General features: G+C 42.3%; 2 protein-coding genes across 2 annotated transcripts; both read left to right on the forward strand.

Annotated features, from left to right (window-relative positions):
* The first annotated feature begins 36,898 nt into the window (after positions 1–36,898).
* Positions 36,899–38,299, forward strand: LOC124719769 (zinc finger protein 664-like). Its single transcript, XM_047244967.1, has one exon. The coding sequence runs from the start codon at positions 36,899–36,901 to the stop codon at positions 38,297–38,299; it is 1,401 nt and encodes a 466-aa protein (XP_047100923.1).
* Positions 38,300–46,058: 7,759 nt separating this feature from the next.
* Positions 46,059–183,491, forward strand: LOC124719770 (nematocyst expressed protein 3-like). The gene is made up of 5 exons (XM_047244968.1): positions 46,059–46,139; positions 64,914–65,147; positions 114,912–115,144; positions 166,734–166,923; positions 183,360–183,491. The coding sequence occupies exons 1-5, from the start codon at positions 46,059–46,061 to the stop codon at positions 183,489–183,491; spliced, it is 870 nt and encodes a 289-aa protein (XP_047100924.1).
* Positions 183,492–288,358: the final 104,867 nt, after the last annotated feature.

Genomic DNA, 288,358 nt, shown 5'->3' on the forward strand with positions numbered 1-288,358 from the left:
CATAGCCGTTACTGTCGTAATGTTGTGGTCAAGAATTGTGCGGAGTATTCCGCGGTTTGTTAGCTCTCATGTCCTCATAGATCAGGTCTAGGGAATCTAATATCGACAGAAAGGTATCTGGATCATCATCTGGTATGGCTATCAGCTTTTCACGAATCGAAATGGGTAATTTAGACTTGAGAATCATAATTACATCTTTACTATTGATAGGGTTATCCCAATACCTAATTTTGCCAAGATATTTTTCGAAGTACATTCTCAGGCTACTATTCCTGGGGTCAAATTGTTCTGCATTATAGACTTCTTTACGAAGGCGCTTCTGAACACCTTCGCTCCAAAATTTGCTGAGGAAACAGTGCTCAAACTCCTCATATGTTCGACACTTATCAACCATTTCTGTTCCCCATATTGCCGATTCGCCACCTATATATCCGGTAACAAATTGGATACGCTGTCTATCAGTCCACGAATTTGGAAAAATGCGGGAGAATCCACGAAGAAAGACAATTGGGTGGATATTTCGTTTTTCTGGGTTAAAGGTTTGAAAAACTCGATGCTTTATCATGCTTTCTTCCTTCATCATTTTTACTACTGAGTCAGATTCTTGATTTCGGTGACTAACTGGAATATGTGGTGGTGAAGTGTGTTCATTAGATACAACAGGTATTCGGAATTGCCGAAATAATTAATCTTCTTCCTCTGAGGCTAAAGAGTTAGGATAATTCGGTCTCTGTATTCGGGAACTACTACTCACTTGTGCCTTCAAGTCATTTAGCTGTTCCGTTACATCTTGCTTCCAATTTGGTAATTCTTGCTGAAGGGTACGCCTAATGCTACCGAGTTCAGACATTACGGTATCTCCGGAGCTTCCAGGAGCTGACAAGATACCAAGAGCGGTTGCTTTCACAGTCTCTACTAGGTCTTTGTTAATTTTATCTTCGACAAATTTGTCCTTTCCAGCAATCCAGTTCTCATACTTTTCTCTAAATTCTCTCTCATGACTATCTAGCCTCTCCTTTACTTTCGTTTCCGTTTCCAGAGTCAAATTTGACATTCCCTCAGTTAGTTTTTCTACCTGCGTAGTTACTCTGTCTAATCTGTGATTAACCGTGGTTACGGTGGAGTCAAGATTCTTGGTTGCGTTTCGGATGTCAGCTGTCTCGCTTTGCATGGTAGCTAAAGTGTCATTCAGTTCGAAAATTATTCCACTTCGCATTTGAGAAACAGCATCCTTAACTTGCTTTGCTACTTCTTTGGCTACGTTTTCTCTAACAGTTTTTATTTCTTCGCTTACTGTAGAAAGTTTATCTTCAAGCGAGGCTAACATTTGTCTATTTTCGTCTTTCATTTGACGATTTTCGTCTTTCAAATCATTTTTAATGGAATTCACCAATTGGTGATTTTCCTCTTTCAATTGGCGATTTCCGTCCTGCATCATTTGACTTATTTGACTCAGTAGCTGTTTGAATACATCGTCTGTCACTACCCCTGAATTGCTTTCACCTGCCTCCCTTGTAACCCGTATATGGCTACGAGTATTAGTGGCAGAAACTATGCTGGCATTGTCTAGTTCAGTACCGGTAACATTATGGTGTGAGGCACCAACGTCCGTAAGATTTCGCACTTCACTTTCTACAATTGTTTCGATTGGTGTCTCAGCCCTACTAATTATCCATCGGGACCGTAAGCGACGCGACACTTCACTCGTTTCATTCTGTTCATTTGAATCTAGTGATGACATTTTATCGTCTGCCATAGCTCACTTATTTACAAACAGTAAGTCAATGAAGTTCGTATGACCTACGGCCGTCAGCTGTCGACAGAGATGTAATTTATCGGTTGCGAGTCGGTTGTCACTGCTACGTCACAAGATCGGAATGTCGGGAGATGCACGTCACGAGAACAAGACACTATTCTGGACCGTAAAGAAAGTATGGCTGCACACTGGTCAGCTCCGTGAACAGGCAGCGGACATTTAAAAACAAATGATATGCAATACACAACAGTGGAATTTAAACAATACTTGAAGAAATTACTAATCTACTAAATGCAATCTACTGAATTCAAAGCAAATTTTACTGCAACTAATAAAGATCGTCACAAATTGATTAATGTCGGCTGAAATTAAGGAAGCTTGGCTACGGCTAACAAAATTTTAACTTACGTTACTGATGACTGCCTTGGGCGTTGCAACTAGATTTTCGCACAAATTCTGTTCCAAAAAAAAAATCTCTCTTCCATAATTTTCTCTGAATATCTCGTTTCTTTCGCTCAATGGAAATTTTATTGGATGGCGTTTGATGTCATGTAACAAATAAAAAGCACAACATTAGCTACAATTAATTATGAATATTCCCACAATGCCTATCTTACATAAATTTTTATTCCTTTGAGTACATTTTTTAAATTCAAGTCCCTGTTCGGGCGCCAATTATAACGATATGTTTACGTAATGTGTATACATAAACATACAGTTATAAATGTCCCCGTTCGTAGTCTCTAATTATAATAATATGTTACTTTTGTGCTGTAACATATAGCTATAATCAGCGGTGGAAACATATTTGCGAACGCCGACCGTGTGCGGCTATTTCTTGTTGGATCGTCTGATCAGTCGGAAGTTGCATTGCATAGGAGAGTAAATGCCTATTCAAAATATAATTATTTTGGATAGCTCAACATGAATTTCCTAAGGGACCGTAGTTTATCATGCATTTACCAGTAGAATATGGCGCGGAGAAAATATTTCGCCGCATGCAACTTCCGTCCGAACTCGACGAAAGAATTCGTGACTGTGAACTCTCTATTTGGCAGAAACATAAAGAAAATTAAATAACTTCATGAAGGAGTGAGACATAGATTCTATATTAAATAAATAGTCCACACACCAGTTCCATTTAACTCTGAATTTATGGCAATTAATAGACGAACTTACACTGCAATGAAGGATTTAACATGGATGCCGTTTTGACTGGCACTTCTCTTAATGAAAACAATTCCGTCGACGTTTTCACATACACGTCGCACAATGAATCTACTGCTAGGCACTTTTAGTATTACACATTCACTTTTCACTAAAACAATATTATTTTTAACGATAATAATACGGCGGCAAGACATGCGCGTCCGACACAAGAGACAAGAGAAAGAATGAGTAACTGTTCATCGAGAATATCTCGTACCTCCAAAAAAAAAAAGTGTAATAGTGTTCTTCTTCTGTCCGTTTTGCGCGCCGCGGTTTTCAAAGTCAATAACTCACTGCATCTCTGACGGCGCTTCGACAATAAACAAGTTACGTCACAGGTCGTTCACCTTTTACATTCTCGCAACATTATTTGCTAACTGTAGCTGTTGCCGAGCGACTGCTCGATTAGTGAATGATTTAAAATGATAAGACAATCACATAATGTTACAAGTTCTAAGAACATACTTATTACCAGCAAGTGTTTTATGAAATGGCCCTTAAAGATCTATTCCACAGATTTGAAATATCGTCCGCCGCTCGTGGTCTCGCGGTAGCGTTCTCGCTTCCCGAGCAAGGGGTCCCGGGTTCGATTCCCGGCGGGGTCAGGGATTTTCACCTGCCTCGAGATGACTGGGTGTTTGTGTTGTCCTCATCATTTCATCATCATCCAGGAAAGTGGCGAAATTGGACTGAGCAAAGGTTGGGAAATTGTACGGGCGCTGATAACCGCGCAGTTGAGCGCCCCACAAACCAAACATCATCGTCATCAGATTTGAAATAGACATGAAGCCTTGGGGAGCCTCTGTAAGGGTATTTTTAAACGAGAATGTTCAGCTCATTCTGCGCACGCAATGCAATTACGAACGTACTGCGCAACATCCTGCTTTCAGGTTTGCCACCAAAATAGCTCTGCTACGCGTCTTTCGGTTGTCCGCTGTCCGCCGTGTCCTGCAAGGATATAATTGTGGGCCTTGGCCATTATTTCTTGTTGGGAAGCAACAATTCGCGGTCCATGTTTTGTTTTATGGCATAATATACCATCTTCAATGATAAGTTGTTTTTGAGTTGCGTATTTTTTGCAATCTGTATCCTCATCTTGTGCCTTTCTCCAGTCCTCAGTATCTCGGCCTGTTGCTTCCAAAAATGCTATTTTCCGACTTAGGCAATCTGCATTCGTGTGTTTTTTGCCTGGCTTATGGATAACTTCAAAATCCATTTCGGAAAGAGATAGGGCCCAGCGGGTGAGACGACTAGATGGATCCTTTAACCGAAGTAACCATTTTAAAGCTGCGTGGTCTGTAATAACCTTGAATTTCCTACCATACAAGTAGCATTTAATTTATTTGATGCCATCAATAACTCTTAACAATTCTTTCTCCGTTGTGGAATAATTTATTTCTGCCGTTGTTAGTTGTCTTGAAACGTAGGCTATGGGGTGTTCTGCGCCATTAATATTCTGACTCAAAACAACTCCTACTCAATGACCACTTGCGTCACAGGATAAAATAAATTCTTTATTATAATCCGGGTAGGCTAATACTGGACTGTGTGTTAACTTACCTTTAAGGGTTTGAAATGCTGATTCACAATCTTCAGACCAATGAAATTTAGCACCTTTTTTCAATAATTGGGTTAAGGGTCGGGCAATTTCAGCAAAATTTTGAATATATTTTCGGTAATACGATGCGAGACAAATGAAACTTTGTATTTCCTTAACGGGTTGTGATGTTGGTAAGTCCTTGATTGCCGAAATTAATCGAGGATCTGTTTTCAATTCCTTTTTCACTAATTACATGCCCTAGGTATGTAATCTCTGTCACTGCAAAACTACATTTTTCGATATTTAATGTTAATTTAGCTTTTCTAAGTCTCTGAAAAACATTACGCAGACGCATAGCAAGTTCATTAATGTCTTTGAAGAATACAATAATATCGTCTAGATATACACAACATTGCTGAGTTCTGAGTCCTCGCAATACTCCGTCAAATAGTCTTTGAAAATTTGCTGGCGCATTTTTCAAACCGAAAGGCATTCTTTTAAATTGCCAGTGGCCTCCAGGGGTAGAAAATGCTGTTTTATGCCTATCTTCAGGTGCAACTTCCAATTGATGATATCCGCTACGTAAATCGGCTGTTGAAAAGTATTTACTATTACCCAAACTGTCAATGATATCTGTAATGTTTGGAAGAGGATAAACATCTGAGATAGTTTGTTTGTTAAGGTGTCTACAGTCACAACAAAATCTATATAGTTTCGTTCTGTCGGGAGACTTCTTTGGAAAAATTACAGTATTTGAATTATAAGGCGAATCAGAATATTCTATAATTCCATCTTTTAGATGCTGTTCTAAAAATTCATCCAGTATTGGCTGTAAGTGATGTGGAACTCTATAAGGCTTCCTAAAACTGGGTGGCTATTTCCTGTTGGGATCCTATGCTGTGTGATATCTGTTGCTGGCAGTGGACCTTCTGCATTAAATAAATCTCGAAACTCAACTGAAACTGCTTCTATCCTGTCTCTATCATTTCCTTTCAAATGCTCAATCTTCTGGCGTAATGCGGTTTTATAGGCGTCTGGTTTCCGACCATCAGTAATATCTGACCATATGAAATCTTCTTCAAAAGTACTGACTGTAGCTGCTAATATATCCTTATGCAACTCTTTGTCCTCCACTCCGAAATTGTCAACATGTACCAGTACTTTTCTTTCTCCCTCAACGTCTTGAACCCGTATAACACTTCTACATACAAAACAATGTGGTACATCTAATTCCTCATTTTCCTCTAGTGGCTCTATTAGACCTACTGTATCTGTAGGTACCTCGGGGTCGACGGTCATCCACAAAAGTTTTCTTGAGCCAAATGGTATCTTATCCCGCGAATCAACCTTCAAGGACGTTGCACACAGTGTAGTTGATTTCGCCTTCCGGTTAGGGAAATCTTGCGGCAGAGGGCCCTTTGCAGCGGTGTCACCTAGCTGAAACACTATTCCGCTATGTTCTACAGTTTGCTGTCTGAGGTCGATTTTAGTGTGATGTTTATTCAGGAAATCCAGCCCTAGGATCGCGTCGTACCCGTCAGTTACCTTTGTTCCCACTTCTACATCTTCTTGAAATTGTACACCGTGATTATAGAAAATCAATGATGTACATCCTAACGACTTCACTGTGCCTCCTCCTACCCCACACAATCTATACCTTGGAGGGTCATATTTCTTTTCTCCAATGCATTCGTTACTCACTATTGATACGTTTACTCCTGTATCCACCAGTATCCTTGCCTCTTTATCCTGTATGGTAGCAGATAACCAGCATTCCGCCTTCACATTCGCCTTAATGGCATGAAATTCTATTGGAAACGCCTGGCGGCGGCTCCGACATTCCCGTTTGAGTTTAACTGATTCATATTTCCAAAATCTTTCTTAGACCTGCATTCCTTGAATGAATGTGTGACCTATTCTTTAATTAGTGCATTGAGGTTGTCTGCAGTTTTTTGCTATATGTCCCTGTCGATCGCACCTAAAACATCGTACTCCTGCTGAAAATGCATTTCGCTTCTCTTTGTATCTGTTGGCAATGTCTATTTCTTCGAAAGCCGTCGTCACAGATACAGCTTCCGCAAAATTGTGTGGGAACTCGGCCCTGACAAGACGGGACGTTTCAGGAGGTAACCCACGTAAGAATGTATCCAGAGCTCTATCTTCTGCCTCTTGTAAAATAACTTTATTTGCTTCATCACTAGTTGTCAACTGATAGGTGTTAATATTAACTTTTCTAATCCTATCTACAAAGCTTTCTAATGACTCGTTTTGCCTCTGAGTGATAGTGTTTAATTTCTCCCTATAAAATCTACAGCTGTTCTGGTTTTGAAAACGTTTAAGTAATCCTTTCTTCAATTCCTCAAATGTTGGAGCATTCCATAATTCTTCATGGTATAATACATGTGCTTCAGCCACTCCTATCAATCTTAACTTTAATTTGTAAGAGCTGTTCATCTGACTATGATCCTAACTTTGCAACTGCTACTAAATCATCAAAAAAGGCTGTTATGTCTTCGCCAGGTTGACCTGAAAAAGGAGTTACTAAGGCTGCTGCTGAGGAATCTAGGAAGGGAGGGATTGAACTGGTTTGCCTAACCTCACTCAACTGTTTCAGTAATGTATTACTATCATTTTTAAGCTGTACTATTTGATTAACTAAGCTGTGAGTAGCTTCCTTAGTAGAAACCGCTTGTGGTGCTGACTCTGACTTTGTACGATTTCGTGTCATCATTTTACAAACTATTAGTCACACAATCTTACTACACTGAATGAAAAAGATGTTTAAATATTTTCAACGAACTCTTAAAATTATGAGAGAAAGTACACTTCTAAATAAAAGAAATATTATGACTGCTACACAAACCTCTATGCTTTCACACATTAAACAATACTAACTGTGGACCTTTAGTGACTGTCATTCACACCTCATATTGAGCCAAGTTTTCTTTCTTCTCTAATAACAAATGTAATAGTTCTGACACTAAATGTAACTGGGTTTTCTCTTTTGATGCTAGTCAGTTGTCAGGATGAGCATTACTGCAAAGGTCCTTCGATTCTAAAGCATTATGTCAGGGTGTAAATAAATTAATTTTTCTCTCTTATCAACATGTGGGCAGGGTGGGTTCTTCCTTGGCTCGGGTATGAGGTAGAATGAAATAGCATTTTTACATAAGATAACTTTTAGGGAAAGTTTTGTACAACTGTTTGCTTACTGGATGTTCTGGCTCAGAGAGCGGCAGCGGCGGCGTCTGATAACACGTGACGGTGTGTAGCTCGTGTCATTGTCCCGCCCAGTTGACTGGAGAAGCGCAGTGCGAGGTGGCTCGTTAAATTATTGAGAGCGAAGTCGAGCGAAGTCGTGCATCAGACGGTGATACTTTGGTTGTGGCATCCCAGTGTTTCTCTTCTCTAACCGGCCGCGTATGTTGTGCATTGGCCAGCGGAGCGGCGTGGTGGGGGAAGGCCAGTGTCCCGGACTCGAACAATGGACTCCCGCTTGCCAGTCTTCGGCTGTCAGATCTTCATCCCAGCTCACAGGTGACTGCTGATGTGAGGCCGTCTCCTTCCTGTCCTCACGAGTCACTTGGGTACGTAAAAATCAGACTTAAAATACCTTTTAACTCCTGTCTTGTGGCGCCGATGCTGCTGCTTGCTATTCTATTGCAGCGGCGGACTTGGTGTGTCTGTGTACGATGTAGTATCTTCTTGCATGACGGTCTTCAGCACCGAAACTGACTGAAAACTAGTGCTACTCTCTTTGTCGGGCCCACTGCACCTCACGTACTTATTCACTTCACTTCAGTTCAATGGAGGTGAAAGACTTCACGGTCATTGCTTCGTTGGTCACGTTGAAAAGCTTCTCGAAGACTCTTCTTAACGTCGGTCATTGGCTCTTGGAATGTAGGCGAGGGCCTTTGCTCACATGTGACAACTGAGAAACACGTGAGCCGGTCAGGCGATGCCCTGACGGCTGAATCGACAGCGTCCGCTTATGTGGGGAGGGCAATGGCTTCTGAACTTGCTGACTTCACAGTCATTGTCTCTTCTGCTCTGCCCACTGTTTGCCAGTATGTAACTCTCTAAACTAAACAAAGTTTTTCATTTATTTTCTAATTTCTATTTCTCTTTGATTTCACTAATTTATTTACTTACCTTTAGTATCACTCGACAAAGTAAGTGGTGCAGGAAAATTAATTTTGTTCATTAATATTCTTTTCTTTTGGAAGTATAAATTTGCTGCTCTTCAAGCAATGAAAATATCCCCTCTTGCCAACTACATAAAATCATCTTGTTAGACAAGTTATTAACAGAAACCTAACTGGTTGCACCATGTGTGGTGACTCCTAAGCAAGCCAATGCCAACTCATGTCAAAAGTGATTACCTTTTATGTAATCCGAGGAGCAGACCCCTTGAGTTAGTTTTGAGAGGGCTACAAGCCAACCTAGCTTCAATCCTGCTAGCCAATATATGATGCTTTTAGTCACTATTTGGTAGAGCCCTCAGGACTTCACATTTATCTACTACTAGATATATATTTCTTCAGCCAACATATAGTGCATGATGGAGGATACCTTATGCCACCAATGATCATTAACATTGTCTCTCACTTGCAACTGGAATGATGGAGAATTGACTTGCTATATGGCTCCATATAAACCTTGTGAGATATATGTTGGTAGCAATATATCGTTCTACAGTCTGTTCCATATGCTGGTTATCTGAACTTTCTCACTAGCAGTTTGCAAGAACATGTTCCTTCCACAGGAACCTAAAAATACTGCCCAGTTCCCTTCACACAGGTCCCACTACCTGTGTATAGTAGGCCTCTGACCTATTAAGCAGAACCCAGAAACCCACCACCCTATGGTGCAAGTCAAGGAATCTTCAGCATACAAGGATGCAGAACCATCTGGAGCCCTGATTCAAGCCATCCACTGGTCTCTGTATCTAAGGACCAAAGTCAGTTATGTATATGATGCTACAGATGGCGATCTCTGCCTTCATCTTGCAATGAAGACTTGGTCTTTACTACTTGAGCTAGCCACTCAAAACTATAGAGAATCTCTTCCAATCCAATGCAACACATCTTTTTAGTTCCAACATGAGCCACTACCTACACTTGGCAGCACCCTTTGTTCTTCATGGTATCTGGATGCACCCATTCCCCATCTTGGATAATGCCTTCCAAAATTCCTCCTTATATGTGCAGAGTGCACAATGGATTCCTTCCCCTCCTCAGCAGCCATATCCCCTAATGTTGGAACTCCCAACTACCAGTAAACCCTCTCTCTGTGAATGCCCAGACCTTGTGGGCTGAGTAGCTTGCTCTGGAAAAGAGTGCCTTCATCTGGCTCAGGGATTTTGTCAGCCACAAACAGCACCCAGAACTTGTCTGTCGTGCTATCTGGGGTGGAACTCTGATCAGCCCCTCAGAAATTCTTTTGCTGGAGCTACCTACCACTTGACTGTAGGTGATGGGTCACCTCCAGTGCAGGCAGTTCACAGGAGGGCCACAGTAGTGGACTGATTGGGTGGATGTGTGGGACATAGTAGACGTCTAGTCTTCCATAGTGTTGCCCATTGATAACAGCCTCAAGCTATTTCACCAAAGCCAACACCACCTGGAGCTGTTTGCTAGGAGTCGCCAACTAGGCTCAAATTTGGACAGAGCAGTCAGTCCCTATTCATACCAAAGATGGAAAAACTGTACACTACTCGTTATTAGGATACTAGGCTATGCCTGGTAAGTATTCAGACATGCAATAAATTAGGAAGTAAACTGTATCCATGCAGATAAGTGAAAATATGTCGCTCATCTTCGAGGCTTGTAAATATAATTTGCAAACAAATGATGTACTCACCTTATCTGCAGCAGCACATCAAATGAGTGCACTGGTGGTCCAGCCAAACTGACCCAATCAAAGCAAAGCAAAAACAAAAAAATGCCTGTATGATACAGGGATCAAGAAAAATGTCAGTACAGGTACTCCACACCACACTGTGGAATGAACAGTTCTCATGACACAACACTAATGCTAGCCCTGTCTGGGACATGTGCCACATGGTCAATTATAGCATTCAACTACTCCATCCAGATAGGATGCCTCCATCTTCCAGATGCTGCACCAAGCTCACTTACGTTTTATAATTTCATTATCAAATCCTTTAAACCATTTAATTACCATGGTCCTCTCCTCAGACCTTACTGTGTCAGTGCGGCACTGTAATTCCTGCTCTTCACAGAAAACGGTTTCTCTAACAGCCCACAGTCTCACTTGATAGCCACACTGTTCACTCTTATTATGGCTTGTCAAATGACAGCATGTATATCATAGTGTCAGACAAACAGTGTACAGTGTCAAATTTGGCACTGCAGTGTAAACCAATTCCCCATTAATGCAGCTACCAAGTTTTGCTTTGATATGATGATCAAATTCCACATTGAACGTGTGTGAGTAGCTGCTCATTAATTACAACCACCTGGTGCTGAAGTCCCATATGTTTAGCTCCCATATGTGTCTTGTCAAAATTAGATTTATTACAGCTTTCGTGAACACATTTAAACAGTCGTTCTTTCTGCGCTCCATATGTGAATAGAATGGGGTAAAGCCAGTGGGACGTTACCTCTGCCATGCACATCACAGTGGTTTGCAGAATTAAGATGTTAATGTAGACAGACCTCTCTGATTTATATAATACTGTAAGTACCAGTTCATTATTCTTACCACGAAGTGCCCACTGATACCTGTCGATTCAAATGTACATAATAAACAGGCTTGATACTTAGTCTTAAATGCCATCATAGATTTAGCTAACAATCCTTGTGGATCACAAAATTATTTGTTTATATCTTGTGTTATTTCCTCACTGCTTAAACTAACATTATTGATTGGCATTATCACTAATTACATTACATTGCTACACTTTCTCCAAAAAAGAATACCAATTTTAATGTTATGTATGTCAAATAGGCACTGTAAATGTTGTGTAATTAATGTGTGCATTTTGTGTGGTGCATAGTGGATCCAAATGATGTAGCACAAAGGAGGCGGCTCAGAACTGGTAAATTATGTGTTTTTTGAGAACTACTGGGTGATCAAAAAGTCAGTATAAATTTGAAAACTTAATAAACTACGGAATAATGTAGATAGAGGTAAAGATTGACACACATGCTTGGAATGACATGGGGTTTTATTAGAACAAAAAGAAACAAAGTATTGCTAGACACATGAAAGATCTCTTGCGTGAATTGTTTGGTGGTGATCGTGTGCTCAGCCGCCACTTTCATCATGCTTGGCCTCCCAGGTCCCCAGACCTCAGTCCATGTGATTATTGGCTTTGGGGTTACCTGAAGTGATCGACCGACATCTCTAGGGATGCTGATGACAACATCCGACGCCAATGCCTCACCATAACTCTGGACATGCTTTACAATGCTGTTCACAACATTATTCCTCGACTACAGCTATTGTTGCGGAATGATGGTGGACATATTGAGCATTTCCTGTAAAGATCATCTTTGCTTTGTCTTACTTTGTTACGCTAATTATTGCTATTCTGATCAGATGAAGCACCATCTGTTGGATATTTTTGAGGATTTGTATTTTTGTGGTTCTAATAAAACCCCATGTCATTCCAAGCATGTGTGTCATTTTGTACCTCTCTATTTACTTTATTCCGTGATTTATGCAGTTTCCAAATTTATACTTACTTTTTGATCACCCGGTATATGCTATACATCACTCTTCACAGGACTTCGTAAGAACACTGTGACATAATATTTATTCCAGTATCGAACAACATGACTGTAATGTCTAAATGAGAGTTTTGAGCTCAAACATATGCTTCCCGACACCTGTTTAAACAAGTACTGCATTCACAAGCACCTGAACTACAAAACTGTTTTTGCAATCGTCAGATGTTTCTACAATATTGCCTCTGTGTTGTGGGTAACTGTTGAAAAATAGTTGCATTGGTATCACAAATGCTCAGACACATGCTATAAAGTGGCTTGCACAGTTCAACTTTAGAAGCAATTGGATATTAGTGGGTAGCAATGTGAACTTTTAATCACATTTATGACGGCATGTTGAAAAGTAATGCCTACAAATTTATGTGAAAACGTATACAGATTTTTGGATAAAATTTCATAAACATTCTACATGTTTATTCTTCATCTCTACATATTTATGTCGCAACAAAGCCACATTGGCAATGAAAACATTTCTCCCAGTGAGTGTTCAGTTCATTGATACTGTCACTGTAGGCTGTTCAACTCTGTTGATGGAGCCACAGCCTCATCTATACTTTTGCACCACTTCATCACTATAAGACAGAATTCCTCAAAGATGTCTTTAAGTGTTGGCCTATGCAGCCGTCCACTTTGAGCTGAGGTTAGGGGTATCTGTTTCATTATGAGTGTGAACAACTGAATGTTTGGACGTTACTGACGTTGATGTAGTGAAAACAATGCACTGCATTCGTTCTTCTGTGGATTCAATTGAAGGCCCATTTTGACATTTACAAACTTGACTAGAGCACACTATTTCTCATGCAATGACATAGTTCCATTACACACTGCAATGTTACACACTAAAATTCAGTGTAGTAGTGTTGCAACTTGTCAGTGAAATGGGAATTCAACCATGTAATGTGCATGATAAGTAATACCTCAATTGATATTGAGAACAGAATAAAAATATTCGGCAGCATTACTTTTCAATGAGCCTCCAAATTACGAGACAACGGGAGAAGTGCAAGGAATTTAACTAACACATTTCTTCAGTGTTTATAGATTTTTCCATCACAGGACAATGGTCACAGACAGAGGTTACACAATAATGTGAGGGAGTGTAGAAATTCAGAAACGTTTGTGGGTGTACTGAGGAGACAGACAAGGACAGGAGCAAAGGTACAGATATGCGAGAGATGATGACCTGTACATTTAAAATGCGTACTGATTTCGGACAAGATTCTACTTGAATGAGATTTTCACTCTGCAGCGGAGTGAGCGCTGATATGAAACTTCCTGGCAGATTAAAACTGTGTGCCCGACCGAGACTCGAACTCGGGACCTTTGCCTTTCGCGGGCAAGTGCTCTACCATCTGAGCTATCGAAGCACGACTCACGCCTGGTACCCACAGCTTTACTTCTGCCAGTATCTCATCTCGCAGGAGAGCAGGAGAGCTTCTGTAAAGTTTGGAAGGTAGGAGACGAGATACTGGCAGAAGTAAAGCTGTGGGTACCGGGCGTGAGTCGTGCTTCAGTAGCTCAGATGGTAGAGCACTTGCCCGCGAAAGGCAAAGGTTCCGAGTTCAAGTCTCGGTCCAGCACACAATTTTAATCTGCCAGGAAGTTTCAAGATTCTACTTGTCACCATGAATGCTCAACATAATATTTGACAGATTAATGGAAATAGCAAGGATCCCAACTTGATAGGGCACATGAAATAAGTGAGGTTTGTAGTCCAAAACGCTAAGAAGCCAGATGTGTGGACTCTTCCCTCAGGAGTGGTGCAAAGTGACCCAGTGAATACTGGGAATTTGATTTACAGCCCTAGAGAAGTTTTGATGTGTGGGCACAAACTTACAGCTGGATATTAAATGAGGCAGCATTAGTACATTCAAAAATCTGAAGCTATGAAAATGATTGTTGCTTAATGTAGTGTGTCCAGCAATACAAAAATTTACGCTTATATTACAGTTACAGCCCCAGGGTTGGTTTATAAACAGAGTTCTTAAGTATTGTAAACACAACTGAGAGAAAATCTCATCTCTATCATCTTTGGTCCATTCTGAGACTCTGATGTCTGGACAGAAAGAAAAAACAAAAAGTGTTGGATATGACATTGTTGGAACAGTGTCATATGCCAGAAAATATTCAAACCAGAGCTGTGAGCATGAGAATGTGTTAACATTACATATGCAAACAGGATGAAATAGACAGGGGATTTAATTAAAAATTAAGGAAAAGTCGTTCAGTGGATGCAGGAAACAACACTGTAACTGCAGGCAAACGATAGTGAGTAGAAGAGGAAACGTGCTGACTGCCCTAGTTCAGTAGTTCTGCTGTGAGATGTCAGTTGGTCTGCTTGTGACCCACAGAAGTATGTGTTACAATGGAAAATTCAGCAGACTGACTTACATTGTGGATCTTAGATACTATGTGGAATACAGAGGGTTTTTTCAAATACGTTTTCTGCTCCAAAACCCTGTATTAGTGCTTTTGTTGCAAATATCCAGCTAACATCTGTGTTTGTCTTACGTACAACGTCAACGAAAATTCACATTTATGTTCAGTTTCTGCAAGAGACAATGAAAGTTCTACAGAAATGTACTGGGAAGCAAATTGTAACTTGTCCGAGCAGAAGTAGTCTTACTGATGGGTGACGATTTTCAACTCGGAGACGTAGAGATACCGAAATGATGCTGCTGTTGGGAGAGAAATGCAACCTCTTATCCATAAGTATATAGGTATTTCGAAGGTACTATTAGTGGTTACTCTTAGCGCCAGTGTGTTCTTTCAGAACAAAAGCTTTTACTGTATAGTTAGAATGCCTCCCCATTTCATTAACTTTTTGTGAGCCTGTGCGTTTTGTGCAAAGCATCACCAAGAGAATAAGAGTGTGTCCAATAAGTTATTTATCTATCTAATGAATAATCCTGTTGATTCTGGAGAACTATCTGGTCGATAATTGTAGTTGATGATGCCATCGTTAAAAAGTACATCACTTTTATCACATCAACCACTTTTTATTCAATTTATGACACGAATAGCATACGAAAATGCCCATATTCTTCTGGTCTTGTCAACTGCGTTTGATGTTGAGCAAGGAACTTTAGTTTTTATGCCAATAATTCCTAGACACTGCTGGACCTCTTTATTCAGTTGTGTACTGCGCCATAAGAAGTGAATGCAACAAGTGTCATTCTGGCTTGCTCTAGCTGGATAATTACTTGAATAAATATATGCTAGACATCACTGGGAGTGGCATTGTGACTCGAGTATACTAAAATAGGGTGCATACGATTATGCATCAGAGCAACAGATAGGAACACCAGAGCAATGATAGGCAAAGTTATTACTACAATTGTCTGTTTCGTCAATTTATGGCTATATACTTCAAACTTTCAGCAAAGTGTTATTGAAATGTAACTTTCCTTGTGCTTTACTTCATAAAAAAATCAGCATGTCTTTGTTTTCATTTTGTCGTTTCCGAAAATAGTTCTTAATTGTTCTACAGCCTCTTGGTTAAATTCCCATGAGCATTTGAGTTTATTTACTTTTGGAGATGTTTCAGAAGTTTGTTGCAACAATGCGTGCCTCAAACCATGTCTCTATCCTTTGAGCTTCTAATTTTCAAGGGTTTGCTATCTAGAGTAAATTCATTGTCACATCACATAGTGCATTCTCTTGCTGTTTTTAAATTGGCATTTCTTTAACATAGTGGCAAATATGATTTTCTGTTTTTATTGAGTGTACAATGATGTAGGACATTCAACTGAGCCATCTTATGGTTTTCATCTGAGACTTGCTTCTGGAAGAGATTGATTTTGGCATTTGCTGTCCTTAATTTATCACGTGGTCGGACAATTTCCAGTTCCTGGCACATCAACATTGTTTTCATGCGATTGCTACTCCATTCAGTACTGATCTGCACCCTACATTTTCCTTTAGCAGAAGAAGCACTGACAGACAATGAAACTGCAGCTTGTTTACTGTCTTCCTTCCACAGCTTCCCTTTAGCTAGTGCTTGACGGACGATTTTCTTTTGTGTAATATTTTCGACAGATATTTCAGTAAACTGAGAAATACATGAGGAACCACTGAGCCGCTCTGGTTTTAAAAGACCGCCCTTGTCTTAAAATTTCAAATTATTTACTGACGACAAACATTTGCTGTTCCTCACTGAAATATGAATCACACACAAAACAACTCAGTCAGATTGTCTTTCCCAGGAATTGCTGTCAACCATTTTGAAAATTTTTGGAGAACTACAAAATATTTACCTTTAGTTTCTCTTCAGCCACATAGGGTCACTGGATCGAAAAACGTGGACATGTTTTGTTCGTTTTCTTCTATAAATACCAGTAACTATAACTCTAAACACCTCTTTATAGTCACAGCGCCGGCCGCGGTGGTCTAGCGGTTCTAGGCGCTCAGTCAGGAACCGCGCGACTGCTACAGTCGCAGGTTCGAATCCTGCCTCGGGCATGGATGTGTGTGATCTCCTTAGGTTAGTTAGGTTTAAGTAGTTCTAAGTTTTATGGGACTGAGGACCACAGATGTTAAGTCCCATAGTGCTGGGAGCCATTTTTATGATCACAGCCTTCAACTCAACCATTCACTCACAAGTCCGTAAACAAACTCTCAAAATAAGTTCAGGCAGAAGCAACAAATGCCATCCGATTACACGTCAGCTTGAGTCTAAAGTGAAAATGCTACTCGTAGTTCTTGGGTATATGAAGGTGGTACCTGTTCTTTCAGACATGTCCGAAAGGGCTAACTGGCCATTTGACCATCTTATTCTATGTGGATGCACAAACAGTGCCCAAACTCTTACGGGAATTGGCAAAATGCCGCGAGTAATGAGTATAGTGGGTAGGGGCACTATGAATATAGTGTGGGACAATAGGTTGGGAATGTTGGTCTCGTGGTAGGCTTGCCAGAGATAAGTCCCTGCAGTCACACTATCATCTGTGTCCTTGGTGGCACAGATGGATAGAGCATCTGCCATGTATGCAGGAGATCCTAGGTTCAAGTCCAGATCGGGGCGCATATTTTCAGCTGTCCCCGTTGACTTATATCAATGCTTGTATGGAGCTGGGGGTATTCATTTCGTTGTAGTTCTTGGGCTCACCGCCTTTCCAATCCTACTATGTTAATGCACAAGGAGTAAGCACACTGTCCCTCCTTCTTGATACGGGCAAACTGTCAGGTTACCAAAGGAAGGATAGGGCTCAGTAAGCACCGTGAAGTACGCTATTTAATGACTGACATGTGTAAAATTAGTGCAGTATGGCACAGTGTGAAATTATGGAGATACATGTTGGCAGAATAGCTGCTCATTAAAATATATTTTTTTTAATTTTTTGTGTAATCTCTGAAAATTTGTTTCATATTTATAAAAAAAAAGAAATATTGAGAGCCATTCATAAGTACAGAGGGGTACAAGCATTTTTAACTGAATTTTTTCTTTCTTTCAGTGTCTTGAAGATAACTTGCGAATCTGTCATCCAAATGATTTTATCAAGGAGGATCCTGAACTAAATTTGGAGGTATGTAAAACTGAGCATACTGTAAGCATTTGCATCTCGAATTTATTGCATGTAGGGTGGTAAAAATGTATTTGTGTAATTGCTTAATGTAAGGAATGCATTACCGTGAGACAGGCACAGATTGAGTTTTCTTGAGCTAAGTGCAATTAATTATTTTACAGTACTGTTGTGCTATTCCACTTGGTGGGTTAGCAACTGTTGTTTGATTATTGTTCTGAATAGAATCTGAACAGAATTTGTAACAATGTGTTTAACCATATTTTCAGTGACCCTTCTGGATGTTAAACATTTTGTAAGTTTAAACCACAAGAATGCAGATCATTTGAAAAATATTCTTCCTTTCAGTAACTTATGATTCATGGATTGCAGAAAAATACAGTGCACATGATTCATCTTTTCAATTAATCATTGATATTTGTCAGTTTGAACAAAAAATTTTCAAAGGTGCCAAAGGTATGAAGTGTGATACTATTTGTATGTGATAGATCACCCTTGCTACATTGATCTTAGAATAGTTACAGTATGGCTACCTCAGTGGTACATGCTGAATTACTTAGATTTGTCAGTCACAGAAAAACTCTAGGACCTATGCAGATAAATCCGTGTATAACCTCACCGTAGAAGTCATAGCAGGTCCAAATAAATTATCTTCATGGCGCAACCTACAGCTTTGATAAGGTCTGCTTGTATGAAGCATAAAATTTAATCCAGTAAAATAAAATGTTGTGGTATTAATTTTGTCCACTTTGGGTAATAGAAAGTGGATGGTTAGATTCATAAACTTCTCACAGGAATAAGACATAACTAATATTGGGGAATATAAGGTAGAGTACTGAAAAAATTAGATCCAAAGACTTACTATGCAAGACACTGTACAGTGCATGGCGGTGGGTATGTTCCACCATTGTTAGTCATTTCCTTCCCTTTCCCACTTACAAGCAGAGTGAGGGAAAGGCAACTGTCTGTTGCCTCCATACAAGCACTAATTTCTCTTGTCTTTGTGGTGTCCGTAAAGGGCCCTCAGGCACACTGATGTCTGGTGATTGTGCAAGCATACCAGTCAAGGAAAAGAATTATCATGCTAGGTACAGTGCATATGGTATATAAAAAAAGAGTGAATCTGGCATAACTGGTTCCTGCATCACATTTTCTCTCCCCAAATTAAGCATTTGTTTGTTAGGCTTCATTCTGTTGTATATGCATGGTGTAATAATAATTTTCTATGGGGCACAGGCATAGTAGTTTTTGCATATGGTATTCACTTTGGAGATTGTGTTCAATATTGAAATCAATTCATTTAGCAAATGTGTTCCTTTACTGTCACTGCTCTGATATTTTCCCACATTACGTCAGTTCACAATAAGAGGTAGATCGACACCTTGTACTATTAACTTAGTTGTTGGCATTGTGATTCATAAAATCTTCCATTAGTAAATGTGCCTCTGCATCATTTCCATGTTGCTGCCTTCATGCTATTGTGGGGAAAATTAATCTGGAATGCATAAATTTTAATTCCTTTTCGTCCACTATCTTTACAATCCACAGTGCACCAGGAAAAAGTATTTGTCTATGTTTACAAGTTCACCATCCATTACTGTATACTACCCAACAGCAACCTTACATAATTGTTATGTCAAAACTCACAATTTATTGGTACACATCTAAACTCTGTCTTCTAGAATATTACAATCACTAAATCCTATTAATAGTTTTCTGTTTCAGTATACACAAACAGATGATTTCAGAATTAACAAAAGATACTAGATGAAAAAACAGCAAACAGAAAAATAAAGCTATGTCTATCTCTGACAGTTACAGTTGATACACAAAGTTTGATGCATTACATTATAGGCAAATATTAGTCTACAAATCAGACACACAAACTTTCATTATGTTTCCTATACAATACACACCGATCAACATTTACATCTGCAGTGTGCCTCAAATGCCAGTTCCCTAAATTTTCTCAAAAAGAATGTCATCTGCCCTCCAAGGATTCCTGTTTGAGTACCTGAACCATATCCATAACATGTGTGTGCTAATCAAAGCTAATAGTAGCAAATCTAGAAGCATGTCACTGAATTGCTTCAATGTCGGACTGATGGGATGTCACATTGTCAAGCATGCGAATGTTCCAACAAAAAAATTTTGGCAAACAGGAGTTCAAAAGAGAATATATGAAAATGGTGACATGAAGCTGGGAAAATGAGATCAAAATCACTACCACACAATTTAAACCTGCGAAGAAGCTACAAAAATCAAATTTTCTGGACTCTGCTTTACGTGAGTTTCAGTTAGACCATGTTGTTATAACCATTAAGGATACAAAAATTCTCAGTGTAAGAACAAGAGAGGAATTTTTTAGTCATTTCAACGTCTCTTGCATATAAAAATTAGATTTCAACCTGTCAGAAAAGAAACACACATGAATAAATCACTCATCATTAATCCATTTTTCAACAAATTACTCATTCATATACTATGAATTGTAAGAAACTTGCAGACATACTGAAAACCATTATGAGGTTCTGCTATTCACAAAGGGAGAGAGAATGCAGGTAGTGGAACATTGCCTATGATCAGGGTCTAATAGATGCAAGGGAACAAGCATTGGAAACTTTAAATGGTAGCAAACCCCAGAAAATGGCAGGAATTCTTAAAAGTATACAAAAAAATATTCAAGGCTATAAAAAGTGTAAACTGGGTCACTTGAAACCAACATAAAAATAACAATTTGTGTCTATTACTTTCACTCAGTTCTCGACTGTGTGCCTCTGAAAGAACAATTAGTTTTGGAAGCAAAACAATTCTGATTAAAAATCATCTGTTGAGGAACTGAAGGAAATCAGTACTTTGCAAAATAACAAGTCATGTGCAGAAGACAGAAACTCATAGTAGAAGTATGGAGATGTGGATACTGAGCAACAGTAATCCCACACAAACAACTGGCAGAATTATGTTAAACATTTGTAAAAGTGAAAAAATTACTGAAGAGTGGAAATTTGCATTAATTCATACTCTTCATAAAAATGAGATAAAACCAGTCTGAATAATTGCCAGGGAATTTCATTGCATTATGTCCAAAATTCCTTAAAAAGCCCTGTGAAGGCAACTGGATGAACAAGTAGGCCTATTAATAGGAGAGTATAAGGCACGATTTTGCAAATGCAATCGTGTACAGAACAGATATTGGAACCAATGTCAATTTTGCAAAGATGACGATGTGTAAATATTGTGGCAACTTATGCCAAGTGTCAGAAAGGCTTATGATTTGACAGAAAAGGACTTGATTCAGTACGTCAGAGGAATTCAAAATAGGTAGGAAAACAGTGGCAGTTACCCAATAGACATAAATGGGTACAACACTAGACATTAAACTGATTGGAAAAATTTCAGAAGCATTTGAAATGCAGAACAGTGTGCAGCCAGAGATCTATGATCCACTCCAACTTAAAATAATTCCGAAAAAGTTATGAAGACATAGGGGAAGGAGATACGGGAATCCAAATCGAAATTAAAAAAGAGCAGAGCATTAACATGAGGTGTATGGCTTTTGTATACAGTCTCTATTCTAAGACACTGTATAGAAGCTAAACTTGTGCTGGAGAAGCTTCACAAAATGTCAAAGAAAACTAGTCGACAAATCATCTGTGAGAAAACTCAGTAATGGACAGGAAGCCTAGAGATAATCTCTCCCTTATAACTTAGTATGAGGAAGTGTCACAAGATACATACATACATACATTAAATATCCAGGAGAGATCATCCAATCACCAAGACATATTTATTTATTTATCCTATTCTGACAAGGGCCATCAGGTCTCTTTTGCATTGGACCAGGGTTTCCCATCTACATCATAGTTACCTAAGAAACAACAATTTTAATATGACAAATAGTATTGAAATGATATGAGTGTCTGAAGTGGCAATGTAAGTAATACTGACTATGAACTAATAAAGTTAATAATGACAGTGCTAGTAGTATTGCAGCTGTTGCCACTATTGTGGTGGTGGTAACAGTAGTAATGACAACAATAATAGTGGCAGGTATAAAAAGGATTTATAAATGTACAAGATAGTTTTCTGCTATAGTGAGTTCCATGGAAAGGAAATTTAAGAAGCCTTCACCATCTAAGAATTTTGAGAAAAGAGGAAGATCTGGGTGGAGCGTAAGTATAGGCTTCCATGTCAATTCAAAGAGCAAGTTAAAAGCAGCCAAACCTGGGTATTTCAGGACGTTTATAGAGGACACACATTGGTAACTTTCTGTTAATGGATGTGATCTCTATGAACATATTCCTCTTGTTTATCTTCATGATTGTTGGATGTGTGTAAGTACATTATGTGATAAATCAGAGCATGTGTATGCCCCTACTCCACATCAGTTACATCTGTTGTGTCTTAAAAAGATGTAGTCTTCTCAATTTACAGAACTTGTGGACATACTTGGTTGGAGCCACATCTCTGACGGAAGTATCAGATGTAGGTCCGTGTCTTGAAATATGTGACAGACTTTGTTATGATGGGGTGGCAGAGATCGAACATCTGCGTGTGCAGTATCAAGTTTAGTGCATTTGGCTACATGGCTCGTGAAGATACTAGATAGTAGTGACTTTAGGCCAGTGAGGTTATGAGAACAAAGCATACCAGAGTGCATTATGGTAGGGGAGCAAGGTTCCTTGAAGTGAGAGATATCTCCAGGAGGAGGGAGGTTTTGTGGCCAAGGCCACCATGCTTTGCACTGGTCGGTGAATGGTCAACTGAAGACAGGAAGAGAAAGTTACTGAACAGAGCTAGAATAATCTATGCACAACAACACTGAAAGCAAGATAAATGGAATAACAGACCACTGCCTTATTATTGGTCCTAATGATGAGTAACCACAGTAATATGATGATAAATTATTAAAGTAGAAATAAGACTGTAAATTATCATCTGAATCAGAGCCTTGTGAGCATATTGAAGTAATAGTGAATTAATGAATAGTATTGGTATTGGAGTTATGAGAATTGATCAGAAAATTAGTACTAAAAATAATCCTAGACAGACAGAAAATAATAAGAGGGGAAACTGTTTTAAATATAATATTAGTAAAATAAATTGTTTCTTTGCAAAATAAAGACCTGAAAGTAAACACACAAAATTAGGGGCAATAAGAGTTGACAAATTCTTTAGCTTCTGAAGTCCAGACACTCCAGTTGATCTGCATTGCAGACTGATCATTCCTATTTTAGTTCTTCACCATTATTCTGCCATCGTTTGTCCACAAGCTTTGCAGCTGAAATCTTGGGATCACACTGTTCAAAATCTTCAGTCTTTCAAAAGTGAGATCCTCGCTTATTGTCAAACCTAACTTCAGGAGTTTCTAGCTCAAAAGCTTGTCAGCTGATATGGAGTCATTATAACAAAAAATCTATTTTAGAACTACTACTGGAATAACTCTTTGCTGCAGAAAGTACTGTGATTCATGGTCAAACAAAAATGACTGATTGAGAAGCAGGAAAGAAAAATTCTCAGGAAAATATTTGGACCAGTTTTCTGTGAACGAATTTGGATATGGAGTCCCTTTAGAGAGATTTATAGACAGACAGAAACAATAATTGACAGCTTTAGATAAGTGATAAAATTTTGTGGATGCATCACAGGATGACTGTCGACAGGCTCTTTGAGGTAGCAAGAACCAGCAAAAGCAATTCAAAATTGGTCATAGGTACAGAAGAAGTTGGACTCTCACAAGATAACATAATAAATCGAAAAAGAGTCAAGAAAGACCATGAAACATACTTAAACAGCAACACATGGAAAACAGAAATGGATATAAATATTTGGAAGACCACTGAGGACATGCACTATGTGATCAAAAGTATCCAGACAGCTGCCTGAAAAATGGCTTAAAAATTCGTGGCGCCCTCCATCAGTAATGCTGGAATTGAATATGGTGTTGGCCCATCCTTATCCATGGTGACAGGTTTCATTCTCGCAAGCATACGTTCAATCAGGTGCTGGAATGTTTCTTGGGGAATGGCAGCCCATTCTTAACAGGTGTTGTACTGAGGAGAGGTATCGATGTCAGTCGGTGATGCCCGGCATGAAGTCAGCATTCCAAAACATCCCAGAGGTATTCTAAAGGATTCAGGTCAGGTCTCTGTGCAGGCCAGTCCATTACAGGGATGTTATTGTTGTGTAAACACTCCGCCATTGGCCGTGCATTATGAACAGGTGCTAGATTGTGTTGACAGCTGCAATTGCCATCCCCAAATTGGTCTTCAACAGTGGGAAGCAAGAAGGTGCTTTAAACATCAATGTAGGCCTGTGCTGTGATAGCGCCACACAAAACAACAAGGGGTGCAAACCCTCTCCATGAAAAACATTGACACCATAACACCAGAACCACCTCCGAATTTTACTGTTGGCACTACACACACTGGCAGATGATGTACACCAGGTATTTTCCATACCCACATCCTGCCATTAAGTCACCACATCGTGTACTGTGATTCTTCATTCCACAGAACAATTTTCCACTGTCAATTGTGCAATATTTTCGCTCCTTACACCAGGTGAGGCATCGTTTGGAATTTACCTGCGTCATGTGTGGCTTATGAGCAGGTGCTCGACGGTGAAATATAGGTTTTCTCACCTCCCACCTAACAATCATAATACCTGCAGTGAATAATGATGAAGTCTGGAGTTCTTGTGTGATGGTCGGTATAGATGTCTGCCTGTTACACATTACGGCCCCCTTCAACTGTCAGCAGTTTCTGTAAGTCAACAAACGAGATCAGCCTGTACTCTTGTGTGCTGTATGTGTCCCTCCACGTTTCCACTTCACTATCACGTCGGAAACAGTGGACCTGAGTACGTTTAGGAGTGTGGAAATCTGGCATACAGACATATGAAATAAGTGATACCCAATCACTTGACCAAGTTCGAAGTCTGTGGGTTCCTCAGAGTGCTCCATTCTGCTGTCTCATGATGTCTGATGACTACAGAGTTCACTGATACGGAGTACCTGGCAGTAGGTAACAGCACAATGCACCTCATATGAAAAACTGATGTTTTTGGGGGTGTTTGATCAAAAGTATCCACATTGTGTATGTAAAGAAATTGGCAAGGATGTAGGAACAGGAAGAAAATTTTAAATTTAGACACTATCTCCTAAAAGTTAATGTATGAAATAGTAATAATGATAATAATGTAATCTCGAAACATCTTCCATAATTATCAGTGTGAGGAGATTAGCAATAGTCATAGGTATCTGATTGTCAGTAGATTTCACAGGAGTAATCTGCAGTAGCAGCTTCTTCTTTTTAATATGCTGTGTGTCACATTCTGCAACCCTCTAGACAATATGATTTGGAATAACTAACTAACCTACCTTCCCACCCTCTCTCTGACCAGGATGTAGGCTACCGTGTGATTTCACATTGAAAGAGAAATTAAATTTATCAATGAAATAAAAAAATTAAGAAATAAATTCATCACAAGACAACAGAGTAAGATTACCCTATTTTACTGAAAGGGAAGTGATAGCTGTGTAACCAGATCGTGTGTAGGTTCCAAAATGGTTATATCCTGGACACGAATAAAGATACAAATGTAGGATAACTTTATTTTCAGATGTATAGCTATAAATCTTTTATTTGCAGAAGAACCATTAAATTTATCATGAGTACATCTTCAATATGCATGCATGTGTAATAGGGTACTTTTTACAATTTGGTTTAAGTTCAGTGTTTTCATTCACTTTTGACAAAAGTTCACTATTCCCTCAACTGGACACACAACAAACATTGAGGCAATAGACTTGTCCCATACTTATTGAAACACATTTGGAGTTCTTGTGCTCAAAGTTGTTTTTTTTTTTTTTGTTATTTAGATGGAGCCTTCCACAAACCCTGACAAAAAAATGACATAATGTGAGATCAGACAAAATTCAAAGTCGGCAGGTGAATGTGAGATGTGTATGCCCCTTATGGCTGATACATGAATAAGGCAGCTTATTGTTAAGAAGTGCTCTTTCATTCAGGTGCCAGTGTGGTGATGCTCCATCCTGGTGAAAAAAGATTTTTTCTCTGGATAGTTTCCTTTGCATCTATCTTGAAACCTTTCGTTATTTCTATTTATGTCAAAATTTCATGTGTTGTGAAGTTCCTTGCTGTACTGATTAGATTCCTCATTAATAACATGAAAGTGTTGCTTCATTAAATTACATAATTCGAATAACAAATCATGACCACCACCAAGGAACGGTTTCTTTTTCCAATTCACAATACATTATCCTTGTCTTTGTTATTACTCATTTTCAATGCAGTTGTTATTTTTTAAAAATCAGTTAATTGATTTACACTCATGGAAATTGAAATAAGAACACCGTGAATTCATTGTCCCAGGAAGGGGAAACTTTATTGACACATTCCTGGGGTCAGATACATCACATGATCACACTGACAGAACCACAGGCACATAGACACAGGCAACAGAGCATGCACAATGTCGGCACTAATACAGTGTATATACACCTTTCGCAGCAATGCAGGCTGCTATTCTCCCACGGAGACGATCGTAGAGATGCTGGATGTAGTCCTGTGGAACGGCTTGCCATGCCATTTCCACCTGGCGCCTCAGTTGGACCAGCGTTCGTGCTGGACGTGCAGACCGCGTGAGACGACGCTTCATCCAGTCCCAAACATGCTCAATGGGGGACAGATCCGGAGATCTTGCTGGCCAGGGTAGTTGACTTACACCTTCTAGAGCACGTTGGGTGGCACGGGATACATGCGGACGTGCATTGTCCTGTTGGAACAGCAAGTTCCCTTGCCGGTCTAGGAATGGTAGAACGATGGGTTGCATGACGGTTTGGATGTACCGTGCACTATTCAGTGTCCCCTCGACGATCACCAGTAGTGTATGGCCAGTGTAGGAGATCGCTCCCCACACCATGATGCCGGGTGTTGGCCTTGTGTGCCTCGGTCGTATGCAGTCCTGATTGTGGCGCTCACCTGCACGGCGCCAAACACGCATACGACCATCATTGGCACCAAGGCAGAAGCGACTCTCATCGCTGAAGACGACACGTCTCCATTCGTCCCTCCATTCACGCTTGTTGCGACACCACTGGAGGCGGGCTGCACGATGTTGGGGCGTGAGCGGAAGACGGCCTAACGGTATGCGGGACCGTAGCCCAGCTTCATGGAGACAGTTGCGAATGGTCCTCGTCGATACCCCAGGAGCAACAGTGTCTCTAATTTGCCGGGAAGTGGCGGTGCGGTCCCCTACGGCACTGTGTAGGATCCTACGGTCTTGGCGTGCATCCGTGCGTCGCTGCGGTCCGGTCCCAGGTCGACGGGCACATGCACCTTCCGCCGACCACTGGCGACAACATCGATGTACTGTGGAGACCTCACGCCCCACGTGTTGAGCAATTCGGCGGTACGTCCACCCGGCCTCCCGCATGCCCACTATACGCCCTCGCTCAAAGTCCGTCAACTGCACATACGGTTCACGTCCACGCTGTCGCGGCATGCTACCAGTGTTAAAGACTGCGATGGAGCTCCGTATGCCACGGCAAACTGTCTGACACTGACGGCGGCGGTGCACAAATGCTGGGCAGCTAGCGTCATTCGACGGCCAACACCGCGGTTCCTGGTGTGTCCGCTGTGCCGTGCGTGTGATCATTGCTTGTACAGCCCTCTCGCAGTGTCCGGAGCAAGTATGGTGGGTCTGACACACCGGTGTCAATGTGTTCTGTTTTCCATTTCCAGGAGTGTAGTTACCTTAATTCAACTTACTGTCAGAGATGACTCAGTCTTTCTTGTTATTGTGAAATAATTTGTTTAATCTGACACGTTTCTCATTAGGTGATTGTCTTCGGGTTTGCTGACTGAATTTCTGGATTATCCTTGATGTTAAAGGTTTTCTACTAGGCTCCAGTAACAAACTTGTTTTAGTGCTATTGTAGCTGTCCACATTCTGATTGCTTCTTCATATTTATTCATTGTATACTGGCTCTTTATAATTGGCCACCTGAATCTATCTGCAGTTGTGTTAATCCCTCCCCTGCTGTGAAATGTATGAAAGCACATTCATTCATTTGGAGAGAACACTGTCCTCATGTTGACCATGTTGTGTATTTCCTATTTATGGTACTACACAATTCTTTGTCATTTATATGCCTATAAAATAAAACCACTTCATGTAATAATTCCTATCGCTTTCATGTCAAGCTGTACTCCTGAATTTCCTCTGTGGATGAAACTGATGTGACATTTAACGACTTTGATGTTCCATGCACTGAGCTATCTCAAGAGAATGGCATAATATTGAATGCTGCAGTTGTGAAAAAAATACATTTAATAGCAGTTCAGATAGATATTTTTTCAGTTCTTTCCTTTGCCAGTTTCATCAATAAAAATCTGACGATTTTTTACATTTTTCTCCGGTACTTTGCCCAACTGTATGTGCCCGAGAGGTGAGAGGTATTTCAGGCTTTTAATTTTGAAGTATCAAGTAGGAAATTTGTTTTCAGATAAATCAATGTTTCTATAGTTACTTACACAGCTAAAAACAAAGTGCCGAAATGAAGCGTTAATTTTTACCTATAAATTTCTTCAATAACTGCTACATTTATGTAGTGTCTCTTTGATAATACTATTTCCAAGTATTGTTTGGAGCATTCAGATGTTAGTGGGTGTTAATACAATTTTATTTATTTACTGTTTCATCAGTTTTAAATAACCAGTAATTCTTTGTACTATTTCAGGTGGCAGCCTCAATAAGAAATGCATCTGATAGTTTAAGGTACGTTTTTATTATTCACTGCAGAATTTTTTGAGCAGTATAAATTTTTAGTTACTCCATGTGAAAGGAAAACAAACAATAGCCCCTAGGGACCAAAATACCATAAGTTATTTTTAAAAAGTTCTGTTTTTGGAGTTCTATTTTTTCTATATATTAACCATTTGCGGTATATACATACAGTATATACTGACTACAGCAACATTATGCATGTTATCAGAGAAAACACTACTATATCTACTATTCTGTTATTGCAGAAGATTAAAAAGATGCTTTAAAATATTACAAGGTACATCAGTCCCATTTATAACAGTGGTTTGCAATAACTGCACAAACAGAACAAAAAAAGCCATTTATGATTAACTGTCAATCCAAGCTTTCCAATAATAAGAATAGATGCAAGGTGAAGCATTAATTTTATGTTCTTAAAACATATCAGTTTCTCAGATTTACTGATCACCCAAGAATGTTGTTTACTGCTGGCATCACGATGCCACATGCCACCTTTTGTTTGGTGGGTTTGACTTGGCAGAAGTTGTAAAGCAATACTAGTTTTGTCCACATTGTTGGCATAAGATACAGCAAACTTTTCTCTCACTTGGTCAAATTCATGCAACCAATGCTTGCCCCTTCTTCATCAACTTTATTCATTTCATTGCGTATCACTGAGCATGAAATTAGGCCTCTATTTTGGAACTTACACAGCCAACAAACAAAACAGTTACACAGCCAACAAACAAAACAATTGAAGTTTATTTTGAATGTCTAAATTTTCTGCTGTCTCATTTGTTGTTCACTGAATTATATTTCCACTTATAGGTACATTGGAGGTGCACATATAGCTGAAGTACTGTAAAAGTAAAAGTTCAGCATCTTCATATATAACACTGTGAAGTCACTTCAGTATGCACCTGGAACACAGAGCAGCAGAATTAAGAACATTTCATTTAAGTAGTGTGGATAATGTAGATTGGCTGAGTCTAAACCTTCTTCCAATTGTGCTGTTTTTCAATACACCATATTCTGCATCCTGCAGAATTTTTAGTTTCACTTGCTTATCTAGGCTTTGTGCTTCCTACTGCATGACAACCCTTTCACTTCTTGGAACTCAGTGTTAGTACTACTGGCTCTATTCAAAGAATGTAAAAGCACATCTCAACATGGAATTGCACTTGTTGATGGAATCTAGTTTTTCACGCTGTTTGTGTGACAATTGTTTTCCTTGTTGGTGGTGATTGTTGAGCAATGTTATGCACAAAGGTCAGCTAGAGAAACATTAGGAAAAAAGAAAAACATTGACAATTCAGGTTTAATGAGAAATGTAATGATGCTACAGACTAAAACACAGTTTGTAATTCATGCTGACTGAAATTTGTTAACCAGTAAAACATTGGATAATATCATGAACATCACTGCCAGTACTGATACTCTGCTGGTGTTAACGAAGTGATCATCTTAAGTGAATTCATATTAAGCATGATGTTTGAAATATAAATGATGGTTCATTATTATTCATAAGTAAAAATATTACAAAGCAGTTATGTTAGTAACGCATTCTATAAAACAGCTGGTTTGTGTGTCTGTTCTTTAATAAGAGTGTACTTCTTCTATACAAATGTGCAGGTGAGCAGTTAGCAGCTGTATAGTGCTAACTATTCTAATTGAATATGACATGGAAGTCATACAAATTCAATGTGATGGGTACAGGCTGATGTCCTACCATGTAGAACAAGTAAGAGGAAAGGGTGAGTGGTTATATATCCAAACCCTGGAGTCAAGTTTCAGCCCCTTTAGATTAATGAATTTTGGGGTGAACAACTCTTAGACTACTGTGTCAGCAATGTGGATTGGGAATCTAGATTGTTGTATTCACGGTTTACAGGCCACCATCATGTTTGTAAATTTCATAAAGCAGCTGTAGTCAGCTTTAGCAAGGCCATGAAAGCATAACTTTTGTGATTTGTGAGAAGCTACTAACCAAGGACACCTAGAATCCCTATGTCTGAATATGGGAAATCTAACACAGTACAATTCCCCAAAAGGACTTAGTGCACACATTGCAAATTTGGCTGATTTGGGAACAAAACTGATAGTGATTTATCTGGCCATGACAGAATACGAATATTGATCAGTTGTGCTCAGATCATTGGGGGAAACTATTGTCATCACAGAATTAGAGGGAAATTACAGGACAAATATCAGTAGGTATATAAGGTGCCCAGTGTGGATGGACAGTTAAACTTTGTGTTAATAATTTTCCTAGTATTCTTATTCTGTAAACCACCACAATACTGACTGGAAGTAAGAGCAAGGGATGAATAACTCCTTGGACTTAATTATCTTGTGCAAGGTAGGGAGAGCTCTACCTACTTCAGAAGACAACAAACTGTGATAGTGAAATATTCTGCTATACTGTCTGTAGTGCACAATCATATCTTCCTTTATGCTCAGTAATGCTCTTTTTTCCTATCACAAGACGTTCTCATCCCAAATTGTAGCTACGCCTTTTTGGTGTTCGAACTGCAGTAGCCACTTGACCTGTTGTGTAGGAAGGCTGATGAGGTTGCAAAATCATTTTTAGGAAAAAATTCAATTCTGCATTTACTGTGTATATCCATGGTAAACATTTACCATTTTTCACCTAGTAAATGCTCACAGATGTGTGACTGCTGTGTCTAGATCTAAACCTGTCGCTTGCGAAGCACTGTGAAATAAGAGATTAATATCTCTGGTTAGGCCTATATGATAAGCGTCACACACCCTTCAGCAATGTTCTGAGGTGAGTCACACAGTTGTTTTGAAAGCATTGGATTTCTGCGGTATCCTAGCAATGGATTCTCTGGTATTGTAGCAGTGGACTGACTGCTGTACCTACAATTCAACCAATGTGATGATTCCATTTGGTATCTCCACATATTTCTACACTCAAGAATTTATTAGAGTAGTGATAGGATACTATGTTTCTCCTTTTTGTGAAATACACTGTTTTTAGTCATAATGTTTGAAGCTAGCTGGCAATCCTTGCACCACTTCAAAATATTATCTAGGTACAAGTTGATACATTATTTTAAGTTCTTTATAATTAACAGAGCTAGTAATTATATGTGCCTGTACAGTTGTGGATAGTTTTGCCTTTTATCTGTCTTGGCTATGAAACTCAGTCAACAATACTGTTCATTATAGTTTACCTACATTTCTATATTCTTATTTATAATAACTTCTACTGGTGCATTACTCTTCTTTTCTCTGTATTCACCTGACCAGAAATGTTGTTCTTCCTCCCATGCACCACACTAATTCCCACCATATCAAACTTCAACTTATCCATTTCTCATTTCATGTTCTATGACTCACCTAATCAATCAAGGGACTTAACATTCCACACTCTGACTTGTAGCGATATTGTTTCTTTCACCCGATGATATCCACGAGCATAGCCCCCTCCCAGAGATCTTATTGGGAGGCTATATTATTACTGGAGTGTTTTACCCAATTGGATGTCATGATCATTAAACTATACAGCAGAGCAGCATGTGGTTATAACAGGCGTAGTTCCCCTTGCTTTTAGCTGTTCACAGTACTAACATAGCAAGGTCATGTTGGGTAATGGTACAAGGCCAAATTGTATAATCATCCAAACCATTCTGCATTTACATCTACATAGATACTCTGCAAGCTAGCATATGGTATGATGGTGGCTGGTACCTTTGCTACTAGAAAGACCTGCCATCCATCTTCATTAACCACATGTTAGTGTGTGGACCCTCCCTAGATATCCTTCCATTGCAGTTTTATGTACTTTATGTGTCTGACTGTTTTGGTAAGGCATGCATGTCACTTCACTTTGCCAAGTTAAATGTTTCATATGGTAAGTGGGTACCACACAACTGAAACATGTGAAATAATTTAGTTATTACCAAAAAGTCACAAAATTAGGAAATCATGACATTGTGCCGTGGAGATGCTGATAGACTTTTTAATTGTACACTTAATATCATATATTCTGACTACATACTATAGTAAATTATTGCTTATCATAAGTTATTTTTTGGAAGTTACACACGAATTAGGATTGGCTGGTAGAAATGAGGCAACACATACTTGAGGAAAATTATGAATAACTAAAATTGTAAGCTGCAATTAAGAAATATAATATTAAACTCAAGTTCATAAGGGTTAACAGTATGTGTAACTGCTCATGTAATCAGCTTTGAGATGATGCCGTAAGTCCCAAATATCACAAGCTTTGTTGTACTGTGTCATTTAAGGGACAAGAACTCCATGGGAAATACCAGAAAGCTGTGTATGAATCAGGAACATAAGTGTTGCAACAGTTGTACCAACTTGAACCATGACTGTCCAGCAAACTTTCACTAGCAAAGTCTTCAAGAACACATTTGATGGTGACTTGGTGGTTGTGGTAGCTGATGGGGGTGTTACTTGATGTTCTACTCCATCCCAACAGAACAAGATAGACAATACTTGAAACCTAAAGCCACCACCATTATCATTGGAGAAAAAACGTAAATGAAATAACAACTGTCAAAATAATGAGACTTGATGCTTCCAGAGCATCAGGTACAAATACCCTATCCCATGAATCACAAGTGGACTCAGCCCCTAGATGCAAACATTGATGGTTTTGTGTTGGAACCATCGAGTTCCACAGTGAAAACCCTAAAATTGTTATCTCCCTAATCAATTGTAGTAATGACACAAAAGCTTATCATTGGTTTAATTACTCCTATACTGCAATGGAACATTAATAGTTTGATAGCACATGTGAAGTAAATGAAACTTTTTATTTGTAGACGATCACAGTATTTCACGTGAGTCACTCTGTAAATGTTTCAATACTCCCATGCTGTCACGGCACAGTATCTGACTGGTTGCCACTGTGGGTAAGGATTGCTGAATGGACAACCTGTGTTTTTGCTGTGTGTGAGGTATAAGTAGGGCTAAGTGAGGACTGAGATCAGACACTAGCTGTATGAATTCTTAGGGGAGTTACTCAATGATAACAATAGATTTTGTTTTGATTTGCCAAGATCCTCTTTGCAAGAAGCATTGTTAATATTATCCTAAAATTTTGCCAGTCATTTCATTTGTAGTAGATATTAATGTCAGTAATATGCAGGTGTAATGCCAGCATCTCCTGGTGGGTTGTGAGATGAGCCATGTCTTCTAAATACAAGTGCTAGAATTTATTTCAGCACAGTTATTTGTTTTCTCACAACTAATCTCTAATCCTGCTTAATTATAATTGTAACCTACACACATAAGCATGTCAAAAGGAGGTCACTGAGGTGGGTACCACATAGAGCAAACAGAGGATTGTTTTACCATCTGCTGATATTCAAAAATGCTTACATCTTGCCAGACTATGATTATTGCAAGGTAGATTCACCGCAGGGCTTGGTGATAGTTCCAATGTTGTTCATCTACAGTGAATATTTAGCACAGAACAGCTGTCTACATCGTTTCTTTTGTCATCTGGGTCAACAAAAATATGAGTAACAATGAGGAGGATTTATTATTGTTGTGATAGCCCATAAAACTCCTGTATCAGGCAGGAACAAACCTAAACGCCATAGGGGAGAAACGGAGGTAGCTCAGACAGTGTTCATGTGATGCCACAAGAAACCTAGATATGACTTATTATTCTCAAGTAGTGCTACATAACAGCTGAACTAGTAGGAAAATTTCAGCTTTATGTAAGAAAGCAACTGTGCCTCTTCTACTGAACCCAAGGGAAAACGATACATTGCACAATAATTACTGTAATGTGGCCCTGACCAACAGTAAGCCAAATGACAAGAAAAATTCTATCAGCATGTCTCATACCTGTCTGTAGAATCCAAGAAACTGAGCACTCACATCCAGTGTACATTTGAAGGATATTGCTCCATCCTGAGAATGTGAATGGCTGGAATACGCTGCCTTTCCCTAATCAGATAATATGTTGGAATAGTGTGTAATTGTGGCTGCATCCTCCTTGTATATGTGCTCATTGGAGTGTTTGGGGAAAGTAAGTACCTGCCATCTATGCCATCTGTAAGCTTTGAAAGTGGGAGGTGTTTCCAGGCACTTCGATAATGGGCACACCAGGCATCTACTCTTATAATATGGCCTATGTGGAAGCAACTGTGTAAGTACTATACCTACATAGGGCATTCCGAAAAGGTGTTTTTTTTTCTTTTTTAAATTCAGCATACAGTACTGTAGTCAGTGGGATATAATATTCTACATTAACTTAGTGTCTAGGGATTTTAGACAGAAGCCCATTTTACTGAGGGTTTCTCTTAAAGAAAGTTTTCTGATATTTGGCATTATTGACACAGTGTATAACTGTTCTACGCAATGTAGTGATTAACTGCAAAGGTTTTTATTAAACACACAGAAAAATAACTTCTACTGTAGTCTGATCATAACTACTTGATAGCTGATGTGTGTCACTTGCCACTGCAATATTGCTACATCCACTACCAGCTACATTGCTTGGTTATAGGTAACACACAAACACAGCTGATTTTAAGTGACCTATGACTGAAATGTGGCAGATGACAGGTTTTGTAGCATTGAAACAAATTCCTGTCCTAACCTTACCACGACTATGTGATCTGCAGTATATCTGAGAAAACAGTGATCAACAATCTGCAGCAAAACTGAGATCATGATCATTTTGTTCAGAGCTTTTAAGGCTAACCTGTATGACCAAACTGAAGACTGAAATATTTCTTAGTATGTTTCTTTGCACAACCATCTTCTGCAGTAATGTTTCAGTTTTTGATGAAAGCAAAAGTGTAATTTCTCACTGTCATTGGTTACTTGAAACCATATATCCATCAAAAAGCAAAACAGTCGAAAGCAGCAATCAGGATAGAATAATAGCACAGAAGTATGTGCATGCTCCTACCCACGCACAGCCATATCCACACTCAACTGACCTCATTGGGAAGCTCAAAGATGACCATTTTCATTGTGATGGAATGGGGTAGCTGCAGGTGGAATGATTGGACCTAGATATCACGTGGATGGACCATGCACCTACTGCAATTACTTGCTCTCAGAAGACTATGGTAGAATTTGCTGTACATGATTCGTGCTGATGTCACCATTGATACGTGTGTTTGATTCAGTCAAGGATGTTTTGGAACTCCAGGGGACCAGATATTGAGGAGTTGTAAAGATAATTTTGAATGGGAGGCTGTAAATTCATTGGCATCCTTCCTGCCAGACAGTATGTCAATTAGAAAGGGCTACACGTAAGCTGTGCTGCTGACAATACATATGTAATGTTGGAATAATTTGTGTGTGTCATTCACATTTGTTCATCAGTCTGGAAATTTATGTATGTGTTCCTTCATTTATTGACCTGACATTATCTCTTAAATATGTACAGGTGTTGTCCACATGGTTGATGGCCATACCACCTAGCCAGTAAGAAATGTGATGTTGGTGGTAATTGGTGATCAATTTGGAGTCAAACAAAATGCCATGCTTTATTGCTTTCTGAAATAAATTGATCATTGGTGGTTTTAAGAATTTCTGCACAAAGCCTAATGTGTTCTCCAAAACAAAGAAAAATCCACATGGAAAGAGTGATTGGTTTTTATTTTAAAATCATTTATTACTCTTATTTTTTGTTTCCCTTTATCTTTTGGTGGATGTTTTTATGTCAAAAGCTGGAGGATATTATTTCTAATAAATGTAATGATTTGGTGTAAAAGATTGTAGAACAGTATTTTAAAAATACTGCAAGACTTTTAATAATAGAATCTACTAGAAAATAAGGGAACATAGTCAGCACTCAATGAGACTGGGCGTTATTCAATTTCCTGTGATCATTTGCTTTATAAATGTGTTTCATAGTAGGAAAATTCTATCATTCTGGTAGAATGTCATGACAATTTTAAATCACTTACATTTACTGAATAAGTTATCTGTGACGGCCATACATTTTTATCTTTTGGTTTATAGGCCCCGATTTTGTGGATGGTGAAATATTGTTTTGTATTGTGTAAATCAACATTTCACACCTCTTTCCTCCTTCCTCAGTTTCATTCAAAGTGCTGGTGACAGCTGTGACGTTTCATATCAAGAAACATTACATCAAGGAGTAGTCAATGAAAAGCTGGAGAGATATGCAGAGAAGTCAACAGATTTCAGTGTGTCTCACAACCATACCAAAATACAGACTTCACAAGAAGACGGCTTATGTGGCACAAGATTAAGTTGTAACATCAGGCAAAATGAATTTCATAAGTTTAACTGTAGTTTCTGCCTACAGAGCTTCCCTTCAAAATACAGACTCATAATGCATGTCTTCATCCACATTGATGGTGTGCAGGCACCTTCATATGTGTGTAAGTCATGTGGTGAGGTATTGCCCACTGATGACTGCTTGAAAGAACATTTGAGAATGAGGGAAGGTGACCAAGCATTATCTGCTACCAACAGTGAGAAACTTGAATGCAGTGATGATCATGAAAACAATATCTCCTTCGAGTGTGTACAAGAAGGAATCATGGAACAGACTGAAAAGACCCCTTCATGCAAGGTACCCAGGAAAACTTTTAAAAAATCCTTTAATGACATATGCAATACACATACTGTGAAAGAAGCTGAAGAGAAACTTGAAAGACGTAATGACTGTGGAATTTTATGTACAAGTGACCATGTTAATGTCCACACTGTGCTAAGTGCAAAGAGACATCACAAATGTGATGTTTGTGGTAAAAAGTTTACTCTGTTATGCAATCTTAAAAAACACAGCTCAATACACTCTGGAGAGAGACCACACGAATGCGAAGTTTTTGGAAAATCGATTACTGAATGGGACAGTCTCAAGAAACAAGAATTAACACACACTGGAATGAGACAACACAAATGCGATGTCTGTGGAAAATCATTTACTCGGTCTGGCCATCTCAAGACCCACATATTAATACATACAGGGGAGAGACCCCACAAATGTGATACTTGTGGTAAATTATTTAATGTATTGAGTAATCTCAAGGCTCACAAATTAATACACAGTGGAGAGAGACCCTACAAATGTAGAATGTGTGGAGAATCTTTTACTCATTGGGGCAGTCACAGGAGACACGAATTAATACACACTGGACAGAGACCACACAAATGCGATGTCTGTGGAAAATCATTTACTTGGTCGTGCCATCTCAAGACCCATATATTAATACACACTGGACAGAGACCCCACAAATGTGATACTTGTGGTACATCTTTTAATGTATTGAGTAATCTCAAGGCCCACAAATTAATACACAGTGGAAAGAGACCCTACAGATGTAGTATGTGTGGAAAATCTTTTACTCATTGGGGCAGTCACAGGAGACATGAATTAATACACACTGGACAGAGACCACACAAATGCGATGTCTGTGGAAAATCATTTACTCAGTCGGGCAATCTCAAGACCCATGTATTAATACACACTGGACAGAGACCACACAAATGCGATGTCTGTGGAAAATCATTTACTCAGTCAGGTCATCTCAAGACCCATATTTTAATACATACAGGAGAGAGACGCCACAAATGTGATACTTGTGGTACATCTTTTAATGTATTGAGTAATCTCAAGGCCCACAAATTAATACACAGTGGAAAGAGACCCTACAAATGTAGTATTTGTGGAAAATCTTTTACTCAGTGGGGCAGTCTCAGGAAACACAAATTAATACACACTACATAGAGACCACTCAAAGTTTGTTGAGGTCTGTAGACCTACACATGTTGATAGAAGACCACATGTGTTTTATGAAAGTTGTTCGCATGTGCTACAGAGCAGTCACAAAAAATTTCACTAATCCACTTCCACAGCTTCACATTCAAAGAAGTTACATACTAAATACAACATATGAAGCACACAATTGTGATTTTTTTGTTGCAAATGCTCCATGCTTTAATGATCGGGCTACCCAAAATTTGTGCATTGAGATATACCTTTTACTCGTTTGAGAAGTAGTTCTGTGCAGTTATCAGGACCCCATATTCTTCAAGAGAATGTACCAGTATGCTGCTAATTATTTGAAAGAAACTGACATTTCAATCTTCATGAAGCTGTATCCACTACCCAGGTGACAGCAGAGATGTGTTTATTACATATTCATAATGTAGGATATTTATCTCAAGAATGGAGAAAGATACAAAATCTCTTCTTTATGCAAACATATTATTGAGGTAAGCCTCCTTAATGGTAATGTTATTTGTGTGATCAATAATCTGCACATGTGTGAACTTTCTGTGCTAGTTCTCCATTAGGATTTAACTGATGGTGGCATGCATGCAGAGATAAGGGAAAAATTATAATCATCATCCTAGTAGCGTTTTGATTCACCTACAGACTGCAATACAACAGTGCATCTCTATGGTATGGACTCATTAGTTCTTCGTTAGTTTTCCAGTTGTAAATTGGACTATAAGTCTACACACATCTCACACCTTTCCCATTAACTGTAGGCTATCGGTTTGTTGCTGTCTAGTTGGTGTGCAATAGCATCCCAGATTCGTTTCATCATGATCTAATGAAGTGAGCTGGGTGGGAAAGACAACACTGTGAGCCATCATGCTGCTCGAACCATTGCAGTGTGATTCTTACCTTGTAATTTGGACAGCTATCCTGCTGTAAGATGTTGTCACTCTCGAAAATACATCAAGCATTAAGTGATAAGGTTGCGATAATGTTCATGTTCTCCACATCTGTCATGGTGCTTTCAGTTATGACCAGCTGTTTTCTTGCCATCTCATATGAATATCCCCCATAGCATGACACTGCCTCCATTTTACTGCACCTGTTGTGTGGTGCGTGTATGAAACAACTATTCATCTGGATAATGACATATCTGAGCACAAACATTGACCTGGTCTGAAAGAAATGTCATTTATCCCTACATGTGACACTTCCTTACAGGTATGCAGTGCAATCTCGATTATCCTATTTGTATTACTATTGTAACTGACAACATTGTTAGATCAACATGGGAATACAAAGCTGTTACATAACTTGGGGCCTCATGTTCAACAGTGTCTGCTTAATAGCTTGAAACTCTGGAGCCTGCTCAAGCATTTTCTCCTGTCTCCACTGATTGCCATCTATCCCACTTTACAGAGCAGCTAGGTTCAGATTTGCGTGTTCTAGATAATGCATGGGCATCCTACAACCTTTGTCAACTTGTGGTTTCACCATCTTTCAACAATGTTCCATAGAGGCTCACGATAGAAGCATCTGCACAGCCAACCACATTCGCTGCTTCTGAGATGCACTTACCCAGGCACTAGGCAAAACCATCCGCTCTTTGGCGAAGTTATTTATGCCATTTTTTCACATACTGTCACTAGAATGATAACCACTCATTTCTGGTTGTATAGTTTCATTACTACGTGACATAGCCACAATGCCGCTGGGTAGCAAACACTCCTTCTACGGAAGTGGGTATAATGATTTGGATCAACAGTGTATCTTCACAAAAGAGGGTCTTTTGGTAAATTGTGTAGTAATTCAATTTTTCTGCTTTGTTAAATTTTATGTCAATACACTATTGTCAGTTCAAGTGCCGTATTTCTTGTGAAAAATTTTTGTATTACAAAGCTCTGTACATTAATTTTATACATCAAATCTTTTAATTATTTGTCTGTTTTAAATATCATGTAACTACTGTATAAACAGCAGTGGGAAAACTTTCATCATGTAGTGTCAGATTATAATTACGGTTGTTTGTAGAAACACAAGGACAGTCGAAAGAGCTCAGTGTGATTTCTAGGTTATGAATTTAATCCAAATGCATAATTTTTATTGTAATAAGTTAATTTATCAAATGTACTTTCTTTCTAATTGCTTTGTTTTAATCTGATTTTTTAGTTGTCATTTATCTGCTTTAAACATGATTTCATAGTGTGTATTTTCCATAATTTCTCTGAGTAAATGTGAGGTTCTCAGAAATCCTTACTAATGCTTTGTCTTATACTTCATAATGTTTGTTTTTGGTCAGTTTTTTTCCATTTACTACCAATTTATTATTGGTGTAAGGTAGTTCGTTTATTAAGTTTTGTCATACTTTTAATAACTTGAGACAGTTGTTTTTAAGTGATAGGCATTTTTGAGTTTTACAACACTTAAAGCTGTGTGGCTTTTTACCGAAATGAGAATGTAACAGTCATGATGGTTCTTGCGACATAATAGTGTGCTGCTATCTGGGCTTTAATACTGCAGTGGGTTTTAAATATTTAGGGAATGCTGATCTAGTTGCAGTTTGTGGGCTCCCATTCTTCACACACTTAATGAGATATTTTGGTTGTGACTTGGAACGAAATTGCATGGGTTTTAAATTGTCATTCTCCTTATAGCAATGTTGTTACACTATTCTGTCCAGCTACTTAGTTACATATTTCTACTACAGTTCCTGTTCGTACTGTGCTCTTTGTGGATGGTTTACTTAAATCATAACTGATAATATTTAGTTCTCTCAGTAACGCTTGCTGAGACAAAAATCATTACTATTATTATTCAAGTAAGAACAGAGCTCTGAATTCACAAACTTACAATACTGCTACTCTCATGAAGCTTAAATCCTGACTCGAAACCGTCCTATTTTAATAGTCCTATCACTGAAAATAAGCTTGTGTTGATTCTGAAGATTCTGTACAGAAATTAAGTAAGGTAACCCACAGTGATATGTTAAAATCGGATTTCAAATGACAAAGGGAATGAGAGATATTGACAATAGTACTTTATTTTGACAAAGTGCCATTAATTGTTATAATGTGGTATTTATATGATAACACCAAAACAAATGTCATTATTAGTAACTGGTTATTACTGCCATCATCATATAATGTTCCTGACCACTTTTAGACACTTTGTGCTGAAATATATCTGGTAAATGCCATAAAGGCTCTAAGGACTATCTTCACATTATCACCATTATCACCATCTGCCCCCAGTAGCTGAGTTGTAAGTGCAACAGACTGTCAATCCTAAGGGCCCGTGTTTGATTCCCAGCTGGGTCAGAGATTTTCTCTGCTCAGGGACTGGGTGTTGTGTTGTCCTAATCATATCATTTCATCCCCATCGACGCACAAGTCGCTTAAGTGGCGTCAAATCGATAGACTTGCACAAGGTGAGCGGTCTACCTGACAGGAGGCGCTCGTCACACGCCATTATATTACCATTCACTTAAAGCTAATATGGGTGGCATTGACCAACCAAAAAGTTCTACGGAAAATCATTTGATACGATAATTGTTACCTTCCACTCCTGTCCAAAATGGTTCTTTTCAAGACCTATACCTTTAGACATCTTTCAAGACTAACATTAGTGTTCACTTGAGGCCAAACTGAATCATAAATCAAGAAAGTATTATTCTAAATATTGTTATAAGAAGAAATATAGTACTTTTTGTTTGAAATTACTTGAGTGAATGGAGGTTGTTGGAAGATGATACAGCTTTCATATAACGCTAAAAAAAGCTACTTTTCACTAAAATATAAAATTGTGGAAATAGTTTGGATTTGTGTGTGTAAGTATTTGTGCTATTCAAATTTTTTATTGTTAAAGTTTAATGTGGCTATGTTTACTAAGGGGAAGTTAACTAGTGGGCCACATGCGACTGCAGGTGTAACTCTCTGATACATTTATAACTATAAATTTGTACAAGTTGTAGCTATGCAGTTACACATCGATGTAGTTTCATATCTTAGGTTACAGTGCATGGCACATGAGATAGATATATGTAATTCATACATTGTCTCATAAAGAACAGACTGAGATACACTAGTATCCCCCTGTGGTGGTTGCATTAGTTAACTCTATTCAGTTATACTCAGGTTAGTTGATTTTCAACAAATATTGCCATAAAGCATGTTATGGGACATTTCTTAAGTATTTGCATTACTACAAATAATTATGAGTAGACTGATCCTTTCACATCAGAAGTATTAGAGACTTTAAATGAGTGGTCGTGTTTGGGCCAGTGTTGACTACAATATCCATGAATATTGACGGAATACCTCCCTGCAAGCAACAACTCTTGCAAGACGTGCCGCACTAAGCACTGTGATATTTTGTGTGTTCAAGAAATACACACATACACACAGCAGAGACGTCCTTCAGTTCCTGGAATAAAACTGGTTGCTGAAACACAACATGCACAGTATGGAAGCACCATCAGTAAGACCTGACCTTTAAGTCTGTAGTGTTCATCAGTCAGATGATAACAATATTGAAATTATTATTGTTGAGTAACAGTAGAGTTACATCAGCGTATAAACCCCCAGCAACAGATTTTTTTCTTCACCCCACCTGAACATTTTATTACAGGGAAAGCTTCTATTGTGGTATGTGATTTCAACATTCACAGCCATGTTTGGGGGGTACACTCAAGAGGACCAAAATGGTGAGGCTGTCCTCCTATGGGCTGAAACTTTCCATCTCTCACTCCTTCACGACAGCAAACTACCTCATTCTTTCTTCAGTGGACGCTGGCTGTAATCCATATCTGATTTTTGTTAGTGAAAGTGTTTTTCATACCTGCACTAAATCCATCTGTAAGCCCATACCGAATACACATCGACCTATTATGTGTCAAGTTCTCCCACAAGTAAGTCCTCAAGAAATCACTTTCACATGAAGGTACAACTTCAAAACGGCTGATTGGCAGAAATTATCAAAGTTATTACATGAGAAAATTGTAGCTATAGCTCTTGTGATAGATCAATATAAAATTTTTGTTAACATCCTTAATGCCTCCTCCTGAGCATCAGTTCTAAGGGGATGCAGAATGAACTATATCAAGGGTATAACACCTGAAACGACCACTCTTCTTTAAGAGTACTACAGAAAGTTTGAAGAAGATCCTTTTAGTGCAGCCACATCAATTCATGCACAGAATGTCCTCTCTTCAATATCTGAGGCAAACAGAGAAGAATGGATAAAATGGCAGACTGTGACATGAGTAAAAGTAATCAAAAGGCCTGGAGGCTATTACATCGCCTGAGTAATGATAACACTCAGGTCAACAGATATTTTAATATTAAACCAGACCAAATTGCTCAACAATTCCCTATTAATGGCAGATAAACTAAATCCAGAAATATAGAGAGGAAACAATTATTCAGGCAAACAGACCAAGAGAATAGTATCTTATCTCCTTATCTATCTGTTGAAGAATTGAATTCAGCCCTGAATAAATGTAAATAGGGAAAAGCAGCAGGACTGGATGACACTAGAGCTGAACAAATCAAGAATTTTGGTTCCGCTAAAATGCTTTGGTTACTGCAATTTATGGGCAACTGTATTCGAGAGCGCAAGATCCCTAAATTATGACGAAAATCAAGAGTAATTGCCACAAGGGAAGTATAGGAAAGACCCCAAAAATTATAAACCAATCTCTTTACTCTGTCACCTCTACAAAATACCGGAGAGGCTCAGTCTTCAGAGAACGATTAGAAAGGCGGAGCCTCTTCTAATACCACAGCAAGCAGCTTTCAGAGAAGGGGAGAGCTGCACATCTCAGATATTAAACTAAACACAACATATCGAAGATGGATATGAGAAATGGCCCATTACAGGTGCTGTATTTATCCATCTATCCACAGCTTGTGATGCGGTCATCCATCGGCTCCTTCTGAATAAAGTTTATGACATAACTAAAGACTTCACATGCATGTGCAATATTAGAAACCTTCCCCAGAATTCCAGATTTTTTGTGGAATTTTAGGGTACGAAAAGTAGGTGGAGAACTCAGAAAAATGGGCTGCCACAAGGCAATGTGCTTGCACTGCTATTATTCAACATCTATACCAACGATCAACCTATCCCTGAAGGAGCTCGAAGCTTTATTTATGCTGATGACTGCACTATCACTACTCAGGCTGACTGTTTTGAGACTGTAGAAGATACGCCATCAAAATCTTTATAAGAATTCACTGTTTACTATTATGGGAATTACTTGATATCTAATCCTGCCAGGACTCATATCTGCACTTTCCACCTCAAGAATAAACAGGCAAATAGATCCTTAAATATATCCTGGGGAGGTATCATACTCGAATATAATCCTACTCCGAAATATCTTGTAGTAACACTGGATCGCGCGCTAACATATAAAAAGCATTGCCTAAACACCAAACAGAAAGTGGCAGCCAGAAATAAAAAAGTACAACAATTGACACATATGTCATGTGTGCTAATCCATGCACTGTGAGCTCAAGCACACCTGCTCTATGTTGTTCCACTGCTGAATATACATGTTCAGTATGGTACAAGTCCAGTCATGCCAGGAACGTAGATGAGGCTCTAAATGAGTCTTACCAGATTATCATGGGTTGCTTAAGACCTATTCCTGTGGACAAACTCCATTGCCTCGCTGGCAAAGATCCTCCTGAAATGACACATCAGGAAGCTGCAAGATATGAGAAAAGTAAGACCACAACGAAGAACGCCCATCCCCTATATGAGGCTGAAATCAAGAAGGAGCTTCTTGACAACTACTGAGGCTCTCATCGAGAATCCATATGTGGCAAGGATCTCGCGATGGTGGGAGAAATGTCGATATTTGGGAGAATATATCGCTCCAAAGGAAGAGCATCCTCCAGGATATTCGGAGAAGTGGTCAATATGGAGGTCTCTCAATAGATTACGGTCAAACACAACGAGATGCAAGACCAATCTGCTGCGTTCATCACAAACCACCTGCTCCATGCAAGACCTTATGACAGATACACCAAATGCACTTGAAGTGTCCAATTTTTTGTCCTCTTTTGTGTAAAATTATGTCAACACTTGTATATATTTTTGACATTTCGGTACTTTTGAAATGACAAATAAGTAAATAAATAAGTAATGTAATAAAAGTAACAGTAAGAAAAACTGTATCATTTGTTTTTAATGTCCAGAGAAAAGATTATTCATATGTTAGGGGAGGAAACATGACAAGACGGCTTTTGGTACAGTGATATTAGCAACAAAATAAACCCAGCACTGCATCCTTTTTATGGTTAACTAGATGGAATGCCACAATCATAGCATTAATTCTCATCATTTTGCAGGTATGAAGATGCACAACCTACTTAATAGAAACACAGTTTGATAATCCTTCTGAAAGGAACTGGGAAAGTAAGCATATGGTGGAAAATATTAGTACTCAGTGTATGAAAATTTAGCTAACACTAAAAGGATGATTGATAGTAGCAGCTAAGTGTTGTGCTTAAACAAAAAGAGAAACGAATGAAATCCTAGCATGAAACTGTATCAGCATCATTTTTGGGAATATAGGAGCTGCTGCAGTGCAGAACACCAGGTGGATTGTGGGCAAGATAGAGTTGATGGTTGCGTGATTGTTTGAGGGCCAATTAAGAGTCATGAATATAGTCAGAGAAGTCTGCAGTTATTGCAGTGCTAGTTTATATTGAGCCCTCCAGGAAATATGAAGTTGCCAGTCTCGATAGCAACAGGGATGGGTTGCCTGCTCTGTGACAGAGATAAAACACAAGTGAGGCTGTTGTACATGGCACAAACCATGTCTGCTTTAGCACAAGTAAATAAAAAAAGACTCACAGGCATATCGGACTAAATCAACTCCACTGCACTAGCATATGCACCGAGCTATGATTGAGCACACAAGGTAGAACAGTAACGAAAAAAGAAAAGACAAAAATTATTAATATTTAGGGATCCTTGTTTGGACTAGCACACAGAGTTGTACATTCTTGACCTTTAACCCCTTTTGAATAGGCCAGGGTGTAGGTGAAGGGATATTGTTAGGGACATAAAATTACAGGCAGCAGAATTTGTTCAGATCTGAGGTTGGTTTATATTACAGTAACGGAATAAAATAAAACTCTATCTATAAGAAAAGGTTTGCTGGCCATTAGGTGTCCCAGGGTAGTTGTTGTCATATTCCATATCTGGCAGAACTGTTGAAGTGACATGCTCAGAAAAAGAAAACATTTGAAACACTTGGACAATCGTAATGGAAGGAGTCTTCAGAAATACTGTAGTAATAATAACAACACAAATACAAAGGCTGTGTTGATAATGAGGATAAATGTGGTAAGCAATAATTATTTTAACTGTGCAAATCAAAATTAATTAGAAGTACAAAGTGCCAATACGTTTACCATGAGTAGACTGATACTGTGCAAAAATTACAATATGTTTAAAAATGGAAGAACTTTGAAAATTTAATAGCCAGTTGTTAGTCCACAAGAGAAGGAAATGAAAGAATAAAATACAGTAAAAGGGACAAATTCAGAAACAAATGTGTACAGTGTTTTAGAAACTAGTATTCCATATTTTGAGAGGCAGTAGTATATATATCATAACAAGAAAAACTGCATAGGAGACATGGGCTCTAAAGTACTTACTGTACCTTAAGGGGAGATATAATGGAAAATGTAAACATTTATTTAAAAAATCATTACAGCCATATTTATTAATGTACAAATCTAAAACCTTGCATGTGTAAAAAAAAAGGAGCTGTGTTTTAACGGAAAATATTATAAAATATGCAGGAATATTATTTTTCCAGAAATTTGAATGGTTATAATAACGTGAGAAACCTAAAACATAGAAAATGAGGTTCAAAAATTTTCTGCTCATACTTCTACATGTTACAAGCTTACCTCAGTTTTAAAATCGTCCATAATCATACATCCTCCAGATTTCTCTTCTCTCTTTACATTTCCCTGGCCCATATTTGCAGGTCAGACATTGATCCATTAGCTTTCTTGACCCAGCTCTCGTCGATGATGTAAAAAGCTTTTGTTTTAAACACACCAGGATCTATACCAGCTCTATTCATCACTTCAGTTCTGCCATTATTTCCGTTTATGTAACATCAAACTGCATCATAGACACCTACTTAGAGTACTTCAAGCCCACAGAATGTCTCTGAAGTTTATGGTTACATCAGGAGATGAGTTTGGAAGGCAGTAGAGGATCCAATTACCATTTCATGTCCACCACTGATACAGAGTCTTGCCCAATCAGTCTCTCATCCAGCTCCAGTTTCTGTCTCAGTGGATTTCAGTTTTTGTGTACTGTGACAAATACATTACTTACATTTCCCATTAGCCTATCCTTTCGATGTACACTTAAATTTTCCCCCAAAACCTCATTGCTATCAATTTCAGGTTTCAAATGGCTTTCAGTATTATGGAGGCTTAATTGCTTTTCACGAGTGCTTTGAATTCTGGCACTTTGTTGCGAATGCTTCAGCAGTTAACCACTAGGATTTTAATGCTCTCACCTGTGGGAGGCATTTGTTTCGATCTTACACTGATACTACTTCTGGATTTACTGCAACTCTTGTTCCCAGGATTGCATAGTAGCTCGCCTAGTCTAAAAAAACTTTTGTTTGCTCCCACATACAATCAGCTACCTGGGCAGCAGCCTCTGATGTGTAGTGCACACGTGACCCATCTAGAGGCACCCTACAGTTCTCAACAAAATGGCGCAAGTCCAGGAAGTAGCGGTCTAGCTTGTCACAACTTTCGATGTCTCTGGTTCAGTGCTTCCACTCAGTGCAGACCCAATGATCCACAATCAGTTCTGGAGACTATGCTGCAAATTGTGAGGTCTGCTGAAACTGTACTCAAGGCTGGTCTTCTCAGCCTTCTCTATCAGTTGCTGGAATGATCCCTGTATGACCTCAGAGCCCAGATAACAGGCTTCATTTATTCCAACATGTGCAAGTATCTGCAGTTGCTTGCACCTCATTACCACAATGGCTGTTGGAATAGCCTCTTCAACATGTTGAATGAGGCCTGCGGATATACACACAGGGTGCACCTCATGCCCTTTCCTGTCCCTTGCTGCCATTTCCCTAAGGGTACCATTATTCCCTGTACAACTGAACCGCCAACAGTTAATACACCTCTGCCTTTATGAGTTTACCTCCTACTGACACTGGACAAAACAGGTTTCCCAAAAACAGGTGAAGTGAGTCCCACTGGCTTAGTTTCAGTTTCAATTTCAGTGAATGACAGCACCTAGAAATTGATATTTAGGGTATCAGTACAGCACCCTAAGCCTCCATGGTCCCTGTTGACACTGTGGAGGACGCCTGTATCTACCACTGAAACGCCAGTTACAGTCTAGTGCACGAGTAATGAGAGATTCTGTACTCTCTTCAGAGGAGACAGGGTCCACAGCAGAGGACAGTACTTCACTCACCATTGATACTGGTACCACAGGTACATGACTCTTGGGAACTCTTCACCACACTGATTCGCAGCAGCTGACAGTCCTTTGACAGTTGTGAAGGCGATTTCCAGCTGCCTACAAAAGTCAACCAGCTCATCCCATTTTTGAGAATTGCATTCACTCCAGGGCTCAATTTTGGCTGGCGCAATGTATTGCAGGAAAGTGAACAAATAACTTTAAATTAATCCTGCTGGTTGTCTTTTACGTTCATTGAGCTAAAAAGCTACTAATTCACGTAAGAACTGAAGCAAATATAGAAAGGAATATTTCTATTAAGACGAGACTAAACTTTTTAAGGTTAGTTATAGCTACTTGGAAATTTGAAAATGGAGTTAATTTATGAAAAATGTAGGTAATGTGTACGTTCTTTAATGGAAAATTATGTGTCTGCTACAGTACCTAAATCACAACAAGTTAGATTATGCACAGCACAAGCAGCTTCTGAAAATTCTCAAAAATGCACATTTATTTGCGTCGATATACGGTGAAATTTGGGGTGATCTACTCTTTGGCAGTAACTGTGAATAACAGACATTGATTTTCTACGAAATAAGTTATCCAAAATCACTCGTACTGGTAACTTGCGAAAATATAGTTTTGTAAGCGACTGAAATTTGTCACAAGTAAAATATTTCTCAAGTAATTATACAGTGCAATTAGAGAAAGATTGTTTTCAAAAGGATAGGCCTACTCTTCTCAAAATTCTTATAAGAGCAAAATTGAGTTTAAGCCTAGAATTAACAATAACAGTAGGTTTTCATTGTGACACTCGCGAATGTTCGAATTTCACAATAGACCAAAATACAAACGGATATTAACACAATCAATAATAGATTATGCTTAACTGACGTGATCAGTAAAATATGTGAATCTAGAATTTCAACTCGGCACTTCAGTCTCACACAAAGGAACTCTTGCGTTATTGAATCCGATTTTTGATACACTCATTCAAATTTAACATTTTATCACAATAAATTTCAATTTAACTTTCTATTTTTCTGATTCTTTGATTGATTTCCTTCCTATACACTCACAATTAATCACTGTTTTCTGCTAACTTGAACTGCAGTTTTCTATTGATTTCTAGTAAGCAAAGTGGCGCATTTCTCAGCACACTGGACACATATTTGCGAGAAAGTCGGTGCAGATCTGCATGAATTCACCAAGATTTAAGTTTTCTTTGATTTCCCTAAAGCGCTGCAGGCATATGCTTGGATGGTTTCTTTGAAAGGGCATGGCTAATTTCCCTCCTCATCCTTGAAAAATTTTGGTGTGTGCTATATTACTAACGACCTCAACGTCGATGGGCATGAAACCTTAGTCTTCCTTCCTTCCATCCTTCATTGCTTTCTTTAAGTTTTGCATCTAAATTTTGAACTATTTGAATGTTCTTTTCTTAAAATTTTGAATGTAATTGTTCGCCAGCATCTTGCATTAATCTTGCTTCCATCTTTTCCAACCTAACTATTAACGTTCTCATAATTCCTTCTAAATCTTGAGTTTTTATCTCTATTTTGCACATCTGTCGCCATCCCACTATTACTGCGAGTATCTTTCCACCACAGATTTCGTCATTAGCGTTTCCGTTTATTTCTTATAGATAAAATAACGACAAATAAAGTATTTGATAACACTGATCTATTTAAGAAGTATTGTTGGCTGCATTTATCTCCACGTGCTACAGTTCAATTCAGCTATTGCTTTCGTCAGTGTGATCCATTCTCAATTTGTCTATAAATTTGTATGATCCAAGTCCCTCATTATTCTGCATTTGTCATCTTCCGTTCTTTACACATTTTGGACACTGTTTCACTGCTGAAAAACATTTCAGTCTATGGTTTTATGTTCTGGTTTAAAGCAGTTTAATAGTATCAGTAAGAGAACATAAAGTAATTGTATTACTAATCTTCCATGAGAGAATGTAATGTAATAGTGGTACTCATCTTCTTCCTGGCAAGAGAGTCTATAGCCTCCCATAGAGCATATCAGTTTTCCTAAAGGCAGGTCCAGGTTGTAGATCGAGACTGAAACGTCAATTATGTGATGCACTTTTATATTTATTTCAACTTTTTTATTTTATGAGTTTCTACAATTACAGAGAAGATATCACACATCTTGTAATTTACTCACAGAACAGATACACCATGATTAACTAATTCAGGTAACTAACTAATTACCAGCTTGTCATTATTTCACTATCACAGACCCAAAAACGTTTCTGTAGCAGAGATGTACAGATGTAACAAAAATGTGTGGCACAAAGTGCAGGACACATCCCTCACACATAGAAGAAGAAATTATGTTATATGAACATGGGTCTGGAAACTTTGTTTCCATATTATAACTCTTTTTCTCTAACTCCATAATCACGGAAAATACATGAGAACATATCATTAGAATCATGGGGAATATGAGCTCCTGGTGATATCTGGTTACATTTCGCATCACCAGTGTTTTGTTTTACATGTCTCTGTTGCCATGCTACCTACGTCATTGCTTATTTACAGGTAACAATTGTTCCAGAGATCAGTACAAACGTTGCAAACATACTGTCTTCGCATTAGAGTTAATCACAGACTTGGTTAATGCAGTGGCAGTGTACCCAAATGCCGCATTTGATGTATGGAATGCTGCTTGCGCTCAACATTTGTACTGTGAGGGATTTTCAGGATGAAGATGCCCCAACGGAAAACGTTTGAAACAATAGGTCGTCACCTTAGGGAACATTGAACATTTAAGCTTGATACTCGCTATGGGGGAGGGGGGGGGGCAGGCCTAGAAGGATGAGGACACTGCCACAGGTGGTGGATGTCAATTCTTCATGCAGTTGACAACGACGAGTCAGTACAAGATGTATAGCTGCACCACTGAACATTGGCCACATGACTGTCTGGCGAGTGTTACATGAGGACCAGCTTAATCCACACCATTTACAGTGTGTGCAGGCACTATCATCATCTGATATTCCTGCAACGGGTAGCCTTCTTAAAATGGTTTATTCAACAAAGAATCAACCCTAATTTTAGTCAACAGTGCTGTTCACAGATGAGGCGTCGTTTCAACTAGATCAGATTTTAAATTTTTACAATTGACATGTATGGGCAAATGTCACTCCTCATGCAACCGTAGAAGCAAGTCATCAACAAAGATTTTTTGTCAATGTTGGGCCAGCATTGTTGGTGACTGTTTGGGAGGTCATTATTTTCTTCCACTCAGGCTTAATAGACAAATTTATCATAATTTTTTAGGGAATGTTCTATCTGATCTGTTACCAGATGTGCCTTTAGCTGTGTGACAAAACGTATAGTGCATACACGATGGAGCACTTCCTCATTTTAGTGTTAATGTCCGCTGGCTTCTACTTCTACATAACAGACTTGGTGAGAGATGGTTAGGTAGTAAGCAACATGGTTTCCATGCTCTCCAGACCTAAACCAAGTGGACTTTTATTTGTGGGGGCTTTTGAATGAAAGCGCTTAGCTATTGTGAATGGAACTCCAGTACAATATGTTCCAAGACTCCATGCATGTACTGTGGAAGGCTGTGAAACCAGACGCTATACTCCAGGGATACAGCAGCGCATTTAAGATACTCTAAAATGGGGGGTTGATGCATGTTTTAATGCCCATGGAGGACATATTTAACATGCCCTGCGAGAAAGACTAGCGTGCAGTATGCTAGTGTGTCCTATTCACATGTGGTTCTCCTGATTAATTAGTTGGAGAAAATGAGTTGTAACATGGAAACAAAGCGTTTCCTGACCTATGTTCCTATATCATGATTTCTTTATCTATATGTGAGGAATGTGTCCTACAATTTCTGCCATACGTTATTGTTGCACCAAGTACCATATTAAGTATTTACAATGCAAATGGTTACTGTGTTCTTTAATATTGACAGCAAAAATAGGACTGCTGTGTTAATTTGCCGCATTTCAATTATTTCTAACTCACACAAATGATTTGACTTATTTTTATGCAAACAGGATGACTATCTCAGATGTACATATTATTGAATTTATAACATACCAAATGTTCTTATTATATTTAAACAGGATAAATAAAAAGTAACAACTGAAAATTACGCTAATAAACAAAGCTTCCCAGCAAAAACCAAGAATCACTCAAATATGAATAAAAGTGTTGTTGGTCTTAAAAATAGGGAAATTGGCATCATTACATTTAATTTATGTCACAGACTATCAACCATGGATCGTTACACTGTGAAGAAACAGTTACACTGAAGGAAACAGAATCTAACACAAGAGAAGCAGCACAGCGTACCAAACCCAAATATCCTGCATTATTGTTGTTTGAGCACTAATAACCTCCACACAAATTTCACGAGACACAGAACCAGTTATAGCCATGACAGAAAACTCTCATATCTGGAGAGGATTATTCTACAGAGCGAGAGTGCTGCTTTTGATGAAGCAAACAACCTTCACTGTAATTATTCCAAAACATTGTACTTATACTGGTGTGCAAAACTTATGGACGAAACTCACTTTTGCATTATGCATCACAGTCGAGCAATGTAGCTTGAGGAAAGATGAACCACACAGAGGGAAAACTGCTACAGTTTGTTACAGAAAGTAACTGAAAGCAATACAAATGAGACGAACAGAAATGACACCTTTATTCATGGACAATAATTACACTGCAGTGACCACGATTAATGGTAGTCCCTGAACAACACGAAAGGTAAGACATCATTCTTAATATGGTGTTTGATCACCTCAGATGTTAGTAAGGAGCTGCTGGTATCACACACAGTACAGCTTTCTTACTATTGATAAATCAAGGAAACTAAATGATGGTAGGTATAGACGGAATTTTTAGGAGCTTCTATATATACAGCTTTGAAAATAGCGATGAGTATGTTAGTATACATCATGTCATGGACAAGTTCACACGTATGTCAGGCACTCAGTGCAAGAGAATAGGTACGCATAGACAGAGAATGGGTCTGAACATGATGGAGAATTTCAGTCCCTCTGACGTTAAGTTAAAGAGCTGGAGACATATGTCCAGACCCTTTTGAGACTGATCGATGAATTAGATGCTAGGGTTAAGGAACTAGAGATGCACACCTGCATCATTTTGAGAAAGGAAGTAGATGACTAAGCTGTAAAGGTTGATGGAATTGAAAAGAAAACTACATGACTTAACTGTAAAGGCTGAGTGAAATATATATAAGGTGCAGCATGTGAAGCAGCCTGCTTATTATACAGCAAAATGTCAAATAAATATGAGGTCATCACTGAATAATTTAAGTTGCTAAGGTTAGGATATTTAAAGCGAAAGCTGACACCATGAGAAATGTTTAAATTAGTTACGGAATCTCTCGATACACTCTCAGTGAACTTACACAGCAGCGACGATGATGGTATTGCAGCTTTCATTAACCATCACAGAAATGCTAGGATAGACCAAACATTCCATGTCAGTGGAGAAAAACGATACATGTTTGGGGGTGCAGCCTATAACTTTAAATGAAAAAAAGACAATACAGATATGGGATAGGGAATTTCAAAGAACGCCAGTATAACTGAACCTCATGTTCCTAAAACCATCAGAAACAGTAAAATTTTCACCTGAAGATCTGGAGGTGTAATGTCAAATACTACGTTTGACTGGTGTATACAGGAAAGCAGGAAACCAATGCAGTGCGAAATACAGAGACACTATAAAACCTTTATCATTAGATGGTCGGTATAGCAGTGGTGATGATGTGGACGTTCGGCATGAAAGAGTCAACAATCATTCCCCTCAGTATATATACTTTCATGGTCCCAATGAGATAATAGAGCGATCACCACTGCTCATGGTGTCAGTTGCTGTGGACAATACCACTCATTCAAATGAGGTTGTCTCACTAATTTCAGAGCTTAGAGAGATAGGTAATTGAATGAGCATGGAGATGGTAGTTTGAGAATTGCAAAAACCAGCATGCAAAACATATCATCATAGGCATGTAATGATTAAAGGTTTGGATGACTTATGGCAGGCTGATCTTGTAGATATGTGGAAATATTCACATGAGAGTAACAGATTCAAATATATTTTAATGGTTATTGATAAGTATCCAAAATTTTCCTGTTCAAACAAAAATGGGGAGAATGTTACGGAGGTATATGAGAGTTTGTTGCAGATGGGGATGAATCGATATCTTGGTAACCTCCAAACCGATGATATTGGAGAGTTTTGCAACAGGTATTTCATGACCATTATGCAGCGGTATGGATAACATCACCACCCAACATTCACCTATCTGAAGACGAGTATCATGGAAAGCTGAATAGAACAATAAAAGTTCAAATGTGGATGCGTTTTAATCTTCGCAGCTGGCAAAAATGGACAGATATCCTTCCAGAAATAATTTCACAGTATAATCGAAGGAAACATTGCACAATAAAGATAAGATCAATCAAAGAAACTTCCTGGTAGATTGAAAAGTATGTGCCAAACCAAGACTCGAGCCCAGAACGCTTGCCTTTTGCTGGAAAATGCTCTGCTGGAAAGTGCTGAGCTACCCAAGCACGACTCGCTACCAGTTCTCACACTTTTACTTCTGCCAGTACCTCATCTGCTACCTTCCAAGCATCACAGAAGGCAAAGGTCCCAAGTTCGAGTCTCGGTCTGACACACAGTTCTAATGTGCCAGGAAGCTTCATGTGAGCACACACTCCACAACAGAGTGAAAGTTTCATTCTGAGACTAATCCATTTTCTTGATAATGAACTCATAGATACGGTGTACTATAGTATTAAAATGCTAGATCAACGTAACCAGAAAATTAGTACAGGTGATTTGGTATGTATCTGAAAACACAAGACAAAATTTGAGAAGTCTTACATCCCAGACTGGTCAGGTGAGGTATCACAGTTTACAAAGTGTAGAAAACAAATCGCAGAACCCACATCTGAAAGGATAGCAGTGGCACTGAAATATCAGGATGCTTTTATGATGAGGAAATGGAGAAGAGATCAGAACCACAAGTGTTCCTCGTAGAGTGTGTTATAAGATGTCGAGGGAAGAGAGCACCAGTTAAATGGTTTTCCTGCAGCACAAAACAGATGGATTGATGCTGACGGTTTGCTATATAGTGGTGTCTAACGGGGTCTTTTGGACGGACGAGTAAAATGTTATTGCGTCCATTTGCTTTCAGGATGGGATGCGTGGGCGGTAGTTCCGGGTAGTGCAGAATGTGGAACACGGAAAACTTAGTTTTACCATTTATTAATAAAGACGGTGCGACAATGCATTACGCGCGTCTGGTATCCCGTCATCACTGTGTCGAGAGCGATACAGGTTCGCAACTGGACGATCTCAGACTCCTCTTCGTAATCGGTGGCTGTGCACACGCCATGGCGCGCGACTCAGATTGCATTTCCCGTCAGCATTCCGCGTGATAAGCACAGCGCGGCGGCACTCCCGCTGTCCGCTACGGCCGCACAATTCTGCCGTTACCATCACCCTCCCTCGTGAAAACGAGCTACCGAAGGTTGCTCGAGACGACCTCCTGGGCGTCGTGCGTTTGTCTCGCCAATGGCGGCGTTGGGAGGCACTTCGACATTTACTCTGTTTGCAGACACAGTGACGATGGGCGCTGACGAGCGTGTTTTCAGGACAACAATTTCATACACAACACAGGCTGTACATACAAGAGACATCAATAAAAGTACAAAGAACACAACACTGACAATCAGATATGGATTAGCATTATTGGAAGATTCAATAGACTTAACTTTAGTTACTACTTCTAAGAAATTTAACTCATTATTATTATTTATTACACTTTCATGGATATCCGTAATTAAATTATCATTCTCGGGTAAGCTGGACAGAGAAGTACATGCATAGGTCAGTAAGTATGATTCATTGTAATAAACAGGTAACATCCTTGTTAAAGGGAATTTCGCATCTGCATGAAAGTTGGTTGGTAATACAGAAGGCATTTCAAACAGATCACATGATAAATCACAGTGCATAACATTCAGAATTAATCCACTACCAGTTAATTTGAATGTGAAATGTAGTTTAGGTGTCTCAAACATTTTACAGGTAAATGTGATTTCGAGAGTCGAGTTAAACAAATATATTCTACCTTCAGAATATCTTTTACGGAATGGTTGATGAAGATGCATTAAAATCCTAGGGCAATCGCCACGAGGCGGATTGTTCATAAACAAATCTTTCTCACAACTGTACACTCTACTATCTAAGAATACTGCCGTCTCTGGGCAAATTAGCTTATGACTACGTTTACACTTATGAACGTTATGTTCATTCAGGGATACAAAATATCTTCTACCTTTACTGATTAATAAATAATCCTTTAGCTGATACATTGTGTGAATACCTACTTGGCTCCATTTCACAGGGTAAGTATGATTTTTATACGTTTCAAAATAATGCATGGATCTGGCAATCGGTATAGAAACAATTACAGTTAATTGATCTCCAATCGTTAAAGAATATGTGGTAGTTAAACTGTAATAAGCATATAAATTGTAGGAATTGACAGGGTAAATCATGGTAGATGATGCATGTAGCTTACGTTCAATCAACAGCAACATTTGTAAAAATTCGTCTGGATGCAATGAAACACTATTCAAGCAATCATTTGAACTACTTTCTAAGGCTATTCTTAAATTGAGAGCATTAAATGTAGCGTTTCATGAACTGTCAGTATTTCTTAACAGTAGGGTGTTTAAATCTCTCACAGCTTGAAAAATTGCATATAATTCACGGATGGTTGCATTCATTTCTCTGTGAACTGTGTTAAAATGTGTAATGAACTCTTTCACAATTTGTTCAATAAACAATGTGTGGTTAGTAACGGTCTTTTGCATATTTCTTAACACAATTATTTCATTAGAAAGGTTAGTTGAATTTGTGTTAGACTGCTGCTCTAGAGCTGGTATTTTATCCTTTATGTCCAATAGATCTTGGCTAGTTAAGGTACCAAATACAGTATGAAGAACCCTACCTCTAAAATAAAACCAGGCACGTTTGAACCTAATGAAGCTTTTATGTGGCAAGAGTTTTAACAAACAGTTAATCTCTTGCTCATAGCTAGCGAAAGTGGATTCTACTTGCATTTTTGCAGTAATCCAGTTGTTATACCAAGAGGTGCCAGTTTCCAAGACTATATCATTACTCTTAATTGAACTGATCAAATCAATTTGTTTTTTAACAGAATCAAATTGTTGGTGAATCTCAGACAAATTATATTTAGACACAATTGTAGCACTGTGCGTTGAGACGACCATGTCTGATTGTGGTTCAAACAACACACCTGCATTCTGTGATACTACGTCTACAGCAGTAATGGAACACACTAACATAACAAAGAAATGAATTACAGTAAACATGGTTAATAAGTTCTACACACTAGAATTAAACAATGAATATGAAGAAATATGCATCTTCGGCGGCCTGTGGAACAGATGTTATTTACAGTTGAGCACCTTGCGCAGTACCTGCGATTTTATGTTGCACAGCACATTCACATATGCACTCGGCTAAACGCAACACACCTTGCATTCACTCGCACTACTGACGCTTACGGCGGTTATAAGTTGAAACATCCCCTTAGAAAAATTATACAGGACTGAGCTTAAACTGACACAATATTTTTAGCGCAACGCAATCTGAGTATCAAAAATCCCTACGAAAGAATGGCCCTGACTAACATTAAACTATACCTTTCACAAATCACTTACCTCACAAAAATCTTCATTACTGGACCTACTGCAATACAGCGAGCGCCACTACTGCCAGCTAAATAAAAGATTCAAACTACAAGGCACTAACTACTGATAGGGATAGTTAGCAAATGAAAGATTTTAATAGAGAACAAACAATGTATTTACCTTAATATTGTTCAAAAGTTATATTATATATATCAGTTCATGAGATCCAGTCTTACAAACGTCCAAACTCCGCCATCTCTCTCCCCACATCCACCACTGCTGGCGGCTCACCTCCAAGGGTGAACGCATCTTCCGTCCATACACAATTTCATGGGGAATGAGGCCCATTGATGAGTGCATTTTAGCGTTGTAGGCATTTACAACATATGGAAGACAGACGTCCCAATTATCGTGTTTGCTGCTTACATAGTGGCTAAGCATTTTAATGAGTGTTCTGTGTACTCTCTCGACGCGACCATTGCCTTCAGGTTGTGCTGGTGCGGTTCTCAACTGCGCTATTTGCGTCAGATTACATGTTTGTTTAAGTAAATCACTCATAAAATTCGTCCCTTGGTCACTGATAATGCTTAATGGAGATCCAAACTTTAGAATCCATTCCTTCACAAAAACTTTAGCTATGGTTTCAGCACTTTGATCAGGTACTGGTACCATCATAAGATATCCGGAGAAATGATTTAATATCGTCAATATGTACTTGTTTCCATCCTTAGTCTTCGGCAGGGGACCGACGACGTCTAACCCAATTCTTTCAAAAGGTTCACTACTCTCTGGCAGTTCTTGTAATGGAGCCTTAGTTCTTCCCGAATAATTCCGGCTATTGCAGGAATCACATTGTGAAACAAACTCAAACACGTCAGCCTTACGACTTGGCCACCAGTACTTTTCAGCTACTTTGACATTCATTGCCTTTTCACCGCAGTGTCCTGATAGTAAGGGATCATGTTGTTTAGTTAGGATTTGCTCTCTCATGCTTCCTCGAATAGCTAGGCGATTCCCTTTGTTAGTAACTTTGTACAGCAATCCATATATTTCTACGAACCGTTGATCATTTTTCCATATTTCGCATTGTGGATCTTCTTCTTGGGCTGCTTTTAATTCCTCCTCACGTCTTCTGGTGACACAAACACGCACCTTACGACTCATCGCATCAGCATTCACATGTTGTTTCCACGACGATGGATAATTGCGAACTGGTAAGCGCTCAGTTCTAATATCCATTTTATTAGTCTCGAACTGGAATCCTTTAAGCTCAACAGCTATTTAAGTTTGGCATCGTCTGTGATTACAGTGAATTCTCTTCCTGTTAAGAAACATCAGTTTTGTTTGATACCAAAGACCAGAGCACAAAGTTCCTTTTCAGTGGTAGTGTACTTACATTCCGCCTTATTTAATTGCCGGGAAGCAAATGATACTGGACGTTCTTGTCCACCAAATTTTTGGGACAAAATAGCACCAACTGCAAAATTTGAAGTATCTGTGGAGAGGATGAAGGGTTTACTGAAATCTGGATAGGGCAAAACTGGAGCTGTGGTTCGAGCAGTTTTCAGTTTTTCCATTGAATTTTTGCATTCTGTTACCCAAATGAATGTGGCTCTTTTTTAAAGTAACTGTGTCCTTGACCTTGCGAAATCTGCATAATGGGCTTTGAAGCGGCGATAGAAATTCGATAAACCCAAAAATGATTGTAATTCTTTGACTGTTTGTGGTTCAGGCAAAGTTTTGACAGCTTCGTTTAATTTTGGATCAGGGCGGACACTTTCACTGGTTATAACATGTCCAAGGTACTTCACTTCACTTTGTGCGAAGTGACATTTATCTATTGATAAAGAAAAGTTCGCACTTCTGATGCGCTCAAGTACTGCTTGAAGTCTCTCAGTGTGTAGCCTCGTGTTTTCATCAAAAAATATCACATCGTCAAAGTATACAAGAGCTTGTGTTGGGGTGAGCCCACGTAAAACAGAATCCATTAGGCGTTTGAAGGTAGCTGGGGCGTTACGCAGTCAAAAGGGCATACAGAGGTATTTGTACACTCCTGTTGCAGTTACAAAGGAAGTTTTTGCTTGATCATCTGGATGCACTGTTAATTGGTGATATCCGCTAGTTAGATCACAGACTGAGAATATGCGACATCTGCCCAAATAGTCCAGGCTTTCTACCAAGTTTGGTAACGGGTAAAAGCTCGATAATCAACGCAAAATCGGAGCTGTGGTTCGCCCAAAACAGATTCCTTCTTTACTCGGACCACCGGTGATGACCATGGTGGATCGGCAGGATCTCTTGGTTTACTAATTCCGGCCTCTAGTTGTTCCTTGACCGTATCTTCGACCAATTCTGTTTGACCGAATGGAATTCGGTAAGGCTTCTGCGTGATTGGCGCTGCATTTCCAGTGTGTATGCGACGCTGAACTAAGTGAGTAACAGGTAATTTGAACGTTCTCTGAAAAGATCTGAATAACAAAACAGGTGCTAAAATCTTCTGATCATCAGCTGACAAATGTTCAATCTTCTTCCAAATTTTGTTCTTTAATTCGATTTCATTTTCAGCTCCTTGTTTCAATGTTTCAATATCACTACACGAATCTGTTTTCGTGACTGCTACATCTGCTGCTTCGTTTGGAATCGGCAGTACATCGTCTTTACTTATGCTTGACACTTCAGCAACCTTCGTTCCTCGTGGCAAAACGACATCTGTATTGCTCGTATTCGTTATTGTTATTGGGACTCTCGCCACATTCGGCCTCACCATTGTAGCTACGCCTATACTTCGGGCAACATAACAATGCATTGTGTTCAATATTTCACAATTTTCCGACCGTTCGGTCAACAACAGAGCTCCTTTTCTGATCAGCGGCGACTTTACTTCAACATGGATTGTCTTTCCTGTTCCCTGAGGAACTTGCTGTGGCTGAGTAATTTGCACTATGACTCGGAGGGTTTCAACTGATACGTCGGTCGGGGTGATCGGTCAGAATTTCGGCTCCTTGGAGTGCGACATGAAGAATTATTTTCCGGGTTGTAATTGTTACGACCTAGTCCGATCCTTCCTTCTGCGACAAATATCTCTGCCCAGTTAGCGGATAAGAAATCAAATCCAAGTACACCATGGTAGCGCGTTTCATTATTACAAACCCCTTGCACCGTTGCTGTGTATTTGTACCGGCCAAGGCACAATTCTACGTCAACTTCCCCATATTTACGTAGTTTCCCACCGTTCAGCCCCCACACTAAACACTGGCGGTCTCTGCTTGTTCCTTGCGTCTATAGAACACCACATTAATGAGGTCTGTGCTCCCGTGTCGATCAATAATGTAATATTTTCCCCGCGATAAACAGCACCTATCACGAAGTCATTATCGAATTGATTTTCAGCTGCAGTAATAGGAATCACTGCCTCGGGCAAGGGGCGGACGCTGTGGTGGCACGTACGTCCCCGCACTCGTTCAAAGATCTGCCGAGTTGTCTGCTGCTCACATTTGGTTTCTTTTTCTTGCGACAGTTCCTCGCTAAGTGACCCTGTATCCCACAGTTGTAGCAGGTCCTGTTCTCCTTAGAGTCCTTGCGCTCGTGACCGGGCCTATTGCGTCGGTAACATTCCACATTTGAGTTGAACACGCGACGTCCTTCTTTTCGCATGTCATTTGGGCGTCTCAATGCTTCGACAAAACCAACAGCTGCCTCTACTGCTTCTTGAAATGTTTTACAGCGTGCGAGTCTGACTGCTTTGTTTACTTCTTCCCCATACAACCCATGGCTGAATGTGTCAAGTGCTCTCTGATCGGCTTCGAAAAGTTGGATCCGGTTCTCATTTTCGTCACCTACAAGCTCGTAAGTCTGAGCATTTATGTTTCGGATTCTATCAGCGAATTGCTCGATAGATGCATGCGCAAACTATGAATTTGCTGACGCTAGTATCTGATTGCATTTTTGCGTTTGAACCTCTGAACCACTACCGTTTTAAAATGATTGTAAACTTCTGTTTTCACGGAAATCGGCTCGGCACTAATGAAATCCTGTGCGGCTCCTTGGATTCTCAATTTAGCAACTGCTAGCTTATCTGAATCAGTCCACGAACCCAACAGAGCTGCGCCTTTGAGTTTCAGAAAAAATACATTCACATTTTCCTCAGGTTTTCCACTGAACACTGGTACAGATGGCAACAGTGAAAAATTCTTTATTGGAGCATAAGTGCCGTCATGTGACAAATCAACCGGGAGGCTACGCTCGCTTTTATCTGCTTTTAATTGTTGAATCTCTCTTCGTAGTTCTTCTATAACGGTTTGGAGATCGACCCTGTTACTCGCGTTTGCGTCTACCATTTTGAATGCAGAGTATACCGGTCACTCAATACAGAAAAATTTTAAATCCACCACTGCCTTTCGCTTTAAGCCAATTTGAGGAGACTAACCTGAATTCCAGCGCTGGATGTCCCCGTGTTGTCGGACGATGTTCTTGGCTGCTGCTGCTTGCTGTGTTGTCGTGAAGATGCTCCTATGTTAAGTTTACACATCGCTGCACTTTTCAGGACTGCAGGTTTTCCGAAAATAATCCCACACCTGGCACCACTTTTCTAACGGTGTCTTTTGGACTGCCGAGTAAAATGTTATTGCATCTATTTGCTGTTAGGGTGGGATACGTGAGCGGTAGTTCCGGGTAGTGCAGAATGTGGAACACGGAAAACTTAAATTTACCATTTATTAATAAAGACGGTGCGACAATGCATTACGCGCGTCTGGTAACCCGTCATCACTGTGTCGAGAGCGATACAGGTTTGCAACTGGTCGGTCTCAGACTCCTCTTCGTAGTCGGCGACTGTGTACACGCCACGGCGCGAAACTCAGATTGCCTTTCCCGTCAGCATTCCGCGTGATGAGCGCACAGCGCGGCGACTCTGGCGCTGTCCGCTACGGCCGTACAATTCTGCCGTTACAGAAATATCTTTGTAAAAAAAAAATAAAAAAGATCATCAAATGTGCCTAAGTTATTTTTGTTCGCTATTGTTAGTACTTTTTCACGTAACTGAAGCTCTCGACATTTTTTAATAGCGCTTCCCGTAAATTTCAAACCCTTCAGGGAGAATTAACTTCATTTGTTCAACAAATTTCCATAACCAATATTACATCATGTTAACTGGTAGTTCTTGGTAGAAAAACATGATAATAAATGAAAACCACCAGTTTTCTTTCATTCTAGAGTATTACTTTTATTGTTTTTCGGCTTACAAGGTCATCTTCAGACATTTACTGAGTATTGGCACCAAAGAAGGTACAATATCTGCGAACAACATTATATTCTGTAATTACATTAATAATTGTTTCTTCTTTTAATTGGTGTGTGTATCACTCTCCATATTTTATACCTGCTGCAGAAACCTTGTCAGGTACTAATTTTATTTTATTTTATTCGTTTTGTTTATTAATAGAAGCTGTTATGTAGGCGTGCCGTTCCCATTTTGTGTTAAAGTTTTTCCTGTCAACTCCATTTTTATTTATTTACTTTTCAATTTTCTAATTTTTCATTGCATCACCACCACACTGTCAAAGATATCACTTACTATATGTTTCTGCTTCAATCTAGACTTGTAAATTTTCTTCCAATGTCGTTTACAATCATTGTAACTTCTTTGGTGAGAATACTCAGTAAATGTCTGAAGATGGCTGTGTAAGCCGAAAACCGGTCAACACAAGAAAAGTAATACTGCAGAACAAAAGCAAACTGGTGCTTTTCATTTATTACCAATATTGTATTTTAGCAAATAATTTTTCTCTCGACACTGTACTCAGTTTTACATTTCCGACTACTATTATTGACAGTGACACACACTTTTCCAGTCTATTTTTCTTCCGTTGTCACTGAATATAAATGTAAAATGTCAGTGTATGTAAGTGTTGGTCTCGCACTTTGCGTGCCGTCCAGTTTTTACGTCGTAATTTGTCTCTATTGCTGTGTGCTGATTTTCTTTTTCTTAATCCTGTAGTGTTGGGACTCGCCGCAGGGTGCAAGTCTTCTTTGAGGCCATCTAGACGAGTTTCGTGTCGGTCGTGAAATAATAATGAGGACAACGCAACATCCAGTCCCAGAGAGGAGGAAAGCCCCAACTCGACCGGGAATCGAACCGGGGCCCGTTCGGTTGGCACCCGGCGACGCTGACCGGGGGCTACCGAGGCGAACTGCGTGTTGGGGGAACACGTGCATCGTCTACCAGTCAGTCACAAAACATTATGCGTGTTTTCGCTGGTGAGGGCGTATTGCATAGCATGTGTTTGCAAATCGGCAACCACTCTGCGACGGCATTCTACGCCACTGTGAGGCCTCATCCACTTATTATGTAAATGTCGGCGTAATATTTAATTGTTTCTGGCAACAATTATATTTTCTCTGTTTCAGATTCTTCAGAGTTTTACGTACACCAGTCCGTGTGTACATTTCACTACAGACGTATCGGCTTTACTCGACATCCGCTGCACGGGCGCGGTCATTCCCGGCGGCGGCAGTGTTCCGGCGGCTCCTGTTCAGCCGGGCGCCCGCGCCTGCTGCGCTGCCGGGCCTTCACGGAGCGGGCGCCTCCCGTGGCGGGCAGCGCACCGCCCCCTCGCCGCCCCCTCGCCACCCCTCGCTACGGCAGCGCGCGCTCCCAGCCACCGGATCACAACCACCTGCCAGATTCGTCGCTTCGTCAGCAGCTTTTCTGATTTACTGCCCTAACCGTCGCAAGAATAACCTTCCCTTCGTCAGTAGTCTGTTTGCATACTTCGCTTTGCGCGTCACGTGCCGGCGACGCTCCCTGGTCGCATCATCTCGGTGGTCGGTGGTCGGAATGTTTCGAAGCATCTTCGCAATATCTACATAAAGTGTTCAGCATCACTCATTGTCATCAGCAAAATTAATTTTTACAATAAGAGCAGCTACTTACAGTCTGTCTCAGTTCCCACTTCAATACTAAACAAGGTCAGGTCTGGCGATTTTTTTTTTTTTTGTCATCACTTGTGTACATCTCCTACAAGTCTCTTAGTGGAACTTGCTGTCGTCCTAAAAACGTGGTGACTGTTCATCAGGAGTCCCCCACGGTAGTGTTATTGGACCGTTGTTGTTCTTTATTTACAGGGTGGTCCATTGGTAGTGACCGGGCCAAATATCTCACGAAATAAGCATCAAACAAAAAAACTATAAAGAATGAAACTCGTCTAGCTTGAAGGGGGAAAACAGATGGCGCTATGGTAGGCCCGATAGATGCCGCTGCCATAGGTCAAACGGATATCAACAAGGTTTTTTTTAAATAGGAACCCCCATTTTTTATTACATATTCGTGTAGTACGTAAAGAAATTTGAATGTTCTAGTTGCGCCACTTTCTTCGCTTTCTGATAGATGGTACTGTAATAGTCGCAAACGTATAAGTACTTGGTATCACGTAACATTCCGCCAGTGCGGACGCTATTTGCTTCGTGGTACATTACCCGTGTTAAAATGGACCGTTTACCAATTGCAGAAAATGTCGATATCGTGTTTGATGTATGGCTATTGTGATCAAAATGCCCAACGGGCGTGTGCTATGTATGGTGCTCGGTACTCTGGACGACATCATCCAAGTGTCCGGACCGTTCGCCGGATAGTTACGTTTAGTGTTGAGCCACGAGTGAAACGTCAACCACGACCTGCGACAAATGATGATGCCCAAGTAGGTGTTTTAGCTGCTGTCGCGGCTAATCCGCACATCAGTAGCAGACAAATTGCGCGAGAATCGGGAATTTCAAAAACGTCGGTTTCGAGAATGCTACATCAACATCGATTGCACCCGTACCATATTTGTATGCACCAGGAATTGCATGGCGACGACTTTGAACGTCGTGTACAGTTCTGCCACTGGGCACAAGGGATATTACGGGACGATGACAGATTTTTTGCACGCGTTCTATTTAGCGACGAAGCGTCATTGACCAACAGCGCTAACGTAAACCGGCATAATATGCACTATTGGGCAACGGAAAATCCACGATGGCGGCGACAAGTGGAACATCAGTGACCTTGGCGGGTTAAGGTATGGTGCGGCATTATGGGAGGAAGGATAATTGGACCTCATTTTATCGATGGGAATCTAAATGATGCAATGTATGCTGATTTCTTACGTAGCGTTCTACCGATGTTACTACAAGATGTTTCACTGCATGACAGAATGGCGATGTACTTACAACATGATGGGTGTCCGGCACATAGCTCTCGTAAGGTTGAAGCGGTATTGAATAGCATATTTCATGACAGGTGGATTGGTCGTCGAAGCACCATACCACGGCCCGTAAGTTCACCGGATCTGACGTCCCGGGATTTCTTTCTGTGGGAAAGTTGAAGGATATTTGCGATCGTGATCCACCGACAACGCCTGACAACAGGCGTCAGCGCATTGTCAATGCATGTGCAAACATTACGGAAGGCGAACTACTCGCTGTTGAGAGGAATGTCGTTACACGTATTACCAAATGCATTGAGGTTGACGGACATCATTTTGAGCATTTATTCTATTAATGTGGTAATCGCGCTGTAACAGCATGCGTTCTCAGAAATGGTAAGTTCACAAAGGTACATGTATCACATTGGAACAACCGAAATAAAATGTTCAAACGTACCTACGTTCTGTATTTTAATTTAAAAGACCTACTTGTTACCAACTGTTCATCTAAAATTCTGAGCCATATCTTTGTGACTATTACAGCGCCATCTATCACAAAGTGAAAAAAGAGGTCCAAGTAGAACATTCATATTTCTTTACGTACTACACGAATATGTAATAAAAATGGGGGTTTAAAAAAACGCAGTTGATATCCGTGTGACCTATGGCAGCGCCATCTAGCGGGCCAACGATAGCGCCATCTGGTTTCCCCCTTCAAGCTAGACGAGTTTCGTTCTTTGTAGTCTTTTCATTTGACGCTTATTTCGTGAGATATTTGGCTCGGTGACTATCAGTGGACCACCCTGTATATAAATGATTTGGCAGACACGGTGGGCAGCAAATCTGAGGTTGTTTGTTGATCATGATGTCGTGTACAGTGATACGTCGAAGTTCAGTGACCGAAGGAAGATGTAAGACGACTTAGACAAAATTTCCAGTTGAAGTGAGCCGCGTGGCATGAGGAGCCTTGCCACCGTGGTTCCTCCCCCCTCCCCCCTCCCCCCCTGGAGCTATGTGTGTGTTGTCCTTAGCGTTAGTTTGTTTGTTCAAGTAGTTTGTGCGTCTAGGGACCGACGACCTCAGCAGTTTAGGCTCATAGAAATTTACCACAAAATTCCTAAAATTTTCCAGATGATGTGGTAAATGGCAGCTAGCCCTAGATGTGGAAATGGTAAGTTAATGCAGATGAGTAGGAAGATGAATCATGTAATGTTTGGATACAGTGAAGTCGTTTTCGATTCAGACAAGTCCTTTAAATATCTGAGTGTAACGTTGCGACGCTACATGAAATAGTGTGACCATGTGAGAACTATGGTAGGGAAGGCGAATGGTTGATATTGCTTTATTGGGATAATTTAAGGAAAGAGTTTTTCACCTGTAAAGGTCCGACCAATTCTTGAGCACTGAAAGAGTGTTTGGGATGCTTGCCACATCGGACTGAAGGGAGACATCGGAGCAATTCAGAGGCGGGCTGCTACATTTATTACCGGTAGGTTCGAACAACGCCTAAGTATTGCGGATAATGCTTCGGGAATGCGAGGACGACATTTTTTTCGAGAAACGCTACTGAGATAATTTAGAGAACCGCCGAACGACTGCCGAACGATTCTACTGCTGCCATCATACACTGCGCGTAAAGACCACGAAGATAAGACACGAGAAATTAGGGCTCATGTGGAGGCATACAGACAGCCGTTTCTCTCTCACTCTATTTGCGAGTGGGACAGGAAAGGAGATGACAAGTAGTGGTACACGGTACCCACCGCCACGCACCGTATGGTGGCTTGCGGACTATCAGACGTAAATGTAGATCTAGTACCGATAAAAGGAGCGGATAGTTTTGTGTGACGGATGTGTGCGGGCAGCTGGTCCCTCCGCACGGACGAGAGGCGGCGTACTCGCTGTGGTCAGGACGTCCTGCGGAAAGATTTCCGCCACGCATGTCGTCATATAGGGCCCGTGCCCTGTGCGGCGCGCACGGTGTGCGTGTTTCTGTGTCAGTCCCAACTGCTGATCATGAATCTGGGAGTCGTAGCTGCATCGTTGGTGGTTTTACTGGTAGCAAATGACCACGCTGTGCTCGATTGTGTCTGTAAACAGACCTGTCGGGTAGAGTCCCAGTCAGTCCTAGTTTACTAGAGATATGGAATACGTACTGTATACTTAACGGTGACTATTTTTTTTCGTACATTATGAACCTGCATGACGTTAACCGCTGTGCGGTTGGTAACAACTGAGAGGTGGTTTGCCTTGCACATACTGGTGTGAAGGAGGATAATACGTTCTCAACCTCACACTAAAGGACTGTCTTTAATTCTGAAAAATGCAGTTAATTTTCAACCTTTTAGGTCAATGACTTTTTCAGCCCTTTTTGCACTGAGAAGATATCGTGTATTACTGTTTCTAAAGACTGTAAATTAACCATCTACTTTCCTCCGTTCAGCCCGAAACGCTTCCCACATGTATGAGACAGGTGTAAGTGAGAGGTTGCCAAATGTATTCTATAATACTGAAAGATTACCGTCAAGCCTCCTTGCCTAGGGACGCCAGATGAAAGTTGAAGTCGTCAAGCCCTGAATGAAAATTGCGCAACGTATAACTGGGGAGGGGAGCTTGAGAGCGCTACCTAGAGAGCGTGCACTGTCTGTACAATACTAGGCAAGGGGCTGGAGGGCTCACACGCTGGTGTGTGGGGCCCTGCATTCTATAGCTTTTATTTTAAATGAATTCCTTTAACTTCTTTGAGATTTTTAAGGAATATTAAAGATTGATGACAATTGATTACGTATTTATTTTAAATATTAGCACTCGATCTTACAGCGATTGCCACAATTGTTCCAGTTTACAGATATTACAATTTTACAATTTATAGCTCGGGTATATTATATAAGAATCTGCACGCACTTTTCTACGTGCAAGACGGAATTGCGTTGGCCAAATGTATACCACCAAAGCCTCCCAATATTTTACATAGGACATCCACTACGTGAGGAGGATAACAGGCAAACTGGGGACCAGATACATTAACACAAGGGGTCAAATTTCCTAAATTAACGAGATCATTCATTTCCTTACACAATCCGAAGCTGGAAATAAAAGAATTAGTACAAATATTCAAATACCTCTCTTGCGTGCGTGAACATTGAGACAGACGCACTGAGGGCACGTCTGCTCACTTACCCGTCTTCTGTAACACTCCAAGAATATGGCGGGCACCCGGAGGTCTTCCTGGGCCCGGTGGAGGGGGTGGTCGAACCACTTGGCCGTGACCAACCTCTCCACCCCAAATCTTGTGACACTGGAAAGTCTTTGACTTTTACCTGCCTGTGGTGTCTCTCTGATCCCCTAGCCAGGAGTAAGGTTGGCACTTCTATACTACAGAACTACTTCCCAACAAAGATTTGGCCACGCTTTACGGAAAGGTGTGAGGAGGATTAAGAAAGTTCGTGTGCAGATTCACATCCTCGTACAAGAAATGCAAATACACGACACATATAAATACTTATTATGAAGCCTGACACATTTCTTTCCACCCGTCCACATGGGTTCTGTTGCACCCGCGGCCGGCCCCGTCGTGTAATAAAATTGTCTGCGGAGACGCCTCTTTGTATTTCCGGGTGCGAGCGAGCAGCGAAACCTGCTGCTTATAGAGCGGAAACTACTGTACCGTTTCATCACCCGATGCGTGGATGAAAAGAAATGATCCGGAATGTTCTTCTCATGGGAGGACAATTCTGGTTCATCTCTTTTACCAATCTTATGTTCTATGCTTACGTAACAGAAAAATGAAAACAATTGCAAACAGTAGTTTGTGCTATAGAAAAGGATAAAAAAATTGCAACGTCCTGCTCTCTGGCATGAATGAATATTCCCACTACGAGCGGATCAAATAAGCGGCCACTTGGCATACTGCGATGGCCTTTAAACGACATAGAAAGTGAATAACTTAGGAAATGTCTAAATTAACATCCTAGGCAAACAAGTGATGACCATTCAAAATCATTCATTTCGTGATGAAAATTTAAGTTAAAATCAACCACAGAAATGTCATTTGTAAAATCAGATGGTTCTGCCAAGCGAATGTAAATTTCTAAGTGAAAAGTGCAAGATCAACAAACAAATCCAATAATGCTAAAATAATTTACGAAAGAATTTACATTAAGATGAGCCAAAGAAATGTCATGTGCAAAATCAAATGATGCTGACATACACTTAAAAATCTGAGTGAAAAGTGCAAAATTAACAAATAAATTAGGCATAAAATTCACTGGGCGCCCGTTTTACACTAAGGGCAAAACAAAGTAAAATATTATTATGGAACGACACAATACTATACCACATCACGACGTCCGTGCCTTAGCAATCAATTATCAAAGGATTTCTCAAACACACCTTAAAGACAACTAATTTTACTTATCTAGCTATGATGTAAGTGCAAAACTAAAAAATTCATGAGAAATATCAAATTATTCGTGAAAATCGTAGTTCTATAATGGAGACAAAAGTTTTTTTCCAGGAAATATCACATACATCACAAAATAGAAGAACACCTTTCAATAAAATTATGTTCATTAAATCCTTACCAACATGGACGTGTGCAAACACACATCAACAAATTACAATAGAACTATTCTAATGCACATAAAGGAACATCAAGAAACGATGACAATTATAAGAACACAAGTTATACTAAAATTAAATGTTACCTTATTACACAAACAAAGACAAAAGCCTCTAAACTATATGGGACAACGCCCACATTGTGCACGTCACAACTAAGTCCATAACCTAGACACACAAAGAAAATAACACTAGAGTTATCTGCAATGGTAAAAACACTGTGCATAGTACAGAAACAACAACAAAAGACACATACTTCAGCTACATAATAAAATTAAAGAAACACTAATCTAACCTGTTGACAGATTCCAAGTGAACATGATAAAAAACGTCAACAAAAAAACTTCAAGTGAACTATCATAAAGATAAATTATCCAAACACAACACTGTACCACATATCACTAAAACAGACGTACAAAATAGTGGCAAACATTAGAACAGAGAAAAGTTGTTACAAAAATCGATGGACCTGAAAATAAACAAACACAAAATGCACTTTACCTACTTTCATATCGTCACACGCTAATCGACAATGTACCACAACCTAGGGGCGATGGGGAGGGCATTATTACAAAGATACTTGGAGGACAACCTAACTTCACATCCAAGTGCCGGTGACTCCGTATGCCGTCTGTTTATGTGATCATGTACCTCGCGAAACACGACGTAACAGCGTGGCCCACTCCTCTTACATCTGTTCATCAGCTCCGCCACCTGTGCCTACCACCAACCAGATTATCTCTGAACAAAACTCCTCAGTTAACCTTTGTCAGTAAACTTTCAATATTACTATGACCTGAGCTACGGATCACCGATAAACTAGGCGAGCATCATGCTCTACTTTTTCATTTGGTCATCACAATCGTATTGCCTGAGAGATCATTTCTTCCTTTGTCGAGCCATTCTCAATGGCGCCTGTCTGTCCTTCCTTACTTTATACCTACTTAGCGATCCACAGAGTAAATAATTCTTCGTAGGTACCTTAGCCTTGGCAGCAATCATATCTCGTAAACAGTTCCTTTCTCTCCTTCTTCACGACAGAGCAGTTTGAAACACATCATCATTCATCAGTCCCATAATGTCTCGACGACAACTATAATGATGACAGCGAGGGCTACCGGAGTCCAGGGTGCCAGTCATCCGGTCGTCATTCCCCGCTGCATATGGGTGCTTCAGCGCCATAGTCCGCTGCTTCACCTCAGGGGTTACCCAACTTCAGGCGAGCGGTGTCCGCCGATGCTTGCCGTGGGGGTGTGTCAGATGACACAGCTGTTGACTGGCGCGCCGTGGCTACGGAGGTGGCCAGCCCGCTCATCTGGGGCGAGTGACGTCAGCAGAGGCTACCACTGCGATGCCTGCTGTGAGGCGTGTCTGATGACGCAGCTGTCGGCTAGCGCGGCGTGGCCCCTGAGACTGGCCGTAGGCTCAGCTGGGGTGAGGGTGAGTGACGTCAGCAGAGGCTCCCCCTTGCAACTTTCCCTTTCACGCGAGGAGGGCTCGTAGCTGCCGTCAGCTGATTGTTTCGCCGTCTCCGTCCCGCCAAGTGGTGGGAGAATGCGACACAGGGCCAGGAAGGAGCGAGACACGCGCCAGCTCCAGGTAGGTGGCCCCGTTACGTCTCTCCCACTCCACGCGGTCCCAGCCACTCTCCGTGCCTCTCGACCACTCGAAGCGACTTGCACACAAACACATTTTTGTAAATAAGATTTTACAAAGTACAACTTTCTCATTGTTCATCACAACTTATCCACAGGCTTTTATTTACAGTAAAATTAAAAGTATTCCTATTACAAAAGTTATGTCGACCCTTATTTTATAGAATTGGAGGTGACAAAAACAATAATATCCAGATAAAAAAAATCAAACTGTTACGAATTACAATTGCAGTACTGTGGACCACCTCATAAGTTTACAATAAAATTGAGGTACCAGTTAGAGCCTAAACAGATATTAAATCTAAACCTATTTACAACAATTTGACGTACAACGATTTACCTCACAGCCTTTAGAATTAAATTGAGGTGCCAGTTAGACTTAAGTTATGTAGGCCTATTTTCTAAACACACGTTCGCCTGTTTTGGGTTGATGACTGGGTCACCAACCGATGAAGGTATTGAAGTTTCATAGGAATGGAATGGGATTGTGGTTGTCCCTCATCCTACACCGCAACCGCGAATCACTACATTGATACCGTTTCCACAACTTTATTTACAATCATGAAAGAAATTAGTCTGCTTGGTTAAATTATTCCACTAACTACTTCAAGCCCTTACACCAAAATTTACAAGACGAATAACCCTCTACCAATGAGTTCAAATGATAAAACATGAGAAATGTGTTCTCACCCCTCAGGACACACCACACCAAAATAGTACAACATTACATCCATTGCTACTGGCAGCACCACTGTCAGTCAGTAAATACTTCTCCTTTCCCCCCTTCTTCTTTCACTGCTTCTTGCCATTCGATTTGCAAACACGACTTCCTTCCACCTTACCATACATTGCCTGGTTATCACACTTTAATCTCTCTCAAACATTACTTGTCTTACTTCACATGCAGTACCATGCGGATAAGTTCATGTTGAAACCGCGTATTATGCAACCGCAATGCAACGCGAGCAAACCAGCCCAGGCTTCATGACTCCACATTATTCATGCTATGATTAACGAAAGGCAAATCCAGTGACTACCGTTACGAATGTTGGCAACACGTGGCCTAGTTCGACAACAAAGAAACGAGTAAAATAAATCGTTGAATCATGGAAAATTTATATTGCTTGTATCTGGAACTAAACTATGCAACAAATGACACATTAATGAACCTATCTGCTATTGACCTAAGGACAAGAACCGTTGGTTCATGCCCTCAATCACCTCGCACCCAAGTCCGCTAGTTGAAACACATTAATCTGAAAAATTTCTACAAATACAATATCGCTGAACGATTCCCGGTATTAATTCACACCTGAACATGTTTCATTACCAATGATACCCCAAAAGACCTACATTATGAATAACTTTTCTCAGCATCCATGACGAGCGCCGCACCCCTGCGTCCGTCTCGTTCAATCGGCGGCCCCAGAGTGTCCTAACATGGCGCGTTCCAGGAGCAACCGCCAACCGTTCAAAAAAACTGGTGGTGGGGGGTAGGACCTCAGTGAGAACCAACCTCACGAACTCTGCCCTGCTCACCCCCACTATCTTTGGAAACACGAACTCTCTGCCGAATCTGCTCATGATGTTATGTTGGTGCTAAACTACCCTACTGCTACCATGTTTGACTCACCCAGATTATTATATATTCCATGCATAATTACGTTTATCCATCCACATACATCACGGGATCAAAGAATGAGAGAGGAGGTTTGATACCAACAGAAGAAAAAATATACACGGAAGCATTCTTGAATCCAGAGGTTAATTAACTAGGCGAAACATTGAAAGGACGCTCTCGGCGTAAAATGAATTATTAAACATGTAGAAATTAATCAGTTAGTTAAATGAAGTGTAAACCTGTGACGTTTCAATAGGAAAAGATTGGAGTGTCACCAGTGGAGCCAGCAGGAGAAATGGACACTGAAGATCTTGGAAGAAGAGTATGGGAGAAGAAGAGAAAGAATGAAGAGGTTCTGGGAGAAGAAGAGGAAAATGATGTCCACAAAGGGGCTACCCGTGGTCCTACAGACGCTGTAATGTAAGAAGAAGAAAAAGAAGAAGATATAGTAACTTGTCATGATTATGTATTTCACAATTTATCTGAAATTTGAAACTTCCTGGCAGATTAAAACTGTGTGCCCGACCGAGACCCGAACTCGGGATCTTTGCCTTTCGCGGGCAAGTGCTCTACCATCTGAGCTACCGAAGCACGACTCACGCCCGGTCCTCACAGCTTTACTTCTGCCAGTATCTGAAATTTATTTTAGCTAACAGACACAAACACCACATGTATTGCTACTTCTTTTCAAAGGGCTTTTTCATGATTTTCCAAGTGCCAAAAAAAGTGTTGCTTGTTAGTGCCAAACTAAAAGGTTTGTATAGTGTTGTACATATTAGTATATTTGCAGTTAGTAAAACTTTTCCAGAATGTTTAGTACTCCAGATTACATCAAGCACCACCTGGACCATATAAACAGGGTCTTGTGTGGCACTCCCACTTTTTTGTAGCTAATGAGGCTACCATGGGGATAAGCATTTGGAAAGAAAACATTCAATTCTTTATAGCAGTATACTTCAGGTGCTAGAATAATCACAGCCTATGGTTTTCAAGAGCTCAAGAGTAGTTATTGATATTTGAATTCTTGAGTTATATATAACTCACTTGGCTGAGTCGTATTGGACTTTTCTTCTTTTTATTATTTATTATTTAGTTTGACATATTACTTACACAGTAGATTGCAAATCACATACAGTTTTATTTACATTCTTCAACTTTAATTGCAACCAACCATTAAACTGAAAATTTTGGGTCATTCCACTTTCTCTAACACCTGTATGCCGTGTACTTTATGAAAAAACACTCTATGGTAAAATATGAGTCACAATTCTTACATTTCCATGCAGTTTGTTTGCATTTCTTAACAGCAAGATCCCGTCCAAATTTTCTTCATTTTTTCATAGCACATTGTACACCTACGTCTGGCTGCTCCCATCTCCACAAGAGCACAATCTGCAGGTAACGCAGTGGCTTTGGTGAGAGATGTCTCAGGCTCATTAGCATCTTCTGTATGGAGTAGCCTCAAAGTCACTTCCTCTTTGATTTCTCTGATTGAGATCTTCTTGTTGTTGATGTATCGGTATCTCACATGAGCATTTACCAGTGCTGACCCTGTCAACAATTAAATTTAAGCTTCCTGTAACGTTTGAAACCCCACCTTAGACAATGCGAGTACGGCTTCATTTGGTCAGAAGGATCTATGAAAGACTTTAACTAATTATAGTCAATTATCATTGCTGGTTTTTATTTGTGTCCTTCCTGCTCTGAATTTCTGCTTCTTCTTCTCCATGAACAGCACTCAGCATCAGAACATCCCTCTTATCTTTCCATTTCAGTACTACTACACCTGTGGTACTTTCCTTTGCTTTGTGTTTCCCCTTCTTCAGTTTTACCTGTAAAACATCTTGAGGATTCAGTTCTCTGTTTGATCTTAGAGTACCAACTAAATGTGTTGATTACTCAAGAAGCTGGTGCCCTAGATGAACACTTGTGTAAAAATTGTCTGTACGTAAGATTCTGCCCTCAAGGCTCATAACAACAAAAGTGGCAAGAGGAACACCAGGATTCAGATTCTTCCTACAGAAAACTTTCATATTCCAGATGTAGCTACCCTTCAGATAAAGTTCGAACAATTTCATTGCGAATTTATAGCGCTTATTCTTTATATACTGAATGAAACTTAGTCTTCATCGAAATGGCACAAGTGTTTCATCAATGCAAACTTCTTCCTCCTGCAAAACAGCAGTTTGAAATCTCTGCAGTAATTTACTAATAAAAAGTTGAATTTTGAATAATCGGTTTCTCGGTGGGCACTTGTTGTTATCGGAAAAATGCCACATACATAAAAGAAGTTCAAAACGATTGCGTGACATAACATTTTTTACATTGTTGTGATAGAGCATATTTATTAACCAATAATTTGGAATCCTTGGTTTTACATTTAGTGACATCCATAACAAAAATCCTAAACATTGTTGAATTTCAGTTTTGCTGACATCAATCCACTTTTTCAATCATGAAGTAATAGTTACTGAATGACTTCCTAAGACTTGTTTTGCGTGCAAATTAGTTTGTTGAGTCACACATTCTAAAATTTCATCAGTTACAAAATATTTGAAGAAATCGTATGGTGCCTTTGAGAGTTAGTAAAACAGAAGCACTTGCACCAGAAATGGAATGAATAAATTAAAGATTTTCATATTTGTACCCATAACTGGCCCCCAGACAATCTCATTAGAATTAGTTCTATGTGTATCACCTTCATTCCGAACTTTCAGAAATCACAATTACTTCAATTGAAACTGCAGTAGTTATGGCACTAACACGGTTACAGGTGCTTTGTTGCCTGGTTTTTACAGTTATGAAGTCTGGTTCTTCGGCTGAATGTGGACATAAAGCTCTTCTTCCTACCTTCACTAATGTGATTCCATCATCAGAACTCCCGGTTTCGCGTCCGGTCTCCTCTGGTAAAAATTCGTCTGAGCTATCACCAAGTAAAGACACAGAATCTTCATCACTTATGTCCATAACTTCATCTAAAAGCCGCTGTACATGCCTTTGTTCATCTTCATAACTTCTATGAGACATTTTATTCTGCCATAATATCACTTTGTTATGGAGCAAACAATACTGAATAAAGACTGTGGCAACAATACAGGAAAGCAATAATGGAACTGTACACAAATAATGCTGTGGAATGAAAAACTGATAGGAGTACAAACCTAAAATTATTAGCGACATAGCAAATGACACACCTGGTACTTTTACTCTGGGGCCACGTGAATCATATGTAACCCACACAAAAAAATTTAAAAAAAGGTACTAAAGTGAGATATTTTCACGTTATTTGCTCGTAACAAATTTACTTGGAGCAAACTAAAGCAAGATGTTGAAAAAAAGTAAATGGCTCCAAGGTGTCGGTAACCCAGCTATACCACGGGAGTCAATGTGTTAAACTATGCAGTGGAAGTTTTGCATGAAATTTCATAACATTATAGTTCAATATGAATACGTTACCAAGAGAATAATAAGCCAACAGTTAACTGTTGACAGATTCCCCATGTAGAGAAACAAGGTAGACTGCTTGTACTTCGATTATCAACACAAAACTAAATTTAAATTTCAATGGGTCCATCTCAAATGTCCAGCACAGTGAGTAATTTGCAAACATGTGAAATGAGCAACGTAATAAGTACAACAAATTCTATAATTACTTACTTTTATTGACTCAGTAAAATTCTTGTAACTACTTAACACACTGGAAAAATTGAAAAGTGGAAACAAACTGTAGGTGACATACAATTGGATATCTGATAGTTCAAATTTTCAGTTGACTTTGGTAGTGTGATAAGTTCAACAGTAATGATAAAGTTAGTTGTTATGAATGATTTTATTCTGTTAACTCTGTACTAGATGATTAAAACATCTTCAGTGTTTACTAAAGTGAAAGAAACTCTGACTATTTCAAAGGACAAAAGGGTGTGTCCTAGGTCGTCTAAAATTTAAATCTTTCTCAAATGTTTTGAAATAAGTTAAAACCCCAATTAAATGATTACTGTTGTTTAAGGGTGCCAAATTAATTATTGGTACACTTTCCAAAAATGCAGTGAGACTAGTGTGGTTTCAGCAATGAATGGAATGATTCTTCACTCTTAAGTCGTGTTCGAATTGGAAAGGATCCATCCAGCACTTTGTGGAATCAGTTTCAAATAAACACATCGTATAGATCAACGATTCCGTTGCCCTTCCCCAGGAATATTCTTTTGGTGGTGTTATAAACCGCTTAAAGTAAAATCCTTATCACGTAAGTAGCACCGACAGTTAGACGAACGTTCGTAATTTTAACAGAAGGCATTATTTCGCTGAGCTTCTGTGGGTTCACTGTGGAAATATGCCGCCTCAGAGGCCTGTGGTAACTGCACTCGTTTCCTCAAACGTGACATCTAAAAGCATTCATTTCAAAACACTGTTGCAGCGAAGAAGTACAAGCGTTGTAAAATAATGTTACAATGACAAAGCAAACGCTGTGAAAGTCACAAAGAAAACACGGAAAAACCGCAAATACTGCTACAACGCATAAGTACACTGCTAAGACGGCGAAGGAAATGCGTTAAAAGATAGAGATACTGCAAAGCCGTGGAACACTGCTCGGTACTGTAATGAGCAAACAAACGCAGTAAACGATGTGGGTCAACTGGAAACATGCGATCAAGACCAAAGACTACGGGAAGATCTCAAAGAATATGCACAGTCGCTGCAGAAAGGGTGAAAGGGCGGGACTTGTTCCAGTAATAGTTCCTTACTGTAGAAGGGAGTGAATGGCCGGTATCTGTTCCCAGTGAAATCCTGGCGCTAACGATTCCCCCCTCAGCCGGATTCGCTGTCCACATTAGGCGTCGCGCCCCCACATTCGAGATTCCCCTCGACGACTGCACTGGCCGTTTGCCCCGTCACTCTGATGGCGGGAAATGTGAAGCGTGAATCACGCACCCTTTTGATATTTGTACGTGAATGAAAGTGCTGTAAATGTTTTTGCCTAAACCACAAGATCGAATGTTTACACTGGGTTCCATTACATAGACACTTATGCAACATGTTAAGATATGTTGTTGCTCACAGAAAGAACTCCATGCAGAAGCTGTTAACCAGTACAAATTGTATTACATGGGACGTTCAAATAGTCTCTCCGCAGTGCCGTATGATTGTTACCCATGCGTGGCATATGTCTGTTCGCCTGTCTGGGTTTTTCAACGAAACAATAAACGCACAACGACACTGCAGTGATATTCTGTACCTTTTCGTAGGAGGATTTATGTTAGTTGAAATACTAAACGGTTATTTTGAACGAGATGCTGCAACCGCGCACACAGTTCGCGTTTCAATGTCCCTGCTTACTGATGTTTTTGGTGAGCACATAATTTCACAGGGACTTTGGCCTCCATGATCGCCTGACCCAACACCACCTGAGTTTTTCTTCTGGGGTGCAGCTAAAGCAACTGTCCAAAATCCATCGATAAATTGAAAACCGCAATACCCAGTTTCACTGTTTCTATTACACAAGAAATGTTACAGCTTGTGTTTGCAAATACACTCCTGGAAATGGAAAAAAGAACACATTGACACCGGTGTGTCAGACCCACTATACTTGCTCCGGACACTGCGAGAGGGCTGTACAAGCAATGATCACACGCACGGCACAGCGGACACACCAGGAACCGCGGTGTTGGCTGTCGAATGGCGCTAGCTGCGCAGCATTTGTGCACCGCCGCCGTCAGCCAGTTGGCCGTGGCATACGGAGCTCCATCGCAGTCTTTAACACTGGTAGCATGCCGCGACAGCGTGGACGTGAACCGTATGTGCAGTTGACGGACTTTGAGCGAGGGCGTATAGTGGGCATGCGGGAGGCCGGGTGGACGTACCGCCGAATTGCTCAACACGTGGGGCGTGAGGTCTCCACAGTACATCGATGTTGTCGCCAGTGGTCGGCGGAAGGTGCACGTGCCCGTCGACCTGGGACCGGACCGCAGCGACGCACGGATGCACGCCAAGACCGTAGGATCCTACGCAATGCCGTAGGGGACCGCACCGCCACTTCCCAGCAAATTAGGGACACTGTTGCTCCTGGGGTATCGGCGAGGACCATTCGCAACCGTCTCCATGAAGCTGGGCTACGGTCCCGCACACCGTTAGCCGTCTTCCACTCACGCCCCAACATCGTGTAGCCCGCCTCCAGTGGTGTCGCGACAGGCGTGAATGGAGGGACGAATGGAGACGTGTCGTCTTCAGCGATGAGAGTCGCTTCTGCCTTGGTGCCAATGATGGTCGTATGCGTGTTTGGCGCCGTGCAGGTGAGCGCCACAATCAGGACTGCATACGACCGAGGCACACAGGGCCAACACCCGGCATCATGGTGTGGGGAGCGATCTCCTACACTGGCCGTACACCACTGGTGATCGTCGAGGGGACACCGAATAGTGCACGGTACATCCAAACCGTCATCGAACCCATCGTTCTACCATTCCTAGACCGGCAAGGGAACTTGCTGTTCCAACAGGACAATGCACGTCCGCATGTATCCCGTGCCACCCAACGTGCTCTAGAAGGTGTAAGTCAAGTACCCTGGCCAGCAAGATCTCCGGATCTGTCCCCCATTGAGCATGTTTGGGACTGGATGAAGCGTCGTCTCACGCGGTCTGCACGTCCAGCACGAACGCTGGTCCAACTGAGGCGCCAGGTGGAAATGGCATGGCAAGCCGTTCCACAGGACTACATCCAGCATCTCTACGATCGTATCCATGGGAGAATAGCAGCCTGCATTGCTGCGAAAGGTGGATATACACTGTACTAGTGCCGACATTGTGCATGCTCTGTTGCCTGTGTCTATGTGTCTGTGGTTCTGTCATTGTGATCATGAGATGTATCTGACCCCAGGAATGTGTCAATAAAGTTTCCCCTTCCTGGGACAATGAATTCACGGTGTTCTTATTTCAATTTCCAGGAGTGTATAATTAGACGAATTGAATTGTGTATTCGCCAACAGGGGGGACAGATTCAGCATTTAATGTGAAAATTTGTAAGTAAAAATGTATATTCAATCATAATAACTTGTATTTCACTGAGTTTCATTTCGGTGTATTCACTGCGGCATACGGCACGCGATGCTAACGATCGTACGGCACTGTACAGAGACTTTTGTAACACCCCGCATCTATCAGTGACGCGAAAACAGATCCTGTGACAGTTCATAAATCTCTCAGGCAACGCTATCAGCTGTCAGTGCCTCTGTATGAGTCAGCCTTGGATCCTTTTCTTAGGACCGGCCGGAGCGCCCGAGCGGTTCTAGGCGCTACAGTCTGGAACCGCGTGACTGCTACGGTCGCAGTTTCGAATCCTGCCTCAGGCATGGATGTGTGTGATGTCCTTAGGTTAGTTAGGTTTAAGTAGTTCTAAGTTCTAGGGGACTGATGACCTCAGGAGTTAAGTCCCATAGTGCTCAAAGCCAAGCCTTTTCTTAGGATGTTCCACAAAACACTAAATGGTATTTCAATAAAAACAACAAAAGTATCCTAAAAGAATATCCTCAAGATGTGGGCATCTTTCTAAAAGACGATTGTGACCCTAATCCAGTACATCGTTTATTGTCGCCATCTGAATGGGTAACGCTGCAGCGTGAGACAGGGACGAAACGTTTCCACTGCCCACTGGGCCAACTACTGATAAGGCCCTGCGTTCCGCAACTTCAGTGTTCGGAAGTGACGGTCTTTGGCGCCAGAGTAAACAAATCGCACGAATCACTGCAAAGTATTTTTCTATACTGTTTGGGATTGCTACATTTGGGTGATTTGAAACTGTCAAATAGGTTAACACACGTTTCAATGAAATAAGCTGTAACAGGAGGTGAGGGTGGCAGAGAATCAAATCTCATATGTACTTGAATACCGCAAGCAAGAGAGTGACTTTAGGGTTCTCACTGCTAAACACACCTTCATTGGTGAGAATGGAGGGAGTGTGATGCTTAGTTTTGTGAGGTTGAGAGCAAGTCTAGGTACAACTACTGAGTCTTTCTTTTAAAATTTTTCACTGTGAGTCCAACTACAGACCTTTACTATCCACTGGAAGTCATATTTCTTGGATTATTACTCAGTGATTTGAATAAGTGAGGAGCGTCATAGAAAACAAAATACTTTTTCTCCATTCACTTCAGTAAATGGATTTTCTGAGTTAATCCCTCAGAGTTTTCTCATTTTTACATTATTTGTTCCTTGACCACAAACTACAGTTTTAGGTCATAGACCACTATCTTGAATTTGAACCAAAATGTTAATCAACATATCTTTTATTATCGCCCCTGACATGACTTCTCAGGTCAAATAATAAGCTATTATTTGCTTAATATTTAAGTATAGACGTTTGATCGTCACTACAATCTTACATAACTGGCGCTCAGTTAACTTTGAATCACAACAACTTTCTACAGTGGTATCCTCAAAACCTTGAAGTAAGTAATTTTGTGCATTCTAGGTCCACAGTGACTTCAGTGACATCAAATACTACTGACACAATTTTTTCCTATGGTTACATTTTTTCAACTTTTAGTTGTAACAAATCAAGCACTAAGCTATTAATACCTGGCGTACCCTCTGAATTTTTCAACCAGCTCCTCGGTGTCCTTGGTGTAGGTAAACAAAAATATTTCGTCCAAAACCTGTATGGTTTTGGTGAACAGAAATGAAAAGCCAAAGCAAAGCTCCTGTCTTGTTCTGTATACCTTCTTCCCTTATGTTTCCTGTTTTTCATAATTCCCTGTAGGTTGATAAACTTGCCTGTCAAATCATGAGAAACATTGCTTTTAGCAGTGCTACACTTCATTACTTTGCGCTTTAAAATACACATGTCAGATCTCAGAGCACGAATCACTCCTTTGTGTCTCGATACTCTTTTCTGCTACATTCTCCACTTTCAAATTAATGGGAATCATGTTCCCCACTTTTTTTCCACTTTGGAAATGACATTATCGTTCACTTCAGCCTGAACGTCAGCGACTGACTCTTGTAGCTCCACTTCCTCTTCTCGCTTTCTCTTCTTTGAGCTTGGTCTGAAATTAGTTTCCATTCTATAGGGAAAAACTGAGGAACAGAGCCAGGCCTAATACTGAAACGAGGAGAAATATTGTTGTGTGTAACAAATCATTGGTCAAGCATTGCTTTACAAACAATTCTTATCCTTGGCTTAGTAAATTCTTGTTCGTAAAGTTCTTCTCTACAAAATGATCAGAGCATACTACGTGACTTATGTTTAAATGCTCTGGTCCTTCTTTTCTAAATATTCCGCCAAGATCTGCCGTCCTGCAACGAATAAATCACTGTTTACATCTAGAAATAACAAAAGCCAAGTCAGAAATAATAACTTTCTCAAATACAAAAAGCCCAACTAACTCACTGAAAGACACTAACCACCTATTTACATTAATACTTACATTGCTTTAGTCCTCGGGGATCTGTAGAAAGACATTGGATCACTTTGTTGCCAATAATCATTTCAAACATGTATGGCTCAAATAACACCTCTACCATGCATTTTCTGCTCATGAACAAACAAGAACTATCTTTCAGGTAAGCCCTCCTACGTTTGTTTGCACACGCCAACCTATTAGTATTCATTTCCAACCAGGAGGGCATGCTGCAATCGCTGTCACACACTCAGCCGTTGTTTCCGCTATTATCTTTATAGGCTTTTTACTTGCAAGTGACACGCTATTTAATGCGCCAACTCCATTCTCAACAATTGTTTTAAGATGTCTGCTTGCCAATATTGAGAAGTAATAAAGACACAAGGAAGCCGATTGCTTCAAACCACCTCAATAGTTTTTTTTTTTTTCACGTAACAGCCCTGCGGTTGAAGATTTCAACGAATTTGTTTTGACGTAATGTGGATTGTTATCGTTTCGTTTGTTGACACAAAGGCTTTGAAGGACGTGGGACTGAGTGTGTGTAACTGCGTTAATAGCCAGTACAAGGGAGAGGGTCTACTGACGGGATGCGTGGAGCGAAAGCTCGTCGTCCGGCGTAATTTTCACAGTTTCCAAGTGTTGCGCGATTACTGGACGCGTATGGAAAGCTGAATCATAATATTCAGTATTGCTTCTACACACACTTTCGAACACGAACAATCGCTATGGATAAATTCGTCGTATGTTTGCCGTCGTCCTCATCATAAGTGGATATTACTGACACCGACAATAGTGAGAGGCATGTTCAGCCAAAAAATAAGGAACCGAAGAATATGTCTTCTTCGAGTTGCCGTAGTAAGTCAGCAAAAAATTTGAAAAAACCGTCAGGTAGGTCATGCCATGAAAGATGGAAAAACACATTTTCTTTGCAGAATGAGATTTTCACTCTGCAGCGGAGTGTGCGTTGATATGAAACTTCCTGGCAGATTAAAACTGTGACGAGATACTGGCAGAAGTAAAGCTGTGAGTACCGGGCGTGAGTCCTGCTTCGGTAGCTCAGATGGTAGAGCACTTGCCCGCGAAAGGCAAAGGTCCCGAGTTCGAGTCTCGGTCGGGCACACAGTTTTAATCTGCCAGGAAGTTTCACATTTTCTTTGATTTATTACGGCAAAGAATGGACAAAATGTTCAGTGGTGTGTGGAAAAAAGATTTTGATTCCAGTGTAGTGCTTTCGTCACCAGCTGCTACTTCTGCAGACAATGTAACGCATTTGTTCAAAATGAATTTTCCCCGTGGAAACAGGCAATTGAACGTTTCAGAGTTCATGAAAAACGCCTGTGACTGCTCCGGCAGCTGGAGAACAAGGTACCAACGTGATATCCCTTAACTCAACATATAAATTAGAAGATATGAAAAATGCATGCAAGGCGACTTTAAAGCTAATATCGTGCCTCCAATTTTCAAGTCAGTAAGGAATAGTAATTCGTGGTCACACCGATGAAGCATCAAATATTCATCATTTGCTGTTGTTAGAGCAGAAGATGGCCCTGACTTGAAATCTCGGCAGCAGACAACTTCAAATAAGTGGGTCTCCCACGATATATTGAATGAAGTTGTCTCGTTATTATCCAGCGATGTGCAGCAAACATTGTGAAGTCTAATAAAGAGTCACTATACTTTTCTCTTATTGTAAATGAGGCTTCCGACACGTCAGTGAAGGAACAACTACCTAAATGTTTCAGATACGTCGATAAAAATCTTAAAATTAGAAAAGAAATTACAGGCTTCTATTAGGTAGCTTCAGCAAGTCCTAGGACATTGTTTGAAATCGTCCAGGATGTCATAAGACGTTCATCCCTCGGCATAAAATACTGTCGTGGTCAATTTTATGATGGCGCGAGCAATGCCAGTGGACGTTTAAATGGGTTTCAAAGTAGGATTATTCAGTTGCAGCCGTGACCCACATTTGTTCATTGTTCACAGCATAATGTGAATTTGGTAGTACCAGATGCGATGCAAGGTACTAGTCAAGTGCGAAACTTTCTGATGATTCTTCGTGAATTAATATCATTTGTATGACATATACCAAAAACATTAGCAGTGTTTCAGTCTCTACAAGAAGACAACGAAGATGGTGTTGCAGAAAACGTTCAGATTGACTTTGCGACCATTCTGTTCTATGACGTGGTGTGACAGTGTTCAATTGCTAAAATCACTGAAAAATAATTATGACGATCTCTCGTAATTATTGGAAGATCTGTCCGAAGAAAACAGTGAAGTCGGTGGAATGGCTAGCAGATATTTTTCAGGCTTGCATCAATTAAGATTTTTATTTCCATGAAAATGTTAATTTCAGTTTTTGGGAGGATTGAGGAAATTCATTCTTCTTTTCAGAAGAAATCGTTATCATACTGTAAATCAAAGCATTGGTGGAATCTTTGTCTGCAAGTGTAGCTTCACAGAGGAATATATTTTTTGAGTTGTGGAATGAAACCATTAGGAAAGTAGTGGAAAGTAACATTCATGAATCAGTTTTTCTCAGAAGAAGGAAGATGCCGAAAATGCTACGACGAAGTTAGTGATCCTCATACTTGTCAAACGCCAGAGGAAATGTACACATGAATATTTTTCACATATATAAGAAACTATCAGCCTCGATTGTGGTAATGAAACCAATCTTTACCAGGGTTTCAGCCCAAGAAATTGAACCTTCTTCAGAAGATAAACCTGATCCTATATTATGTCTACGAGGGCATGGTCTAGAAATAAAATTAAAACAGCCTGAACAGTTTTATTTCTAGACCATGCCCTCGTAGACATATTATAGAATCAGGTTTATCTTCTGAAGAAGGCTTAATTACTTGGGCTGAAACCTAGGTAAAGGTTGGTTTCATTACCGCAATCGATGCTGATAGTTTCTTATATATTAGATTATCACGATTGCTGACTGGGCAGCAATGTTGAAAATACTAATTTTTTTAAATAGTTGACGTGGGGGTGGATTCGCAAAATCGTAGATTTGACTCAAATGTTTTGGAACTTATCTCATAATTTGAAGCTTTTGTCATCGCTAAAAACTGGAGCTGATCGAATCGTGCAGTTCTATGGCGCAGAGTTTTGATGAAGATAAGCAATTTAGTATCTCAAATATTGCAGTGGGAAAATGTAGAGCTTGATAAAGCGTGTTATTTTGTTCAGCTCATAATTTATCTTGCTATCAGTACAATTTTTAAGAAGCAGTGTCTTGGGCTACTTTCTGCTTCCGACGAAGAGACTGCAATAGTAATTCTTAGAAATGAATGTGAGGAGGATTTATCCAGTAAATTCCTAGATCAAAAAAGCTCAGAAACAAGAAATAGCCTCATTAACCTGGACAGCTGATTAACAGAACTGTCAGTAACAGAGAATTCAATCGTAGCTATAGCGTTCCAGATTAGTACATAAAATGTTGCCTGTTTTGAACTATTCCTTTTGCTGTTTCTTCTTCTGAATGCCTATTTTTGAAACTCATAAAGAACAGTCTGTGGAGTTCTATGACTCAAGACAGAGTTAGTAAACTCAGCCTCCACAGTATTCAAAATGATCTGTTGATGCCAGTGAAATAATCAATACCTTCCACCACAGAAAGTGCACTCCATGGCCCAGTTTCTGTAGAGGTCAATGTGATTACAGGGTTTTTTTTTAGGTGCCAATCAATCAAACAATAGATAGATCTATAGGTCTATGCTTGTTGATAGTGACTGTCAATCACTATAATGTGTTTAATTTTTAAAATCATTTATAACTGTTAACCATTTTTCGTTAATACTTTGAATATAATAAAGGAGTGACCTCTTTGTTTATATCACACGCGATTTTACAACACATTCCATTGAGTTTCTATTTCTAACTGCTGTAATGAAAGTTACGTTAGTTAACGACAAGTTGTACATTTTATGTAAGGGGGTCGGGGTTTTTATTTTTTTAGGCAGGCCCATATTTGATTCATTAAGCCTCTGGGTCTGTAGGTTTGTCCAGTTGCATTTGAACGTGAGTTTGATCTCATTTCTGTTGGAGTTAAGTCAGCTGCGTTACCAATTGAGCTAGCACAGTCTCAACATATTCTTATAGTACTGATATGTTTTGCTTTATCACAACACAGATCTTTGACACAGGCAGTGTTCATAGAAGATTATAAAGGAAAGGGAATCATTTTAAAATCCATCAAGACTCCCCAGAAAACGTATACTACAGTCCGCCATTGATATGCACCTACCGACGTTTTGGAAAGTCGGCACCCTAGAATACATATGATTAGAATGATTCTTGTTCGCGTCGTGTTTGTCATGGGCAATGTTATACAGTTCGTTTGCTACTTCTGCGGCCAATTGTATGAAGCATTTAGCCTTGGGTTGAGGCAGTAAATAACCTCAGATCAAGCTTGACCTGAAAACAGGATCCTGCTTGACGCGAAAATCAGCGCTCCAAACTCAGGTTCACTTGTAGAGAGGTCCCATGCCTTCTTTTGCATTTCGCCTCTCATTTTCACGCATTTTATTAATGTTTTGTATCATTTCACGGTGGGAGCCGGCCGAATAAGATCATTCTGATGAGAGTATTTGTACTGATGTCTCAAATTACTTTTCAATTGACTGCTATGCATGTTGGGAACTGTATGTGGTCTTGCTTTTAGTTTTCTCTGGCATTTCTCTGGGTGGCTTGTGGCGTGGCGGGCAGCGGAGGACGCGACACACTGCATTTTTGTTGGGGGGGGGGGGGGGGGTCCTGTACTTCGGCAAATACGTAGAGGGTCGTACACCAATGGGCTTGAGCATCTGGCGGGGCAACTGACCTCGGTCGAGTTTCGCCTGTTGTACGGACGGCGAAACGACCTGTGAGCTGTCTGAGCGTCGCTCCATTTTGTGTGTTTACCGTCCCAGTGCGTCTGGAACGAAGGTTGTTGGCGCTGATTGACTGTACTGTCTTCATGATTCTAAGAATTCTTGCGGTCGGTGCACTGGTGGGAGAGACTGTCTGGCGCCAGATGGCCGGTGGTCTTGCCAGGTTGTTTTCTGTAGGCGGTAAAACGGCAAGTTCATTGCCCCCAGCTAAATAGCAGAGGCATGGTTGTTCAACTTAAACTGAGGCCAGTTGACGTCACAAAGACCTGCTCAAAATTGGAGGGAACGGACGCTAATGGCGCGAATGATGTTCTGACATAGTGTGGAGGAATTCCGGAATCAATATTGAGCGCTGATTCGCGGCTCTTCGAGGGTAGTGGTGAGCTGAGTAACGTTGTATTCGCTCTTGCGTTGCACGGGCGCATGGCATTCGGGATCTGATGTTCATGAGAATCGGACGGTCTTGCGACTTAGTCTCACTCTTTCGGAATCGTTGTGGTGTATGACTTCGGTCATACTCCAGTTTCGTTCTGCGACCTAAGACGCAGATTCTTTCTCCGCGTTTTCGCACCTGTACCGACAGGGCGGGTTTAGGCGGTTTTGCTGTGCCTCTTCCTGGAGATACATCCTTGTGCATCCAGGAGTTTCCCTGCTTCGCGAGCAGAATTCTCGAACAGCATTCGAGGCCACGGGTTTAAACAGAGTTGCTGCCTACGTCATCAGAGCGCTGCCTACCGACCACGTGCTGCGGGTTTCAGGACTGGTAAAGTATTGTGCGGCTCCAGCACTGTAGGAACTGTCGTTTCTGCACAGAAGTCCTCGGCAGCACGAGCGCTCGCTTTGCTACAAGTCCACCTTGTTTGTTTCCCCATGTGTTCCCATTTCAGTTCTCGCTACTAATCGCGATACTGCATTATAGTCGGTGGTGGTGGTGGTGGTTAGTGTTTAACGTCCCGTCGACAACGAGGTCATTGAAGACGGAGCGCAAGCTCGGATTAGGGAAGGATTGGGAAGGAAATCGGCCGCGCTCTTTCAAGGGAACCATCCCGGCATTTGCCTGAAACGATTTAGGGAAATCACGGAAAACCTGAATCAGGATGGCTGGAGACGGGATTGAACCGTCGTCCTTCCGAATGCGAGTCCAGTGTGCTAACCACTGCGCCACCTCGCTCGGCGCATTATAGTCGGGGGAGTAATATTTGATTAATTAGGACCTCCAGTCATTATCGTCAATCTATTGCATCACAGAGAGTAGGAGCCCCTTGTTCTCGAGCCAACTCTTATTCTCACAATAGTTCAGTATACCCTATCGTTTAGCCTACTGTTTGTATCGACAGTCAAGTACCTTTGTGTTCTGATTTATAATAAACCTCACTGTAATGTTTAATCAGCATAGCGTTTCGTAGATAAATCCAGAGTCCAATTTCCGGTCATTTATTATGATAAAATTCCTTTCTTTAATCAGTAGATTACTATTTTTATTGTGAGTATGCACTCCTTATCTTACCAACTAGCAGGGTCCACCATCAACTCCCTTCGTTACCGTTGTGCACATAATTAATTAGGTGGTAGGTAAGGAGGGGGGTCGAATGCATTTCTGGTTTTCATGCAGAATTCGCCAGAATTAAAGAGTTACAAACTCTTCTCCACCCTACCACCTCCCACTGTAACTGCCAGTTTAGAGTGTAATGGTATAGCTAAACATCACTTTTGCTTCTAACAAAAAGAAAGAGAAATAATGAAAAATTATTATTAACATCAAAAATGGTAAGTAAATACATGACTACACCATTCCCACCTCACTGATGCCCGAAATACTTTCCTCCTGAATCTGGAAGGTTAGTTAAATAATAATTACCGGTGACCATTTGTATGTAATGATTAATCTCATAACAGTTGCCAATTTAGGTGATTAGTTCAAAGGCATTTTTTAGGACCTTAACTGTCTACTGCAAATATTTCGAATTTCCTTTCTTACTCTGCCGCTAAGTATGGGAATTCTGACAGCAACCAACAACGATTCACCATCTCTTATGTATGGTATCTCTTGGCTCCATTGGCAGCAACTATGGAGTTCGTATCAAATTCTTGACTACCGAATACATCCTCAAACTGCTATGGCAATACTACGTGTCTTGATGAATAGAACGTGAGCAAGTATTTAGCGATATGCCATTAACGACGTCAAATATCTCAGCTTTGTCGCTTGATCAGAGGTTGCGTCATGCACTGCAGTGCAAAGGATCTCATGTTAGGACCCACGTCAATTCTCGGAAGGCTTTTTTTCCATTTGTTACTAGTTCCTCCACTGTACTGGTCGTAACGATAATTACACCAACACTACCATGTGATTCCATTACATACTATTGAAACCAAACCATACTCTCTGTTTTCCGAGCTTTCTGGAACAATGTTGGGCAAAATTATGTGTGCAACAACCCTACACGATATGAATTCCATCGTTTCATTTCGTCCATTTTACAGATATCTGAGCATTCGGGTGTGTCCACTGAAAACGACGACGAGACGACGAGACCCAGTGAGGTCCCCACACGTTCCACGAAGGGGCGAACCCACTGTTGGAGGTAAGCAACACATGGATTATGCTGAGGTTTCACTTGGACAAAAACACTGCAGAGCGGTTGCAACTAAGCCTCAGAGACTATCAGATGAAACCAACCAAAAGAAACCAGCCACTGACTGCAACGTGCATGTTGCTGTTAACTTGAAGATTTCACGCCACAGGAACCTTTGAAATGGATGTTGGATACCTTTGTAAATTAAACGTAGCAACAGCTTGCAGAGCTGAAATGATAATTAAATCAAGACCCTAAGCTGTCGACAGACGTTGATACATCAACGTGGGCAGTTGAAACTGTGTACCCCGACAGGGACTCGAACCCGGGATCTCCTGCCTACATGGCTGCCGAGGGCTCAGAGGATAGTGGGACTGCAGGGATTTATCCCTCGCACTCTCCCCGTGAGACCCACATTCCCAACTTAATGGCCACACACTACATTCGTAGTGTCTCTGCCAACTGCACTCATTACTCGCCGCAGACAATCTTACCGAGTCCCGTAAGAGTTGGGGCAATGCGTGTGCGTCCAGCACAGAAAAAGAAGATCAATGGCCGGACAGCCTTAACTATATAAATATGGTATCTGTTCTTTCGGACTTGTCCGAAGAACAGATACCATCGGTGACCATGCAGCTCACTTAGAATGAAATGATAATTAAATGAAGACCCTAACCTGTCGACAGGCAGAGTTGTCCACAAGGTATTAATCAAACTGCTTATGGGTAAAAAATGGCGCTACTAACACCCAACATCGATTTGTTGTAGACTCGTAGAACATATTCTGAGATCAAACTTAATGTGGTATCTTGAACAGAATGACCTTCTCAAAGCCAACAAGCATGTATTTCGAAAACATCGATCATGTGAAACCTGACTCACACTTTTCTCACATGACATATTGAAAGCTTTCGATCAAGGCAAGCAGGAAAATGCAGTATTTGTTGATTTCCGAAAAGCATTTGACTCAGTACCACACCTACACTTATTGTCAAAAGTACATTCGCATGGGGTAACAAGTAAAATTTATGATGGGACTGAGGACATTTTGGTAGGGACGACACACCATGTTATCTTCGATGCAGAGTTATTGTCAGATGTTGAAGTAACTTCAAGTGCGCCACAGGGAAGTGTGCTGGAACCCTCGCTGTTGATGCTGTATATTAATGACCTTACAGACAATACTAATAGCAAAATCAGGCTTTGTGCTGATAATGCAGTTAGCTCTAATGAAGTACTATCTCAAAGAAGCTGCACTGATAAGATTTCAACACCGTGCAAGGATTGGCAAATTGCTCTAAATGTTCAGAAATGTAAAATTTCAGACCACAAAATTAAGAACCGTACTGTCCTATTACACTAATATAATGAGTCACTGTTGAAGTCTGCCGACTCATACAAAAACCTGGGTGTAACATTTCGTAGGGATATGAAATCGAATGATCAGATAGGTTCAGTCGCGGGTAAAGCAGGTGGTAGACTTCGGTTTACTGGTAGAATACTGGGGAAGTGCAGTCTGTCTACAAAGGAGTTCGCTTACGAATCACCTGTGTGACCAGTTCTAGAATACTGCTCAAGTGTGTGTGTGAACCGTACTGAGGGCAGCATGAATGGTCACAGGTTTGTTTAATCCGTAGGAGATTGTAACAGGGGTACTGAACGTTATGAATTGCAAGGCTCTCGATAACTATCCCGAGAAAGTCTATCAACAAAGTTTCAAGAACCGGCTTTAAATGATTACTCTAGGAATATACTACAACCCCCTACTTATTGTTCATATGGGGGTCGTGTGAATAAGATTAGAATAATTACAGCACGCCCACAGGCGTTCAAACAATCATTCCTCTCGTGTTCCATAGGTGAATGGAGCGGGAAGAAATCCTAATAACTGGTAGAATGGGACGTAACCTCTCCCATGCACCTCACGATGGTTTGCAGAGTATATATGTAGATGTAGAAGGAGATTTTTGCCAAATATAGCATTTTCCTGGCGTTTCAGGTGCTCTTGACTGCACTCACATCCCCATCAATCGCTTGGCGGTGACAGTGGCCGCACGTGATCGCCGCGCGGTCTCAGGCGCCTTGTCACGGTTCGCGCGGCTCCCCCTCGTCGGAGGTTCGAATCCTCCCTCGGGCATGGGTGTGAGTGATTTCCTTAGCGTAAGTTAGTTTAAGTTAGGTTAAGTAGTGTGTAAGTCTAGGGACCGATGACCTCAGCAGTTTGGTCCCATGGGACCTTACCAAAAATGTGCAAAAAAGTTTTGGCGACAGTGCTGAGATATTTAGAAATCGTCACGTGTGATTTTATGTAGAAGCGATGTCAGTCGCTCAGCGGCGATATTTAAATATCGTGGCTAGATGACCAGGATCTGCCCATGACAGCAACATTTACGGAAACTCATATGTACACGTTCAGTTAAGAACAAGAGAAATTCTGGAAGGCATACTTCTGGGAGACAGTGACTGTCAGTGAAGGAGGTATTTGCTGACGTCGGTACTTCGGAAGAAACGGCGGTTGAGCGAATCTGTAATCGTCCCCACGAGAAGACCAGATCAGAAGTTGAAAGAATGTTTGGAGTGGCGAAAAGGCGGTTTCCCTGTTTGAGTTTAGGACTCAGGATGAAAGTAAATCGTGCAGCAGTTATAACAGTTGCTGTTGTGGATTGGCAAGAGAGCCAACCCGGTTTTGACAGGAAGCCGAAATGCACGCGTTTTAGCTCACGCAGGCTGGCGTGAGGTCTGGAACAGGAAATTAGACTGTAGAAAAAACTGATGTAGCTGTGGAATACTTAACTTTAGTCCATAAATGGTGAACATCGCTCTTGACGGTACATTATTCATAATCTCAATAGTAACTGGTAATGGCGCCTTGCTAGGTCGTAGCAAATGACGTAGCTGAAGGCTATGCTAACTATCGTCTCGGCAAATGAGAGCGTATTTTGTCAGTGAACCATCACTAGCAAAGTCGGTTGTACCGCTGGGGCGAGTGCTAGTAAGTCTCTCTAGACCTGCCGTGTGGCGGCGCTCGGTCTGCAATCACTGATAGTGGCGACACGCGGGTCCGACGTACACTAACGGACCGCGGCCGATTTAAAGGCTACCACCAAGCAAATGTGGTGTCTGGCGGTGACACCACAGTTGCAAAATTTGTCTTCCACAATATGGCTGTCAATGCACCAGAGCGGCTACCTGAAACGATGACTACGTATTTGCTGGGAGAAGAGTGTGCGCAGAAATTCCAGCATCTGCAGAACATGAAGACAACAGAGATAATTATGGCGTGAGGACGGCGTTTATTAACAATAAATTTATGTAAAAAGTTTTTGAAAAAACTGAATAAATGTGAAAAGTTTCAACTTGAAAGGCAGATTTTCCTTCCCTTTCTGCTGGTTATTTAATTCCCCATCAGAAGAAGAACACCACGAATAATATTAAAAACTGCCTTCTACATAACAAATTGGTCCCAGAAAATTGATTAGATTGTATTAAGATATATACAAAACCCCACATATAATTCCAGGATAAGAATCAATCTACAAAGAAATTAAAACAGACTACATACCCCAAGGAAATGAAGGTAACAGCGGTCACAATGCAATGCGTGCGAAATTTATTGACAAGGTATGTATCGAACATTACAAGACTGGAAGAAATTTCAGTGTGTCAGTTTAAAAGACTGATAATCTTTTAATTTCTTCAAGTTCTAATTCTTTAATTTCTTTATGTATTTCGAGGGTTTCCATTCTTATTTCATGTTCTGCAAGAGAGCACTATACTTTCATTTTATGTTCACGCTCGAGGCATGCAAATCTTTGATTCCCAAACTGGAAATTCTTATCGAGAATATTTTCTGTTCTTTCGCACTTGCAACGAGAGTCTGACACCGCAAGAGTGATTTGAAAAGTTCTCAGAGTCACCACGAGAGGTCAGCCCTAGCGCAACGAGTTGTTCACGCGATATTCGTTGGGCTGTTGACGTCGTGGTGAATTTCTATGTCTTAAGCGTCGAAGTATCAGGTATTTGGTAACGTTAAATATTAAGATTTAATTGATATTCCTTACGGTAAATAAAGTTCTAGTTCCAACAGAACTGACAATATGGTAGTCAAACCTACTAACGATGCTGGAATACATTGCCTTTTCTTTCTACCCACAGGCATTAAGTCTTATGCCCACCTTTAATTCAAGCTGGCCAATACTGTTTGATGAGATCTTGACGCCAGTTTAAGTTTAATATTTATGCAATATGGTTTAAAGTATTCTTCCATGGGCAAATAAGTTTGACCTTGTTGCACTAAAGAATCTTTCTTAATGAAAACTATAGCGTTTTCCGCGTGGTCATGCTGTATACAATGTAACCTTTGAGATATTATTCCTATCTAAGGTTAGGTAGCAGACTATATTTTGTAAATGCTTTACCTATATCGGTCAATAGTATATAAGTGTGTTGGCAGTGTCGTTGTGCACCCTGACACATCCTACCTTAAACATTAGGTGCTTATTTCTTGGTAGTCTATGTGAGAATTTCACCAAGCTCATAATAATCCTCATCCTAAATAGTTAATAGCCTTACAGGAAATATCCTGAACAGGTAATATCTGATATTTTTTTTATTGTATTTCAATTCCCCATTGGGGCGGGCTGGCAGCAGAAAATGTGCTGCTCTTCAGCCGAAAGACATAGAACAAACAATAGAACACATTTAAAAATAACGAAGGAGAGAATATGGCAAACATAGATATAAAAAAGGGGGAACATCATGGAAGGCAATAGACAAAAAATGGGGTGACCGTAAAATGGAGATAAAAAACTGTGAAAACTGTTTAAAAGTAGCACACACAAAAAGTCACACACTGCGACAATTAAAAGAACACAAGGCACAGTATGACTGGAGCATAAAAGGTATCAACGCATGGCGTAGCACATAACCAACACTGACGGCAAACCTCAAGGCAGTACACAATTAAAATCACACCTCTTGACGCACAGGAGAAACAGCACTAAACACAACACTGATGTGGCATGCTGACGATGATCAAAACAGAGGATCGGCCAGGTGCAAGGAGATGAGGGAGACTGGAAGAAGGGAGGGAGGGGAAGAGATGGGGGAGATGAGCGGGGGGGCGCGCTGAAGAGGGTCAGGTAGGGAGGGATGTGGGAAGGAAAGAGGCAAGTGTGGGGTGCAGGGTCTCAGGGGAGGGGGGGAAGGAGGAAAATCCGCTTTGGGAGAAGGAGGGAAGAGGAAAAAAGGAGGCCCTGGGGAGGGGGGGGGAACAAGGCCAGGTTATAGTTGGAAGGAAGGGTAGATGTCATCGCGAAGTTCGTCATCCGGGAGGGGGTGGTGTTGGAAATTGCCCTGATGAAGGAGATCGAGGGTGTGGAGGTGGAGAGAGGGAGGGATACAGAGATAGAGGCGCAGCAACAGGCGGGGGGTGGAGAGGAAGGAGGAAACCAGAGGGTGGGGGGGATCAAGCCTGCGGACAATGTAAAGCATGCGGAGATGTTGGAGGAACAGGAGGAGGATGGGGATCAGTTCATACAGGAGCCGTGTGGGGGAAGGAAGGCGGATACGAAAGGCAAGGCGGAGCACATGGCGTTCAAGGATTTGGAGGGCCTTGTAAAAGCGGGTGGGGGCGGAGGTCCAGGCAATGCTGGCATAACAGATGATAGGATGGATGAGGGATTTGTATATGTGGAGGATGGTAGAAGGATGCAATCCCCATGTCCGGCCAGATAGGAGTTTCAGAAGGCAGAGGCGGGAATGGGCTTTCTGCTGGATGGTCTGGAGATGAGGGGTCCAGGTGAGGTGTCGGTCAAGGGTGAGGCCAAGGTATTTCAGGGTGGGGGTGAGCTGGATGGGACGACCATAAAGGGTGAGGTAGAAATCATGGAGGCGAAAGAAGCGAGTGGTGCGACCTATGATGATTGCCTGGGTTTTGGAGGGGTTGAGATGGAGGAACCACTGGTTACACCAAGTGGTGAACTGGTTAAGGTGGGTTTGGAGAGTACATTGAGACCATTGAAGGGTAGGATAGAGAGCCACGAAGGCGGTGTCAGCAGCATACTGGAGAAGGTGGACTGGTGAGGGTGGCTTGGGCATATCAGCTGTGTACAAGAGGTAAAGGAGAGGGGAGAGGACAGAACCCTGGGGGACGCCAGCCGTGGGATAAAAGATACGGGAGTTGGTATTGTGGAGGGTGACATAGGAAGGACGGTGCGAGAGGAAGGAAGCTACCAGACGGACAAAATTGAGAGGCAGGGCGTAGGTTTGGAGTTTAAAGAGGAGACCGGGATGCCATACATGGTCATATGCATTTTGGAGGTCAAGGGAAACAAAAATGGCGGAGCGATGGGAGTTGAGCTGGAGGGACACAAGGTGAACAAGGTTGAGGAGTTGGTCTTCAGCAGAGAAGGAGGGTCGGAAGCCACACTGGGTAAGGGGGAGTAGGTGGTGTTGAGCAAGGTGCTGATGGATACGGTGGGATGGATTCAAGGACCTTACTGAAGACGGAGGTGAGGCAGATGGGACGATAGGGTGGCAGAAGGGGGTTTGTTGGGTTTGAGGAATAAGAAGATGTGGGAGGTCTTCCACAGGTCAGGGTAGAAGCCAGTAGAGAGGATGACATTATAAAGATGGGCGAGGACAGTCAGGAAGGAATAGGGGCTTTCTCAAAGGTGACGGTAGGTGACACAGTCGTGACCAGGGGCCGTGTTGCGTTTGGAACGGAGGATAAGTTTAATTTCTTGTGCTGTGATGGGAGTGTTTATGTTGGAGGGGGGCAACTGCCCCAAGTACTGGAGACTAGGAGCAAGTGGAGCGACCGAGGTATCGGCACGTTCCATGACGGTGGGGAAAAGAGAATAATCAAAGTGGGGATCATCGGGGATGGAGATGACCTCGGAAAGGTGGGAAGCGAAGTGGTTGGCCTTACTGAGGTTGTCAGGAAGGGGGCGATCGTTATGGAGAAGGGGGTAGCGGGGAGTGGAAAGGGAACCAGTAAGGCGATGGAAGGCGGACCAGTACTTGGAGGCGTTGATAGGGAGGGTGGTGTTGAGTCTTGTGCAGGTTGAAAGGTGGCTACACTGAGCCACAGCACCAGAAATCGCGCCAGAGAGTATTGTTCCGCTGCCTCCACTGGCAGTGCTTATTGAGACGTAGCGGCAGGCAGTGCTTGCCGAGAAGTTGTGGTGGACACTGCTTGTCGTGGACTCAGAGTGAGATGTGGTAGTGGAGAGTGTTGTTCCATGTTTTATGCAGTGGTTTGATGGGAGAGATAGCAGATGTTATTCCAATGGAGATACTGTAATGGTCAGAGTGCTTTTCGTCAATATATATGAAGGTAATAAATATTATGTTGTTTATTTATTTGTGTGTCCTGAATAATGTGTCATTACAGGTTCAGTCAACAAAGCATCTGGCTTGTGTTCTTGTATTAAAGTGTAATTTTGGTTTTCTTGCACAATTATAGTATTTCTAATTTTCTTTTATCACGTCAGTATAATTGGTATTTAAAAATTCTTGTCCTGTTGAAGAAGAACCGTGCCAGATGTGCGTTGAGTCATACTACCACATACAGAACAGCTACACTTGTGCTTTGTTGGTTTCGTAGGTTTTATAGTTGTTGGGGACTTAATTAATTAATTGTATTAACTGAAATTTTCATTTCATTCTTTGTGGTTGTTACATGCAGTCAGATTGCGTACAAGAACTAGTCAGGGCCAGCCGTTTACGAGACTTGAGTAATCGGACATACAGCTACTAAAAATATTTGCATTCATATTTAATTTTAATATAGCCCCCATGCATGTGGCGACCGCTGCTTCGGATCGTCCCTTGGAATTCTTCTGATTGTAAAAATAGTAGACAGTAGTATTGTTGTAGTAATTTGTAGTTTAGTAATTGTAGTCTATTTTGCATGTGTAGATTTGGTAATTGGCATTCTTCTAATGGTATTTTTCAAAATTTAATTTTTATTGCCTTGTATACGCGTTTGACGATTTGGTGCAATTATTTCAATTGTTCGATTAATCGTGTTTGAGGGAAATATTTCGTGTGAATGGTATTGTTGAAGATAAAGAGTCATTGTGTGTAATTTTCATATAGTGACGAATTTTGTATGTTTTGTAAATGATTACGCGATCGATGAAAAAGGCAAAAATGATGAATAGTGAGAATGACGAAATTGTTAACATGGCGAACTCGCCAACAGAGGAAAACAGTATGATGGATAATGAAGTGGAAAACAATGTAATAAGTCGGGAAGATAGTCCGGAACCATTTCAAAATTTTTCTCAATCAGAAAATTCACAGAATACGAGATTAATGACAGAAGATTCTGGAATAGTATCGAACAAAGATAGCTTTACAACTATGACGAAAGAAGTCGATTTTGCGGGAAATGTTAGGGGTGAAAAGAGTTTCGAACCAGTTACTATGGAGCAGTTGATGAGTGCAATATTAAATTTGGGAGCACGGTTAGAAACAGAATTAGGAACAATTATAACCGAGATGAAAGCAGTGAGATCAGAGCTACGATCTGAATTAGAAACAGATATGGGAACAATGGAAACACAGTTAGGCTCACGAACGGGGACATGTTTCAAAAACATGAAAGATGAATTAAAGAAAGAAATCAGAGAAGAAGTACAACCGATTTTGATTGCTCGCAATAATAGCTTAATTTCAACAGAAATCAGACAAGAGGAACAGGGCAGGGAACAGGAAGAAAAAGATCGCGTGATAGTACATAAATTTTCAGAGTTAAATTTACAATGTGCACACGATAAGGAAGAAATACTTGCGAGAATCGAGGAGTCCGTATCAAATGACAGATTAAATAACATAACACAACAATATGAACAGTTAACTACCAAATGTGTCAATACTGAAAACCGAGTCGCGACACTTACGGAAGACGTAAATAAACAGAAAGGACAATTAAGTGACTCATCGGAAAGAGTTGAGGAGATCTCAGATAAATTGACAAGTCTTAGTTTAGCAGAGGGGTTTGAAGAAAATAATTTATTTCATTTACGAGAAGCAACAAGAGAGCGCCAGGCGCGCGAACTTGACAATAATCGACTTTGGGACAGGGACAGACGCGGTAGGTCTTTGTCGCCACGAGGCGAAAACTTTGACTATAAACACTTTTTGACTGTTCGGAAATTTTAGATCTTCCGCAATTCTAAGAATGACATACATCCATGTGCATGGTTAGATCAATTTACTTACGCACTTCCGCCAAATTTGCCACTAAGTCACAAACTGAAATTAATGTGCAGCTATTAAAGTCCTCAGGGGATTCACTACTCTAAGTGAATATGTGCCGTAGCGAGCATAGGGCCCCGAGCTGTAGCGGTGCTATTTCCCTTTTAGTTTTCTGTACCGCTGCCTACTCTTTCACTATTCTTTGCATCTATCAAAAACAACTCTTCTACTATCAATCTATCTAGAGAGTAGATAAACAATAACCGGATATGACTGTTTTACCCAAAAGTGACTTTGGAATTTACCGTTTGGACTTACTATATTTTCTGTAGCATTCATTTGTAGTTTAAACGAAATTTTACCTGTTCATCTTCGTGACAATATTACTTCATATGTTGACGACATTCTTATTGCTAAAAATTCTTGGAGTGAGCACAACAAAATTTTGGATTCATTGTTACGTATCTTTGCAAGAGTTGGCATTACAGTGAACTTAGAAAAATCTGAATTTGGTCGTTCTCAGGTGAGATTTCTCGGTCACATTATTTCTACAGAAGGTATTCTTCCTGATCCAGAAAAATTAGACGCTATTCGTAATTATGCTGTTCCTACCACAAAACGTGATGTTCGTAGTTTCCTTGGTGTCTGTAATTTTCTTAGACGCTTTGTTAGATTGGACAATTTGGCCACACCTCGTTTTTGCGATCTATCTGGAAAGTTCTTTTTAAACGAAAATCGGTCGACAACTCTGTTTGGTTAGTTTGTATTCCTGATGAATGGGTTAATAAGCTGATTTGGTATACGCATTTCAGTTATGCAGACTTTGATCCCAGAAAATGCTATCATAAATTACGAGAAAATTGCTACTTCAATAATATGGAAAAACGTATTCGATTTGTTCTTGCCAAATGCAAATTATGTCAAAAGGCTAAGCCGCCGACAGTTTCTTACAGAGCACCGTTGTTTCCTATCATTCCAGCAAAATTAAAGGACATGGCTGCAGTTGATTTGTTCGGTCCAGTGGTTCGATCTACTAATGGTTTTGCGTACATTTTCGTAGCAGTGGAGTTGACATCAAAATATGTGTGTTTTACACCGTTACGCAAAGCAACAGCTCGTTCAGTATCTAATGCTTTCATTAACCATTTTCTTAAAGAAGTGGGTCATGTTGATAAGGTTATATCAGATAATGGATCACAGTTTCGTACTAAAATTTGGCTTCGTACTCTACGGCGTCGTAAAATTAAACCAATTTTCATTTCACTTTTTCACCCTCAATCTAACGCTTCAGAGAGATGGATGAAGGAAATCAATAAATTGTGTCGTCTTTATTGTCATCAGAATCACAGAACTTGGGATCAGTATCTTCATATTTTTCAAAACATTCTGAATGAACTTTCTAATGACTCAACTTCTTTACCACCTATACTGATATTAAAAAATAAAGCACCGACAAATCGCATTTCTGAAATCGTTCCTTTTCCGCCTTCACGGAAACTGCGGCATTCTGAAGTTGTGAATCTGGCTCTACAAAATATTGCATCTGCGGCTGCTAGAAGAGAGAAATCAGCTAAGCGTCCTGGTCGTTCAAAAATCTTGTCAGTTGGTCAGAAGGTGTTAATTAAGGCTCATCGTTTGTCTCACAAAGGAAAAGGCTTATGTCGGAAATTTTTTCTGCTTTATAACGGTCCATATAGAATTCGCAAAATTATTCATGATAACACTGTCGAAGTAGAAGCTCTTAAATCACGACGCTCTAAGGGAATACATCATATATCTAATGTTAAAATTTTTGTGGAATGATATACTTTTGAAAAATTTTTGTAGAATGACATACTTTTGAGAAACTAACAGTTGTATGTAAACACACGGAGAGTACAAGGATACTGCACTGTGTTTTGGCGGCGGCATATACTCAAAGCAACAGTCAAGTCTGCACGCCGCACAGGGCAGTCGTTGACCGCAAACAATCACTTCCTACGTCACGCGCCTACAGCTGATCGAGCGCTCAGTGCGAATGCACTGACAGCCGTAAATAAATACACAGTCTAATTTCTCCGACTAAATTCAGTATAAAGCTATAGTGACTTGATGAATTCTGTTATTAACATTCAGTATTTTTCAGGATACGGTTCTATAAAATATTTAAGAACTTCAGGTAAATTCTGTGCGTGTCCGACGTTAAGACGACTTGCTATCGAGAAAATTTCAGAAAAAATGTCATTTCGAAGAAGAAAGTAATAAACTAAAAAGGTAATTATTAATTGAGTTTATTTTTCAGGTAACATATTTCCACTTAGGTACGTACTTTAGACGTAATTTGCTGCTCGCGATTACGTGATTCATACTTTGTGCTAATTCATGTTCAATGAAATTACTTGTGAAGCGACGTGCTTGCGTATGTTAACTGATTTTGACAATGATTATTAATGAACTGGATTGTTACTTGTGTATATTATGCATCGCTTGGCTGCACTGCTTTTTCACTGATGTCATATTTTTAATTATGTGCCTGCTGTGCTTATTTATTTAAATTATAATTGTCACCTGATTAATTGTGCTGATGTGGTTAGGTATGTAAGTTATACTTTGTGATTTATCTGCTTGCGCCTTCATGTTTACTTATTAAGATACGATGCTAATGACCTGTTTAGTACGTAAGATATATGTTTACTGCTATGCGTATGGATTGCACATTTACACATTCCTGCGTGTTGTCATAACTATACTTTAATTTGGTATTTAGCAATGCTAATGTACAGTGTACAAACATAGAGTTTAGGTTACACTATGGTACTAGTTACAGATTGTTCACTTGGCAGAGCCTCGTTGTAAGAATTGTGCTGCATCCACTTGTTGACATTCTGTTCACTACTGGTATATTTACTCGCTATTGCTTGCCTTGCTTACGCTCAGTGCCTTATATTTTTAAGATAAGAAAATGAACTGCTATAATTCGACGAACGACATTAGTACAAGAAACTTCATAGAAGTCACATGAGCTGGAGGTTTTGTGAAAGCTGTGTAAATGTATGCCAATAGGAAGGAAGCTAACGACATGACATACCAACACAGTTATTACACTGCATTTTTCGTGAGCAATTGAAACAGGAAGTGATACTTGACACAAGAAATACTCCACATGTTTGCTTCTGTTTGCCATAATTCTTGAAGTGGTGTACACACTGTGAAATATTAGGATCATTCACACTCCGTAATCGTACTTAATTACTGAGAGTTATTCGAACTAAGTCTGTTAGAGGTCATGTATGCATTCTTTGTTTATAATTCATAATGAGTAGAAGATTTTGGTCAGATGGATTACACAGAGGTTGTGTGTTGACAGTGTGTCTTCGGATTGTATGGGATGAGGAGGTTTGCATTAGGATTTTATCTGTACTCGATCGAGGAGACTGACTAGAGGAAAGAGTTGTTATGGAAGTGAAATGATACTGGCAGTAAGGTTTATATGTATCGACGTATTGAAGAGGTATTATGGAGGTATTGAGATTATATGAAGTTGATTGGAGTTATGGTGTATAAGAGGTAAAATAAGTGAGGTGCATATTTTTTTTTTTGTTGTTGGTCTATATGGAACAAGGAGGATGAAGATAGCAGACTAGAACACTAAAATGGAAGGAAGATTGTCTACACACACTTTGTTAAATCACTAAGCAGTATGTACTTTTTTTTTGAGAGAGGAAGTTGCATATCTTGGCACACTGACAGTTGTTCAGCAACCGTACATTTTGATCTGGCTTGGCAAACATTGGTCTTGACATGATGACTATGACGTTGACTTAACTATTATTGACTGTTATACATTGCTGTCACTACTACTTGATACACATGATGAACATGAAATTTTGACAGAAGTGTATTCACACAGTTAACACTATCCAATTACACAGTAGTACTTAATGTGGATGAAAGATGAGTGAGTGTGTTTTGTGTGTTTTCCTTTCCTAATCCTACCCACCTATCTCCTAAATATTATTTTATTTGTTTGTAGTGGCTTGCACTGACACCCATAAATATTATAGGTTTACTGATGTTTGTGTATTTGTAATAGTTAATATGACAATTATCTGACATCATTTGTGTGTTTGTTATGATTTGTATGTTTAGTGTAAAAGCATTTGTATGTGTATTCAAACTATTGTTCATGCTTGAACTGTCTGATCAGTGATAGTAAATATTATGGACTGTTACTTGTACTTTTTCTACATGATTGGTGCCACTAGGACATGTTTAATTTCTGCTGATGAACTGTGTGATCAGTGATAGTGAATATTATGGACTGCTGTCTGCACCTACTCAACATTGCTGGGTGCCACTGATGGACTGCTTCTACTGAAATGATGTGACCTGTTGGAGTCTGCACCTGTTCCACAATGCTGGGTGCCACTGATGGACTGCTTCTGCTGAAATGATGTCACCTGTTGGAGTCTGCACCTTTTCCACAATGCTGGGTGCCACTGATGGACTGCTTCTACTGAAATGATGTCACCTGATGGTGTCTGCACCTACTCAACATTGCTGGGTGCTACTGCTGGAACTGTCAACCACTTGTTATGAAAACATTTTATGTGAATATTTGTATAAACTGATTTTTTTGTGTATTACTGTTTGTGAAAAGTTATAAGACTCTTACCTGCTCATATTCGTCATTGCTGACGCTATCGATTGAATTGTTTAACCACATGATATTTGTGTAAACTATTATGTAAAGTCATATGTATGAAAGAATTGGTATTCCTTACTGTATTTTATATATTAGGCTATTGTAAGGTCAGTGCAAAGCCAAAATTTTATCTAGTTATATGATACTTACGTATTAATATTATCTTTTATTTTTGTCTGTATTTTTTTTTGACGAATTTGGTGGTATTTTCACCACCAATGCTGGCAAAAATACCATCAAATTCTAGCCAGTGGAGGAAGGGCATATGAAAGGTGGCTACACTGAGCCACAGCGCCAGAAATCGCGCCAGAGAGTATTGTTCCGCCGCCTCCACTGGCAGTGCTTATTGAGACGTAGCGGCAGGCGGTTCTTACCGAGAAGTTGTGGTGGACACTGCTTGTCGTGGACTCAGAGTGAGATGTAGTAGTGGAGAGTGTTGTTCAATGTTTTATGTAGTGGTTTGATGGGATAGATAGCAGATGTTATTCCAATGGAGATATTGTAATGGTCAGAGTGCTTTTCGTCAATATATATGAAGGTAATAAATATTATGTTGTTTATTTATTTGTGTGTCCTGAATAATGTGTCATTACAGGTTCAGTCAACAAAGCATCTGGCTTGTGTTCTTGTATTAGAGTGTAATTTTGGTTTTCTTGCACAATTATAGTATTTCTAATTTTCTTTTATCACGTCAGTATAATTGGTATTTAAAAATTCTTGTCTTGTTGAAGAAGAACCGTGCCAGATGTGCGTTGAGTCATACTACCACATACAGAACAGCTACACTTGTGCTTTGTTGGTTTCGTAGGTTTTATAGTTGTTGGGGACTTAATTAATTAATTGTATTAACTGAAATTTTCATTTCATTCTTTGTGGTTGTTACATGCAGTCAGATTGCGTACAAGAACTAGTCAGGGCCAGCCGTTTACGAAACAGCGTAATCGGACCTACAGCGACAGAAAATTAAAAAGTATTTGCATTGCATTCTTATATCTTTATTTTAATTAAGCCCCCATGCAAGGTCTGGCTCCAGTCTTGGCGTTTCGTTGCTGTAATAAGGTTCCGTACATGTCACTGTATTTGCCGGTGGCGTTGGAGTGTATCCCTGTCACGAGTGCGCAGGAAGGAGCGATAGAGGTGGCGGGATTCACGGAGGAGGAGGACAGCCCGTGGAGGGAGCGTGGGACGGTGTGGGTGGATGGTTTTCGTAGGAACATGGGCCTCCACAGCGTCAGTAATTACCTTCTGAAGGAAGGACGAGGTGTGGATGATGTCATCAGGATGGCGATACGTAAGAGGGTGGCTTTCGACGTGGGTGGAGATGGAGTCCCGGTAGGCATCCCATTTGGCACGGCGATAGTTATGGACGACCTTGGGGGGGGTGCAGGGTGCGGAGCCGGAGGGGGGCGGTGAGCAGACGTTACGGTGAGAAGGACAGGGAGGTGATCGCTACCTGTGGGGTCAAGGACGGCGACAGTGATACGCCCAAGGAGGTTGGCGGAGGCAATGACAACATCGAGGCTGGTGTCACTTTTGGGTCGGGTGTGCTGGGGAAGGGGAAAAAGGTCACCTTGGATTGTGGAGAGGATCTGATACCACCGCCGAAGGGCAGCAGGAGTGCGGCTATGGATGTTGAGGTCAGCGGCAATCACATAGGTGGAAAAGGTGCGGTCAATGTGCGAGATGAAATCATAAGGAAGAGGAGCAGTGGAGCAGACATAGACGGTGGCACAAGTAATGGTGAGGGAGGGGAAGAAGATGCTATGGATAAGGTGTTCAGTGGGGTCATTGAGGAGAGGTTGCGGCCGGACGGGGATATGCTTAAGGTGGCCAATCATGACTCCACCCTGCGCACGAGGACCAGGAGCGTCAGTGCGGTGGAGGATATTGGGAGAGGTGCGGATAGAATGGTAGGGCTGGAGAAAGGTTTCGTTCAAGAGGAAGGTGTCGACCTCGTGGTGGGAGAGGGTGTGCATGAGGAGGTATTTGTTGGAGAGGAAGGAGCGAATGTTCTGGAAGAGGATGCAATTCTCGTGCCGCACCATGGGGGGAAGGAGGGGGGGGAAGAGAGGGAAGGGAAGAGACTTAAACTAGGGTGTCGAGGCGTGTGAAGGTGAAGTGGGCTTGGTTGTGGGAGTAGGTGGCGAAGGTGTTCAGGCGGAAAACGGAGTGAGCGGCAAGGGAGATTTGTTGGAAGGTGTGGGGGCACTGAAAAGGGTGAACGTTTTGGAGTACAACGGTAAGGAACCGGATGATGTCCTCGGCCGTGAGGGGTGGACGGAGGGAATTGTTGGGATGGACAGGGGGATCGACGGGACGAACTGGGACTGTAAGCTCAGGGGTGGCTGGAGGGGGTTTAGCTTTACACTTGTGGGAGTAGGTGGGATGGGGGCCATTGCAGGTATTACAGGAAGGAGGAGCAGCGAGGCTGGGGCAGTACTTAAGAAAGTGGGAGGCCTTGCAATGGGGACAGGTGGGGGGGGGGGGGGTTTGCAGTTGGGAGTCAGGTGGTCATTGTACATCAGGCACCGCTGGCAACGGTAAGATTGGGGAGGGGATTTGGAGGATTCGACAGGGTGGCGACGGTGGTGTATTAGGGCACCCTAGGTGAGGAGATGGTCAGTGGATGGGACGGACTCAGAGAACACCTGCATGAGGTAGGTGGGACCAGAGGCATTGTGGATACGGCGGGCAGAGCGGAGTTCCAGGTCCGGGTGGGAGTTCAGTTCTGTTAATATCTGATACACTAGAGTGTGTATTTCAACGATTACTGTGGCATAATCTGTTTAAATGCATAGGGGTCTTGAACCCACTACTAACTAATGATTAACCATTTCCATTAACAGTTTTGTTCCACGTCACCCTTGTGACTAGATACAGGGTGGTCCATTGATAGTGACCGGGCCAAATATCTCACGAAATAAGCATCAAACGAAAAAACTAGAAAGAACGAAACTCGTCTAGCTTGAAGGGGGAAACCAGATGGCGCTATGATTCGCCCGCTGGATGGCTCTGCCATAGGTCAAACGGTATCGACTGCGTTTTTTTAAATAGAAACCCCGATTTTTATTACATATTCGTGTAGTACATAAAGAAATATGAATGTTTTAGTTGGACCACTTTTTTCGCTTTGTGATAGTTGTCGCTTTAATAGCCACAAAGGTATAAGTACCTGGTATCACGTAACAGTCCGCCAGTGCGGACGGTATTTGCTTCGTGATACATTACCCATGTTAAAATGAACCATTTACCAATTGCCGAGATGGTCGGTATCGTGTTGATGTATGGCTATTGTGATCAAAATGCCCAACAGGCGTGTGCAATCTATGCTCCTCGGTATCCTGGACGACATCATCCAAGTGTCCGGACCGTTCGCCAGATGGTTACGTTATTTAAGGAAACAGGAAGTGTTCAGCCACATGTGTAACGTCAACCAAGACCTGCAACAAATGATGATGCCCAAGTAGGTGTTTTTAGCTGCTGTCGCGCCTAATCCTCACATCAGTAGCAGACAAATTGCGCGAGAATCGGGAATCTCAAAGACGTCGGTGTTGAGAATGCAACATCACTTGCACCCGTACCACATTTCTATGCACCAGGAATTGCATGGTGGCGACTGAAAGCCTTGTGTAGTTGTTCTGCCACTGGTCAAAGGAGAAATTACAGGGACGATGACAGATTTTTTGCATGCGTTCTATTTAGCGACGAAGTGTGATTCACCAACAGTGGTAACGTAAACTGACATAATATGCACTATTGGGCAACGGAAAATCCACGATGGCTGCGACAAGTGGACCATCAGCGACCTCGGCGGGTTAATGTATGGTGCAGCATTCTGGGAGGAAGGATAATTGGCCTCCATTTTATCGATGGCAATCTAAATGGTGCATTGTATGCTGATTTCCTACGTAATGTTCTACCGAAGTTACTACAAGATGTTTGACTGCATGACAGAATGGCGATGTACTTCCAACATGAAGGATGTCTGGCACATAGCTCGCATGCGGTTGAAGCGGTATTGAATAGCATATTTCATGACAGGTGGATTGGTCGTCGAACCACCATACCGTGGCCCGCACGTTCACCGGATCTGACGTCCCCAGACTTCTTTCTGTGGGGAAAGTTGAAGGATATATGCCATCGTGATCCATCGACGTCGCCTGACAACATGCGTCAGCGCATTGTCAAAGCATGTGCGAACATTACGGAAGGCGAACTACTCGGTGTAGAGACGAATGTCATTACACGTGTTGCCAAATGCATTGAGGTTGAGGGACATCATTTTGAGCATTTATTGCATTAAGTGGTATTTAAAGTAATCACGCTGTAACAGCATGCGTTCACAGAAATGATAAGTTCACAAAGGTACATGTATCACATTGGAACAAGCGAAATAAAATGTTGAAATGTACGTATGTACTATATTTTAATTTAAAACAACCTACCTGTTACCAACTGTTCGTCTAATATTTTGAGCCATATGTTTGTGACTACTACAGCGCCATCTATCAAAAATGTTTAAACGCGTGTGAAATTTTATGGGACTTAATTGCTAAGGTCATCAGTCCCTTACACACTACTTAACCTAAATTATCCTAAGGACAAACACACATACCCATGCCCGAGGGAGGACTCGAACCTCCTCCGGGACCGCGCCATCTATCACAAAGCGAAAAATGTGGTGCAACTAAAACATTAATATTTCTTTACGAACTACACGAATATGTAATTAAAAATGGGGGTTCCTATTTAAAAAAAACGCAGTTGATATCCGTTTGACCTATGGCAGCGCCATCTAGCGGGCCAACCATAGCGCCATCTGGTTTCCCCCTTGAAGATAGACAAGTTTCGTTCTTTGTAATTTTTTCGTTTGACGCTTATTTCGTGAGATATTTGGCCCGGTCACGATCAATGGACCACCCTGTATCACGAATGGTCGTACATATTATATTTATAGTTAGTGTATGTTTGGTTAAGTTACTACAGGTTTCCTAAACACAACGTTAACCATCTGTGCATAAAGTTATAAATGATGCCCTAAGCTTTACACACCCAGTCAGTTATAAATCCGTAGTAATGCAGTGCCGTATCATAACAACGTTAGTCAAACTTCGCGTTAACAAATTGATGTATTGCTCTCTGTATAATGGAAATTATTTCATTTCCATCTTGTCCTAACCCTGAGAAGTTCTCGCGTTACAGACATATAACCTTGCTTGTACCCCACATGAGATCGTGGGGAACCATACAACATAGCGATGGTAATATGTGGTTTTTAATGTAACAATCTGAACTTAACGTCTAAGTAAATTCCTTATCAGTTAATAAGGTGTCGGGTTACAGTTAATGCTCATCGGGATTCTATCTACTTAGTGCCTTGTTCCCTCACAAATTTACAGTTTAACATTATAGGTAATTTCCCAGTATGTAACATAAATGTCAGCCAATGGCAGGCACCTCTGACTTCCCGTGCGCGCATGCGCGTGGTCCACCATACCCGCGTGCCGCAGTCAGTTGCGACGTAGCGTCCGCGATTAACCGACCGCTCTCCACGAAGTTGGGCCGGGGCTGTTCCTCAGCTGAGTGACATAGCCTCACATGGCACCACGGTACTGTAGCTTTCTATGTTTGACCGTGCCTTGTTCTGGCATGTGTTAGTTTATTTTACGCTTCTGAAGAAGGCTAGATTAGTTTAGCTGAAACCTGGGTAAAGACCAGTAACATTTCGCAACTGAGGTGGATTTTTGACATATTAATTTATCACAGTTGCTGACAGGGCTGCAAAGTGTTAAAAATTCTTAGACTGGACTGTATGTCGCCTGTAAACACGGGCCACGTCAGCGCTCTCTGAAGAGAGCTGTGGCGGTGACGTGGCTCTGTTGTTGTTCCGGCGCAGTGATTTGCGAAGATGGAAAAAAATCGAGATTCGAGCAGTGATTAAAGAAAGGTGTGAAAGCAATGGACATTCGTGCCGACTTCCAGAATACACTGAGGGACTTGGTCGGGAGAGATTAGGTAATTATCCGTGCAGTGGTCGGCCAAGATGTGTCACTACTCCAGAAATCATTGCAAAAGTGCACAAAGGAGGATCGCCGATTGAAAGGGCGTCAAAATTTCTCAGACTTGCCAGATATCATCTGAAAGGATATATCTCATCTTGACTGAAGAATTAGATATGAAAAAAAATATACCTGCAAGATGGGTGCGGCGACTCTCGACGCTGGGTCAAAAACGCACGAGCCGGCTGGAGTGGTCTTGCGGTTCTAGGCGCTACAGTCCGGAGCCGAGTGACCACTACGGTCGCAGGTTCGAATTCTGCCTCGGGCATGGATGTGTGTGATGTCCTTAGGTTAGTTAGGTTTAAGTAGTTCTAAGTTCCAGGCGACTGATGACCTCAGAAGTTATGTCGCATAGTGCTCAGAGCCATTTGAACCATTTGAACCAAAACACACGAGAATGGGCACAGCGGAACAATGTTTGGCCCATTTTAGGAGAAACGAACAAGATTTTTTGCGTCGGTTTGTGATCACAGATCAAACCTGGGTGCTCTACTATACCCCAGAGACAAAACAACCGTCAAAGCAGTGGAAACATGCTGATTCTCTGCCACCAAAGAAAACAAAGACAATTCCTTTGGCAGGAAACGTCATTGCATCTGTGTTCTGGGATGCGAAGGGGATTCTGTTTGTAGATTATCTCCCCACTGGGCAAACAATTACTGGAGAATACTATGCTAACCACCTGGTCAAATTCCAACAAAAGCTACGCTAAAAAAGGCCAGGTTTAGCAAGGAAGGAAATCATCTTCCATCAAGACAATGCTCACCCACTCACATGTGCCATCGCCGTGGCTAAATTACGCGAACTAATTCACCTGATATGGCTCCGTCAGACTTCCATCTCTTCTGAAAACTGAAAATTTGTCTCAGAGGATGAAGATTCACTTCAAACGAAGAACTGGTAGCCAGAGTTGACAACTATTTTGCAGGCCTGGAGGAAACTCATTTTCGAGATGTGATGAAGGCACTGGAACATCGTTGGACCAAGGCGACTACACACCCTCGTATGACAGAATACTGGCTTGTGTGTTGCTCATCTACATTTAACTAGAGGTTATTTTCAGTGCAAAATACGTAGCGTTGTGCTGTTACAGTAAAGTTTGTACATTATTTTAGTATCGTTGTAACCAGCTCGACTAAACATCCCTTCCTTCGTTTTAATTTTCATTGTCATCCAAAAGAGCAATAATTTCGCGTGAAGATACAGCTGTCTCCTCGTTTACTGATGATGTGAATGAACGGCAGCCTGTGTTATCCAAATCTGTATCAGAACAAGAACATAACGAATGGGGTTATAAAATATCTTCTAAACAGCAAAATTGGCTGCAAAAAACTTGCAGATCAGTGCACAAAAAAATTGTGGCTTCAGGAGCTCCACTTTCCATTACAGCCTTGGGAAATTACTGTCTCCTGTTCTACACATTTCAGCCTTGAAGAGTTTAGCCATCATTTTTGCTGCAGTTTACGTATCACATACATAATTAGACTTCGTCACGTGCGAATGCTTTGTTGATCCTTTTCTTAGCTTTTTGGTAACACATTTTCAAGCTCTTCGAGTCACCATTTGCCGCGATGTTACGAGAATTAAAGTCAACAGCAACTTCTCTCCATGCCTTTACCTTGTTGGCCGCAATGGGTTTAATCTGAGTTTTCGTTTCTTTCCAGTTGTATCTTTGTACTGGTCTAACACAATTTACAGCAGCAAATCTTGCTTGTATTTAGGAAAAGTTTGATGATCTTTTTCCGTTTGCTTGTCTCCACGGTTATAGCTCGACATCTTCAATAATAAATACTGTGTATGTAAGATGTACGATGAATACAGGGTGTCTCAAAAAGAATATACATATTACAAAGTATTATTTTGTGCAAACTATCGATCGCTGCGCCTCGGCTTGGCTATTGGAGCAAGGAATACAGAGTCTAGTTTACGTTAATAGCCGCTAGATGTCAGTTGTCTTCTGTTTTGCTTGGTAACCGACATATGTTTAAAATGGCTACTCTGCAGCAGAAATCATTTTGTGTTCTCGAGTGCAGTTCCGTGATTACAGTGAAAAGACGCTTCAGCCTGAGGTACCAAATTGATCCATCGGAATGGGCGGAACATTCGCAGATGGCATCGACAGTTCCTAGACACAGGATTTGTATGTAAAGGAAAGAGTCCTGCCCGCCGTCATGTTCCTGAAGAAAATGTTGCACGAATTCATACTACTTTGCAATCTACTGCTTCAAAATCAACTCGTCGTGCCAGTCGGGAGTTACAACTGCCTACAACAACAACTTGGCGTGTTTTGAGACGTCGGTTGGTTGTGTCGCCATATAAGTTACAGCCGTTACAAGCTCTGCGTCGCGACGACAAACGCAAAAGTGTGGCATTTTGTAAAGGAGATTCTTTATGCTATTGACAATTATAACACTTTCGCGTAACACATTGTGTTAAGTGAAGAAGCGACTTTTCATGTTAGTGGTCAGGTAAACAAACACAACGTTCGAATTTGGGGCCTACAGAACCTATAAGCAGCCATTGAACATGTACGAGGTTCGCCCAAAGTCAATGTGTTTTGTGCGATATCCCGATCATCTGTTTATGGCCCATTCTTCATTGATGGAAACGCAGTTAACAGTCAGCAGTATCTCGCTATGTTACAAAACTGCTTGTTTTCGAGGCTGCACGAAGACAACTTCATTTTTCAACAAGACTCCCTCATTGGAGTCGCCAAGTGCACGAGTATCTGAATAAAACTCTACCGAACCGTTGGATTGGTCGTCAAGGAGCTGGCGAGTTAGCATGTGTCACCTGGGCTCCACGGTCACTGGGTTTGATACCCTCTGACTTTTTCCTGTGAGGTTTCGTTAGAGACAACGTTTATGTTCCAACATTCCCACAGAACCTGGAGGAGTTGAAGAACCGGATGCATACCGCCATAACAACAGTGATAAATGACAAGCCAGAGTATGGAAGCAATTTGAGTATCGATGTGATAATGTTCGTGTCACTGATGGAGTACATATGAAACATCTGTAATCTGAACTTGAGAGGTTCGTAAATATGTGTGTAATGATTCATATTCGTATGTCTTAAAGTTTGATAAATACATGCAATCAAAATACGAATATTCTTTTTGAAACTCCCTGTAAATGCGGTCGCAGCGCAGTAATCAAATGTGAAACCTTATGGGACTTAACTGCTAAGGTCATCAGTCCCTAAGCTTACACACTACTTAACCTAAATTATCCTAAGGACAAACACACACACCCATGTCTGAGGTAGGACTCGAACCTCCGCCAGGACCAGCCGCACAATCCATAGCAGTAACGCCTCAGACCGCTTGGCAAATCCCGCACGGCAGCGCAATACTCGTCTCGATAGGCGACTTGAGCCGTGTTGCAATGCGTGTTACGTGCTAGCGTAGATGTCACCTGAACCTGCTCCGGTGGATCCAGGTATAGCGTTTACACAGTACAGCTGAGTCCAGAAGATGGAACAGATTCTCATCTGACATCAGACTCGATCCCCAGCCAGCGCCGCTTACATAGCCCGGCCGAAGTGCAGCCGCGCCGCCCCCCGCCCCTCTGCCGCGCAGTGCGGTCCCGGCCGTCGGCCTGCTGCTGGGGGGAGAGCTGGCAACGCCGCCCCGTGACGTCAGCGCCGGCTGCCGCTGCGGCTCTCAGCTGTGTGCGCCGCCCGCCCGCCTCAGTCCTGACAGAGAAGGCAGGCGGGCGGCAGCCAGGGGCGCAGAGGCGTCCGCTGGAGCACCCGAGGGAGACAGGTGAGGCGGCCAGCTGGACTCTGCTGCAGTGTCTTAAGAGGAGCGCTGTTCGGAGCGATCTGGTTTCCTCATTCGCTAACTACTAGTGTCTATGTGGCTGTTGTTCCATTAAGGCTAGTGTACACTACGGCATTGCGCTTGTGTGAAACGAGTCGCATGCAGGTGGTTTTATAATACATGACAGAAGACACGGTGGCACCGGTGTTCACGTCCGTAGCTCGTGTTCCAGTGGCTACCATTGCTACAACTGCATCACGGGGTCCCGGGTTTGATTCCCCGCTGGGTTGGGGATTATTCTTCCCTTGGGGACTGGGAGTTTGTGTCGTCTTCATCATCATATTTTATCGAAATCACGAGATCGGACTGACTAAAGACTGGGAATTTGTACGGGCGCCGATAACCGCTCAGGTGAGCGACCCACAAACGAAACATCATTAGCAACCTGTGTTCACGTAAGTTTCATAGTTTTGTGAGTGCCGTAGTCGTGTCTAAACTGAAAGTTTCGGCAGCTGTACGAGTTGTGGCGTAGTTAATTAATGCCTCTTTGCGTGAAATCACTGCATGAGAAAAGAAATAAGAAACCTGTTTGGGTCCATGAGTGAAAAAAGATAAGATGTCAGCTCCGTTGCTCAGTGATCTTGCAGAAGCAAACTGTAATGCAAAACCCTTAGAGTTATCTTATCATAGAATGCTACCAGAATAGGTTATATTTCCCCTAAATAGTCTGTACTGCAGTGACGAAGCAAAAATATTGTAGTGTGTGAAGTAAAGACGCCGGAAGTGAAATTACAAATCACATTGTATAGTGAGTGTCCAGAACTCTCATCGTGCTAGAAGGTTCAGATGTAATAGCTAGTGACGTGTTTGCATTAACACAACATTTAACTTAGCCTTTCTGACCACATGCTTCACTGATTTTCGAACAAAGCATGTAGCTCACTGTGTCGTGAGAAATGCATTCTGAATTCGGGTTCCCACTCTCGCTTGTATGAAGAACCAATACCACCGCTGCTAGAAACAGTTGACAAAATTGTCAGTGCTGCGTACGGTAGTTTGTCAGAGAAAAGCAGCTCCTCAACAGTCTGTACAACCACAGCAAGCAGACCAGGAACGTCTCCATAACTGCGTTAGGAACAAGGAGGGACATGAATGAAAAGCTACAACAATCATGGCAACATTGCGAAGTTCAAATACGTTTCTCAATGAACACTGCTGTCGCCTTCAAATAAATTCATAACGATTTGTGTAACTTTTCCTCCTGTTAACAGTTTCCGTTAAAAAAGAATCTGCCAACTCAAACCAACGGGGTTTAGTTTTGTAAAAGTGAACTGGAGAAGGAGTTGATGGTGAAGGATTGGAGTTTTCTCGTTTGCAAATCACCGAACAATCTCACTAGTACTGTTTTCTGATGAAGCCACTTTCACTCATGAGGGTATCAACGTCGCTCGTAACTCACATCTGTGGTCAGACGGAAAACTTTTGGCTTAGTGCCGAAACATTTTCACCAATTGTTTTCTGCAACTGAGTGGTGTGCTGTGATAGACAACCAGTCGAATTGGCCAGAACGTCCCGATCGTTCTCATTATGGAAAGTGCAGCCGACAAGACGACCTCAAAAGACGTGCACGCCCTGTTTTCTGGGGAATTCTAAACTGCACTCAAGACGTAGACTGAATTTACGAATATCAGCAATGAACTCGATCTTTTGACCTTCCTTAACGCTTTCTGTGCGTATTGTGTTGGGTTACATTGCAATAGTTGCATCTAAGTAACCATTAAAGCTTTGGCACATGGTGTGTGGAATGTTTTGTTATAAACAGTCTACTACACCAGGTGCCAAAATATATACTACCCCAGCTGAACGCCTTGTGTACATGGTGAGCGTCAATAAAACCGATAAACTGCAGGGACGGTTTCCTGACTGGAGAAACGGTCCCACGAACACGTGTCCGGAAGTGCATCGCCGCCACGGTAGATGGCGCTGGCGGATGGGAGCTCGCCTGACAGCGGGCCGTGTGCCCCTCGTGTGCCGCAGGCTGCGCGACTGGCGCGGCGCGCTGCGAGCAGCGGAGTGGTCCGGTGGTCGTACCGAGGTGGAGGCTGTGTCCGGTCAGGTCGAGGGGCAGCACGGCTGTGCCGACACAAGTGTCCTCACCGACAACAACCACGTCGTACAACATCTCAAGTAGTTTTTGGGGGTTTCTGTGATCGTGTGTCCTTTCAGACAGACTAGCGTGCAAAGGGGCTGTAAGGTATATGTGCACTCCCTTCATATATGTAGGCCAACTATAGCGCACATTTATGCGATCGGGAATGGTACCTATCAGCCAGGCTACATGTGCAGCAGGGAGAATTAATGCGATAACCGTAGGAGGCAACGTTATGCAACCTTAGTAGGGACAAGATGCAAGTATTTGGGAGTAGCATCTTACAATCTGAGACAGTGTGCTGAGACAAACTTCCGTCACAATATCAGCAAACGTGACGTCAAATCGGCCTAGCAACAGCGATGTGAACGCCCATTGGCTGAAAGTTTGGATGTATATATAGGGTGCTCAGGAAATGTGTCAAATGCTTGCAGGGATGTTACAGGGCAGGTTGTAGTGAGACATAAACGTTAAGAAATAAATTCGATACGTTGCTCCGTTTCCGAGTTATTTAGCATAGAATTTAGCCAATCTGGCCGTCGCGCGCTCCCTTTCAAGAGGCCTGCCAGGGGCGGTGTTGCCCAACGAGTGCTTTGTCTCGTCAGCTGAAACTTGAATATACGCGCGAGACGATCTGATTGGCTAACGTCAATGCTAAGTAACCCGGAAACGGCGCAACGTATCGCATTTCTTTCTTAACATTTATGTCTCAGTACAGCCTGCCCTGTAACATCCCTACAAGCATTTCACACATTTCCTGACCACCCTGTGTGTGTGTGTGTGTGTGTGTGTGTGTGTGTGTGTGTGTGTGTGTGTGCGTGCGTGTGTGTGTAGGAAACGAGCGAAGTGTCCTTATTGGCTGAGAGAGGAAGTTGGGGTCTCTAATGTCCTATGGGAAGACAGGGTGAGTAAGTAGCGAGGCGCACGATGGAGTAACTGGGAGCGGTTCCAAAAGAACGGTCGCGAGTAAATATTCCAACTATTAAACAAGATATGAAGTGAAGGTATTAGTTATCAGAACGCCACGTATCGTGGGCAGTGTCTATAAGGAGTATGGAAAGTGAGAACTGTGTTAATGTTTTGATATAATGGCGTAGCCCAGAGCCGCCATATTGAAAATTCTGTGAAGTGTGTGTCAAAGTAACTTCTTTATTAAAACGAGTATAGTACAAAACGGCATCCCGAAACACTCCACTTCAGCAGAATCACAACCGACGCGGAACCTGGCACCTGAGCGCTACTACTGTGCGACGAGGGACTACCGAAGCAGCAAGACTCCAGGTTAGTGATACAGCGACCTGAGAAGTACTTCCTTCATTCCCGCTACAATGTCACGGAGGGCTTTGTAAGGCGGCGGAATTTGCGTGCACCAGGTCTGGACCGGGTTCTACAGGGTATTGAGAAGAACCGCAGTACGAACTACGGGCAAGTAGCCGGGCAACGTTGTGTACACAAAAGTACGATTAGGTGTGTCCTGCACGGCAGCCGCTGCAGTCCCTGTCACCTGCAGTCCCATGGAGGCCACTTCAAACACCTGTTGTGATGTGGATGCGATGCAGCTCTGCACTGTGTTCCGGGATGATCTGTTGTCATTGCACCCACGCTGTCAGTTTCCAGACACATGTTCACAAGACCTTTTCTCCTACATTTCGAGTGAGGAGTCGTTCCCTGCAGTTTGTCGGTTTTACTAATGTTGGAGGCTATTCTTGACTGAGACTGTCAACAAAGCGAGCAATACCAACGTGATACCTATAAATGGTTTTAACCTCCACAGTTTGTACTTTGAACTGAGGAGGTGCAGTGAGAGGTGGAGAGCGGTGAGCGGCTCTGCTTCACACGGAGGTCACGAGTAAAGAGACGTCTGCACAGGGTGTCTGTCACTCGTTCTCGTCATGCACGAACAAAAGTGAAATCATTATAACATACTAGGGCGTACTGAAAAGTAATGTCTCCGAACTCTTCTACACAAAACCGCTTCAAGCTTTTTAAACAAAACAAAGTTTACTAACGTTGTACATCTTTCTTCTTTAGGTCTACGTATTTATTTCTCAACACAGTCATCCCGGTGGCGCACACATTTCTCCTAAAGAGAGATCACTTTGTGTATACCGTCACTGTAGAATGTTTGATTTTGTTGACAGAGCCACCACCTCATCTCTCCTTGTATCGCTTCAACACTATCAAAGTCAAGTCCTCGCACGTGTTCTTTAACATTGGGAAACGGACGACAGTCGGATGTGGCGCAGTTGGGACTGCACGGGAGGTGACCGTGAACCCAGAGCTCCGGACTGTTGCACATGTCGCAGCGGCCGCGTCTGTCGTCTGGAATCGTCGCTCTGAAGGAGAGGCTGCTGCACGTCTGGACCAACTCTCCGTCTCACACTACCTTGCAGAGCTAATGGTTCTTTTTAATTTCGTAATGCTTTAAATACAGCTTCAGATGACATCAGTAACACAGCATCAGACTACATCCGGTACATTTTGAGATAAAAGATAAATGTACAGTACATACATGTATGTAATATCAAGTCTCATAGAATGAAATAATAAGTGATGTATAATTCCATAAGGTGACCATGTGGTTGGCATTACGGTACTGCTCAAGGATGGATGTCCAGTCCTTTCAGCTAGGAATTAGCTTCTCCCTTAAGCAAATGAAGGTCCTGGAGGGTGCCTTGGAATTTCCTTGAAGGGCATTCAGTGGCGATGTGCTGTAGCGTCCGTGTGTTGTGTCCACAAGCGCAGTCAGGTCTATCTACCACGCCCCACTTATGCCTCCAGTACTGACAATTTCCGTAGCTTGTTCGGAACCAGTTGAGTGATGTCCAGGATTTCCTTGGTAGCTCAAATCCGACAGGTCGTTGGCTCGGATCTTTGACTACATTATTGGAATCTGAGTTGGAGTAAGTCTGCGCCAAGCATCAACAATGTTAAAATTGTCTCTTACTAAACCCTCTTCCACCTCCTATGAGTGTTTACGAGAGCTTAGTCAAGATTGGGAGATGAGGTCTTGATGGATAGGAAGATGACGGTTGTCTAAGCATTTTTGCCACTCTTTTTCATAAGTGTGGAGGATGGATGTTGGACAGAACAGGGAGCGACTGGGTTGGCGTTGACTTGAAGGTTCCCGATATCAGCCTCATAGTTTTATTGAGTTGACTGTCTACTGCTCTTGTATGAGTAGTAATTAACCCAGTAGAGCTGCTGTATTCTGCTGCCGAATAGACAAGAGAATCGGCCGATATCCTGAGGGTGAAACGTCCCCTTAGAAATATTTATGAATGATTGTGCTGATAAACCTCTACGTTATTTGATTTTCAAACAGCTGAGCAAAACTGAACGTACTCAGACATTACTCTCTTTACATATTCTGATCAACACTAAACTGACACACAATATTTTTAGCGCAACGCAATCTGACTTTCAATAATCCCTACAAAAGAATAGCCCTTGTAAGTAGGCTGTTTAGGTTTTCTTAGCGCTCTGTATGAAAATCACTGGCTATGCTGTGTGCAGTCTGTGGCTGGTTGGCATTGTTGTAATACTCGCCATTGTAGCGTTGGGCAGCTGGATGTTAACAGCGCGTAGCGTTGCGCAGCAGTGGTGGATGTGAGGAGAGAGATTGCGGAGTTTTGAAATTTGCAATACTGGATATCATGAACTGCTATATACATTATGACTTTTGAACACTATTGAGGTAAATACATTGTTTGTTCTCTATTAAAGTCTTTCATTTGCTAACTATGCCTATCAGTAGTTAGTGCCTTCCGTAGTTTGAATCTTTTATTTAGCTGGCAGTAGTGGCGCTCGCTGTATTGCAGTAGTTCGAGTAACGAAGATTTTTGGTGATGTAAGTGATTTGTGAAACGTATAGGTTAATGTTAGTCAGGGCCATTCTTTTGTAGGGATTTTTGAAAGTCAGATTGCGTTGCGCTAAAAATATTGTGTGTCACTTTAGTGAATGTTTGAGTACGTTCAGTTTTGCTCAGCAGTTTGAAAAGCAAATAGTGTAAGAGGTTTATCAGCACAGTAATTCAGAAATTGTTCTAAGGGGACGTTACATATGTCGACCCTTAGCCGAGGACACCTCATTGAAATCTTATGATTTTTTTCGTGTAGTTTGTGTAATTAGTGTAGATTTTGTTTATTGCTAGCGCGTAATTGTAGAGAGAATCTCCTTTGTAGTCGCAGCCTTTCATTGTTGTACAGTAAAACAGTTGTGGCATGCATGTAGATTTGCACCAAGTATTTCGCAGCTGTGCTTACAATTAACGAGATATTATTTTCAGTGCTATGTTAATGTGTTCTCTTATTTTTGCTCTTCAAATTGTGCTTTTCTGTGTTATCGTGTGAAATATTGTGACAATAATGGCGTGTGAAAAACGTAACACTAGGCTCCAAAGTAAACTGAGAAATAATAGTGACGACGAACGTAGCTTATCAGCACCACTGTGTAGTGAGTTAACAGACATTCCAAGTAGTAATTTGGTAATTGTGCATATGGAAATGGAGCAGGCGGCAAATAATGGTGTAGACACTGAAACAGGTAGTGAACAGGGATGCATTATCGATCGATCGGTCGGCAACAGCTCGCCTCAGGAATCCGAAATGACAGAACACGATATTATAAATACTGTAGACTTAGGTTTTGGGTCCTCACCGTTTTCTCAAATAAGTCAAGACACATTTTCTGATTGTCAAAATGTGAATGTTGCCGGTGAAAATGCACTACCAAAAAGCATAGAGAAACAGATTCCAGACACTAATACATTATTATTGCAAATAATGCAACAAATGGAACAAAATCAGAGACAAACACAGCAAAAGCTTCAAAAGTTAGACGCAATGGAACAAAATCTTCAAAAGTTAGACACAATGGAAGAAAATCTTCAAAAGTTAGACACAATGGAACGGAATCTTCAAAAGTTAGACACAATGGAACAAAATCTTCAAAGTTATACACCACACTTGAACAAACACGCGAAGATTTAACTACTGAGTTACATAAAATCGAATCGAAATGTCAAAAAGTCTGTAATGACGTAAAAACACAAATTTGTGAGTATTTCCAACCTATTTCTTCGCGTCATGAAAATGCATTACAGAATCACGAAGCAGCCATAAAAGAACTGCAAACTACTGTTCATCAAAATCATGAGACCCTGCAAGCTAAAATTGACTCAGTTGCATCTACCGATTCGGTTATGCAACTTGCAAAAACTCAAGAAAACTTAAAGGACACAGTAGATACTCTGAAAATTGGTTCAGAAAGACACATGGAGGAAATTAGTTCATTATCAGAGAAAGTAGTTGAACTTTCGGATCATCTAAATAATTTATCTACGAAGGTAGATGATAATCTGAATGAGACAAAACCGGTAGTCTTTAATGACACAGAATAGTGCGAACAAATTAGGAAACTGAAACAAAATCTGAATCAAATTAATACACAACACCAAAGAGAAATCCGGGAAGTACAAGATCAGCTGACACAGGTAATACAAGAATTACGTATTTCAGAGGACACTCGCTCTCCAATACGGGAAGAGGGACATAGAAATACGGAACAGCCACAAAATAATAACACAGGGCACTTCAGAAATTATGAAAGAAATTGGCAAGGTACACCGAATTTTGAGATGGAACCACCGAAACGACGTAACAATGACCGACATGCGACTCGCCGACATGATGATTTTGACTATAAGCTGTTCATTACTACACGTAAATTCAAAACGTTTAAGAATTCTGCCAACGACATTCATCCACAAGCGTGGCGCCATCAATTCTCTCATTGTTTTCCTCCCAACTGGTCATTAGAACACAGATTAGAATTTATGTGTGGCTACTTGGAGAATGAACCAGCTGTAAGAATGCGATCGGTCATTCACGATTGTCACAGTGAAGGAGATTTTTATCATGCCTTCCTCTCAGCATATTGGTCTCAAGCTACACAAGACCGAGTAAAACATAGCATCATAATGATGAAACATTTCGAACAATCTGAATTTTCCAGTCTTGTGAAATATTTTGAAGACAAGTTGCACAAGAATCAGTACCTGTCAAACCCATACAGCCCCTCAGAACTCATCCTCATTTGCTTAATCAAATTACCTGAACATTTACGACATATTATTTTGGCAGGACGTTGCAAAGACGACACTGAAGCTTTTCAGGGACTGTTACAAGAACTGGAAATTGACACTGACAATCGCGGAACGCGAAAACAGGAGCACATCAATTACAGATCACATCCGTCACAATTCCGCGATGACAGGAATAATACACGACAAGACTATTCTTTCAACGTAAATCGTGACCAAAACAGACACCACCCGTATGATAACCGTTGGCAGAGTAGTAATAATTACAGGGAAAGATCACCTCTCTGCGGTAATTATCACAGAGACAATCAGAGAAACAGACAATATGGGAACCAAAATAATTATTATCAAGGGAGACAGAATAACTTCAGATGCAACGGTCCAGCGTGCAGTTACGATTCAGGGAGAAATTCTCCACCACGTGATCGACAAGAAAGAAACTATGGAATCTACCGACATGACTACAGACGATATGATCGTAACGACAGACCTGAATTGCATCAGAACTGGCGGGATTTAAACAAGGCAGGGCCCTCTTGTCACGGTGAATTTGTAGAAGTTAGGTCTCCAAAGCCCAATAACGACGCGCGCCAACAAAGAAACAGACAATGACTCGCACCACAGGCAGCCACTTGTGCCCGCTGGCTCAGGGAAAAATAACATTGACGCTAAACTTGAGCAAAATTCCAGTATTCTCTACGGACGAATACCGCATGATAATTGCGTTGAAGTTGAAACTCTGCGTACTAGGAAGAGTAAAGGTTTACACCACATTTCACATGTAAAACCGTTTATTGAAAGATAATCTGCCTTTTAACTTTGTCTTTGCCATATAACTTTTCACTTAACATTGCTAGTATCCATTGTCAGACTTAGAAACTGTTGCCATGCAACAATGTTTGAAGTTAAATATCCAGTCAAGAACCAAGAGAACTTATTTAAACAGTAATTACAAATGCATTGTTATAGTGAACAGACGACACAGTGTTATTGTGTGTGTACATTCTTGCTTGTTAGTTGCACGATTACGTAACGACTATAAGGCTCACATACTTAGAACATATACTGCTGATGAGATTTTAATGCAACATTTTGGTTTACTTGAAAAGACATTCCTTATTTGAAGTAGTTTTTGTGAGATTAAAGATGACTTAGTATTTGGTTTCTTTGACAGCTACACGATTATATCACGACGCTACTAATGTGTGACACTATTTACAATGTTGCTTTTGTGGTGTTTCTGTTTTATATCTGCACAGTTTTTCTCACTTATTCTGGAAAGTAAAACATGTTTTAGTAGTAACTTTTGTGGTATAGCTACAATGAGACAGCCTCTTTTGTAGCACAACAATACGTTACAGCACAGTACTTTCTTCATCACAACAATAAGCGTAATAACTAAGATATTTATACGCAAAGCATTTCACTTTTGTGTATGATGAGGTAAGTACACTCTTTGACATAAAACTCGACCGGCGGCCGGCCGCTTCAGAGGCTAAGTCCGCGCCGATCGCGACATGGGACAAAAAAACTGGCCAACTCGCTAATTCTCTAAGTCCGGTTATCTGCACAATCTGGCAACACTGTAGACTGCGGCACTTCCTGGAAGAAAACTTGTCCCAAGATAGAGAGACTCTAGGCTGATTACACCTGTGGTCTAGCGGTAGCGTTCGTTGTTTCTGTTCATAATGTCAGTGGATCGAGAGCAGCTGGCATAAAATATTTTTATAGCCTCTTCTGTCTGAATGCTGAAGACGTGAATGTAATGGTAGCGCAGATTCAATCTATTTCGCTTTGTGACACACCGATATCAAAATTTTATCTAGTAACGATTTTGCGGCAGATTTCCTGCAGACTGTCCTCCTCTGGACGCCGTATGCGGCAAAGCTCCGGGATCCATTTGCTGGCTACTGGCAGCGGCCGTGGCGACAGCAGCGGCGCTGCACTCCCCCGTTCTTTATCGAAAGCGCCTGCTACCGCTCATCGCTTTTGATGATTTAAAACGCTTTATTATTAAATGTTGCTCCACAGAAAATTTCTACAATTTCCATTCACGCTCAAAAGCAACGAGACAGACGCCCTGATTAGTAGGCGGGTAATCGGCAAGAGCTGAGTATGGCCCGAAATTAATTTTATAGACTGGGACGAAATTAAACCACATCACTACATTCGATGAATTTATAAATGCTTCATACCTCGTTTCTTTTCCTTTCAAACTTAATTATTTGTGCAACTTTTGGTCAATGTTTGGATGTTTTCGTCAAGCCAGAGTGAGCGTCTGTGGTGTAAAGTGTATTACAGTTCTTGTTTCATTCCTTATGGTAAGTCTATGCGATAAACTGTGTGAATACCTTGCAATGCATGCTCTGTAGCAGTGCAGGCACACTGCACATTTGCAGTTCCATGTACGGGTTCATGAAGTATTTATTGTTGATCGGAAGTGATAGTTAAGGTTATCAGATTTAAACCAGAAAAATTTGTCGTTTTGAAGGTTTCAGAGAACGGAAAGGAATTGCTAACGCCGTTGTTAGAAAACGTCTACAGTTAAATGCTATTGCAAAAATTTAGAAGATGTGAACTATATTAATGAACATGTGCACTTCATAAACAACCTTCCGACATGTTAGACCTATATGACGAACAAAGCTCAAATTTATATCGTTGACAGTCGGTTTGATTCTTTTCAGGACCTATTTTACAGTGAAGCACCTTGGAATTTGCAAAGCAGAAATCCTTGATATTAACTTAATTTACTAAGTCGGAATCGGACGAAGATTGATGTTTAAAGGCATTCTTCAGATTTCGCATAAGAAATTTTTACTAGCAGTTTGCAACTCCATTAATTAAAATGGAAAATAAAAGGTTGTAGTCAGCGGCTTCTACCGTGATTCGAACTTATAGTACAAGCACTGCAACGCACAAGGGAACCTCTGCGCTAACGACACACTGGCGGCCAGAGGCGGACTATAGTCGCTGCGATGTTGCCTGAGCCTCAAAACGCAACCTTAAACACACAAACAGAGGAGGTGGAGATTAATGTTTTAACGTCCCGTCGACAACGATGTCGACCGTGTGGGCTGCAGATTCCTCGACTTGCGCCATAGGGTGGTGGGGTTTCGGGTTCCGCTGGATAGGTCAGGAGTCCACTACACGCAACAAGCGGCTACACGGGTAGCAGGGGTTGTGTGGCGTGGGCTGGGCGGTTTTTTAGGTTAGATGGCCTTGGGCAAGTACAGAAAGGGCAACAGCCTCAACGGGTGCGGGGCAAAGTCAGGACATGCTGGGACCAAGCAGCAATCGGTATTGTAATTGTCAACTGTCGAAGCTGCGTTGGTAAAGTACCGGAACTTCAAGCGCTGATAGAAAGCACCGAAGCTGAAATCGTTATAGGTACAGAAAGCTGGCTTAAGCCAGAGATAAATTCTGCCGAAATTTTTACAGAGGTACAGACGGTGTTTAGAAAGGATAGATTGCATGCAACCGGTGGTGGAGTGTTCATCGCTGTTAGTAGTAGTTTATCCTGTAGTGAAGTAGAATTGGATAGTTCCTGTGAATTATTATGGGTGGAGGTTATACTAAACAACCGAACTAGGTTAATAATTGGCTCCTTTTACCGACCTCCCGACTCAGCAGCATTAGTGGCAGAACAACTGAGAGAAAATTTGGAATACATTTCACATAAATTTTCTCAGCATGTTATAGTCTTAGGTGGAGATTTCAATTTACCAGATATAGACTGGGACACTCAGATGTTTAGGACGGGTGGTAGGGACAGAGCATCGAGTGACATTATACTGAGTGCACTATCCGAAAATTACCTCGAGCAATTAAACAGAGAACCGACTCGTGGAGATAACATATTGGACCTACTGATAACAAACAGACCCGAACTTTTCGAATCTGTATGTACAGAACAGGGAATCAGTGATCATAAGGCCGTTGCAGCATCCCTGAATATGGAAGTTAATAGGAATATAAAAAAAGGGAGGAAGGTTTATCTGTTTAGCAAGAGTAATAGAAGGCAGATTTCAGACTACCTAACAGATCAAAACGAAAATTTCTGTTCCGACACTGACAATGTTGAGTGTTTATGGAAAAAGTTCAAGGCAATCGTAAAATGCGTTTTAGACAGGTACGTGCCGAGTAAAACTGTGAGGGACGGGAAAAACCCACCGTGGTACAACAACAATGTTAGGAAACTACTGCGAAAGCAAAGAGAGCTCCACTCCAAGTTTAAACGCAGCCAAAACCTTTCAGACAAACAGAAGTTAAACGATGTCAAAGTTAGCGTAAGGAGGGCTATGCGTGAAGCGTTCATTGAATTCGAAAGTAAAATTCTAAGTACCGACTTGACAGAAAATCCTAGGAAGTTCTGGTCGTACGTTAAATCAGTAAGTGGCTCGAAACAGCATATCCAGACACTACGGGATGATGATGGCATTGAAACAGAGGATGACACGCGTAAAGCTGAAATACTAAACACCTTTTTCCAAAGCTGTTTCACAGAGGAAGACCGCACTGCAGTTCCTTCTCTAAATCCTCGCACAAACGAAAAAATGGCTGACATCGAAATAAGTGTCCAAGGAATAGAAAAGCAACTGGAATCACTCAATAGAGGAAAGTCCACTGGACCTGACGGGATACCAATTCGATTCTACACAGAGTACGCGAAAGAACTTGCCCCCCTTCTAACAGCCGTGTACCGCAAGTCTCTAGAGGAACGGAGGGTTCCAAATGATTGGAAAAGAGCACAGATAGTCCCAGTCTTCAAGAAGGGTCGTCGAGCAGATGCGCAAAACTATAGACCTATATCTCTTACGTCGATCTCTTGTAGAATTTTAGAACATGTTTTTTGCTCGCGTATCATGTCATTTCTGGAAACCCAGAATCTACTATGTAGGAATCAACATGGATTCCGGAAACAGCGATCGTGTGAGACCCAACTCGCCTTATTTGTTCATGAGACCCAGAAAATATTAGATACAGGCTCCCAGGTAGATGCTATTTTTCTTGACTTCCGGAAGGCGTTCGATACAGTTCCGCACTGTCGCCTGATAAACAAAGTAAGAGCCTACGGAATATCAGACCAGCTGTGTGGCTGGATTGAAGAGTTTTTAGCAAACAGAACACAGCATGTTGTTATCAATGGAGAGACGTCTACAGACGTTAAAGTAACCTCTGGCGTGCCACAGGGGAGTGTTATGGGACCATTGCTTTTCACAATATATATAAATGACTTAGTAGATAGTGTCGGAAGTTCCATGCGGCTTTTCGCGGATGATGCTGTAGTATACAGAGAAGTTGCTGCATTAGAAAATTGTAGCGAAATACAGGAAGATCTGCAGCGGATAGGCACTTGGTGCAGGGAGTGGCAACTGACCCTTAACATAGACAAATGTAATGTATTGCGAATACATAGAAAGAAGGATCCTTTATTGTATGATTATATGATAGCGGAACAAACACTGGTAGCAGTTACTTCTGTAAAATATCTGGGAGTATGCGTACGGAACGATTTGAAGTGGAATGATCATATAAAACTAATTGTTGGTAAGGCGGGTACCAGGTTGAGATTCATTGGGAGAGTGCTTAGAAAATGTAGTCCATCAACAAAGGAGGTGGCTTACAAAACACTCGTTCGACCTATACTTGAGTATTGCTCATCAGTGTGGGATCCGTACCAGGTCGGGTTGACGGAGGAGATAGAGAAGATCCAAAGAAGAGCGGCGCGTTTCGTCACTGGGTTATTTGGTAACCGTGATAGCGTTACGGAGATGTTTAATAAGCTCAAGTGGCAGACTCTGCAAGAGAGGCGCTCTGCATCGCGGTGTAGCTTGCTCGCCACGTTTCGAGAGGGTGCGTTTCTGGATGAGGTATCGAATATATTGCTTCCCCCTACTTATACTTCCCGAGGAGATCACAAATGTAAAATTAGAGAGATTAGAGCGCGCACGGAGGCTTTCAGACAGTCGTTCTTCCCGCGAACCATACGCGACTGGAACAGGAAAGGGAGGTAATGACAGTGGCACGTAAAGTGCCCTCCGCCACACACCGTTGGGTGGCTTGCGGAGTATCAATGTAGATGTAGATGTAGATTAGAGACGGAGCACAAGCTCGGATTAGGGAAGGATGGGGAAGGAAATCGGCCGTGCCCTTCCTAAGGAACCATCCCGGCATTTGCCTGAAGCGATTTAGGGAAATCATTGAAAACCTAAATCAGGATGGCCGGGCGCGGGATTGCACCGTCGTCCTCCCGAATGCACACACAAATAGGTGTTGCTTATGTGAAGAACGCCGTTCTTGGAGTCCAGAAATTAAATATACTTTCTAATTGTGTCATCTTGCAGTGGATTATGTCGTACGAGTCTTCGATGTGGAATAAAGAATGTCAAGTGAATTTAGCGAGGTAACGCCGACCTACACCCGGAAGTAAATGCACTATCAGAGTGTTGACAAATACTTGCTACGACGCTGCCATTTCTCGGCTCTCTGACGAGGCAGCTCTTCAGCGAAATGCTTGCCGTGATTCTCCGATACGGTTCTTCAGAGTGGAGACGCGCGCGCACGTTTGGTTTTTATGCGGCGTTCTCCCCTGATGGTTTCTGACGTCGCCTTGTGGGCTATGTATACATATGAGACATTCAATTATCATTAATCCAGAATGATACAAGTTTCAGCTTCCGGCGTGGAAGAAGGCTGTTGACGCCGACATTATATCATTTCAACGTAGGGAAAGCAAAACGGATCATTCAATGTTTCTCATACAACATAAAGCATGTGAGATAAATTTCCGTAACGTTCATAATCCTCTAAAAATACAAACGAAGTAAAAATACACCGGAAGCTTATTCGAATTGAATATAATGTAAGATACCAAACGCTTTGCACCTCGATGTCGAATTTGTCCACTTGCAATCGTTTGCAGCATGCACATAGAATGACATGATTACCACCAGAATGAAGAAATATGTTGGTAAGGATGGAAGCAAGAAGAGGCGCAGTCAACAAATATTCTATTCCTCATGGCATTCATTTCATTTGAAACGTAAGAAGAGGTAAAGCGGGAATTTACTTTCGTTAACACGAAAGATATGCCGCACATATTGATAACGAGGAAGTCTGCGTCTTCATACGTTTCCTCCTTGAAATCTGTATGCTCTATTATATACTAAGTAGCCCGATCATTGTTTCAGTAATGTTACCCTCTTGTTTGACCCCGTAACTATGAACAGATTCCAAATGCATGTCTCTGCGTGAAAGTAGCTGTTCGAACCCTTCCTGGGTTGTTTTTTGTGTTTTATTGCTTGGAATTCCTGAAGCAGACCACTGTGCCTTCCCCCCTCGTGGGTTAGGTCTCAAAACTAAACCGCTTTGTATCCAATGGCATAATTTATTCATACAGCATCAGCATAAGACTCTTGCGAGTGAGAGAATAACAATAACAATCGTAACAAGAACAAGCAAATAATGAATGATGTTTATTCCAACGCAGAACGAGAATGGCTTTAAATATAAAAATCTATATCTATATCCATATCTATTGATCTTTGAGTTGGCACAATGCAAATATATTCTTAGCATTTAGTTACTGAATTTAGTTCTGGATGTTTGCAGAGAAAAGGAAAAGTCGGTACTTCTCGCTAGTGTAATATAATGTGAACCAGCAACTACCCTTTCCTTAGAACACGACTCAAGCAGGTCCTCAAGTAGGCACTGCTGCATTCTGTTCCCTGACATTGCTCTGATGACGGTTAATGCAGATAGTTCCGATTATGAAATACAAAACGTATTGCAGGTTAGTTCCTAGGATAGTAACATTAAATTTGCGTTGTAGACGGCACATGAACGTGACGACTATCCATATTACTCATCAATATAAAAAGACAATATTTTGGGAATTTAGCAGGATTACTCAAAATGAATTCTGAAATTGGGTGACTGACCGCACAGGTGCTAAACGTCGTCAAGAGTATACGATGTCCTAATCGCATTAGGAATATGAAGATCGTCTTCGACAGCTCGCAACTTTCACATTGCTATCTCCACCCTACTCCAGACAGCTCTCGGTGGAGTTGCACTACGTTGCCGATGTTATGGAAGGCCTTCAAACCGACAACAGACCACATATTGAAAAATACAAGCGAATTCTCTTGCAGCGTAAGCTTATTGTAACTAATCTAAAAATTATTGGAGAGGAACATTGTCCTATTCAAAAAAAGTAAAATGTTACACACTGTTGACGTCAAACGGACATTATCTATGTCCTGTCTTGTGTCCTACTCATCTATAATATCAAGTGTACTATGAAAATGATTATATATAATGGATTATAAGGTAATGCATTGATACCAGATGGTGGGGGCCGGCCGATGTGGCCGTGCGGTTCTAGGCGCTTCAGTCTGGAACCGCGTGACCGCTACGGTCGCAGGTTCGAATCCTGCCTCGGGCATGGATGTGTGTGATGTCCTTAGGTTAGTTAGGTTTAAGTAGTTCTAAGTTCTAGGGGACTGATGACCTTAGAAGTTAAGTCCCATAGTGCTCAGAGCCATTTGAACCATTTGAACTATTTAACACAAAATGTCATTAAAAATTTAAGTTATTCACGAGCAGCTAGTTGAGAATATGTATGAACATTAAATGACACGACGAACCGTCTTGTTCTGCATATGGATTCAAACCCAGCTCATGCAGACTAAGCAAAGATTTCGTGACTGACGGAAACTAACAGTCATTCCTGATTAGGCATACAGAGAGTGATATACCTCGATTTTAGACAGTATCAGTTAGCAAATATCAACTTTAAATTGCATAACGCAAACATTTTTAACAGACGCGAATTCCTACCCAGCATCTATTGTCCCTGTTAACGAACTACGAGAGATGTTAAATATTGCTTCTTCACAAGTAACTTACTTGAAATGCCGTGAGGTAAAGCTGTGTGTTGGACACGGATTCGAACCCGGAACCTAATCGGATTGCTATCGAAGCACAGTCAAATGTGACATATCGGAATTTCGCGGCAGTAACTAGATGTTTTAACTGAAATGACGGGACGAAACATTAATTTTTTCCTTCCCAGAACTCCAACCCGGCACCTATCGCTGTTATATTCTAGAGAAAACTAACGTTAAATATGGGTTTGTTGCACCAGCAGTGACATGTGAGCATGTTTGAACTGAAATAATATGACGAAGAGTTCAGCGCTCACTGGGAATAGAGCCCCACACATATCGTTGTTGACTACACATAAAGAGACGTCAGCTACCGAATTTTTCTCCACCAGCTGCTCAGAATAGCATCTTGAACTTACAGTCATCTCTCAAATAGTTCTGTGTCTCACTGGGAGTTAAAAACGTCGGATATCGTTAGTGTTGACAGCGAATGAAAATACATTAAAAATCAAAATTATTATCCACCAGCAGATAGGTGTTCTCATGCTAGAGCTTGATAATACATAATTAAATCTTTAGTGCCGGGCCAGGATTCGATCCCATTCACGCATAATATGTGAAGGTGTTGAGGAATCTGCAGTTTTGAACAAACAACAAATTGTAGCCGAGCTGTATTGCCACGAAGGGATCAAATTCCGCGTTAAGGGCGGTCTGAGTTGCATTCCCAGTTCAGAACCAATTTTATCGACATACAGAAGCTCAAATAAAAGATGGAATAAGTCTCCTGTGACCATACATAACGTTTGTGTAGTCACTTGAAATAAATAACTAGTATAAGAAAGGTTACTGGTGGTAGAGTTTCTACATGTCGCCACTCCAGACTTTATTGTGGTTCAACCTACCGTCTACTTGGTAAAGAAGGAATATCATCTTTAATGTGAATTTTCAGACCACGCAGCCATTATATCTCCTTCATTTGGTGTAGCCAGGAGAGAATGGAATCTGTCTCTCCCTATCTAAAATCATTGACAGAAGTGGGAATCGAACCCAGACCATATGTATAACAACCTACCATCCGTCCAACAGACCACGAAATCCCCTTCTCTGCGAGCCATTTTTCTATCGTAACGCAGTTGCGCCACACTGGATGAGAATTCTGACACACAGGCTCCCTGTAGTAATTTGCAGCATGTTCAGTAAATTCATTTACTTGGTTGACCGAATCACCATGAACTAGCTGCCTCGGCTACCCAGTGCATACATTCGACTATTTTGTAATCACAGAAATAAAATCACGTTACTGCCACCTACACACAACTGGCAACATTGTAGGATGCAGAAGTTTAAATAGGAAGTGTTCCTTTCCACTTGAGCTATTCTATTGCGCTATCTTTTACTAGAAAACGTCGTTCAGTCCAAAAGAAAAGCTGTAACTGTTTGTCTCTCAGAAGTCAAGACCTGGCCATATGCATAATCTCACAGTGCTGTGGAATCCAAAAGTTCTGGAGGAATAGTTGCCGAGCTCTGGAGCTGTTGTAGCTACGTGTCAGCTTGTAGCATAGATAAGATATCGCGAGTTCGAATACATTCAGCGCTACATTTTTTAAAACGCAATTCTGTTCACTGCTGAAGTTATCAGTCTAATGGAACTTTGAACATAATTCCCTTCACTTCTCAACCCAAAGTAGTCGCATGTGGAAAAAGGACTAACTACTGTGACATTTTGTTCTATTCAGGTTTAATAGACAGCAGGCAGCAGATGCATCTCGAAGATGTGCAGGGAGAGCGCATCGTGCCATAATATGTCAGAAAAGTATTTTCTACATTAGCCGTCGTGTGGTAGTGATATTTGATTCTTCTTCAAACTTTGATTGACAGCTTTAACTCAGAACAAATTTTCTACATGCATGTAATCAATAAACTGCATGTGCATTGTCAGACTGTCATAGGTAACATCAGAGAATTCGCGTATATCGTTGATGATTAATTTCTCTCTCATATTTACTATTGTTTTAACAACACTAAAGGAAACCTTACGAAAATTGTGCACTGTATTATAAGAAATGAAATAAAACTAACCATGATAACCTTACGACGAAAGTATCTGTACACAAGCATGCCTCTATCGACACGAATTAATAAAATTCTACTCACTTAGATTTTGATTGGGTCTGTGTTTAATTGGTATGCTGTGTCATACTCAAGAGGTATTAAAAGGTGGCATTTCATAAATATAGTTACGTATTCCTAGAAACCCAAAATTCGCTTGTCAGCAGCGGAAAGAGGCGTTATCTGTTGTGCAGCATTGTAAGTTTTTAAACATTGCACTATGAGCTGAAAGCATTTTCTTGCGATTTCCTTATTGATGTTTGATCTGACTGCTTGTAGCTCTTTCACAGAAGGGATAAAAAAGTTTCAGTCAGTGAGACTGGAACTGCAAACCGTAACAGATGCTGTTTCACAGGTCAGCACGTTACCACAGAGCTGGCGAGGACGTATGGGTCTCAGTTTCCTGTTACGACGCTAATAGTAACTAGAACTCGTAAACCGCTATTTAAAGGTCGAGATTAGTTGCGATTTCCACCTGCAACGACTTTCCTGGGCTGAAAACCGTAAATTTTCAATCTTTTGTTACCCTTCAAGCTATAATAACTCAGATTATTCAATGGAAATGACAGGTAAAATCAAGTGAACTTTGAGACTTAATTCCGTACACACCAGGAAGTAACTCGTCGATCACAGAGTTGCCAAACATACGTTGCCTTGTTGCCAAATCTCAGTTACAGTACCAGCAGGAAGAAGACGAACCGATGTGATCCTACAGCGGTCTGGGAAGTGACCATAGCTGGTGTCTCCAAGTCGCGGCTGCTACGGCCTGGAATACGTAATGCGTCTGATTCGCTTTCTGTAACTAGGTTTAGGGACTGGAGCGTAGTTACTAATAATACTCAGAACTGACTGCAAACTGAGCATCATAAATCAGTAACTCTCATTATTGTTTTTATATTTCTTTCGTAAGTGCACTCAAAACTAAGAAAGTCATTCACAGGCGTTTTCGTGCCTCGCCGATAGTCGAGCACAACATACAAATAAAAATAAAAAAGAATGTGTGTGTGTGTGTGTGTGTGTGTGTGAGAGAGAGAGAGAGAGAGAGAGAGAGAGAGAGAGAGAGAGAGAGAGAAATAAAAAGCAATGAGAGAGAGTGTAAAAAATTGTTGTAAAGAAATTGAATCATGGTATTTAAAGAAATCTTTCATTAAAATGACACGTTCCACATCATTACGAAATGTCGTTTTCATGATCTATGGAACAAGAGTTAATCTAATGTAATCTAATCTAATCTAATCACATCATATTGATGATTAGCCATGAAGAGTCATGAATTACCGAAAGTTTTGCCAATACCAGTAACCAAATCTAAACTTGAAAATAAAAGACGACAATTTTTGTAATAAACCGTGACTCCTATCAAGACCCTTTCATCCCTGTTATCTAACCACGAAAGATGTCTGATATACCTCCATTCTGAAGTAACAAAGTGTGCATGCATTTAAAGATGAAGTGCATGATGTGAAGTTCTGTGACGGAGATACGAACCCAACACGTAATCCGATTGTTAACTAAGAAAAATCAAATGTTACGTATCGGTTTTTCTTACGAGCCGCTAGGTGTCTGAATCTAAAATAAGGATACAAACTTTTGTGCCTAAGCGACAATCGAACTGCACACCTACCGTGCATCCACGAATATAGCTTAAGTATCAGTTGCTTACTCATGAACAGTAAGATGTGTGCGTGTTTGACCAGAAATAACGACACCTGTTGCGATTGTTGGCAACACATGAACAGACATTGAAATTGCGCGTTAATTTTCACTAGCAGGTGGGTGTGCACTTGATAAAGCTAGAAATGAAATTATGAATATTTTTGTACTGGATCAGGTTTCAGACCCACATACTTACCTTTGGAGGAGACCTAGAGAAGATTGCAGTCTTTGGAAAAGGAACGAAATGACTGAACTATACTGTTCCGAGAGATTCAGATCCTCGAAAGAGGAGATACGAATTCGAATCACAGTCCAGCACCAAATTTTTAAACGTCTCTAGTTCAATCAAGTACAAGTAAAATAAGAGCCCTGTCCCTTTAAATGGCTATCGGTTCATCAAATAAAATAAAATTTTCTAATGTAAGTAAGCTTACTGGCGACTGTATTTCTTTTTACCATGACTTCCGCTGTGTCATTTCCCAACGTAAACCGGCTCTGCCCAGTTGGTAATGAAGGAACGTGATGTTTAATGCGGATTCTGGATTATAACGTCTTTCTCTTGAGGTTACCAGAGGTAAAATAAATCTGCTTGTGCCTCTTAAAAGTAAATGCCTGAACCCACGCATTGCACCTGTGATAGCTCGTTCCACCAGACCATTGTGGCCACATTACCCAGCCCCAGGAGTGTGCTGTAACGGATGATGTGCTTAGCTTACAAAATTAGTCACGGTGGAAAAAATGCGAGTCTATTAAATGGTCAAGTAGAAGCAAGCTTCTGACGCAGAGATTATGCTATTCTCATGTCAGCAGGATGTAAAGACTCTTCTAGGCATCATAAGCTGGATGTGAAGCCATTTTGATTTTTCACAAATTCAGCAAATTTCTTAGTTCGAGAAAATCCACTGTGAAGTGTGAAGTTGCCGGATAATTCGATTATTACTGTTATTATTAATATCATTTTATTCATACTGCTGCTGTAACACAAGTGCTTGAACTACATTTAGTGCCTTTTGGTCACTATAGAAGTAGTTTCCCAAGTACAGGTTCTTTCCCTGTCTATGGAATCCTTTTCATGTTAATATCAAACACCAGCAATTACTCGTAGATTACATTAAAACTAAAGTAATTGACGAAGACGTTACTTGGTAAAAAAAACGCACTGCCTTTTTTCATTTACTTTCGCCTAGAAATGGCTATCGAGTACTGACAAACCAAAAGGCAAGAGATCTTACTGCCTTCCGATATACGTTGCTGTTAGTTCTTCCACATGATTTGGTCGACATGACCTGTTTCAAGTAGTGTATGACAGACAGTGTTTTAGAAAATCTATTGTTTCCCTTTGCAATAAACAGAAGTATTTTCATTCTAAGCTGTCCAAGTACAAAATTTTCGCAATATTAGTGCAAATTTAATATTCGCTTCTATAATGTATAAAAGTATTTCACAGTTGCAAAACTCGCATCCGAAACGTTGACCTTACACTTAGTCGCTGACCATAAATTCTAGCTCAGAGTGACACCAGTTTAAATAACCTAATGTAGCGAAGACTGTTTGCCAGTGCTCTTTCTCACCGGAAAATACGCAATTGACTCATTTGGCTCCATAAGTACACTGTAATAGTAATTTCTGTGTGAAATTCGTCAGTAAGCTTTCGCCTTCCAACCGGCAAAATACGGAAGAGTACAGCCGGTAAACAATTCACAAACCACGATTTAGTGCCGATAAGACGATTTCTTTAAACATTGTCGAAGCTGAGGGAATTTAGTTTCTGCTTAAATCGTCTTAAGCAGCAACGTTCACAGATATCTCAAATAGGAAAAAGCTGAATATCCAGGTACGAAGGTTGTAAAACAAACTTCCCACAGTTTGTGTCAGGTTGATCTTTTCGTCTGATAACACTGCTTAAGTATTTTGTCTAGGAGGTATCACAAGTAGTATCCCTGTAGCTGTGGGAATCATTGGTTGAAAACGAGTTTAAGACCAATGGGTACAGTGCTGCTATATTTTCAAAATTATTATCAACCTAAGTCTGAGTTCATCCACAAACTTAGGCGTATTTATAATATTGAAGCTAGACTGTGTATCCTTGTCTTTCTTGAGTGGTCATTGGAAGGCGTTTACCCACACGTATACAATACTATGAATACTTCGAACGCTATGGTTAACGTTGCTCTCATAAACTACTTTTTTTTTAAATTCTTCTGGGTCTTAAGCGTGCAATATGTGTTGTAGATACAGCCTCAGACCAAAAAATTGACCGCCGAGTCGTTCACGTAAGGTGGACAATACAGTCATGCTCCTCTCAGAATTCTATGTCTGGCAATATGCTCGATCTAGCAACATGTAGACTGCGGCACTTCCCAGAGGAAGTCTTGACTCCAGTCTTAGTACATTACTCTTGACTACGACCGTAGTCTTGAGGTTAAACGCGAGACCAGCTAATATGATATTGTAGATTCGCTTGAATTACACTCATAGCTTCAGCACCGAGAGGAAAGGGGCGATAAAAATGTTGTCGATATGTGCTTTCGGTCGCCAGACGTCATATCAGCTGGTCTCGCGTTTTACCTCAAGACTACGGTCGTGTTCCATCAGCGGTATGAATAAAATGATATTAATAATAACAGTAATAATCGAATTATCCGGCAACTTCACACTTCACAGTGGATTTTCTCGAACTAAGAAATTTGCTGAATTTGTGAAAAATCAAAATGGCTTCACATCCAGCCTATGATGCCTAGAAGAGTCTTTACATCCTGCTGACATGAGAATAGCATAATCTCTGCGTCAGAAGCTTGCTTCTACTTGACCATTTAATAGACTCGCATTTTTTCCACCGTGACTAATTTTGTAAGCTAAGCACATCATCCGTTACAGCACACTCCTGGGGCTGGGTAATGTGGCCACAATGGTCTGGTGGAACGAGCTATCACAGGTGCAATGCGTGGGTTCAGGCATTTACTTTTAAGAGGCACAAGCAGATTTATTTTACCTCTGGTAACCTCAAGAGAAAGACGTTATAATCCAGAATCCGCATTAAACATCACGTTCCTTCATTACCAACTGGGCAGAGCCGGTTTACGTTGGGAAATGACACAGCGGAAGTCATGGTAAAAAGAAATACAGTCGCCAGTAAGCTTACTTACATTAGAAAATTTTATTTTATTTGATGAACCGATAGCCATTTAAAGGGACAGGGCTCTTATTTTACTTGTACTTGATTGAACTAGAGACGTTTAAAAATTTGGTGCTGGACTGTGATTCGAATTCGTATCTCCTCTTTCGAGGATCTGAATCTCTCGGAACAGTATAGTTCAGTCATTTCGTTCCTTTTCCAAAGACTGCAATCTTCTCTAGGTCTCCTCCAAAGGTAAGTATGTGGGTCTGAAACCTGATCCAGTACAAAAATATTCATAATTTCATTTCTAGCTTTATCAAGTGCACACCCACCTGCTAGTGAAAATTAACGCGCAATTTCAATGTCTGTTCATGTGTTGCCAACAATCGCAACAGGTGTCGTTATTTCTGGTCAAACACGCACACATCTTACTGTTCATGAGTAAGCAACTGATACTTAAGCTATATTCGTGGATGCACGGTAGGTGTGCAGTTCGATTGTCGCTTAGGCACAAAAGTTTGTATCCTTATTTTAGATTCAGACACCTAGCGGCTCGTAAGAAAAACCGATACGTAACATTTGATTTTTCTTAGTTAACAATCGGATTACGTGTTGGGTTCGTATCTCCGTCACAGAACTTCACATCATGCACTTCATCTTTAAATGCATGCACACTTTGTTACTTCAGAATGGAGGTATATCAGACATCTTTCGTGGTTAGATAACAGGGATGAAAGGGTCTTGATAGGAGTCACGGTTTATTACAAAAATTGTCGTCTTTTATTTTCAAGTTTAGATTTGGTTACTGGTATTGGCAAAACTTTCGGTAATTCATGACTCTTCATGGCTAATCATCAATATGATGTGATTAGATTAGATTAGATTACATTAGATTAACTCTTGTTCCATAGATCATGAAAACGACATTTCGTAATGATGTGGAACGTGTCATTTTAATGAAAGATTTCTTTAAATACCATGATTCAATTTCTTTACAACAATTTTTTACACTCTCTCTCATTGCTTTTTATTTCTCTCTCTCTCTCTCTCTCTCTCTCTCTCTCTCTCTCTCTCTCTCTCACACACACACACACACACACACACACACATTCTTTTTTATTTTTATTTGTATGTTGTGCTCGACTATCGGCGAGGCACGAAAACGCCTGTGAATGACTTTCTTAGTTTTGAGTGCACTTACGAAAGAAATATAAAAACAATAATGAGAGTTACTGATTTATGATGCTCAGTTTGCAGTCAGTTCTGAGTATTATTAGTAACTACGCTCCAGTCCCTAAACCTAGTTACAGAAAGCGAATCAGACGCATTACGTATTCCAGGCCGTAGCAGCCGCGACTTGGAGACACCAGCTATGGTCACTTCCCAGACCGCTGTAGGATCACATCGGTTCGTCTTCTTCCTGCTGGTACTGTAACTGAGATTTGGCAACAAGGCAACGTATGTTTGGCAACTCTGTGATCGACGAGTTACTTCCTGGTGTGTACGGAATTAAGTCTCAAAGTTCACTTGATTTTACCTGTCATTTCCATTGAATAATCTGAGTTATTATAGCTTGAAGGGTAACAAAAGATTGAAAATTTACGGTTTTCAGCCCAGGAAAGTCGTTGCAGGTGGAAATCGCAACTAATCTCGACCTTTAAATAGCGGTTTACGAGTTCTAGTTACTATTGCCGTCGTAATAGGAAGCTGAGACCCATACCTCCTCGCCAGCTCTGTGGTAACGTGCTGACCTGTGAAACAGCGTCTGTTACGGTTCGCAGTTCCAGTCTCACTGACTGAAACGTTTTTATCCCTTCTGTGAAAGAGCTACAAGCAGTCAGATCAAACATCAATAAGGAAATCGCAAGAAAATGCTTTCAGCTCATAGTGCAATGTTGAAAAACTTACAATGCTGCACAACAGGTAACGCCTCTTTCCGCTGCTGACAAGCGAATTTTGGGTTTCTAGGAATACGTAACTATATTTATGAAATGCCACCTTTTAATAACTCTTGAGTATGACACAGCATACCAATTAAACACAGACCCAATCAAAATCTAAGTGAGTAGAATTTTATTAATTCGTGTCATAGAGGCATGCTTGTGTACAGATACTTTCGTCGTAAGGTTATCATGGTTAGTTTTATTTCATTTCTTATAATACAGTGCACAATTTTCGTAAGGTTTCCTTTAGTGTTGTTAAAACAATAGTAAACATGAGAGAGAAATTAATCATCAACGATATATGCGAATTCTCTGATGTTACCTATGACAGTCTGACAATGCACATGCAGTTTATTGATTACATGCATGTAGAAAATTTGTTCTGAGTTAAAGCTGTCAATCAAAGTTTGAAGAAGAATCAAATATCACTACCACACGACGGCTAATGTAGAAAATACTTTTCTGACATATTATGGCACGATGCGCTCTCCCTGCACATCTTCGAGATGCATCTGCTGCCTCCTGTCTATTAAACCTGAATAGAGCAAAATGTCACAGTAGTTAGTCCTTTTTCCACATGCGCCTACTTTGGGTTGAGAAGTGAAGGGAATTATGTTCAAAGTTCCATTAGATTGATAACTTCAGCAGAGAACAGAATTGCGTTTTAAAAAATGTAGCACTGAATGTATTCGAACTCGCGACATCTTATCTATGCTACAAGCTGACACGTAGCTACAACAGCTCCAGAGCTCGGCAACTATTCCTCCAGAACTTTTGGATTCCACAGCACTGTGAGATTATGCATATGGCCAGGTCTTGACTTCTGAGAGACAAACAGTTACAGCGTTTCTTTTGGACTGAACGACGTTTTCTAGTAACAGATAGCGCAATAGAATAGCTCAAGTGGAAAGGAACACTTCCTATTTAAACTTCTGCATCTTACAATGTTGCCAGTTGTGTGTAGGTGGCAGTAACGTGGTTTTATTTCTGTGATTACAAAATAGTCGAATGTATGCACTGGGTAGCCGAGGCAGCTAGTTCATGGTGATTCGGTCAACCAAGTAAATGAATTTACTGAACATGCTGCAAATTACTACAGGGAGCCTGTGTGTCAGAATTTTCATCCAGTGTGGCGCAACTGCGTTACGATAGAAAAATGACTCGCAGAGAAGAGGATTTCGTGGTCTGTTGGATGGATGGTAGGTTGTTATACCTATGGTCTGGGTTCGATTCCCACTTCTGTCAATGAGTTTAGATAGGGAGAGACAGATTCCATTCTCTCCTGGCTACACCAAGTGAAGGAGATATAATGGCTGCGTGGTCTGAAAATTCACATTAAAGATGATATTCCTTCTTTACCAAGTAGACGGTAGGTTGAACCACAATAAAGTCTGGAGTGGCGACATGTAGAAGCTCTATCACCAGTAACCTTTCTTATACTAGTTATTTATTTCAAGTGACGACACAAACGCTATGTATGGTCACAGGACACTTATTCCATCTTTTATTTGGGCTTCTGTATGTCGATAAAATTGGTTCTGAACTGGGAATGCAACTCAGACCGCCCTTAACGCGATATTTGATCCCTTCGTGGCAATACAGCTCGACTACAATTTGTTGTTTGTTCAAAACTGCAGATTCCTCAACACCTTCACATATTATGCGTGAATGGGATCGAATCCTGGCCCGGCACTAAAGATTTAATTATGTATTATCAAGCTCTAGCATGAGAACACCTATCTGCTGGTGGATAATAATTTTGATTTTTAATGTATTTTCATTCGCTGTCAACACTAACGATATCCGACGTTTTTAACTCCCAGTGAGACACAGAACTATTTGCGAGATGACTGTAAGTTCAAGATGCTATTCTGAGCAGCTGGTGGAGAAAAATTCGGTAGCTGACGTCTCTTTGTGTGTAGTCAACAACGATATGTGTGGGGCTCTATTCCCAGTGAGCGCTGAACTCTTCGTCATATTATTTCAGTTCAAACATGCTCACATGTCACTGCTGGTGCAACAAACCCATATTTAACGTTAGTTTTCTCTAGAATATAACAGCGATAGGTGCCGGGTTGGAGTCCTGGGAAGGAAAAAATTAATGTTTCGTCTCGTCATTTCAGTTAAAACATCTAGTTACTGCCGCGAAATTCCGATATGTCACATTTGACTGTGCTTCGATGGCAATCCGATTAGGTTCCGGGTTCGAATCCGTGTCCAACACACACGGCATTTCAAGTAAGTTACTTGTGAAGAAGCAATATTTAACATCTCTCGTAGTTCGTTAACAGGGACAATAGATGCTGGGTAGGAATTCGCGTCTGTTAAAAGTGTTTGCGTTATGCAATTTAAAGTTGATATTTGCTAACTGATACTGTCTAAAATCGAGGTATATCACTCTCTGTATGCCTAATCAGGAATGACTGTTAGTTTCCGTCAGTCACGAAATCTTTGCTTAGTCTGCATGAGCTGGGTTTGAATCCATATGCAGAACAAGACGGTTCGTCGTGTCATTTAATGTTCATACATATTCTCAACTAGCTGCTCGTGAATAACTTAAATTTTTAATGTCATTTTGTGTTAAATAGTTCAAATGGTTCAAATGGCTCTGAGCACTATGGGACTTAACTTCTAAGGTCATCAGTTCCCTAGAACGTAGAACTACTTAAACCTAACTAACCTAAGGACATCACACACATCCATGCCCGAGGCAGGATTCGAACCTGCGACCGTAGCGGTCACGCGGTTCCAGACTGAAGCGCCTAGAACCGCACGGCCACATCGGCCGGCCCCCACCATCTGGTATCAATGCATTACCTTATAATCCATTATATATAATCATTTTCATAGTACACTTGATATTATAGATGAGTAGGACACAAGACAGGACATAGATAATGTCCGTTTGACGTCAACAGTGTGTAACATTTTACTTTTTTTGAATAGGACAATGTTCCTCTCCAATAATTTTTAGATTAGTTACAATAAGCTTACGCTGCAAGAGAATTCGCTTGTATTTTTCAATATGTGGTCTGTTGTCGGTTTGAAGGCCTTCCATAACATCGGCAACGTAGTGCAACTCCACCGAGAGCTGTCTGGAGTAGGGTGGAGATAGCAATGTGAAAGTTGCGAGCTGTCGAAGACGATCTTCATATTCCTAATGCGATTAGGACATCGTATACTCTTGACGACGTTTAGCACCTGTGCGGTCAGTCACCCAATTTCAGAATTCATTTTGAGTAATCCTGCTAAATTCCCAAAATATTGTCTTTTTATATTGATGAGTAATATGGATAGTCGTCACGTTCATGTGCCGTCTACAACGCAAATTTAATGTTACTATCCTAGGAACTAACCTGCAATACGTTTTGTATTTCATAATCGGAACTATCTGCATTAACCGTCATCAGAGCAATGTCAGGGAACAGAATGCAGCAGTGCCTACTTGAGGACCTGCTTGAGTCGTGTTCTAAGGAAAGGGTAGTTGCTGGTTCACATTATATTACACTAGCGAGAAGTACCGACTTTTCCTTTTCTCTGCAAACATCCAGAACTAAATTCAGTAACTAAATGCTAAGAATATATTTGCATTGTGCCAACTCAAAGATCAATAGATATGGATATAGATATAGATTTTTATATTTAAAGCCATTCTCGTTCTGCGTTGGAATAAACATCATTCATTATTTGCTTGTTCTTGTTACGATTGTTATTGTTATTCTCTCACTCGCAAGAGTCTTATGCTGATGCTGTATGAATAAATTATGCCATTGGATACAAAGCGGTTTAGTTTTGAGACCTAACCCACGAGGGGGGAAGGCACAGTGGTCTGCTTCAGGAATTCCAAGCAATAAATCACAAAAAACAACCCAGGAAGGGTTCGAACAGCTACTTTCACGCAGAGACATGCATTCGGAATCTGTTCATCGTTACGGGGTCAAACAAGAGGGTAACATTACTGAAACAATGATCGGGCTACTTAGTATATAATAGAGCATACAGATTTCAAGGAGGAAACGTATGAAGACGCAGACTTCCTCGTTATCAATATGTGCGGCATATCTTTCGTGTTAACGAAAGTAAATTCCCGCTTTACCTCTTCTTACGTGTCAAATGAAATGAATGCCATGAGGAATAGAATATTTGTTGACTGCGTCTCTTCTTGCTTCCATCCTTACCAACATATTTCTTCATTCTCGTGGTAATCATGACATTCTATGTGCATGCTGCAAACGATTGCAAGTGGACAAATTCGACATCGAGGTGCAAAGCGTTTGGTATCCTACATTATATTCAATTCGAATAAGCTTCCGGTGTATTTTTACTTCGTTTGTATTTTTAGATGATTATGAACGTTACGGAAATTTATCTCACATGCTTTATGTTGAATGAGAAACGTTGAATGATCCGTTTTGCTTTCCCTACGTTGAAATGATATAATGTCGGCGTCAACAGCCTTCTTCCACGCCGGAAGCTGAAACTTGTATCATTCTGGATTAATGATAATTGAATGTCTCATATGTATACATAGCCCACAAGGCGACGTCAGAAACCATCAGGGGAGAACGCCGCATAAAAACCAAACGTGCGCGCGCGTCTCCACTCTGAAGAACCGTATCGGAGAATCACGGCAAGCATTTCGCTGAAGAGCTGCCTCGTCAGAGAGCCGAGAAATGGCAGCGTCGTAGCAAGTATTTGTCAACACTCTGATAGTGCATTTACTTCCGGGTGTAGGTCGGCGTTACCTCGCTAAATTCACTTGACATTCGTTTTTCACATCGAAGACTCGTACGATATAATCCACTGCAAGATGACACAATTAGAAAGTATATTTAATTTCTGGACTCCATGAACGGCGTTCTTCACATAAGTAACACCAGTTTGTGTGTGCATTCGGGAGGACGACGGTGCAATCCCGCGCCCGGCCATCCTGATTTAGGTTTTCAATGATTTCCCTAAATCGCTTCAGGAAAATGCCGGGATGGTTCCTGAGGAAGGGCACGGCCGATTTCCTTCCCCATCCTTCCCTAATCCGAGCTTGTGCTCCGTCTCTAATGACATCGTGGTCGACGGGATGTTAAAACAGTAATCTCCACCTCCTCTGTTTGTGTGTTTAAGGTTGCGTTTTGAGGCTCAGGCAACATCGCAGTGACTATAGTCCGCCTCTGGCCGCCAGTGTGTCGTTAGCGCAGAGGTTCCCTTGTGCGTTGCAGTGCTTGTACTATAAGTTCGAATCACGGTAGAAGCCGCTGACTACAACCTTTTATTTTTCATTTTAATTAATGGAGTTGCAAACTGCTATTAAAATTTTTTTTGCGAAATCTAAAGAATGCCTTTAAACATCAATCTTCGTCCGATTTCGACTTAGTAAATTAAGTTAATATCATGGATTTCTGCTTTGCAAATTCCAAGGAGCTTCACTGTAAAATAGGTCCTGAAAAGATTCAAACCGACTGTCAACGATATAAATTTGAGCTTTGTTCGTCATATAGGTCTAACATGTCGGAAGGTTGTTTATGAAGTGCACCTGTTCATTAATGTAGTTCCCATCTTCTAAATTTTTGCAATAGCATTTCACTGTAGACGTTTTCTAACACCGGCGTTAGCAATTCCTTTCCGTTCTCTGTAACCTTCAAAACGACAAATTTTTCTGGTTGAAATCTGATGACCTTAACTATCACTTCCGATCAACAATAAATACTTCATGAACCCGTACATGGAACTCCAAATGTGCAGTGTGCCTGCACTGCTACAGAGCATGCATTGCAAGGTATTCACACAGTTTATCGCATAGACTTACCATAAGGAATGAAACAAGAACTGTAATACACTTTACACCACAGACGCTCACTCTGGCTTGAAAACATCCAAACATTGACCAAAAGTTGCACAAATAATTAAGTTTGAAAGGAAAAGAAACGAGGTATGAAGCATTTATAAATTCATCGAATGTAGTGAGGTGGTTTAATTTCGTCCCAGTCTATAAAATTAATTTCGGGCCATACTCAGCTCTTGCCGATTACCCGCCTACTAATCAGGGCGTCTGTCTCCGTTGCTTTTGAGCGTGAATGGAAATTGTAGAAATTTTCTGTGGAGCAACATTTAATAATAAAGCGTTTTAAATCATCAAAAGCGATGAGCGGTAGCAGGCGCTTTCGATAAAGAACGGGGGAGTGCAGCGCCGCTGCTGTCGCCACGGTCGCTGCCAGTAGCCAGCAAATGGATCCCGGAGCTTTGCCGCATACGGCGTCCAGAGGAGGACAGTCTGCAGGAAATCTGCCGCAAAATCGTTACTAGATAAAATTTTGATATCGGTGTGTCATAAAGCGAAATAGATTGAATCTGCGCTACCATTACATTCACGTCTTCGCATTCAGACAGAAGAGGCTATAACAATATTTTATGCCAGCTGCTCTCGATCCACTGACATTATGAACAGAAACAACGAACGCTACCGCTAGACCACAGGCGTAATCAGCCTAGAGTCTCTCTATCTTGGGACAAGTTTTCCTCCAGGAAGTGCCGCAGTCTACAGTGTTGCCAGATTGTGCAGATAACCGGACTTAGAGAATTAACGAGTTGGCCAGTTTTTTTGTCCCATGTCGCGATCGGTGCGGACTTAGCCTCTGAAGCGGCCGGCCGCCGGTCGAGTTTTATGGCAAAGAGTGTACGTAACCCTAAAAAACTCAAATCAAAGGCAAATGAGGACGTTCAAAGTTGATTTTCAAAAATTTCCCCACCAACTTCAATGCACATTTGACTTCTCTTGATAACACCACGTCTAGATCCTCTGAGGTCGTCTTTGCGTTCTTTTATGAGGGCTGCACTATTCATAATCCGAACGATCAAATCGGCTCTTGGGTTTACTTTTTCTTTGTAGACTTCGCCTTTAACCATCCCCACAGGCAAAAATCCAAAGAGAGAACGTCCAGGGACCTTGAAGGCCAAGAAAAGTGCCCATATCTAATGATCCATCTTCCAGAAAATGTTAGGTTTGGACAATGTGTCACCTGACGCCTAGAATTTGCAGGAGCCCCGTCATGCTGGAGGAACATAGGCATTCCTGTAGCCAAATAAACCTCTTCCAATAACGCTGGAAGTCATTTTCAAGGAAATGTAGACAACTGGGTCCTGTAAGGACCAACATACGAAACATAAATGCATTGAACCCAGCTGTATGTACGAAATAAAAATTGGACACTTGTAATATGGCATTTTTTCTGCAACTTGTCTATACTTCCACCTCCTACAATATTTATTATTCCTCCTGAAACTTCCTGTATAATTATTTGGGTCTCCGCGGCTCATCTAAAGTTTTCTGTTCTAGGAAGAAATTAGCACTATCCACAGAACCGCAGAAAGTCATGTACCGATAACTGAAGCTTTAAACCTGACTGGAAATGTTACCCGTCCGCAAAGAATAACAGTTATTCGTGGCTTCTGGGACAGTTTGTGTTGTACGTCGTAATAAACAAAACTTAGAACTTAGAAGAGTGCATGTTTTATATTGCAGAAGAACATTTTAAGCTGAAGAAGAATAACAAATATAAGGAATGTTTTAAAAATTTTTTATCTATTGCTTTATGTGGGCTACAAAGAGATGGACAGTTTTATTGATTAGAAGCAGAATACTATTCTTTCACTTTTTTTTATTCCTGGAATATTCTTTTACGTCGGTTCTTAAATCACAACTGTTCTAATTTGGCAAACCCCCTCCGGCTCCGAAACTTCTTTCATTTGTTGAAAAATATATGGCTTCCTTACAGACTTCATATGCATCCAGTGCATAATAACTTAAATTGTGAATATATTTCTGAATGAATGTTTGTTATTTATTTTTCAGTCACCCTGTTCACTGTTATAAGTTATGTTCCACAAGGATCGCACACGATTGGAGGCGACAATCTAATTTATTTTACCTTAATTACTACTTCAATTTTGTTCAACAATTTAAAGGAATATGTGAGTGCAAACATGGAATACATGTGAATAATGCAGCTGCTCAGTGACAGGTATGGGGGAGGCACTGTGGCCAGGCCTCGGATTTTCGACCCCTGCCCTCTTTGCCTCCGCCTACCTGGTGCTGAAATTCTTCTCAAACTTTAAAAAAAAGTAATAGTGCAGTGGTCAGAACGTCTGTCAAGTAAGCAGCAGGTCTAGGTTCGAAGCTCAGTCGGTCACAAATTTTCATCTGCTGTCGTTGCTGTATTTCAACGCGCTGTGACAGTGCGGACGTCGGTCCTTCGATATTTAAGATGCAATTGTTTTTGAGGCAATAGAGGTGATTTGCGAACATTAGTCTTGCCATCAAAATAACGGGACTCCAACGGAAACCAATCCTTAGTCATACCTTCGTGCCGGAGCTAACCCATGCCATATACATGCGAATTAGATTGTAGTTCATATTTAGTCAAATAACGAATGGTCAGTATACAAGTATGCCGGCCAGGGTGGCCGAGTGGTTCTAGGCGCTACAGTCTGGAACCGCGCGAGAGCTACGGTCTCAGGTTCGACTCCAGTCTCCGACATGGATGTGTCTGATGTCCTTAGGTTAGTTAGGTTTAAGTAGTTCTAAGTTCTAGCGGACTGACCACCTCAGATGTTAAGTCCCATAGCACTCAGAACCATTTGAACCATTTTTGACGTATACAAGCATTTACAAACAGAAGAAGCAGGATTGCAGCGAACTGATCACTTAACCAAGTGCAACATAGAGTACCTGTGTAATGAGTCATTCCAGCTGCATAGCTGAGGGTAACATTTTTTAAGCAATTCATTGCAGGATTAATGTAATACCCGCACGATGATCTCTGTAGTCATACTGTATCATTAGCAGCCCGCGAATGTAGTACTATGTTCGTTAAATCGGATTACTCAAGCTGAGGCCAAATAAAGACAAGCGACGACGCCACAACACTATCTTTACTTAGGTAGGTAGTCAGCGCTAAATTATGTGCGCCACCATTAACGTTGCCGTAAGCAGTTTGACAGCATAACACCACCACAACTACTGACAACCTGAACCATTATCGCAGTTGTAACTCGCAGTGATTACAAGTTTCTCATGTTTGTCAAGAATAGCGGAAAGCGCCTCTGAAGTTCCGTTTCCATTACGCCTAGGCAGGTGAGAATCCTAAATATCAGTAATAGGTCACCTAGCGAAGAGAAGAGTCCACGTATTGTCTCAAGTTCTTGCAGTTTGATGTTAATGCAGTTCCAGATGGTTTCGCACTAACGGGTTCTTTTGGCTATCTGAATACTCATATTGGAATTATGTAAGTGTAATTGCTAGAACGTTCAACTACCTTAATAACACCTCATTCTGGGTTGAATACGACTCGGAAAGAAACGTTAATTTGACGTTTCCATCCATCTCCTGACGTCTTACTGAATGAAGTCTGAAGTGCACGCACAGTTGTGTTGCCCGCCGCAAGGATTCTGTGAAGTGTTGTGGCAGCTGGCGGTCATTGCTGAATACAGACATGTGCTCCAGGGGAACTCGTCTTTGTTACATTTTTTCCATACCGTAATTAGCACAATAACATAAGGCTTGTTCTGCTGAAGAACTTGATGCCCACAAGTCCTTAAATAAGAATCTCCTAACGTGAGTAATGCATGAAAGGAAACAGACTTTTGGACAAAACAATGGACAGCTCCCTGCTTTTTGCGTTTCCGATAGCGCCTACGATAAGAATCTGGTGTCATGTTTCAGAACCATAAACTGTTTATTTTTTTACCTCATACTAAAACAAAAGTTATGATATGAGAAGAGGAAATGACTTATATGCTTCTCAGGAACTTGAGTTTTTCGTGTTTATTTTCCCACTTCATACTAAAACAAGGGCGTTAAAATGAGAAGAAGAAATGAAATATACGCTTCCAAGACATAATATTTCCTTGTGTGCTACTACTGCATACATGAAAGCCCTGCAGTTAATTTTTGTATGTTGGATAAATTTTGATATCACCTCACATTCCTTTGTGAGAAGGTTCCTATTTTGTTGGGATTCATATAGAGTGGACATTTCATCACTGGTTAATATTCTGATGACTAATGACATGATACCCATTGCAATTGCTCCATGGCTCCTGTGAGTAGAGTCTCACGTTGGGTACTATAAGAACACGCAGGCAGTGATATCCGCTCACTGCGGTCAGAGACAAGGTGATTTCTTTCTGTTTATGGCGAAGCGTCTGCTGCAGTGTCCACGCTCAGCCAACATAAACAAATCGCGGCGGCATTGGGCACTGCTGATCGCTGCGCTTGTCGCGAGCCTCGACAACAAGAGCGCACTGTCTCTGCTAACGATACTATGGAGTTAATACATCTTACTTAACGTAATATGCAGGACGTGGGTTGGGTGAAAATTCAGTTAGTAACTTCCCATCGCATTAAAATACTTTACAGTCATATTTGATGAATTATTTATTGTTGGTTGTCTCTCTAATGTTAATAGTATTGATTCAGATTGTGCATGAACACGAAAACACCCACCCACCCACCCACACACACACACACACACACACACACACACTCACAGTCATTGATTCTAGTGAGGCTGACAACTACTGTGTGTTGAACAACACATGCACCAGTCAGTTCCTCAGTTGGCGTCGTGTGGATGAGTTTTTTCAATTACCTTGCACTGCAAGAATTGTAAGGAGGAGCCTGAAAGTAAATGGTCTTGTATGGTAAAGAGCTGCCACAAAGCAAATCTTGACCGATTATCAGATAATTGTCCACATGGGTTTTGTGGACGAGTATACTTTAAGTAGCCGCGCGGGATTAGCCGAGCGGTCTGGGGCGCTGCAGTCATGGGCTGCGTGGCTGATCCCGGCGGAGGTTCGAGTCCTCCCTCGGGCATGAGTGTGTGTGTTTGTCCTTAGGATAATTTAGGTTAAGTAGTGTGTAAGCTTAGGTACTGATGACCTTAGCGGTTGAGTCCCATAAGACTTCACACACATTTGAACATTTTTTTATACTTTTAGTAACCAACCCACCCATGATCATTACGTAAGATTTCTGGAAGGCTTAGGGAATTGATTTCATTAAGTCGTCGACAGTGTAGCGTGATGGTTTACTTCCCAACATATGTTTTCTATATTTGTCCAAAGGTCGCTTGCTTTTGTAGATCCACGTGGCAATGGCCTTGTTACCTCTGCCCACATATTCTCTATCTGGTTGATGTTTGGTGATCGTGGAACAAACGGCAACAGCTTTATCCTCTCTTGGGCCTGAAACCAATCACGCACTGCTCTGCTATGATGGATGGGGCTCTGCTCCTGTAAATAAACTATTATCTCGTTAGTCCATGTATTTATATTTAAATAACGTATTTGTAATAAGCACATTGGATTATTATTTTCCACAGTGTTTAAGAATTCAGGCCCTGTCAGAGATAAGTGATCTATATTCAACAGTCCGATTAAGAATGTGATTTGCCCAGTCTATCACATGATGAGAGTCGTAGTCAGATATCCATATTAAGACTGCCTAGCTGAATCCGATTAGAACTATCTGGTATCGAAACGAAATTACAGAAATCGGATAATTTGAACGTCTGTATTGCAACAATGCTGCGCACATAAATTCCTATGATGGAGTAACAGGTAGCAACTGGCTAAGAAAAAGTGAGAAATATGTCTTCTAGCAGCAATGTAACGTAATTATAACCCACATTTATGTGATGGAAATACTGAATCGAATAATACACATCTATTTCAGTGGTGGGAAGATACACCATATCGGATTTGCTGATGACATAATGACAATAATAATAATAATAATAATCGCGTGTGGCGGATAGGGGAAATCCTCCCCCATATGGGAGGTACCGAGGAAATCAAATACTAGGGGTGAACCAAATACTAACACAATCCTGAACGGCTACCAAATCCGTTGAACCCAAAATCCAGACACGTCTGAGTGAAATTCACCGCTACTCTGGTCACCGTCTCTTAGCTCAATGAGCTTGGCTGAAAATATTTGCTTTCAAAGGCTTCAACACCCTCTGGTCCTGTCCGGTCCTCGTATCACCCAAGCCAAACCAATGAAACACAAGCAAACATGAACTATGCAAGCAAAGTCAACTTTACCCCAGGTGGTACACAACCCGGCTGTCGACAGGCGGCAGTTGGATTTTCGGATTCTGGGGAGTCCAGGTTAGCACGGCAGAGAATATCGAAGATCTCTGGTAAATTTCCCTACAAGGAAGAAACATACATTTAAAAGTAAACATCGATACAATGATCCAAACACGAAAACTAAATAATCTCACAAAAGAAATCCACCGACAAAAAATTCTCATCCTTGCTCTTCAAGAACCACGACTAACTGACAATGAAACCTTGCATTAGGGAACCATTGCGTCTTCAAAAGCAAAATACAACAAAAGGTAGCGAAAGGCGTACCAATCTTCGGCATTGTATTTCTCGAACACAGATCTATCATCAACTCTGTCAAAGAAATCACACCCATCAACAATGAAAAGGTTCAAATGACTCTGAGCACTATGGGACTTAACACCGGAAGTCATCAGTCCCCTGGAACTTAGAACTAATTAAACCTAAATTAACCTAAGGACATCACACACTTCCATGTCCGAGGCTGGATTCGAACCATCGACCGTAGCAGTCGCGCGGTTCCGAACTGAAGCGCCTAGAACCGCTCGGCCACCGTGGCCGGCCCATCAACAAGCGACTTATGACTATGCTCATTCAGAGCCACAGTAAAAAATATACACTCATCAATGCACGTGTCCCCACCAACATCGAAAATAAGAAAAACTCCGAAAATGTCGAAAAATTTTGGAACACACTCGAAAATACTATGAGCAAAATTCACCAGGATGACGTGAAAATACTAGTGGGATACTTCAGCTCTCTATTTGGGACAGAAGAAACCTGTAGAAAAATCATTGGCACAAATTCAACACACCGTAACACTTAGACCAACGGCACACGTCTGACTGACATTTGCCAACAATTCAACCACAAAAGGACGTCTTCCCAGTTTAGGAAAAAACCAGTTCCCAGGTAACATGCTTAGCTAACAGGTGCAAGCTGCTTTCGTTCGCCATTCGCGACTCGCTGAAAGCCAGATTTTTAATTCTTTTGTAGCACAGCTACAAGCAGGCTGATAAAAACTCAATAAGGGAATCGTAAGACAACGCTCGAGCAAAATTCGTCTTGCTACTTTCAGTAACTCTTAGTGTCAGAGCGAAAACCTTACGGTACTGCCAAATTCATAATGCCACTTTTGTTTTCTGCCGACATATTTTTTGTTGTTGTGAATACATAATTTTATCTATGAAATGTCACATTTTCATAATACTTGCGAATGGTACAGTAAATGAAATAAATACAGATCTTTTCGAAGTCAAAAGTTGGTAATATCCTACTAATTCGAGTTAAAATAGGTTCGATCGTCTCACAGACACATAATGCTTTATTAAGATAGACTCCCGTCGTGATGTTTCTGTAGTAAGCTGAATTTAATTTATATTAATACAGTGAATATTTTAATTGCATTTTCCATTAGTTTACTAAACGCAACAGTAATTATCAAAGAGAAATTAATCAGCAGCAGAATTTTCTTTCACGATATCTAAAACGATCTGACAATGCTAAAGTTGTTTACAAATTCTACGCCTGTAGAAGCCTACTGGTTCTAACGATGTCATTAAACCAGAGTAGTTTTAAGAGTATTTCCGTCTAGAAATGAATTGCCTTGACGGTTGATCGATCAAGAGCGGGAAAGGTAAAATTTTACAAATATATGACGAGAGGGACAAGTGCTTGAGAGAGGACTTCCCTATCAATACAAGTGCCTGACAGACGACTTTTCTATCAATCTCCTGGATTGTTTTGTTTCTCAAATCAACATAGTGCGTTATCATACAGTAGCACAGGTGATGTAGTTTTGTTGCTCGATTTTCTTACACTCCGACCGAAAGGAATGCTCGATGAGTGACCTGATGACGTTCAATAACAGCCACTCCGTTGATTTTTGTTGTTTCGAATTAGAGCATGCAGTACTCCTACACCAGACTTCAGAACTTTGCCTGTTGAATGCAAATGTCGCATGATGGTTAAATGGTAATCTATCACATATATCAGTAGTCGAGACTTCCTTAATGTGGAAAATCATTCATGCCAGAACGATCTTTGTTGAAACACGAATATCTTTTTCTGGCGTATTTTTACCAAAAGCATTCGCTCTAAACATAGTTCAAATCTTTCTAGCTGCCTCCTCTGCATTCATCCCTCTGTTATACCAAAAATAAACGTTGTGTTTCAGGTGTTACACCTTTTTCCACTTGCGACTCAATTTTACAATGCTTAACTGTAGTTCATGATTTTCAAGTATGCAAAATCGAATGTTTAACTGCAAGATGATAACTAGAACTTCAAATTCGAAAATGACAGTTGATACATACACTGAAAGCGTGGCGCCGCGTTCACATGGGCGGCGCCGGATTTCAGGCGGCGGGTGGCGTCTGGCCGGTGGCCGGTAGCCGCTGCATTGTGAGGAAACGCTCGAGCGTAAGCTGTTATGATCGCGGCGCAGCCACGAGCTGTCCTGCGGAGTTGTTTCTGGAATACTTGTCATTGCTGGTGGGTAGAATGTTAAGCGAATTATCTTCGATGCTCAATCAGAATCATAACTTTAGACCGAAATGTGGAAAAAAAAAAAAAAATTGTTGGACACGAACAGGAGACCATAAGCTTAGAATGCATGACGATTACCATTTTTTCTTCTCTTTTTTTTATCGTTCATTATCGATCGTTGTGTTTGGCCATTGCAGACGTCGCAGGACATCCTGTTCAAGTTCGGTGGTTGATCCTTCCACTCAGTTTTTTATTACAGAGGCCAACCGGCTCTCTGACCCAACACGCTGAGCTACCGTGCCGGCTAGCACTAGACCACGGGCTCACACAATCCGAGAACATCTCGGAAGTAGACAACACTTCCTCCTAACGCTTCCGCATCTTACAGTGTTGCCAGATTGTGCAGATGGCCGGTCAGTTTTATTGGCTACTTTAAGTGAATAGACTCGGACTTAGTCTCTGTGGCAGGCGGCCGGCGGTCAGTTTTTATGTCTAAAACTGTACTCCAATGTGTTTCATTCACGTATCTGTGTGGCGCTAAAGTGTGGTTATGGATAATACGTATGCTCAGATTGCGAATGTAACATCATAAGTAAAGAGAGGGAAATGAATTATGCACCCTTTGTCTTCCGCAACATCAAATATATTTTAGTTATTCTATCTTAAATGAACTGCGCAGAAAATCATTCACCAGAAGTAAATAAATTGTTAGCAACATCAGATGATATTAACAGCTTTCCGGCGCGGGTTAGCCGTGCTTTCAACGGCGTCATATCGCGGATCGCACGTCTGCTTGCGCCGTCAGTTCGAATCCTTCCCCGGGCGTGGATGTGTGTTAAGTTAGGTTGGTTTAAGTAGTTATAGGGCTAGGTACTGATGACGTAAGCAGTTTGGTCGCATAGTTCTTGGAGCCATTTTTTGACCTTTCACGTAAATTTTTTTTTATAAACGGCCGTATCTTTAGATTGCGTTGACATAGAAGCTCACTTTTTTACACCACCAAGGGACCGGTTACCACAAGAAGTGCGATACATTTCCGCTTATTATGTCTACCCGTTCTGGAGGTAAACGGGTTTTAAAGTTTGGGTAGACCGATAGACGGTCAAGAAAGTGAGACTTGTAGGGTTCCGTTTTTACCGGTTTAGGTGACGAAATCCTAACAACGAAAACAGCTACGACAGATGCTGAAGATGAGGGCTGCATAAATAACACCCCCTACTCTTTATTCGAAATGTTCTAGTTGCAGTCGATACATCAGCATATTAATCGTAGCTACGCTTTCGATCCAAATCACGTTTACAGGAGTGCAAATAGAATCCATTTGCCTATACACGTGGTAGTTCACATCCCATTATTAATGCTACCGCGTTTTAGAAGTGCCAACATTCCCATTGCTAGCTAGCTTAAGAAACACTGAGGCTAATGAACGTTTTGCGGCTGTGGCGAGTCTAGTGGAGAATTCGAAACTCTGTAGAATACGTTTGGCAGCTGTGGAGCCGTTTATTTCCTGGGGTGGTGCAGAAATATCCTACTAAATTTACTCTCTAATAACAGTATTTTGCTATTTCGATAAACATCCCGAATGGTTGTCACATAAGCGGTGACATAAAGGAAGAAAATTCATGTTTTTGAGTCCAGAAAGCTCTATGCAACAGAAACTGCAGATCAATATGCCATTTTCATTGCGAAATTGGTGGCTTATTCATGTCTGGGGTAATAATAGAGGTTTGCATGGGTTGTCTGCTAGCGTAGTGAAAGGAAGGTCTGGTTTGTTTTCGGTTCTAATCTCGATGGAGGCAGGTAGAATATCAGTAAAGCAATTTTAAGAAATTCTCGCGGCCCCAATACGTTTTATCGCTACCTTTATTCTGTACTGGCGCCCTGTGCATGTCAATATGACACTCTTGTAGAATTTCATACATGTTACTGCCTACTTTTTCCGCTTCTGTCAATAATGGATTTGACTTAAGTGTGGCACTGAATGATTTTTAACTGAATTTCGTTATGAATCTTCACGCATTGTTAAATTTGCACACTTTCATGGTAGGTCAGCAACGGTAATCCAGTATGACTGGTCTGAACGTTGACACAGACCGTTTCGCGGCCGAAAGCGGATAATATTTTGCTAATTCGTAACGATCCGGCGTTCTTTGTATTACTAAAACAATTATGTTATCTCGATAAGTTGAAATTCATTTTTATTGGTACAGTTCATGCCAATTAGCGTTTCTTCTTTCAGTTCTGTCTTATATTTACGTGTTGTATTTAACACACTAATCAGCATTAATATAGTCTTAGAAATTATTGAAAACAGCCTAAAAAAGTTCAGATAGTTTGTCAATTTCACGCAAGTGCATAGTATGTTGGTAGCACTTCGTCGCCTTGCCTGTTATGCTGTGTAGCAGACTTTAAAGCCGTGCGGATCAGCATAACGAAAAGGCGAGGGGTCTCGCTCGTTTTGTCCACGACTGTACATATAGAACAATGCCTTTCAAAGTAGTATGAAGTCTCAATTATTGCCGGAGCGAGCCACGCGGACCCGGCCATTACATCCACATCTACATCTACATCTACATGGATACTCTGGAAATCACATTTAAGTGCCTGGCAGAGGGTTCATCGAACCACCTTCACAATTCTCTATTATTCCAATCTCGTATAGCGCGCGGAAAGAATGAACACCTATATCTTTCCGTACGAGCTCTGTAAAGTTTCAAATATCCATCACTTCGTCATACGCTGCTGCGCGGCAATGTTGACAGATCAACACCGGCCAGAATTGCGCGCGCAATCGTAGATTGATTATGTGTTGTGTTGTCCGCCAATAACGTGCTGCGTTTAAAGCACGTTGTTTGAAGATCGCTGCTGTTGCTTCACCGACGAAGTCTGGACGAAGTCATCTCGTCGTACCACTCGTCAACTGTCCGTGAAGGACTCACAGGTAAGTGAGAAGAAGTTATTTTGCTGGCTTGCGAGGGCTGCATGGCGAACGATACTTATTCACTGGCCGTTGCACACGTTAAAAATAAAACTGATACACACAAGGTGTGGTATAAAGAGTCGTGACACAGACTCGCTTTTTGACGCACAAAGTTTCACTTTCACTTTGATAGGCGTTCGTGAACTAAACGTTGTCCTTCATCTCACTTTCTCTTTCCCAAAATAACACTTTTACAGAAGCATAACAAGATACCTTGACTAATAATATTTAAATAGTTTGCTTATATATATAATCTTAATCTAATGATCACGTCTGGTACAGAACTGCTGTCGATCATTTTCTTACGTCTCTCTCTTGCTTACCAGTTAAAATTTACGTCTTCCACTTAAGACTATTTTTCAGCCTCCTCTTGTAAACTCAGTTACCTGTTTCATTTATTCTTTACTGTCAAATTCTTATTATATTTTTTAATTGTCTCAAAGACAAACCAATTGTCTTCCTCTTTGAGAACACTCCTCTTTTTATCACTCTTTTCATTTACGTGTCAATTTAACTGTGTTTGCTGTGTTATTTAAATTGAGGACATCCTCCGGACATAGAGACTGCCTTCTTTTGCGTGCTGAATACTATTCGCTTCAAAATATACGGGCGATGACTAACTAACCGCGCGTTACAAAGACCACAAACTCAATTGCACAAACAAGTGGCTCGACTCTAATTGGCTTCAACAAGCAAAATTTAACTCATCTCGTCGCGAAGCTACACGCATTTCGTGTGAGTTGCTTTGTCCGGAGAGAGCAAGTAAATCTCTACGAGCTGATCCTTGGAATATGATGTTTAGAGGATTATCAGGGGTCAGTATTTTGGATAAGATTTTATAAAGGAACAGAAAAATCAGCATTTAAATAATCTGGACATCATAAAATATCGTGCTAAACAAGAAACATTTACATGCGAGCACTTATGCTGCTGCAATTGCTTTTAGCGTGTCATTCACTTAGAAAATAAAATTGATTCATTTACATGCCTCTGTGCATGTGCTTGTTTGACCAACTGTTTACTTGGTTACTTGACCCTGTAGCCTGCGGACTCCTGTTGTTAATCGCTACATCTTGTCTTGCGGCTGGCATTTCCTAAGTATAATATTTCCATGGAACTTATAATATAGCATTATCTCTACCCCTTCTTTTACTTGCTACACCTTCGAATTTCCGTCATAATAACTTATCTGACGTAGATTTTAAAACTTTGTTCGTAATGAAGTTTCCCACATACATTACTTCTTCTAAACATCGGATCTTACACATGTTCTTTAGCACATTATAATTTACTCTCTTTTTTTTTTAGGTAATGTGTCACTCTCATTACCATATCCTCTGTTATTCTTTGATTCTAGTCACGAAAAGTTATGACCCTTTATTTTACACAGGAGTACAACTTGTCCTCCCAGAGAGTATAGTTTCTCAACAAGAAATAAATCGTACATTATAAAACCTGAGAAACGGCACTGATTAGTCCTTTCTCTTTGATTTATACATATCGGAGGCTGATTACCACACGAGCATGCATCATATACTTACATACTAACTTAAAACTAGTAGTAAGTTCTCTCTTTGACATTTTACTTTACTGTATTCAATTAACAGATCGGTACAAACTTTCCTCACACAGTCAGCACTGTACGATGACCTCCAGACGTATTAACTACTGGCTTGTCGTTTTTCTTGAGTTATCATTCGACGTCGACGACTTACCTTGTTCTCTGATGGTGCTTTGAAGTTGCCTCGTACTACAAACAACTGTAAATTTCTTTCTTGTGTTGCCACTGTGGGATTTTCTTAGGTCACTATGGTGGAACAGACCTTTAATCCTTCCAGTCACGGTGTCCGCTAGCAAGTAACTTCCTGTGAGCGGCTTCCTGACAATAACGTATGGGCCTTCGTAAACGCGCTGCCACTTACGATGGTTTAAAATGAGTCCTTAGTAAGATTCCCTCACCTTATTTATCTTTTTTCAAATGCTTTCTTTCGGAGGTTTGCATACGTTGTCAGTGAAATCAACGCCTGTCTGATTTTGGAAAAAATGGTGTTTCTAGTTTTCCTGATATGGTGGTTCTCCCTATCGGATATCGCCCTTAACGTCTCCCCTGTTTCGTGTTGGTGTTGTGACTGTGGCACGAAGGGCGGTGGACAAGGTTCTTGTCGCGTGTTCGATACACTTTACGCATAATAGATTCGTGCAGTCTTTTGCCGTTTCGGCTTCGGATTTCCTGCATAATCACTTGAGAGATCGGAAAAAATTATATTTGTCGGAGTTCGGAATGTATTCTGGGCCATGTAGTCTATTGTACTGTCATTACTAGCAAAATGTTGTTGTCCTGCACTTGTCCCGTGCCATTTATTTGATTTCCACTCACGCGTCCTGTTAAAGACTGGTCCGCCGTGATAATTTTCTTCTGTGGTGATTTGTTTCCGTACTGATTTTGTGGATAATTGTGTGTCGAGTTTCCGTACTGTGGCCGTTGTGTGCTATCCACTGGGCTGCACCGTTGTTTATTATCATCCTTCGGTCGACACCTGTTGGTCTCTGCAGCCGCCGGACGGGCGGCAGTGAGCGTCGCTTCCGCGCGCTCTTCCCTCACTGCCATTGTTGGCCGCGCAACCTCCACTGTTTCGCCTGCTCACTCCATTCGGAGCGCCACCAACATTTGCTACCGCGTCTTCGCTAATCGAATCCAATGAGTCCAATACGGAAACAAATGCTTCGGTATCGTCCTCGGAAACGTTAACTAATTTCTCCCTTATGGAGATGGGCAATTTAGTTTTCAAAATCATGATCGCGTCTTTCTTTGTAATTGGCGAGTGCCAGAATTTAATTTTTGCTAAATATTTTTCGAAATATCTTCTGAGACTGCTGTGTATCGAACTGAACATTTCCGCATTCAACACTTCTTTTCTTAAGCGCTGCTGAACACCATTACTCCAAAATTTGTTCAGAAACATCAGCTCGAATTCATTATAGGTCCTGCACTTGTCCGTCATTTCTGTTCCCCATAAGGCGACATTTCCTGTTATATACCCGTCACAAACTGTATTCTTTGCTTGTCTGTCCAACTGTTCGGAAATACTCCAGAGAAGTTTCGCAAAAATACCATCTGGTGTATGTCACGTTTTTGCGGTTGGAAGGTTGGAAATGTTTTGTGTTTCAATGCACTTTCTTCCTGCATTTGGGTAATGAGTGTTGGTGGGCTGTTATCTTCAGTGTGGTTACGCACTGCGTCTGTCGGACTGTGGTACGACGTGTCATCAAGTGGAGTGCTGTAATGAATTTGCCTATTGTCATTTTGGTATGGGGAGTGATTCCATTCGCTACCCACCAGATGTGAGGGACTTCCCACTTTGTTCTTTAGTGTCTGCACCTCTTCAGTGACCTGCTGCTTCCACTGAGGAAGGTCTTGTGCCAAAGTTCGCCTTATCTGTCCTAGCTCAGATAACACGGTGTCTCCCGATTTTCTTGGTTCCGCCAAAAGATCACAAGTAACTTCCCATACTACTTCCTTCAGTTCTGCCTTTACCTTTATTTCTATCAATGGTCTTTGGTTTTTATCCACTCTGTGTAGTGGTGGGATAACGCTTCGGCGTGAGCCTTTACCGTAATTTCTACCTGCTCCTTTATGTCAAGTGATTCTACTTGTTGCGTCAAATCATCTATCTCCTTTCCCATATTAGTGACAACCAGTTTCACGCCACTGACCTCCTTTGACGTGGTATCACAATTACCCTTTAATGCTTCAGTTTCGCTATGGTATGCTTCTATCGTGGCATTAATTTCATCCTTGGCAGCTCCTAGTGCTGCATCAAATTTACTAAATCTCAGCCTTAACCGGTTTAGGGATCTCAGTTTTTACTGCTTCGATTTGCCCACTTATTTCCGACTTGACGTCGCCCAATTGCGTATTCAGATCAGTTTTCAAGTCGGTAGTTATTTTAGTTTTTACTACCTCAAATTTTTCATTTACCACATCAAATTGTTTATTTAAATCGGTAAAAGCTCGCATTAGTTCTTTTTTGTTTTCCTCCTCTCGCTCAGCTCTCTCTCTTGCTTTTCGTTCCCTTTCTAACCGCAGTTGTTCCTTTTCCCTATCATTATTTGTCATCCAATCGTGGATCTGAAGGAGCATTGCATTCGTATCCACAGTCGGGTTGCTACCCACGGGAATCGTTTGAGTTGTTTGGTCTGTGTCAATCATGTCACCGGCGTTAGCCTCCGCCTCCACTCGCATGCTAATCGCACGTGAGCGCAGCGAATATTGAGTGCTGTTCATATCGTCACTGCCACCTGCTGTCGGGATTAATTTCTGTTTACCCTCCGCCATCTGGCGGTGTCTGTTTGTCAACAGTACTACGTCAGCTGCACGTGGTCTGCAACGCGGTTCGTCTGTCCTTTGCTTGTGACGTCAGGTCACGTGCTGTCTGTCAAGAATGGGAGTTGCACTCGCCTAACAAACGACTGTGAACTGAAGCGGAGAAGACAAGATGGAAGACGGGCACACTAAACAACTCAACACTGAACAACTGAATCAGCACACAGCGCTAGCATTTTACATGTAACACGACGCCATATTTACGCATTGAAACCAAGACTCAACAATGCGATTTAGACGCTACATTGCAAATCCTACTAAATTTTGACTAAAAAAGAATTTTAAGCTGATTTTTTAAATGTGGAGATGGAAATAAAAGAAAGAATGGTAATGTAGCTCGAAAGACAACTGTACTACTGAAGCGTCTCGACTGCATATGAAAATTTTTTCGTAACTTACGTTTGATGTCTAGAAAGTTGGCAACAGGATGTACAATTTCTCCGCACGCAGCTCGTGGTCGTGCGGTAGCGTTCTCGCTTCCCACGCACGGGTTTCCGGGTTCGATTCCCGGGAGGGGGGGGGGGGGGGGGGTCAGGGATTTTCTCTGCCTCGTGATGGCTGGATGTTGTGTGATGTCCTTAGGTTGGTTAGGTTTAAGTAGTTCTAAGTTCAAGGGGACTGATGACCATAGATATTAAATCCCATAGTGCTCAGAGCCATTTTGTAAAATTTCTCCGTTTCCCGCCTTCGGCTCGTCTTTCCTCTCTGAAATTTTCCTCCACAATTTCTTTAAGCACGTAGCGCGCATATGAGAAAATCTTTTGTTAAATACATCTATCTATATTAGCAGCAAACACAAGTGGACTAATTTTCGTGATTTCAGTAGAGTCCTTGTTTGGGTGCCAAGTGTCGTGTTTTTTTAATGTATTTATATTTAGATTAAAGTATTATTGTCTCGTGAAAATTCAGAAATCTTTTGTGAGTTTTGCACCACTTCTTGGCGGGAAGAGCAAAGACTTTTCAAAAACTTAAGTACTGTATGTGATAGTTTATGTGTCACCTGAAATCGTTTGCAGAAGGCGTAGCGTTCTCAAGATTAACAACAGAGTTCGCATTGCCACTTAATTTATTTGTGTCGTGATCATGTTCGATCACGACCGGATACGAGACATAGCAACTACGAACAGAGAAACCTAAGGGACCGGACAGAGCTGGAAATTTTCTTTGCTATACTACACCACAAGTTAAAAGAAATTGGATTTAAATCACAAACAAGGTAAGTGACACTGCGCCTCCTGCCTTAACTACGACGTTTGCCGACATGCGGTCGGTCCCTGGTAGCAGTATGAAACTATTAAAACATCGTTATTTCTTTCGATACCATAGAAATACTTTAAGTACTAAGCAGGCACTACAGCATTTGAGAGCACAATAACCAATCCAGTTACCTTAGTCAGTATTGCTAACAATAGGCTCCGTACATTGCAATTTTATATCTTGCTGGCTGTTTCTTTAAATAAAGTCCTTTAGCATTTTCGACATTTTATCTTAGCTGCACACATAAATTTTTACATAGCACTGCACAATAGTAATATTTTATAATAACTAATTAGTGATTGCGTCTTTAAAAAATATATCATGACTGTGGTAACAGGAGAGGATTACAATTCTTCAGCTGTCAAAAAATAAGAAACACAAAATATCGCTATCGATACAATTTATGAACAACTCGTATTCTGCGCCGTGGCGCGTAAGGTATTCTTTGAAACATCAGGTGGTCGCTGCTCAGCGACGATCTAAGAAATTTTTACACAAATTGTATGGCTTTTATGAGCCTGTATTGTTAGATTATCGAATGCAAGTTTATTTAAGCTATCGAAACAGATACTAGTAATAAAAACTCACCCTGACTAACTAGACACACACATAAACAGATCTAAAGGGAACAGACTTTACTTTTCGGTATATACTTCGTTAGGTTGGCAACGTGTTGATAAACAAAAAATGGTTCAAATGGCTCTTAGCACTATGGGACTCAACATCTGAGGTCATCAGTCCCCTAGAACTTAGAACTACTTAAACAACCTAAGTACATCACACACATCAATGCCCGAGGCAGGATTCGAACCTGCGACCGTAGCGGCCGCGCGGTTCCAGACTGAAGCGCCTAGAACCGCTCGATCAAACCGGCTGGCAGATAATGTTGTGTCCCTGTGTTTTATCACTGATTCCTTCAGAGCTTCAAAGAGTGTCTTTCAGTTAATATTGTCGAAACCTTTCTCTGAATATGGAAATGCTATGAACACTGGTTTTCCTTTCTCCAGTCTGTCTACTTAGCTGAGTGGTAGGAACTGTATTGTCTCTCGTGTTCAGACATTTCACAGGAATCTAACGTTGTGGCCATGTCAGTTTGTATAGCCCCTCCCCCTCTCCTCTGTATATATCCCATCCACCTTCTAGTCTTCTCTTATTTGCTTAGTTCTGGCTTGCCAAATGAGCACTTGGCAGTTGCTTCTCCTTTGAGCAAGATTTTCTTTTTTCTTTCTTATTTAATGTCGGATCTTATGTTTTCAAAGTGTAAAATCGCTGTTGCCATTGTGGACTCTGTCAACGGCATTCTTAGACATCTCTCTCTTCCGCGTGGCCTAATTAATTTGCTGCGTTTTTATATTTTCTCCTGTCAATTAAATTGAACATATCACGTTGTTTCCAAGGATTTCTACTGCACCTTTTTCCGATTTACATCCTCTGCTGCATTCGTCACTTCTCCTCTCAAAGATATCCGTTCGTATTGTAATGGATTCCTTCCTCTGTTTCAGTCAGTCGTTGCCTTATGATACCTTTAAGATTATCGACAAACTCTGGGTCTTAACTTATTCAGGTTGCACGTCCTTTATCTGCTACCGTTTACTGCCACTTTAGTTATCATCACAGTTTAAAATCTGGTTTCGAAAACTCTGTTGCAAATATGTATTATTCTTTCATGATTCTTGAGCGAAGCGTTAGCGATGATTACGTTGTGGTGTGTGCAAAATTCTATGAGGTGGCTTCGCATTTCATCCCTTCCCCAAAGCTTACATTTTCTTACTTTCTTCCTGTACCAGCTACCGGAATCCAGTCTCTCGTCACATTTTAGATCTTTGTCTCTCTTAAATATCTGAGTGATCTCTTTTATCGTCCATTCTTTCAATCTGTTCATCACCTGTGGTGTAGGTACGCACGGAAACTTGTGTGACTGTAGTGTTGGCTTTAACGTCGTGTCTCTCCTGGTAATGATAATGTCAATGGCAGTTTAGTGATGGCGCTGAGTGATGTGATACTACTTCACTGGTAGTTTCAATAGCTGACGCTCGCAGACTGGTTAAAATACATGATCTCAGCATAGCAAATATTGAGGATCAACTGTCAGGCATTTTTACTCATAAATAAATGACTATCAGATAAACACGTAATGTACTATCATTATAGTAGACTGCGTTTAGGTATTGCAATTTCGAGTACTGACAGCTGTTATTAAAGTAACAATAAGTTTCTGTTCTGGGGTGGCCGCTTTTGTAAATGAGACAGCGGAAAATCACGGACGGTAGTCATGGTGTCTGTTTCTGGTGGAATAAGAAAACACGAATAATGAAATGTGTGGAAGGGTACACCGTAGTGAAAATAAAAAATTGCCATGCCTTCATCGGAGTTCGTCTTTCCCTCGTGTAGGTGGGCGGCTCAGTTAATGGGAGGCGCCGGGCGCTTCGGTGGGCCCCGCCCCGTGGCTCAGCGCCGGCCGCTTGCAGGTGGGAAGCAGAGGCCGCCAGCTGCCGCCGCAGTGCCGCTCGTTCTGGCCGGCGCGGCTGGGCAGCCAGGGCGCCGTCTCCAGAGCGAGGCGAGCCGGCTCTCTGGGCTGGCCGTACTGCGTGCGGCTGTCCGAGTTAGGCCGGGGCCACACGAGCGGAATAGCTGCGGAACGTCAGACGCGCGGTAAATGACCGCACCGCTATGGTGCATGGGGCAGATGCAGCAGTCCACACGGGGCGGAACGTCTGCGGCTGCGGAATTTTGCCGCTTGCCAGCCGCATCGCCCATAGCGAGGCGGAAAACCCGCTGCGGCACACGCAGCGCTATGGGCCATGAGAATCAATTGGGCATTTCACACGGGCGGTGCGACAGGTGTGCGGAGAAGGGCCAGCTGACAGCAGTCAGTGCTGAGAGCGGAGTAGAGTGGCCATTTGCAGCAGGCAGTTGCGTGCTCCGTTCCGTGTGACTACAAAGTGACTCCCACGATGTGCCCACTAGACATTGAGAAAATAGATATGGAGATTCTGATAATGGAAATGGAAAAAAGGCCTTGTATTTGGGATGTAAGGACCGAGGAATACAAAGACAGACATAAGAAGGATGCAGCATGGCATGAAATCTGCTGTGCATTATTCGATGATTTCGCAGATCATTCAAGCACAGAGAAAAAATCCGTTGGTAAGTTTTTCGTCCACTTTTAGAATAATGGATTTGGAATCCATTGGGAATATTCTTCCACTCCTCCTCTGTCGGCCGAGGCAGACACTTGTCACACAGGCAGCCCCAAATCGCACAGCACACTTTCCTCACTATGTCACTGGCTGTTGACTTGCCTATTCTGTATGTATAGTGCAGATCAACTAAGTGACAACCAGTAGCCAAATACCTAAAACCAAAGATATAAATGTATAAAAATTACGTTCAATATTTAGTCATTATTTAATGATGTTAAAGATTTTAAAGTTACGTTAAATTTCCGTTTCCTTTTTTCTCCTTTGTAGGCCAGAAGGCACAACAAAAGTGGCGTAACATTAGGGACTATTATCGGGAATATGTAAGGAAAGTGAAGAAATCTGGTTCAGAAGCAGTAAGAATATTAAAATACGTGTACGCTGACCAGCTGGGGTTCTTGTCACCTTCATTTAAAGTTAATTGATGTTTCTTATCCTCAAAAGACAGATTTACATCTAACATTTCATTAATAAAGAAAAGAGAATTAAACTTGTTCGTTTATTGACCTAATAATTATCTTTTTTTAAATTGAAATGAAAGTGTGAAAGTGTTGTTAAAACTAGTGATAGCTATTACTGGGTTTCTTTAATTTTAGCTGAGATAATTTTTGGCTGAGACAGGATACTTACACATTAGAATTCACTTACCTTAAAGTTATAGCAAGCATTTCCATTGAAAGTATAGCGAGTCTCATGTTCGTGTCTTGCTTCTGTAAAGCGTTTCTAAGCGTGTGATGTAATTCATCGAAGCTTGAGAAAGACATTCGGAAATAGTTACAAAATTTCATTTCATCCTCTCGTAGATCGTTAAATATAACGTGCAACGCTCCTTGCAACAACCGACTACTCACCACTGGATGCACCCAGTACTTTCGGTGTATTTCTCTCTTTTTCAGTATTTTTAACCCTACGTATGCCACTACTGCACAGTGTCGAGCATCCATCGCGACTACCAGATTAAACAAAAAAAAAAGAAGGAGAGAACAATTCAGTCTATTTGCTTGGCCTCCTCGCGGCTACGAAGCGAACTATCTTCATTCTAAGAACATTTCGCGCTGTACTAGAATGAAAAGTGTATTTTTTTCTCGTCTCTATTGTCATTTAATCGCAAGGTAAACAGTTACCAGGTCGACTTTACTTACTTTCTTAAAAATTGTGTTGATAATAGTTATTTAATGTTTCGTGAATGAAACAGTGTAGACAAGAAAAAATGACACATAAAGCAAATCATAGACGACATGCGGAAAATAAACGCGCCACAACTTGCATTGTGAGCGAGAATACCCTCGAGCGTGGCTCGCCGTAGGCAGCTGCGGCCAAGCGCCAATGTATATCACTCGATTACTCGAGACTGGAAAGAGATATGGCTCTCCTTCCAGTGTTAAAAACAATTTCGATATCTTAGCTACAATTCGTACGCAGCATTATACGACCTCAAATGCGCCAAACGCAAAGTAGCCAGCGACGACAGTTTTTACTGCAAACTTTTCAAAATATGCGCTGTATTTTACTTAATTATGATGTATCACGATAACCATGGGCAGCAGCGAAAAGAGAACCAGTTCGTTATCAAGCTGTGATATTAGGCTATAACACGCGTAAAAATAAATTTTTTTCGTCGAATAGTTTCCTCACAATCGAATGAGAGAGATTGCGTAGCGCAGAACACAGACGAATTCCAAAACAGTGGTTTTTAATTTTTTACACGAAAAGTATAAGTTGTAATGAGAAACTAACTACATGGACGGATGTAGCTTTGCTTCGTTTACATGAAACAATTTTTTTCGAGACAAAATAGATGACTAGATATTTGGCTCTCCGCACGAACATTCCGCAGCTAGCCGCATGGGTACAGGACTCTGCGTCTAGCCGCAGGCCGTCGACCGTTGCGGAAACAATCCGCTCGTGTGGCCCCGGCCTTACGGGCGTGCTAGCGAGGGGCGTGTGGCAGGCCGCAGTCGTGCCGCTGTGTGTGCCTGCACTGTGGGAGATTTGGGACTCATCTCGGCCGAACGAAGCAAAACTGAGACGTTCGAACAGATCCAGTCCACGTAATTATAAAAGTAAAGCTGCCAAAGTTTCCTGTAAAAGTGCCATCAGTGGCGGCATTCAGGTTACTCAGAAACTGTCGTGTAACGGTGGCAAGGGAAATCGTGAAACGTTACGATAAAGCAAGAGATGACGGCTGTAAATTATTTTGTACATGAAGATACGCTTATTGTGGGGTCTAAGATAAGCATTAACACCAAGTCATTTCTTGCAGTGGCGAGGAAAACTAGCCACCCACTTTCCTGCCTACCATAGATATTCATGTTGAATTTTGTGCGTGTGCGTTTTATACTTGCGGTTGTTTTTAAAGTAACGTCTCATTTTACAAATGTTTCCCGTTTCGTGTGTAACTGCGCACACCCGAGATTTCCTTTCGCGGAATTACTTTTGAAGTTTATTGCCTTTGTGCTCGTGTTTATTTCTTCCTCTTTATTTAGCTACTATCCCGCTGTTTCTTCATTCTTCGACGGCTTAATACGTTTCGTTGTATTAATTACGACCTCCGTCAGCATTACAGATTCCCGTCAACTAGGGCAACGTTAACATACTATCTGTTTCAGGGTTAATCTTGTAACGTTTGCTATCGAAGCTAATTGTGTAACTTTTGTGTTTTATTTTTATTTTGTTGCAGGCCCTTGTTCTACAAAAGATATTTCACTTTTCCAACAACGCTGTACAGGTAGAATGTTCGAGAAGGCAGGTGCTTTGCACTTATGGACAGTCTTTCGCAGGCTCTGTAGCTACATACTTGGAACGCTTCAAGGAAACGACCACCTTTCGAGGTGTTCCACTCCTCAGGTCATAGGTGCTTAATGTATCAATCGCTGTACGTAGTTACCGTTTATTATTGTTTGATACCCTTCTGTTAACCATAACTGCCTTGCATCTTTATTTTTATATGCTCTGTTTTCTGACTGAAAATATTCAAATCACAGCAAGAGACATAAGAAAAACTGCAAAAAGCCGGATCCACCTGTTGCTAAAGCTGAAAGAACCTTAAGATTATGATGCTTGAACTCAACAAAGAGAAATGCGTTATGGAATGATGTTCTGAAATAACTCGTCACTTAGAAAGAAAGTACAGATTGCACAAAAGAGAGCAATAACAATAATATGCCATGTTCACTCGCGGAAATCATGTAGGCATAATAATCTTCAAGGAGGTTGGCATTTTAACTGCGCCGCCAAAATACATATATTTCCTAATGACATTCGTCATAAACAGCCCATCACAGTTTGAGAAGAACAGTGATGTCGATAGGGAGGACACTAGAGGGAAAAAAGATCTTACCCATTATTAAAGCTGTCAGTGGCTCAGAAAGGAGTTCAATATGCAGCAACAAATATCTCTGATTACTTGCCCAATAACCTAAAATGTCTGGCAGGTATCAAAGTGAGTTTTAAATCGAACTTAGAAATCACTTCTCCTGGACAACTCCTTCTGTTCCATTGATGAATGTCTATTGACAAGGTGGTAGCCAGAGAAAAATAGACGCTCTTTCCACATCAATTCCATAAAAGAATCATTCAAATGATCTATCGAACATTTAACTAACTAACTGACCAACCAGAGACTGTTGTACTGGCAGTCGTACACTAGCTCCCAAAAGAAAAACGATTTAAAGCAGCAGCTGAGGATGTGATCCACCTGCTAAACAGTACGTTGAAATAAAGCTGTTATTTAGTGAAGAAGTAGCGTCTTATACACACTCAGTTTTCTTCTACACAAGCGATGTAAACGACCGTAGTACACAATAATAAATTCATTTAATTAAAAGAAATTTTTGCCGTTATGTAGACAGGGGTGGCACCGCCAGCAGTCGACCAATGGTGTAAACGCCCAGAAGATGACCCCTACGTCGGGTTGAAACCGGTTGGCGGTATTATGACAATTATATATGCGATTAAGACTGTTCTTGAATTATTAATTAAAAGAAAGTGTACATATTCAAAACGAATTATGTACAATATAGTCTCGCAAATTAATCTGAAAACTTAATTCAGCAGTCCCATTTCTGCACTTGAGTCTGTTCTCCTGTTACTACCATAGTTACACAACAGTTTACATTACTTAGTATGAAATATGTAATATTCACTGCATAATTGTGCAGTCATTACTTATAACTTCTCAATATTATATTTGATTACGTACACACCTCAGAAAACCAGTTGTCGATGCCTTTGCTTCTGTGCTTCAAATGTAGCTAATATGGTTCTCTTATTGTTATGGATGATGAGAATATCATTAACGCGATCGGAGTCCACACAGCTTCTTTTCTGAGTCAGTACCATCTGTGAATTACTAAAATTTCTTTTACTCAAGGCACTACTGGCAGGTATACAGAAAACCTCTTTGCTGAGTTTCGACAGGACACACGAATTTGTTTTCCATCATGAAAGAAGGCCTGTGAACTTATCGTTTGGACTATCCATGTTCATATATTTCTCAACCTCATCTTTCCATTTTGAGGTGGATGTTCGACAATTTTGAAAATTTTTTGTGGGAGAAGGCATGACATCTTTGGTTGCGTTCGTATCAACATCATTATTTAAGGGGCTCCGGAACGCCCTATACTTGCAGTGTTAAAATAACGCTTATAAATTACATCTTTCCTCACAAAGTATTTGAGGTAGGAAGTTGAACTTTTTACAGATTATTTATTGGAATATGGGCTACAACTTAACACAGGGATTTTACAAAATTTCACTTCAGTTATTAAAGATGATTTTTTTTCAATTGTAATGAAAATTCACAACATTTTTTTGCAATTTTTTATTTATATATTCAAAAATATACAGTTTTTTGGAAAAAGGCTGTGTTAAATTATGCAGAAGGTACTGTGTAACATTTACTGAAAGTTTGAAACAAATATGTTTGGAAGATCCTTAGAAAACATGTAATTAGTATGAGAAAATAAAAGTTTTGGGAATCGAGCGACAAAGATTGGATTAACTTTTTAGTGCATTCCAGGTCCATAGGATAGATTATCTTCATCCTCTGCAAACTCCTCCTCCAGCTTCCTCTTGTTCCTACTCCTGTTTACTCTTGCTTGTATTTCTAGACTCTTTACAGCCCTGTCTGCAGCCCGAAGGCTTTCCTTGTCTAAAGCAAGCATCGCTCGTACCATGTTAGAACCTATCTTCATTCCCATATTTCTAAATACCTTTGGCTTTCCAACATTTCTCCTTTTCTTAAAAGCCTTCAGAGGATTTCTAATAACTTTACTTTTACTCATTATTATACTTCAACAAAACAGAGACTCAAGAAACAGAATTAATTACGAATATTTTCGAGATAACGACAGAGTAAATAAACATGAAACAATCGACAATCACACGAGCGATATATATTGAACCATCACAGGTTAGCCACAACACATACTTTATCTCACATCACTAAAATGTACCTGATGAACACGGACGTTAATAATAACACCATTTGACAGCAGTTTAACAGCGCCACAGTGGGTCACGCCCATGTAGAATACATTTCAAAAAAAGTTTAAAAATAGTTGTAGTCTTCGGAATTGAATAAATTATATATCTATTAAAAGGTAATAGTCTGCAGATTCAGAAAACGCAAAAAAGTAAAAATTGAACTGTTCATGATTTTGAGCCTTTCCGGAGCCCCTTAACACAACACACGCATATCTTGATGAATTTTTTCTCTTCTTTCTTCGGGAAAAACTGATAGCTCCTTGAAACAGGGATGCAAGAACGTTGCCACGTAATGAATGTCATGTAGTTCATTTAGAACTTTCTGTTTTATTAACAGTTCTGCCCTTTCCTTTAGCTTACACATTGTCACACAGTCGACTCCAGTTTCGCAGAGACCAATCAGTTTCAAAATCCACGGCACTACAAATGGTAGTGTTGGCTCATTGTCGCCTTCCAAATCGTCCGTGGCCTCTTTGAAAACCTTCAGAAATTGAATAACGCTTTCCACAGTCTCGTTATGATACGACGTCATCATCTCGTGTTTGTTTGAATCACTCAAAACGGTCTCTATTTGGTCTTTCTGTGAATGGAATGAGTCTAACATCATGTACACACTGTTCCACCCGGTCTCTACATCATGGTGTAAGGTTTTATCTAATCTCGCGAGTAAGCCGGATTGTTTTATAAAGCCTACTACTTTACGTACAGCCAGGATGGAGTCATACACTGCAGGAATGTCCTCCATTAAGAAACCTTCACTGAATGTGTGCCTCGGTGCTGTATTAATACAGTGCATCACACACGGGAGTCGTTTGTGTGCTCCTGGTGCTCTCTTGACGTCAGCTCCCTGATCTGTAACGAAAGTAACCCGTCTCAGTTCCGAGGACGTTATCTGCGACTCTGCCATTTGTTCATGTATTTCCGTAATGATATGTTGACCTGTCTTGGCAACATCAGGAAACCTCGTAGTTAAGAGTACACTGTTTTTTAGTTTCCATTTGTCCGTCGACTCACCAGTATAGCTGGACGTGACAGTCAGGTAATGGGTCGTACGACAACTGTCTGTCCACAGATCGCACGTCATTGAACACTGGTTTTTACCAATTGCGTCTTTCACTACTGGTACAAGTTTACTCCTGACTCGATCAGCCAATTCCTTAATATGTCGTGCTACAGTCGTCGGGGAAGGTAGCGCGTCTTAGGCGGTGATTTTTCCATGTTTTGCTCCTGTATTTGTCAGTTCTTGAGCTAAGCCTATGAATCCTTCACCGCTTACCATATTAAATGGTCGGAGGCCAGTTGCACACATTAAAACACGTTTGTCCCTGATAAATATTTTATCAGCAATGGCAGCTGCAGCACTTGACAAGTGTCGATTATCCTTATATTTACGTCTGTTCATTCAAAAATGGTTCAAATGGCGCTGAGCACTATGGGACTCAACAACTTAGGTCATAAGTCCCCTAGAACTTAGAACTACTTAAACCTAACTAACCTAAGGACATCACACACACCCATGCCCGAGGCAGGATTCGAACCTGCGACCGTAGCAGTCCCGCGGTTCCGGACTGCAGCGCCAGAACCGCTAGACCACCGCGGCCGGCTGTTCATTCCAGTTGTGCTTCCTTTGTAAGCAAGCGATGCTCCACAATTTCCATTTCGGCACTGAACGTCAGCAACTGGAAGACGTGTATCTCTTCCAACAACCACCTGAAACAGTCGTAATAAACACCTTCATATACACCAAAGAGCAGTGGATGCAGCGGTCCAGCACCGTAAAATAAAGCTTTGGTGGGCTTTGTTCTGCGATCGGCCGTAGGCAGCTACACGACAGAATAATATGGCTGACATTTCTTTTTTTGCTCATATCGCCTTTTCAGTAAATTAGTTGTTAGCTGCATGCGGTCCTCCTTCTGACGTGTGCAGTGTGTGAAGGCCGCCGAGAGATGTTTTTCCTTATCCGCTGCCAGGTAAGAATGCCATCCGTAGGAGCCGAAGGACAACACCTGCACACACTGCCACGGGGTAAAACAGTTTCTCACCTGCGATGATACTCCTTGTCGATGCAAAACACACGATGCAGTCAGCTTTTTTGTTACATTTTAACAATGGGTGGGTGGTGTCAGCAGATCTGGTTATTCCATGTACGTGATTTAGATATCGCCTTGAGTTGAGAGGAATTTTTCTAGCCATTATACGTCTTTAAAGCCACGGAGTGTAAATGCATTCTACCCCTTAGCACTAGGCATATTACGCATAGCGCGTGTCATCCAGGTGAACATAATTACACAGAATCTCGTGCGTTAACTGGCTCGGACAAGAACGTTTTGACCGTATGTTCTGACGTGTGTTCCGGAAGATTTCCTCCCACGGCCTCCCCCTTCTCAGGAGTGCAGGGTGGCGCCTGCTGGAGGCTTGTGTGCCAGAAGGCCGTGCACGAACGTGCGGAGTGCAGAGCAGCTCTGTCCGGATGCGTTAAAATGACGGAACTGGACAGCGGCTAGGAGTGTGATCCACACGTGGGGGGGACACGCGGCTCGCACCTCGCGGGACACGCGGCCTTCTGCTGTGGGTGGATTTTAAAAATTAAGCCGTCGCGTCAAGTGGGAATTCACTCTCATTGCGACGATGAACACTGGGGTGTAAATTTCATTCACCTCAGGAAATCGCGATGACTCGCGGGAGACTTCAAACTGCCAACGTTCCGCGGCGCTATGCTCTGTTCGTCATAAGAATAAACCTGACGTAAACATTACGCCATGTATTCTTCCGCGTTTGCTCGAATCACATTGGATTTCGTTTCACGTGAAGCGGAAGCCAAGCTGTGCCCAGTACAGTCAAGTCCGATCACAAGGACACGTTTTATGCTGTGTTGCACACACACACACACACACACACACACACACACACAGACTGAGCTGTGACGCGGTACAACAACTTCACCGGCGCATTAAACTCGGACAGCAGTGGCCAGCTAGCGGTCCAACTAACCTGCACTGCTGAGACCAGCTGCAGTTGAGACGTAAAATGAGACGGACAAAGAAACAATATAGCTTCAAATATCACTTAATGTTTAAAACTAATGAAATAATATTCGGCAAAAGTCCGGCACTGCCGCGCGCTTCTTAGGCGGCGAGACGCAAAGCATAAAATGCTCTCGTTCTTACCTTACATAGGATTCTGATTACAAATTAGTGTGATGAAAATTCCTAACTCAGATACAGGCAAATTTTTCTCAGCCAGCTGTGTGTGACGCAAAAGCGTACTACAGAGATTTCACCGTAATGTTGACTACTCAAGCTAATGAAGGTATTGATTGCAGTCAGTCGTGAGGTAATCTCTCAGCTCCTTCCTCACCCGTATCCGAGAAGTTCACTACTTTGACGACGAGTCGATCAACAACAGAATCCACGAAGCCAACCAGGCGCCGCGTTTCTCCTCTTCTTTTCTGCCGTCCTGGATCCCTCCAGCGTTCGGCACTGACATGTGAGACAGCTGCGTTTGTTAGTTCCAGTACGTGTGCCAGCTTAACAGTGTTTTGTTATTTCTCGGGACAGATCTCTTAACTTGGCTCCAGACCAGTTCTGTTGGGTTCATACTGTAATGGCACAGTGGAAAATGTTAAAAGGCAGCATTTGTCTGGTGTGCTAGATGCTGTGAAAGTGATTGTTTTCCGTGTTCCTACGGTACTTATCTACAACTGTGGTATAAAACAATGCAGATCAAATAAAGAGTATTTGGCGTTTCATTTTTGCCTTAAAAATTAAATTATGTTTTCTTATTTTAAGCAACTTTGCAAACAGTCTTTCATAGAGTATTGGTAATTATTAATTTGTATTTGAAATGAAAACAGGAATTTCGTGTGTAATACGTAATTAGAAAGAAGAAGACGTGCATTATTCATAATAAATGATGATGAATTTTAAAATTACGAGATGTACGTATTTCAACTTGAACGAGAAAAAAAAGTGACTTGGACGACACTTCAACACGTGGACAATGACATACAGGGAATTATGAATCTGCTAGGTTACCGATTTTTTTTATCTCATTTTGTTTGTTGTATTTCTTCATGACGGACGTTCCACGACGCTTTTTCAAGTTCGTCGTTGATCCATTGACTCAGTTATTTTTATTGCAGAGGGCAGATACGACGCTGACCGAACACACTTTTTCTTTTTTTTTATCTCATTTTGTTCGTTGTATCTGCTCGGGGCGAACGTCGCAAGACACCCGTTTCAGTTCGTCTCTGATCCATTGACTCAGTTTTTTTATTACAGGGGGCAGCTAACTCTTTGACCGAACACGGCGAGTTACCGTGCCGGCAACACACTGAGCTGCCATGCCGGCATAGACGTCGACAAGGAGTGTGACTTTGAAACTGAACTGTATGTGTCTAATAGAGTCCCTTGGGAAACTTGGAAGCCGATTATTTCTGTAAATTTATGAAAATCATTGAGAACAGCCTATTTCTCGGCACTTTTTAACTGCGTCCCACACGCGTGTTTCACCACGGAACAGGAAGCAGCCTCAGCCATTAACAGCGCGGCAGTCAGGGCTCAGCAGTGCAGAGGCAGTGACTGTACACGGCTTGTGGAGTAAAAACTACGCAGCTAAAGCGTGAGTAACAAACACGTCGATGGCCGGTTAATACATTTGAATATCTTGAAAGTTTCATTTAACGTAACTTGCTAATAAGATACGTGATACATATGTAGGACCTACTTCCAAGAGCGTAACAACACCAGCGTATGCGTGCTACGGCTTCTGACCAGTCATCTAGTTTGTGTTTGTTTACATCAGGTTTATTCTTATGATGGGGTACAGCAGCAACAAAGCTCTGTGGGCTGCAGGAGAAGGAGAATTAACTGAAAGGAGTTCAGCTTCTACAACTATATGCATATGTGGTCAACGTCTAAATGTCCTCAAAATTAGTACAGTGTAATTATGCGGGTATGACGCTGGTTTCGTGATTTTCAGTGTCGAGTGCTGGCGTTCCTGTGACGTGGCAGAACAGAATGTAGTCGGCCGACCGGGTTGGGAGCCATTCAGTGACGTACAGGGTGAGTCAGGAGCAAAGGCACATGCTTTGAGGGGTCACAGTATTAGTGGTACTGAATACTACTCCGAATGGCTTCCGAGGTAGAACACACTGTTATTTATTTTCTGTAGTACCATGCATTGTCACTGTTCACAATGTACCACAGAAGTATAGAGCAAGTTCAGATGAACAGTTTGGTACGGGACACTTGTGGTCTATCAAGTCGGGAAACGGCCTCAAATTGGTCTACAAAAACTACATAAACTACAGCGCATGCGCGTCGAGCGAGTTTTCCAACGTTCTGGCGCTCTGTTCGCACAAACCATTACTTCTAGACAAAAAAATGAATAGGACCTGTTTTGTAGGAAATTTAATATAGCTTAATTTTGTACTGCGACACGTTTTCGCTGGAGGGTGCGGTTTTCGCGTTATTCAGGAAAAACGTACAAAAGTGATAATAAACGTGTTCTATCTCGGAAACCATTCGGAATAGAGAGAATTCAGAATCACTAATACTGTCACACCTCAAAGCATGAACCTTTCCTCCTGACTCACCCCGTCTGTGTAGTGTACGTAAAAAATGAATAATTCTGGCACCGCTGGTTGAGCGAGGTTTGCAATCCAGCTTCGTTATACAGGTTGCGGAAAAGCAATTTCACCAAAAGTGTGCGGCGAAAAGGCAGCGTGAAACATAGGAATTTGAGTACAGCAACTCGGGGTCGCAACTGCGTGTTTTCGGCGCTACGGGGACGTAATTCAGATCTCACACACGGACGTCTTTGCTCTAAATGATTGGTAATTTACAGAAAATGTGTGCGTAAACAGGCTGTTTGGGCTAACCAACCGCCACGATGACAACAATATAAACTTACTGCATTACTTGCACGTGTATCGTACTTAAGCTGACATAACATGCAGCACTTCTTTAGAGGCGAAGAGAATCAAATGTCCGCGTTTCATGTTTGAACATTTCTTTAAGAGGTCGAATTGAGTGAAAAACGAGCCAACACTTAATTAACATAGGTATGTGTAGCAAATGTTCAGTATGGCCACCGTTTTCATGTTGGCATAGCGCCGTAAATATTCAGCTGCCACCTCGAACTCGCAATGCCGAAACCCCTTTACTTGATGCTCTCTTTCTGCCCTGCGCTTTTGGTCGAGTTCTTTTTCCTCTTCCTGTATCTACCAGACGTGACACGACAGACTAATTGTCGAGTTCTCAGAGGTGTAATACACTACGCCTATGGTAGAAAGTGTCGAAAACAGCAAAGTGACAGAATGTGTTGGTAGAGATTTATAACGTTAAAGTTCAGTAGACGTTAACTATGTAAAAGGAAATGCGATACATTTAACCAAGCCGCCACGAATTAAGGTGTAAAATACGTTTGTTGGTTGCAAAAAGTCCTCTAGTAAAGAAGTGAGTGCCGTGACAAGGGTGTCGGTCCCGCTACGATGCGGCGACATCTGAGAGCCTACAGCATCGGTGTTAATGAGAGGAAGGACTGCGCGCCTTTGGTCAGCTGTCTAAGCAGTGAAAATGAAGCGAAACTTTAACTGGTTTGATAACATCGCTCCTATAATCGGGAGTAAAGGTGAAATAATTTTATAGCGTCTGCGATGTGGAAGTGATGTGTGAGAGACTGATGACTAGGGTGATATTAGCTGCTCTTTGTATCTCGTCATATACCTACGACACAGTACCCTATGGAAGCAAGTAACCCTCATTCCATCTCTTGACCGGAAGCAATCCATAGTCCACTTATTTACCTTTTGGCTGTAATGAAATAGTAACGCAAATTACGGAAACCGCTTTTCTCAAGTCGTCTTGTTACATGTTCCACATTAGTTGATTCCACTAGGGTCAACAGACGTCCAGATCTTCATGATTTTTACACGCATGGTCTCTGCAGTGCAGCTGTGCTTGACGAAGTGAACTCTCCAGTCTTTATGTAACACGGAGAGGAGACACAGACAGATAATGCAGAGCACGAATTTCTTACGGACGCCAGAGAAATCGTGAGTTGGAGGAGTGTGAGGAGGAGGCTGGCCGTAGAGGGACGTTCAAAAGTCTCGCGCACGACCTTTGAGGCGTTCATAGCCGCTTTATTAAGCCACCAGGATTACGCTGGTTGCCGAAAGACGTGCTCGAAGCATATTTCACAGAAAAACTTTAGGCGTTTAGGGGTGGCGACCAAACTTCTCATCGAGTAAAGACACATTCCCACCTGAGTGCAGAATTGCCACTGGGAGATCGGTTTGCAGAGACATCCCCCTGTAGTCACACTACTTGACCTTCACAGAAACTGACTGAGCTCAGGGATACGCTTCCCTACGTACGTATATCACTGTAATCGGAAATTCGAATACTAGAGAACAATTGTATCACAGCAAATGTCTCGCAGATGTCTTTCACTCACACTGGGGAATGATTTCGAGACAGTATGTAAACATACTTATAGCCCCGAATTGTGGAACAACTTTGAAAAGTATAGCACACTTTATAAGATGAAATGAAAATGGTTGCTATCGTTTTTCGTGGTCATCAAACAAATTGCGGGACTGTTTTATTATATAGCAAGAATGTGAAACACACTACTGTAGAATTTCGAGATGGAAGACGCTACAGAAATGTTATTAGCATGTTGTGAAAACATCACACGTGATCCGTTTATCGAGGAGAAAACAAAGCTATAAAAAATCCAAGTTTCTCGACTGATGCCCGGTGAGCTACACACGATCGCTTTCAAAGTGGATGAATAACTATACTAGAAAAAATGAGACGTATTAAATGGGAAAAATTCTTCTCTTCAAAGAAGCACGGATCTTTTTAGGGTACTTATATTCCAGTAAGAAGAATGTAAGGCCAGGCTTTCTCGATTACAGGGGTAGCATTTGTGGCAGTGCAGAGCCGTTCGTAATGAAGGAGATGCGAGTGTCGATGTTACGACGTCATCATAGTGTAGCAGCAAGACACGCCCGCCGTGATCTTTAGCTAATCAGGCACTGTCGCAAAGAAACTGCGGAAATACTAAGGTCTTGATAATACGAGATAAAATAACGACTTTTTCATTTCCATTATCAGCACGACAATTATAACAGCCTATTAATATGTGGACGGAATATGTAAAGGGCCGCAGCACCACTTGGCAATGCAAGAAGCCGTAATAAGGAAAACATGCCAAGCAGTCAGCTTGTAAAACACAAATAAGGCGAAAAAAATTACATGTAAGCCGCAGAGTTGCAAACGGTTATATATACACCACTGAGGTGTTCTTACAGTGTGTTGATGCTAGACGCAAACAAAAAGTGCGCGCTTGAAATTCTTAACTTCCTAAAACGAGGAAACTTTTCGAGCGCTAAATGTATTTTCTTAGTGGGGCCAATAACAGACCAAGCTCTGTCGGTTTTAAAATATATGTTAAATTTCATAAGTAGCTTTCTCCGTAAGCAAATTCGCCTCCAATGTTGGTTTGACGGCCATTGTCTTAGCCTTAACAGTCTACAGTCATTTCCAAGACTTGTTTACATTTCAAGCATGGTGGAAGCAGTGTCGCAGACGTCGACACCCTCTTTGGCAGCACGGCTGCAGCCAGCTGGTCCAGAAAGAGACGGCTGAGAGTTTCGTCCGGATCTTGAATCGTTATTCACGTTTAACGCGGCAAGAACGCCGAAAGCGTGCGTCAGAAGAATGTCGCTGCGAAATATTCCTTTTGCAGTTTAACGGAATTTTGCGGCACAGTGCTGTTTTCATGGCGTTTTATAAATTGCACGTCTTATTAATTGTTCGTTTATGCATTGCTAAAGAACTGAAAACCCTTGAACTGAGGAAAAATGTAAATACAATGAAGAGCTGAGGAAACATTTAACTTTGCAGAGAAAAATTACTGCCGCTTACATTAGTAAGTATCATTTTCTAGCGACGAATAAGGCAGGTAGTTTCTGCTGGAATGAACGACGACTTTTGCGATACGCTTTCCACGTCTGCATACGAGCTCTAGCCGCTGTTTCACAATACTAAATCATTATCACGGCATGTGAACAAACCGCTGGTCGACGCTTAAGTAACACATGTGAATGCTGACGTGTTAATTAAGAAGCCAGGATATGACAAGTTTTTATATCCCGTCCATGACTACTGCCAAAATAATGAGCTGTTTTTATATGCCGACAGATTGCGTAATAGAGCACACAACTCTTTGCTGTAGGAAGGTGGGAGTGTTATGCAAACATGACGCCACAAGTGGTTAGTGGAAGTCAGTGTCGTTTTACAGTAAAGTATACAATACGTAACCTCATTTGGGGAGAAAGATAACTTTTGCGAATTTGTCTGTGGAGCCATACCTCTAAATGTGACCTTACGCAACCTAATCACAATTTTGTGTGCCCCACCGACGTAATTTATCGTTTACAAGTTTACTTGCTTATTACCATGCTGTATGTAAAGTCTCAATGCTGTTTGTATCTTTATCATCATTTTTTCCTATTTTCATTTACTTCATAAAACGGCCATTGATCGCGAGGAAGTTAAACTGCCGACATTCCGGAGCGCTAGCAGCAACAGTCAGTCGCTTGAGGCAGCGACAAAGCTCTGTGGGCTGCAGGGCAAGGAGAATTGACGGAAAAATAAATTCGTCTTCTTCGTTACTACGATCTGCTAGTTCAGTTAAATGTGCTGGAATTCAAAACAATGTCATTACGTTTGTAAGTCATTCAGTGACGTACCTGCAACTTATATAACTTGAGCAGTGCTGGTTGAGCGAGGTTTTGTCATCCAGCACCGTTACACATGCCAGACGTGACGGGACAAAGGTGCTGACCGCATTCTCAGGAGTTACATACTTAATCTCTGATAAACTGAATGTGCTTAAAACGGTAAAATGGTGGAATGCCGTTGTGTTGTTTTTTACCTTTAAAATACAGTAAGAAAATCGGCATCGGTAATCGCACTTCCAGAACAGATTTGATACTGTTTACAGGGCGAACCAGATGCGGTACCGGCAGATGGGTTTATGAAGAGTGTGTTTATTAGCTGTGTGTAGGACTGTTAAAAGTAGGTTTTATATTTTCTTTGGAGCAATTAAAGTGAATATTAACATATCGTTCGTTTCCCAGAACGAGATGACAGACAAAAAATATTTTTACACTTCATATTTCTTCTCTGTTCTACACTCATAATTTTATACAAAAAGCTATCAGAAGTCCTATCGCCATTATAATGTACTTCATGGTTGTGTGACACAATGGAGACGTATTACTCTGTTTATTCTTTTTAACGTCTCATTGTTACAGAAATTCCAGAGCCGGTACTGCGTGAGCAGACCACAGCCCCCTGTGAGAGGCTGGCTACAGTTGGTACCTGCCGCCCTCTCAGCAGTTGGCAGCACTGGTAGCGTGGCAGTCCCTGCGCCTTCTGTTGTCTGACGCATTTGTAGCGAGCTGTTTCCAGTGTGAAGGCGTGCGTCCGCGTTTTGTGCTGCAGCTTCCGAGTTGATAACTTCTACCGCACGGATATCGTTAATAAGGTAAAGGTGACCATTTCCATTCGTTCCCGCTATGTTGGATTATTTTCTTTTCTGTTTTTGCAAAGCTGTGGTAGTTGTGCGCTCTCAGTGTTCTCCATCGAGGCTATTGCGTGTAAAGCAAACTATGAAGGTTACTATGCTCTCAAAATACTAGCGAATTTCGTATTAAAAATCTTGTTATTTTAAAGCGCTATCGAAATTGCAGTTAAATCTGCTGTTTTACTGACTGTAGGAATGAATGAAAAGCAGTGACGGACTAGATTTTTTTTTCGTTATCGCGCCATTTTGTTGAATTGTTTTCTCGAAATATTGGTTTGTACTCGTTACGTCTGATGCATAAAACAACTGCCATGCTTGTAGGTGGGGAATAATATAACGGAATGGTGGGACACAGATTTTGTCGTGAAATAAAAGGTTTTCCTTCTATCTTCAGCAGGTGCGATGCTAGGACAGAACTTAATCCACTCTTGAATTAATGAACTACGCTCTGTCTGCTCGCTGCGTAGAACATGGGACAGTATGATACTATATTATAGAACATGGGACAGTATGATACTATACTAGTCGGGAGACATCAAACCATGTGAGACGCCTTTTGACAATGCCGTCGTGCGGCACTGAATCTGATATTTCGGAAGCCCTCAGCTTTACGAAAGCAGCCGAATACAGCACTTGAGCCTAACAATTAAGTAGTCCAACGATTCTAATAGCTTGTTTCTCCCTGTCCTGTATTAGTAAACAGCAAGTTGATATTTTTACTTTTGTGGAGTAATGTTTTCGGCGACAGTTCCGCCTGTTGGGTAGTCAGATAAGGTTGTGCTACATTTCATCTTTAGCGTATTTGTGTACATGCAGAAATCAATGAATTCTTACGTTCACCTCAAAATGTTCGCCGTTATGGGTTTAGTACTGCATTCACGTAGGCTAATAATCGTATATCTTCAGACTGACTGTGGCTTATACTTATCAAACAGCACTCCTTTTTCTAACAAAGTATTTGAATGAGTGGAAAAAATACCGCACATTTAGCACCAATATTAAAACTTTTTTTCTAAAACCGGTCGCCCTCAATGTATTTTCTGAAATGCGTCTGTTGAAGCAGAGGCCGCTAAAATTGTGGAGCTGTAAACGTCTTAAGAAAAATTAATTGGATGCATGGAACATGAGGGCTCACTGTACATCGAAATAACGCACATTTAAACTTTAACGTACAGTATTAGCAACATCTAACTTACGTGGTACAGTATGTCTTCTACCTATTACAACAATAATCAAGGATCGTTATTTTCCCGTATTAATTGCATAGAAGTTTACATTTAAGTAGTTTACTCCTTGATACGAAGATTAAATTTAATATTTACTATAAAATTTTACGCCGTCTTTGCGCTCGATGATACACGAGGTTCCTGTACATTTACTTCGTCGCGAGATACATTTCTCGTTCCACATTTTTAAATGTCTTTACGAGACAATTGGCGCTTGGTAGAAACTGAGGATTCACATATATATTCTTGTTAAACAAAGCCACAGGAGTTGTTGAGTAACACTTCATTAGATTAAATAAAGGATTAATCAACTGAAGCTGCGGTTTTAACGAAAATACATTCTTATAGCTGTAGTTGCCTACAGTATAAAGTGTATTGCTATTACGTAGAGCAAGCAGTACGGTTTATATCACTGATACGCAAAGAGTAATTTTAACGTTTTTTGTTGAAGTAAACGAAAAAGGAGGAATGGGAACAGTAGACAAACGTTCAGAATCAAGGACTGATATAATCTCCTCTCTACGTCCCTCGTTATGCTGATAGACAGGTCTGTAGCACAGGAGGTGGTCTAGGTTAGGTTGGAATAAGACGGTATGGTTGGAGACGGGTAATCCATTGGATGTGAATGGGCAACGGATTGCTATGCAGCAGCGCCTGAGGTCCACATTTGCACTGTAATTAAGGCACTTTGCCACATACAGGGCGAGTGAGGAGGAAAGGTACATGCTTTCAGATGCGGTAGTACAAGTGGTACTGAACAAACAACTTCATGTGGACATATGCCACATTGCGAATGGTTTCGGAGATACGTTTAATATTACTTCTCTACGTTTTTCTCGAAAACCGCACACTCCAATGAAAACGTGTCTTAGTACACAATTAAACTAAATTAAATTTGCTACAAAAAAGGTTCTATTTATTTTTGGTCTAGGACTTTACAGTTTGCACGGAGACATCGCGAGAATATTGAAAATCTCGCGCGTGCGCTGTAGCTTTTTATAGGCCAGTTTTCCTACTTGATAGACCGAAAGCGTCCTGTACCAAACTGCTCGTCCAACTTCATCTGTGTTCCTGTGGTACGTTGTAAAAAGAATATAATACAGAACGTAAATAGAAATGTATATCAAAAGTGTTCTATCTCGAAAACCATTAGGAATAGGCCATATATCCACATAAAGTTTTTTGTTCAGAATCACTAATGCCATCACCCGTCAAAACACTTACCTTTTCTCCTGACTCACCCTGTGTATCGTACCTTCCAAATTAAAACCTAAAATGCAAGGTAACTTCAGCATATGTTAGAACGATAAAAGAATTCTCCCATGAGTGCCCTGCCGATGCCAGATATTTACTTTGACCTGTGTCGTAATTTCACGGGACGTCCTGTGTGCACAGACAGAACACATTTATTTTCCTCCTACATTCTTGCTTGAAAGGCACAGTGTGGTGAAACTTTTAAGTACCTTAGACTGAAAGGGGAGTTTGTTACTTTGCGAAGCATATGAATGTCTTATTAAGGGGAATAAATTACTTTTTGTTGCTACAGATATTTCACGCATACTGCATTTTAGGAGTAGTTTATCTGGCGTTTTGGTCATCAGTCAAACGAGATGGGTAGTAGTATTAACAGGTACCATATTTTTGAATATTTCACGAAATTCGTGCATCGATAATAATGTGCAGTTTACTGTGTTTTCTGTCTAAGCCGGAGAACATTATCTTTACTACTCGTTCCTTAGATGTTTCTGACCGTAGGATCTTCGGCCGCAAATGTGTAGTGTTATATGGAGGCCAGAATTTAGATGAGAACGTTCACTGATCAGTATGTAAATGAATAGACGGTAATAAATTTGTCGTCGGGATGGAAATTTCATTGTTACCCACATAACGCACACGAAGTTGTACGGAGAATTTTCCCGTCATTAACAAATAGTGTGACGTCAGTGCCTCTTCTCGTGGCAACAGTTGTCCTGTGCTGTGATTGGCCGAAAACAGCAGTCCGAACAGAAGCCAGATTATATTCAGTTTTCGCGAAGTTTAGTAGGCTTGTTTCGGAGTCATAGCTTATTGAATTGTACTCTACGAAATGAAGTTCGTGGTACGTTTTAATGAACATAGATACTGGAAAACGAAAACCACCTTCGCTTCCATGCACTCCAGGCACTCGGTACGAGCCTAAGACAGTAGACGTGGAGCTGGAACAACGGTTCTGCTCGCGTGGTCCGCTGTATTGTGAAGACAAAAATAAATAAAGGAAACCGCGGAAGAGAAGACTTGATGTGGCGTCAAGGCTGTTTAATAGAACGACTCACTTAGTGGCGTACCAACAAATTCTTTGGCAGGGGGGGGGGGGGGAGATCAAGCAAAGCCCATTTGCTGACTTCGTCTTTCAGCCAAACCGTTAAGAATACATAGATACCGACCGTGTGGGAAGGTGATAGCTACGCAGCGCTCGTCTACAGAAACAACTCGTTAATAATAATAATAATAATAATATGGACGAGATTTTAAGGTTAGTGCTCTGTAAAATTGTCTCGTTGCATTAATTTTTATAAGGCGTTTATCTGGAAAGACATTGGTCCAAATTCGTTTTAAGACCTTTTACGAAAAGGAATACCTATTTCTTATATTATAGACGGGGATAACAATCGTGTAGAGAAATCTTTGATTAGTGTTACTATTTTAGAGATACTGTGCATCACATCATAATAGAAAAAGAAAAACGTAATTTGAAATGAGGCATTTGTTTTGTTTTTATTTAGACTACAAATATTTAGGTACAATTTCCAAATGTAGCTTTCCTTTCTACGGTTCTGGAAACAAATTTTTTCATGACATCGACAAGATTAATTTTTCCAGTCGTGTCTTGATGAATATGGAAGACGAGTAAAGGGGTGAGTCATCGCTGATCTGAAGCAAGTTTTAAATCGTATCAAAGCGCTGTATGACCTCTGATGATGATGACGGTACTGGAACTGTCAGAACCAGAATGATGAGGCAAATAACTTCCTGGAGGAGTTGTTTAACCCTAACAGGTTCAGCGATAAGTTTTCTTCCAATAGAGGGTACGTTACATGGTTGTATACCAGTCGCAATGGTTCGCCTCATTTCGAGCTGTGCAGAAAACCTGTCCAGTTTGAAGTCTGTTGTATTTACTCAAAGCAATATTCCCAAACGTCGTGTATATAGTGGACTGGACGTCTTTGGGAGAACTTAATAACCATCGCTTCAAGATGGGATAGTCTCTCTAAATCCTCTTGGTTGCCCCTCGATAATTTTTTCAGAATGAGATCAAGAATTTCGAACGAATCCTTTCTAAAATTTCGTTCTGAAGACAATTTTTTGGGAACAGATGGTGTTTCTGTGTGTTGCAATTTCGCCGGAATTTTTCTTGGCTTCGAGATATTTGTGTGTTTCATATTTTGGTCTTTAGAATAATTTTTGGATTTCTCTAACAGCATGTCATATGGTTCTGTAGTTGGACTTGCAGGAGCCAGTTAAAGAACCTCGACAAAATGTTTCACTCTGGCTGCATTAAAATTTGTATTCCGTGGGGATCTGACAAGTTCTCACACAATCCAGACGCTTCAGTTGCTACTGTTACACAGCGTGATTAAAAATACCTTGACACCTGCCTGAAAAGGACTTCAAAGTTCGTGGGGTCCTCCATCGGTAATGCTGGAATTCAGTGTAGTGTTGGCTCACCCTTAGCCTTGATGACAGCTTCCACTCCCGTAGCCATAAGTTCAGTCAGGTGCTAGAAGGTGTTTTGGGGAACGGTTGCCCATTCTTCACGGAGTGCTGCACTGAAGAGGTGTATCGATGTGGGTCGGTGAGGCCTGGCACGAAGTCGGCGTTCCAAAACGTCCCAGAGGTGTTCTGTAGGATTCAGGTCAGGACTCTGTGCAGGCCAGTCCATAACAGGGATGTTATTGTCGTGTAACCACTCCGCCACCGGTCGTGTTCGATCGTGTTGAAAGATGCAATCGCCATCCCCGAATTGTCCTTCAATAGTGGGAGGCAAGAAGGTGCTCAAAAGACAATGTAGGAGTGTTCTGTGATAGTGCCACGCAAAACAAGGGGTGCGAGCCCCCTCCATGAGAAACACGACCACACAACAACACCACCGCCTCCGAATTTCACTGTCGGCACTACACACGCTGGCAGATGACGTTCACCGGGCGTTCGCCATACCCACACCCTGCTATCGGAACGCCTCATTGTGTACCGTGATTCGTCACTCCGCACAACGTTTTACTCCTGTTAAATCGTCCAATGTTTACACTCGTTAACACCAAGCGAGGCGTCGTTTAGCATTTACCGGTGTCATGCGTGGCCTATGAGCAGCAGCTCGACCGTGAAATCCTAGTTTTCTCACCTTCCGCCTGTCATAGTACTTGCAGTGGATCCTGATGCAGTTCGGAATTCCTCTGTGATGGTCTGATAGATGTCTGCCTGTTACACATTATGACCCTCTACAACTGTCGGCGGTCTGTCAGTCGACAGAAGAGGTCGGCCTGTACGCTTTTGTGCTGTCTGTCCCTTCACGTTTCCACTTCACTATCGCACCGGAAACAGTGGACCTAGGGAGTGTAGAAATCTCGCGTGCAGACGTATGAGACAAGTGGTAACCGATCACCTGACCACGTTGAAGTCCGTGAGTTCCTCGGAGCGCGCATTCTGCTCTCACAATGTCTGATGACTTAGGTCTCTGATACGGAGTACCTGGCGGTAGGTGGCAGCACAGTGCGCCTAACATGAACAACGTATGTTTTGGGTGTGCCCGGATGCTTTTGATCATTGTGTATATAAAAAATAGTTTCAAACTCTTCGGGCCGCTTCGCATAGCCCCGCAGGACTGATCTTTTGTCTCTTAAGTGAGCTCGGTACATTCAATATTTCGGTCACTGTCTTCTGGACTCGCTGATAGTTTTCCCTCAAATATGCGAAAAATTTGACTCTTACAGCCCATTGGGTGGGACACATGGGAATCAGACGTTGACAACACGTGCATACACGTGTTTCGGCTTTGCTGATTTTAGAATTGTATTTGAGGCGTCTTTCACAGCTACCGGTACATGACACAATGGATGACAACTTCTTCAAACAATGAATGCTGCAGTGGATGTAACAACGGTTTGGCCGGTCTTGAAGGGTTTTCTTCACCCCTTGTTCCGCCCAGACATATTAGCTGCACAATCGTAGCAGTGGGCGCGTAAAAACTCAATTTTAGTGACAGCCCTAGAAGGATGTCTGTAATCGTAGTTACCAGCGTTTTTGCCTTGGAGTCCGACGGACTGCATGAAGCCAGAAAAAGTTTTTATTTCAAGCGTCTCAGGGTCAACACTATGTACACGAAGAGTGCTAGCCAAGTTCGTCGTTGAATGTTCTAATTGTGTAGAAAGGCGAATTTTTTATTTGCTGCACATTTCCTCGCTGGATCGTGTGAGCCATAATTTCCACTACTTCGTTTTGTACCGCCGGTGGCAACCAAGGGTTATGACGTTTTCAGAAATATCTTCAGTTCTGGCACATCATTCTTCTTATCAAGAAAAGTCGTGAAGTTTCCCAGAGACTGTTTCAAGACCTCTGTGTGTTTCCCATTCGACCCAGGAACCTGAGTGAGCTGACAATTACTAGCAGAGCGGTTCTAGCTTCATCCTGATCGGTCAGCAGACATCTGACACGACCAGTAACAGGTGTCCTGTTTTCATGTTGCCGAGTAATTGCTCGAGACCCTCGGTGGAAAAGACTCTTTTCGTGTATCTCGAATTTTTCTCCGGTTTTTTCCAGTTACAGAAGACTAAGAAGTTTTTAAGAAAAGCTCTCCCTTTCTTTGGTCTTCTATTGTTCACTAAGTGGATGGACCGAATGCAGTCATAGCAGATACCACTGCCACTCTTTTCTTTGTAATGAAGCCACGGATAAGCCACATACCATTCCGATTTACAATATCTTTTATTGTTTCGTGGAAACTTACGCTTGTTTGATGGATGAAATTTTGTTTCAAGAACAGGTATACTTGAAGTAGAACCCACTGTTTCCATGTGAGAATGCATGTTTGGCAGTCCTGCGCCACAACTGTAATGTCCATCGCCTCTACCTCGTTGTATGTGTCACAAGTAAGAGGAATCATTGTAAACGTTATTGAGCATCTTCACTGGTGTCCAAAATCAAAGCAAGGAACGGAAATTTTTCAAGGTTGCGTTTATTTTGCCACAAAGCTGTGAAAAAAGACAGTAAAATGGAAACAGTGCAAAGAACGCAGGACGTAGTCAACTGCAACACGCATAGTAGACAGAAATGATTTTCGTTTTGTCCAACTTGACGTATTTGCTCACATTCTGACAACTGGTTAGCGTGCTCAGTAGGGCGTGTGACCTCCTCTGGCACAAATACGGGCCTGACAACGGCGGACAGCTGTGAATGACGTCACCAATCTCGTGTTGAGGCGACAACGCCCTTTCTGCCCGCAGAGCTGCTCCCGAGTCTCCCAGGGCGGCCAGTGGACGCAGCCTGTTTCCTTACTGCGTCCCAGACAAGTCGGGAGAGCGAACTGGCCGCGGCACGCGTGCAGCATCTTCAGTTTCCGTAAGGAACACCAGCCGCGTGTGCTCAGAGAGGTCGGCCGTCACCGCTCATCGAGACAGTCTGGGCACACCGCAGCTCGCAGCAACCTCGCCTGAGATTCCGAGCTCTCCTCACAGCAGTTGAGCCGTGCTGGTTCACGCGTACGAGTTCCTGAAGAGGTGCTGGAATGGTCAACACAGTCCCTGCCCACACCACCAGGGACCTCTTTCCGCAAGGTTTGGGTCCCGGCACCGTGTCCCACGTGCCCCCCACATGCGAATCCGCCCAGAATCTCTCTCCACCAAGTCGGGACTCGTGTGTGGAAAGAACATTGGCCCACTGTTCTACGTCTAGGTGGCGTGTTGACAGCTCCACTCTAGACGTTCCCTTCTGTGAAGACACGCAGGAGGAAACTCACGCGGTAAATAAAATATTTTCTGTGTGTTCAATGAGGAACTGCCGAGTAAAGCACTGTATTTGTGTGTTTGACATTCAGCTTTCAGTTGTTAAATCAATTCAAGATAAACTGGACAATGTTCATAGCGATAAATGTAACGTTTGTCATGAAACGGGTATGAAATTACAGAGAACTCAAATCTCGTCTAATATGTACGAATGCTTCTCAATGACTGTTTAACGTGCAAGAATGAAGCCGCTTCGCAGTGTGTTAGGACTTCTTGCCGGAAGCGACTGTATATTAACTGCTTCTGTTTTTGCGGCAAGTTTTATTCTAAACATTGACTTGCATTGTAGCACTGTACTTTCCTTTCATAAGCTAACGATTGGCATTAATATACGGCGCGTATCAAAAAGAATCGTCCGATTTAAAAAATCATAGCCATTATGTTATTTGAGATGTGTGTGTGAACAACGTACTGTTGCAAAGAGCGAACTCGTAGTTTTACATGGTTCCCGCCAGGTAGCAGCAGTGTGCACCAACTTAAATTCAAATAAAAATGGTGTCCGGATAACAGAAAGCGTTTCGTGTTCTGCGTTTTGCACAGTGCGGGTCAGTAATACCGGTTCAGCGTGTCTTCCGTACTAGCAATGTTGTGGATCCTCCTACAGCACAGAGCATTAGACGATGCCGTGAACAATTCCTAGGAACAGGTTGTTTGTGTCACAGCCAATCGCCGGATCGTGCCCGAATGTCTTTGACAAGGACGTCTAACACATCCGCCATAGCTTCACAAGGAGTCCGCAGAAATCCGTTCGCCGTGCAGCTCGACAGCTATACGTGGCCCCGATGACCGTCTGGCGTTTGTTGCGCCGACGTCTACGCATGAAACCGCACAAAAGCCAGCCGCTGCAAGCTCTTCGTGGAGGCGATTTCTAAATCTGAGGTTCACTGACCGAGGGATTCCCTCCCACTGGACCACATGATTCAGCCTTGCTTTACTGGCCTCCAACGTCACTGGACCTGACCTCATGTGATAATTTTTTTTGGGGGGGGGGGGAGCTTACAAGAGACTTCTTTATGTGCCTCCGTTACCAATAACAATGAAAGAAGTGAGACATTGCATAACAGCAGCTGTCGAATCGGCAACTCGAGATATTGTCGCTGCAGTGTGGGTACAATTTGAATAGCGCATTGATGTATGACGTGCATCTCAAGAAGGCATATTGAACACCTATGGAAAGGTATAAAAAAAACTTTTAGAGTTTCCCGTTCACCGAGAAACTAAATTCATTGCATGTATGCAACAGTTTCGGAAACATACACATGGCATATACGATGATTGTTTTCGTTACAAAATGGTTCAAATGGCTCTGAGCACTATGCGACTTAACTTCTGTGGTTATCAGTCCCCTAGAACTTAGAACTACTTAAAGCTAACTAACCTAAGGACATCACAAACATCCATGCCCGAGGCAGGATTCGAACCTACGACCGGAGCGGTCGCTCGGCTCCAGACTGTAGCGCCTAGAACCGCACGGCTTTTCGTTACACCCTGTAAACTTCGAGCCTGTGTACTTCCACATTATGGTAGATAAAAAGATCTCAGTATTTTTTGTACAGAGCACTGCTCATCTCTTTGCGTGCAATTTGCTGAACTCCGTTACCTATAATGCCTTAAGGGGACCACGCCCTGCCTATCCAACCCATGTTAATTTAGGCAAGTATTTGACTTATTTCTGAAAAAAAAAATATTTGATGCAGGTCCGTAATATTTTTACTGTATGTTACGTGATGCTAATAGAGCCAACTGTACTAAAATCTACTTGATCCATTTTACATTTTTTAAGAAATACTTTTTTAAATTTATTAACAAAAATATTACCTTTTTCTGCAGAAAATATATTGTGAACTTCCTAATGGAGTATTAATGAATCTAGTAGCAGAGATGGCCTTTTATGTTATGCAGAGTCTGTGGAAATGTCATTCATTTATCTATGATAGTTTCTGACATAATGGGGCAAATGTACTGATAATTTTAGTTTGGGAGAAATTGAGTTTAAAGAAAAACCTTTTGAAATTTGTTACTTACAGTTAATTAAAACTGAACTGCTGCTGCATATGATAGCCCTTCTTTGGCCTCTAGCAGGTCTTCCAGATTTTATTTTTCACCTTCCTGGATGTTTGTCTTGCTTTCTAAGGAAGGCCATATTAGATGCAGACCTGTCTGTATCGGCTATCCTCGTTTTATCGCAATGTTGCAGCCCAGTGATCATACTTTCACCAGGTTCAAATCCCAGCTTTTTCGGTACCCAACACTTTCCAATATTACCACAATTGAGAGTAATAACAGCACCCTGGACTCTTAGTTTCATTGTATGCATGCCTACAAATACAGCTTTAGGAAGGCGGTTCCAAGTTATGCTGTTGAAACATTCATTTGGGTTCTTTGTCTGCCCACGCAGACATTTCCTTAGAAGTTCAGGATGAGCCAGTTCTCTGAAAATTGGTTTAATTGCTGTAATAAGAGCAGCAGGAAGAGAATGCTGGTGAGAATAAGATTCTCCAGTTGCCTGAGCCCTATTGCACTTGCACCACGAAGTTTCTCCTGATGGACACAATCCATGACATGGCTTATTGTCAGTAGAGGACATCTCTCTTCATTGCCTCCAGATTTTCTTTATTTGTCCAAATTGCCTGCCCACAGTATATACCTGCAAGTTTTCTATTTCAGTTTTAGTTAACAGACCGTGTCCAGTCAACAATTTTCCATCTTCTTTTTCCACTCGTATCAACAGTTTTCTCAACCTTGTTCCCAAACGTTTTTGAACATGGCCTACACATTTTGCTAATAATGGCATCTCCAAATGGCTTAGTTGACAGTGGGTGACAAAAGTGGGCGTGGCACATAAACACACGTGGTAGGAAAATGCTCTTTCAGGGTGTATACGACCCGGGGCAACCGGGAGATCCGGGAAAAATCCGGGAATTTTTTAGAATTCCGGGAATTTTTCATTGTTGCAGTTTTCAGTTAAATTTTTGTAATTTTGACTGGTAAGAACCGATACTCTGACAAAGGATATTAATGTATCCCGCTACTGCAGAATAATACTTCAACAATAAAACATAAACGATAGAAGAAAACGAAAATAATTTAAATTGCAAAGGAAATGCGCCATATACAACGACGACACACAGTGCTCATGCAAGCGTCTGCCAATTGAAAATGTGTCAAAGGCTTTAGGAAGACTATGCAGTGCTTCATAACAACAAATTGCCTCCAATGAGCCTGAAGTCGCAACTGTTTACATTCGATTTGTTTTAGCAGTTACGCGCGGGCTCATGCGCATGCGCAGTTTGAGTAGTAGATGCTTCCGCTTCTGGCTACAGGAGTGTGGCTGTTGGCTGTGCAGGCAGTCCAAGGAACAAGCAGCTAGGTGCTACCGGGGAAAGGGGGCGCCAAATTCATACTCTTGAGCAAGAAAAACTTTTCACAAAATGCCTAGCATCCAGCTCTCGTTGGTCTCTAAGATTATTCATATGATTTTGAAACGCGGCCCTGTTGGTCTTTGAACATTTTTGAACACATTTTAAATTGATTTATGAATGAGTCATAAGTTGATTTTTGACTGTGTGCATAGTGTATGTGATGTCTCTCTCAGGAGAATCCTCGTCGCATCTAGAAATAAACTTTCCGCAGACAAAAGGGGATGGGGCTATACGAGCTGTGCGGAGTAAAGCCGAACGGATGGGTGCCAATCGCCGTCTGATTATGTGGTTGATTGGGTTTGCGAATGATTAGCGTTGTTACAATTACTAGCGAAATCCATAGATACAGAGTACCAGAATGGAAATAAACGACTGACAGGAATATCATCATCATCATCATCATCATTTAAGACTGATTATGCCTTTCAGCGTTCAGTCTGGAGCATAGCCCCCCTTATACAATTCCTCCATGATCCCCTATTCAGTGCTAACGGTGCCTCTTCTGATGTTAAACCTGTTACTTCAAAATCATTCTTAACCGAATCCAGGTACCTTCTCCTCTGTCTGCCCCGACTCCTCCTACCCTCCACTGCTGAACCCATGAGTCTCTTGGGTAACCTTGCTTCTCACATGCGTGTAACATGACCCCACCATCTGAGCCTGTTCGCCCTGACTGCTACATCTGTAGAGTTCATTCCCAGTTTTTCTTTGATTTCCTCATTGTGGACACCCTCCTGCCATTGTTCCCATCTACTAGTATGTGCAATCATCCTAGCTACTTTCATATCCGTAACCTCAACCTTGTTGATAAGGTAACCTGAATCCACCCAGCTTTCGCTCCCATACAACAAAGTTGGTCGAAAGATTGAACGGTGCACAGATAACTTAGTCTTGGTACTGACTTCCTTCTTGCAGAAGAGAGTAGATCGTAGCTGAGCGCTCACTGCATTAGCTTTGCTACACCTCGCTTCCAGTTCTTTCACTATGTTGCCATCCTGTGAGAATATGCATCCTAAGTACTTGAAACCGGCCACCTGTTCTAACTTTGTTCCTACTATTTGGCACTCAATCCGTTTATATTTCTTTCCCACTGACATTACTTTCGTTTTGGAGATGCTAATCTTCATACCATAGTCCTTACATTTCTGATCTAGCTCTGAAATATTACTTTGCAAACTTTCAATCGAATCTGCCATCACAACTAAGTCATCCGCATATGCAAGACTACTTATTTTGTGTTCACATATCTTAATTTCACCCAGACAGTCTATTGTTTTCAACATATGATCCATAAATAATATGAACAACAGTGGAGACAGGTTGCAGCCTTGTCTTACCCCTGAAACTACTCTGAACCATGAACTCAATTTACCGTCAACTCTAACTGCTGCCTGACTATCCATGTAAAGACCTTTAATTGCTTGCAAAAGTTTGCCTCCTATTCCATAATCTTGTAGAACAGACATTAACTTCCTCCTAGGAACCCGGTCATATGCCTTTTCTAGATCTATAAAGCATAGATACAATTCCCTGTTCCACTCATAACACTTCTCCATTATTTTCCGTAAGCTAAAGATCTGGTCCTGACAACAAACTGCATGAGGAAATGTAATCAAATATCAAGCAACGGCTTTACACAGTGGAAAAAGTTTTTATTTCGCAGCTGCAGCTGTTCGCTGAGAATGAGGCCATCATGACGAGATAGATGTTTGAAAATCTCCAATTCCTGTAAAACATCTAACCTACGCCCCTTCTTTTAGGTATGCAGAATATTGTTATCGCCAATGGCTTTAGGCACGTGTCCAGTAATTAAGAGATGATCGGCAAAGGATGAATTTAGGGGACTGGTGCCGTTTTTTCTCAAAAGATGTTCTTTATATCTGATGTTTGAAAGCACGTCCAGTTTGTCCTATATAATAGGAGGAGCAGGTATCACAGGTGGTATTATAAACGCCAGAAGTTTCTGTAGGGGAGCGAATGGATTTCAAATTATGAATGAAGTTTCTCGACAGATTATTATTGGTAGAGAAGGCAACATTGCAGTTGTATTTTTTGCGAAGTATGCGCTGAATCTGATAGGAAATGGGTCATACGAAATGAATAGAAGAACTTTTTTCGGGTTAACTTCAGCGCGTGAGGTGTTGTGCGTAGTAGTTCTTGCAGTTTTCTTTTTGAGGATATCGTCCACTATGTTAGGCGTATATTCATTATTGACTGCTATGGTTTTAACTAAATTAATCTCCTCATTATTAAACTTTTCTGTTGAAAGTGGCATAGAGCTGGCTCGGTGGAGTGAAAAGAGGAAGCAGACACGATTTGGTCAGGATACGTTTCTTTTCGAAAAATATTGAAAGTGATGTTATTGTCTTCTATTGTAACCGTCAAGTCTAAATAATGTAAATGTCGATTTTAGTTTTCGAGTTCAATAGTGAAAGAAATTTTTTAATGGAGGTCGTTAAAAAGTTTAAATATATGATCAGTGCTATCGGCGGGTCGGTTATAGATGACTAGAATATCATCGACGTATCTTGTGTAAGAAAGGATACATAGGGAAGCGGCTGAGAAACGGTTAAACAGCTTTTTTTCCAAGGAATTGATGAAGATGTGGGCAAGGATGCCGGCTAAAGGGTTGCCCATAGCGAGCCCATCAGACTGCTGGTACAGTTGTCCGTTGAATTCAGAGTAGTTGTACTTGACAACGACATTAATGAGATTCATAAAATCGGTAATCTGTTCATCTGATAGATCTTTTTTAAATTGACGTACGGCAGACAGACACTAACTGGCTAACAAATGCGGACGGGAGACAGACGAGCAAATTGGGGACGAGAGACTGACCAAGAAAACAAGTGGAATTTAACAAGTAAATGAAACGACTTATGACGAATCTGTTAACTTCTAATAAACTGCGATTTCTCGAAGACCTGGTGCAGCACCCCCAAATCGCTCTCCCGAACCGTCCGCTGCCAGCCGCTCCAACGGACGCAGGAAGGCGCGCCGATCTCCCGTCTCACGGCGTCGCAGCTCGCACCGGCCACACCGATGTCGTGGTTTGACTCCTGCTGCTCTCGTGTCGGCCGTGAAGCCACTACCCCTCGCTATACGGCGCGGCCCACTGGACTCACGTGGCGACCTCACACGCGCCGACGCTCGAGGCGGACAAGTCGTCTCGTGTCTCAGTGCGCGACCGACCAACCGATCTATCGATCCCACCGCCAACGACCGTTGCCTGAGCAAACTCGAGCAGACGGGCGGCCTAACACATACTAGCACTCCGGACGCCAGAGAGACACTGACTGCCCCACAGTGACCCGGCTGGCCAACTGACCGACTGGCGAGCTCATAGCGCCCCTTACATGCACGTGAACAGGCGACCTTTCCGCTCTCCCACCAGAGGGAGACACCAAAGCTGCGATTGCCACAAACGGAGGGCGACTGCTTCACACTACGCGCTGCGGCGCGCTCTTCCAAACAGCAAATTTTACCACGGCTGACTGTCGCTAAGTTTACATCCGACACATCTTCCGAAAGGCGCAAACCGATTTTCGTAATCAGTTTTTCGCCGTCGTGTTTACATGTTAAGGTCTGAAGCGGATTTGCCATCCCAGTTACCCAGGTACGATGATAGGAAAACAGCCGTTAGTTTCCGATTTACTCAGCACAGTCGCTATTTCTCTGCAATTGGAGGATGTGTAAATAGCTTATGTCTAATATTTCTGCTTGTCCTTCACTGTACAGGATGCCACTCCGTCCATATTAGTCTAAAACTTTTAAAAACGAGTTGAAACCTGGCAGCCCAAGCGTTTTTAAAACAGATTGCGTTTACGTGGAAGTGAGAACTGATTGCGCAGTTCGGAAAATCGGCAACTGGAGGCGGATTTCCAGAATAGATTTACGTGACTACCCAGAAGCGGTACTCGGAAATGTAATTACGAAATCTGCTGTTGCGAGTCCCGTGTAAACGGGGACGGGGTTTGTGTTGCCAGCTGTATACGCCAGTACGAGACAAACCGGAGTGGGTGGAGGCAGGCGGTCCGGTCCGGCAGTGCGGACACCGACGTAGACGCCTCGCCGGCTCCGCCGCAGCCGCTCCCTCGCCTGCCGGGGGCCGACCTGGCAACGCCGCAGTCGTGACGTCAGCCGCGCGGGTCAGGCGTGGAGTGGGGGAGGGGCCAGGCGGCCAGTGTCAGCAGCTACTCAGGGGAACGCGGGCAGCTGGCCCCGACTGCAGTTTCCGGAAGCCGCGGCTGTTCCGCCGTTTTGGTCGCTTTTGTGTCGTCCGTCACGTTAACTCACGAGAGAGCAACGTCAGAAAACTGCTCCTCTCTAATACAGTGTCTTACTTTGAAAACAGAAAATAGCGTCGCTACGAATGGCGAATAGTTGTTAAATTACAGTGCCCAGTGTTTAATAATTTTTTGCTCGTCACTTCCTGTCTTTCTAGTCATTTAATCGCTGTCAGTCTAGATTCCCTCAGAATTCTCGTACCACACACACTTCAAGTGAAAACGACGCGTTATTATATCACTGTGCATCGAAATAAGACATGCTAGTAGGACAAGTTTACGAAAACTGTCAAATGCAGCACTTAGGACTAAGAATTAGTCCGGCACGGCGTCTTCTGCGTCAGATTCCTCCAGCCGTAGCCCTCCCTGTTACGGAACCTCCAGCAGAAATTTCATTTTCAATGTTTCGTGTAAATTGACCGAATTTAAACATGTAAAATGCTGTCGTAATCCACTTATTAAGAAGCATAATCGTGTGTAACGGGTCTCACGCAGTAAAAAAAGAAAAAAATCACAGTCCACTTAGCGAGTCTCGAGGAAACCTAACTCAAGGCGCTGAAATACCCGGACATGCGTCACCCAGTATTTGAGAATGACAGCTTAGCCGTTTGCGATAAACTCGGCAAACTTTCAAAGCCCCAGTTACTGTTCTCGCTAACATTCCCACCCCCCCCCCCCCCCCCCCCCCTACGGCCCTACAAACAACACCCGACGTGAACTTCCACACTTTCCATCATTTTCAACTGCATCTCCTTGTATTGGCCGTGTTTGCAGTTAAAACTTTTTGGATGTGAGGTCCGCCAATTAAGCAAAGCACCGTTTTTCTCAGTACCCAAACATGTTTCGGCACCACTGTGCCATCATCAGTGGCTTTTGGTTTTTATTTATTCTGCAACGTGAACATTTTTGTTTAATGGTTATAAAATTATGTGCATTTTTAGTCCAAACAACAGATCATTTCTTTTTGTAGATACCTTTACGTTTGGTGTGCACGAATTGTGCGGGTCACATTTGTGTTAATTACTACAGGTAGCTTGTCATCTGCAACCAAACGATATTGACGAGAAAGGTTAACTCGCAGCAAAAAACTTTCTCATGAACATCGTTTGGTTGCAGATAAGCTACCACTAGTAATTAACACACAAGTGATCCACACAATCCGTGTACGCCAAATGTAAAGGTATCTACAAAAAGAAATGATTTGTGGTTTGGACTCAAAATGCACATAATTTTATAATCATCTAACAAAAATCTTCACATTGCAGAATAAATAAAAACGAAAACCCAGTGATGATGGCCCAGTGGTGTCGAAACATGTTTGGGTACTGAGAAAAACAGTGTTTTGCTTAACTGGCGGACCTGACAGCCAAAAAGTTTTACCACACTTTCACTGCTCATGCCTTCAACCTTGGCATCAGTCATGGCGTTTGCTTCATTAGTATCGACGCTATTGGCAACATAGTTTGCAGTTAGTACCTACAGACACCCTTGAAAGTATCGGCGAAATTATATCATTGTACGAGACCGTACTCACACAGCGTTTCATGGCCAGAGCACTTGGAGGCTTCGAAGGCACGTCAGGAATAATTCCAAACCGTTCTGAATCTTTTTCTCGCTTGCGCGTTTGACGTCAGATATTACACACGTCAACTCACTTGTAAAGTAATGAGACGTCGAAAGTCGTTCCTGTGACCGACTCGTGGCGCCATGCCGACGTGCTTGCGTGTGTTTCAGTATTTTTACAATTTCCTGGAATCGGGGCTGTGGTGGACGAGAAATCTGTTGCGTTCCCCAATATCTTGGTTAGAGTGAGGCGACGATTTGGTTAGTAGTTGGCGAACGTCCGTGCCTCGTAAAATAAAACCTTTCGTATTCTTTAGTATCGTTGTGTGACGTCACGTCTCCTCTTTTGAGATTTGCTGATGAAACGGAAGCAGCCACACGCCACACTTTTCTTGTTCTGTTCCACGCTGCAGCGCTTCGTTTGGCTGTTCTCGTGTTAAAATTTGCGTGATGAGAGAGCATATGATGTGCTGAGAGAGCAAAGCATCAGGGATCTCTTGCAGACGCGTCGAGTTGTGTGCGGCTTGTTGTGCAGAAAAGTTGTTGCAGTCGTGTCTCAAGAAAGAGTGAATCTTACCGGTTCTGACGCAGCCACTGGCCAACTTCTTTACTCGAGGTTCAGTAGACGAGATTAAAGGGCGGCGTAAATTTTGATGTGCAGCCTATAACGACGGTAGAATATAGATTTAAATTCTGTCATTTCCAGTGCAATAACTGCGAGAGTCGAGGTGATTTGTTACTAGTTTGCGCCAGAGGACTGAATCATGTCAGAATGATAACATTTGTGGAGACATACGAATTATGTTTGACAGACACGTATGGCACATTTTATTTCGTTTGGCCACATACTGCGACAGAAGACTTACCCGTTGTTGACAGTAAGCCACTGCTTTGCAGACATGGGCAGTCTCTGACATCACATTTACCGACACTTAAGCGAGACAAAAATTACTGAAAATGGCCCCGTTTTGAAGAGGTCAGAGGTGTCGTGATCAGTTAAACTGCACGTCGTCATAACTGGCAAGTGTGAGAGCCGAAACTATAGAATTAGTGATGAGTATATTAGCGAGTACGAACGGCAATCACAAAAGAAGTGCAACAAATGGCACATGTAATGAGAAACTACGCGAAATCGGAGGGAACTGCTGTACAGAATGCAGAATACACCCAGATTCCCATTTCTGAAATTAATAAGTGCACAATAGTAATTAGAAAATAATTATAAGAATGCCCAATGTGTCATACATAGTCTAAAATGAATTACATAAGAAAGTGTAAGGTGTCAAAAGAGTACTAAGCTGTCAGTGCGCCCGAGCGCCGCCATCAGCACTGAGGATGGAAAAGAAAAGAAAACTGCATCTGACGCAATGCAGCTGGACTGGAGATGCGAGCAGCGCAGAATGGCCTCGCTGGCCCGAGTACCCTCCACCACACACCAAGTGGCCGGGAGCAGCCGCTTTTATTTGTAGAGCACAGTCTGGCTCAGTACTAATTGTGTGCTACTAGGTTTAGGACACCTTATCGGAATCAAAGTTAATCGTTAAATCGTGTTCGTCTTCAGTGATAGTGAAACAATAACAATATTACGAGGAGGAAAGTAACTACTCACCATACATTGGAGATGCTGAGTCGCAGATAAGAAAAATAAAATGATTATTTTCACAGTTAAAGCTTTCGGCCAATGGCCTTTCTCAAAAAAAAAAAAAAAAAAATACCACACACACACACGACTGCAGTCTCAGGCAACTGAAACCACACTGCGATTCACCGAAAGCTTTTAGTGTGGAAATCTTTTTGTTGTGCCTATCTGCGTCTCAGCTATATTTCCATCCTGCATTTTCCATTGTTTGATTGAATAAAACTGTGACTGTTTAAGGGGGGGGGGGGGGGCAGGACGACAAACGGGCCGATTTGGAGTAAGAGAGGCACCGCAGGACATTTTAATTTCCACTGCCTTTACTTTTACAAATTTATGAAACTTTCTCAGCATCACCAGGAAGGATTCAGGATTCACACTTGTAGTAGTGGAAGTTCAAAAACATAACAAAATAATTTTTTATATGTGAAATTTTATCGTTTTTTCACTTACTGTTGGTTGCGTTTGTTGCTATAGGTACACTCTGCTTCATAAGACACATTCTTTGATGAATTTTGCACAGCATACAAACCATACTCAATGGTGTATGACACTCTAGAATTTTCCAGATCTACTAAAAACTGTGGTAAAAATTGAGGTAATGAACTATACTGCAGCAATGTGTGAATGCTCACAATCTTGATAACCCACTGAATGTGCTATTCCAACTTTACCCAAAGATTCAAAATCCCGCTGGAAAAGTATACTTCAACTCAGACGGTCTTTTTCCTCCTCTACTTGTCGTTGAAAACGATGACAACGAAATTAAGTACAGGAATCCAACGAAACCCTCGAGTTCATGCTGCGGTGCTGTGCAAATGAAAAAATTAGTTTTCCACAATTATCAGATGCCAGATGGAGTTTGTCAGATCGCACTAATTATGACTGGTTCACAGGCGCTTTTCTGATGCTTATTGTAACTATTTTTTGAATGTAAGCGCTGCAAGAATAGAAAAATCAGATTTTCGCCGTTCGGGATATTCGAATTCACCTCGGGTCTTCACGTTTCGAGCAACGGCAGAATATCCGTGTAAGGCGAGGTGGCGACACAGAAGCCACGCCGCGCCTGCCTTACGGCGGCTTCGCCAGAGACAGTCACCTCGGTAACAGTGTTGTACAGCGAAGATACGTTGCCAACCGAACCGCTGGAGAAGCTCCAAAGTTGTGAATAGCGTGTGTGGTGAACACGCGTTCAAGGTTTCGGTCCGATTAAGGCAGTAAAACACAAATAATTGTCGCAGTTATTAATCTACGACGTTTCGTTCGCTCTCAGTGCATCGATGTATTGCAAGTAATTACACTCCAGCTCCTAAACCTAGCTTCAGAAATGCGATTAAGACATCTAATGAGGATATTCCGGCCCTTGCCACCCACAACTTGGAGACGAAGCTGTAGTCACTTCACTCACAGAACACGTCAGCTGGTATCCTTCCTGGAACTTGGCAACAACGCAGAATGGTAGGCAACTCTGTGACCGACGAGTTACTTCCCTGACGGCACAGAACTATACTGCTACATTCACTCGATGTTTTCGTGCCCTGTTTCAGTTGAATAATGCGAGAGATTTTCTCTTGAGGTGTGATAAGGATATCAGTTAATGCTTTGGAGTCCACGAACCCACGCCTCTTAACGTATCGATTTCCTCTCACAGCGGCCACTGAGCCAGTAAGTAAGGCACACACGCTGCACCTCTGAGGTAGCGTGCGCGCCTGCCAGGTGCAAAGCTGCATTCTTTAGCCATTCGAGAATCGCTGGAAGCCACATTTTTAATTGTTTTGTGGCGGAGCTGCAAGCGGGCAGACGGAACTCAATAAAGCAATCGTAAGACAACGCTCGACCAAAATTCGTTTCGCTACTTTCCGTACCCCACAGTGTCAGAGCGAAAACCTTAACGGTACTGAGAAATTCATAACGCCACTTTTGTTTTCTGCCGACGTATTTTTTGTTGTGCATACATAATTTCGGCTATGAACTGCCACATTCTCACAATACTTGAGTATGATACAGGACATGAAGTAAATACAGACTAATTCGCGTTAAAATAGGCGTAATCGTCTTACAGACACTTGATGCTTCATTAAGATAGACTACAGTCGTGATGTTTCTGGTAGCAAGTTCAACCTAATTTGTATTAGTACAGTCAGTATTTTAATTGCGTTTTCCATTCGTTTATTGAACACAAGACTAATCGGTAAGAGAAATTAATCAGCAATAGTATATTCTTTCACAATATCTAAAACAATCTGATGATGCTAAAGTAGTTTACAAATTGTACGCCTGCAGAAATCTACTGGTCCTAACGATGTCATTAAACCAGTGTATCTTGAAGAGCATTTTCGTTCAGAAATGAATTACCTTGACTGTTGATCGATCAAGAGCGGGAACGGTAAAAGTTTACGCGTATACTATGAAGGACAGGCGCCTGAGAGATGACTTCCCTATCAATCTCCTGGATAGTTTTGTTCCTCAGATCAACAGAATGCGGTATCATGTAGCAGCACGTGTGATGTAGTTTTGTCGGTCGACTTTCTTACACGGCGACCGAAAGGTGTCTCAATTCTCGGCAACAAATTCCAGCTGTGATGGACACATCCTTGGGGGAAGAATTCGTAGTGCAAAACACACTGTTGGAACTATCAGATGGAAAATATTATGTTCACACCATCCTTTGCTCGAGTTTATGTCTTTTGGTAGGACTCAGCCTTTCATTTCTTCTTAGGAAACTAGCGATTAAGGCATCATAACTTGTCACCAGCAACACTACTGCATAGGAATGTGCAGTGAGCGACCTGACGACATTCAAGCAAAACTGCAATAATAATCATTGTGTTGATTTTTGTTGTTTCGAATTAGAGCGTGCGCTACTCTTACACAAGACTTCTGAACCTTGCCTGTTGAATGCAAATACCTCATGATGATGGTTAAATGGTAATCCATCACTTATATTGCCGGCCGCGGTGGTCTAGCGGTTCTGGCGCTGCAGTCCGGAACCGCGGGACTGCTACGGTCGCAGGTTCGAATCCTGCCTCGGGCATGGGTGTGTGTGATGTCTTTAGGTTGGTTAGGTTTAAGTAGTTCTAAGTTCTAGGGGACTTATGACCTAAGATGTTGAGTCCCATAGTGCTCAGAGCCATTTGAACCATCACTTATATCAGTAGTCGGGACTTACTTAATGTGTGAAATTATTCATGTCAGAACGATCTTTGTTCATCATTATCATCATCATTTAAGACTGATTATGCCTTTCAGCGTTCAGTCTGGAGCATAGCCCCCCTTATACAGTTCCTCCATGATCCCCTATTCAGTGCTAACATTGGTGTCTCTTCTGATGTTAAACCTATTACTTCAAAATCATTCTTAACCGAATCCAGGTACCTTCTCCTCGGTCTGCCCCGACTCCTCCTACCCTCTACTGCTGAATCCATGAGTCTCTTGGGTAACCTTGCTTCTCCCATGCGTGTAACATGACCCCATCATTTAAGCCTGTTCGCCCTGACTGCTACATCTGTAGAGTTCATTCCCAGTTTTTCTTTGATTTCCTCATTGTGGACACCCTCCTGCCATTGTTCCCATCTGCTAGTACCTGCAATCATCCTAGCTACTTTCATATCCATAACCTCAACCTTGTTGATAAGGTAACCTCAATCCACCCAGCTTTCGCTCACATACAACAAAGTTGGTCGAAAGATTGAACGGTGCACAGATAACTTAGTCTCGGTACTGACTTCCTTCTTGCAGAAGAGAGTGAAAGAACTGGAAGCGAGGTGTAGCAAAGCTAATGTAGTGAGCGCTCAGCTACAATCTACTATGTTGCCATCCTGTGAGAATATGCATCCTAAGTACTTGAAACCGTCCACCTGTTCTAACTTTGATTGTCCTATTTGGCACTCAATCCGTTTATATTTCTTTCCCACTGACATTACTTTCGTTTTGGAGATGCTAATCTTCATACCATAGTCCTTACCTTTCTGATCTAGCTCTGAAATATTACTTTGCAAACTTTCAATCGAATCTGCCATCACAACTAAGTCATCCGCATATGCAAGACTGCTTATTTTGTATTCACATATCTTAATCTCACCCAGTCTATTGTTTTCAACATATGACCCATGAATAATATGAACAACAGTGGAGACAGGTTGCAGCCTTGTCTTACCCCTGAAACTACTCTGAACCATGAACTCAATTTACCGTCAACTCTAACTGCTGCCTGACTATCCATGTAAAGACCTTTAATTGCTTGCAAAAGTTTGCCTCCTATTCCATAATCTTGTAGAACAGACAATAACTTCCTCTTAGGAACCCGGTCATATGCCTTTTCTATATCTATAAAGCATAGATACAATTCCCTGTTCCACTCATAACACTTCTCCATTATTTGCCGTAAACTAAAGATCTGGTCCTGACAACCTCTAAGAGGCCTAAACCCACACTGATTTTCATCCAATTGGTCCTCAACTAATACTCGCACTTTCCTTTCAACAATACCTGAGAAGATTTTACCCACAACGCTGATTAAAGAGATACCTCTGTAGTTGTTACAATCTTTTCTGTTTCCATGTTTAAAGATTGGTGTGATCACCGCTTTTGTCCAGTCTGATGGAACCTGTCCCGACTCCCAGGCCATTTCAATTATCCTGTGTAGCCATTTAAGACCTGACATTCCACTGTATTTGATGAGTTCCGACTTAATTTCATCCACCCCAGCCGCTTTATTGCACTGCAATCTATTGACCATTTTTTCCACTTCCTCAAATGTGATCCTATTTCCATCATCATTCCTATCCCATTCTACCTCGAAATCTGAAACATTACTGATCGCATTTTCACCTACATTGAGCAACTCTTCAAAATATTCCCTCCATCTTCCCAAGGCATCCACAGGATTCACCAGCAGTTTTCCTGACCTGTCCAAAATACTTGTCATTTCCTTCTTACCTCCCTTTCGAAGACTGCTAATTACACTCCAGAATGGTTTTCCAGCAGCTTGACCCATAGTCTCCAACCTGTTTCCAAAGTCTTCCCACGATTTCTTCTTGGATGCTGCAATTATCTGTTTGGCTTTGTTTCTTTCTTCAACATAACTTTCTCTGTCTACCTGGGTTCTGGTATGTAGTCATTTTTGATACGCCTTCTTTTTCCTTTTACAGGCTGCCTTGACTGTATCATTCCACCAAGCTGTTTGCTTCTTCCTACTTTTACACACTACTGTTCCAAGACATTCTTTAGCCACTTCTAGAGAATGTCTTGGAATCAGAACGATCTTTGTTGTAACAAGAAAATATTATTCTGCCGTATTTTGCCGGCCGGGGTGGCCGTGCGGTTCTAGGCGCTACAGTCTGGAGCCGAGTGAACGCTACGGTCGCAGGTTCGAATCCTGCCTCGGGCATGGATGTGTGTGATGTCCTTAGGTTAGTTAGGTTTAATTAGTTCTAAGTTCTAGGCGACTGATGACCTCAGAAGTTAAGTCCCATTGTGATCAGGGCCATTTGAACCATTTTTTTCTGGCGTATTTTCCCCCAAAAACACTCTCTCGACATACAGTTCAAATCTTTCGAGTTGCCTCCTCTGCATTCACCCATCTATTATACCAAAGTAAATATTGTTGCAGATGTTACATCTTTTTCCACTTCCGACCCAATTGTACAATGGACGCGAACACGGGCCTATAAGTTCAGAATGCACGACGATTACACCTAGCCCACGGTCTCGCACAACACATCACGGAAGCAGACAAAACTTCCTCCTGAGACTTCGGCATCTTACAGTGTTAACAGATTGTGCAGAACGCTGAACTTCGCGTTCTTAGGGACGGTCGGTTTTATTGGTCACCGTAAGTGAGAGAGACTGACTTCGTCTTAGTTTTTATGTCCAAGACTGTGTACGTACATGTAACCGAACGCAATTTCGCATCTGATTGTCGTATACATAGGCAAAGAGACACGCGCCCTTAATAGGTTGCAGGTAAGTGTTTGAATTGTGAAATTAGGCTAAGTCTAGAAGTTCATTCTGTGGAGACTCCTGTACTACTAGAAGCCAATACACTAATGACTTTATTCTTCCTGCAAAATAACGCTGAAAAATTGATCGATGTTATTGTCCAGTACCGTCGTCGTTGTTGTTATTGTTGTCTTCAGTCCAGAGACTTGTTTTATGCAGCTCTCCATGCTACTCTATCCTGCACAAGCTTCATCTGCAGTGCCTACTGCAACCTACATCCTTCTGAATCTGCTTAATGTATTCATCTCTTGGTCTCCCTCTACGATTTTTATCCTCCACACCGTCCTCCAATACTAAATTGCTGATACATTGATGTCTCTGAACGTATCCTACCAACCGATCCCTTCTTCTAGTCACGTTGTGCCACAAATTCCTCATCTTCCCAATTCTGTTCAATACCTCCTCATTAGTTATGTGATCTACCCATCTGTTCTTAACCATTCTTCTGTAGCACTACATATCGAAAGCTTTTGTTCTATTCTTGTCTAATCTATTTATCGCCAGTTTCACTTCCATACATGGCTAAACTCCGTACAAATACTTCCAGAACAGACTTCCGGACCCATATATTCTCGATGTTAACAAATTTCTCTTCTTCAGAAACGCTTTCCTTGCCATTACCAGTCTACATTTTATATCCTCTCTACTTCGACCATCAGTTATTTTGCTCCCCAAATAGCAAAACTCCTTTACTACTTTAAGTGTCTCATTTCCTAATCTGTAATTCCCTCAGCATCACCTGATTTAATTCGACTACATTCCATTATCTTCTTTTTGCTTTTGTTGATGTTCATCTTATATTCTCCTTCTAAGACACTGTCCATTCCATTCAACTGCTCTTCCAGGCCCTTTGCTGTCTCTGACAGAATTACAATGTCATCAGCAAACCTCAAAGTTTTCATTTTTGCTCCATGGATTTTAATCCCTACGCCAACTTTTTCTTTTTTTTCCTTTTCTGCAAACTCAGTATACAGATTAACATTACCCTGTCTCACTCCTTTCCCAACCACTGCTTCCCTTTAATGATGCTCAACTCTTACAACTGCCATCTGGTTTCTGTACAAATTGTGAATTGCCTTTCGCTCCCTGAATTTGACTCCCGCCCCATTGAGAATTTGTGAGAGAGTATGCCAGTCAGCATTGTCAAAAGCTTTCTCTAAGTCTGCAAATGCTAGAAACATAGGTTAGCCTTTCCTTAATCTATCTTCTAAGATAATTCGTAGGGTCAGTATTGCCTCACGTGTTCCACCATTTCTACGGAAACTAAACTGGTCTTCCCCGAGGCCAGCTTCTGCCAGTTTTTCCTTTCGTCTGTAAAGAATTCGTGTCAGGATATTGCAGCCGTGACTTCAGCTAATAATTCCGTAATTTTCACACCTGTCAACATCTGCTTTCTTTGGGATTGGAATTATTATATTCTTCTTGAAGTCTTGGGGGTATTTAGCCCGTCTCTTAAATCTTGCTCACTAGATAGTTTTCTCAGGGATGGCTCTCCCAAGGTTATCAGTAGTTCTAATGGAATGTTGTCTGCTACCCCGGCCTTGTTTCGACGTAGCTGTTTCAGTGCTCTGTCAAACTCTTCATGCAGTATCGCATCTCCCATTTCATCTTCACCTGCGTCCTCTTCCATTTCTATAATATTGCTCTCGAGTACGTCGTCCTTGTATAGACCCTCTACATACTCCGGCCACCTTTCTGCTTTCCCTTCTTTGTTTAGAACTGGTTTTCGATCTGAGCTCTTGATATTCCTACAAGTGGTTCTCTTTCCTCCAAAGATCTCTTTAATTTTCTGTAGGCAGTATCTTACCCCTTAGTGAAATATGCCTCTACATAGTTACTTCTTTCTCCTCTAGCCGTCCCTGGTTAGCCATTTTGCACTTCCTGTCGATCTCATTTTTGAGACGTTGGTATTCCTTTTTGTCTGCTTCATTTATTGCATTTTTATATTTTCTGTCATCAATTAACTTCAATATCTGTTCTGTTACCCAAGGATTTCTCAGCAGATTTCATAATAATTTTAATGCTCTGAAAACTCAAATACCCTGCAGTCTAATTTTTTCTGTCGGCTATATACTACTGGCCATTAAAATTGCTACACCACGAAGATGACGTGCTATAGACGCGAAATTTAACCGACAGAAGATGCTGTGATATGCAAATGATAGCTTTTCAGAGCATTCACACAAGGTTGGCGCCGGTGGCGACACCTACAACGTGCTGACACGAGGAAAGGTCCCAACCGATTTCTCATACACAAACAGCAGTTGACCGGAGTTACCTGGTGAAACGTTGTTGTGATGCCTCGTGTAAGGAGGAGAAATGCGTATCCTCACGCTTCCGACTTTGATAAAGGGCGGATTGTAGCCTATCGCGATTGCGGTTTATCGTATCGCGACATGGCTGCTCGCGTTGGTCGTCATCCAATGACTGTTAGCAGAATATTAAATCGGTGGGTTCAGGAGGGTAATACGAAACGCCGTGCTGGATCCCAACGGCCTCGTATCACTAGTAGTCGAGATGACAGGCATCTTATCCGCGTCGCTGTAACGGATCGTGCAGCCACGTCTCGATCCCTGAGTCAACAGATGGGGACTTTTGCAAGACGACAACCATCTGCAAGAACAGTTCGACGACGTTTGCAGCAGCACAGACTATCATCTCAGAGACCATGGCTGCGGTAACCCTTGTCGCTGCATCAAATACAGGAGCGCCTGCGGTGATGTACTCAACGACGAACCTGGGTGCACGAATGGCAAAAAGTCATTTTTCTTTCGGATGAATCCAGGTTCTGTTTACAGCATCATTATGGTCGCATCCGTGTTTTGCGACATCGCGGTGAACGCACACTGGAAGCGTGTATTCGTCATCGCCATATTGGCGTATCACCTGGCGTGATAGTATGGGGTGCCATTGGTCACACGTCTCGGTCACCTCTTGTTCGCAGTGGACGTTACATTTCAGATGTGTTACGACCCGTGGCTCTACCCTTCATTGGATTCCCGCGAAACCCTACATGTCAGCAGGATAATGCACGACCGCATGTTGCAGGTCCTGTACGGGCCTTTCTGGATAAGGAAAGTCCTGGCCAGCACATTCTTCAGATCTCTCGCCAATTGAAAACGTGTGGTGGCCGAGCAACTGGCTCGTCACAATACGTGACTCACTATTCTTGATGAACTGTGGTATCGTGTTGAAGCTGCATGGGCAGCTGTACCTGTACACACCATCCAAGCTCTGTTTGAGTCAATGCCTAGGCGTATCAAGGCCGTTATTACGGCCATAGGTGGTTGTTATGGGTACTGACTTCTCAGGATCTATGCACCCAAATTGCGTGAGAGCGTAATCACATGTCAGTTCTAGTATAATATATTTGTCCAATGAGTACCCGTTTATCATCTGCATTTCTTCTTGGTGTAGCAATTTTAATGGCCAGTACCGTTTTTTATCATCATGTAACAAGACATTAAAAACCTTATTAACATTAAAAAACTACACTACTAATTTTCAGGTTTTAATTTTCTTCTCAGAGGTTTCCTGTGCACTAGCTGGAATTTTTTAGGAGAAGTCTAGCTAGAATGGCTTCTTGCAGCAATGGCAAACATAAGAAGTCTTTCTCTTCTTTTTTGGGTGACAGATGGAGCGTGTTTTGCGTTTCTCCAACCGTTGTACCACTACTTCTACCTCCGGTTCTGGTAGGAGCAAAACAAGATGAATCGACACACAAAGTTCGCGGGCTATGCGGTAATGGTTGACTCGCTCTTTATTGTGCCGTGAGCAACGAGTTTGCAGGATTCGTCAAAAAATAAAAGCGGCTCATCTGAGTATAGTTTCTGTAGGAATTGTGAAGGAGAAACGCGTTCACACCACTTACGCCCAACACGCGGAAAAGTATTATCGTCTGCCATCGCTGGAAGAGGCTTCGGTCACCTCCGACATTTGTTTCAATGCAGGACCTTTAGCTAAAGATGGGGCTCTACAATTGTCTTTACCACTTCGATAACTGTCATCATTTAAGGATGTCCCAGGTGGCGAAACAAATTCGTCTGCGCTGTTCCTCTAGCGAAATATATCTTCCCTTTCAATTTCGTTGTGACTATCTAATCAAACACGATAAAACAGTATTCTCAAAGTGAAGGAGCGTAACACGGACAGCAGAGGGAGACTCGGCCACTGAATCCGTAGCGCAGAGTCCACAGGGGTGGCCTCGGAGAGCGCTGGCACGAAAGCAGCAGCGTTGGTGTAGCTTCAGGTCAGACTGCAGAGAACAGCCCCGCCCGTACGCATCAGCAGCAGAGTGGCAGCAAACGCTGGGACGTTACGGCGTAGCTGTCAAAATGGCGCTGAGAGGGGCTGAGCGGACGTACAGGGAGTTGGTTTATTCGGAATGCAGTGTTCTGTCGCGGTAAGGTTGGAGGCTGCTCCGTTCTTGGAGGGAGAGAGGGAGAGAGAGAGAGAGAGAGAGAATAATTGTGCACGAGGCGCGGACGTGACGGCTCGCTGCGTCAGCTGCTGGTGTTGTGGTGGGGGGGGGGGGGGGTCACGTGACGTCGCAGCCGCCGCCCCTCCTCTTCTAGAACAGTCTCTTGCGAGGCTGCGCTCAGTCGCTTTCCTACAGCAGGGCAGGCGTGTTCGTGGACGCAACAGGTAGGACTAGTTACGTAAACATCGATAAACTAACGATCAATTATTAGCCTCTGCACTATCGTCATTATCGGGTCGTTTATAATGAAATCTTCTCCTATAGACGCGCGAATGTTTTCGGGTGTTGTTTTACTGGATTCCTAATATTCACGGTACAGTCGTGAAATTGTCGTTCGGGGAAAACCCCACTTGATCGCTACCTCGGAGATGCTTTGTCCCGTGGCTAGTCCGCCAACTGTAACACCACGTTCCAACTTACTTGACTGTTGTTAACCTGCCGTTGTAGCAGCAGTAACCGATGTGAGGCTAAGCGCAAGTTGACTTCCTTTTTTTTTCACTCCAGTCTAATTTTTTAAGAGTTATCGACAGCCATATTGCGCGTCAGAAAACTTTATCAACTCACACAAAGACTGCCAATTCTGTTGGAATTTTGGTTGAATCCCCATAACCCATCGGTATTTTTGACACTGAGCGACTGGAATGGAAACTTGCCAAAGGATTTTATTCCTTCTCTTGATCTGAGCATGATTTAAATTAATGACGAGCGTTCTTTCAGGTGGAATGATAGGAACTTGCCAGATGCTGGTTACTCACATACGGCTTGCAAAACTCACAATGTGCAGTTCGCAAATAAAATAGTTCTTACTGAGAAAAATAAAAAAATGATCTGTCGCACAACACAATGGTCAGTGCATTGTCAGCAGTTGAACATAATGCGCACGAAAGTAATGGGGGAGGTAGCCATTTGTGCCTTGTGAGCGATAGTTCGAAAAACATTGTCATGAAAGTAGAGGTGTCTTTGTCAGCAATACATTTCAACAAATTAAATATATTTAATGACCACACTCTTTCAGGAAACTCCTACTTTCGTAATAATACCGACATTTTTTTTTATTTGTGTAGCCTGTTGCATAATTAGTTTATTAATGCTGATACTATGTATGCAACAATTGAAATCGTTTCTCTCAACATGGCGAGACAATTAAAACATGATTATTTGTGACTGTTTTTCGACTGTTTCTAGCTTACAATGGAAATGTGATGTCCACCTGTACATAGTGTAATGTCTCTTATTACATCAATATCCAAATAACGATAGTGGATCTTGCGTACTACATTCCTTTGGACGATTTTTTCCAGATGCACAAAGGGGTCATATCTGTGGAAATTCCACATTTTCGGCTTTTTGCAACAGATCGTAGAGATGCGTCAGCATAATAGGCAATGCCGGCCGGTGTGGCCGTGCGGTTCTAGGCGCTTCAGTCCGGAACCGCGTGACCGCTACGGTCGCAGGTTCGAATCCTGCCTCGGGTATGGATGTGTGTGATGTTCTTAGGTTAGTTAGGTTTAAGTAGTTCTAAGTTCTAGGGGACTGATGACCACAGATGTTAAGTCCCATAGAGCTCAGAGCCATTTGAACCATTTAACAGGCAAGTAGATAACCGTGTTTTACTTTCCTGCCTTGCCACCAAATCACGTGATTTTATAATATTCCTTACTTTCTTAATCACCACATTCACGATGAATCGTCTGTCCGTTCTTCCGATCTGAAAACATTGTGGAGGCAGAAAAGATAATCAGAATTGCTAATGGCCCACCAGTTATTGAACTGTGCATTGTTCTTGACGAAAGAATAAACAAAACGAAAGAACTGTACAGATATATGTAACTGAAAACTATTATGTACTAACGAAAATAGATGGAGCGCTTAAGCGGCGAAAAACGAAACATAACTCAGTGACAGTAAAATACAGTATACAGCAAGGCCGTATTTTTCGGATGGGCAGTACTTTCACTGCCCATATGCGCCATGCCAAGTGGACATACGGCAGGACTGCCTCCCCGCCCCATCCCTGCCTCAGTGCTCGCGCGGCGCGAGAAACTGTGCCGCAACCAGAGCGCCGCGCGACCTGGCGCAGACGCACGTCGCGTCCCAGTCGCGTCGCGTCGCAGTTTGAGCGGTCCCATTTGAACCTGTGGAGTTACGAAAACGCCCGCTGCACTGGGTCGCGCTATACGCGTCTTAATTTGCGTCTAGCCTAACAACTGCGCCACACTTGTGTTATATAGTCGTTGCCGACCGCAGCGCCATATTCTGCATGTTTATATCTGTGTCTGAATACGTATACCTATACCAGTTTCTTTGGCGCGTATCAATAGTTTTGAAGAACACCGTCAATAGTGAGACGGCTATCGATGCTTAAGTAACACTAAGTAGTGGCCTTCCTCTGTTGCGGGGGCGTGAGGCCGTGGGGCGGCCCGCCTCCCCCACTTCCGCCCCCGCCGCCCACAAAGCGGCAGGGCGGCGCGCCTCCCACGCTGGCCTTCTGCCCTAGTGTGAACCACTGCAGACGTGACCGCGTGCGTGAATTACGTCACCCGGTCGCGACTGACGTGAGATGGCCATTCTGTGCCGCCACAGAGGCGAGGACAACTTTTCCGCTACTGGAGACCTGCCAGTTTAGCAGTGCGGAAGTACACTTCTCGGCCAGTTGCTCTGACGAATTCTTCCGAGAAAGTCTGCCGAATAATGTGTGTCACGTCGCCAGAAGACGGCGTACAAGTGTTGCCGGAACATCGCTTCGTGATACATTACCCGTGTTAAAATGGACCGTTTACCAATTGCGGAAAAGGTCGATAATGTGTTGATGTACGGCTGTTGTGATCAAAATGCCCAACGGGCGTGTCTTAAATATGCTGCACGGTATCCTGGACGACATCATCCAAGTGTCCGGACCGTTCGCCACATAATTACGTTATTTAAGGAAACAGGAATTGTTGAGCCACATGTGAAACGTCAACCACAACCAGCAACAAATGATGATGCGCAAGTAGGTGTTTTAGCTGCTGTCACGGCAAATCCGCACGTCAGTAGCAAATTGCGCGGGAATCGGGAATCTCAAAAACGTTGGTGTTGAGAATGCTACATCAACATCGATTGCACCCGTACCATATTTCTGCGCACCGGGAATTGCATGGCGATGACTTTGAACTTCATGTACAGTTCTGCCACTGGGCACAAGAGAAATTACGGGACGATGACAGATTTTTTGCGTTCTACTTAGCGTCATTCACCGACAGCGGTAACGTAAACCGGCATAGTATGCACTACTGGGCAACGGAAAATCCACGATGGCTGCTACAAGCGGAACATGAGCGACCTTGGCGGGTTAATGTACGGTGCAGCATTATGGGAGGAAGGATAATTGGCCCCCATTTTATGGATGGCAATCTAAATTGTGCAATGTATGCTGATTTCCTACGTAATGTTCTACCGATGTTACTACAAGATTTTTCACTGCATGACAGAATGGCGATGTACTTCCAACATGATGGATGTGCGGCACATAGCTCGCGTGCGGTTGAAGCGGTATTTAATGTCATATTTCATGACAGGTGGATTGGTCATCGAAGCACCATACCGTGGCCCGCACGTTCACCGGATCTGACGTCCCCGGATTTCTTTCTGTGGGGAAAGTTGAAGGATATTTGCTATCGTGATCCACCGATAACGCCTGACAACATGCGTCAGCGGATTGTCAATGCATGTGCGAATATTGCGGAAGGCGAACTACTCGCTGTTGAGAGGAATGCCCTTACACGTATTGCCAAATGCATTCTGGTTGACGGACATGATTTTGAGCATTTATTGCATTAATGTGGTATTTACAGGTAATCACACTGTAACAGCATGCATTCTCAGAAATAAGATCACAAAGGTACATGTATCACATTAGAACAACAGAAATAAAATGTTCAAACGCACCTACGTTCTGTATTTAATTTAAAAATCCTACCTGTTACGAACTGTTCGCCTCAAATTGTGAGCCATATGTTTGTGACTATTACAGCGCCATCTATCACAGAGCGAAAAAAGTGGTCCAACTGAAACATTGATCTCTCTTTACGTACTACACGAATATGTAATAAGAATGGGGGTTCCTATTTAAAAAAAAAAAAAAGGCAGTAGATATCCGTTTGACCTATAGCAGCGCCATCTGTTTTCCTCCTTCAAGCTAGACGAGTTTCGTTTTTTTGTCGTTTTTTCCTTTGTCGCTTACTTCGTGTGATATTTGGTCCGGTCTCGATCAATGGACCACTCTCTCTCTCTCTCTCTCTCTCTCTCTGTGTGTGTGTGTCTGTGTGTGTGTGTGTGTGTGTGTGTGTGTGTCACAATCACAGTTACCTTTTAATTATATTCCTTAATTGTGCTTCATATTGTAGGAATAAATGCAACGTAATTCGTGGGATTTCGGTCTAAGAATGTAGGCGCCGTCTGACGTACGTCATGCACACATTAGGCCGTAAAATGCTGCGTAATGTGCCGCTGAGGTGTTGAAATCTTTCTTAAAGCTGAAGATACCGTTGTGTTGTATTGACAGTCTAGTCTAAACGTGCTCGGAGCTGCAGACACGGAATGTCGGCTATCCGGTGACACAGTGACTCCGCAAAGTGTTCGTCTAATACGTGATCGTATGTTTAAGGGTGTATAAAGGGCCGAAAACTGGCGGATTGAAACGAAGCAGGTACAAGCACGTCCTTATTGATCAGTGAAAATGAGTATGCTATAAAGAAACACAGGTTTGCTCCGTGAATAAACACGTTTGAGCATTCAGAAGTACAGATAGGCAATGTAAGACGCAAAATCAGTATTCGTCTGCAGTACTGTAGATGACACTTTGAACATAGAATGTTGTTAGTAGGGCCTCCTTTCCTCCTATAATCGCTGGCATTCTTGCTTGGAGTGGATTTCACCAGAGATTCTGTTGCTTGCACTGTAATTTTATGGCATTCCTCTTGGAGAGCGGTCTGTCGACGGTTTCTATTGGATGTCTGACGTGATGTTTTCGTCTAGCAAACGCCACAAATTGTCGATAGGATTAGTGTCTGGGGTGTCTGCATCCAGTGTTATACAACAGCCACAGTTAGAGCAGTACGTTTTGAATTAATGTCTTGTGTGAAAATATAATACCCATATGATTCACAGTACTGTTTTTAGGGTATTTATGGTACATTTTGTTGTCCATAATGCCATCAATGAGCACCCTCGCACATGTACTGAAAACATGTGTAACTGGGGCCGTTACATTTCTCTGTTCAAATTCAGAATTCTTTTTTCTCCACGCTGTTACGCGCCCTTTACACGTAAACAGCTCAAATCCATTATCGTCAGTAAATACAATCATCCTGCAGAAATCAAATGCACCCGATTTACGTTCCCTTTGAAATGCAACTTGCTTTCTTCTATTCACTGTACTGACGTACGGTTTCCTGCGGGCTGTTCGTGCAGAAACAGGCCTTCCTGTACGCACACGAAAACCAGTAGCGAGGTGTGGGGCGCCCAGTTTCGAATTTTTGATGACTTCTGTCGAAGTAGCTGTCGTTTCTCCATCTCTGACAGAACTGCAGCACGACCGCTTCGCGATTTGTTTTCGTACATTCTGCTCCGATTAAAGCTGTGTATAATACTCGTAACTGTACTGCTGTGTGTACCGGCGGTTTCTCCAAAACATTTTCCTCGTCGAAACAACCTGAGGCACGTATCTCTTCGTTTATAGTTTCGCAACGCTCTCGACCTACATGGCGTGAGTATGGCTGAACGGCTTCCAGACCGGAGGGGCGGCTGTTCGCTGGGCTGCAGGGAACACGGAAGAGCGCGGGAGGCCGTGTGTCGGCGCGGCTGTGGCCCAGTGGAGGGGGGGACTCGTCTGGCGATCTTACGTAGCGTGCGTTTGGTCGCAAATAGAGGTGAAGACCGGTTTATTGCCAGGTGTAGAAATCAGCCGATGTAAGGAAATAGTTACTATTCGTTTCGCAGCAATATTTGTATGGCTGTGTTATAGTCTATGCGCCACGGTCGGTCGAATAGTTTGTAGAGTGACTGTACTTGTGGTCACAACACGTTCCACGAACGACGCCCTGTTCTCCCAACTGTGGTACCTTTGTTTACAAAAAGATGTTGCAGCTTTTGCCGGTAGCAATACGTCAAATTCAGTGTAAAGAGCGGCGAAGTGCATACTATTCTAATTACCAATATGTGCTCAGTTTACTCTGAAAAAAAAGTTGCTCTAGTGACCCGAAAAGGCGGCAACGTTTATCTCACACTGTTACTCGGGCTATGCAGGCAGAATAGATCCAGCTTGCTGGTAAATGGCCGAATAGAAATGAAAGAAAACTAAGAGTTCGCTCAGAAATGCTCAGTTACGAAACAAATGTTACTCCTGTTTAGAAGTGAAACCGTGAAAGAAAGTACACCCGAAGAAATAGGTAGCATACTTCGGACTTGGTCTTCTCCTCAATAAAATTGCCTCGTGTTTAATGTACGGAGCCCTGGAATGCAACCGATGTGATACTGTCGTAATTGACGACGGATAGTACCACGGAGTACATTAGTATCAACTAAAATACCATGCTCAACACGATGTTTCGGCTCTTATGCAGTTTATAGTGTCCATGCGCTGATCACGAGAAAAGTGCCTATTTTTGAAGGGAACGCGCATTTCTCAAGATATAAGCATATATATGCACGCAATACCAAAAAAGTACTTATTTTCATATGAATGCAAAAAAAAGATCAATTAATTGTCTGCTTCGTCCAACTTGCCAGTATGCTGCAGACTCTTCAATATATTTCTTCAGTCTTTACCCATAGGTAAAGCTTACAGTTTCATACATCCTAACAATGATAGCTATACTTGGCTTTGCATATTGTTGCATATGGTATATGTCCCTGTTGCTCACAGTTATATATCTTGATCAGCGCGCCCAACAACCTATATTTTTCTGTTGAGGCTGTCTGTGTTGAAGTATCGTATAATACTGTATGTGCCAAAAGGGCGAGAAATTTTCGAGATGTGAGTGACTTTGTAATGGAAGATTTATACCATGTTACGGAGAACACATAAAGCTCCATACAATGGGCTGGGCAACAAGGTCTTTCGAAGAACGATATGGTGTGTGAAAATGGGAATTGTGTTGGATACACAGGAGAAAACTACAGGGAAAGATGGCGAAATTTGGTGCTGCTCCGTTGGCAGGGCCTGCAGAATGAAATGTTCAGTCAGGAAAATGTCATTTTTTGCTGGCAGTCATTTAGACATTACTAAAATTTTGCGACTGTCTTACGTGTGGGCTTTCGAACTTAATAAGCAAAAGTTTTTAATGAGGGAGCTCAAAATTGGCAGTGAGCAGACTGTGGTCGATTGGTGCCAATTTTGTAGGGATATCTGCCATGAATATTTCGTTATTGAGCCAATAGTTTTGGGCGGCCCTGGCCATACTGTTGAAATAGACGAGAGCTGCTTCTTCAGGAGAAAGTAAAGGTCATAGTGTGCGGGAGCAATGGGTCCTGACGTTGAGACAAAGCAAAGCTTTATGGTTGCTGTGCCACGTCGTGATGCTACCCATTTGCCGCAACAGCATGTTTTGCCCGGAACCACAGTAGTTTTCGATTTGTGGCAAGCTTACACCACCATAGGTAACATGGGCTACAATCATCTGTCAGTCATTCGCTTTATTTTGTCGATCCCTTTACAAACGATACCACAAATCATGTGGAGTCAGTCTGGCAAAAAGCTAAAGAAAAAAATAAAAGGCGTTTCGGAACTCACCGTGCTCTGCTGAATAAGTACCCGGCGGAATTTCTCTGGCGTCAACGTTTTGGGGAAAATCCATTCCACAGTCTCATTGAGCGTGTTCGAAAAATCTATCGCAATGCCGCAAATTAACTTGAGGTAGCTGTTTTTATCTAATCTGTGATTCGAGCTTTAATGTATATCTGTGCAAAATAAACAAATACGATTTTTTGAGAAAATTTTGTTATTAATTCCATCTTTTTTGCAAAAAAAAAAAATGGTTTTGAAATTCCGTGCATACATATGCAATACGTCATTTCTGATAAAAAATAATTTTTGAGGCAGTTAATTGATCTATTTTTTTTTTTTTTCATCCGTACGAAACGCATCAGATACGATTGTAACACACCATTTTTGAAATAAAAAATGTTTTGGTATTCCGTGCATATATGTGCTTATATCTTCAGAAATACGCGTTTCCTCGAAAAATAGGTACTTTGCTCGTGATCAGCGCATGTACGCCCTAAACTGCAGAAGTGCCGATTTTTCTTCATGATACTACCCGTTTGTGCCTGTTCCGCTCGCGAATGGCGAGTGGGTAAGGTGGTGGTCTGTAAGCGTCTGTATTGGCTGCAGTTTCCGGATTTCGTCCTCGTGCTCATTTCGCTGCAAGCCCGTGAGTCTGGAGGAGGCGCGCTGGCGCCGCGAAGCAGCAGTCTGGCCGCAGGAGGCGGGCGTCCGTGTCCGCGCACTGCGGGTCGGATAACTGCGTGTCGGCAGCTCAGGGTCAGCCGGTGACGTCAGCGGCCGCGCCGGCAGGGAAGTGCGCAGCGGCGAGGCCGAGAGTGCGCCAAGTACCCTCCTCCACATACCGCAACGTGATGCAGGCGGTTACTCAGTTTTACTGCACTCCGCATCACAGTATTAATTCGGTACTACTTCCCGTTTAGATTTGGTTGTTGCACGAGACATGTGTTGCAATAGAGCAATATAACGAATTACGATTGCGCGGATGAGAGTATACTGTTGGATTCACAATGGTAGATTCCGTACGCTTCATATCTTCGAGAGCGATGTTTCACACTGGTGCAGAAAACACCGGGCCATAAAAAAATGTGTATGCCACATGAAGTTATCAGGTGGAAGAATGTTTCCTTCAGCTTGAAAGATGTGATTGTTCGTATGTTGGCATAGTTTGACAACACAAATTGTATCGTTTATCGTCCCGGTTATAAAAGTGGTTGGTCGACTGTGAGTCAGCCTCTCCTCTCCTCTCCTGTCCCGCGCTTCGTTAGTGCTGCTCTCTCGTCACTGAGTTCACGACGCTCCCAGTAGAGTCCCCCAGTCACCAGGAGGAGCTGCCTCAGCAGTCGGGCAGAGGTGAAGATGGGCTGAGGTGACGGGCGCCAGCCGAGAGACTCGGCCGGGAATCGAACCCGGCTACGCTGACCGCGAGAGCACGGGCTGGCGCGCGCTGCTCACTGCTCGTCCCTGCGCTCCGCCCCGCCTCTCCCCTGCTGCACGTACTCACCCTCCCGGGATTCTTCAGTTCGTTAATCATGTAGCGGTGTCTGGACGAACGCCGGACATTTGCCACGCCTGCCCCTTCGCCAGGTAGCGACCCCTCAGGTAAGGGACGCCCTTCCTCGTACTTCTTCTGTCCGCTTTCAAACCGCCGTCTCCACATCTCACTCGATTCACCCAGTACGTAACGGACCTTCTTCCTCGACATCTTGGCCAAATACAGAGCTTCTCTTCCGAAATCGAAATATTTATAACTTTTGGGAAACGAAAGCAATACCGACGCTTATGTTAGTATGTAATTAGTTCTGCCAAGTATAAATATAGATTCCTCTGTCTGTACGGTAGCTTCCTTTCACGCTTACTGATTGCGATAGAAACAGTGCGTCGCCATGGGAGCAACAAGAAAGGAACGACGTAATGTAAGGTCAGTATTGCCTCACGTGTTCCAATATTTCTACGGAAATACTACTAGACACGTAGTAACTAAACCTATAACAAACTTCCAGCAGTTCAGCTGCCTATCTATCTCCCCAACGCAATTTTGGGCCAAGAACTTGAGAAGGATGTGGAACGAATGCGCCGCTGTCGGGCAGCAGTTGGGACCCCGCGGCTGTGCGCCCTGTACACGCCGCAGTCACGTCTCGCCGCCCGTCGCCAGCTCAGCGTTACACCACGTGGCGTGCGACGGACTCCTGGGAAACATCCCTGACGTAGCCGCTGCCAAGAACGGACGACGTGTCCGGTCAGCGGTCTGGAATGGCGATTTGGTAACTGGCATTTCTGTCCAGTAACACCTCGACACGTGTACATCAGTATACTTTCAACAGGAGAACATGTAATACACAGCCTTTACGTGATGAAATCGCGCAGTTTGTATAACTTGCTGAAACACTTCATTACAGTGCCAAGTACAGCTTTTCTCTGGCGAGATCTCTGGTCCAGGCGTAAAACAACCTCGCGCCATGTCCTCCCAGTTGATCTTTTTGTGCGGCAATCCGCAGTCTCGAACACCGTGTGGTTGGTGGCAGCTGCAAAAGCTAAGCTCGGAAGTTTGCCAGCAGTAACTGATACTTCAAGAGGTAACGCTCTCGTATGTCGCCATGACATTTTGCGCCATTGCATTACGGCAAATCGAACAGACAAGTGCGACTTTTTCACGAATGTTTTTTGTTCGCACGTAATTTCAAACGCAAACCCGCCAAATCCGACACAGCTTGTTCGGGAAGGTGAGAGTAAACGCCGTCCACTCCTGTGTTTCCTCTCTGTTAAGCCAGCCGAGCTGACCGCCACTTGGCAGAAACCATTACAGGTTCGTGCCATTGAGGAACGAGACCTGTCGTACAGCCGCCACAGAGCAGCTGTTTCGACCCCCTCGGCACGGCTGGAAAGCCGCAGCGCTGGTCGCGCCACGAGGGAACCGACCCAGAATTCAGAGCGCTGTCAGCAGCGGGCAGCAGGCGCTCCGAGCCACCGTTACACAGTAATCCGTTACGGTACTCAGCTGCATAGTTGTTTGCAAGTTTTTAATTCGAGTTAAAAGTACTTGTGGAAGGAAATCCAAATCCTTTAACGATACCTTCTAACACGAAGATATTATCGAACACGGCAGCCCTATTCCGTCCTCGTGTGTGATGTTACACAGAAATTTCTATATGGAAGAAAAGGAAGAGGTAAATATTACATCCTTCCCCTCGAAGTGCAAGGCGGCTGTCGAGAATTGCGGTAAGCGATTCGCGACGTGGCTTTCTTGCCGGTTTGGGGGGGGGGGGGGTCAAAGTGTTGGGTGGAGGGGGGTCGCGTGACGTCAGAGCCACGTCCGGTTCTGGAACAGTGGCTGGATCATGGAGGCGGAATGAGGGGAGACGGACGGCGCTGCAGACTGACGCTGTAAGTTGTTTTGAAGTCAGTGGGCGGGGCTGCCGCCATCTTCGATCCCACGAAACATTAGCAGACGCGTGTCCACAATTGCTTCTTGTTCGTCATTTCTGTCTTGTTCACGCGATATTTATTTTGTGCAGTAAATGGTACACTGTTTTAGTGAACGACACAGCATAAGAAGACACAGCATAAGAAAAGCAACTTCAAACGTTTTTTGGTCTTAAATGCGTATTCGATACAGTAATACGGCACGAAAATATTACGCTTCTGGCCGCAGTACTATAATTCCTTTTTGTTTATACACTTGGAATAACCGAGAAGACAAGTATGTGCTCTGAAAAGCGTGCTTTTGTAATCCATTTCTATTCACTTTCATTGTGTTTGTGTCGATAATTGATAAAACGAGAACTCCGAAAGCAACGAAAGCAATGATTGATAGTTTAGAGACACCGATTTGTATTCGTTGCATTTTCAAGTCAAATGCAAATTTTAAATGTTCAAGTTTGCAAGAAACTTAGCTTATTTCCTTTGGTGTCCCATAGATGTATGCAAGGATGATTTAAACAAGCCAGCTGTCGTGTCAACAGAGTGAAAGATTCGTTAAATTGCGAAGGCAGTGAACGGAATTCAAGATTGTCAGGCCCATTGTAATTTACACATCTGCTTTGTTCTTAAATTGTACGTACCAAGTGACATGCAGTGTGGCGAATAACAGCAATTTACAGGGTAACACGACAGCACAGTGCTTAATGTAATGACCTAAGTAGCCTGAACTTAGATAGGGAACTTTGCTTTAACAAATATCCAACCCTTTAAATACTTATAATTCAACCACTGTAACAGGTGTTCCACACATTTCACTGAAGATTCAATTAACTACATGTAGTTACATTACTTTAGTATTAAACTATCCCATTTAAAACATTGGTCTCCATTTCCAGGATATTTCCTGCCAGCACTTTCCAGTCACTTGGGAATAAGCAAACACTGAAGACCAAGTGCATCGCTCACTTCCACAGAGCTGTTCGCGTTGGATTGACAGGAAGTCTAAAGTCAAATCACGGAAATAAAACCATACTGTAAAACTTTACAGTTCATCAGAATTTCAAGTATGTATAAGAAAATAGCGCTTAAATAAGTCCACTTACGAATGAAATGTGATTTGTTTAGACTTTAGACTACAATCAGAACGATGCAAGCCGGCATTTTTCCTCTTATTTTTACCTCCATGGGCAGCGGCGAATGCCCTCTCCACAGCAGAGCAGGTTGTGTGTGTGTGTGTGTGTGTGTGTGTGTGTGTGTGTGTGTGTATGTGTGTGTGTGAGCGCACGCAGCAGCAAGGAACGTACCTCTGTCGTGGACACAGATTTTTGTAAGACGCGAAATTATTAACCTGCTACAATAGGTTTTAAAATCTTTTAATGCGTATCTATTTCAGATGATGGTTTCCAGCCTGAGATCAGTTTGAAACTGTAATGTTTGGAAGATACAGGTTGGCTGGTTGGTTTGCGGGAGGGACCAGACGAGGTCATCGCTCCCATAGGATTTGCGGAGGAAGGGGAACGAAGCCGGCCGCGCCCTTTCAAAGGAACCGTCCCGACATTTGCCTGAAGCGATTTAGGGGAATGGCGGAAAACCTCAATCAGGATGGCCGTGCGCGGGTTTGAACCGTCGTCCTTCCGAATACGAGAACATACAGGGCGTCCGGAAGTGCGCAGCTTAATACCCTCTCTTCTGAAGCATAACAAACAGTCGTTGAAACGTGGACGTTGAAAGAAACGTAAACTCAATGCTTGAAGAAACTGGCGTCCAAATTCTCTATTTACCCGTTGATTTAATAACTGAGTAATACATTTTTGCCAGCGACGAAAAGTTTCACAAACAGTAATGAAAACATAGCACAAATGTAGGTTACGGTATATTTAAAACTGTCGAGACACTGTCTTCAATCGTAGAGAATACTGTCGTTTTCAGATGACACTTTTCCCTTGCACACAGAAGCACTTATTCAGAATTTCTCTTACACAGATGGTAACCGTAGCTTCGACACGTTAAGTCGCTTTCTGTGGTCTTTATCTCTGGCTCTCTGCTTAGTTGCGTTCTTGAAGCATGTGTGGCATCTGGCTTTCTTCTAGTTGGTTCTTCGTTTGGAACAGGAGTAACTTAAATTAACCTCTAGCTTCTTTCCGGGTGTGCCTCTTACAGCGTAAATGATGGGCAAATGCAGTCCTTTCAAGTCCTCGAATCGTTCTTCAAAAGTTACAATCCTAATTCGCGCGTCTGCAGTTTTCTGCCGTTCGTTGCGCCGAGGCACACCCACGCTGAACGTTGTGTAAGAGCTGACCGCAGCCACGGCAAGCAGACTGCAGAACACACGCCTCCCGTCCCTGGCGTTTGGTCTGCAGCACCCACTCCTCCCTAAGGTTTTTCCGGGTATTCTTCTTCCGTGCGTCAAGTTGTCATTCCTGGCAGCAAATTTTTCTTCACTTTCTCCTTTGTGATTCAAGTATAACTCTTACTGGAGGCTTATTGGTCGGTAAATCTGCGAATGCAAACCTGGAGGAATACACCTCTTTGCCTGCTGACGTCTTAGCTCTTTCAATGTACGTTTCGTGTTGCATTAGGAAGTCCCAGCTGAGAGAAGCCTGTAGTCGTGTGACAGAGACGGTGGGCTGTGGTGTCGCAGCCTGTATTGCTTTCCTTACCGGCTCCACCGGTGGCTCCAAACTCTCTCTAGCACGGCGTCCACAGGCGCGCCTGCTCTCCCTTCGTTTTTGTTGTGTATCACTCGGCTGCACTACCGAACGTGCTAACGTGTACGCCAGGTTTGCCTTTGGGGAAGGCGTTAAATGGCAAGACACAACATGCCGTCAATTGTATTGTGACGCCCATCTTGCGAATATACCGTTCAGTTCTTCGAATACTGTGGCAAATATCCAGGTAAGCTCTCATTTTAATTAAAATTCAGAACAAAGCGTCTATTTCAGAATCGGTAACGGGAGATTCATTTTCTCATTCAGATTCTTCTGTTGTAGGACCGCAATTTTCCTAACAATTTCGTGAGTGAAATTTTTTTGAATGGTTCACACACACACATTCCTCTCGCAGCTGTAGTTACTCGCTGAGGTTCGTGAACCAAGTTGGGAAACTCACTTTTCACAAACTCCGGGATGCTTCTTCGGAATGCGCTCTACCAGAGCTTGTAGCGTATTTGGAGTGTTACCGGTGTGGATTGTTTCTTCGTTGTCGTCCATTTCTTTTTCATTTGCATTCTCTCCAACTTGTATGTAATCCGACTCGTAATCTCGTAACGCTCATAATTTTTCGACTGCTGAAAAGTGAAGCGTGAATTTCTGCCTCGTCCAGGCAAATCTATCTTAGAAGAAACACATTGTGACAAACTGCTGCTATTAATGGTCAGTTATAAATCAGCTACGAAAATGAAAGTAAACAATTACATGTTCAAAAAGGCGTTGCAAAACTTAGATTTTAGGTTGCCGAATGAAATTAAGACCTAATTGGAGTTGTCACAGGTGCAAACACTGTGCAAAGTACGTCCTTGAGCACAAGTTACGTTTTTGTCGTTCTTATTCGAACATTGTCCAATCGGAAGGCAGGGTGATATGTTATGTTAAAATCTGTCTTTAAGAACCGTAGTTCAAGGTCGTTAAAACTCCTTCATTAACTGATAATTTCAGAACATTGACCAACCATCGTCAGATCTAAAATGCAGAAAATAGCATAAGAGGTGAAGAATAACATACACATTTTATGTTTAAACTTCCATTGTTTCATACGTACAAAAAAAAAATTCCTTCTTAATTATGTCAGGCATGAGGCATTAGACATCGTCAGGATTGGTTGTGCTGAATCGCTGACTTGTTAAAACGTTATTTTAACGCCGTTCTGCTCATTTTTCGTGAGACGTAGCGGTAGCGAGTGCGTATGCGTACCGTCGCAAGTCGAGTACTGACGTAGCCAAAATTCGGTCGCTATGGTGACATAACGTACGACGTCAGCCACGCAGGTCTCCCGTAGTCACAGTGTGTGAGCGCAGTGTGACGTCAGTGGTGACCACAACGCAGTGCGTGTGTCGACCTAAAGGCCTGGCCACACACGATCCGTCAGCGGCCAGGGAGGTTAGTCGGCTGTTACAGGCTGGAAGGGGCCGAACCCCATTATTAAGCTTGCATGCGTAGCGCGATTGTCTTGGCGTTAAGACGATTTGGAATCTTCACGCGGGACACGTTATCTCTGTGCGAGGAAATGAGTAGCTCGCACTAGCGATACGAAATGGCACCGAGAAGACGAGATGTTGAGTGCACGACATTAATAGCGAGAGAGAAAGCTTAGGAGAATAGCATCGTCTGTGTATTGATCTAGAGTCTGACGAAGATAGGTTCTTCAAATATTTTCGTACGTCGCGAGAATGTTTCGAGGAAATGCATCGCCTGATAAAAAGGTAGCACCGAGAAGTGCACAACGAACTGGAGAAAGCCAATTGATACAAGGCACAGGCTAACCATTTGTTTGAGGTAAGTTTTACCGTTTGTGACCTCTTTGTGCTTCAAACAGAAGTCATACAATTTATTCCATTTCAGTTTTGCTGTATCATACGAAATGTTCGGCGGAAAAAAGTGCTGTCCCACTACGTAGTTACTAGTGGAGTGATAAATTTATAAGCAGTGTTTACGAATACAGCAAACGATAGTAACATCTGGTTCCGTATGTTCCGCTAGAGAGAACTTTCTACTTAATAAATTGCTTTGTTTCACTGTATTCATAACATTCTCATTGAATTTAAACAAACATATCTTTGGTCGTTAACTTATCTATTCGTTCTATCGGCATAATTTATTTTAATCTTTTCAACATACTCGACTACAGGTGACAGTCACCAGACCTTAGCTTTTTCTTTTCGGTTAGGACGTTCGACAGTCTCAGAAATTGTGAAACAAGTGAGCCAGGCAATATGGACTGTTCTACAACGCAAGTATTTACCGACTCCTACAACAGAGATGTGCAGGATCGGGTATTCTGTGTATGATAAATTTATTAATAGTGCGTAACTGTGTTTTATTCTGACGGTGTATCAATTCTGTAAATATTAGTAGTTCACTTATTTTGACAATCTCCTGACAAATGATGAGGATAATAATTATTATATTCAACTGTATTATGTTATATTTTCTGACATGTTATTTGTCATTCGCAATGGCCAGCGGCTATTTCCGAAGAAGTACGTAACGTAAATATTTGTTAGCTCCAGTAACTATCGTCTCTGAAATGTCACCGGGGTCTAAGACTGGAGTCACTGTGTCAGGAACACAGACACACAGTTATTCCGTTACCAACTTCCAGGTTACCTTTAGTGGTCGCCCGATAACTGCCAGAGGAGAATACCGATCTCTTGACAGTTATTTCCATGTTGTTGTTGTGGTCTTCAGTCCTGAGACTGGTTTGATGCAGCTCTCCATGCTACTCTACCCTGTGCAAGCTTCTTCATCTCCCAGTGTCTACTGCAACCTACATCCTTCTGAATCTGCTTAGTGTATTCATCTCTTCGTCTCCCTCAACGATTTTTATCCTCCACACTGCCCTCCAATGCTAAATTTGTGATGCCTTGATGCCTCAAAACATGTCCTACCAACCGATCCCTTCTTCTAGTCAAGTTGTGCCACAAACTTCTCTTCTCCCCAATCCTATTCAATACCTCCTCATTAGTTACGTGATCTACCCACCTTATCTTCAGCATTCTTCTGTAGCACCACATTTCGAAAGCTTCTATTCTCTTCTTGTCCAAACTAGTTATCGTCCATGTTTCACTTCCATACATGGCTACACTCCATACAAATACTTTCAGAAACGACTTCCTGACACTTAAATCTATAGTCGATGTTAACAAATTCCTCTTCTTGAGAAACGCTTTCCTTGCCACTGCCAGTCTACATTTTATATCCTCTCTACTTCGACCATCATCGGTTATTTTACTCCCTAAATAGCAAAACTCCTTTACTACTTTAAGTGTCTCATTTCCTAATCTAATTCCCTCAGCATCACCCGACTTAATTTGACTACATTCCATTATCCTCGTTTTGCTTTTGTTGATGTTCATCTTATATCCTCCTTTCAAGACACTGTCCATTCCGTTCAACTGCTCTTCCAAGTCCTTTGCTGTCTCTGACAGAATTACAATGTCATCGGCGAACCTCAAAGTTTTTACTTCTTCTCCATGAATTTTAATACCTACTCCGAATTTTTCTTTTGTTTCCTTTACTGCTTGCTCAATATACAGATTGAATAACATCGGGGAGAGGCTACAACCCTGTCTTACTCCTTTCCCAACCACTGCCTCCCTTTCATGCCCCTCGACTCTTATAACTGCCATCTGGTTTCTGTACAAACTGTAAACAGCCTTTCGCTCCCTGTATTTTACCCCTGCCACCTTTAGAATTTGAAAGAGAGTATTCCAGTTAACATTGTCAAAAGCTTTCTCTAAGTCTACAAATGCTAGAAACGTAGGTTTGCCTTTTCTTAATCTTTCTTCTAAGATAAGTCGTAAGGTCAGTATTGCCTCACGTGTTCCAACATTTCTACGGAATCCAAACTGATCTTCCCCGAGGTCAGCTTCTACCAGTTTTTCCATTCGTCTGTAAAGAATTCGCGTTAGTATTTTGCAGCTGTGACTTATTAAACTGATAGTTCGGTAATTTTCTCATCTGTCAACACCTGCTTTCTTTGGGATTGGAATTATTATATTCTTCTTGAAGTCTGAGGGTATTTCGCCTGTCTCATACATCGTGCTCACCAGATGGTAGAGTTTTGTCATGACTGGCTCTCCCGAGGCCATCAGTAGTTCTAATAGAATGTTGTATACTCCCGGGGCCTTGTTTCGACTCAGGTCATTCAGTGCTCTGTCAAACTCTTCACGCAGTATCTTATCTCCCATTTCGTCTTCATCTACATCCTCTTCCATTTCCATAATATTGTCCTCAAGTACATCGCCCTTGTATAAACCCTCTATATACTCCTTCCACCTTTCTGCCTTCCCTTCTTTGCTTAGAACTGGGTTGCCATCTGAGCTCTTGATATTCATACAAGTGGTTCTCTTCTCTCCAAAGGTCTCTTTAATTTTCTTGTAGGCAGTATCTATCTTACCCCTAGTGAGACAAGCCTCTACATCCTTACATTTGTCCTCTAGCCATGTCTGCTTAGCCATTTTGCACTTCTTGTCGATATCATTTTTGAGACGTCTGTATTCCTTTTTGCCTGCTTCATTTACTGCATTTTTGTATTTTCTCCTTTCATCAATTAAATTCAATATTTCTTCTGTTACCCAAGGATTTCTATTAGCCCTCGTCTTTTTACCTACTTGATCCTCTGCTGCCTTCACTACTTCATCCCTCAGAGCTACCCATTCTTCTACTGTATTTCTTTCCCCCTTTCCTGTCAATTGTTCCCTTATGCTCTCCCTGAAACTCTCTACAACCTCTGGTTCTTTCAGTTTATCCAGGTCCCATCTCCTTAAATTCCCACCTTTTTGCAGTTTCTTCAGTTTCAATGTGCAGTTCATAACCAATAGATTGTGGTCAGAATCCACATCTGCCCCAGGAAATGTCTTACAATTTAAAACCTGGTTCCTAAATCTCTGTCTTACCATTATATAATCTATCTGATACCTACTAGTATCTCCATAATTCTTCCAGGTATACAACCTTCTTTATTATTTCCATAGTCGCTCGAATTCCTTATGGTAACTCTCCTTGTACTACCCGAACTAAATTAACACATAAGGCAGTGGCTCAAGGGATCGACTGTACTTGTTAATGCCTTTACACCGAGCGAGGTGGCGCAGTGGTTAGACACTGGACTCGCATTCGGGAGGACGACGGTTCAATCCCGCGTCCGGCCATCCTGATTTAGGTTTTCCGTGATTTCCCTAAATCGCTCCAGGCAAATGCCGGGATGGTTCCTTTCAAAGGGCACTGCCGACTTCCTTTCCCGTCCTTCCCTAATCCGATGAGACCGATGACCTCGCTGTCTGGTCTCCTTCCCCAAACAAACCAACCAACCAACCAACCAATGCCTGTACTGCAGCTCCTATCAGTCACCGCTCGGACATTAACTTTGTTTGTGCTAAAAGTAACGAAGGCCCACGAAATAGTACACAGTGCTTATCAACAGATGGCGCGCAGTCTCACAGTTATTTCCATGGCATATAGAACGCCTTCCAAATGCGCAGTACGATCTTCGGTCAACAGATGGCGTGAGGCACTGTTGACACTAGACAGTTATTGAAATAACTGCCAAAATCAAGAGGAACGGTTATCACAGTAACCGTTACTTCGCAGTAACCGTTACTTCGCAGTAACCGGTTACTTCGCAGTAACCGGTTACTTCGCAGTAACCGGTTACTTCGCAGTAACCGGTTACTTCGCAGTAACCGTTACTTCGCAGTAACCGTTACTTTGCAGTAATCGGTTACTTCTCAGTAATCGGTTACTTCTCAGTAACCGGTTACTTCTCAGTAACGGGTTACTTCTCAGTAACCGGTTACTTCTCAGTAACCGGTTACCTGTATCAGTTACGTTATTTTCTGCCACCTCTATGGAGTGAAAGGCAGAGTGGCAGGCGGCGCTGGTGGCCAACCGAGCTGTGGCTCTGTAGGAACACAAAGGACTGCAATGTAACCAACTCCCTACCGGGTCTGCCTTACAAGGGGTGTGACAAACTGGTCGGTTTCCACAATCTGTAGTAACCAATTCACCAAAGCTGTTTGTAAATTTGTACAAAACAAGGACATTATAAAAAAGGAAATTAATACGGTCACAATGGAAAGCAATGCAATATTTTAAGATACAGGAAAAGTTCGAGGGCTATCCACAAAGTACATTACGTTTTGGAATAAAAAATAAAAAATGTATTGGAAGTTTTTTTTATTATATACAGATGAAAGCCACACTTAAATACAACTTTTCTACATAGTTGCCATTTAAATTAAGGCACTTATCGTAGCGATGGACGAGCTCAGAAATTCCTTCGTCGTAAAATTTGGCCGCCTGCGCCTTCAACCACGTGGTCACCTCTTCTCGAAGCTGTGCGTCGCCATCAAAACGCTGCATAGCCAACCACTCGGCAAGATCTTTGAGCCCAACTTTTCCCTGCGCTTGTTTTGTATCGCTCTTCTGAGGTTGTGCAGAGTTTGGCAATACCTTTGAGAGTTTATTGTAGTGCCTCTTTCCAGGAAATCCACAAAAAATCACACCTTTTCTGTCCCAAAAGAAGAGGTAACCACGTGGTTGAAGGCGCAGGCGGCCGAATTTTACGACGAAGGAATTTCCAAGCTCGTCCATCGCTACGATAAGTGCCTTAATTTAAATGGCAACTATGTAGAAAAGTAGTATTTAAGTGTGGCTTTCATCTGTATATAATAAAAAAAATTTCCAATACTTTATTTATTTTTAATTCCAAAACGTAATGTACTTTGTGGATAGCCCTCGTATATGCAATACTACTGGTAAAAAATTTTAATCCACAACATTGACTATTAAAGCGAGTATTAACGTAACCTGAAGTTCAGATGCCAGTCACAATATGAGTTGTAAATGGCTTCAATCAGAAGCGAGTAAACAGATGGATAAAGCCTCATGGCTAAAATTGAGACATTATACGACGCATTTATGACGGTTACCACTTCATGAATGTAATCATACTACGTCACATCTAGGTATTTGCTATAAATTATAGACCAAAACCGAGACACACATTGCGTGTCAAAACACTAGTCAACTGAAACTATAAGCATTTTCTGTTGGTCATACAGAGGACGAACGCGTGTGTATAACCCAAATGAGTCTCAAGGTCGAGGTGTTGAGTCCACAGTACTTACATGTCGAGTAGGACAACTGAGTTTCAGTGGTCCACACACAAACGAACCGCTCGAGTTCGGTGGTGTTGTGAGCTGAGGTGCAGCAGCCGTGTGCATTGTATGCGGCTGACGTCACGAAGCCCGACACACGTCGCCTCCTGCCAGCCAGTGATGGGATGGCGAGGCGCGGCGACTCGAGCGCACCGAGAATATCTCGAGCCTCTAGTTCTCAAGCAGTTCTCGAGAATCTCACGAGAAACGGCTCGGCGGCGTGCCCCGCTGCGCGCGTGTTGGCTGCCACAACATACGCCGCGCCGCTGTTTTATGAATTGAATGCCGCCGCTAGACTTCGTTTCTTTGGCAACGTGTAGATATTCAAACCAAATTAGAAGAGACAAATTGAACACACAACAGTTACGACTCTAGATCAGTTTTTACCAAAATATGCGTAGCTGTTGACACAAGAATAATTGTGCTGTACACCAATTAGCGCAAAGAACATTAAAATTGTGAAGTAAAAAAGTTTCTAACGTAAAAATGTGCTTATGTCTTGCGATTTTATAGTGCGATCTGCAGCCCGCGACCAAGTGAGAGGAAACGCAAATGCCAGCCAAACATTCGAATAATTAAGTGGCCACTTGTTCAGGCAAAAAAAGATGATGATCTGTTTCATAACCTACAATTCTGAGTCCATTGGGAGGGCCTTAAAGTAAAAGGCGGGAAGCGTCTTAGACAAATAAAATAAATCACACAAAGAAAATGGCGTTTGTTATTTACAAAATGAATATTTCTGTGCTTGCTGCAGGTGATGGCCACGTTAACAAACTACTTGTTAATTATTTCGTTTTTCCTTAAGACATTTTATTTGCAACGTTTGGAATTTATAATTACCTATAATAACACCAGATTGCCAATTACTCTTTCGAGTAATTGTCTTCACAGGCAGGCTGTATACGCTGTAATAAGTCGATTTCTTTTACCTAAAGATTTTACATCCCTGATCGAATCTTTGTGTCAAACACCTTGGAACAAAGTACCAAATACACTACTGGCCATTAAAAGTGCTACGCCAAAAAGAAATGCAGATGATAAAAATGGATATTCATTGGACAAATATATTATGCTAGAACTGACATGTGAGTATATTTTCACGCAGTTTAGGTGCATAGATCCTGAGAGATCAGTATCCAGAACCACCACCTCTGGCCGTAGTAGCGGACTTGATACGCCTGGGCATTGAGTCAAACAGAGCTTGGATGGCGTGTACAGGTACAGCTGCCCATGCAGCTTCAACACGATACCACAGTTCATCACGAGTAGTGACTGGCGTATTGTGCCGAGCCAGTTGCTCGGCCACCATCGACCAGGCGTTTTCAGTTGGTGAGAGATCTGGAGAATGTGCTGGCCAGGGCAGCAGTCGAACATTTTCTGTATCCAGAAAGGCCCGTACAGGACCTGCAACATGTGGTCGTGCATTATCCTGCTGAAATGTGGGATTTCACAGGGATCGAATGAAGGGTAGGGCCACGGGTCGTAACATATCTGAAATGTAACGTCCACTGTCCAAAGTGCCGTCAAAGCGAACAAGAGGTGGCAGAGACGTGTAACCAATGGCACCCCAAACTGTCACGCCGGGTGATACGCCAGTATGGTGATGTCGAATACACGCTTCCAATGTGCATTCACCGCGATGTCGCCAAACACGGATGCGACCATCACGATGCTGTAAACAGAACCTGGATTCATCCGTAAAAATGAGCTGTTCACCAGTGGCAGGTATCTCGGTGTCGTAATTGAGACGCACGGACAGGTTTCGCGAACTGTCGACCGACGCAGGTACACTCGTCGACGGTGCTGCGTAACGATAAAGAGCTGCCCGTAACGCCGTGTTTCAGAATCGACTAAGATGGCGGCCGGCAACGAAGCTCAGCACAGCACACCGGTGTACCTGGGCGCCCTGCTGGATGACGGGGAGGGCGCCACCGTGACTCTGGCGGCGGGGGAGACGCGGCTGGTGGTGCACAGGGCGGTCCTCGTGGCCGGGAGCCCCGTCTTCGCAGCAATGTTCCGCCACGACACGGCGGAGTCGCGCGGCGGCCTCGTCGATGTCGCAGACGTGGACGGGCCGGTGCTGAGGGAGCTGCTGACGTACCTGTACACCCTCCGTGCCCCGCAGCTGGCGACCCTGGCCCCCCGTCTGCTCGTCGCCGCCGACAAGTACGGCGTGGCGAGCCTGAAGGCGCAGTGTGAGCAGCAGCTGGCCGCTGGGCTGACGGTGGACAATGCGGTGGCCACAGCTGTTCTCGCGGTGCGACACTGCTGCCCCGGGCTCCGGCAGACGGCCGTCTCCTACGTAAAGGGCCACACACACCGAGTGATGGCGACGCAGGGCTGGGCTGACGCAGTGCGCACCCAGCCTGAAGACGTCGTCGAACTCAGCGGGTTGCTGGCAGAGACGCCACCGGAATCCAGGTGAGCACGGGGTGATCACCGTTGATCCACTGTGTGTGAAACTTCCTGGCAGATTAAAACTGTGTGCCGGACTGAGACTCGAAATCGGGACCTTTGCAGAGGTCCCGAGTTCGAGTGTCGGTCCGGCACGCAGTTTTAATCTGCCAGGAAGTTTCGTATCAGCACACACTCTGCTGCAGAGTGAAAGTCTCAATCTGGAAACTCGTGTGTGTGTGTGTGAGTGTGTGTGTGTGTGTGTGTGTGTGTGTGTGTGTGTGTGTGTGTACAGGTATTATAATTTGAAGAAGATGAAATAGTTTACTTTGCAGAACAATGACTTTATTGTTGTCAGTTTGCTAAAGATATTTGGCTTCATTAATCTTTCCCACTGAGGCAGTCAATTTATTTGAAATGAAGTGTTTCATTCCACAGTTGTATGTAGAATGTAAAATGCATGTTTTCATCTTATGCCATGTGTGAGATTATGTGATAATGAAGAACTAGACATGAGATAGTACAGTACAGTACTAATACTCCAGGAAAATTTACGCCCCAAAAACCGTACTGAAAATCTTAATGTCAGGTGGGACATACTTCATTGTAAATCTGCACAAACCAATGTGCACTTAAGGCTGAATTATGCATTTTAGTACAGTTAACGAAATTCCTATGCTCACGGAGTATCCTCTCGTGTCCTGTTTCTTTTATTCCGTAATCTAAGCTCTCTTTATGCTTTATAAACACAAACATGCGGCCTTCCTACATCACCGCAGCTGTGCACGCACAGTAATGCCTCTTTTGTGGCGCTCTGGCTACTGCTAAGCCGAAGATATTTCTGACAGTCTCGGGGTAGTACTGCGAATGGTGGTTTGAAAAGTGTTACTTTCAAAGTAAATTTGCTTCTACGCAAGATGAATTGTTACGTGTGAGAAAGTGGGTTGAATTTCTTAAATAACAGAGTGTTTGACTCTCTTTTTATAACTGAACACCTTCAGGACCAGCCACATACAATAATTTCTAGCCCAGAAAACTAGACATTCCCAGCAACATTTTAAATTTACTGGCACATTTGTGTGAAGTACCTTAAGTGTAACACACGCAAAAAAGATCAATGTTAGATGTGAAAGCTTAGCTTCCCTTGTACGTTATTAATCTCAGAGACCAATATTATATGTGAAACGTTAGCTTTTATTTTTTTTGTTGCAACGCTATGCATATTAATGTAAACCATTAACTTTTCCTCTTTGTGCCTGTGCGCTATGTAAGTAATGTTGCTATTGGCTTACCACATCACGTGTCCTATGCTCTGAATATCTGCTGCCATCGGCTGGCGAGATCACGTGACATGAGATAAGATTGGCTGACAAAAGGGCATCGCAATCTCGATTTCGAAGCTCCGGAAACTGAGGTGCTGTGTGTGTTCGGTGCAATTCGAATTTACACTTTCGTGATACGAAAATATGCAGCGTATATGTTGCTGACATCAAAGGTCTTTCCAAAACTTCTCTCCCTTGGTCCCTTTTTTTCCGCGAACTTCTGCGCGAGTGTACAAAACGTTAACCGTTCGAAGCATTGATAAGTTTTACACTTGGGAGGGAAAATCTATGGATGTCACTTAGCACGGAAAAAGTGTATTTTCGCCCGGGTAAGAGTGCATTTTTTAAGCTGGATATCTGGGAAAAATCCGGGAATTTTTTCCTTGTCTGTTTACACCCTGATTTCAGGAATTGCGACTGCCTCACTGCAAGTACATTCTACAATGCGGCGTTTTGCAGACATTTTATTTATTCTAGTACATTTTGGGACTCGGAAAGTAATTTATGTATTAGCTGTGAGACATGTGGCTGACTCCACACTTGTCGTACATTTATGGTATTACTAAGAAGCCAAAAGTTTGTTTTATTGGTACTACTTTACATTTATGTAAGGGTTGTGCCATCTGCAATGGTTCACTTGGGTTGCAGTCATTAAAGATGTTCAGTGACACATCCTGCATGTGGCATGTACTGTTGTGTAATTGATGTACAACTACGTACAAACAGCGTGTATCTCTCTGTGCGGCCCTTTGACAGCCATTAATTTTGTTTACTCTGGCCAGTGGTCATCTGCATTTCGTCGCCGTTATGTGCACTGTAGTACTGTCAAAAGCTCAATGAAGCACATACGAATAAACCGTGTCCCTGTTTACATTGCGGGTGACTGGACATCTGGATGTTTCCCAGGCCGCGTACTAACACTGTACACAGCAGTACATAAATACAGCGTTTGTTGTATCGTAGTAAGTCAATCACATTGCAATTTCGAGCAGCGTGCAGGTCAGTCCTGTATCACAAAAAGTACAATAATGTCGTGTTCCACCCATTTCACGTGCCAAATTCCTGTACGAATTTCTCGGGATGTAACTGACATACTGCGATGCAATCAGTCCCATTACTACGAGTATTATGATTTCTCATGTTACTGTGTACGGAATAATGTGGTGTGTCCATTTTGAAAAAACTTAAGATCGTGCTGAAGCCAGTATTTGCACACAGTTCAGAATGTCTCGCAGTACTGGCTTCCGTGAGCCCCTGCCGTACATTCGTACCCGTGAAAGCTGTGAGTCAGTACCTGTTGGTGGTTCCAGAGATTTTGACGGTGAAAAGTTGTAGGTGGGACACCCGTTATCAGTAGAATTCTGCAAGTCGTCAACATTTTGACAGTTCACTTGTATACTTCGACACACAAAAATGTTGTTAGAAATAATTTACAGAATCTGCAGTTTTCCAGGTAAAAGTTTTAAAGTCATTTTACGTTCTTTTCAACACGTGAAAACCCTCCAGAGGCCATTTTTGCCTCTGTAGTACCACTTCGCTTGTATTTGTATACACGTGAAGTGCCTGTTTTACAAAGGTAGCGCCTCATAGGGTTTTATTCATGGAAAAATGCTGGCTGAAAGCGACGTTTGATGATTTCAGAACCTATGCAATGGCCCGAAAACCCTTGGCATGTTTTCATTACGTGAGTTAAAACTATATTAACACTTTGCCTGCATATACAGGGTGTAAATTTCAAGTTGACAAAGCAGCATAACTCGAAACATAAGCTTCACATGAAATAATGTGTAAAATGCAAAGTTGATTATTTTTGAGGGGGATATCTGCTGGTGCTAAAATTAGCCCGCCACCCCAGCCCCCTGCGGGTGGGGCGTAAGGCAACTTTAAAATTTCAAATGGGAACCATTTTTTACTGCAGAACCAGATTCTACATAAAAGAAACTACGTACATTTTGTCTTAAACATGTGTTTTGATTCTTGGTAGTTTGCACTGTAATTCAAGAAAATCCATGTTCTCACGTTTGCATGGAAAATGGTTACGGATAAATAAAAAGTAGGATGTTTGGTTAGTTAGTTAGTCAGATGATTTGTTTGATAATTAAAAGTTGTGTGGCCTCATGACCACGAAACAAACAAAACTTACCAGAATCTGCAGAAGAAATTAATACAGTATTTGGGTCAACATTTCCTCTCTCAAACCCCACCCTATGGGGACAGAGGGAGAGTTTTAGTTTCAGTGAATAAAAATTTATGAAGTAAATAAGTGTTTTTTATTTATCCTTAACCAATTTTCCACACAAAAATGAGAATATGGAATTTCTTGATTTACTGTGACAACTAATAAGAATCAAAACAAATGTTCAAGAAAAATGTACATAGTTATTATGTAGAATCTGAAGCTTATTTTTCGAGTTATTCTGGTTTGCCAACTGAAAAGTTACACTCTGTATATGCCAAACGTGAACTTTCGGCTATCATAACTGATAATCATATCGGGAAAAAAAAAGTTCATAGTTACGCAAGAATGTAGTCTCAAGAAGACATGGCAAGGACGATGTCATGACTAGAAATGACCGTCCGCACTTGGCCTACCTAAAAATCGTCTTTGTCCTTGGCTTTCACAGGAACTGCCCGTGAACAAACAGTGCTTTTATAAGCCGCCTAAGCTGCTGCGTTGGCCACACCTTACGCGAAAGAACCAGCTGATTTGCTCAGTTTGCCTGGGCTGTAGGAAGTGTGAGGTGTTCAAGCTTTGACCGTGTACTGAAGGATAGCTACAGTATGGCATCTCTCGCGACAGGTATACAGAGGGTCTTCAGGCTAAGGGCAATCCGAGGCACTAGACGCCTTGTCTCTGCCACCAGCAGAACGCAGCTTGTGACCCCCCTGAAAAACTGCATTTGTGGGCGCAGCGTAACGGTACCTTGCAGTGTGGTCAACGGGCCAACTGAAACACAGTGTCCTACAAGCGTAAGTCGCTCGCTCAGAAGTGCGATACGTCAGTGAGTGTAAAGACCAGCTGGCGTTCCGTACGCTCTTGCCACCGAATGCTTCTGCCGCAGTGCAGAGAGTACCGGGTGATCAAAAAGTCAGTATAAATTTGAAACCTTAAGAAACCACGGGATAATGTAGATAAAGAGGTAAAAATTGACACACGTGCTTGGAATGACATGGGGTTTTATTAGAACCAAAAGAAAGAGAAAAAAAACACACACACCATATTCCTAGAGGCGTGAAAGATCTCTTGTGCGTGTCGTTTGGTGATGATCGTGTGCTCAGCCGCCACTTTCGTCGTGCTTGGCCTCCAAGGTCCCCAGACCTCAGTCTGTGCGATTATTGTCTTTGGGGTTACCTGAAGTCGCAAATGTATTGTGATTGACCAACATCTGTAGGGATGCTGAAAGACAACATCCGACGCCAATGCCTCACCATATCTCCGGACATGCTTTACAGTGCTGTTCACAACATTATTCCTCGACTACAGCTATTGTTGAGGAATTATGGTGGACATATTGAGCATTTTCTTTATAGAACATCATCTTTGCTTTGTCTCACTTTGTTATGCTAATTATTGCTGTTCTGATCAAATGAAGCGCCATCTGTTGGACATTGTTTGAACGTTTGTATTTTTTTGGTTCTGATAAAACCCCATGTCATTCCAAGCATGTGTGTCAATTTGTACCTCTCTGTCTACATTATTCCGTGATTTATTCAGTTCTCAAATTTATATTGACTTTTTGATCACCCGGTACTTTATGTAATTTGCTTTAATTTCCTTGGCACTTGTATCCATTATGCCAGCAGTTTCTGTAGCCAACGTATTTTATTACCCCCAAGCAGTGTGTGTGTGGGGTGGGGGGGGTGGGGGAGGGATGTGGCGTAATTTTATATGGCACATCAAATAAAAAATAGTTTCTTGTACTACGTGTAATTTAATATAATAAAGTTTGAAACAGCAGCGCAAGTTGTCTTCTCAACAAATCTTGTTACTCTGATATTCAGTACATGTAAATATAGTTCTGGTTGCCGTTCAGCAATTAGCTTCCTAAACTCCTCAAAGCCAGAAGTCACAGCCAGCTGATGTTACAACTAGTTTCTTGATTATTTTAGGTAAGATTTTTGGAAATCAGCGATATTTCAGTTAAGAAAATTTGCAAAGTACAGTGTCGATCACTCACGTGTATATTAAAGATATGACCATTTTCCAACTCTAGAAGTAGGCCATTTCCACATAATGCTGTGTAGAGGTAAGTACTAAAAGTTCTAGAATGAGATTTTCACTCTGCAGCGGAGTGTGCGCTGATATGAAAATTCCTGGCAGATTAAAACTGTGTGCCCGACCGAGACAAGAACTCGAGACCTTTGCCTTTTGCGGGCAAGTGCTCTACCATCTGAGCTACCGAAGAACGACTCACGCCCGGTCCTCACAACTTCACTTCTGCCAGTATCTCGTCTCCTACCTTCCAATCTACAGGGAAGTCGGCGAACATGGAGGAGAGTGTGCGTTCAAACCACGTATTGTTAACCACGGGGCTGTCAGGGAGGTCGCTGGCAACAGCTGTGCTCGCCTCAGCTGAGGAACTACAGCCGCGCGTCAGACAGCGTGCAAGAGGGCGCGTCACGCCAGTGTTAAGTCAGTGGCAAGCGATTCACGTTTACAGACCTGAAACTCTGTTTTTGAAAGTTTAACCCAAAACAGGGCTTCCTACACCCTACGCATATCGTGTATCTGAAAAACAGTTTTGTGAAACAAATAGTAAGCGAACGTGATAGGTGGAACTGTCACCTAGAACCCCATTTTTAGGCGATCGTTAGGAATGCGAAGACGCCTTTTCCGTAGCAACTGCTACTAACTTTTCTCACATATTCGTAATAGCCCAGCGGCCTGGAGACTCAGGGGGCCACCGGCGACGAAGTTCGTCCGCCCTCCCAACCCAGCACCTCAGGCCTGAAACTTTGCCCCTCGTGTCTGTGCGGTTACGTGAAACGTGGCGCTCGTACCCCACCTGTGCCTGACACTCTTCAAAGTCTGCGACACCGCGCTGTTGAAGCTGCGAATTCTGTAACGAGACACCAGCTGCTTTGTGTGTGGCAGGAAATGAGCCAGTGGTTTGGCACTTTTCGTGTAACACATGGTGCTCACACTGAATGCACAAAAATTACTGTTTAAACCATCACGTTGGCTTGTTATTGTTTTATAAACTTTTTAACATACACGATATCCGTAGGGTATAGAAATACCTGTTTTTTTCCTGGGTGTTTACGGTGTAATTTTTTTACATTTGTAAAAATGGACATTTAGATCTTGACATACGACACGTAAATCGCTTCCTGGTGGCTGACACTGGCGTGACGCGCCCTGTTCCACGCTGTCTGACGCGCAGGTGAGGCGAGCGTCCTCCCTGCCAGCCCCGTGGTTAACGATACGTGGTTTCGACGCACACTCTACTTAATGTCAGCTGACTTCCCTGTGCAAATGAGAATTTTTAGTGTTTACCTCTACACAGCGTTATGGGAAAATTATCAAACACCACAGGCAGGAACCATTCGTATCTTCAATAAATAAACATGCACTTGAGGCCGTTGTTTACTAATTTTACTTCCACCGTGCAATCGTTATTCCTCGAGCCGTCACAGAAATCCATTTTCTTAGATTCTATTTAAAGTGAATACAATCATAAATTCAAACTTTTAATTCTGATACAGTGGCAGCCTCTTACCATATGTCAGGCAGTAACATAACTACGTTGTCATTATGTACACCAATTAGGGTTTGTAGTAGGATTGTGTTTAGGATGGGCCTACCTGAGTCGAGTGTGTCGTTAACTCGTGTGTATTGACCCTATTTAGTGGACAACATTTAGATGTTATGATATTTTGAATGACTGTAAAAGTTTCCACTGGCCTAGCTCCATTGTCTCATGTATTGTAGTCTTTCTGGACTGCTGCCTTCTCTGAGGTACCTTCCCTCCAAAGTTAATAATCTGGTTTCTTAATGTTTATTGCCTGTGCCTGTTACAGTCAAGTCCGTGATAAATGAGCTAGTGGTGTATTTGCAGTGTCCTGTTCAACAACCCTCCTATCTGTCCAGCTGTGCTGAGCCCTTACATTCATCTTCGGTTTGGTACACTCAGCTGCTGTTACGGAGAAACTTGGGAGAACCTACCTGTAAACTGATGGAACGGTGAGTCGTCGAACTCGGGAGACCCACCAGCGTGACAGGCAGTGTGTGTTGCGTAAGCGGCCCCCCACCCCCAGCACTGTGCACACGCCCGCCCACACAGCGCCTCTTGTTTGTAGCACCTCTTGTTTGCAGCGCCTCCTTGTTTGCAGCGCCTCCTTGTTTGCAGCGCCTCCTTGTTTGCAGCGCCTCTTGTTTGCAGCGCCTCTTGTTTTCAGCTCGCCCGCCAGCCCCGGCCCCAGCGCCGCCACTCAGCCTGCCAGTGGCGTGGCTGCCCGCCACACTCTGCCGCCTCCTGACGACGCGGCCGTCTCTCGCCTGCAGTGAGTGCTGCCGCTGCACATGCGCGACTTGCTCACCCACAGTAATGCTCAGCCCCTTGCTGTGTCAACGCTAAAAAGATCTAATTTGAATTTTTCTGAAATTTTCGATAAAGCTGAGCTTACAGCTATCGGGAAAAATTATATCTACGTTTAATTGGTGTGTTCAATGTAACTGCTGCTCTAGATGTTCCTTGTGAATATTAGAAATTAGTTCTGAAGGAAGTGGGTATAAAGCCAGACTGCCGGTGCACTGTCATTCAACGAAACCTAAGTGGCACGGCAATGAATGTAGAACTGTTCGGAAGTACCCACGACAAACCTGTTTGAGTGTGAGATCACAAATTCAGTCTTTTGCTTATTTGAAAGTGTTAACGTTTCTAACGGGGAAAATATCAGCTGCTAATGACTCACCATCTCGATGAGGAGGGCGACAGAAAATGAGTGTCTGCAAGGTACCGAGACCCATCTCCTATGGGACACACGTAACACACTTAACAAAATAGACATTGTCCACATTTCAGAAATGTTCAGGACAGATCATCAACTTGAACCGCGAGCACCAAATGCAAAACCGTGAGTCACAGTGGTCGCAAAGGTGCGCACCCTCGAGATCGAAGCAAAGACCTTGGGAGCTACAAACCGTTCAGAACGTTCGGCTAACTATCCATTCTTTTAGATGACGCATACACGTGCAATGGTGTGAGGGCAACTGCTGGAATGTGATGGTGCACGGCAAACGAATGCGAAACTGTGTGTCGTGGTGTTCGTCGTGAAACTGGCTCTCCGTCAATGCGTATGTGCAGTTAGTGTGATAGTACGTTTTATAGGCACGGAACAAACAAATATTTTCCAGTGATAAAAATCGCAACACCAGACACCTTTCAGTAGGTACAGTTCGCTCTGAGACAGTATGGTTTTTATACGCAGACCAGGAATGGAGCGAAAGAAAGTTATTTTAACCAGCTATCGATCAAAAGTGGTGCTCGTACCGTATGCCCTCTTATGCCCCTTTCCCTGTTCTTGCTCGGTTTGGCGTAACTACTCCCTACTGCCCTTGCAAAGATCACGCACACGACAAAGAATCGGAGGGGGAGCAGCACCCACAACTTGTGCCAGCACAATAACTAACTTTGCAGCCACTCTACCATTCAGATTGACAGTCAGCACAATTGTATACGGCTGCATTAAAGCATTGATATTACTTCATCTTGACAGAACTTTCGCGGTACCTCTAGTCCCCTGTTACGTTAATTTTCTCTTGAGGTCCCGAATGGCCAAATTTCAAAAAAAGTTCCGTACTGAATGATGTGACAAGTTTATCTCATCTACGAATCTTCAAGTGGCTCCTGCAGTTGGCTGTGCATTGTCGACTTCACGCCTTATTTGAAATTTCGTTACCTGTTTTTTGTCATTTCTGTAGCACTTTGCGGAGCTATGCCCATCCACTGCTTCCCCACAAATGACTCTAACCGATGTCACACGCAGTCTGATGTGCATAACGTAGTAGGTCAGTATCGTGCAACCCTGTAAACTGTGTCGGGCATCCTCAAAATGCAGAAACACCACTTTTTGTAACAAGTGTGCCTCGTCCCTCGAGGACGGACGACACGGTCATATTGCTGTGCTTCTTGGCCAGAGATAGTCCTTCACTTTGTTTCAGTGGAGGCGGGATTTGTGGATCCCTGTCTGACAAGAACGATGAACTACGTGGCTCGACAACTGTTTCAGTATCACTTCCACTCGTTAAGCACGTATCGCCATCATTGCGTTCCTTCTGTACATTGTCTGCACTGTCAAACACATGAGACTGTACATTCTGCTGAATCACCCTCTAGAAACTCCAATATTTCATCTGCCATTCCTTTCTTACTCCACGGAATTCCTCGGTTTACTTTCTGACGAAATGTCAACTTCCATAACTGTTGTAGAGATAATGCAATGTCTGCTTTGTTTATCGTTGTCATCACTCTGCCTCGTATCAACAGCACTAGTAGTGTAGCACTGTTGTGAATTGCTTGTCAACTGATCTGTTAAACTATGGTCCACAGCCACACGCTGTGCTCACCATTGGCTACTTCCAGTGGCGACCACTGTTGCCATTAACAGGCCGTATTGTGGGGAACCAAATGTCAAAAAGGTCATTGGCCTTTTGTGACCTCGCACTCAAGTGGTTCCTTGTTGAGGGGGGGGGGGGGTGATGAAGGAAGAGAAAGTAGAATTAGAAGTACGACGGCCAGCTAACTGCAGGAATGTGAATACGGCTTGTTTAGTCTGTCTGAGTGCTCTTTGAATTTCCTTTAATTGGCATTTATTGACACTTTCATTTGTAGCAACCGTTGAAAACTTTAATACATAGGATGTATATGAGGAGCTCTGGAAATGGTGTATAAAGGTCAGGGTGAAAACAACAGGCATAATGAAAGTTGAATTCAGGTGTGAAGGCACGCTCAGCTGGGGTGCTCGTTCACAATAAGCGGGAAATGGGGTCAGTTCTGTTGCGGGTGTGGCTGGAGGTGTGTTAAACCACGCCCTGCAGCTGATGGGATTCGGCACGTCTCTTCAGTTTTGGATTTTCTTTCACCGTGGAGCAGTTTCTCCTCAATATCTCTCTAATACTCACTTTGCTTATTGCATATCAGTGACCAATGGTAGCCGACATGGACGGTTCGCTTTATGAGAACAAAAATTTATATCTGACACTGAATTGAAAGGTTTACGAGATGGCTTCATTGAGACTGCATTGACTTTGCTTAATGTCCTAGAATAGTACTTGCTCAGGCCTCAGACTAGCAACAGTGCAACTATTCAGCATGAAACTGATCGGAGCAGAATGCAGCAAGATGCTATACGGAGAGGTGTGTCCTAAGTTTCAAGTGGGAAAGTGGGTGGGAAGCATACGTTGTACCTTTCACGGGACAGGATATGTATGAACTGATTTTAGAAAACACATTACTCCTCCCTATACAGAGATTCAAGGGCTTCACTGCTCAATTACCCGTGGTGGTCAGCCGCACACGTGTGGAATGTGTGGATCTATCTGTGATGGGTCACACGGCTTCCTATTGTTACAATCCAATTTCGTTATTCTGTCCCCTGAAACTGACTGTCCTAGTCTCTGTGTTCCACTGCCCAGAACCCTATCAGACTCACTTATTGATTTGGGTCTTTTCTCCTAGTTCAGTGTATTGAAACGTCTGTTCACTTTCGTACGTTGGCGCGTTCGTCACAAACATCACGATTCTCAGCCGCCTTCGACGGAAACACAGCCTGACTGTGTGCCACGCCCACCTGCATAGCTCCATAAATGTGCGAACTTCAGGTACATTAACTTCTTACACAGGAAACAGCCTCTTCACGCTCTACACAGTATCACCGTGGGGAACTGGGAAAATAGCAACGCCAGAAAGACAACCCTCACCCCATAGGAGTGAAGCTCAGCTTACACACCAATAGTGAAAGCTACTCACAGCTACTACTGGATTTTACACTACCATTATTGTCGAGGGTAAAACTAATGAGAGTAATTACGGGCTCATCGGAAACTGTGTCGTCCCAGTGGCAGGGCGTGGCCAGGGTTTAACGCGGCGTGAGCGGCCACTTGCATTTTGTAGGCTGGTGGGTGCAGCTGTCAGTGCGGCGGCGTCAGGCCGTGTCCTGCCTGCCCCTCGCTGATGCTGCAGGCAAGTTTCAATGACAAAGTGTTCAGGTTTGGAGTTGAGAATATTTGGTGCATCAGTGAAACAAGACAGCAAATTCAGTATATTTGGTGCATCAGTGAAACAAGACAGCAAATCCAGTGAGCAACTGCAAACACTGTATTCTCCATTAACTGACACCACAGTTCTGAACCAATGTGGTACACTGCTGCTGGCCGCTATTGTTTGACGTTGCAGTAAGTCTCTGGAGTTAGCTCCATGCCCCACTGGGAGAAAGTGATGGTGCAACCAAGCCCTGACACCTTCACGGATCGGACTGCTCGCTGGGCAGCATATATGCCGAGAGCCGATTTCTGTCGTTCTTCTGGCTGCGGTATCCCTACCTCTTAAGAATAATGATGTAGAGGTCCTTTGCACACAAACACATGTCTGAAGGAAGAGGCACAGTGACAACAACAGCAGTTAAGAAGATACAATCAACAACACAGGCAAGGAATTATCGTCTTCATCCTCCAGCAGCTGACAATGACTTTCACTCAGAGTATCCTCCGCTGCACGGTGATTGACGTGTTGTTGTGTACATAGCTCCGCGTAGTCAGCGCGTACACAACTTTCCCACTAGAGCGCGCCTCACTAAGCACAACAGCGCAGGCGCAGTGCTCGTCCGTCTCTGCACTACGAGATGGCGCTGCCTTAGAGACGGACCAAATTCTGCTTCCGCCGATCTGCGTATTAATGTGTAACGCAGCCAATGAGATTGCTGCTAATACAGAACCTTTTCTCCTCGCAGATCACACTCGCGCAGTGATACCTGAACACGCGAGGTATTATAACGAGTGTACAGACCTCCGATTAGTCAGTCAGCATTAGTCTGCATCAGTCTCTACTCAAGTTTCAGTCTGCGCCTAATAATCGACTGTGATAACGCCGCTGCACTCGGTCGTATAGTGAAGGCAGTCGGGCACTGCGTTCTCTGTGCTGACAGACAATACCTGAAATCTGGTGTTCTTGTCGTACTCACATCACTGTGGATGTCGTAATATTGGAACCCATAACGATTTGCAAAATGGAATGTCCCATGCCTTCAGCTTAAGGATGTTGATGAAATGTAGTTACATCAATATCTTCTCCAAAAAATATTGATGTATATCGGACATCATTTTCTGTCGGTATATCAATATGTCGATATCAAAACGGCAATATCGACTGTGATATTTTTATTTTATATTATATTTTCGATAAATATTTGAAGCTGTCTTATTTTCAAATTGTAGTGGGACATGATTCTTACCATCAAGTGTGTAATAATCTTACTACTTTCTGAGCTTTAATCACGTCCAATCTTGCCCTTTGAGTGTGTGAATCAAGTATTTGTGGCAGAGAACAAAAACACCGATTGCACCGTGGCGCGGGAGAGGGGGAGGGGGTTGAATGGAATGACAAGATTTACGATGTGAACAAACAAAACACCAATTTCCTTATAAAATAATTTTCAACGCAACTAGTGAGCTATTTTTGCACATCGAAATTCTTGAAAAACAGTTGCTGAAAATGAAGAGCAAAAATGTAAATGACAAGCCGTGGGCGCAGACGTGTGAGGGGAAATGCTCAAGTATTCGGCGGGCAGCGCTGCCAACGGAAAAAGCAGGCTTTAACTTCACCGCAGCTGGTAGGTGCCTTTATAGAAATGAAAGAACAGGGAAGCCAGCATGAAGTGTTCCGGACAAACCCGATGTGTGACTAAAGCGGACCATGGACCCATCACATGCCTTTCATTGTGCCACCTGCGTGCAGGTACCGTTTTTAGCAAAGTGTTTATCGGTATGCCTGAACGTCGAGCGTTTTACTTTAAACTCTCGCTGTAAAGGGGATAGGCAGGCTGCTAGCTCAGGGTGTATACGACCCGGGACAACCGGGAGATCCGGGAAAAACCCGGGAATTGTTTACAATTGCGGGAGCTTTTCACCGTTTTAGTTTTGAGTTTAATTTTTGTGACTTCGATTGGTGAGAACCAATACTATAACAAAGGATAATACTGTACCCTGCCACTGCAGAATAATACTGCAGCAACAAAACATGAACGACAGAGGAGAAACGAAAATAAAACTTTAGTTGCGAAGGAAATGCGCCACATACAACAACAAAACAGTGCTCATACAAGCGTCTGCCAACAGCAAAGTATGTCGAAGGCTTTAGGAAGACTATGCAGTGATCGATTACAACAAATTGCCTAGACGTGACAACTGTTTGAATTGGATTCCTTTGAGGAGTTGCGGACTGCCTCTCGCGCATGCGCAGTTGAGTGGCGTGTGAGCAGTCCCTCCTCCCTGTTGTGTTACAGAAGTGTGGCTGGGAGTCGCCATCTGACGTCGCCGCCCTTGGGAAATGTGGTGGATCCGGGGCTGGTGCAGAGAGCAGCCTGAGCTGTGGTGGGCGGGTGGGTCGCCTCCACGTGGCCTGTGTATACGTTCAGCGGTTTTACTGTTTCCTCTTCGTTTATTGCTCTCACGTTAAAGCAAAACGGATTTTTGTCACCGGGAGCTATCAAATAAATTAAAATACGTTCGCATAATTACAGAGGGCTAAAGTATGTTACTAGTTTCGTATTTTATTTCCAGCTTTCTGACAGTCAAGAAGTAATCGCTTTGCAGAAGAATCAAGTTATTTTTCAAGGTTCGCTAAAGAGATTTGGCTTTTAATAATCTTTTCCGCTCAGGCAGTCGATTTATTTGAAACAAAATGTTTAATTTCACACTATTGCCTAGTTTCAACTGTTCGCTGCGCATCGAGTGCACTTATGGCATTATACCATAATAAAGAACCAAACATGATGTAATGCAGTAGCGGTGCTGCAAGAAAATTTACATCGGAATCTCGACTTAGGAATGTGCACTTTAAGCCGAATTGTGCATTTTAGTGTGGTGCACGAAATCCGGATGCTCTTAAAGTAATCCTGTGATGTCTTGTTTCTTTTATGGCATAATGTAAGATCTTTCAGAGTTTCACACGTACGAACATGAGGGCCTCCTGCGTCATCGTAGCTGCGCAAGCGCGGTGACTCCTTCCACCTGGCGCTCTCTGTCAGCTGCTGAAACGAACCTCATATTTCTAACAGGTCGCGGGAAAATACTGAGAATGGTGGTTTGAAAAACGTACAGCGTAAAGTTCCTTTTACGCAAGATGAACTGTGTGCGAGAATGTACGATGAATTTATGAAATGACAGAGCGTTTGACTCTCATTTAAAAATAAACTCCTTGGTGACGAGCCATTTAGAGGAATTTCGAGCCCAGAAGATGAGACATTTAGGTCGTTATTAAAAGTTTTACAATCACTTTAGCGTGATGTGTCTTAAAGTGTAACACGCGCACAGATCATCAATATTGTATGTGCAGCCTTAGCTTCTCTTGCAGCTTATTAATCTTTGAGACCAATATTGTATGTGAATGCTGTGTATATTGATTTAAACCATCAACTTTTCTTATTTGTGTCTTGGCGCTACTTAACGAGTGATGTTGCTGTTGGCTGACTACATCACTTGTCGTGTGCTGTGATCACCTGGCGAGATCACGTGACTTGAGCTGTGGCTGGCTTACAAAAGCTCACCGCAATCTCGATTTCAATGTATCAGAAAGTGACGTGCGGTGTTTGGGGGAATCCGAATTTATACCTCCATAATAGGAACATATGGATGACATCAGAGGTCTTGCAAAACGTTTTCTCCTCACTGAGTTTAGTTTTCTAAAGGGCCGGGGAATTCTACGTCAGTATAACAGTCAGAGAATTGTGGAGTTCTACAGTGGCGAGGAAGACTATAGTGTCGCTTAACACGGAAAAAGTGTATTTTGATCTGGGAGAAAGTGTATTTTTAACCGGGGAATCCGGGAAAAATCCGGCAATTTTTTTCCTTGTCCACGTATACACGCTGTATAGCTTGTTGATGTACAGAACATGTAATAATAAGTCGATAGTTGTACAACTCTACAACCAGCAGTATATTTACAATGTGCAGCCGATATTTTTATAGGCAGGAGTGTCGCGATATTTTGTCCGCCGACACACACTTTTTTCAAGATATCGAGAGTCGGTATAGACAGTTTAATAAATATCGATGTATTGGACACTCCATATTTTTAAAAATATCGACAATCCTGGTGTAGGGCCGACTACCGTTCCGCAGCGGAAGTCTGTCAATTGCGGCCGTGCGGCCATCAGAGAAGACGGCGGCAGCCCTTGCAGGCGAGTCAGCCGAGTACAGGGGGCAGCCCGGCCGACGCTCGGCCCTCCCTGCAGCTCGCGTGCGCCACGCCGCAGCCGCCTGCGTGTGCAGACACGGCTGTCGGCTCAGTCTAACATTCGACCTGGTCTCTGCTTGAAGGCACGCGGTTGCTTCCTGATGGTGAAACACCTGGTCTCAGGTCGAAATTAGAAACTACTCGTAATTGTACATAGACGGAATACACTTTACTTAAATACTTTGAGCACATACTGAAATGTGTTCGACAGTCGGTGACAGACGGTAGGGGGCGTCCCTTGTGAGAGTCGCCTGCCCTGGCCGCCCTCTGCCCTGGACGCGGTACAGTGTGTCCGTCAAGTCGTGCGCCCTCTCTGCTCCACAGTGCTGTCCCGGCGACCCAGTCTGGCCACACAGCCTGGCGCCGCTCACTCCCACCTCAGCGACTGCCCTGTCCAGAAAAAACACGACATTACGGAGTAAATTGCACTAACACGGGAACAGGAATCAAATGTCAGCGTTCCCGTATCTCTTAGAAATATAAAAGCGGGTGCCTGTTCGTGTGAATGTGTCTTGGTGTACAACTTCATCCAGAATTAGCTGATACATTCCGTCCGATATGGTTTTTAAACAACACATAGTGCAGCTGTACTGGAGAATTTAAGCCTTTCCTTGATGCGGTCCGGTTAAACGCGACAACTCTTGCGACACGAGTAGTGCTCAAAAATAACGGGGGACTCGCAATTTTGCGGTTTTTTATAACTGAGATTCGGAAGACTTTTTTGTCGTCGTGTAGGTAAACATGTCTGAAAAGTATGTCTCCGCGAAGTAAATGGGATATTTAGTCTGTGGTCACATCTTCGAAAGGTTATTGGTGTGTTAGTAGAATTGGCGATTATTTGTTTAATGTAAACGCGGATTATCGCGTTTGTACTACATTTGGCTATGCGAACGGAGTCAAATTCATCAACCTTTTAGAGACATTAGATTTTGCTTTTGTCGAATCTACTATCATTACGGGAAGTGTTTACGACTGGTGTAAATATTTCTTCGATTTCAACAGTTTGGTGCACCACAAATTCCTGTCACACGGTGAAACGGTCATCAAACAGTAAAACCTACAAGCTCAACGCCAGCGACATGACGCAATCCGAAAAAAAACTCTAGATTTGTGGCGGAACAGTTGATGATTTCTGCAGTGCGATAACGCATCTGCTTACAATTCGTTGCGTGCTCGTGGGTGTTTGGCTACAAACCATACTGTGGTGACGGCCTTGCCTGCACCATCACTCGATGTGAAATTTTGTTCCTAAAAATTAAGACGAACCGTAAAGGGCTGTCTTTTTCATACAGAGACGAGAACTGCAGGTTATCACAGCAAAACTTCCAGAATTGTATGAGGAAGCGGAGGAGACACTGGAAGAATTCTATTCACATGTAATAAAGAATATTTTGATGAAGACAACATTTGTGTAGAGTAATACATAAACGCAGTATTGGATCAAATATTCACATGTCTCGCTTTCAATAATATTGCCCGTGTTGCAACCTACGTTTTGTTAACAGACGAGGAAGTTGTATTTCAGTAATTAGAGATGTCATTACTTGCCTGTGTTTTCTTCCCAAGTGTCGGAAAGGATTGCTCTAAACACAAGCTAGCATTAGAGGTATGTTTCTCTGAAGCTCAAAGATCGGCTAACAACAGTATGCTGAGGTCACAGGAGGTGACTCTTTGGAGTGAATGAGGAGGAAAAGTTGAAACAGCTTGTAATGGGATGCAGTGCACCAATTTTTAATGGGAAGTGGATGCAGATTTCAATTATGGGATACTGGTATGTATGTTTTGCGATACGCTGGTTGATCTGTATCACAGAGGGAAGATTTCTAGGTTTGTAACTCATGGCTGGGCAGAAGTGTATTCAGGACTGGCAGCAGTTTGGCGTCTGTGACGCTTTCTTTCATTCGGTGTGTGTGTGTGTGTGTGTGTGTGTGTGTGTGTGTGTCTGTGTAGTAGAGTGAGAGAGTGTCGATGTTTTGTGCAGGAGCCTCTCTCAACAGGAGAGAGGGAGGAGGCTGATAGAGGCGGCCGGGCAGGGCGCGGCGGAGCAGCTGCGCGAGTTGCTGGCGGCGGGGGCGGACGTGGTGGCGAGGGGGGAGCAGTGGGGGAACAGCTGGACCGCCCTGCACGTGGCAGCAGGCAGGGGTCACGTGGCGGCGGCCAGCTGCCTCGTCGGCGCCGGCGCGGAGGTCGACGCCAGGGAGAGCAGGGGGCAGTGGACGCCCCTGCATTGTGCTGCACTGTATGGCCACGCTGGTGTGGTGCGGCTGTTGGTCGGCGCCTCCGCTGACCCCAACGCCAGGACCAGGTGGGGCCAGACGCCGCTGCACAGGGCGGCAGTGGGGGGCCACGCAGAGGCGGCGGCTGAGCTCCTCCTGGCGGGGGCGGACAGGGGTGCCCGGGATGGCAAAGGCAGGACCCCCCTGGACCTCGCCAGGCAGGGGGGAAATCAGGAGCTGGTGGATATGCTGACACAACGCTGACATACGGCATTCAGGAAGCACAATCAGTTACATCGTATGTGTTGGTCTTTCAAATAAAGAATACAAAAATCAATCCTTTGTTCATTTATTTGTACATACCATTTTGTGCTGTGTATGACAACTCTGGTAACACCGTGACAACTGCAACGACGAGAGATACCTGTAAACTAACGTGAGGAGCCCTTCAGTCTGTAAAATACTTCACGATCAGTTTTTGCAAAAGCTGAGTAACAACTGGAAAACACTCCACTATTACTAAGCACCACTTGTCTCTCCCAAGATTGTCTTGCTCACGGGGTACAACATATGCAAGCAACTTACAAGAACACAGCCGACATCTATCACAACCGCCTGCATTTGAAAATGTCAGCACTCAATCTCTTCGAAGACACGAATGGCGCAATATTGTTGGTTGTCTACCACATCATGCAGCTGCATTAACGTTCCTTGTTCGAACCAGTCCACTATATTACCCCATTACTGGAAACTATATGCTGCTAGCATGCGTGGTGCTATGTTACACCAGCATATACTCCACCACACTCAAATTACTGGCACACAAGTCGTTCAGTCAGAATGTATCTTCTGTTGCTTTCTCACGCCGAGTATTCTTATGTATCTGCAGTATGCAAGTACTTGCCGCCTTTAATTGCAACCTCACATTAGTAGCAAGAGTTACACCACATCCTTGACAACACTGCACATGTTCCTCTGACAAGTGCCACACTGAAGCGAATCGCTGGTGGTTACAGAGAGGGAAGAGATACTTCTGCAGTTTGCACAGAAGAGGTTCTTATAAACTGTCAAGCGATGTGAAAGACTCATAAAATGTTGACGTCGAAAGTGAACTGGCCGGATTGAGCGTGGAAGATTCGTTTCTCTATCGACAGCAACTTATTTTTCCAGGTTTTACGTTTCAATGTGACACTGCAGCTAAGGGAACAGTGCAGAATACAGCAGCGGCGGCGGCGAGCGAGAAGGCGTTCCCCGCGCATGCGCCGGCAGCGGATTCGCCACGCGGCGTGACGGTGAGTGGCTGGGGTGAGGGCTCGCGAGCCAGCCGTGGGGCCGCGAGAGAGACTCGCGCCCGCCAGCCTCCAGTACTCGGCTGCGAGACGGACCTGCAACTTCCCCTCAGTCAGCATCGGCCGCCAGGACCCACCTGTGGCGCAGCAGGCGGTCACGTGTGTAACCGCTACACGGCGAAACAAACAACTTACAGCCACACATTCACACCAGGTTGTGATCGGGAACAGAAAACACACTAAATTTTCTGAATCTCGCCGTTCGAAAGAGAAACGCCACACATGGCTTCACAATATTCGGGAAACCGACAGCCACGAAGGATCGCCGTTCACAAACTGCCGAATCACCCGGTGGCGCACAAGCTTCAGATTCAGACTCCACAGACTGAACAGAACATCCGTAAGCAAACACCATCACACAAAGCAGCTACACACAATAAAACATATAGGAGAGGAAAATAGTGGCAAGTCCCACATGGTCGGAAATGAAACCAGCAAATTTGTGGAGAGAAAAGGAACAAACACACACACACACACACACATATATATATATATATATATATATATATATATATATATATATATATATATACTGTAAACAAAATTCAAATTCGTCGCCAAATACTCTCGACAACAAATGAACGCCAACGGTGTTAGCAAACACAACAATGTGTGTGTGTGTGTGTGTGTGTGTGTGTGTGTGTGCAGTGCCCTCAGAACGCAAAAGAAGAATGTCGCAACAAAACCTGACTAATAACAAAAATGTAAGCAGAATATTTTTATACGCCAAACTCATGTCGTTTAATAATCAACAGATGTGTTAACCTGCTCATAAATTTCACATTTCCAGCGTTTGGTTTGCAGATGACAAGCAATCATTGCAGGACACCATACAGATAGTCTTGTTAAACTGTGTAATGTGAAAATTACGGTAAGAAGAGAAACAATCAAAAACTTTCTTTACGCCTCACTTTGTTAGATCAATTAAAAACATAAAATATGTTCACTTTCTACAGCTTACAATAACCAGATCCCACTCTGGATGGCACAGAGGTGCCGAAACGTGTTTAGGTAACAAGAAAAATTAGTGTTTCAGCACAAAAGGAACCTGTTTTCAATAATATATGTATATATTCGCCGTTTACTGTAAAAGTTATTTTCACAACTGCAGTGTCGTCTTTGGGCTCTGATAAAGATTTCATCTCGGCACATGGCAGACTTTAAAACTCCTGCGACACACACACACGCGTGCGGGCAAGTTCCACGCGTAGCCCGCGGAAGTCGACGAATAAAGCAAGCAGGGAGCTAAACGTACCACAGCCGACGGTTTGGAAAATCTTACGGAAAAGGCTAAAGCAGAAGCCTTACCGTTTACAATTGCTACAAGCCCCGACACCCGATGACAAAGTCAAACGCTTTGAATTTTCGGCGCGGTTGCAACAGCTCAGTGCGAAACTTGTTTTCAGTGATGAAGCAACATTTTTTCTTAATGGTGAAGTGAACAGACACAATGTGCGAATCTGGGCGGTAGAGAATCCTCACGCATTCGTGCAGCAAATTCGCAATTCACCAAAAGTTAACGTGTTTTGTGCAATCTCACGGTTTAAAATTTACAGCCCCCTTTTCTTCTGCGAAAAAAAACGTTACAGGACACGTGTATCTGGATATGCTGGAAAATTGGCTCATGCCACAACTGGAGACTGACAGCGCCGACCTCATCTTTCAACAGGATGGTGCTCCACCGCACTTCCGTCATGATGTTCGGCATTTCTTAAACAGGAGATTGGAAAACCGATGGATCGGTCGTGGTGGAGATCACGATCAGCAATTCATGTCATGGCCTCCACGCTCTCCCGACTTAACCCCATGCGATTTCTTTCTGTGGGGTTATGTGAAAGATTCAGTGTTTAAACCTCCTCTACCAAGAAACGTGCCAGAACTGCGAGCTCGCATCAACGATGCTTTCGAACTCATTGATGGGGACATGCTGCGCCGAGTGTGGGAGGAACTTGATTATCGGCTTTATGTCTGTCGAATCACTAAAGGGGCACATATCGAACATTTGTGAATGCCTAAAAAAACTTTTTTGAGTTTTTGTATGTGTGTGCAAAGCATTGTGAAAATATCTCAAATAATAAAGTTATTGTAGAGCTGTGAAATCGCTTCAATCATTTGTAATAACCCTGTAGTTAGGTGTAGGAGTCTCGGGTGGGAAGTTACGGTGTGTTTATTGCTTCCTTCGGAGTCGTGGCTACATTCAGAAACGTGTACGGAGATTTGGTACCAAATGGGGGTCTTGCGCGTGAAAAAAACGTTGGAAGAAAAGTAAGGAGTAAATATTTGTACAAAGAACGGGTGTTGAAAAATTACAGGGTGTGTACGACCCAGGACAACCGGAAATCCTGGAAAACCCGGGAATTTTTTCATTGTTTTAGTTTTCAGATAAATTTTTGTAATTTTGGCTGGTGGGAACTGATTCTCTGGCAAAGAATGCTACTGTATGCCGCTACTGGAGAATAACACTGCAGCAATGAAACATAAACGGGAGGGAAAAAAATAAATCTTTAGTTGCAGAGGAAATGCGCCATTTACAACAAGAAAACACAGCTAAAAATATGTCAAAGGCCTTAGGGCGAAGACGATGTGATACTTCGTAACAATACACTCCTTTCTGTGGTCGTGACGTCACAGCTGCTTACGCCAGGTTCATCGGGGCAGTCGCCAGCGGGCTGATACGCATGCGCACATGACTCGCCTGCGAGCAGTACCTTCCCCCGCCCACCGCTGCTCGGACTGCTCTGGCCGTTAGCTGTATTGCGCGCCCTGGCTGCCGCATTCGCGCATGCGCAGAGTTATCTGAGTTGTAAAGAAAGGGGGGGGTATTCTGTCCACGTGACCCGTGTTTGCGTTCAGTGATTTCGCTGCTTCCTCTTCATATACAGCTCCCAGTCAAATGAACACACAACGTATTTCTGTGGCCGGGAGCTATCAAGCGTATTAAAATACATTCACATATTTAGTTAAGGCGAAAATATATTATTAGTTTCAGTTTTCCGGATCTTATTTCAAAGTTTTTGGCAGTCAAGCATTAATTGCTTTGCAGAACGATAAAGTTATTGTTGTCAGTTTGCTAGAGAAATCTGGCGTTACCATTCTCGCTGAGGCGGTCAATTTATTTGAATCGAAGTGTTTCATTCCACAGCTGTTCGTTGAATGTAAAGTGCACGTTTTCATGTTCTGCCATGTATGGCATTATGTCATAATGAAGAGAAAAAAAAAAACATGAGATGCTAGAGAGTACTGCTACTCATAGAAAACGTACGTACCAAAAACCACACCTAAAACTTAATGTCAGGTGGGACCTACTTAACTGTGAATCTGGACAGTGTGCACTTCAGACCGAAGTATTCACGTTAGTATAGTTTACGAAATTCCGATGCACTCGGAGTATCCTCTGACGTCCTGTTTCTTTTGTGGTGTAATGTAACACCTCTTTGTGCTTTATACTCACAAACATGCGGCCTTCCTACGTCACTGCAGCTGCGCACGCGCAGTAATGCCTGTTTTCTGGCGCTCTCTGGCTACTGCTAAGCCGAAGATGTTTGTGACAGTCTGGGGATAGTTTTGCGAATAGTGGTTTTAAAAGTGTTACTTTCAAAGTAAATATGCTCCTATGCAGGATGAATTTCTTAAATCATGAAGCGTTTGACTCTCGTTTAAAAGTGAACACTTTCAGGACCAACCACGTAGAAGAATTTCGAGCCCAGAAGGCCAGACATTTACATTATTTTAAATTTACTGCCACATTTGTGTGAAGTGCCTTAAGTATAACGCACGCAATAAAGATCAATATTAGATGTGAAAGCTTAGCTTCCCTTGTAGCGTATTAATGTTAGAGACCAATACTGTATGTGAAAGCTTGGCTTTTCTTGTTGGTACACTACGTATATTAAAGTAAACCCCTAACTTTTCCTATTTTTGTGTACGCCCTACGTAAGTGATTGCTATTGGCTTAATACAGCGCGTGTCCTATGCTCTGAATGTCTGCTGTCATCGGCAGGCCAAGTCACGTGCCATGACGTCGCAATCTCGATTTCAAAGCTCCCGGAAACTAGCGTGCCGTGTTCGGTGCAATTCGAATTTATAGTTTCGTAATACGAAAATATGCAGCGTAACCCTATATGTTGCTGCAAATGAAGGGCCGTTCCAAAACTTCTCTCCCCTTTCCCCTTTCTTTCTGGGAAGTTCCACGCCATTGTATGAAACGTTAACCATTCAAAAGATTGAGGGATAATCTATTGAAAACCTACCGTTACTTAGCACGGAAAAGGCGTATTTTCGGTCTGGTAGAATTACATTTTATTAAACGGGATATCTGAAAAAATTCGGGAATTTTTTTCCTTGTGCGTTTATGGAATCTGAATTAGCAGTAAAAAACAAAACAAAATAACACGAGAGAATCCTGGAGGCCAAAGGAAATGCGTGAGCTTTAAGAAGCCGCAAATACACTATCCCACAGCAAAAGTAAGACATCTCGTAAAAATTATTCTGTGTATGAGGAACTTGACTTGGGCACGCTCTGCCCCCAAAATCTCGGGTAAATTACTTTAAAAGTTGACTGATATTGTCGTGTTGGCACCACTAGCAATGGGAACTACAGGAATTACCGAGAATAAGTACCATTCATTTCATTTACCACTATTATTCATGTCCAACAGGTGTATTTACTGGTTTCCGCTACTTGCAGAAGACTCCAAAGCTTGGAAGGCTTTGCCGTAAAACACGTAACGTGGTAGTTGATGTACTCGATGTCCCCGGTCTGTGACTCGTATTTGTTACATTAGAGGGTGCTGTGGCGTGGCTGGAGGATGCGATATCTTTCATTTCGATAACTCTGCTCAGATGCCTGCAGACGAACCCGTTAAGTACTTCGCAGCAGACTGCGAATAACGTAAACAATAAACGTAGGTGACTGGACGATTAGTCGGAAAACAGACTGCGCGCTCCTAAACAGCAAGGTGGCAGCTGAAGGGCGTGTTGCACGATGCCACGGAAGTAGCAACAGGCGCGTGGTAACATTCTTTCTGAGAGTGTGGCTCATTTCCAGTGTAGGAGGGGCCGTGCAGATCCTTATCCGCTCATTCGAAATCTACATCTACATGATTACTCTGCAAATCACATTTAGGTGCCTGGCGGAGGGTTGATCGAACCACCTTTAAGCTACTCCCTTACCGTTCCACTCTCGAACAGTCGCGGGAGAAACAAACACTTACATCTCCCCGTGCGAGCTCTGACTTCTCTTGTTTCATTATGAAGATCATTTCTACCTGTGTAGGTGGGCGCCAAAAAAATATTATCGTACTCTGAGGAGAAACTTGGCCATTGAAATTGCATGGGAAGGTCCTGCCGTAGCAAGAAACGGCTTCGTTTTGACGACTGCCATGTTAATTGCTGTATCATATCCGTAGCGCTGTCTCACCCATTTCGCGGTAATACAAGACGACCTGCCGTTCTTTGAACTTTTTCGATCGCTTCCGTGAGTCCTGTCTGAGGCGGGTCCCACACTGCACAACAGTACTCGAGAAGAGGGCGTACAAGTGTAGTGTAGGCGGTCTCTTTAGTATACCTGTCACGTTTTCTACTTCTTCTGTCAGTAAATCGTAGTCTCTAGCTTGCTTTCTGCACAACATCATCCATGTCATAGTTACAATTTAAGGTATTAACAACTTTAATTCCTAAGTATTCAGCTGAATTTATATCCCTCAGATTTTTGCGATTTATCATCTTAGTGGTTTCTTTGTCGTGCTCATGTGGACGACTTCACACTTTCCATGATTTATAGTCAATTGCCACTTCTTGCACCATTCTGATATCTTGTCTAAATCATTTTGCAATTCGTTTTGGTCATCTGATGACATTACATAACGGTAACTGGCAGCACCAGCTAGACACTATCTAAGAGCACTGCTCAGATTGTCTCGTAAGTGGCATACGGAGACCAGCAACAGCAGAGGGGCTCTTAACACTTACTTTGGGCAACACCAGGCGCTACTTCTGTTTTACTTGACCTTCCGTCGGTTACTACCAACTGTGACTTTTCTAACGTGAAATCACGAATCCAGTCACACAAGTCCACAGGTGCGCAATTTAACCAGAAGGGATGGTGTCAAAAGCGATATGGAAACCTAAAAACTACGTAATCAAGTTGACGTCCTCTGTGAGTAGCACTCATTAGTTAGTGGGAATAAAGAGCTAGTTGTGTTTCACAAGAGCTTTATTTTCTAAATGCCTGCTGGCTATTTATCAATAAATCTTATTCTTCGAGGCGGTTCATAGTGTTCGAGCGCAGTATATGTTCCAAAATACTACTGCAAACCGAGGTTAGCGATATGGGTCTGTTATTCAGTGAATTACTCTTATCCCGTTCCTTGGCAATTGGTGTGACTTGCGCAACTTTGCATTCTGCTGGGTACGGAGAGATTTCTACCGGCTAGCGGTTGTATATGGTTGCTAAGTGTGGAGCTATTGTATCAGTATACTGTGAGAGTAACAGACTGGTATACAATCTGGACCGCAGGCTTTGCCTTCCTTGTGGTTTAAGCTGTTTTGCTGCACCAAGAATTCCTGCTTGTGAATTACTCAAATTGGCGGTTGTCCTCGATTCGAGTTCTGGAATGTTTACTTCGTCCTGTCCTGTGAAAGAAATTCGGAAAACGGTTTAGTAACTCTGCCTTCGTGGGGCTGTCATCAAAATGATCACCATTGTTATCGCGCAGTGAAGGTATCGATTGTGTCTTCACGGTGTATGCGATCCGGGACAACTGGGAAATCCGGGAGAAACCCGGGAATTTTTTCATCCGGAAGAAAAGTAGGAAAAACGTGGTATATTTAAAATGCCGCGAATTTATCATTGTTTTAGTCTGCAGTCAAACTTTCGTAATTTTGACTGGTAAGAAGTGATAAACGGCAAAATGTGTCAAAGGGTTTAGGACGAAGACTGTGGAATACCTCATAACAATAGACTGCTGCCGACGAGTGTGGCGTGACACCTGTTTGCATTAAGTTGAAAGAAATGGCTGTCAGGACTATGGGACTTAACATCTGAGGTCATCAGTTCCGTAGAGTACTTAACCCTAACTAACCTAAGGACATCACATACATCCATGGCCGATGCAGGAATCGAACCTGCAACCACAGCAGTCGCGCGGCTCCGAACTAGAGCGCCTAGAACAGCTCGGCCACAACGGCCGGCTAAATATCACACCGACGCATCCTTTTATACGCAAAATTGCCTAGGCTGTGAAAAGATAAACCGTTTCACGCGTCCCTTGTCTTCCTACTACTTTCTGTTCACGAAATGTCCTATACTAAGTGCTTGGTTTGAAGAAACCCGTTTTAAAAAATCAAATACCTCACCAATGCAACTTTTTCGCACTTCATTCGCCTTCCTACCGTCTTCTCCAGATGCCTTAAATTTGCTACTTGGCAGTCAGATACCGCATGTGTGTGGCTTTTTGTGCACAAAACAGCTAGGCCTGAGGCGGTGAACTTTTAATGCTTCGTTTCATTACACCAGTTTCCGCTGTCGGTTTGGTTGTGCGCTAGTGTGCATTCCAAACTACTTGCTCACTTACGTAGCTCGCAATACCAGTCGCGGAAATTGTTCATTTTCCCCTCAGATCAGAAAATAAGTTTTGTTTGAGGACCCCGCCTTGTGCATTATGCGGTTCTGATGCATTCTTCTCGTCGTCATTTCGCTACACGGGACCAGTCGTAGTGCTTCTGGAATATCGACACGCCGTTTCAGACCGCTGTGTAGTTTACCTCGCATCTTTTGCGATCCTACTGACATGTTCTTGTGTAACCGTGCGGCAGGGAGATTGTAACCGTTGTAATAACCAACTCCAGACTGTATCGAGCAACAACCGGTCATTTTCAGAGTTCTTCTTCACTATCGCGAAATTAGTGGGGTGATACGATACCGCAGATGGGGTGGCAGAGATTAAAACAGTGGCGCTTTTCCGTGCGACGAGATGTTGTCCTAAATTTCGGTCACCATCTTTCCGATCGCAATACGAAAATGTTTTGCTGCCGTGCACCACGTAGAGAAGAATCTTTTCAAAGCCTTACTGAGTATTTCTGCAGGTTTTTTGCGACGTTGTACCAGTAAGTATGGATAGCGGAAGTGCTCTCTCCACGACAGACTTTGGTGACGTCACAACACGGACAGCCGCGAAGAATTTATCGCGAGCGATTCCGCAGCGTGACGTATACCCTGGTGAGCTTGTCCTCGTGTTCTTCTTTCCTATATAATACATTTAGTACCCTGAAAGATTCACCCTTTTATGACGAAACAAAGAGTTTTAGATTCTATTGTGTCTACCTTTTGTTGTAACATAGTTGCGCTACACCTTGAAGTCACACAATTGACGGACATCTGTCAGACCGTTTCTTACGCTCCTGGTTAGAAGCGCCAAACGTGTACTTTTTTTCCCGCTCTGTTCCTGCCTCGACAAGCCGGTCACGTGACCTGTGCTGGCTGCAGGTCGCCACTGCTGTAACGTCTTCCGTCTCGAAATTCTGCTGCAGTGTGCTCCGTGTTCAGGGCGTATATACAAACTATGACTTACAATGGAACAGTCCAGTAAGACATGTCGAAATCTACTCTGAAATTTTTTACAGAGGAAGAAAACATCGAAAGAAATGGATTGCCAGACTTTTAGCTGCTAAGGAGCACTGCAAGTATTTTGTAAAAAAATGTTCACGTTACGGTGCACCCTTTTTTGCCGCCCCGAGAGCAGCTTACGACAGCTGTTTGTACAACCCTGCCCGGCTAGCGTGCGACTCGCAGAATCAGACATGCAGCGCCGCGCAGCGGAATTGTCCGGAGTTAACAGACAGCAATTCTCAGCACCTGAAGCCTGGCTTACGTTGTGTCTAGGAATCCTACATACTCGGTTCGCTAGACATAAACAAACAACTCGTACGAATCAATTTCATTGCGAAACACAATTACGATTACTCAACTTTGATACGTGTCGCAGGCAACGGGCGGGATACAGAATAGTCAGTCTGCATCGTAAGAGACAAACAAGTGTGTGCTACGCAGGGGCAGCTGCCGCCGAAGCTGTGGTCCGCCCCCAGTCGGGGGCGGCGCCGACGCCGCCTCCACGCGGGGGCCGCTGGTGGCGCGTTGTCGTCCTGGAGGGAGGCCGTTCTCTCGTGTACGGCTGGAACCGTCTGTACGGAGGAGAACTGCCTGTGAACGCTGTTTTACTAGTTTCTACTCTCTGGAGCTAATACTCGGCACACAGGATACAGCTCCGCCCTGTTACAGCCACAACGCGAAACTTTGCTGTTCAGTGAGGATTATTTTGCGTGCCAAGGGCACTGTTCTTGACGGCGCATCCAAAATGGCGCAGGGAAGCAGGAATTTAAGTGTCTCAACTTGTAAGGAAGCGTGCCATGAGCGGAGATCGTCCACTTTGCAATGGAATTGCATCTCCATCTCTCGTTAGCACTGGTCCAAAATTTTCCTCGTATGTCGGCTGCCGTCTTTCCATGGCTTCTCACTACCACTGAGGGAAAATTTATAAACAGAACGCCAATTACCGACATCGAGCATCATCCGAAGAGCAGGCGACACAGCTAGCCTTTCCACTAGGTTTGTGACGTCTAATGGTCATATTCTTATTTGTTTCTTTTTTTTCTCTAAAATATCAATGCTGTAGTGGCAAAGCGCCCGCTTCATGATCCAGAGAGCGCGGGATCAAATCCCGTTCAGAGCACAACTGCTTCCACTGTGATTTTTAACCGAGCATTAACTTCCTCAGACGTTGGAGTGGCCACGAAAGACACGTGGTTGGGATTCCACGTTAAAGTGCGGGTGTCCACTTTGCGATCAGGTGACAGGGGAGGGCCAGGGAAGCGCCAGCAGCTGCAGTGCGGCCACCAGAGAGACCTGCAAGAGGCCTGCCGGGCGGGTCCTCTGCCGCTCGTGCTCGTCAGCCCGTCTGCCGCTCTGGAAACCTGCCTTGAACTGTGCAGACAACTGTCTGAATAACTTCATACCGACTGTTCCACTCTTGCACGTGTATCAGTGGCTAGCAGAGACAGTAAAATCATGGCAGTGTCTGATGTGGCAGGCGACTTCCATCAATGAGGACTTGTAACTTGTTGCACTGAAATGTGTCTTGCAGTACCACATTTTATAACATTTCCTATAGGCCATTCCTTGCAATCATGATCGAATGTTGTACATTTGACTATCAGTGAAACAGTTGTTTGTTTATTCTCTGTAGTCGTCACAAAAATGCAAAGTGTGACTTGAATGTCAGAAACAAACCGCACAAAGGAATCGTTGATGCAGCGACCACTAGTTTTATTTAGACAGAGCTGGGATGGAGTCAGAAATGGTCCCGGCCATTGTTCTGCATATTGCGCTTCATTCCAGGCATGACTGATGTAATTCGTAAAGTGTGGCCAAGACAACTGCCGATGTACGAATGACGGTAGCTTAAGAATACTCTTCCGCTGATAAACCAGAAACGAGAGAGAGGTATCGGAAATGATGTTGTCTGGTAATTTCCTGATAAAATGCTTTCCACTGTCCAAAACATCCTTTATCGAGAGGTCGAATCGCACTAGTGATTCCAGGCGGAATCCACATCACATCCACAGATTTTTCGTCGCCCTCCACAAAAACAGAGGCGTCGTTATGTCCAGAACATGAGTCCAACAGAAGCAATGAATTGGTTTCTGCAGCTGGTAGAAATACTTCTCGAACGAAATGTTGAAAATTATTCTTTCTCATTTTTACAGATTTTGATGCATTGATCACAAGATCTTTTGCACTAGAGAGTCCATTTTCTATTTTTGGTCGCTACTTTGTGTTGCGGTTCTCGCAGACAGATGTACAGCTGCGGAAACAGTAAACCGCCCGCACTTACCACCGGCATTATGGTACAAGAATGTGTCATTGCATTCACTGAGTGGGCAGCCGACACCGCCTCTTTTCCACCCCGACACGATAAAGAGCGGGCCGCACGCAGTTCTCTCACCAAACCCGACTGATCAGCGCTGTAAACACCAGTTGCGGCGACGGCGGCAGGTTTCGCCTCCAAGTCAGCCGCGAATTCCCGTGCAGCACTGCCCGCCACCGGCAGCTGCTCCACACGGTCACGTGACCTAAACTCGGCGGCTCTGCGGCCTCCTGCTCTGTGCGACTTCTGGAAGCTGCGCAGCCGGCCGGACAGAGGCCCAGAGCCGGCTGCAGCTCGGGGGGCCCAGCCAGCCCCGCACACCTCCGCCGCTGACGGCGCACAGCCTCCCACGGCCAGTCCTCCATCTTCCCGACAGTTTTTCCACTCAGCTGGTTTCGGGCCTCCATTTGCCACACATTCCTCGCTTCCTGTAATTCATTCTTCCACTTCTACAGTTCACGCTCCGATTGCACGAAACGGAAACGCCTCCGCACACTGAGTAACTTCGAGCGTTTTCCGGTCCTTCGTCTAGTCGATACTTGGCTGCCTTCTCTTTGTCGCCGAAGTCTGTTGCAGTACGTGTGTTGTTTTTAGACTTGGGAGGTATTCTCCTTCACAACTGTTACTGGCACAGCTGACGCCGTCCCAACCACAGTTCACGGAATCGTCACCGTTATTTCGTATTTCTTCTGACGTATCCACAGTTTCAAACGAAATGTCGACATCATTCGAATGAATGTCAAGGAAGTCAACTAGCAAATGACAAATATGCACATCCTCAGGAGAGGTAGGTGATTTCGGCTGGAAGCCACGTCCTTTATATTTCATCATTGCTAAATTGAGAACGTTAACTGGATTCTACATCACTCTCAAACTGGAGGAAGAAAAAAAGTTTTCTTAGCACGCATCTCTTACGAAATCGCACTAAGTATTAACTCAGCTTCATCTGTATTGTCAGTAGCTCCCATTACTGCAAAATACAACTGATAATATGTAATAGATGTTTGTTGACTGCCTAATTCGAGGCAATAGTAACAGTGTACTATAGTGTCCGAGAAACCATCAGGGAACGGTAACCTGAGATGTCCTTTACAAATTACAGTCGGCTTGTGTCGTGTTTCATGTTTATAAATGTACCACCGATGTCAGCTGTGTTGCGCATGCGCAGCCGCTACAGCACCAGTAGGGGTGTACATTGCTACGGTCACCTGGCACGCAACGCATTTGGCAATTTTCAACTATTTTTTTAGCATTTCCAGTGCCTATTAACAGCTATTATTTTGACAGTGCATTTCTTTCGTTACCTTCTTCCTGTGAAAAAAATTTGAGGGCTAGGTTTCGACTTGTCTTATTGGAACATTCCCTTGTTAGTTTTGTTGATGACTATGTGAAACGAATAAAAAATTGTAATCCTTATCTCCTATTCTAAACTGAGCCATCCGCCTTGTTTAACTACTGGACATCATAAAGTTGTTCCATAAATCTGCGCGATTCGCATGTCTATGCCTTTTTCCAAAATCATTGCCCACTGTGGGACAAAAGCATCTACTTTTCATCCAAAATTATTCATTGTCTTGCGAAAGGCATTCCATACAGTTTCGCACGCCCGCCTGATGAACAAAATAACGAGCGCACGCAGTATGAGACCAGCTGTGTGACTGGACAGAAGAGCGCCCAGCAAACGGAACACAGCGTATCATCCTGAACGGAGAGAAGTCTTCGGACGTACGAGTAACTTAAGCGGGCATTACACGAGGATTCGCGAAGATTTGGCACTGGTCTATCGCGACAGCCATCTAGCGGTAGAACGGCTGAAACTACGAAATTTAGCGGACACATTACCCACAGTGCTTACTGCTTGTTGTTTGGTTACTGCTAGGTGTCTAGCGGCTAAATTCAGATTTTCGTGTTGGGGATTTTTCGCGTTGGGGATCTTACACATTTTATTTTCCAGTAGGCAGGTTTCATAAATGCAGTAGACTCTTTCATACTAGCCGTTTGAGAAAGGATTGTTCTATTGATAGCTTCGTATTCTAGAAGTGAAATGGAGCAAAGAGGCGTTAAGCGTCTTAAATCAGGCATACAGCGAGGAAGGTGATTTATGACCCACTGTATCATATTAAACTACATCGGAAGTCGTTTCTTTCTGAGTAATATGCGTATAACGTTTACGAAAGTTCCGGTTTGATTTGATACCATCTCTTGCTCGATTTCAGCATGCCAGAAAACAGAAACTGGCAGTGAAAGGGAGAAAGTCGTTGCATATTCGCACAGTGCGATAGACGAGTACTGCAAAACTCTGAGTAGACCATATATATAGAGGGGACCAAAAAAAGTATCCACTGTTTAAAAGTCCATAACTTGCAAACTAATTGACGGACTTGTCTCATTTTTGGTGAAAGTACTTAAAGTCCAACTTAAACCTATCACTGTAGGTGTTCTAAACAGTCACCATTAACATCCACACACAAACGATGCCGCCGAACTGCAGCACGAACTACTGACTGCCACGTGTTCAGTTGGATATTTGCACATGAATGTACGGTGGATTCTGAAAGCTCATCCAATGTGCGTGGCTTTTGTCGATAAATGACGTCCTTTAGTGTTCCCCACAGGTAAAAGTCCAGAGGAGTTAGATCTGGGGAACGTGGTGGGTACTCCACAGCACCTCTACGGCCATCCATCTTCCTGGTAGATTTTCGACGAGATACGCCACGATTTTGGTAGTGGGTTGGGGCACCATCTGCCCGTCAGTATGGGATCCGTACCAGACAGGACTGATACAGGAAACAGAGGAGATCCAGAGAAGAGCAGCGCGTTTCCTCACAGGTTCATTTAGCGAGCGCCAAAGCGTCTCTCGCCTCCTCAGCCGACTCCTGCGGCAGGCGCTGCAAGAGGGGCGTTCCGCGTCACGCCGTGGCCCACTGCCGAAGTTCCGAGAGCGAACACCGCTACAGCAGTCGGCCGGTGCGTCGCTGCCCCCTACGTGCGTATCGCGAAAAGTCCGGGAAGGTGAAGTCAGAGAGGCTTCCCAGCAATCGCTCTCCCCGCGAACCATACGCGACTGGAACAGGGAGAGGGGGGGAGAGCGACAACGGTTGACAAAACTACCCTCCGCCACACACCGTCACGTGGCTTACGGAGTACAGATGGAGACGAAGAGCCACAGGACTTGTGATTTTCTTTAAACTGTGAGTTGTCTGTCTTCACTTCTTATCAGCATTTCGCCGTTTTGTTTTACGAACCGATCTGAAATAATGTGAAAGTGAGACAGTTTTATTTGGAACCGAGTGCGTTGTGCTGTTTTCTTTAGTGACTGTTGTGGGAAATGGCGGCGTCTCAGCTGTTGGCATTCTTTTTATCCTAGGTCGCCGGTCATGGTGTTTATCTTCTTTTCAAACTGTTGTTCATTGTTAATAACGAACTTGAGGAGGAGTTAAACGTAACGTCACGCTATTGTCATTCTGTGCAACGCTTCGGGGAGCTGCCTGTCTTTACGCCAGATCTTGCAGAAAACTGTGATCAACATCTGTCCGTCAACTATGCTATACTGTATCCCTATAGGGTTCTGTTCGAATACAATAATAGGTTTCCTCGAAAACATTCAAAGATGCGAGTAATTTCATTTCCGTTAAACAAACAAAATTTGAATTTTACCTCAGTTACCTCATACGATACGTCTACCGTTTTACAATCTGACGGTACGTTACGAGACTCCCACCTAAAGTCACCTCCGGCGTCAGCTTCTGGCTACAGTTCCTGTGGACGCTGTCGCACATTTAAGCCAGAAAATTTCTACACTTTGCTCACCTACATATCTCTGTCAACGACGAGTCTTTAAGGGACAAACATTAAAGGCAAAAGAAGTGACGCACCTCAGCTCTGGAAACGACACGGGAGCTGGAGGCGCACGCGACTCGCCTGCTGGAAAGCCGCTTTCCTCCAGAATGAAATCCGCCCGTCCCACCAGCTGAGTGGCTCAGTTTCCACCCACGCGCTCACATTAGCTTCACTGTCAGCTGTTGGTGCTCTACATGACAAAGAGCAATCCATAAAGGGGGTAGAAAACTGCACGGAAAATGCTATTACGACCGGTAGCCGAGTTTTTTAATATGCTCTTAAAATATGTAAATGACGTACATCTAAGCCATCGTTTGAAACACGGCTGCTTCCAAGCGTCAAACGTAGAAATTTCCATCGCTGTTTTCCTGCCTGTACAATTGAACTGTGAAACGTCTGCTGTCTAAATGTTTACGCCGTAGTTGCTTCTTCCTCCGCTAAGCAGCGCTGCGACATCTTGCGCACTCTGCAGAACCGTAGAAGGCTCGGAGGCGACACAGGAGGGGCTCGCCGTCAGAGTCCGCTCCTACCTAATGCGGCGTCCACTCTCCCACAGGTTTAAACACAGGCTGTCTCAGAAGCTGCGCTACACAACTCGACATGAAATTACCTTACAGGGAAAAAGTAAAGTCTGTGTGAGGCAGCAACTCAAAAAGTTTCATTCTGGTTCTTCAATCAGGTTCTACCTGCGGTCTACTCCTGACAAACACGCTTGCGCAATATCGATGCATTGTCGCACGACCAATTCGCGGTTCTTTTCATGCCTTAAGAAGAGATTTATGTTGGGAATGATGGAAAAATGTGCCGAATTGTGTCTCCGTATTTTCGTCACTCCTCTTTGAGCTGCCTGTATGGTGCTTCAGGTGGACACTGGCTGTTTGCAACAAGTTGCCGGGCATTTTCTTATGGATAACAGAGGAGGATGGGCGTTTTCCATACCGCGTTCCGAAGTATGTCTCATGTCGGGTGTCTGTGTTTTAATAAACCACCATTCTGCGACTCGTTTGTGCTTCGAACCACGCTGCACCAAGAGAGAGAGATTTTCTTTTTTGTCACCGGGAAAGGCAAAACATTTGTTCATTGCCTCACTTAGGATTGCATCAGACAAGCTTTAAGTTTCTTCTCTACGTTAATTACAGGTCGAGTTATATCACTATGACATTGAACCACACCTTTTGGGACAGACTCCAGACCATACTACCAGACTGTACCAGGAACTGGCAGGAACGGTATGTACCAATCCCAGCGTACACATGTGGCACGGCAGAATTACAGTGTACTCTCCCGTTAGCACACTAAACATTTATAAGAAATCGTTTCTGGTACTCCGACCACATCTATGAATGACGAATACTCGAGAACGACTCTTTTGTTTCGTCCAGACAGGTGCTTCGGTATGAAAATCCATACTTGCAGCGGTGATTAAAGTTTTCTAGCTTATACACGCACAGTTCTGGAGACAATATTTAGCGGCTTGAAGATTACTCACTATTGGTACCTAATGGAGTTACTTTATGTTCTGGTCATTACAAAGTCGTATGACCTAAGTGTTGGACAGATTTTGTTCACACATTTCCTTCACGCACACCATCACGTGACACACATTATTTTATCTCGTCCAGCAGGTGTATATCGAGACTGTAAAAGAAAGTGCGCCTTATAGCACTGTATTTGTGTACAACACTCGGATCTCGCTGCATGCACTGGCTGATTCAGGAACTAAGGCTGCATCTCCAGTCAGCAATGGCAGCAGAGTCGTAATGACGGCTGAAACGCGGCTTGCCTGCCAGAGACGCTGTCGAATGGGTCCGCCATTACTGACGATGCGAGAGAGCTGTCTGACCAGCTCGTTCAAACGGTGTAGTTGACTCGTAACGCTTTGCGAATAGTCTCGAAGTGCACAGTGGTTCATTTAGAGATTGGCTGACCCGTTGTTACCTGTGCATGCAATTTCATTTCGCTGCACTGAAAGCTGTGACGGGCTGCGTATGGGACATCCTTCAGTTACAGCTCGCATTTACCGAGTAGAGCAACTGGATTGATACTGTGAGCGTGTGGGTGCTATTCTGTCGTTCTGCACAACTTATTAATCTGAGATGCGTCCTTTACCCTGTGGCTCCTGCAAGATGCGATTTCCACCCCCACACTGCTACAGAAGTCAGGCAGACGCTCCTATCGTTGTAAAGAGAAATGCCTGAAAAACTTTCAGCAATAAATATCTTCTGGAGTCGTCCGCTGTAAGGAAATGACACAATAATTCACAAAATTTCTTACGTAACTAGTGGATACTTGGGTACTAGAGTAGTGCTAATTATTGTAACAAAAACATGAAACTAACGAAAGTTATTATTTAATTTCGTAAAATTCTGAGAAATCACAATGGCACCTTTAGTTATGAACTGAACAAGTTATTTCCGGGTTCTTTTCGGAATGTGAAGTTACCTCTTACGGATAGAATTCGCTAATGAAATTTCTATACAAAGTTTAAGATTGTTATTGACTTGGCAGAATGGCTGAGAGTCGCGCCTACTCAACTTGAATAATTATCCGTTAGAATGTTGCTAGCTAAGGTCGAGGCTGTCGCGTGTGAAATGTAGTGAAGTGTACTGTTGGGGAGGAAGTATGGGGCTTGCAAGAGCTGTAGCGCACAACACTGTAAGCTGTGATGACTGCTGTCTGCGCCGCTCGCTGCCGACAAATAAGATAACTCTCGTTCTATCTGGATTGACCTTCGCCAATCAAACTCTCCCTACACCTTGATGAAGTCGAGGACTCCTATTCTCCACTAGTCGAACTATTGGCGTGGTACACCGGTCAGATAACCAGTCCACCGCGATGCCACTCAAAAGTCCACTCACACGCATGTAACAGTAACTCTGTCCGTTCACACCACACAATAAGTGTGGCGGCCAACACAGTGACCAACGCTTAATCACAAGGACTCAATATAGAGAGTCGCACTTTGATTCGCTCTCGACAGAGGTGTTCTCCCAGTGAAGTACTGAGGAGAGACTTGTTCCTCGCTCTTTGAGTACACGTATGAGCGTGCACGCTCTCGTTATGTGTTCTCGCTCCGAGAGCGACAACTGAACGGCTCCTCCCCACGCCAGACGTGAAGGGGTATATCTTTCGGCCTCTTCCATTACTCCTTCAGCTCGAGGCATCAGAAATATCGTCTGCCAATCAGCATTGCTCTTCTTAAACGGGAGAATGACGTTTCGTTTAAGGCGACCAATCTGGAAATCTGTAGCTTCACGTTTGGCGTTTGCTGTCTCCCTGTAAAAACCTCTGAAACTGCATGCTATGTTTGTAAAGAATGTGTAGGCTGGCCGCTCCCACACAATGTAGCGGAATTTGCTTGTAAGCCGAACACGGGGTCGTTCCTCCTTTCACTCAGGCAAACGCTGTCCGCTCCACGGGCGGTCGAGGTTGACTCGTCCTCTGAAGGGACCGGCCTCCCGGTGTGCGGTCTGCCTCTCTCGAACTAAAAGCCCCTGTGACCGTGGTGTCTGGAATGTATGTGTGTACGCCAGCATCTTGTATTTCAGTCTCGGAGAGCATTTGCGATTTACTAGTTATTTGCATATCGTTTACATGAATTCATACAACATTGATTTTATCTTATCGAGTTTGGGATCGAATGAAGCGTTTTGATGTACGGAATATGGTTGTGAGGGCAGAATATGTAAGCAATGAAGGTCAGGAGACCATGACGTCTTACATACCTCCCTCCTCCTCACAAAATTTTTGTCTGGGGTTTGTCAATGCCGAGGAAAACATTCACAAAGTCAGGTAAAAATTGTTTTTTTTTTTTTTTATTTTCCAATAAACTTTTCTCAGCCATAGAATGAGATTTTCACTCTGCAGCGGAGTGAGCGCTGATATAAAACTTCCTGGCAGATTAAAACTGTGTGCCGGACTGAGACTCAGCCTTTCTTAACAATTTTTTCTAATGATTTCTTTATAGCTACTGTTTCTATTTTTTTTAATTCTACAATTTCTGTTTTGTTGTTAGGCTAATATAGACTTTACAAAGGTTGTTATTCTTTGCCGTTGCCAGTACATGCCTCTGTTTTTCTTTTTCATTTCCAAAAATTGTTTTTACAATATTAATTTTTCTAAACTCGTTAGCGTACAGTGTATCATGTTTTACTGTGGTTATATCTTTTCTTTAGTTAAGCTTCACATGAATGTTCGCAAAAGCTTTGTTGTGTGACTTTGTTTTATTTATTTAGGCATTATTTGTGTCACTGTTTTAAGAGTGAAGAAGTGTTTTTTCTTTATTCTATCCTCTTTCAACCTATTATTAATCAAAACCCAAAACTTTTTTACTATAAAAAGTAACTTGGCTTTTCAGGGATTTTTGAGATTATCTACTTATACTAATTAATTTTCTTTACATAATATTTTAAGGTCTCTATCACATTATGGGCTTTAGATATATGATAAAATAATTACTTTTACAGAAAGGGAAAAAAATATTTTTACAATATATCATTTTCTTAACTCTACATTCGTGTTTTATCAGTCTTTTCGTTTTGTGCTGCGTCAGTTTCTGTGCTCGATGATCCCCACTGAAATACTGGAAGGCATCGACTCATTTGTATGTGTGTCACAAATCATGAGAGAAGCACTCTAGCGTGTGATGCCGGGCCTTACTTGTTGACAATTTCATCATGCAGTGGTACTTTTAACCGATGACGATGACTGTGGTTTACTGCATATACAGTGATGTCTTGGTACTCATTTGCTGTCACACCTGGGACGGTATGGCAGTTCGATGGTTGTAGTAGTTGCCATGCGTCAAAGTTAATGGAAAGATATTTGTAGCAATTTGCTTTGTAGGATAGGAGAGAAAGGTATCTTGCTGTCTTCTGCTCTTCTTCATCTTGCATCTTGTGTTCTTCTCTTCTTTCTTGCATTCTTCTGTTCTTCTTGGGCTAGGAATGTGAATTTTAGTGTAGGAATGCTATAGGATTTGTAGGATCTGACTGCCTTTCCAAATGTTACTTGATGAGTTTGTAGATCTTAGTAATCTTTTGTACCTTCATTGTCGCCTCATCATGTTATGATTCTCCCCATGCTCTTCTGTTGTGTACCAGTGTCGTGACATATGAAATGTCCGTGCTGCGCATTGTCCTCCTGAAGTCCAACCTGGTTGCAACCTGCATTTCCAGTGTGGCGTTGGTCTTCATGTTGTTGTTATTGCCCTAGGTGCTTTCTCAACGTGTCTCTACCCTCTCCGTCGCTATCTCGAAGCATCTGGTGTTAAGGGAGCTGGTGATTGGTGTTGGTGCCGATGTCCCTCTGACGCGTAGAAATATTTACATATATTTTTTATTTACAAAAAAACTCTGATTTTTTATAATGCAAGAAATATCTGATAGTGGCAAAAATAATTGTATGTATATGATTTTTTTATTCTAATTATGTCCTACCACTTCTTCATTCTTTTAATTGTTGTGTACCAAAAATTGTTTGTGTGCATGTTGTAGTGTACTTGATACTACAAGAGATTTTTAGTGTGTATTATGTCTCCTTTTTATAATGTGCCATTTTGTTGATTCGTAATTTATTTTTTGATTTAGTGGTTAGTACACCATTTGCGATTGCCCCTCTGTCTGTTTCCCTTTCTTCTTTTTTACCATTTCTTTCATTCACATTCTTTTAGGTGGCTCACGTGGTAGATGCCAATACTTTTACTTGTTTTTGGGTTCGTTAGCTCTACGGCATTTTCGTGAGCAATTCTGGAATTTATCATTGGCCCTTTATAGATTGCAAAAAATTTTCTGCATTTATTTTGACTCGTATGTGAAAGGTAATGAGTTTTTACGAATACCTTTTGGCCCAATGTGAAGCGTTTCTTTGTGGCACATTTGTCTTGAGTGATCTTACGTCTCATTGCTGCTGAGCGAATGTTTTGTAGGGCAGAAGTGAGGATTTGTCTATGTTGCTTTCGGGGAATAACTGGAAATATAATGATTTCTTTTATTTTTTCTGGTGGATCTATATTCTTTAATACTGTAATTGGTGGATAAGCCGTGGTACTATGTTGTGTATCATTAATTACTTCTTGGAAGTCTCGTAGATATAGGTCCCAAGGACAATGGTCCTTTCTACAAAACAGCCTGCAAAGTGTTCCCAAACCTTTCATGGTACGTGCGGCCACATTTCCACTTGGTTTATATTTGGAAATAAAGGTGGGTTTGATTTTTGATTTGTCTAATGTGTTTTTCCAATGCACTGATCTGTATTGGGACCCATTATCTGAGATGATCCTTTTCACTCTCCCAACTTGTTGTATAAAATCCTTTTGAAATGCTTTACCAATTGTAAATCCAGTGGCTTTCTTTAAGGGTGTAAGTGTAGTGTATTTTGATGCTAGTTCAATTACAACAAATATGTAGGTGAAGCCTTTCCTTGTTCGTGGAATTGGACCATAAATATCGGTTGCAGCAATCTGTCTTAATTTATCAGGGATAATTGGAAACATTGGGGGTCTGGTCTGATACGCCACAAGTTTTGACTGCATGCATTTTGTACAACTTTTAAGAACGCGTCGAATACGTCGCTTCATGTTTGTGAGGTGCACCGTTTGTTTCATTTTTAGATAGCATTTCTTGGGTCCAAAATATCCACTGCTAAAGTGGGTGTACCAAATGTATTTATTAATAAGTTCGTCAGGGGTGGATGCTAACCATTGTGAAGCATCATTACTACGTTTGAAACATAGGATATTATCCTTTACTATGTAATTTTTTCTAATTTCTGTGTTGGTTTTATCGGTAAGTTGGTGTTTGATCTTGAAGAGGGTCTGATCTTTGTTTTGTTCGTCAGATAAATACCTCCTTGTCTAAGTAGAAAACGACGCAAAATGCTAGAAATATGACATGGTCCTCGTAGATAACTATTTTCTTAGCCTGATTTCTGTCAACTGTGTTCGTTTGCTTAATATTGGTTAGCATATATTCACATTTGTTTCTGTCAATCGGCAAGCAATTACATCACACAAGTTGGCGAGAAATCCTCGCCGTCGTACCAGCTTCTCAAAGTCATACAGACACGTAGAAGAGTAGTTTGCAAAAAGTGCCGTGTATTTTCACTGGTGGCTGCATATCTGACGCGATTGTGCACAACTGTGACGTCAGATCATTCACTCACGCGACGTACTTACACGAACACCGAATATTCGCCGTCACGTCTGCGTCTACGCCCCCTCGATACGCTGCAAACCAGTGCCTAAGTGCATGGCAGAGGGTACTTGGCACGGTAACTTACTGACGTCCCAGTGAGGAGTGCAGTGCGGCCATGGCGAGTGCTGAGGCGGCCGGCCTGGCTCCGCCTCCAGCGACGCACAGTGAGCGGCTGGAGAGCGCCTCCGGACTCGGCCAAACTTTCCAATCGGCCACTCGTGGGAGAGCTTGCGTCTCCCTTCAGGCGTCTGCGCAGTGAGTTGTTCCACCACTTCCGTGACACTCTCCCGTGGGTCACACAAACCTGTGCTGGCCTTCTCTGTATACGTTCGGAAGCCCCTGTCGCTGCTGTGTGGTACGGGTCCCTCACACCCCAGTACCGTTCCATGACGGCACCCACAAGTGTTTCGTAACCGATGTCGACTATACACTGGCTCGAGTATCCTGCCAGAGGCCTGAAGTCATCGTCGCCTCATTTCCCCCCAGTTCACTACTTTTAAATGCGTCAGCATGAGGTAAACGAACAAATAAAATGTGACCTTGTAGTATGTTACACCAATATCACTGCACGCATTCCTATAGAGTAGATACGTAGCTGAACATCCTGCACAGTTTTAAACTCCCAATGAGCTCGTCTTCAGTCTCGGTGGGGCAAACATTTGTGATCAATGTAGCGCACCATTTTTCATTCGGTTTTCATGTTGCAAGTTAATAGTTTGTTTCGAACATATATCAGATGTCGACGATGTCCATTTTGTGAAGTGCAATTCATACATCCCATAGAAAGTTGATCTCTACAGCTCCTGGACACTCATTTTCTGTCACTCTTTCACTTCTCTTGGAAGTACTCTGCAGAAACATCGAACAATGCTGCCGCAATAGTCCTCCGTAATTGCAAAAGTGTCGACAGTGTAGGATGTCGTACCCAAAATGACTCCTTCATTATGTCCCATAGTTGTTCGACAGGATTCGTGTTGGGTGATCTGGGAGGGCACATCATTCGTTCGAATTGTTCATAATGTGCTCCAAACCAATCACAAACGATTGACATGACGCATTCTCATCCACGAAAATTCTATCGATGTTCGGAAACAAGAGGTCCACGAATGGCTACAAATGGTCTGCGAGTAGTCAAACACAACCATTTCCAGCCAATGATCGGTTCAGTTGGACCAGAGGACCCAGTCCATTCCACGTAAACGCAGCCCACACCATTGCGCCGCCGCCACCACCACCAGCTTGCACAATGCCTTGTCGACAACTCGTGTCCGTGGCTTTGTGGGGTCTGCGCCACACATCTGACCAGGCCACAGTGTTCTGGTCGTCCAGGGTCCGACTGGTAAAGGCACGAGCCCAAGAGAGGCAGTGCAGGCGGTGCGGCTGTGTTAGCAGAGGCACTCGTGTCTGTCACCCGCTGCCCTAGCCCACTACCACGAAATTCTGCCACATTGTTGACGTAGGCTTCGTATGTCGCACGTTGATTTCTGCAGTTATTTCACCACGTATTGCTTCGCTGCTAACACTGACAACTCTCTGCAAGCACTGCTGCACCTGGTCATTAAGTGAAGGCTGTCGACCATTTCATCGTCTGTGGTGAGAGATAATGCCAGAAATTCGGTATTCTCAGCACACTCTTGACGCTGTACATCTAGGAATATTGAATTCCCTAAGGATTTCTGAAATGGAATGTCCCATGTGTGTAGCTCCAACTGTCATTCTACATTGGAGGTCTGTTAATTTCCTCGTGTGGCCATAATTGTGCCACAGTCACCAGAATACAAACAGTTCTGCCAATGAACCACCTCTTACTGTGTGTGTGTGTGTGTGTGTGTGTGTGTGTGTGTGTGTGTGTGTGTGTGTGTGTGTGTGTGGTACTACCATCATCTGCATATATGCATGCCACTCTCCCGTAACATTTGTCACCTCTTTCTATGAGCCTTTGTGATGTTAAGGCTTAAACTGTTGCTGACAACCACTTGTGGACCTATTCAGCGACTATCTGAGCTGTAGCTGCTAGGGCTGTGTTTGGACCCTCGATTAGTATACTTGAGTTATCAGCCAACATTATGGTTTGTGAGCTGCCCTTTCAAGCCGTTGGAAGATCACGTATATAGGTTAGAAACAAAGAGCAGGCCCAGTCGAATTCCTGTGGCACTCTGCATGTTACGTTAACCCATTCTGAGATTATTAGGTTGGTGCATAAGTTTGTAGTGTTTTTGTTTCACATGTTGGTATTACAGTTCCTATGGGTTTATTAATGGATTTTTATTTGTAGTTCACTGTTGCTATCTGGGTTTACGTATAGCCATTTTCTCATTTTAAGATACTGAGGGGAGCTGTGGACGTTACAGGTGGAGAAATTGGAACGTTTCCAGAATATTCTTCAGTCTGAGTTCAATAGAGGGGTGACACCAGCAGAGGCACTAAGAAACATTCGCGCTATGTGTGGGGGTAAATCCACTGGACAGAACAGGGCAACAAAATGGCTTTCTCATTTTGTGGAGGATTGTTTTGACATTAGTCGCTCCACGTTCAGGAAGACCTTCACAATTTGATGGAAGATGGTTTAAACGCATTAATTGGCAATGATCCACTTCACTGTACACGAGAACTGGTAGATTTAATTAACTCTGATCTGTCCACCATTGTGTGACATTTGCGTGCAATGGGGAACATTCAAAAACCAGATGTGGGAGTACCGCGTGCTGTAAACCAACATCGCAAGAATCAGCGGGCTGCTTGCTGCTAATCAACTGGCTTGTGATCAACACCGACCATTCCTATCCTGTATCATTACTGGTGGTGAGACAGGGCGTCTTTGTGATAACATAGGGAAGAGGAAGGAGTGGTTGAGCCCAGACAAAGCAGCGACTCCCAGTACAGAGACGTGCGCACATTCACAGTGTTACGCGTTATGTGGAACACCGACGGTGTGGTGTACCGTGAATCTCTTTCCCCAGCTGTAACCGTCACTGCTATCATTAATTGTCTACAACCATGATGTCTTGCAGACACTATTGAAGCACCACAACCAGAATGACTGCATAAAGTCATTTTACTCGACAATAATTCCCACCCTTATTCTAGTAGACTGACAAAAAACACTGTAACGTAATTGGCTTGGGAAGTTGTTCCAAACCCACCTTGTTCACCTGGTCTTGTGCCCTCAAGATTTTCACCTTTTCTCCTCTCTATCAAATAACTTTCAAGGAACTTCCTTTCCCAATTAAAATGTACTCCAAATACGGCTCGACAAGTTCTTTGCTTCCGAACCGCGTGATTTCTAAAGTCGCCCAATCAAAAAGTTATCCCAGTGTAGGCAGACTATTGTAAAAAGAGAAGGACAATATATTATTGATGACTAAAGTCTCTGTTATTTATAACCATTGTGTTTATTGAACACACAAAAAAATGCTACGAACTTATGCACAAACATAATATTTCATGCCTTAGATGCGGTCTGTTTTTTCTGCGCAGCAGAGATATTAAAACCATCCTGCTTCAGTTAGAAATGTAGAATTTTGTGATCCACAGAGTCAAATGCTTGGCAAGGTGGCAGAATATATCAACAGGATATTTTGTTTTACTTGTATAGCTCCACACCACTGGCATTGCTTTCTCTGTGGAGAGTCCTTTATAAGAGCCAAATTCCCATTAAGACTTCTGGTCACTTCACTGAATCAATATTCTGTCATAGGCCACTTTTTCAAACACTTTTGAAAAAACTGGAAAGATCAATATGTCTGTAATTAGAGGTGGTTTGCTTATCTCCTCTTAAGTAGATGGGTGTTATTACAGCACATTTAAATCTGTGAGATTTTTATATTCAGCTAGAAACTCCATTATAGTTCTCATTTTGTTGCATCTAGTTTCTGGCATATGGTGTATTTTAGTATGAAATGATACTTTTTTGTAATTGTGTACATTGTTCATATTATTTTCCAAGCAAAATGTTCAGGACAACATTTTACGGTGTTGTTGCTTCGTGCTGCAACTATGGGTTTAGAACTGAGGGAATCCATAATGTCATTTTCCGAAAGACTTAAGCCTCCAATGTGAATGATTCTCTCGCTGGAGATAAGCAGACGAGATTAAAAAATGCAAGGACACGTTCAGGACATTGTCATCCACTAGGCTACAAACAGGACGTGTGGAATATGCTGTTGGGTCTGCCGTGCCACACGCAGTTCCGTGTCGGGGGTCTCCAGCTGGCGTGCAGGGAGTCTCAGTGCTGACAACACAGAAGGCTGCGTAACACGAAGGTAATGGCACAGTAAAAGGTCAGAACAGTGCGGAAGAGGGCTCTCAAAAAACTACCAAGAAAAGCCAAAATGTACAAGTCATTTCACAAAAAAAATTCTCCTTATCTGTGTTATAATCAAAGAGAGAAGAAATTAATACTTGAAGAAACAAATGGCTATAGTGAAGACAGCAAAAAACTGCATTTATGAGGTATATTAAACAGTGGTGTGGCTTTCAAAACACCTGTTCTTGATAGTAAGGAGACAAGCTGTAGTCTCTCAGCATCTCACCAAAGTACAAACACGGCGTCTACTGAAGAAAAACAGAAATGTGTAAAGCGGCATTCAGATGTTACTGCAGATGCCCTCACTTTTGACGGCTCTGTCTTCGAAACCATATGCTCGTCAAGGTAAAACTGTACTTTGCCCTTCCATTTGGTATTCCAAAAATGAAGATAGCAGTTTAAGTGTCAATCAGGCATTTTAAAGTAGGTACTTGGTATCACTAAAACCAATTCAACAATATTTACATAATTTAGAGCTATGGCTGTCCTAAGTTTCAATGAAATGTGATTGATAGTCAGGTAAGTTAACATTCAATCGATGTGGTACTTGGATCACACAATACTGTTCAAGTAACCATGATAAAGTTTATTTTCAAAGTGATATGGGAGCAAAAAGTTCAGAATTGTGAAAGCAACATGGTGTATTCTCCTGTAGGATGTGTTTTTTGAACCCTATTGACAACAAAAAGGACCTTTCTTATTTAGCATACTACATTTGTTGAAATTATTACCAACTTGTTTTATTAACAACAGAGTCACCGTGCCTGACAACACTGTATTTATGAAGAGTTTAATGAAAGATCTTCCACAACAGCAGACAAGTATTAATGAACCATTCACGAGTCTGCCTCGACACCCATGTGTGGCTGTTATCCGTCCCCAAAATTAATCAGGATTCGTCACTGAACACCGCATTTTGCCAGTCCGTGGCAGTCCACACCATTCTGGCTCGGCACCTACTACATACTGTCAGCTCACGTAAGTGTCACTGGATGGGCACACCAGAATGGTTGCACAGATATTTTCATACCACACTGGTCAAGCTGTGCAATACATCGAGCATAAGGATCACAACAGAGCTTCACAGAATAAATAAATCGTGTTTTTGGTGTGTTGAACTGAGATACACACTAGATGGAGAGCACATTTTGTTTCAACCTCTGAGGTCAAGAAAAATCTCTGAAAACATCTGTGAAAATTTGTTGAAATATGCAAGTTGGAGAAAGAATCTGTCCTCCTCCCCTACCATTTCAGAAAAGGTTTATTATTTAAGTAAATGTACTTTTCAAACTTTGAACATATGTCAAAAATTCCGATGCAACCTGTATTCTGACTGTCTGAATGAAGAGTCTGCTGGGATTTGTGGTCTTGGTATATTCTATGACAGTGAAAAACGGAATCCACCTTGTGATGCTGACTGGCTTACTATTTGTCTCCTGGCCCCACAAACGAGACAGTTTTTGGCCTCCTCCAATGGTGCCCTCGACATCTTCTTCCCTTACGGCAAGTACAGTAACACTTGCATTCGATATCAGCACTATTTGATCGATGTAACTTCAATGTTTTCCTGTGTATAATGCGGTATCTGTGTTACTGTGTTCTTCATTCCATTGCACATGTAAATAATTGTTTTTATTTTCTGTATAGTTATCTAACAATAATTTTTTTGTTAATGTAATTTTCAAAACTTTATTCATGTGTAATCTGAATATATTAAAATTTTATGTATAAAACTGGTTCATGCATAGGTACATAGGTTTATGCGGATGTAAATGCTGGGAGTGGCTTCGTAACATTTATTGGTTTACTCTGGATGATAAGATTTCTGCACAAAGAAAACAATTTACAGAGCCATCTTACATCTACCACCATACACTCAGGCACATTGAAAATGGTGCAGCCACAGGGAGGAAAGGTATAATCGTGAAATTTTCCAAATAAGTACAGTGAGATCTGATAAACGAATGGTTAGAGTTTGGTACCAATGTGCGTGCCCACAGACCCTGCATTGGCACCAGAATTGGGCTGGGACCCAATTTAAACAGCACATGGCGGATGAGTCCTGCACATGACGATTACATTCCAACTCGAGCAGGACATTTAGTAGCCGCAGAATGCCAGGTAGACGTGTCAGATGACATTTCTCACAGTTCTTCAGCCAGTTTAATAGGGGCACAATCAGCCACGTGAAAACTGCGGGTCCGGTTGACACGCCGTTTGCTTACCAGGTCAGTCATTTGGAGAGTCCCATCGGACGGTGTCGGTCGCAGCGGATACGAGATGGTACCCACATGCTACGTACCGAGTCTGGAGTGGCTGGAAGGACAAGGTGAGAGGGTCAGAGGGCCGTGCAGTGAGCGATCGGGGATTTTACGGTGGCTCACTTCACGACAGAAGCAGATGTCTGAGTGACATTTGTTCCACACACCTTTTCCAGACACAGTGCATTTGCAATCCGGGCACCCGTGTCATGCACTGACATTAACACAGAGACATCAGTGGCTCAGTCTATAGAGGCGCTGAGTGAGAATGATGTGGACTGTCACAGATTGGCAGAACCCAGTGTCTAGTGATGAATTTAAGGGACAGTTAATAACCGCATATGGGGAGCGAAGGGTGCCTGGTGAACAGTACACTTCCGCCCACACTGTCATTTGCCACACTGCTCACATACCTAATGTAAGCCGGCCGCGGTGGTCTAGCGGTTCTGGCGCTGCAGTCCGGAACCGCAGGACTGCTACGGTCGCAGGTTCGAATCCTGCCTCGGGCATGGGTGTGTGTGGTGTCCTTAGGTTAGTTAGGTTTAAGTAGTTCTAAGTTCTAGGGGACTTATGACCTAAGATGTTGAGTCCCATAGTGCTCAGAGCCAACCTAATGTAATGCTCTAGGTGGCCTCGGCCTAAGATAGCCAGTCCCCTCTAGTTGCAGTACCTCGAATATTAATGACCCTTTCTACATGACCTATGAGGAGCACTTTTCCAGCAACATAATGCTAGCCCGCACGCAGATCAAATTTCTTGAGTCTTACTAAATCGTGTTCTGGCTCTTCCACAGCCAGCCTACTGCCTGGAGTTGTCCCTTAACAGAGCTGGTGTGGGAACAGCTGAAATGCCAGTTGCCATCGTGTCACTCTGCACACAATTTAGAGGTGGCTCTTCGATTTGTGTGCCAATCTGCATCAGGACAACAACATGTGTCTAATCAACTCGACTGCTCAAATATTGCAGCAGAAGGTGGTCCAATGAATAACTGATGTTGCACTGTATCTGTCAACTTTTAATCACTGTATCTGTTTACTTGTCTTGATTTTGGGGTGATGTGAATCTCTCATGTGTGTCATTATCTCATTTCGATGTGATGTTCCCCTTTTGGTGCACAATTTTCAGTGTCCCTGAGTGTATATGACGAGTTCGTACTATTGCCACAAAACATCGCCACAGCCACCACATTCACTACAAATAAAGTTTAGTATTCTATTTATTTGCGTGGGCTGGTAACTCACTTAATTTAGAAATAATAATTAACTCAATTTCAGCTTTATGTTAAAACACCAATCCATTCCTGAGCCATTCACTTGGTCAGGTTCCAATTCCAAGTGCTAAAAAAAATCCGAGTATCCGATTTCTAATGAGCTACCGTATCATTACTGTTGCAAAAGTGTTATCTGTTTTCATGGAGTTACAATTTTCTCATGTGTACAAATAATCTTTGTACAAGGTGCTACACATGTTCAGAAAAGTAAGGTAAAAGAATAATTGCAAGAAAAAGGCCTAAATATATTAATCAGTTATTATACTAATCAAGTAATTGACTGGAATGGTGGTGATTAGAAATATTTATAGATCTAAATTAAACTATGCCCAAACAGGCCATGAAGGCCCAGAGATACCAACCTGCCACAGCGTCATCCTCAGTGTACAGTGGTCAGCACACTGCTCTCCCGGCTGTATGCCAGCATGCAGTCTACAGGCCATCACAACTACTCTGTACTTTACAGGTTTGTAATATTGCTTGCCAGCTGCTGTGGCCGAGCAGTTCTAGGTGCTTCATTCTGGAGCCACGCTACTGCTATGGTCGCAGGTTCGAATCCTGCCTTGGGCACGGATGTGTGTGATGTCTGTGGGTTAGTTAGGTTTAAGTAGTTCTAAGTCCAGGGGACTGATGACCTCAGATGTTAACTCCCATAGTGCTTAGAGTCATTTGAACTGTTATTTGTGCATGCATCTTTACTATGAATTGTACTAAATTCAGTTAACAGACAGTACTGTCTCTTGAACCCACTTAATGTTGAGCCAGTAGATTGTCAATTTGTACAGTGAAAGTAGTTATGAGGTGTAGTGGTTATTCTAAAGATACTTGTGTTCTTGTAAATGTAACTGGCTACAACTCAGCAAATACTTATGTCTTTCACCTGAAAACATTTAAAAAATCATACTGGTTAACATAACAGTTTGATGATCATTTCTGTCTTACCATCTTGCAATTGTGAAGTATTAGGGCCACCTCATGTCCAATTTCACTGTGCTTTTCCCTTAGTAAGTAGTATCATCTAATGAAAATCAGCAAACAATATTACCATTGTTTATTGTGTTCGTAATATTTTCATATGGATTCTTTTGCAACAAATATCCGATCAGTGGTGGGTTGATCCTCTCAAAGTCCCACTTGTTTATCATCTGTTACCTCTTTTAAATATGGTTGCAGTCTTTTCTGGAGAATCTTTAGGAACACTTTTTAAGCTGTGCTAATTAATAAGATGCATCTATAATGTGTCCATTTTTGTTTATTGCCCTTTTTATGGAGTGGTACTATGACCCCTTCTTTCAACTGAGCTGGCATTCTTTCTTCATTTCAAATGTTGGTCACAAGTTTGAGCATTTGCTTCACAAGTGAATCAAAGTTCCACATCGGCTGTACTTGGAAAAACTGTATTACTATTTTTATCTTTAATGCCATACATTCATGGTATATATCTGTTCTTGCCCCCCATGAACCATGGACCTGACCATTGGTGGGGAGGCTTGTGTGCCTCAACGATACAGATAGCCATACCATAGGTGCAACCACAATGGAGAGGTATCTGTTGAGAGGTAAGACAAACATGTGGTTCCTGAAGACGGGCAGCAGTTTTTTCAGTAGTTGCAGGGGAATCAGTCTGGATGATTGACTGATATGGCCTCGCTACATCAACCAAAACAGCCTTGCTGTGCTGGTACTGTGAATGGCTGAAAGCAAGGGGAAACTACAGCCATAATTATTCCCAAGGGCATGCAGCTTTACTGTATGATGGTGTCCTCTTGGGTAAAATATTCTGGAGGTAAAATATTCGCCCATTTGGATCTCCGGGTGGGGACTACTCAGGAGGATGTCATCAGGAGAAAGAAAATTCGTGTTCTACGGATCAGAGCGTGGAATGTCAGATACCTTAACAGGGCAGGTAGATTAGAAAATTTAAAAAGGGAAATGGATAGGTTACAGTGGTATATAGTGGGAATTAGTGAAGTTAGGTGACAGGAGGCACAAGACTTTTGGTCAGGCAAATACAGGGTTATAAATACAAAATCAATTAGAGGTAATGCAGGAGTAGATTTAATAATGAAGAAAAAAATAGGAGCATGCGCAAGCTACTATGAACAGCATAGTGAACGCATTGTGGTCAGACACGAAGCCCATGCCTACTACAGTAGTACAAGTTTACATGCCAACTAGCTCTGTTGATGATGAAGAGATTGAAGAAATGTATGATGAGATAAAAGAGATTATTCAGATAGTGAGAGGAGTCAAAAATTTAATAGTCATGGGGGAATGGCATTCAATAGAAGGAAAAGTAAGAGAAGGGAAAGTAGTAGGTGAATTTAGACGGGGGGGGGGGGGGGGGGGGCAGTAAGGAATGAAAGAGGAAGCTACCTGGTAGAATTCTGCACAGAGCATAACTTAATCATAGCTAACACTTGGTTTAAGAATCTTGAAAGATGGTTGTATACATGTAAGAGGCCTGTAGACATTGGAAGCTTTCAGATAGATTATAT

Source organism: Schistocerca piceifrons, chromosome 11 (genome assembly GCF_021461385.2).
Source record: "Schistocerca piceifrons isolate TAMUIC-IGC-003096 chromosome 11, iqSchPice1.1, whole genome shotgun sequence".
Classification (NCBI taxonomy): domain Eukaryota; kingdom Metazoa; phylum Arthropoda; class Insecta; order Orthoptera; family Acrididae; genus Schistocerca; species Schistocerca piceifrons.

Excerpts from the sequence above, each read along its gene's own strand:
- LOC124719769 (XM_047244967.1), top strand. The coding sequence starts at position 36,899 with ATGCATGTCTTCATCCACATTGATGGTGTGCAGGCACCTTCATATGTG.
- LOC124719770 (XM_047244968.1), top strand. The coding sequence starts at position 46,059 with ATGGGTTGCCTGCTCTGTGACAGAGATAAAACACAAGTGAGGCTGTTG. Across the intron at positions 115,145-166,733 it reads GGAGCACCCGAGGGAGACAG|GTGGGCGGCTCAGTTAATGG; the intron begins GTGAGGCGGCCA and ends TCCCTCGTGTAG. Across the intron at positions 166,924-183,359 it reads GCCGGCTCTCTGGGCTGGCC|AAATTCCAGAGCCGGTACTG; the intron begins GTACTGCGTGCG and ends TCATTGTTACAG.